The 288358-nt window shown below is 41.2% G+C and overlaps 8 protein-coding genes, 1 non-coding gene and 1 pseudogene across 24 annotated transcripts in view; 5 read left to right on the top strand and 5 right to left on the bottom strand.

Annotated features, from left to right (window-relative positions):
• Positions 1-20956, top strand: part of AOX1 (aldehyde oxidase 1) — a 69218-nt gene extending 48262 nt beyond the window's left edge. For 2 of the 3 annotated variants that reach the window (XM_037043663.1, XM_037043665.1), the window contains 12 exons: positions 1927-2013; positions 2796-2987; positions 4688-4915; positions 9799-9894; positions 11769-11897; positions 12576-12650; positions 14559-14611; positions 15821-15935; positions 17540-17605; positions 18634-18822; positions 19308-19475; positions 20396-20956. In XM_037043663.1, the coding sequence (XP_036899558.1) occupies positions 1927-2013; positions 2796-2987; positions 4688-4915; positions 9799-9894; positions 11769-11897; positions 12576-12650; positions 14559-14611; positions 15821-15935; positions 17540-17605; positions 18634-18822; positions 19308-19475; positions 20396-20446 (1449 nt within the window). In that variant the 3' untranslated portion in view covers positions 20447-20956. Of the gene's footprint in view, positions 1-1926; positions 2014-2795; positions 2988-4687; positions 4916-9798; positions 9895-11768; positions 11898-12575; positions 12651-14558; positions 14612-15820; positions 15936-17539; positions 17606-18633; positions 18823-19307; positions 19476-20395 lie in introns of those variants that run through there. The other variant, XM_037043664.1, reaches the window with a different exon arrangement.
• Positions 20957-78099: 57143 nt separating this feature from the next.
• LOC118985255 (aldehyde oxidase 2) lies at positions 78100-158243 on the top strand. 2 transcript variants are annotated; one of them, XM_037043661.1, is made up of 36 exons: positions 78100-78307; positions 80697-80754; positions 82669-82765; positions 84086-84194; positions 85591-85717; positions 87539-87600; positions 88842-88925; positions 91751-91831; positions 95260-95404; positions 96944-97036; positions 104532-104683; positions 106284-106377; positions 108280-108389; positions 109697-109881; positions 110574-110736; positions 112025-112117; positions 113239-113408; positions 114005-114119; positions 115613-115735; positions 118282-118378; positions 118836-118960; positions 119653-119786; positions 121973-122060; positions 124421-124507; positions 124688-124879; positions 128037-128264; positions 134082-134177; positions 136677-136805; positions 138794-138868; positions 139626-139678; positions 140927-141041; positions 143576-143641; positions 143753-143941; positions 146081-146248; positions 154908-154984; positions 157048-158243. In XM_037043661.1, exons 1-35 carry the CDS (start codon positions 78254-78256, stop codon positions 154959-154961), a joined length of 4011 nt encoding a protein of 1336 aa, XP_036899556.1. In that variant the 5' UTR covers positions 78100-78253; the 3' UTR covers positions 154962-154984; positions 157048-158243. The 2 variants fall into 2 exon arrangements, with proteins under 2 accessions (XP_036899556.1, XP_036899557.1); XM_037043662.1 differs by lacking the exons at positions 78100-78307; positions 80697-80754; positions 82669-82765 and adding an exon at positions 82900-82980.
• Positions 158244-159921: 1678 nt separating this feature from the next.
• On the top strand, positions 159922-161326 carry LOC118985848 (ADP-ribosylation factor-like protein 9; annotated as a pseudogene).
• A 5779-nt stretch (positions 161327-167105) lies between these two features.
• Positions 167106-167470, bottom strand: LOC118985869 (dolichol-phosphate mannosyltransferase subunit 3-like). The gene has a single exon (XM_037044694.1). The coding sequence runs from the start codon at positions 167443-167445 to the stop codon at positions 167167-167169; it is 279 nt and encodes a 92-aa protein (XP_036900589.1). The 5' UTR covers positions 167446-167470; the 3' UTR covers positions 167106-167166.
• Positions 167471-171100: 3630 nt separating this feature from the next.
• Positions 171101-190126, top strand: BZW1 (basic leucine zipper and W2 domains 1). 2 transcript variants are annotated; one of them, XM_037043659.1, is made up of 12 exons: positions 171101-171208; positions 172567-172640; positions 174601-174777; positions 175881-175975; positions 176796-176861; positions 178516-178651; positions 179348-179457; positions 179669-179839; positions 180274-180420; positions 180925-181063; positions 184978-185100; positions 185722-188268. In XM_037043659.1, exons 2-12 carry the CDS (start codon positions 172577-172579, stop codon positions 185751-185753), a joined length of 1260 nt encoding a protein of 419 aa, XP_036899554.1. In that variant the 5' UTR covers positions 171101-171208; positions 172567-172576; the 3' UTR covers positions 185754-188268. The 2 variants fall into 2 exon arrangements, with proteins under 2 accessions (XP_036899554.1, XP_036899555.1); XM_037043660.1 differs by lacking the exons at positions 171101-171208; positions 172567-172640; positions 175881-175975 and having other exon boundaries at positions 174700-174783; positions 185722-190126.
• A 4748-nt stretch (positions 190127-194874) lies between these two features.
• On the bottom strand, positions 194875-204050 carry CLK1 (CDC like kinase 1). 3 transcript variants are annotated; one of them, XM_037043648.1, is made up of 13 exons: positions 203949-204050; positions 202688-202848; positions 202023-202251; positions 200923-201013; positions 200443-200509; positions 199274-199390; positions 199016-199182; positions 197643-197737; positions 197420-197549; positions 196818-196900; positions 196120-196199; positions 195356-195419; positions 194875-195238 (listed from the first exon to the last, which is right to left on the bottom strand). In XM_037043648.1, exons 2-13 carry the CDS (start codon positions 202846-202848, stop codon positions 195095-195097), a joined length of 1428 nt encoding a protein of 475 aa, XP_036899543.1. In that variant the 5' UTR covers positions 203949-204050; the 3' UTR covers positions 194875-195094. The 3 variants fall into 3 exon arrangements, with proteins under 3 accessions (XP_036899543.1, XP_036899542.1, XP_036899544.1); XM_037043647.1 differs by having other exon boundaries at positions 195356-195446; positions 203949-204049; XM_037043649.1 differs by lacking the exons at positions 200923-201013; positions 203949-204050 and having other exon boundaries at positions 195356-195446; positions 202688-202802.
• A 1332-nt stretch (positions 204051-205382) lies between these two features.
• Positions 205383-248577, top strand: NIF3L1 (NGG1 interacting factor 3 like 1). Of its 6 annotated transcripts, none has more exons than XM_037043656.1 (7): positions 205383-205400; positions 222735-223195; positions 224169-224331; positions 227201-227327; positions 228934-229056; positions 230696-230779; positions 248505-248577. In XM_037043656.1, exons 1-7 carry the CDS (start codon positions 205387-205389, stop codon positions 248523-248525), a joined length of 993 nt encoding a protein of 330 aa, XP_036899551.1. In that variant the 5' UTR covers positions 205383-205386; the 3' UTR covers positions 248526-248577. The 6 variants fall into 6 exon arrangements, with proteins under 6 accessions (XP_036899551.1, XP_036899548.1, XP_036899549.1 ...); XM_037043653.1 differs by having other exon boundaries at positions 228934-229072; positions 248505-248575; XM_037043654.1 differs by lacking the exon at positions 248505-248577 and adding an exon at positions 237210-237598.
• On the bottom strand, positions 206684-218621 carry PPIL3 (peptidylprolyl isomerase like 3). Of its 2 annotated transcripts, none has more exons than XM_037043657.1 (7): positions 218300-218621; positions 217474-217542; positions 216180-216254; positions 214838-214931; positions 214110-214177; positions 209698-209816; positions 206684-207396 (listed from the first exon to the last, which is right to left on the bottom strand). In XM_037043657.1, exons 2-7 carry the CDS (start codon positions 217474-217476, stop codon positions 207270-207272), a joined length of 486 nt encoding a protein of 161 aa, XP_036899552.1. In that variant the 5' UTR covers positions 217477-217542; positions 218300-218621; the 3' UTR covers positions 206684-207269. The 2 variants fall into 2 exon arrangements, with proteins under 2 accessions (XP_036899552.1, XP_036899553.1); XM_037043658.1 differs by having other exon boundaries at positions 217474-217550; positions 218300-218617.
• ORC2 (origin recognition complex subunit 2) lies at positions 243646-287890 on the bottom strand. Of its 4 annotated transcripts, none has more exons than XM_037043643.1 (19): positions 287628-287890; positions 287087-287304; positions 284960-285008; positions 283967-284070; positions 282941-283084; positions 277015-277104; positions 274901-274993; positions 274198-274229; positions 270936-270996; positions 266404-266597; positions 265295-265390; positions 261907-262016; positions 259501-259633; positions 258591-258687; positions 252378-252524; positions 251620-251791; positions 247569-247630; positions 246653-246771; positions 243646-244406 (listed from the first exon to the last, which is right to left on the bottom strand). In XM_037043643.1, the coding sequence occupies exons 4-19, from the start codon at positions 284058-284060 to the stop codon at positions 244320-244322; spliced, it is 1731 nt and encodes a 576-aa protein (XP_036899538.1). In that variant the 5' UTR covers positions 284061-284070; positions 284960-285008; positions 287087-287304; positions 287628-287890; the 3' UTR covers positions 243646-244319. The 4 variants fall into 4 exon arrangements, with proteins under 4 accessions (XP_036899538.1, XP_036899541.1, XP_036899539.1 ...); XM_037043646.1 differs by lacking the exon at positions 287087-287304 and adding an exon at positions 286533-286615; XM_037043644.1 differs by lacking the exon at positions 287087-287304 and having other exon boundaries at positions 287623-287890.
• LOC118986039 (small nucleolar RNA SNORA5) lies at positions 246906-247038 on the bottom strand. Its single transcript, XR_005066275.1, has one exon. It is a non-coding gene; the product is annotated as a small nucleolar RNA SNORA5 (small nucleolar RNA).
• Positions 287891-288358: the final 468 nt, after the last annotated feature.

Below are 288358 nucleotides of genomic sequence, written 5' to 3'. Positions count from 1 at the left end.
GTAGAAGTCATCAGCATAATGGAGATTAAAAAATGAGAAAATAGTGGTTTCTAATGAAGGGTGCTGTGAGGACAAGGGATAATACTAATGTATTAATACCATTAATATTAATTTATATTTAGAGCACTCTGTTTCAGTTACTTGCCTACGGTTTTCCATGCTCCACCATATTTATTGCCCTTGCACAGATGGTCAGAGGTTATAGGGCTTGCCTCAGGTACAGAGCAGGGTAAGCAGCAGAGCCAGACCTCAACCTCAAACTGCTGGAATTCGTAGGCCTTGCCCTTGGTTTCATTTCGGTTCCATTCAATAACAATCATTACAGTGACGTTCAGTAAGTTCAGAGATATTAAAGCAGTGCACAGGCAGAAAATAGGAATACTGGGCACATCTTGAAAGCAAGGAAGATATCCATTTAAAAGACCTTCAGCAACACCAAATGCTGCTGAGAGTGCTAGCTGGCAATGGCCCTGTGAGAAAAATGTGCAGAGTACATTCTGAGCAGCCACCAGATTGGAAGATTAGGAGAAGACCTAATCTTCAAATTAGGGGATTTGAAGATGAGGAGAGATGTGAGGATGGGAGCCATACTTCAAGGGTGGCAAGAATGGGGGCTCAACAAACACATCATTGCTTTGCTTTACAAGGAGGAAAAAAGATTAAATAGTAGTGATGGATTAAGCAGGAAGAGTTTCTGTTTGCTTCACTTTTTTATCCTCTACCCTTCCTTTTTTCCTTTTTCATTATTATTTTTAGTTGTGGCAAAATACACACAACATAAAATGTACTATCATGATCACTTTAAGTGTGTGTTTCAGTGGCATTATTCGCATTGTTGCCCAGTGGTCGCCACCGTCCAACTCGGACGTTTTGTCCATCTTGTAAAACTGAAGCTCTGCACCCGTGAAGCAGTAACTCCCCTGCTTCTCGAAACAGCCCCTGGCCACCACCATTCTGCTTTCTGTCTCTATACATTTGACTATTCATATAAATGGAATCACAGTATTTGTTCTTTTGTGACTGGCTTACATCCCTTAACATAAAGTCCTTAAAGTTCACATATACTGTAGCACATGTCAAAATTTTCTTCCTTTTTAAGGCTTAATACTATGGCATTGTATGTATATCCACATTTTGTCTATCCCTTTATCCATTGATAGACACTTGAGTTACTACTACCCCTCAGCTATTGTGAGTAATGCTGCTATAAACATAGGTGTACAAATATCCCTTTGAGATCCTGCCCTCAATTCTTCTAGATAAATACTGAGATGTGGGATTGCTGGATCACATGGTTGTTCTACTTTAATTTTTTGAAGAACTGCCATACTGTTTTCAATAACATATACATTATATTCCCACCAATCATGCACAGAAGTTCCAATTCCACTGCATCCTCACAAACACTTACCTAATTTCTGTTGTGTTTCTATAATAGCCATACTAATGGATGTGAGGTGGTACACTGTGGTTTTGATTCATATTTTTCTAATGACTAGTAATGTTGAACATCTTTTCTTGTGCTTACTGGACCTTTGTATATCTTTGGAGAAATATCTCTTCAAGTTCTTTGTCCACTTTTTAATCAGATTGTTTTTTTGTTACTGTGTTGAGTTCTTTATACATCCTGAATATTAACCCTTTCACAGACACATGATTGGCAGATATTTTCTCCCCTTCTCTGGGTTGCCATTTCACTCTGTTGATTATCTTCTTTGATACACAGAAGTTTTCAACTTTGATGTAGCCAGTTTATCTGTTTTTTCTTTTGTTGCCTTTGCTTTTGGTGTCATATCCAAGAAATCATTACCAAGTCCAATGTCATGAAGCTTTTGGCCTATGTGTAGAGGACTCACAAGTGACAAAGCAACTTTAGAGAGCCTTGGCCCCCAGCACTAGCATCAAAGGTCAATTCTCCTCCCGCAGGCCGGAGTCATGAACGACGGCAGAGTCTTGGCCCTGGATATGGAGCATTACTGCAATGGAGGCGCCTCCCTGGATGAGACATTATTTGTAAGTGTTTTCAGGAGCAAGTTCACATTCTGGAAAGTGTTACATAAAATGGTTGAATTCAGAAAATGTTCCCTAGCTAAACAATATCTAATTATAAAAGCATAAAGGCCCTCATTGCAGGGCAGTTGCATGTTGCCAGTGTCCCCAGAGTGAGCCCGAAGGTCTTGGCCAGGTCTGATCTGCATCCATGTGTTATTTCCACGTTTCCTACACTTACAGCTCTTGTCCCAGGTGTAAGCGCTAGACCTCAGCCTCGGCCCCACTGACATTTTGGACAGATAACTCTTCGCTGTGGGAGCCGCCCTGTGCACGGTGGGGTGGTTGGCAGCATTCCTTGCCTCTACCCCGCTGATTTCAGCAGCATAGCTACCCTCCAGTCTCAGCAACCAAAAGTGTCTCCAGACATTGCCAAATTCTCAGGGGGAAGAGGGCAAATTACCCATAAAGGAGAACCAATCATTAGACCAAATGCCAAAACACTTTTTCCTGTTATCTAGGATATTATTTATATTCATTACATTCTAGAGATTAAGTGGTTAGGGCCTGTGAATGCTTCACGGGCTTTTGGATATTTTGAAATCTGGGGGAAATGTACTTGCTCTAAAATATGAAAATTTAAAAGATATTTCAAAAGTTATTCAAATCCTTAAATATTATTTTACAGCAAAAAATGCATTTAAATTGAGGCAGAGTCAGTCATTCCTGGCTAGGTTTTGGTCCGAGGTCTTAGGATGATAAAACAGGCAGAGAAGTCTCCTCACATCAACTCTGTATTTCCCCAGGTGTTAGAAATGGGAATTCTGAAGATGGAAAATTGTTACAAGTTTCCCAACCTGCGTTGCCGAGGGCGGGCATGCAGAACCAACCTTCCATCCAACACAGCTTTTCGTGGGTTCGGCTTTCCTCAGGCAGCGCTGATCATCGAATCCTGCATCACAGAAGTTGCAGCCAAGTGTGGGTTGCCCCCTGAGAAGGTAACACTACATTAGTCCCATTCACAAAAGATACCAAATTTTAGAGGTGACAGGGGCATTGGGATCCACTTATGCTGAGAAATGCGAGGCCCTTATGGACTAAATGATTTGCTCCAGGGAACCCAACTCACTACTCTCACTCAGGCCCCTTCTCAAAAATCCTGGGGACAAGAAGATGTTGAAGAGTGAGCATTGTATTCTAACCTGTTTAGTGAGAAATCTCCGTTGGTTGGGGGTATAACTGCTACCAGCTGTCATACCCTTCCTTCCCCTGCTTCCTTAATAGCTCAGGCAGCTGACCTAAAGTTTCAGCCACCTCAGTCACTACAACCGTCTGCCTTCAGTTCTTTGTCTGTCCCAACTCCATCATTCACAAGCTCTGTGTTCTTCCTTGCACCCCTTCTCCCTAAGGATCCTAGAGTGGAGTTACTGTGCAGGGCATGGTGTGCTGTCTCTCCCCCTCACCCCTGTGCCTTCTGCTGCAGCGTTGGGGGCAGAGAGGAAGAGACAGAATAAAACAGGCAGCATCTCCTCATGTGACTCCTCCCAGCAAGCTTTTTGTCCTCTGCTTTATTCAGTGTAGCCACTTCTCAAGTATATTGTCTCTGGGTTCCGTTTCTGCCAGTTCTCGTGAAAATCCACAGTCCTCTGTGAGGGGGAGTTGGAGCTCACCTGCCTTCAGCTGGCCCCTCATGCAGCGTCCCCTGATACCCATGCCTCTGAGTCCCGGGCTGCAGGAGTCCCTTAGAAAGCCTTGCCCTCTGTTCATCTCTGAGACCACAGGCAGGAGCCATCTTCTTCATGTCTCTTGAACTCGCAGGGGATCCTTGCCTCTCCTTTCCTGCTCATCTCCCCACAGCCTCTCTCCCAGATGCCCTGTCACATTTGGTAGCTCTAGGGAAGAAAATCAGATAATGACCCCTCTTTATCTCCAAGGAAAGTTGGAGGAAAGAATAGCCAACCTTAAAAACACTGCCTTGCCCCAAATGGCACAGCTCACCCATTTCCGGTCATCTCTTCATAATGATCTGGGAATTTTTTAGGGGGATGAGGAGACTGTATGTCTGTAATGGCCTCTGTCAGTGCGAGGAGATGCCTAGTCTCAACTGCTGAGTGTTCTCCACTGAGAATGTGAAGTACTTGACCCTTTGTTCTCAGCTGTGAGTCTTAACCTCCAGTTCTGGGAATTCAGGAGAAGTCTTCTCAGCGGTAGACATCCTGGGGTAGAATCTTTTAATTTGTTCTTCATCCTAGTTATGGATTATATTTAAACAGGCTTTAATATTTTTCCCATTTGGAAGTAAATGATCTTATTTTGCCACAGCATCTGATTCATGTAGATCCCATTGCCTGGAAATTAAATTCAGGATTACCTTTCAACAGCTATTCAAGAATATCCAGTATTAAGAGTCTGTAATGTACCTGCACTGGGTTGAGTTATATAAGAAACACAAGGAAAGGATTCCTTCCCTTAAACTCGTACAGCAGCAGTATGGAAGGCCTGGGAGTGTGGACATTTGATAGAGGCTTTGAGTAGAAGAAGTGAATATTTCGCACTGGAAAAGGCTTTGGTGAGGTGTGTGTTGAACTCGGTCTGGGCCTTACAGGATGAGCAGATTTCAACTAGGGGAACAGTGGATGGAAAAGTCTGTCTGCCGAGTCTCCCCACCCCACCCTCTTCATCTCCTTTTCTAAAATAGGTCCGAACGATAAACATGTACAAGGAAATTGATCAGACACCCTACAAACAAGAGATTAATACCAAGAACCTGATGCAGTGTTGGAAAGAATGTATGGCCATGTCTTCCTACTCCCTGAGGAAAGCAGCCGTGGAAAAATTCAACTCAGAGAATTACTGGAAGAAGAAGGGGCTGGCCATGGTTCCCGTGAAGTACCCTGTTGGCCTTGGCTCACGAGCTGCTGGTCAGGTGAGTTCTCCAAACAGATGAATCAAAAGGCATTCAGGAAACTTTCCATTAAGGTGAATTAGCCATGTGGTTGCAGTCCCTGGTGGCTAAACTGTACCAAAGTTGTGCTCAAACTAGCTTTTCTCCAGAGGAGACAAGAGCCCATATTCCCAGGGTCGGTGACAAGCATCCTTCCTGGGAAACTGGGAGATGTGATTTCTGTCCCTGGCTTTGGCATTAAGCAGCTGAGTCAGCTCACTCTGGGCCCCAGATTTCTGAAAGATACAGTGAGAAGGCGGGGCCACTGACGGCCCAGACTCCTCTCTCACCTCCTCCAAAAGCTGCACGTCTGCACCGTGCAATAGAAACCGGAAGCTGCAGGGTCCTTGGTGCCCCTCCCCTTTCTGGTGGGTTGGGGTAAACTAAACCTCCAAAATTAATTCGTTTAAATCATTTTTAAAGCACAGTTTTAGGGATTTGTTCACTTCATAGCCGTTAAAGCTGTGAAGGGGAAGACTGAAAATCTGTTCTCATAGTTTAATGTCTTCGCCTGATTAAATATACCCCCTGCTTGGTTGCTGAACCTCACTCAGTTTCAGCCTCTTCCTTCTCGAGTGACTCTTACCCAGAACAGCTGATGAAGGACTGATCTCTTCTAGCTCATTGTACAGCAGTGATATGGGCCCCTCGTTACCTATGTTCTTACATATACATTTATACATATACACACATATATGCGGGTAAGATGGCAAAGCCTTCAAAACAATTGTCACTCCCCTTTGGCTGAGCCGTGGTGAAGATGTGGCAGGTGTGTTGAGTGGTGACAGAAGAGGGGTAAATGGGAGTGCAGCTGGGAGGGGTGCTAAGGGCTGAGCTGGATGTTGGGAGAGTAGAGGTGGGGCGACCAGTGAAGCAGCTGGGAAGGTCCTTGCCTCATTCTCACAGTCATCTGTTCACCCACCCATCCTGGTTCAGCCTTGGTGTCATCGTTAGAACGTTTCATGCAGTTTTCATTGCAGGTGGATTAGCTCAGAGGAGCAGTGTAACAATACAAGTGGTGATCTTATTAGAGCCATCCCATCACCTGCCTGTTTGCGATGACACAAACAAGAGTCACTTAGCCCTGGCTGGTGTAGCTCAGTGGATTGAGCGCGGGCCTGGGAACCACATGATCGCAGTTCGATTCCCAGTCAGGGCACATGCCTGGGTTGCAGGCCAGTTCCCAGCAGGGGATGCATGAGAGGCAACCATACATTGATATTCTCTCTCTCTCTCCTTCCCTTCCCCTCTAAAGATAAATAAATAAAATCTTAAAAAAAAAAGAGTCAGTTAGTCATCCGCACCCATTTTACCCAGATGAGAGAGACAGTCAGGACAAGAAGCTGTGGTTGAGGAATAAAGGCAAAAACAAGGTTATTCAAAAGAAAGGAAGAGGGAAAATTGCCACACACACACACACAAAGATAGCCGGCAGGGAATCTTGGCATGCAGATTTGGGTAAACTGATTTGCTGGCAGCTAGCAGAGTCAGTCTGGGCTGTCGTTGAGCAGGCTGGCTAGGATCACAGGAAACACAGTCTCCACCGTTTACGGACGGTACGGAAATCCTCGGGCGTTAGGTTGCGGGAGGCATGGCAGCTGTCGCTATTTAATGGTGCTGTTATTTAATGCAGTAGAACACAGTCTATCTCATTCCCCTAATCAGAAATTTCTCAAAAAAGTAATGATGATTACTGAGCACCTAGTATGTTTTAAGTACTTTTAGATTTTATTGTTAGTCAACCCTCAGGGCAACCTATGAGGTTTATGGCCTTATCTTAATGATGAGAAACTGAGGCGCAGAGAGCTTAAATCACTTGCCCGAGTCCTACAGCTGGTGAGAGGAGAGGCCAGGGCTAAAACTGAGGTCTGGGAGGCCCCAGACACTGTCCTTTCTCACCTACCTCTACCTGCCCCTTCACAGAGTTTTACGGTGCGATTCAGCATAGCAAGGAAGAAACCAGACAACAGCCAGCGGTACAAGTTCATTCTCAAGGGCTACTGAGAAGCTCCCTGGCAGGGACCAGCCCCTCCCACCCTTCCTTGGAAATTAGCCAGCTTCCATGTTTAAAACATTTGCTTTAGGGCTGAATCAGAGAATTTGAGATCAGTCAAGCTGCTTCCTGGATGCCAAATGCTGAAAGACTATTCTAAAGCAAATCTAAGAGAGGCGGGAACTAGAAATGGTGTTTGAGCACCTTCTGTAAATAAGGCCCTAGGCTGGGTGATTTGTAATTTGCCACTTGATTGAACCCCTATCTGCTGGGTAGGTGTGATTCTGTTTTATAAACTGAAGGCCATAGAAGTTGACTGTCTTGCCCAAGGACATGCAGGCTGTTGGAAAACAGATCCCATGGTCTTTGTCATTTCATGCCCCTGCACTCCCAACATGCTTTACCTACATTTTTTTAAATTCCTCAGCAAGAACATCAAAGGACACACAGTATCTAATTAACCTCTATTCCCAGCATCCTAGGATGGAACCTGGCTCAGAGTAGGAACTCAAGTGTTTGAACAGCTGAGACATTTGGGGATCTGCAGGACCAAAGCAAACTTCTCACCAATACCAGCAGTCATTGCTTAAAGATTTGAATTTCACAGGCTAAGTCCCCAGTTTACATTGCAGAACCATCTGCTCTAACACTCCAGTTGTGCCTATTTCGTAGATGAAGCTTTGTGAGATTATCTTCTGTGGCACTAACAATGAACTGTCTGGTGGTGCCACTTACCTGAACCAAATATGACATTTTAAATGGTCCCAGAGAGACTGGAGCAGCACATGGAACAAATTACTCAGTGGCCTCTGATAGAAATGCTGCCCCAGACACACAGGCAAAGGGCCACAGCCAAGAGGGTTACACAATGTTAGACATGCATAATTCTCTATAATTGTCACTCAATCATATGTGCCAACTACAAATTTTACTCACACCTTCTGGAACGCTAGCTGAGGAAGGAGACCAAATACAGAGACTACAGGCTTAAGAAACAGATCGAATGGCTGCGCCGTTGCAAATTTACTTGTCAAACTTTTATTGAGCACTTACTAATGTGTGCAATGCTACGTGGCATTCCAAGGGATGCCTTAGGACCATGGTTTTTCCTTTCAGGGGCTCACACTCCAGCAGAGAGCACAATAAAGTGCCATAGAATGGAGCCCAGAAGCAGCCACAGCAACTGGCATCAGATGGCACCCAGGGCACGACCCTGAGGGCCATCAGCTCTGGGCTCTCTGTAGAAAATGCCACTCCTTATCTTGATTGTCTTAGGAACAAATGGCCAGAGCACAAGACAGTGTTTACGGGAGTGATGTGTCTGTCAACAGACAGTAAAACATATTCTGCTACATCTTCCCAAGTCCTTGGGCTGATGATAATGGCTACAGTGCTTTTCTTAAGGGTCTAAAATTCTCCCTTGGGCTGTGAGTGTGCATGCCTTTATCTTTGGAGACAGGCTACACCTCTGTCCCTACTTTCCTAGTACATCTATAGTTTACACCTGTGACCAAGTGAATAGAATCCATTTTCACTGTCAAAGGGTCTTACTCGGAGAGGCAGAGGCAGTTGCTTGCCATTCGCTGGAGTAATGCAGAGCCTTGGATGGTAAAAGAAGAGGCAGTTCTCCAAGTGTGACCTGTGGCCCACAGGTGGCTGTGGGCAGAGATCTGTCTAGGAACGCGGCCCTTCCCTTGGGATGCATCTGGTGATCGACATACGAGCCCATCAACTGTGGTTTATGCCCAGGGTGGTTCATGAGTAATCTCAGTGAGTAATAAAGGCTTACTCAGATTTTAGCTTTATTAAATGGAAATTAGCTTGTTACTAGAGTTTTCTGAAAACCCTGCCTTTTACAAATCCTGGATAACTATGCCACTCTGGATCAATGCTTAGATATTTAGAAACCTAGCTGATGGGGCTTCCAGTGACCCTGGGCAGCCACAGACCACGTCTGTGGGGTCAGCGCTATGCAGGTGTGCCTTGCAGGCCTTCCTGAACCACAGCGTTAGAGGCATTTTCTTCTGACCATATGCTGTTAATATTGCTCTTACACTGGAGGCTCAAACTGAAGAAGCCTCCTTGTTTTCTACAGTTTCCTGAGAGATCTCCATACTCCCTAGTTTAGCATGCACAGACTTGCAAGATGGCATATTCTTGTTAATTGGAAAACATGTTTAGCTTAGAGTTTGCATGCTTCTGATTACAGCAGGCTTTAATTCTGTTAGCAGCTTGGTTCCTTCTGGATCCCTCTGGATTGCTGCACAGTTAGATGCGATTACTTCCAAGTTCCGTTTCAACTAAAGCTCTGCAGTTCAGTGCCAGGATGGTTTAGAGTGGGCTTAGCTCATTTTGCAGTGAAAAATTTAATGTCTGTCTGCCTCGTCTTAGTTGGATTTTCATATTTTCTTTTCTGTAACAACCTACAACTGTGGGACTGTGTGTTCACATAAATATTGTTCTCTCTGTTTCCTAGCCTATCTACTATAGATTTAACCTTGCATATTAAAACTGACATCCACCTCTCAAGAAAAACTCCAAACCTAAATTTTGCTCCACCCATGTCAGGGTATCCTTGAAAGGTACCAGTGAGCTCGAATGTCCCAGTGAGGAAATAGTAGCTTAAGGAGCAGAGTCCTGCCCCAGACTCAAAGCTACCCAGCAGCGATCTGGCCTCTTGTGGGTGGTCATGAGGTGACCCAACGTTGCCCTGGCTTTGCTCAGCACTCTCAGGGTGACAGAGAAAGTGTCTGTGTATGTTTTGGCAGGAGATGGAAGGGAGGGGGTCATTTCCAGGGAAAACTTTGTAACTGACAACACATGCAATAATATCATTCCAAAAGATCATGAGAACTGTATCTTTTTTGCATAGGCTGCTGCCCTGGTTCACATTTATCTAGACGGGTCTGTGCTGGTGACTCATGGTGGAATCGAAATGGGGCAGGGGGTCCACACTAAAATGATTCAGGTAAGAATGCAGATAATTGGGGGAAATGGGATGTGTGCTTATAGGTATGTGTATGAGCGAGAAATGGTGAATGTACATTCTCTCTTCCAAAAAAAAAAAAAAAAAGGAGAGGAGACTTTTGCTTTGACCACTAAAACTGTTAAGCTATAAGCAGAACCTGGATGAACAAGCCAGTTTGTAACTGACCCTCTTAGAAGAATGTGGCAGAAGAGTCTCAGTTTGCTGCATTGCTAAGCAAGGCTGGATGGTTATTTGCTGCTTTCCTTTAGATACATTAACAACTGAGTTGCCTTTTGAAACCTTTGCTGGGCAAGCTCTGAGGTACCGTATTGTTTCTGGCTTTTTTATAGGAAGGACTCTAAACAGTTGATGCTATAAATGACATTTGGTATTTCTAACCATACTCTACCAATTTTCTTTTGTCCCATTAACTTTTAGGTACTGTTTCAATTTTGCTAATCATAGTAGTAATGATACAGCCTATAAAACATTTGTAACAGACAAATAGTTCTTTTTTTAGAGGACCCTACATAATTCCACCGTTTAGCAATAATCACTGTTCTGGGTTCTTTCCCATCTTGACTCCCCCTACCCCCTAATTGCTCATATGTTGTTTATATAATTTTGTGTCCTGGTTTTTCATCTGTCCTTACATAGACTGGGCACTTCCTCCTGTCATTAAGAATTCTTTGCACTTACGACTTGTAACGGCTGCATGTGGATTATATACAATTCATTTAACCTTCCTCAATTGTTGAACATTTCAGTGAATTTTTTTACATAAACCTGTGATCAGATCAATGAATGTCTTTTTAGAATAGATTCTCAGAAATGGAATTACTGGCCGTAGAGTATATCTTTTATCCCACAAATACCTTTATTAAACCAGTTACTGCTTGATCATTTGACACATTCCAAAATTGTTTTCTGGAAAGTAGCCATCATATTGCACCAGTAACTAACACTGTCTGTTTGGGGTTGTTTTAATATTTTAGATGAGTCAACAGTTGAATGGCAGCACCTCATTATTGCTTTAATTTGCATTTTTCTGATTAGAGAGATGTTGAACATCTATTTCCTTTTATGTTATCAGTCACTGGTCATATCTTTCCCCACTTTGAGGGTCCTTCATCGTGCCGCCAGACCTTTGTGTCAAAGCTGATGTATTTTGGGCAGACGATCTTCTGAAAGTCGGTGGTGTAGAAGGACTCCACATGACCATGTGCCTGTCACAGCTGTGAGCAAATTCTGTTAAGCTACACCACTTGCAGGAAAGAGGGGAATTTTGGATCAGCTGAAGTTAGTAACATGATTTCGTTTCCCAACGCCGAACACAAAGGAAGAACAGAGCAGCCTGCTAAGTCCTTGTGTTGGCCAGCAGCAATGGCTCCGTCTGCTGGGACCGCGTGCTGGTGCTGCTGCTGCTGCTGTTACAAGGCCATTGTTCTTTCTACAAGGTGCTCTTTTCCCTGACCACCTCCAGAAGTGTGGACAAGGCACCCCCTTTCCCATAGGAAAAGGCACCCCCTTTTCTAGCATTTTGCAGAGTGGAGTGCAGGAAAGACCTCTGAGGTGTTGATTTCATGATGACGAAGACATAAGCCCTTCTTCCTACCTTGGCGTGGGGCTTCGTTTTCTCCTCCTCATGCTGTTGCACAGGAGACAGTCAAAGCAAAAGAAAATGTGCTCAGGGCTTGGGGTCCAGACTGGCTACAGGGTTTTTATAAAGAGGAACCTTTTGCAGCTGGAAGAATTTTATGGTCCTGCCCACTGGGCATGTCAGGACTTTGCATAGATGCTACTATGAGTCCGTGCGTAGGTCTGTGACTAACCAAAGTATTTTTGGGGAAAAAAATCTCTCTTCTAAAACCCAGGTGGCTAGTCGTGAATTAGGGGTGCCACTGTCGGATGTCCACCTGCGTGGAACAAGCACAGAAACCGTCCCTAATACAAACGTCTCCGGAGGTTCTGTGGTGGCGGATCTCAATGGGTTGGCGATAAAGGTAAGAATCACTGCGGTGGCATCCACATCATTAACCCCATCAGGACCAGCACGTGGGAGGTGCACAGAAGATGTTGAAAATCAAACCAGCTCTCACCTCAGTGGAAACTTCCCTTCCCCAGTCTCCAGCTCAGTCAGCCATGTAGCACCGGGCGGTCTCCTGAGCTGAAAATGCCACCGCTCGTTCTCCCTCCCTCATGACATTTCACTGGCTAGCAAACCATTGCAATTCTGTGCAAAAAGTTCTCTGTAGAAAGAGACTCTTCCACTCCCACGTTCTGCTAACATGGCTGTTCTGTTCGGGCTCACACCTCCTCCGGGGCCATGCGGGCTCTTGTCTCCACCCTAGTTCCATTGCCTCTCGCCCTGATTTCATGCTGCCAGAGTGAGTGAGCTTTCCCACAGGATAAATCTGACCATAGCTACCTTTAAAAATAGTGGCTGGGGGTTTGCCGATAGTTTTTCTGTTACATCCTGCCCTGCTGGCGTGGCCCCCCGTCCTGGGCAGCCACACTTCAGCCCTCCCCCGCGAGACCTGTCACATCACTTCCTCCCGGATGGGTCTTCTCCGTGTTCCTGGGCCTCTGGAATAAGCCTAGAGTGGCACATGTCATGTGGTTTTGATATTGGTGTTTGCATGAAATTATAATCAGAATTTTAACTAAAAAATAATCCCCAGGATGCTTGTCAAACTCTCCGAAAGCGCCTTGAGCCCATCATCAGCAAGAATCCTCGAGGCACTTGGAAGGACTGGGTGAGAATCTCTTTGTGTTTTATATTAGAGTAAAGGACGGGGCAGTGGAAGAGATGCATGTGAATGAACTGTCAACAGAAAGGGCACTTTTAACAGGTACTTCAGTGGCACAGGGACAAGCAGAAGCCCTCGGGCGTTCGGCGTCTGGAATTCGCATGGTAGTCTGATGGGAGAAAATCTTGTTGCAGAAAAAGGTGTTTGTTTCTCCAGAACTCTTTTTAAAAAATGTTTTAAAATATATTTGTTTTTTATTTTAAATATTTCACTGAGGTGTAAGTGATATCCAACAAACTGCACACATTTAAATGTCCAGTTTGATGAGTTTTGATGTATATGTACATACATGCAGCCATCACCACAGTTGATGAACATCTCCATCACCCCCAAAAGATTCCTAATGTTCCTTTGCAATCAGCCCCACTTCTCCCTCCCCCCATGCCCACCCCACCGTCCCCACACATATGGATCTGCGTTTTGTCACTAACAGATCAATTTGCTTTGTCTACAGTTTTATAAAAATGAAATCATACAGTATACATTTTTACAATGCAGTGATTTGACATTTATGTAACTTCGAAGTGACCACTCAATAAATCTAGTACCTATGTGACACCGTAGGTACATACTCATAGTTATTACAACACTGCTGACTGTACTCCCCATCAGAATCTTTATTTTAAGTAAGAATTAATTAATGTTTCTCCCTGTAGAACCTATGTATTTTCTAGGTAATAGCTGTAAGTCCGTTTGTTCTCCTTCTTTGGGTTCCACTCTTCTTAAAATGGGAAGAAAACACTTCCCATTTCTTCTTTTATAAAACTAAAAACCACGTAAGCACTTATTTAGAAACAGAAAAGCAAGCCACTGGGTGTATATTCAGCCAATAGTTGGAATGGGGCGGAAACGCTCAACTGCTTCCTTTGAGCTACTTACAATGTAGCTGGAAGGGAAAACAGTCTAGATCCCACTAGCAGGTTTTTCAGAGTAATGAGTTCTGGAGTTCCAGTGATACAGAGTGGCTAGCAGGAAAGGCTGAGGGTGGGTGCCATGCTGACTCTTCTAGAATGGCACATTAAAAAGCCCTGGTCTGGAGGAAATAACATCTGGGAAGGATTACTTACTTAGAAATGGTTCCTTCTAGTCCATAGAGTTAGGACTCATTCTATAATTCGTATGTATGGGGGCTTTCAGTCCTTTGGGGGCACATTTATTTCTGCTCTCTGCCCTGTGCTGTGTGGGCCCAGGACAGCTGAGAAAGCCTGGCTGGAGAAACACCATCTCCCAGGGGCGAGAGGCAGCACATGGGGGCCAGTCCTCCACCAGCAGAAGCTGCCATTCAGCCCACTTTCTTTGCTAATGGTTACGCTTCATATATTTCCTCTCTCAGACTTGGGGACTTGGACCTAACCCCCATTTTTTCACCTATTAGTCAACTGTGTGCCCTGCACAGTCAGTAGAAACTTTTGTTTTAAATGGTACGATTTTGCTAAATATTTATTACCCCTTTTCCTGTGACTATTATAGATACATGATGTAAAAATTAAACATCCAACCCCCCATTGTTTCTAGAAATGTTTTTGTTAATAGGCTTAGTCTTTCCAGATAACTGAACAACAGTCTTCAAAAGCAGACTATAGGTTGCCCAGCATTGTCCAGGCGATGAGTGTGACATGCCAAGGCATCGTTTATCACAGTGGTGATGCATTGAGCAAATGCGGTTACCACACCCAGTGAGCCACAAAGGCCTGTGGAGATGGAGAACGCTGCAAGGAATAAATTGATGTTGCCTCTCCCTAGTTATTACCACTGGTAGCTTTTGTTTAGCATGTACTAAAGTTAAAGTTGAAGTTGGAAGTGGTTCTTCCCCTGAACATCCTTGTTGTGTCACGTGGTATCCTTCTTTCACAGGCACAGGCGGCTTTTGAGGAAAGCATCAGTCTCTCGGCCACCGGCTACTTCAGGTAAATGGCCCTTCCCACCACGGGCTATAGGAAGTAGCGGTGGCACCTGGGGGAAGAGCTTCACTTCTGTTTGCAACTTTGGAACCAATTGATTTTGTGCCTTCTAGTGACCCACTGTTATAAAGAACACTTAGCTGCTCCTTAATCCAAATGTCCAGAAAGGCTTTTATTGGGAAAAATAAGCATGTAAAAAAATGTGGCTGAATCGATGATTCAGGTTATACAGGGTTCTGCGGTAGAACCCTCTATTACACACTCAGTGGGGTTAGGGCAGAGCACTAACAGGGACTCTGAGCAGTGCCTGACCTTTTGTGGAAAACTCGGTGTATCCCTTTTGTTAGGAAACAAAGATTTTAAAATGCAAATCAAACATAATAAGATAAACACCATTTATACTTTCTAGACTGGCAAAAGATAAGAAATTGGACAATAACAATGTGTTAACAAGATGTGGACAAGTAGAACTCACTTATTTGGGGAAACAAAGTACCTAACTCTTTCAGTGCGGAGTGGAGGCCATCAGAGAGCAGGGCGATACAGAGTCTTGCCTGCCTGGGCACTTTGCCCGAGCCCACAGGCGCCCCAGGGCACTGGCAGGCTGTCAGGAGGAAGCCCCGGGAGCATTTTTAATGGCCACCTCCTGGCTGGAGGAGAGAGGAGAAAAGGGTAGAAGGTGCTGGCAAGCTGCTGGCCTGTGCTTCTCTGTCGCCATGCCATCATTCGGTGTCCTTCGAGATGAGTCGGCAGTGGGAGATCTGGGACGTGGGAGTGGTCTCAACTCAGGAGAGAGACAGCAAGGGGCCAGATCCCTCACACCTGGTGGCTGAGTCCTGGAGCCAGAAAGACAAATAAACAGGCTAGTACGAACCTTCGAAGCAGTGTTTCGTGGAAAAAGCGGGTGGAATTGCCCAATCTGCCCTGATATTAGCCCAAAGCAATAGGATGGGTAATCATACTGTCAACAGTTAACTCCCACACATAAGGAGTCATTGATAGAGAGCCGTTGGAGAGAACAAACAATAAGAAGGAAGTAAAGGCTGGTTTATTCAGCACCTTCACTGCACGTATTATGCGCTGGCACATCTCAGTGCAAGTCTACTTCTCTGGTTTGCAGTACACACATGTGGGCTCAGCTCCTAATGGACCTGTTCAGTTATCACAGTCTGCAATTAGGAGACTATCACTTCTCAAGAATCCTCTTTTCTCCAGGGGTTACGAGTCATCCATGAACTGGGAGACAGGCGAAGGCCAAATGTTTGAATACTTTGTTTTTGGAGCTGCCTGTTCCGAGGTTGAAATAGACTGCCTGACAGGAGCTCACAAGGTCAGTACCAACGGGAGGGTGTTCAGGCCGCACTCTAGGTCCTCCGAAACCCCACGTACCCCATCTCCCTGAGCGCCCCAGAAGCACCATGTGTTTGGCCTGAAGGTACTTTCTGTGCGTTACCAGAAGGAAGTAGAAGCTCAGCCTTGGTGCTATGGTTGCTTCCATGGAAAACAACCAGCGGCCTCTGCTCTTTATTTCCCGGACCCTTTTAAATAGTGTAAGGAAAGAAATCACTTCCAGGAAGAAACAGCCTACAGGGAGCTTCCATGTAGACTGTTGGGACAACTGGGTATGGTGACCACATTTGTGAAATGCCATCATGTGACATTCTTGAAGGATTTCATAAGTATCTGTAATCTGCCAGCAAGACACTAGCCATGGTCCACAGTCTTTTATAACCTGATGTGGGAGTGGCAGACTGTTGCCTCTGCCATATCCTATTGGTCATGTAAACCAACCCTGGTAAAGTACAGGCGGCGACTACATAAGGCTTCATCCTTATGATACCTGGATGCGGAGTCATCATGGGCCATCGCACAGGCTGGCAGCCACACCCTGAAACCGCTCTCTGCAGCCCCATCAAAACACACTGACAAGCAGTAGTCAGTCCACAATCTTGAAAGCAAAATCTTCACTAACCCTGCAGACTGGAGAGCACCTCGCCTCCCTTCCCTTCCCCTCCAGTCCCCTCCCCTTCAGCTGAGGCCACTTGTGTCACGGAAGGCCAGCCTCACTAACTGCTGTCAAAGAGAACTGTACATTTCACAGTGTCTTTAAGAGAGGCAAGTGCCTCAAGTTTTATTACAGTAGAACATTCTGGATCACTATCTAATTTTCCTAAGAAATATGTCAGATGGAAGTCTTTTATCAAATAAGGACACTTTTGGCTTTCCGTTGTTCCATGGGTAATTAGAAGTGGAATCTGTTATGATTCTACTATTATGAGACCATGATGTCACATAAAAGAAGGACGGACTGGCTGGAGAGCCGAGGCTTTGCCGCCAGCCCTGCTGGGCCCACCGTACTCCTCTTCATTTGTGCGTTACCAGAGAGTTTCTAGTTGCCAAGTTCAATGTTAGATTTATTCTCTCTTCTGCTCTGAAAATGAAAAATCTAGAACAGATGACATTTGAAAGACTTTTTATTTTGGCTGATGCACCCTGAGTCCTGTGACTCGGTAAACATTAAGCAACCAGTTGGACTCTGGATGTTGGGTCGTGTGGTCGCCGCAAAGTTTTGTAACAAGGATCACGAGAGCCATGGATGTTTTCTGTTTTTGTGTTCTATCTTATGTCTGTTGTAGTGGATTAAACTCAGTATGTTACATCACTCAGCGGAAATCAGAGTTAAGTAAATATTTTTCTCTCCTGTTGTTTCCAAAAAAAACAATCCGTGCTTAAGCTGGTTAAGAGTCTTTGTATAACTCTGAGATTTATACATAATAAACTTCACAACATAAGATATTGCTTCTTTCCTGAAATATAATGTGGCCCAAAGGAAGGTTCTATTTCAATGCCATCCTGGCAGGAGCTATTTCTCATTTTTCTTTCCCTAAGTTGTTTGTTCAGCACAGGAAACATTTTTACTTTTTCTCTTACTAGAACATCAGAACAGACATCGTCATGGATATTGGCCGCAGCATAAATCCAGCTATTGACATAGGCCAGGTATGTGTACCTGATTTGCCTCCCTTCCCACTTGTAAGAGCCAAAACTGCTCTGGGGATCTTCGGGGAGAACATTCCATCTCACTTATTCATCACCTTACTTTTCTACTCCTGTGGAAAGGTCAGAATCTTTCTATTCAGGCCAGCCATGGAACTCACATCTCTTGCTGTTTAAAAGAGTGAAGGAAACACAGGTGTTTTAGGTAGCGTTTGAAGAAACATGCAGCCTGTGCCTGAGGAGCTTGAATGGGCGACTAAGCCAGAGGGGGCAGAGTGAGCCCCACACATCTAGGAGAGAGGGAAGATGTAGCACTAAATGCTAAGCCCTGAGCATATGATGGTCTTTAGCTTCAAGGAGTTTGAAATTGGGATGATAAACATCAAATAAGTGCAGCAGTAGTGACTGGAGAGGTAGCCTCATTTGCCCACAGGTTTTTTAATTTAAATTTGAAGTGAATGACAGGACTGAAAAATCACAAGCTGTTTTACATAAATATTCAAAGGTCTAGACACCAAAAAACTGGAGCATTTCAAAGCTGCTTGGAAGCTTAGAGAACACACAGTTCAAACCCTTTATGTTACAAGTGCAGAAACTGAGTCCAGAGATGTGAGGCCAGTCAGCTCGCGAGCAAGGGTGTTAGGATGGGATGATGGTTCTACGCAGAGCCCTGAGAGCCATTCCTAGTGTGCTGGGGGCTGCAGGTGCATCAGTCTGAGGCAGAATCATCTGGAAGAAAAAAGAAGCGCAGTTGAGCTAATAGGTTTTCCGAGCCCTCTTCTAGAACCCTTGACATTCTAACATGGAGCTACAAATTCAACTCAAGGCCTTTGACTTTGAACTTAACACTCATTAGATGTTTAGAAATGCTTTTAGGTAAACTTTTAAGTAAGCTTTCAGAGATATTGTCCAAGACATGCTGAAAACCCTCTTATACTGTGTTCAAAAAATTCAGACAAACAGCATGAAGCTGTTGCTACTGTTGACTGTATTTTCTCATACATGGAAATTCTTTTTTTTTTTTGCCTCAGATTGAAGGTGCATTTGTTCAAGGCATGGGACTTTTTACAATCGAGGAGCTAAGTTACTCTCCTCAGGGTGTCCTATACACTCGCGGTCCGAACCAGTATAAAATCCCCACCATCTGTGACATCCCCACAGAGTTCCACATTTCTTTGTTGCCTCCCTCTCAAAACTCAAATACTCTGTATTCATCTAAGGTGAGTTATGCTCTCTGAACGAATGCACGTTTTTGTGATACTCATGCAGGGCGGGAAGGGCTACATTCCTCTCTTGGTGGTTTGTGCTTTTTACCAGGAGTGTAGAAGACAAAGCCTTATTCAACATTTTAACTATAAAACAGTTTAACAATATAATAAATTTTTAAAAATACTCTTAATCTTGGAACCTAACACAAACTACTATGCCCATCAGGTTGCATCAGATTTTTTTTTCCTGGCAATAATCATTTGCATGCCCGAAACTCCTTTTTATACTTAGGATCACTTCCTTACACTAGAATTCTAAGAATGGGAATATTGGGTTTAAGTAGTAAATTTAAAGGAATACATTACATATATAGTATTTGATACTGTATGCATGCACATATATACTTATAGAAGCACATATGCATGTAGATACATACATACAGAGAGAGGAGGGGTACAGAGAGAGCCATAATCTAGTTCACTTGTTTCCCTCCAAGGGTATGGGAGAGTCTGGGATCTTCCTGGGGAGCTCGGTGTTTTTTGCCATCCATGATGCTGTGAATGCAGCCCGACGGGAGCGAGGCCTTTTGGGACCACTGAAGCTCAATAGTCCACTGACCCCGGAGAAGATTAGAATGGCCTGTGAAGATAAGTTCACAAAAATGGTATGTTCAGCTCATAAAGTTATGATTTTTTGTCCCCGATCCTTGTGGTCAAGTTTTATTAATCCACCATGGTGGTCTTCCATGGAGGAAAAGGTGACAAGAATCCTGAGGGCATTTGAGCAAAAGGGCAAGCAGAGTGACCCTAGAGCTGCCTTTTCCCATCAGCCTGGCCCTGCGTGGTCTGCAGTGGGGCTCCGTTCTATAGCACTTGAAAATAGAAGGCTTATTTTTGTGTCATCGGTCCTCTGTTCCTCCCTTGTTTGGTGTTCTCCCCAGGACACATCGGTCCTCAGTAGAAGTTCGGGAACTGTGCCCTGAGCCAAAGACATGGGCCACTCCGACAGTCTGGCTCGGGCCACCCCAGCTGGGCACCGTTGTGTGTGCAGTTTCGGATTTGAGTTGTGCACACTCAGAGGGCCCTTCCTGAGCCCCAGAGGCAGGAAACCTGCCTACGTCCACACCCTGCTAGGCAAACATCTCAGCTCTCCATGGTCATTTTCAGTGGCACGAATTTTAAATACGGAGGGAATTCATGTTGTTCCCAGTGACCACTCTGACAATAAACAAGTTATTTCTTGATTATTTCTGTATTGAAGGGAGAGCCCCCATACCTCCTCTCAGACTGGGGCACCCTGTATACCTTTTCCTAACCCCACAAATCACCTCTTCACTCAGAGAAATGCAAACAGCTTCCACTTTTCATTTGCCCCTCTTCACAATGGCATGATGGCTCTCGTAGCTGCTGTAACCTCCCCAACCCGAGTCCTGTCCTGGACTCCTCCTCATTCCTCATGTTGTCATTGCCAGACCCATGACCTGGTTGGCCTCTGCGTGGTTTTAATCTTATTTTATGTTCTGCTGTTTTTCACCTATCACAAATGTTTTCCAAATGCAAACATAAATTTGTCCTTTTCTTCTAGATTCCAAGAGACAAACCTGGATCCTATGTTCCTTGGAATATTCCCATATGAGTCGAGTGGAAACTTCTGGAGAGAATCTGGTGACTCTTCCAAGAGGCAGTCCGTCCAGTTTCTGTGCTCTCAGATGCTAGGCCTGAAAGATAAATTTTCACAGTTCAGAAATCATTTCACAGAGTATTGCTCTTATATGATGCTGATTTTTAGATGTTCCATTTAGATTTTGATAGGTATGCTTAAGCAGTTTAGAAATCATATTTTAAATGGCATAAATGCTAACTGGTTTCCTCTAGAAGATATTCTCCATTACCCTGTCCCTTAAACCTGTCCAGCTGAATGGAAGAGAAGACTTGTATGTGATTCATAGTTGGCTTGTCTCCACCAATTGAAATCATACTGTCTAGTGAAAAGCAATTTTCTAAATAATTTTATTACTAATGTGAGCTGTAAAGGATATTCACTTTTTACTATGTATGCTTTTCTCTATTTTAGTTTTCAAAAATATGCATTAGTTTTGCAACTTAAAACAAATTAATAAACAAACACTTTAATACCTAGAAATGTGCCTGAATTCATTGACTCTATATGGTTATCTCCATTTCACTGACTAAAGAAGGGCTTTGTTGCTGACTGTAAGAAATTTTATGCTGGTGGGTAAGCCCTCGGGCAGGGAGAAGTATGTGTTGTATAAGAATGAGACCAAGATTCCGAAGTGACTTAAGGGAGGAGGAAACTGGAGTTAGGGGAAGAATGCGGAGTCCTCAGAGAGTTGAGAGCACAGAGACAGGATTTGATCTGAAGAACACACTCAGAGCAGGCCCCGGTCACCCCACCCCAGGCTGCCCTCCATCCAGCTGTCCGTCCCCATGCTGGAGCCCCTGGGCAAGTCTCCTGGGCAGACCCAGCAGCACTGACTTCTGTAGGGCTTCACAACTTTCTGCCAATTACTTTAGCATAATTTCTATTCTGAGAAGTCAAATGAAGTTGTTTGTCAACAGAAGAAGGGTAAGTTTTCCACGTTGTTATTTCTAAATTTATGCAGAGAAAGAAACCATGGTAGAAAGTAGGTGTTCAAGTGGCCAGTATGTGAGCTGGCAATTTTCCCAACGACTGTGACGAACCCATATCGGTTTGTATTTGTAGTTTTCTGGGGAGAAAGGGAGAGAGCCAGAGAGTGAGAGCGGGGGAGCCTGTACAGGAGAGAGAATCTACTTGTGAAGGGTATTAGGATTCCTAGATGGCAAGCACTTCATTATATTGATGCCTCAGACTACACTTTGTAACTGTATTTGTATTCACCTAAGTGTTAGGCATAGATGCTCTTTATTACAATTTTCTTCATCTCTTCCTCCCCACTGTCTTTTTGAACCATCACCACACAGCACAAAAATACACACAAGTATAAAACCTTCAGGGCATTTGCAAATAATAATAAAATTTTGACCTGCAAGAATAGAAGGGAAATCATCCCGGAAGGCTAGTAATAAATTTTAGTTTGTTTACATTTTAACATCTCTTCTTTAAGCAAAGATTCTTAAATCACTAAAAAGAAGGGGCAAAATAATTTTCTGGTCCCACTTTTGTTTTCAGTTCTTGAGATTTCACTAAAATAGAATCCAGGAATGGAATGTGCTCCTGGCTTTTCACTGTCTTTGACCTTGAGCCTGGAGGGAAACCCTGTATCAGTGTTTTCAGCACCACTGGCAGAGAGGGAGTCCAGGCTGACCCTGACCTGTCTGTGCAAAGGAATGGAGGCCAGCACAGTTACGTAAAGTGCCCAAGATCGCTCAGCCGGCATGCATGAGAGGAGCCTTACTCTTCATCTGTCTGCTCCCAAAGCTGCATTCTTTCCTCTGGGCCCTGTTCTCACAGGGAGGTAGCTAGCCTCATAGAATCTTTTCACTAACAGGAAGTGCCAGTGGGTTGTTCTCCTGGGGGTGCCAAAATAATGCTGCTTCTCTACTGCTGCCAAGGTTTTGTTTTCTTAACTTTGAAAATATGGATAAAGAACAAAGAACATGTTTTGCAGGTAGCAATGAGAATTAAAACCCTTTTATTCAACTGTGCAAACCCAAAAACATTTAACTATTTTTTACTGAGTTTATAACTATTCGATATTTCGTAACCTTTTATTATTCACCCAAAACTAGTGTTGTGTTAGAATACCTCTTGCTGGTTTATCTTCTGAAACACAGACAAACACTTGTCCTGCTGAAATAAAAACCAAATATATAATACAGTGTTACATAATTTTATAATTGCAAAAAGTGGCGTTTGATCACCTCAGGCAAACAAGATCAACAAACGCATCCTAAATGACTCCTAACCCTTCAGAAATACTGGGCTACAGGGAAGGCTGCCTCACCCCGTAGAATCATTTCCTCTGTACAAGTCATTGAGAGGGACTCGGATCCTAAAATAGTTTTATTGTTCTACCGGAAGGAAAATTGTCTCCTTTTGTTTGTTTGGGAAAGCAATGCAAGTACGAAACTAGAAACTTTGCAATCTTTCTTGCATATACATACCTTTTTCTGCTATCACACTTCATAGCAAGAATTTTGATTTGGCTTCTGTGCACAAAGACATGGAAAGGGGATAACTCACACTGTCTTAGTTCCTATAATAAAATGAGAAAAACAAAGCTGCACAGTCTATGTTTGGTCTGTGTAAATAAGCATGCTGCTAATTTTAGCCAGAAAAAAATACTTTTGTGACTTGGATATTTGAATTTGGCATGCTGCGTAAGTGTCTTTAATCAAGACTATGTATGTTGAGTATCCCCCATACTAAGTTATAAACTCTTTGGGGCTAAGCATTGTGTCTTGTTCCAAAACTACCTCCCACATAGGAAGGAATTGGTGTGCAATGAAGGTTGCTGGCAGACCACTGGGCCAGAGGCCAGGGGCAGGAACATCACACGCCCCACTTGTCCTTTTGGCCCTGTGAAGTCCCTCACACCATCAGACGCACACAGCAGGCATGTTAGTCTCAGGGCTGGGTTCGTATGGGATTTTTTAACTCATGTACTGAATATAAATTAGTTAAAAATGTCCCAACATGAATGAAACAATAGATAACCCCACACACACATTAGAACAGGAAATGAGAAATAGAAAAGCTGGAGCTGTGTTTATGGACAGAAGACCTTACAATAAACCCCTACAATTCAATTTTTTTTCTCCTAGTGGTAGCAGAATGAAAGAGAGAATGAAATAAAAGCAGACAGTCTCAGTGTCTGTGGTCTTGGTTGACTCCGAGCTATGCCCTTGAAGTCAAGCCCTGGGTTGACTGAGGACTTTCTCTCCCAGCTCCCTCAATGGAATCTCTTCTCAGAAAGCTTCTCTTAGCATCTCCAATGTGAATAAATCACAGCACTTCCAGCCAGAAACTGACAGGCTTGCACTGCCTTTAGCAGTACCAATCAGAAGCATCCGTTTCATTTTTGAGAGCTTCCTACCCCTCAGCTTTCAGGCTGGATCCTGTGTTCTTTCTTCCAGGAAAGAATTGCTGAAGGCCACAGCACCCAGTGCTGGTCCGTCACCCCCAAGTGTGGTGATGAGTACCTATGCTCACCTAAGAAACCAGAGAGCAATTAATGGGAACCACGGGTGGCGAGTCATGAACCTCTCACACCGCAGAATGAGATGCCTTTAACAAGAGGAGCAGGGATGCTTGAATGTTTCCTTCCAAGGAATTCAGCCAAAGGGCTTGACAAAGATTGATTTGCTGGCCTTTATGATCCATGCCTCTCCAGCAGTGCTGGCAAGTATTATCCACCCCTATTTAGCATGAGGAGAAACTGAGGCAGCCAGCCAGAAAGTAAAGTGAATTTTCCACATGACTCTTACGTTCTTGGCATGGTACCAATTGTTTCTGATCATTTCAGTGTAGTGTATGTTTGAGTAGCATATGCTTATTGAAACAGACCTTGCATGGGTGACGTGATGCAATTGCAATGTTACCAGAATGCTGTTTGGAAATATTAGGAATTTTTAAATCTTTTAATAAAAAAAAACTTAATTAGCGGGCCTGCGAACCAGACGATCGTGGTTCGATTCCCAGTCAGGGCACATGCCTGGGTTGCCAGCCAGTTCCCAGCAGGGGATGCATGAGAGGCAACCATACATTGATATTTCTCTCCCTCTCTCCTTCCCTTCCCCTCTAAAGATAAGTAAATAAAATCCTTAAAAAAAACACCTTTTAATTATGTGCTTAGAACTAGCCAAAAGAAGCAATGACCTTTTGGTTTGTTTATATTTTTTGTTAAGGCTATTGCTGCTATAGTTTTTATTTATGTATACTATTAATGCTTATGAAATCATAGACTCTTAGGAGTTAGGAAAAATCACTTATGACTCATAAATTTGCAATCATTTGAAATGCCTTAAGACTTTTAAAGGACATTTTCCCTTTCTGTCCTTCAGAAACTTTTAAATTCCTGCTAAATTGTACATATGTCCTCTATCCTTTCAAGATACTCTTTAACTTTTGTTCTATTATTTGCAAATCTGATAAACCTTTTCTCTGTAGGTAAACTGTTGATTAAACTATTGTACAGAATAAGCCAAGTGGAGACCTATGAGAAAACTAATCAACACTGTTGACATCAAATTGTCATTCAACTCAGTTACAAAGCCTTCTATGGTATCATGCATTTACATTTCCCCCTCTCTTCCACAGAGTGAGCACAGACATAGTCAAGTGCCTTGTGGAATCCCCATGCACTGTGTCTGTGGCACTGATTAGTTTCTCAGTCTAGAAATCATTTCTCAAAGGAAAATGAGGTTGGTTTTCTTGGATACCCAGGCTCCTCTTAGGGACCAGTGCTTTTGGCCCTCTCATCAATAATTTATTCCAGAAAATATCCAGAAAGATGTCTGAGAGCAAAGTTTACTGCATCTAAATCCATCTTTTTGAAAATCGAGATCAATGGTCGCCTCTCTCCACTGTTCTAGCACTGCTCTGGTGTTCTGCAGTGTCTCAAAAAGATTACTGATTTGGGTTTCATAATCTCATCTACGAAGTATCTCAGAGGTTGTAGGACATAATTTGCTTGGATTGACCTGACCACTTGAACAAATTTATAGAGGCTAAGTGCTCTTTAAAATTTCCTGGTATCATGAGCTTCAACTCTTTCTGGTGCTTTTAGTTTACCAAGCATGCCTTTGGTAAGAAATATGGAAGCAAAAATTAGAATAAGACAGTTCTGCCTTCTCTCTGGCATTTGTTAATATTACTCTGTCTCCATGGAACAGTATGTTTGCTCTCTTTTTGATGCATTTTACGGTTACAGTATATTCCACAGAACACATCTCTCTCTGGTGTTCACGCCAACTCGACGCTGCTCTGTGCCACACTTTTGCCTTCAGCGATAGTTTGTCCCATCACTTCCATCATCAGTCGCTGATCAGAGAGCGATCTAGTTACATGCCCCTGCCCAACTCCTAACTTCTTCCACATTTACACTGACATTCTCCAAATTTCATTTCTGAGAGATTCCTGTGCATTTTAGGCTATATTTCCTTTTTACAGTTCCTGGTAAGTGGAAGAGGGTCAATCATTGCCCTGTGTTTTCTGAAATTGGCTTTTCATAATGCTAAAGCCCTAAATAAAAACACCTGGCACTTTTCTCCTTCTCTTATTAAAAACCCAAAGATATTCTCCCCAAATGTTCTATGACGTTCAGATCTCAAGCTATGTGGTTAGCTTGATGGCCATTCCCCTCATTTATTCCTCTCACTTTTGAGCCATAAAAGAACATTTTAGGGCCTCTTCCTCAGAAGAGGTGAGTTTCTGAAGCCTAGGTAGTTGAAGCATCCCTTCCCAGCTATGTCTTTTCCATGTTACAGGTTTGTGGTTTGCTTTAGGGAAGACCCTTCCTTACCATTTGTTGGACCAAGTGGCCTGTGTTGTTCAATAGCCCCTGCCCTCCCCACCACCACCAAAGCTAAGTGTTGGTTGCACTGGTAGGTGGAGTATATTGGGGTTACAGAGGATGCTGAGAAGGGTGTTCAGACGAAGCAGGGTTCCATAGCCAGAGGCAGAAGTCTCAGCATTTCGCTAAAACCTGAGGAGCTACAAGGAAGTATCAAAAGCCAAGAAAGGCCAAGGATCAAAGGGTCAGGTGAAAAACCAAAACAGTAAGTTAGGAAACAAGTGGCCCATGTGTGACGTATGAGAGAGTTATACGTAAACTTCTGCTTGTTCCTCTTTAAGCTCTCACTCAAATGGTCTCTACCCCTTCTTTCCTGTGGGGATCCTTAGGATAATATGGCTTCTCCCTCCTATGTCAATTTTCTCTTTAACATTGCCAGAGAAAACACCCATTAGTCAATCTCATCCCCTTAGGTTTTCACTAAGACTGATTCTCTATTAGACAATAGCAGCATCATTCTACAAAAATACAAGTCCTCTATATCCCCCACTGCCTATGTTTTAATACCGAGACACTACCACAACAGCTAACTTTAGTGAGTACTTTCTATGTAGTACTAGGCACTATACTGTGGTAGGTACTGTGTACCAATTGTGCTGAAGGTGAAACTGAATACAGAATAGTTAAGTTACCTCCCAAGATCACATCACTAGCAAGTGGAAGGGTCAGAATTTGAGCCCAGAGAATCTTGTTTTAGAATCCATGTTCTGAATCACCTTCTCTGAATCTGTTTATTTTCCTGAGAACATTTCCATTGTTATTTTTCTTAGAGAATTATCAGGACCTCCTGTATAATTATTACCCTCCCCCCAAATTTGTGTCCTCTTTTATTTCATATTTTAGAGTATTATCTATGTAAGTTTTCTAATTGACTTATTTCTCAGAGTTAGCCCGTGCCTTTCTATAAACATTAATTGAGCACAAGTGTCTTATGAGCAGTATGACTGAGGTTCTCACCCTCAGGGAGAATCAGTTCAAACCGAGGGGTCTGATTTAGGGCCAAGTAATGTCTTTAAGGGGACCACAAATGTTTAACATTTTGTGCAAAATGTGAGTTTATTCTCATGTGATTTCAAGTGTCTATTCACAGAACTGCCAGTTCTCAAAGAATCTATGACTCCCTCTTACAAAAGTGAGAATCACTGACCTGAAGAGACACAGAAATAATTATAACAGAGAAACATTCTGACTAGACCTTGGAGCCATGCCCCCAACCATCTTTTCTCATCTTTGTAAGAGACAATCCCTCTGTGTCGGGGTCAGTTTTTCCAGTGTTAAAACATTTTAAATACCCCTTAGTCAAGAGCTATAGAGTGAAGAACTATAAAGGATCTGAGGCTTTGCCCTACTTTCAAGCTAACAAGCCAGCTTGACACAATTTGATGGAGGCTAACGGAAGACATAAGACTCCTGGGTAAAGACAAAGGACTTTATCGTTTACAAAGGGGACTTGCGTATTTGGTAGAATGATACTACAATAGCATAGCTGGAGTAGTGGCATTATGACAGCTTCTTGAGCCCCACTTCCCACGAGGCAATGCACAGAGGGCCAGTTGACACCTGGATGTGCCGTGGGTTGTGTTATAAGATCGACATCCTAAGGTCGGGGAACTCCAATCTTTTATAGTGGGTAGTAAGCCTCCCAGAAGGTGACACTATCTTTATTACATTTTACAGTAAAAATTATTCATAATTCTTCCACAGAGTGACACTGTCTTTATCTTCTGAGGCTGTTCACTACACCAACATCCTTGAAATGTTAGTCTGGAACTAAGGCAGCCAATGTCTCTGTTCATAAGATGGGCGTATTTCTGGCTCCCGACCTGTTCCCCATGCAGCGTTTCCTCTGTCCTTTGTCCTTTCCCTTCATCCCTTTCTTGCTCTGCACCCTTCCTCAGAGTACACCTCAAAAAAGTCTAAATGTCTTCTGAAAGCACTGGTTCAAGCTAGAAAAACTACTGGGATTTTTGTTTATGATTCTTTTTTGGAAGCGAGGGGAGGGAGACATGCCAAGGGCAGAGAAGTGTTCTGTGGGTTGAAACAGTGTGTATTTCTGTCTACCCGGGTAATTTGTGCCGCTGTACTGAATGCGGACCTTTTGTGGAGAGTGGGGAAAGTTTTAGTCCTGTGAATATGAAACAACGAGCAGCTGCTGAGCCAGCACTTCCGGATGAAACAGCACAGCATCGCACCCATTAGGTGGAATTGGTTTTCAAGGAAAGCACAATATTGTACATTACAGACTTAGAGGTTTACAATTTTTCCCATCTCAATGTCAGTAACTAGATAGTTTTCTCAGAAATACAGACAGGTAGCACCTTAATGGCTTTTTGAAGGTGACGATTATAGAACAGCATATCCTAAATGAAATGGATGAGGCCATCTTCCTTACACAAGCTTTGTGATTGGGAAAATCAGAGAAGAGACTATTTCTCACACTGTCATTTCTGCAGCACATTTGTGGAGTCCTAGCCAAAGTGAAACATTTGGGGCAATAAATGCCTGTGTCCTCTCTGGGCGTGATTCTATCTGTGATTAGTACTAATGGTCTCTGGCAGGGAGAGGGGAAGCATGGCCATCTTTCATGTTGTGTGGCAGCGACAGCCACCACGCAACCTAGAGCATCCATGAAGCATTAATTTCAGACCCTCTTCCTCCTGCTGTCTCTAGCCTTCCCCCAAGGAAAACCAATAGTAAGTAGCTAACAAGGACTATATGAGATCATGAACTCAAAAAGTACAATTTTTCTGCAAAGATATAACTTACAAACTGCTGAAGTTATATATGCAGAGATGTTTGGATTCCTAAATTTTTAAAGAGCACGGAGAAGGGAGACGACATCAGGATGATGCCAAATGTGTCCACAGGAAAGATTGAAGAATGGAGACTAGAGAGCCTTGTAAACAAAATCAACATGAATAATCCACGTAAAACATTTGTTTTCATGCCCAGAGGTTGTAAATATTAGCATTACTATTTACCTGAGCTGCAGAAGCAAGACAAACTGCTATACAATCTACTTATTTATTTGTGCATTCATTTTTAAATTCGTTCATTCATTATTTATTGAAAATATGTGTTATAGAATCTAGGTGCCTTTTATTGTTGCTTATATTTCACTTTCAGTTTCTTCATGAACTTAAAGATTACATTCTATAATCGGCTAGAATGCTGGGTCAAATAAGCACAGAGAAAAGGTTTGTGCCAGCCCCCCAGGCTAAAATGGGGGGAGGGCTCATACACTTCAGAAGGAAGAGTGCTTTCTCAGAGCCAGTCCTTGGGGCTCAGTGGCAGCTGGGTGGCTGTCAATCTAATTCAGGAGGCGCTGGGGCCTCCAAGCTTTTCAGTCCTTTCTAGGGTGGCCTGCACTCCACTCCTCTCTTTGGAGGGTTGTTTTAGGGGTTAAATGCATTAATGAATGGGAAGCACTGGACTGTGGTGGACTATCAGGAAATTGTAGTTATTATTAATAATAAGAGGTAGTGCAAACTTGTGTTTTATAAGCACGAACTCCACTATCAGAATGCATATCTTCAAATTCCGATTCGTCTATTCTTTAGCTGTATACTTTGATAAATTACTTAGCCTTTCTAAGCCTGTTTCCTTACCTGTAAAAGAAGGTTACAGTCATGAGTATTAAATTATGTCATGTTTGTAAAGTACAAAATATCAGGCCACGCATACCCTGAGTGCTCAAGAAAACCCCTTTTACAATTACTATGGCTACTACCACTGGTACTACTACTGCTGTTGTTATTAGTATCATCATTGTTATTACCTCTCATGGTATTTTACAGCTCCAGAGTTCCCTAATTTTACCATCCTTATTTTCTTCCTTAGAGTTCATCTTGTTGCCAAATGAATAGGGAAGGGAAATGTTGTTTGGATCAAGAAGAAAAGAAGCCTGACTTCAAAACTAATGTGTTTTCCCTTTCCTCTCATCTTTTATCTGCAGATTTTTAAAATATATTTTATTGATTATACCATTACAGTTGTTATATTCCCCCTTCATTCCCCTCCACCCACACATCCCTCCCCCACCATTCTCCCCCCCTTAGTTTATAACCACGTGTCTCAAGTTCTTTAGATTCTATTTTTCCCCTATTATTCTTGCCCTCCCCCCTATCTATTTTCTACCTACCATCTATGCTATTTTCTGTACCTTCTCCCCCCTTCTCCTCCTCCCACTCCCCTGTTGCTAACCCTCCATGTGTTCTTCATTTCTATGGTTCCACTCCTGATCTAGCTGTCCTCTTGGTTTGCTTTTGTTTTAGGTGTGGTTGTTAATAACCGTGAGTTTGCTATCCTTTCACTGTTCATATTTTTCATCTTCTTTTTCTTATATAAGTCCCTTTAGCATTTCATATAATAAGGGCTTAGTGATGATGAACTCCTTGAACTTGACCTTATCTGAGAAGCACTTTATCTGTCCTTCCATTCTAAATGAAAGTTTTGCTGGATAAAGCAATCTTGGCTGTAGGTCTTTGGATTTCATGACTTGGAATACTTCTTTCCAGCCCCTTCTTGCCTGTAAGGTCTCTTTTAAGAAATCCGCTGACAGTCTGATGGGTACTCCTTTGTAGGTGACTGTCCCCTTATCCCTTGATGCTTCTAGGATTCTCTCCTTCATTTTAATCTTGGCTAATGTAATTATGATGTGCCTTGGTGTGTTCCTTCTTGGGTCCAACTTCTTTGGCACTCTCTGAGCTTCCTGGATTTCCTGGAAGTCTATTTCCTTTGCCAGACTGGGGAAGTTCTCCTTTATTATTTGTTCAAATACGTTTTCNCTCTAATTTGTGACTATAATCAACCAGTTCTGTGAGCATCCTGATAAACAGTGTCTTGAACTGTGCATCTGAGAGGCTGGCAATCTCTTGGTCGCTGAGAGTTATCGGCTCTGGGACTTTGAGTTCTTCTTACGCCATCTTTTGGGCTGTTCGTGCCTGTTACGTAGCAGAATCGGAGCCCTAGGTGTTCACCAGAGCAGGGCAACTAAGTCGCTGGGTTGTGACGCTGTATGTGGGGGCGGGGTCAAAGAGGAACAATGGCGTCCCATCTGCCGCCTCCCGCCGCAGCCCCCACAGGTGCCGCAGCTGCCACCGTCACCTGGGCCTGAGCGTTTCATCCCACTGCACGCGAGTGTGCCACCACCGTCAGCCCTCCACCACTGGGTTCGCCCCCTGGGGCCTGCGTGGTCCATCTCACTGTGCGTGAATGTGCGACCGCAGTCAGTCTGCCCCACACCCTGACTGGGTCCAGGCTACTTGCGCGCCTAGGTCGGGGGATCTTTCCTGCCCAACCCTGCTCTGCTGCTGGCTCCGCCCCTCTTACCGTCCCGGTTAAGGGTTCATTATTGTCGGACTTCCGTATAATTCAGTTTTCTGTTCTTTGGCTGTGTCTTTGTTCTCCAAACCTTTGTTGTATTCAAACTTGGTTGTGGGAGAAGGCACAGTGTTTCCACCTATGCCTCCATCTTGACGGAAGTCCCTATCTGCAGATTTTCATATTCGGTCTCAGTGCATCCTGTCGCTGTGTCATGATGAACCTGACTCACAGAACTTGGAGTGCTGATGAAGAGGCTTGTGGAAGTTCTGAAGGCACTTTTTCTCTCAGTCCTTCTATCCCTTTCTTTCCATTCTCTCCATTGACTCTCAGCCACTGCAAACCCAAGTCTTCTGGGAGAAAGGGATCCCCCAGGCTGAGCCTACAGGAAATAGAAACTAGTCAACAATGCTATCCGCATGGCAATACCACCTTTGGCAAGAGAGGACCCAGCTCGAGTCCCAGCCCTGAAACTTTCTAGCTCAAGTTTAACTTCCTCCTTGATATAATTGGGATAATATGTCAAGGAGGTTATTGGGGTAATAGTTCCCAATACGTATTGAGAAGACAAAATGATACACATAAACGATGTACATTTAGGCCCATCATTTATGCACAGTGACAAGCACATAGCAGTTACTTAGTAAATGCCAGCTTTTTCCAAAAGCTGATGTTCAGAATTTCCCTTAGAATGAACCTTGGCAAGTGATAGTTCTACAAAGGCATAGAAATTAGAAAATGTCCAGGGAATTAAAAATCTCTGCACACGTACTTTTTGACACAGCAATTCCACTGCCAGGAATCTGACATAGGAAAACAATCAGACAAAAAATGTATGGTATCTAGGGATACTTGTCACAATACTATTTATAAGAACAAAACTCAGAAACAACACAAGTGTTCAACAGCAGGGGGTTGCTTAAGCAAGTCATCACACACCCATGTGATTGGGACTTCAGCTGTCTTGAAAAATTTTTTCTGCATGATATCGAAAGAATTCAAAGTAAAAACTATTTTAAAGTAAAAACAAATTAAAAATTGAGTACTCTGCTACCAAATTTGTAGAAAACATTATTTATATATACCATATAAGCACATATACACAGGGCAAGAATAAATATAGAATAAAATACACATAATGTTAATGGTACTTTCTCTGCACAGTTGGTTATGAATTTTATTTTCTAGATTCTATAGCAGTTCTACATGATGGTTTACATGAACACAAATTAATTTTATAATTGTATTTATTTTAAAAGTTTAATCAAAAAGAAATTTCTATAGATGATATAGTAGCTACAGCAGAAAGAGAAACGCCTCTGAAAACCAAGTTGGTGTCTAGTTCACCCTGGAAAAGGGAGGGGAAACCTAAAGATTGGCATGGCTGCTTTCTTAGTGGTAAGTAATCATCCTGCTTTCCAAATACCACTGCCTGGGCTGGCCTGCCACTAACATTTATAAGACCCAACGCAAGAGTACAAACAGAAGATTCCTCATTCCCTTCCACCCAGCATCGATGCCATCCCAGAACAGACACCCAGCTCACATGTCCAAGCTCTGTCCATCCCCCAAACACCCCTTGGGCCTGGGGTGAATTCTGAATTGCACATCTGCTCCCTCAAGGAGGAGGGACCAGAACAGAGGCTATGTGGGCCCTGGAAGTGGTTTTAGGGCTTTTGGGGCAGGGAATTCTGAGGTCATGGGTGCCCACAGCTCGTGGCTAGGAGACTGGCTGCGAAAAGAATCATGCTTGGGGTACTTACTGGCTGTGAGTACAGTGTCCCTGTGATTCTGAGGACTCCTTGACCCTTGGGTAGGGTATGACATGAGGAGGCCAGAGATGGGACCCAGAGCAGAGTCCCAGTAACCAGAGGCCTCAGGAAAATGTTGGGAGTGGACTCCTTCAAACCACATTTGATGATTCCATCATCAGTGAAAGTATAATTAAGAATGAACTCCAGGATGACAGATAGTGTACATAAAAAATAACGTTCCAGAAGATGTAATAAAGAGCTCAATTTAACCATTCTCATCCTTCAGCTATAATTTTCCCTTCGTCTCCTCTCTGTAGAGCGTCCTCTAATCAAGTTTAGTTCATGTTAGAACTGGAAACTGAGTGGTGAGTTTCCCTGGAACCGTAGCGGCCAATAGACAGAGTTGGATTTTGTGGTTCCCTGGGCCAGCTCTGTTTTAGAAAGCCGTTTCTTATTTGATCTGAGATCTGCTCTCTAATTCTCACACATGGGGTGATACTGGGCAAGCCGGTGCCTCATCTGTGAGACAGCCTTTCCCACAGATGCAGCCAGCTCTCATCCCCACTCATCCTCCTCAACTACTTTCTAGCCAGGCTCTTTTCATGAACTTTCTTCACTCAATGTCTTAGCCATTCCTGAGATTCCAGGAAGCACTTCCATGAATGATTCCCAAGTCCCTTTCTACTGCAGCCCTCTCATGAGCTTTTCTTCCTTCTTTTATCTAATCTGAGTCCATTGTTACTCCCACTCTTACTCCACTGAACCAGTTATTGGTACCACCATTTTTTGTTTTTCTCCCCCCAATAAGAGGATGATTGTACCAGGCACCAGCCCACAAGCTCACCTGGTGCCTTTCCTCTGCTCTCATACTGTCCTGATCCAGACCATCTTCTTTTACACCGAGGTTATGGCAACAGGGTCTTCTTTCTTCCAGCACCTCCCATACAACCCAACCAGGGCAGCATTCCTCAATGTCCCAGAATTTCTTAGGAAGCTTTTAAAAATGTAATTGCCTGAGATTTCCTCAATTTTACTGAATTGGAATCTCCTGTATGACCCAGGAATAGCTCCAAATATTTATAAACCTTCCCAGGTAACAAATGCAATTCAGTCTTCAGGTCTAGAGTTGGGGACCACTCCATACTGCAGTCAAATTAATCTTCCAGAAATGTTGGAAATATCAGAAATGCTGTGTGCTTCCCGCTGGCTCCAAATACCATGTCCAACCTGAAGGCTGCCTTTCTATGATCTGGTATGACCTGCCTCTCACCCCGTCTCCTTCTAGTCTCTCCTCTGTGGTCAAGGCCACCTTCTTGACTTCTTCCTAACTGCTCATGAATAGCCTTGCACTTGAATCTGCACTGGACCCATTCCCTCCTCACCCCTCTTCCAAGAAGCTGCTGCCAGCACTTGCTCCAATCCAGGGTGCTTCCAACTAGAGAAACTCAATACTTGGCTGTGAATGACCATAATGCTTATCAACCCTTTACTTTGTTCTGACCAAAAGATTAAAACATTAATGCTTTTTCTTAAGGTTTATAATGACTCACGTGAAAATGAAGAATTTCAGCCTTTGGAGTCAATGCAGGAACGTACATTTCCACCTGAACTAATGGTATGTTCTTTCTCTCCTGATTTACTTCTCCACTTAGGCTGACAGTGAGGGAATAAACAGTCCCATCAGTTCGTCCCCAGTTAATTCTTTCCAGCATCTTTTATTCAGATATCTAACCTGGTTGTCAAAAGACAACATCTTCAAGGCAGAATACACTCTTCCTTATAACTCTTTTCTCTAGTTTTCCTTCCATTAAAAATAAAGCCAAGGTGAAAAGGACATAAACTGTATCATGGAAAATTCTACTTCAACATATTAATTGGCTTAAAATTCTACTTCAACATATTAATTCTACTTCAACATATTAGGGGCATATCAGTTTGCCCCTGTGGGCATCTCGGCACTGCTGTCATCCCCAGGAACATGTGAAAAGGATTTTTCCTCCCAGGACCTGTCCCCTGGGTCAACCACCTTGTCCTTAACCTCCCACCTAGTGGAATTCCTCTCCCTCTGTGCCCAGGGCAGGANTTCCTTATAACTCTTTTCTCTAGTTTTCCTTCCATTAAAAATAAAGCCAAGGTGAAAAGGACATAAACTGTATCATGGAAAATTCTACTTCAACATATTAATTGGCTTAATATCAGTTTGCCCCTGTGGGCATCTCGGCACTGCTGTCATCCCCAGGAACATGTGAAAAGGATTTTTCCTCCCAGGACCTGTCCCCTGGGTCAACCACCTTGTCCTTAACCTCCCACCTAGTGGAATTCCTCTCCCTCTGTGCCCAGGGCAGGACAGTCACCGAGTCTATTCTGGCACACAAGCGTCTTTATTAAATCCAAGGAAAATCCAGGGTGCAACCCATAAGCACATGAGAACAGTTACCCACTCCTTATCTTACTTATCTGATAGCTTGTCACAGGTTAGAATCATCTAATGGCCTTCTTTCTTTTATTTTTTAAATTGTTCCTCCAGCCATCCCTTCAACTCACTTATAATTGCTTCACAGACTTCTATTGGGAGCTTCCCAAATGTCAGCACCGAGCTAGACACTTGAGATACAGAAATGACACACCACGTATTCCTCAGGCACTTGGAGCCAAATGGTGGAGTCAGACAGCAGTGCCAGTAACAATTAACAATAAAATGTGAAGAGGGTTATAAATATGACCTGTGAACCAGGATCCATGAGTAGAGCAGAGAACAAGAGGTGGGATAGGTGGACCTGCAGAGAGATCTGCAGAGGCAAACTTGAATTATAAAGAGAAGTGATTGGGAAGTGGGAAGGAGGATACCTGGGCATGGAGAGGGAATTCTAGGCAAGGTAGAAATCAGTGCATGGGTCTGTGGCTTTGCATAACTTTGAACTTTCAGGAAACAAGTAATTCCAAATGACTAGGGCATAGCATGTTGGAGGGATGACTGTAACCTCACCCCTACCCCATAGTGAGGCTAAAAAGAGAGGAGAAGGCCAGGTCCTGAGGGACCTTTCATACAGATGTAAAGAATGTGAAATTTCTTTGTACAGGTAATGGAGAGACAAGCATTAAAAATTTTTGATAAAAGATACAGTTTTGAAAGTTCACTCTGGTTGTTGTATGGAGTAAAGATTGAAAGGGGACACAAGTGAATGCAGGGTGACAGGCAGGTGTCACAGCAGCCCAGGAGAAGGACAATGGCATCAGGGATTAGGGTGCTGGTGTGGAAGGGAACAGGTAGGAGAACTGTTAAGAGGCAAAATCAAAAGGGCTTAGTGGTAGATTGGAGGGTCAGGAGTAACTTCTTGGCTTTGAATTTGCTCAATGAGAAACAAAGTTAGGGATACTGGAGTAGAACCACCTTTGAGAAGAGAGATCAGAAATTTGGATTTTCAAATACTAGTTGAAATCCTTTTAAGAAATTCAAAGGGGAGTGTCCAATAGGTAGTTGGAAGCTCAGGGAGAGTTTAGGGTTGAGTGTATATATTTACAAGTTATTTGAATTAAAGCCATAGGCACTGATGCAAGCATAGCTGAGAAGTAATCCTGGATATAACCACGTCAGAGAATTCCAACAGTTAATGAATAGGTGGATAGATGAGTAGACTTGAGAGACTGAGGACAAGAGGCTAGAGAGGGGACATACATAACAAAAGACTGGGGTATTGCAGAAGCAATGAAGAGAATGTTCTGAGAAGCAGAGAGTGGTAAAATACACCAAGTATTGTTGAGAGACTGAGGAGGATGAGAACTGAAAATAATGACAGAGACAGCAGTACTAACCCACACAAAGCAGAAAAGGAGTGTGTTGAGGAGAAAGTGGGAAGAGAAAAACAGCCAGTTAGGGGGAAAAGTGCTTTACAAAATTGACTGAAGGAGAGAATAGAGAGGGCAGTAGCTAGGATTGGAGAGTTTGAGTTTTGTCTTCTTTACTGATGGAAGAAGCCTGAATGTCAATGAGATGAATACAAGTAAAAAAAAAAAGATGCTGAATACTTAAGAAATGGAAAGGTGGGGTTTAAAGCATTGATTGAGAAACTCCTTCTCTATTTCTTTCAGAAACTTGTAACTAAAAAATTCCATCCACGTCGGGGGGGCGGGGCATTAAAAAATTGTTTTAATTCCACCCAAGTCTGGAGGAGAATCTCCCTGTGCCCCCAGAACTCTGTCCTTCTCCTGTAGGGTATTATCTGACCAGTGATGACGAGGAAAGTGTGGTTGCTCACCATTGTGTCACTGTTGCCTACCATGGTGATTCTCAATTTCTTGGTCTCGGTACCACTTATACTCTTAAAAATTATTAAGAACCCTACGCTGCTGGCCACTTATGCCCTGAGCTCAATTGGTTAGAGCATTGTCCCAATATGCCAAGGTTGATGGTTCAATCTTCAGTCAGGGCATATATAAGAAGCAACAAATGAATGAATAAATAAGTGGAATGAAAATGGTGTTTCTCTCTTCCCCTCTCTCTCTCAAATCAACAAATTAAAAAATTTTTTAAATTATTAAGAACCCTAAAAATATGTTATTTATATGGTTTATATCCATTGTTAAAGAGAAACCCACAGACCCAAAATGGTATCACTTGTACTAAAAACCCCTGACCTAGATTTAATACCTGAGCTAAATTGCAGCTTCAGCACCTCCCAGAAATACAACTTTAAACCAACCAGTCTGGAATTTCTGGTCCAGCACCAACAAGGTAATCTCACCCCCAGAGAAAGAAGAGGCAATCGGCATGGTAAAAACCCTTCCTCTTCTCGCCCTCCCAAATGTCCCAAAAGTAATCTAGTTTTTATTTTGTCAACAGCTCCCATACCCTACCCTTCTTCCCATTAAAACCTGCCTGATTCATAAATCGAATAATAAAGCCAATTAGATCTTCAAATTTACTCAGTTGAATTTTGTTTGTTTGTTTTTTTAACACTATTGACATTTGCAGTATTTGAAATTAAATCTGGGAACTATTTTAAACTTTATTTATTTATTTATTTTAAAATAATATGAATGAGTCCATTGCCTTTTAGTATAAAGAACATCTGGTTTATGAAGAATAACTATATTTTCCAAAGAAAAATCAGGGAGAAAAGTGTCATCATTTTACAATTTCTGCAAATCTTTTGAACACTGGCTTAAAAGAAAACAGCTTTCACTGCTTATCTGAGCCAGTCACAATGCCACACGTGATGCTGCCCGGACTGTCCTCAGGACCACTAGCCTAACCTGATGGGAGACACATATGAATTATTTTTTTAACTGGAGCTTTTAATTAATTCCCAGGGACCCCCATGTCTCTGTATTCTTTTCCAACAAAACACATAACTTAAGGCAACATATAAAGAATCCTCATGATAAAGAAATTCTCACTTAGCCAATCTGCCTTCATTTTGTACTCAGCTAAGCAGCTTCCACCATGATTTTTGTTCAATGTTAAAATTATTTTCTTGTTATCAGACCCAAGTCCATGTGTATAACACTTTAAAAAGCCAACACTCAAAATATCAAGAGTTTGGAGGAAGGAAAAGTTTATTGACCAAGAAGGCACCAACAGGGATGCCTCAAATCCATCTTGCTCACTGGACTAGACTAGGTTAAGGGTTTTTAGGGGGTAGGGGAACATGTACTTGGAAGTGCTGGTGGGTGAATTTTAATTAGAGGACCTTAGAACTTGGCCATTGATGGTAAGGGGCGTGTAGCGCCGGAGCCCAAATCAGGGAACTGCCTTGCGTTTGTGATATTCCAAAACCACCCAGAGGATGTGCTGTTTGTTACTCACACTTCCGGGGCGTGGACCGACAACAGTGGGTCAGTGTTCACCCCGCTCCAGTCTGAAGCTCCTTATAAGGCAGCACAGGCCCGGGTTGCACAAACTTGCATGCGACCTGGAGCTACATTTCCTCAGTGTGTTTGTGCAGCAAGAAGCAGTCAAAAGGACAAGAAGCCGCCCCCAAAAAGAGATAAGAAAGGAGTTCCAATCCATTCCCAAAACAGTACACATTCCTTCCGGCCGGCCAGTGGCTCCCTAGCCAGCCCTCCTCACGAGTGGTGGGAGAGCACAAACTGACCCCACAAGGCATCAATGCTGCATCTTCCTGGGCAACAGACCCTTCACTCCTGAAAGTGTTCCAGTGTTCGAGTTCAGGTTATGTTCCAGTCCTTTTGTTCCACGCGTGTGGGGGTGAGGGGAAGCGTGACTCTTTGTGTGTGTGTTTGTGTGTGTGTGTGTGTGTGTGTGTGTGTGTGTGTGACTTTGATTCTGGGAGCAACTGAGGGTCAAAGTTCTCTCCTCTGAGCATTCTTCGGCTGTGTGACATGACACTTTGTTCTGCTGTCTCTAAAAAGTAACTCAGTACATTGTTAAACAGGATGGAGCTATTTTGAACTGGTTCTGTGGTTACACAATGTGGAATGATTTATTGGAAATTCCACCCAAAGTTCTGCCCTTCTGATGGCTCCCACAGAGAACAAAATAGTGTTGCACAAAATATTTTTACAGAGGTATGATAAAATTTAATTTCAAACAAATTAAGCAATTCAATTCTCTTGAGAAATGGTTCCCTTATTTATTATTAACCAGCAGAAGTTGTTTAAATCATGCTTTTTTCCAGATGCATGGAACCATTTCAGTTTCAGAGGACTCTGGGAAGGGAGCCTGGTACCCTTGGGTTCATGGTCTTGTTTACATGAACTATCTGTGTCACCTTGACCAGAGGTCACTTCCTCTCTTTGGGCCTCATTGTTATTTTCTTCTATGAAACTAGACCAGTGGTTCTCAGATTTACTCACGTGAAGGAGAGATCAGAAGCCAATAGTCAGAAATACCATATTCTCTGTGGAACACCATAAAATAATGGCACATTTAGTTAGACTGAAAGAAATAGGATCACTATGACTGTTATATGACCCCTGCACTGGATTAAAGCTGGGAGCACAGAAGTCCATTAAAAGGAAGAGAAAGCATAGTCAACTATTTGCAAAGTACCCTCAAAAATACTTATTTTGTAGTTGTTCATTCCTTCTTATTGTCAGCCATCACTTGTGCCATTAGTTTTAGACAAATGGGTAGAAGGAAAACTTTAAATAAATTCTGCCCATTAACTACTTCTGCTAATTGAGAAAAGTCTAGTTTTCAACTGTAGCTGTGAAATGTCTCAATCTGGCTTGAGAAACAATGATATGTGAGAAGAAAGTCCCCGCGGGCTTTTAGAATCTCACACTCTAGGCTTTAACCACATTTCTGTGGTTCAGTAAAACAACCAGCCTTACCTCACAGAAATACGGCCTCTGAGAGCCAAAAGAGCTTCTAGTCAAATCCCTAATTTGCAGATAAAGTCAGGCCTAGAGAGGTTCTAAGGCTTTCCTAGATTCACGGCTACTAGTGGCCAGACTGGGCCTACAAACTGGGTCTTTTGTTTCTTGGCGTGCTCAGCGTTCTTCTGCTCTCTAATCCTGCCTGATAAGAAATAGAACATGCACCCCAGTGCACATACAGTTAACTCTCTGTCAGTGTTCTATCATCATTTGTAACTTAGCCAACAGTTATTTCTTCACTTGAGAAATCTCATCCGTGGCACATAAGATCCTTATTTGTTTATAACTTAAGATTTAATTAAAATCCACTTTGGTTTTTTTTTTAAGTTAGAAGAGATGGAAAAATAAATATGCAGAGCAGTGAATTTAATTGTGAATTGATGAGTCCACTGTTCTACAAGTATCTGTCTTTGTTTTGTTACCCATGCAGGCTCCATTTAATCTGCTCAGTTTGTGCGTGAAGCCCACGTGTTTTGTCACTGACATCAGCTTTAAGTCTGCATTTACCTAGCACAGCAAAGGGCGGAAAATGCACCCCCCCCCAAATTTCTGATTTTCCATAGAGAACTACCTGGATCACCCTAAGAGCCCTAAATGACCTTCTAGGATTGAAAATGGAGGACCCCAAAGCTACTCTTGTGGTGGGGAGCACTTCTGTTGGTGACAGCAAAGAGGTGCCAGTTCTTACTTCCTATATTAAAATGGAAATCAGTGAAAGAAGATGTTATAACATATACTAAAAAATCAAAATACATACCTGGTGATTCAAGCTCACCCTTTGCCCAATTAGCAGCCAGCTTGTTATATAATTAATACCTCTGATTCCTAAAGACCAATTTGGCATCTCATTCCAACTCAAGATTGAAGTTGACAACTAGCCTCATTTGTCATGGTTTGATTTCATTTGCTTATCAGTCCTGTAATAATTGCTTCCAGGCCATCGTGTTATTCGCAACACAAAATCTAGCTTGTTTCTTTCCTATTGATGATAATTCTTTTATCCTTTTGGGCCTGATACAAAGTTTAAGGGAGTTTTCTATCCAATTACTATTTCTCCTGCAAGGATTTTGAAATTACTTGTAGAGACTAGCACAAAAGAGGGTATATTCTCTTTTATCATAACAAGGTTCTTTTGTTGCAGTTGGTTCTGCTAAAGAAAACTAAGGCTATTTGACACCAATCAAATCCCTGGATCATGAGGATGGAGAAAATCATATTTTGCAATGTAATGCTAAATGCCTTCTGATCTTTTAAAAAGTGTATCTTCTAAATTCAGAAAATCCTGGTAAAGATTGTACATCCTCTCAATTTTTTGCACATAGCTGGGGCTCAACCAATGTTTGTTGATTCACCCAGAAATTCATTTCAGCTATTTCTAATCACCTCCATCAATCAAGGAGAACTTACTGTTTCTTGCTTCCAGCAGCGGATGAGAACAGTTACCACATCCTCAGTTAAATAGCTCATGGCATTTTCCCAGGCCGAAGCAATCACCATGTATTTCTTTAGTTTCCCTTCTCCAACTCAGCAGACCCAATTTCTTTTTTCCTTTTCTGTTTTTTTGTAACTAACAAAGCCTGTTGAACATAAATTTAATTTTGTGTACAAGTGAGGATATTGTAACATTTAAAAGATAGTAAATGAAGGGGGAGCCATAAAAATGTTCACGTTTAGACAGAATGTGATCAGGGAAATTTTGTACCTTCTTTCAATTAAGAAAATTTTAATATGGGCTTTTTGGGAGGGTAAATTGTTGTTCTATTACAGCTGTCTCAATTTCCCTCCATTGCTCTTCCCTGCCCCACCCAAACCCCTACTCTCACAGTCAATCCCCACCCTATTGTCCATGTCCATCGGTCACTGATACTTGTTCCTTGACTAGACACTTCCCCTTCTTTCCTCCTTTATCCCCCCTCCCCCTCCCCTCTGGTCCCTGTCAGTCTGTTCCTGTTTCCATGTCTCTGGCTCTATTTTGTTCTTTTGTTTTGTTCATTAGATTCTTCTTATAAGTAAAATCATATGGTATTTGTCTTTAACTGTCTGGCTTATTTCACTTAGCATAATGCTCTCCAGTTTCATCCATGCTGTCACAAAGGGTTCTCCAGTTTCATCCATGCTGTCACAAAGGGTGCTGTCACAGAAGGGCTCCTTCTGTCTTTCTGCTGTGTAGTAATCCATTGTGGAGATGTACCACAGCTTTTTGATCCACTCATTTACTGATGGACACTTAGGCTGTTTCCAGTACTTGGCTATTGTAAATTGGGGTGCATAGGTTCTTTTGAATTGGTGTTTCAGGATTCTTAGGCTATAATCCAGCAGTGGAATCACTGGATCAAAAGACAGTTCCATTTTTAGTTTTCTGTGGAAATTCCATACTGTTTTCCACAGTGGCTGCACCATTCTGCATTTGCACCAATAGTGCACTAGGACCCCCTTTCCTCACAGCCTCGCCAGCGCTTGTTGTTTGTTGCTTTGTTTATGATGGTCATTCTGACTGATGTGAGGCGGTATCTCATTGTGGTTTTAATCTCATTGTGGTTTTAATTTGCATCTCTCTAATGACTAGTGACATTGAGCATCCTTTCATATGCATGTGGGCTCTCTGTCCTCCTTGGAGAAGTGTCTATTCAGGTCCTTTGCCCATTTTTAATTGTATTGTTTGTCTTCCTGGTGTTGAGTTGTATGAGTTCTGTATATATTTTGGAGATCAAACCCTCATCTGAGGTATCATTGGCAAATATATTTTCCCATATAGTTGGTTCCTTTTTCACTTTGCCATGCAGAAGTTTTTACTTTGATGTAGTCCCATTTGGTTTTTTAATTTTTAAATATATTTTATTGATTATGCCATTACAGTTGTCCCATTTACCCCTTTCATTCCCTTCCACCCCACACATCCTCTCTCCCAACATTACCCCCCTTTAGTTCATGTCCATGTGTCATAAGTTCTTTAGCTTCTACATTTCCCATACTATTCTTGCCCTCCCCCTGTCTATTTTCTACCTACCATCTATGCTACTTATTCTCTGTACCTTTTCCCCCTCTCTCCTCCTCCCACTCCCCTGTTGCTAACCCTCCATGTGATCTCCATTTTTGTGATTCTGTTCCTGTTCTATTGTTTTGTTTTTGTTTTAGGTGTACTTGTTAATAATGGTGAGTTTGCTGTCTTTTTACTGTTTGTATTTTTTATCTTCTTTTTCTTAGATAAATCTCTGTAACATTTCATGTAATAAGGGCTTGGTAATGATGAACTCTTTTAACTTGACCTTATCTGAGAAGCACTTTCTCTGCCCTTCCATTCTAAATGTAAGCTTTGCTGGATAGAGCAATCTTGGATGTAGGTCCTTGTCTTTCATGACTTGGAATATTTCTTTCCAGCCCCTTCTTGCCTGGAAGGTCTCTTTTGAGAAATCAGCTGATAGTCTGATGGGAACTCCTTTGTAGGTTACTGTCCCCTTATCTCTTGCTGCTTCTAGGATTCTCTCCTTCATTTTAATCTTGGCTAATGTAATTATGATGTGCCTTGGTGTGTTCCTTCTTGGGTCCACCTTCTTCAGGACTCTCTGAGCGTCCTAGACTTCTTGGAAGTCTATTTCCTTTGCCAGAGTGGGGAAGTTTTCCTTTATTATTTGTTCAAATAAGTTTTTCGCTCATGGCTGTCCCTCTTCTCCTTCTGGTACCCCTATAATTTGGATGTTGGGACATTTAAAGATGTCCTGGAGGTTCCTAAGCCTGTCCTCATTTTTTTTGAATTCTTGTTTCTTCCTTCTTTTTTGTTTGGTTGTTTCTTTCTTCCTTCTGGTCCACTCCCTTGATTTGAGTCCCAGTTTCCTTTCCATCACTATTGGTTCCCTGTGCATTTTGCTTTATTTCACTTAGTGTAGCCTTCATTCTTTCATCTAATTTACTACCAAAATCAGCCGGTTCTGTCAGCATCCTGATCACCAGTGTTTTGAATTGTGCATATGATAGGTTGGCTATCTCTTTGTTGCTTAGAAGTATTGGCTCTGGGGCTTTGATCTGTTCTTCTGTTTGAGTCATGATGTTTTGGTCTGTTTGCTCCAATTACGTATGAGGGGTGGAGCCTTAGGTTTTCACCAGGGTGGGTCAACCCAGTCACTGGGTTGTGATGCTATATGTGGGGGCGGAATCAGAGAGGGAGCAATGGCACTTGTTTTGCTCTCTCTCAGATTTCGGTCCCCTCTGCTGCTTCCCACAAGCAAACTGGGCTTTTCTGGTGCTGGTTCCCCAGTGGGTGGGCTTGTGTACATTTTAGAACCCTGTGGGTCTCTCCAGTGAACTCTCCTGTGAGGCTGGAAGCCTCTCCCAGTACCTCAACACCGAAAGTTTTTTCAATTGGTGCTTTTAAGCTTTATTTCCCATCGCTGGGGCCCTGGGTTGCACGGTCTGTCTCACTGCCCCTTTTTTGCCTGGTTTATCTGTGTGCAAACATGTGTCCACAGTCAGCCAACCACCTTGCGCATTTTCACTGGGTTTGCTAGTTTCCTCCCCACACCCGACTCTGCTAACCACCACCTCTTCCTGCTTGGACCCCTCTCCAAGGGCTGGTGACTCCTCCCCTCTTACCAGTCTGGATGAATGGTTCATTGTTGTCGGACTTTGGTACAGTTCAATTTTCTGTCTGTTCTGGTTGAGTTTTCATTTCTAAATCTTTGTTGTCCTTAAATTTGATTGTGCGAGGAGGTACAGTATTTCCACCTATATCTCCATCTTGACCCCCCATTTGTTTATTCTTTCCTTCATTTCCCTCACTATAGAGAATATACTGGCAAAAATATTGCTGCATGGGATATCTGAAATTTTACTGCTTGCTTTCCTCTAGAATTTTTATGGTCTCATGGCTTATGTTTAAGTCTTTTATCCAGTTTGAGTTTATTCTGTTGTGTGGTGTAAGTCAGTGGTTTAGTTTCTTTCTTTCTTTCTTTGTTTTCTTTTTGCATGTACCATTCCAGTTCTTCCAACACCATTTGTTGAAGAGGCTATTTTTACTCCAATTTATGGTCTTGCCCTTCTGTCAAATATGAATTGACCATAAAGATGTGGGTTATCTTCTGGGCTCTCTATTCTGTTCCATTGATCTATGTGTCTGTTCTTATGCCAGTACCAGACTGTTTAGATCACAGTGGCCTTGTAATATAGTTTGATATCAGGTCTAGTGATCCCTCCTACCTTGTTCTTTCTTCTCAAGATTGCTGAGACTATTCAGGGTCATTTTGGGTTCCACATAAATTTTTGAAATATTTGTTCTAACTCTGTGAAGTATGTCATTGGTATTTTAATAGGGATTGCTTTGAATCTATGGATTGCTTTGGGTAATATGGACATTTTAATGATGTTAATTCTTCCAATCCATGAACACAATATATACTTCCATAGAAGACCCAATTTCAGTGGCTGTCCCAAAGGCATTCAGCAAGGAGAGGCATAAAATTATTTTTTTTAATTTAGAATTTAATTCTTAGTATCAATAGTACTCTGAAAAGTACAGGTGGGATAAAATAATTTAAAATACCCATTTGTTTATTAATTTGATAGTCATTAAGCATTTATCATGTGTCAAGCACTAGGCTGTATCCTGATAAATCAAGCCAGCTGAAAAAATACATGATTTCTTCCCTAGGAACTGATAGTATTGTGGGAAACGTAGATGCATACAAAGATAATTACAGAGCGATGTGATGCGTGCTAGCTGGCATTAACATTTTCTTTTATCCATGGAATCTTCCTTCACAATCTAAGGGATGTTTTCAAAATTGTACTGTTCGGGGATTAGCTCAGTTATAGTAATTTTTTATTTTAATTAAGGAGAATTGGGGATTTTTAAGGAAGGAAAAGAAAAAAACTAACTATTTAAGATGCTGTACATTAATTTTTAAAGCTAGATATAAAATTGCAAGCTCTAAGTAAAATAATATATTATGTTTTTATGTTCTCTGTAATGTCATTTCCCTTTTTTTCTATTTATAAATCTGTTTGACTTTGATAATAAGAAAATAATAAGGATTTTTAAATGATTCTCTCTGTGTTAAAGAAATGTACTAGTTAGAAATGTATGATAAGAGCATGACCAACGCTAGGAAAATTTCTGCTCTTTTCTGTTATTACTATAGTCCTTCAAATAACTGAAAAATTGCAGTTTACACATACAAAACCCCATCTGTTAGTGTTGCTGGTTTCACCTGTGATTGCAGTGCTGCTGACTCAACTTCACAGTTCTGGCTCTTTGTCTGAGGGATTAATTTGTCTCTCAATGTTTATATGCTTTGCCTTTGAATTTAGATCATGTCATAGTAAACATCCTTTGAAGTCTTACATAAATAGCTGTTTCATTATCTCAAAGGTCAGAGACCGCTGTATGCATGTGTTCAATGTCAAATCATAATCGTGTTAAAATAAGTCAAATAAGTTTATGTTCTAAGTTCACTGTACAGTAAAAAGCCACAGAAAGGTGGACATTTGGATAGTTATTTTCCTTGTAGATGAACCCATAGACATCTCAGCTGGGGTACTTGTTCTGAATGATCCTACTTGGTAAGCAAAACAGAACCTTACTGAAGAAAATTCTGCCCCCAAATAAATTAGTCAGTCATATTTACTTAAGAGGATGAAAATAAAATGAATCAAATCAAATCCTTACTACATCTTAGTTTCAAGATGTACTAAAAGGAAACTTTACTTAAAATGAGGGTTGAGGGCTTTCTGAATGCTAGTGGAGTAGGTAGATGTTGCACTCAACTCCTCCCAGGACCAAACTGGAATTACAATTAAAATATATAAAAATAATCCTGAATAACCAACTAAAGACTAGCTGAAGAAGAGTCTTTCAACCAAGGATTTACAGAAGAAGCCACATAGAGACTGGTAGGAAGGGCAGAGACATGAAAAAGGCTGACCCTGCTCCCACAGGTGGTAGCTGAAGTTCCAGAGGGATATCTCAGCTGCAGGGAATCCCCATAAGAAGAATAGGACCTAAATACCACATTAAAATCTAAATATGAAAAGCAGTGGGGTTTCTGGCCACCAAGGAGTGGTGGAATCCACTGGACACACAGGCATGCACATTGTAAAGGCATTGTAAAGGGCCAGTCCACAAAAATTTCATTCGCAGCAACTCACCCAGAGCTCTAGTGGAGGGAAGACAGTATGGACTAGAGTTGCCTAAAAAGAGTCTGGAATATGTGGCTCTGGGAAGGAGGCTGGGGGAACAGCCACCAGGATCTCTATACTGAGTCATTCTCTGCACCACAAATGCCATCTTTCTTGTATGGAGCACTTCCCTCTGAGCAGCATAAGCCTGGGGAAAAGCAATTACCCCACCCTCTAGAATCCCTCTCTCCCCATCCTGCAGAGCTTAAGCCCTGCTGAGGAACTGGCTACATAGGCAGGGATGTAGAAGTACAGGCACACTCAAGGGGTGTCAGTGACTGACTCTGGGGTGGGGCCATTCCCCCAATTTTCCTGTGAACCTGACTGGCACTTCCCCCTCGCAGGAGATCCAATAGAACCATTCTCCTGGCTGGGACAACAAACGAGCTCCAAATGAAAGAGCAGAACTCTTCAGAGTAAGAGCTAAATGAAATACAGGCCAATAATGTATCAGATATAGAAGTCAAAATAATATTTATGAGAATGCCCAAGGAACCTTGGGAGAACCACAACAGCATGAAAAAGGACATAGAAACCCTAAAAAAAGACACTCAGAAATGAAAACTAGAATATCTGACATCAAGAATACACTGGAAGGAATAAACAGTATGTTGGATGAAACAGGATTGAATCAGTGATTTAGAAGACAAAGTAGAAAAAAACAATGAGAGCAGCAAAAAGAAAAAATAATAAAAATAGTTTAAAGAACCTTTGGAACAAAATGAAGCACAACAATATCTACACCATAGGGCATCAGAAGGAGGAGAGAGAGAGCAAGGGATGAAGAACCTATTTGAAAACAAATGACAGAAAACTTTCTTAACCTGGTAAAGAAAAATGACACACAGCTCCAGGAAGTGCAGAGAACCCGAAGAGGCCTACACTAAGCTACATCATAATTAAAATGGCAAACATGAGACAAAGAGAGAACCTCAAAACCAGCAAGGGAAAAGCAGTTAATTATCTACAAAGAGCTCCCATAAGACTGTCAGCTGATTTTTCAACAGAAACATTTCAGAGCAGAAGGGATTGGTGTGAAATATTCAAAATGATGAAAAATAAGGACCTGCAACCAAGACTACTTTACCCAGCCAGTCCATCATTTAAAATTGAAAAAGAAATAAAGAGCTTCCCAGACAAGTAAAAGCTAAAGGAATTTATTACCACCAAATCATTATTATAAGAAATGTTAAAGACCTGCATGAAGAAAGAGGAGGAGGGGAAGGGAAAAAAAACACAGAGAAACAGAGTACCTATTAATAATCATCTCAAATGTAAATGGCTAAATGTTACTGTCTAAAGACACAGGTTACTGAGTGGATAAGAAAGCAAGACCTATATATATATGCTGTCTAAAAGACACCCACCTCAAAGTAAATAATACACACAGACTAAAAGTAAAGAGATTTTTTTAAAAAGATATTTCATGCAAATGGAAAGGAAATAAACTGGGGTAACAATACTTATATCTGAAAAAATAGAATTTAAACGACTATAGTAAGAGGCAAAGAAGGACTCTACATAATGATAAAAGAAGCAATAAAACAAGAGGATATAACCCTGGCAAGCATTTATGAAACCAAGATAGGAACACCTAAATATGTAAAACAAACTGTGACGCACATAAGGGGAGAGATTAACAGTAATACAGTCATAGTAGGTTTCAGCACCCCATTGACATCAGTGGATAGATCTTCCAGAAAGAATATCAAGAAGAAATGGTGGCCTTAAATGACACAGTAGATCAAATAGATTTAATTGATATCTTCAGAGCATTTCATCCCAAAACATCAGAATATGCATTCTTTTCAAGGACACGTGGAACATTTTATAGGTTAGACCATACATCAAGACACAGAACAAGCCTCAGTAAATTTAAGAAGATTGAAATCATATCAGGCATTTATTTTCTCTGGCCATAATGTTATGAAACTATAAATCAACCACAAGAAAAAACTGAAAAACACACAAAGGCATGAGGCTAAATAACATATTACTAAATAATAAATGGGTTAACAATGAGATCAAGGAAGAAATCAAAAGATAGCATGAAACAAATGAAAATGAGAACACAATAACCCAAAATCTATGAGACACAGCAAAAGCAGACCTAAGAGGGAAATTCACATCATGAGAGGCCTACCTCAAGAAAGAAGAAAAAAGCTCAAACAAGCCATCTCGCTTTACCCTAAAAGGAACTGGAGAAAAACAACAGACAAAGCCCAAAGTGAGTAGAAGGAAGGAAATAATAAAGATCAGAGTAGAAATAAATAAATGAATAAAAGAGAGTCAGAAAATTACAAAAACGCCATGAAACCAAGAGCTGGTTCTTTGAAAAAATAAATAAGACTGAAAAACCTTTAACCAGACTCATCAACAAAGAAAGAGACAAGCCCCAAATAAATAAATCAGAAATGAAATAGAAGAAGTAACAAATGACACCATAGAAATATAAAGGATTGTAAGAAAATATTGCAAACAACTATATGCCAACAAATTGGACAATCTGGGAAAAATGGATAAATTCCTAGAAACATACAGTCTTCCAAAACTGAGTCAAGAAGAATCAGAAAATCTGAATAGACAGATTACAATTAGTAAGATTGAAGCTGTAATCATAAAACTCCTGACAAATAAAAGTCTTGAACCATATGACTTCACAGGTGGGTTTTACCCAACACAAAGAAGTGCTAATAGCTATCTTTGTCAAACTATTCCAAAAATTTTAAGAGAAAGAAAAACTCCCAAGCTCATTTTACAAGGCCAGCCTTATCCTAATTACAAAGGAGTCAAGACCATCCAATGGAGTAGAAACGATCTGTTCAATATATGGTGCTGGGAAAATTGGACAGGTGCATGGAAAAAAATGAAACTAGACCACCAATTTACACCATGTACAAGAATAAACTCAAAATGGATAACACACTTAAATGTAAATAGTGAAACCATAAAAATTCTAGAAGAAAACACAGGCAGTAAAATCTCAGACATCTCTTATGGTAGTGCCAATATGTATCCTAGGGCAAGGGGAAACAAAAAATAAACAAATGGGACTACATCAAACTGAAAAGCTTCTGCACAACAAAACAAACCATAAACAAAATGAAAAGGAAATCCACCAAATGGAAGAACGTGTTTGCCAATGATACTTCTGATAAGGAGTTAATTTCCCAAATATATAAAGAATTTATACAACTCAACAACAGGGAGGCAAACAATGCATTTTAAGAAACGTGTAAAGGACCTGAATAGGCACTTCTCCAAAGAAGACATACAGATGGCCAATAGATATACGGAAAAAATGTTCAACATCACTAATCATCAGTGAAATGCAAGTTAAAACCACAATGAGATATCAGCTCACACCTGCCAGAATGGCCATCACTAATAAATCAATGAACAACAAGTGCTGGCAAGGATGTTGAGAAAAGGAAACCCTAGCTCGCTATTGGTCAGAATGCATATTGGTACAGCCACTGTAGAAAAAGTATGGAGTTTCCTAAAAAAAATTAAAAATGAAACTGCCTTTTGACCCAGCAATTCCATTTCTGGGAATATAGCCTAAGGATCCTGAAACACCAATCAAAAGAACATATGCACCCATTTGTTCACTGTAGCATCATTTACAACAGCCAAGATCTAAAAACAGCCCAAGTGCCCATCAATAGATGAGTGGATTTAAAAAAGCTGTGGTACATTTACACAATGAAATACTATGTGGCCATTAAGAAAAAAAAAGGAAAACTTACTTTTTGCAACAGCATAGATGGACCTAGAGATAATTATGCTAAATGAAATAAGCAAGTCAGAGAAAAGCAAATATCATATGATCTCATTTGTACGTGGAACCTAATGAACAAAATAAACTGATGAACAAAGTAGAAACACAGGCATGAATACATGGAACAGGCTGACAGCTGTCAGAGGGAGGGAATGGGGGAGAACTGGATGAAATAAGGTGAAGGGATTAGCCAAAGAACATACATGCATAATCCACAGACACAGACAACAGTGTGATGATGGCCAGAGGGAAGGGGGGCAGGGGCTGGGTGGAGGTGGGAAAAGGGAGAAAGTGCAGACATCTGTAATAGTGTTAACAATAAAAATAAAGTTAAAAATAATAATAATAATGAGGGTTGCAAAGTTTATTTCATATTCTTTTTACACGAACCTTCCTTACTTTCTGTCCAACTTCCCAAAATTAAAGCATGAGCTCCCTCTGCTGAGGGAATTAATATGTCAATGAGACAGAATTGAAAACATTTGCGCAATGCTTATTTTGCCATAATGGTCTTAGAAATTAGAGTAATTATAAACTAGAAAAAATATTTTTCAAAAAAATTATGATTGTTATGTGGGGTGTAATGTAAAGGTAGATAAAAGTAATTTAGAAGGTAAAGATTCTTATAAAAATAAGATCCATTCACTTGCTTTGTTCACAGCAGTCTTTCCAGATGTTTCAGCCCCAGGCTGAAACATGGGTGTGGCAGACCCACAGACCACACCCCCATGAAACCTGACAGAATATCGCCATGGCTGGCATCAGGAACTGACGCAGTGGTCACCTACTCCTGAACCTGGCAAGAGTAGACCACACAGCACCTGGTGAGGGAGCACTGTCTTTACCCCAGAAGTAATAAATGGTCCTAATGGTTTCAGTAGTTTTTCAAGAATTTCAAGTTATCTTTATTCACTTTTCCCTACTTTTCTGTACTTACGATAGTCAAAAAGCATGCTACTCAAATAATCAGAAAAATATGCAACATTTGGGAACAAGAAAGGTGGCATTATATGCCCACTCTAGCCTCCTTTCCCTTCATGCCTTATTCTCTTCCAGGCTGACAGAATATGAAGGTGTCTCCCTTTCAGGGCTGTCCCTAGACACTGGCCTCAGCCCGGCCCAGCCTCAGGACATCCTGGAGGATATCACCCCGAGGCTCCCGGAGGAGAAGACGCAGATGTAAATCATCAGAGAGCTGGACAATAGATCAGAAAATGGCGGTATGTCCTCTTCCCTACCGTCTGGGTGTGGGCGCCCTAGTAAGGAAAGGTTGTGTCTTCCAATATTTCTACTGCTTCCTGCTGAGTCATAGGGGTTGCCTAATCTCAGGTATTTGTAGCATAAGCCACTTAAATGATCGGGATTTAAGGAAGGAGGGCCATTAATGCCTTCCTGGTGCCCCCACCCATGACCCCAATCTTGTCTGAAACTGTCTGTTGAGGATCTATCTTTTCCTGAAAGGTCTGTATTTAACAGCCCCCAAAGGGGCTGTTTAACTTGTCACCTAATAAAGACAACCAATGGATTTATAAAGAATAATTGACCTGATAAGAAATACAAATGAGAAAACACAATTCACTCAAAATTCTAGGGCAATTCCATAGTATAACAACTATAATATATAACACATAGCTATAAAATATTCATATAAAATATAGTATTCGTATCAATAACTGTAAACTAAAATAACACAGCAGAGTTATCCTTGTTAATTCTCAGCCTCTGGCACAAGAGAATCACTGGGTTGTGTGTGCAGCCCAGTCCAAGTCCCAGTCTAAGTCTTTTGCATTTCTTCCGGCCTCTTCCAGACCCTGTAAAGTTCACATTTGAGGCTGCCTACGTTAGAATGGTTGCACCTCTTAGGAGGGCCTTTAACCAGTGAGAGCAATCTCAGGCATCTTATCCACCATCCACTGTTCAAAGTGAATTCTTCAAAGATGAAATCCTCATCAAGGGCCTTCCCTAGGAAGTGGCTTCCCCAGATGGAATGTTGTGACTGTGGTTACCCACAGACACCCCCCCAACACACACACATCTATTTCCTCGCCTGTCAGCTCTGCTCTGCTGTGGTGCTGCAGCCACGGGAGGGGTGCTCACAGGGCCTGCTGGGAGGATAAGAGCTTTGTCCCTCCTGCAGATAATCCCTGTCTCAGGAGTGCTGCCTGGTCCCCTCTTTTCAAACACCCTGCCTTACCCCACACCTTACCTCATTGCTCATCCTCCTTTTCCTCCCTTCCTCTTCATCTTAGTCACTTTAGGCTGTTATAACAAAATGCCACAGACTGGTCACTGTAAACAATAGAAATTTATTTCTCATCGTTCTGAAGGCTGGAAGTCCAAGATCATGGCACCAGCACAGTCACATTCTAGTGAAACCCCCTTCCTGGTTCATAGCCATCAGCTTCGCACTGTGTCCTCGTGTGGTGGAAGGGACCAGGGGTCTCGCTGGAGCCCCATTTATTAGGTGCTAATCTCATTTGTAAGTGGTTAGGTGGCCCTCATAAACAGCCCTTCCCCAAGGCCCCCTCTGCTAATGCCATTGTCTTTGGGGGTTAGGGTTTCAGCATACGAATTTGGAGAGGACCCGCTCAGGCCATAACCCCAGACCCGCCCCCGACACAGCCAACCCCGCTACTGCCACCTAGCTGCCAGCACCCAAGCCTACCCTGCTCAACCATTTCTTGTCTATGGTGCGGGCTACACGTGCATAGTTTCAGAATGAATTCTTCACACATCACTCGTAATTTGAATCCCTTCAAGTCAGAAATTAGACATAGGTAGCAGTGAAGTGATTTTCACTGTCTTCACAGTTTCTGTTTTGTAAAGAAAATAAAAATAAATGTTTTTAAAGAAAGGATTCACCACGCCTGGTGTTTTTTAAATTCTAATTACCTTGTTAGATTGAAAAAAAATGCTATTGTTATTTAATTCAGCATTCACAGTAAAAGCCCCAATGCTGCTGATTAATCTTTCTTTTAGTCCTTAGTAGGTTGTATTCTGAGCAGACATTCAACTTCTGACATCAACCTCATCTGGGGTTAATTATATCCTCAGTATGGTTTCAAAAGGTGGGCTGCTGAACCCCCTTGTAAGTACTGATGCCAGTTTTATAAACATAGTGAACACAGAACTGAGGGATAATATGAACCCCTCATGTATGTCATTGGGTACAGAACTAGCTTTTCCTTTTTGCTGTGGTTAGAAGTAAAAACACACAGGTCATGAGGTTAGTAGGTGGAAATGAGATACTTCAGCTACTCAGGAAGCACTAGTAAATGCATCTCAACTTGTCTCTCTGCTTATCTATTCATTATCAAGAGAGAAAACACCTACAGCTGAAATATGGGGCCGGCCAGAAAGTTCATTTGGTTTTTTTCCATAAGATGGCTCTAGTAGGGTTTAGTTGTCTGAACTTCATTAGAAACAATTTTGTTAGATTGTATTGTGACAGCAGTCATATCAGTGTGCATTTTTTTAAAAACTTATCAAAATTGGTGAAATTTTGTGTAGCCATTTTAATATTGAAATGGAAGAAAATAAGTGAGGTTTTCAAGATATTATGCTTTATTATTTCAAGAAAGGTAAAAACACAACTGAAACACAAAAACAATATTTGTGCAGTGTGCAGAGAAGGTGCTGTCACTGATCAAATGTGTCAGAAGTGGTTTGTGAAGTTTCAGGCTGGAGATTTCTTGCTGGAAGATGCTCCATGGTCATGTAGACCAGTTCAAGTTGATTGTGATCAAATTGAGACATTAACTGAGAACGATCAATGTTACATCACACAGGAGATAGCCAACATACTCAAAATATCCAAATCAATAAAGTTATTGGTGAAAATGAAAAACGTGTCTTTTATGGACAATAACTAAGGTGGGAGTGGAAATGGGAGGGAGGTGGGGAGCACTGGGGGGCGGGCAGGGCTGGGACTATAAGACAGAAAACTGTACTTGAACAAGAATTAAATTAAAAAAAAAAAGTTTAAAAAAAGCAGCCAAGGAGGCAGCAGCAGCACTCTGCTTCCTCAAAAAAAAGAAAAAGAAAAAGAAAATGTGTCTTTTGTTTTGTGGGAAAAAAACACAGGAACTTTTTGGCTGACCCAATAGGTTCATGACCAGTGTTACACAACAAGACTATGATGTAACCGAGACTAGAGTTTTCTTTTAGTGGCAGATTTACTTTAATAACTTCATGACTTACTATCTGTCCTAGACTTACATGTAAGTCTTACAAATAAGTCTATCCTAGACTTAAAAGTAAAGGCTCTAAAGAGATCCTTTACTTTTCTAAAGTTCATACTTTGGTACCTTTTATGAGTAAATTATAACTGCAGTGAAATCCTTAGGAAAAGATTCATGAGGATAACAAGACATCTTTCATGGTGTCAAGAGCCTATTAAATATAAAATATCTCATTTTATTTTTACCTTGTCAGGTAAATTAATTGGAAAAGGAAGTTCCAACAGGACCAGCCTGGAGAGGTGCCCCTATGTAGTGAAACGGAAGACAGAACAGCACGCTTCTTGGTTTACAAATGACACACAAAAAATCAGCCCCTTTTTCACTTGATTTTGACCAAAAATTTTATGAGTCAATTTGACCCACTATGTTATCCATCAAGCTGGCTTCTGAATGTCTTCCATCTCCTTCCATGAATCAAATCCACTTTCAAAGGGTAAAGATTTAGCACCACAAAGACCGCAGGCCTTCAAAGAACATCCCTTCAGAGAGTCCCCAAAGTGCACGAGGAGGACAGCACCACTAAGAAAAATGAGTGATCCCTTCCAAGGTGACTACTTCCAGGAATGTAACATTCATTTGCAAGTCCACCTTTCAGGATTTTGGTTTAAAATAATCACATGCATTATGGCTGTCTTCCATGTATTGATGTTGCTGCTGTCATTGGTATTTTGTTTCCTGATGTCACTGTTCTCATGAGCAATACACTCATGTTCACCATCAACCCCCTCGGGGCATTTCACCTCCTCAAACTCACCCACACAATATACCTATCTGGCTGTCATTGTTGCCACGTTCACCCACTGATTCAGATCACTCTGCCCTATAAATCACACATTGTAACCCTGGCAGGGTGCCTCTCCTTATCTGGAAGAATTCTGCTCCATTAGCACCAGCAGACTATTTTTTCCAAGCCAGGGTCCCAAGATACTTCAGGATATAAACAGATCAGGGAAGAGTCATGGTGAAATTGTAATCATGTGAAAGCTCCAACTGCTTGCAGCACACAGCCAGTAAGTCAAGTGATGAGGAGTTGGGGCAAAGAAAGTGACTTTACTCGGAAAGCCAGCAAGCTAAGAAAATGGCAGACTAGTGTCCTAAAGAACCATCTTGAGAAAGTACAGAATGCAGACTCTTTTCTGTCCGAGACGGAGGGGTTTGCTCTCAGGAGGTGACTGGTGATCACAGACATCTGGATGTCAGCAAGAGTGCAAGGGGATGGTGAAACTTCAAACTCTGCTTGCCATGGTCTTGGTCACAGGTTCCTATAAATCCTTTGACAAACAATCATTATTTTTATACATACCTCCGTTATCTCCTTGGGGAGGAGTTTTTGAGCCGGGAGGTTATTTTAGTAATGTCTAGGCTGCAGGCAAGATTCCTTTAATGATCAGGACGTTTGTGTGCAGGTCCAAGCAGAAGCTGCTGAGTTGATGTGCTGTGGGAAGTGGCAGCCTCGAACAGAATGGAGTCAGGAAGACTGATCATCTTATTCTATTACCATACGTCTAGCCACTCTTCAATGTCTACTACAGTGTGGGACTACTTTTCAATTTGATTTTAACTTTACAATGCATTTTAATAAGAAGGATACTACTAGATTTGATGAAATATAATGTAGTTGAGTAGTATATGGTACCTTTAAATGAAAGGCTTTTTTTTTTTTTNTTCAAACTCTGCTTGCCATGGTCTTGGTCACAGGTTCCTATAAATCCTTTGACAAACAATCATTATTTTTATACATACCTCCCTTATCTCCTTGGGGAGGAGTTTTTGAGCCTGGAGGTTATTTTAGTAATGTCTAGGCTGCAGGCAAGATTCCTTTAATGATCAGGACGTCTGTGTGCAGGTCCAAGCAGAAGCTGCTGAGTTGATGTGCTGTGGGAAGTGGCAGCCTCGAACAGAATGGAGTCAGGAAGACTGATCATCTTATTCTATTACCGTACGTCTAGCCACTCTTCAATGTCTACTACAGAGTGGGACTACTTTTCAATTTGATTTTAACTTTACAATGCATTTTAATAAGAAGGATACTACTAGATTTGATGAAATATAATGTAGTTGAGTAGTATATGGTACCTTTAAATGAAAGGCTTTTTTTTTTTAACAGAAGGAACACTGCAAATTCCTTTAAAGGATTGTTTTCTTGCTGGAGCAACAAATGCAAGCCAGAAACAAGTCCTACTGTCTGTTTTTACTCCTGTCAGCAGAAAGGTGCAAGATTAAGAAATGCATCGTGTCCGCTTTCATCTGTTTGGTTTTAGTTGCTTTATTTTTATCTTGAATTACATTCAACATCATAAAAATAGAATTTGTGGCAAATATGTTACACACGCCTGGGTTAAAACAATAATAGCAGGTTCGGTGTTGACCTGATTTATTTGGAACTTCAGAACAGTGCATTATTTTTTTATCCTTCTTCAAACGTTCTAAACCTTGGATCCTTGGAATCACAAATCACGTCACTGAAAAAGACTAATACACTTATTGTATAGGTAAGAAGATTGAGGCCTGAAGAAATGTAATTTTTTCAATATGGTTTCACAGTGAATAGGTGGCAGAACCAGGACGAAAACTCCACGGGGCACAAAGAAAGTGTGTCGTGATGCTCCGCACAAACTCATCTGCGATGCCAGAGGAGCGCAAGTTGAAGCTGACAAAATTCATTCCCACCTCCAGTGGAGATGGGCAGAGGACTGACTTCTTTAGTGGGAACTGAGGATGAATGCCTGAATGAGAACCCCCTTCACTGATGGAAACTGTGATGGATACAAATTCTGAAACTGAAAGGCATTCTTTGATTAAAAAAAAAAAAATGTTTAGGGTTAACAGCAACCTACCAACAGGGGGCAGCAGAGGTCATTTGTCCTGACTCCCTGTATTTCACTGTCTAGTTTTATGAAAGGGGTTTTTTTTTCCTGAGCACTCTCTGAGGTTTCAGAGTGCATCAAGAAGACAGATGTGTTATCAGATTTGTTGTCAGAGTGACAGTCAGCTGCAAAGCCACTTTTAGAAGTCTTGGGGGAAGTAGACTCTTCACCGGGAACAGGGCCAAGTGGGGACTAAGAAATCAATACAGAATGCATGTGTACACACATACAATGCATATTTGTTCTTCCTTATTACAAAAGTGAAATGTGTCCTTTAATAAACATTTGACAAAATCAGAAAACTATAAAGAAGAAAATTAAAATCTATAAACCTACATAAGTAATCTGAAAATATTAAAAACTTGATTCTCATGCAAATCTAAAGTAAGCACATGTCAAAGATTTCTGTAACTCACTAACAAGGGAAACAGCAAAATGGTACAACTAAATGAAGGTAAACTGAAAAGACTGAGTCAACAGGCACTGAAAGGACCATGAAAGAAGATTTCCAGTTTAGATACTCAACTGGTTAATATCTTGCAAAGAATAAAACTGGGAACTTTGAGAACACAAATAATTTAATTTATTACTGGAAAAAAATCTACATGTTTTCATGTAATTCCACAGATTCTAGGCTCTAATCAATAGCAAATAATAATTCAAAGAAATGTTCCCCATGAGAATCATTGGGTGGGTCTGCTAGTATGTTCCAATATGACATGCAAAGGACATGCAGTCATTCTTTTGCCTTTCTTTGCAAGTCTTGGATAATTTTTCTAAACACACCATTATAATTTTAATAGATTCTGTTCAGTCTTAAGTGTTATTAGGGTGTAGGTAGAAGATAGAAGCTGCACTCACCTCCTCCCAGGACCAAACTGGAATTACAACTAAATTAAAGATCATCCTTGACCTCCAGTCAAGATGGTGGCATAAGTCAATATGCCTCGCCTCCTCATGCAACTACATCAAAATTACAACTAAACTATAGAACAACCATCATTCATGACTGTCAGGAATTGAGCTAAATGGAAGTGCTACAAATATGGAATTAAAGAACAAACTACATCAAGATTGTTAGGAGGGGTGGGGATATAGAACAGGCTAGTGGTGGATAAAAATCAGGAGGAATATGTCAGGAACACAGCGTCCCAGCCCCATACCAGGCTCCCCAGCCCGAGGTTCCGGTGGCAGGAAGTGAAGTTGCCATAACTTCCAGCTGTTAAAATCAGCAGGAATTGAGGATTTTTTCTTGATTCACTTAAACAAGTAGCATCTGCCTTCAGTGAACCCCATATCTCTCACTAACTTGCCCCAGATCCAGCACTAGCAGCAGGATCACAGCTTGGCCTTACCAGGACACCTCCAAGCCCAGCACAAGTATAAGCCATCTGAGATCACTTTGTAGCTTATGCTGTGCAACCCCGGACAGAACACAAGTGATGGGTGACCTTGGACATGCTAACAGCAATCAAGACTCAACTACAGCAGGAAGGTATATACAACCCACATGGTGCACACACCTCAAGTACCAGCTTGGGAGATAGGGGAGGCTGTGCATCTGGACCCTACAGGACACCTACTACATTAGGCCACTCTACAAAGCTAGGGAGATGTAGCAGCTCTACGTAAAACAGAGAAACAAACACTGGGAGGCTGCCAAAATGAGGAGACAAAGAAACATGACCCAAATGAAAGAACAGACAAAATTCTAGTAAAAGGACTAAACAAAATGGAGACAAGCAAGATACTACATGGAGAGTTTAAAACACTGGTTATAAGTATGCTCCGTGAACTCAGGGGCAGAGCAGATGAACTCAGAGAGAACTTTAACAGCATAAGAAAGAGCATAAAATCCATAAAAAGGGACCAGTCCAAAAATAAAGGAGACATTAATTAAAATAAAGAATAATTTACAGCAGCAGTCCCCAACCTTTCTGGCACCAAGAGGCAGTTTTTCCATGGACAGGGGAGGAGGACAAACAGGAGGCAGAACTCAGGAGGGGGTGGGGAGACAGGAGTTGGAGAGCTTCACTTGCTCACCACCCCTCACCTCCTACTCTGGACCAGGTGGGAGGGAGCAGCAGGGAGAACAGAGTCAGAAAGCAGAGTTCAGACAGGAGGTTTCCCTTGTGTCCCGGTTTCTAACAGGCCATGGCCCAGGGTTTGGGGGCCCCTCACTAACAGGAAATCATCAGTAGAATGAATGAAGCCAAGAATCAAACCAGCAATTTGGAATATAAGAAAGCAAAAAACAACCCAGCAGAACAGCAAGAAGAAAAAAGAATCCAAAAAATGAAGATAGTGTAAGGAGCCACTGGGACAAATTCAAGTTTACCAACATTCACTTCCTGGGGGTGCTGGAAGGAGAAGAGAGAGAGCAAGAATTGGAAACCTATTTGAGGAAAATAATTCCCTAAGTTGGTGAAGGAAATAGACATACAAGTCCAGAAAGAGTAAAGAGTACCAAACAGGATAAACCCAAAGAGGCTCACACCCAAGACACATCATAATTCAAATGCCAAAGGCTAAAGACAAAGAGAGAATCTTAAAATCAGCAAAAGAAAAGCAGTTAGTTGCCTACAAGGGAGCTCCCATAAGACTGTCAGCTGATTTCTCAAAAGAAATTTTGCAGTCTAGAATGGCCTGGCAAGAAATACTCAAAATGATGAAAAGGAAGGACCCACAGCCAAGATTACTCTACTCAGCAAAGCTATCATTTAGAGCTGAAGGACAGATAAAAAGCTTCCCAGACACACACACACACAAAGCTAAAGAAGTGCATCACCACCAAACTGGCATTATATGAAATGTTAAAGGGTAAGAGTCCCAAAACACCAATTCCAAAGAACTTATGCACCCAGTGTTTATAGCAGCATTATTTACAATAGCCAAGTGCTAGAAACAGCCTAAGTGCCCATTGGTAGATGAATGGATTTAAAAACTGTGGTACATTTACAAAATAAAATATTATGCAACAGAAAGAAAGAAGAAGGAATTCCTACCCTTTGCAACAGCATGGATGGAACTGGAGATTATTATGCTAAGGGAAATAAACCAGCTGGCTAAAGACAGATGCCATATGATCTCACTTATAAGAGGAATCTAATGAGCAAAACAAACTAATGAGCAAAACAGAACCAGAGACATGGAAACAGGGAACAGACTGACAGCTGCCAGAGGAAAGGGGGGAGGGGGAAATGGTGGAAAGAAAAGGAAGGAAACACCAAAAAAACAGATATGAATGACCCCTGGACATGGACTACGATGTGGGGAATGACTATGGGTGCAGTAGATGGGCAGAACAGAGGAGGGCAAAGGGGGAAAAATTGGGACAACTGTAGTGGAATAAATAAGAATAAAAAATAAAGAAAAGAAAAAGATAAAAAATATGAACAAAAATGGCAATTAATACATATCTATCAATAATTGAATCTAAAAAGCAAAATAGACAAACAAGCAGAACAGAAACAGAATCATAGATACAGAGAACATTTTGATGGCTGCCAGATGGGAGGGGGCAGTGATGTGAGTGAGAAAGCTGAAGGGATTAAGAAGTGCCATTTGGTGGTTACAGAACAGTCTTGAGGATGTAAAGTGCAGCACAGAAAATAGAGCAGCCAAAGAGCACATATGCATGACCCATGGATGTGGACAACAGGGTGAGTATTGCCTGAGGGATTGTGTGGGGGCTGGTGGGGGCTGGTGGGGGCTGGTGGGGGAGGGAAAAGGGGGGAAAATGGGACAACTGTAACAGCATAATCAATAAAATAGAATAATAATTTTAACAATGCAAGATCCACCAGAATATCTGTTTCTTTCAAAGGGGTTTTACACATTGGTCAAGTTCAAGTACCCTGCCTAGAGGACTAGGAAGCAGGTTCACAAACTAGTGGTCCACATTTGATTTAATTTAAATATTGAATATTTTGCTATTCCTTTTGCCTTTTATTTCCAATGTTGTTCCAAATATTTATTTTTAGAATGCCTGCCAAATTCTAATGGCCCGTCTTCAGCCAGTCATCAGGAAAAACCCAAAGGAAAGGCAGGAGGGCTGGGTGAGTATTCTCATTATTTCTGCCTGGAAAAGGCAAAACCTGTGTTGGCCACAAAGTTCACTTAGTTTTTCCTGTAAAGTAAAAGGCACATTTTTCATTTTCACCAGTAACTTTATGGATCTGGATATTTTGAGTATGTCGGCTATCGCCTGCGTGGTTGAACATTGCTTGTTCTCAATGTCTCAATTGGATCGCTGTCAACTTCATCCGGTCCACCTGACCATAGAGCATCGTCCAGCAAGAAATCTCCAGCAGGAAACCTTTGACACTTTTGAAACAGTCACAGAACTCTCTCCATACACTGCACAAATCTTTTTTATTTTTTGCATTTCTGTTGTGTTTTTACCTTTCATGACATAATAAAGCATAATGTGTTGAAAACATCACTTATTTTCTGTCATCTTCAATGTTAAAATGGCTGTACAAAAATTCACCAATTTTGATAAGATTTTTTAAATGCACACTGATATGACAGCTGTCACAATACAATCTAACGAAATTATTTCAAATGAAGTTCAAGACAACTAAGCACTATTAGAGCCATCTTATATGGGGGGAAACCCAAACGAACTTTTTGGCCAACCCAGTACATTCAAATGTGTATGAGTCCTAAGTGTGTGGGCTGGTTGGTGGTGCCCATTCAAGAAACAAAGCATTTATTAGCATTTACTCCTGCTTTTCCAAAAGAGCAAAAGAGATGCCTGTGTTCATTGCGCTTCTTTGTCTAAGAGCCTGATTTCTCACAGCGTGGTAGCAGCAGAGGCTCTAGAGTGAAGTGCACCAGGGCTGCTGCTCCTGCTCTGTGGCTGCCTGCTGGGACAGGTTGCTCCGCCCTGCCTCAGGGCCTTGGTTCTCTCACCAGAGCAGTGGAGATAATAACAGTCCTAGCAGTAAAAGGTTACTCTACTTTTAATAACAATTATTACACTTAGCGTTAGTATTATTATTTCCAGCTCCACCAAGTCTACTCCAGCAGGGAAGCTGACACAATATACTGAGACAGCCAATCAAATAATTTGGAAAATGGCAGGGTAAAAATACATGCATACATACACACACACACATACATGTGTGTGTGTGTAGATATACACCTATCTGTGTACATGTCTAAGTACATAAGTACAGAAATATGGACTAGCCCCCTCTTAATTTAAAAAGCAATTCCAGCCCTGGCTAGTGCAGCTCAGTGGATTGAGTGCAGGCCTGCAAACCAAAGGATCACTGGTGCAATTCCCAGTCAGGGCACATGCCTGGATTGTGGGCTAGGTCCCCAGTGAGGGGATGTGGGAGGCAACCACACATTGATATTTCTCCCCCTCTCTTTCTCCTTCCCTTCTCCTCTCTCCTGAAATAAATAAATAAAATCTTTTTTAAAAAAGTAACTCCAAAAACACAGGGTCCCAGAGCAGAGCTGGCAACTGCTTTTAAGCACCTCCCTTGAAAAGCATGACCTGCGGCTTGTACCAAGCACAAATCTCACTTGAGACGAATGCGCAGAGCTTGGTGCAAACAAGAAGAGGCAAGCCCAGAGTGGAATTTTTTATTACTTTCCCTAAACTTATATTTCTTTGCAACCAATCATCTCTTCTGGATTGCAAAAGCCTACAGAGGACCCACCAGCCTGTCAACTACTAGGTATTTCATGTGAAGGATGTTTTTACCTTGGTTTAGGTTACACGTGGGCGGAGATGCTCATCAATCTGAACAGATACCTGCAGAACCCTGCAGCTCTGGACCCATGTTAACCCTTCAGTCATGGGTGCTGGGCATGCGGACAGAGGTCTGGGGGAGAGCTAGGAACTCCTTGGGGCCATAGGTGTTTACCAACCAGGAGGGACACACACTGATCCATCCCAATAACTACGTGCTGGAGGGTAGGGATCAGACACCAATAGACCTCTCCCTATGTCTGCATTGGTGTTTTTGCTGCTCTGATCAACATGGCCCCTTGGAGGAGAAGCAGAGAGAGGCCTTCAGCCAGGGGGTGGGAGCTCTGTTCATCTCCAGGACCCAGAGAGCTATGGGTGATGAGACCACCAGTGGGGGAAGTGCCTTTTCTTTCATTCCTGATTTCTCTTCTTAGTGGCTACCTGGCACATGTGGATGGGGAGAAGAAGGAAGGTGAGCCTCGTCCATATGTTGTTTATGGAGCCCTCTGTTCTGAGACTGAAGTCGACTGCCTGACTGGGCCTCCAAGGTAAAGCGGGACCATGGTGTTCAACATCTTCACAGTGTGCACTGTGCACACAAACACATTTTCTATGCTGTAAATAACAGTCAATCTGATCCTGCCAGTGGAAGAAACAGGGACAGGTATAAAATAATAGTAAAGGTCTATTTTAAGTAAATAGTATTTTCTGTCACGTATTTTCTCTTGGCCCAGGTCCTTAGGACTGACACCTTCACAGATGCTCCTTTCAGCACAAACCCAGCCCTGGACACTAGGCAGGTGTGTGGTACCAGACCACCCCACAGGGACCTGTTGTCGATTCCGTCCAGAATATGATTTCCCACAGTTCTCCAAAAGTTGTTTATACCCAGTACAAGTATTCTGCACTATATATCATTAATCAATATTACACAAAAAAATAGATAAAAATTGAAAGAAAATTCAAGAAAAATTTAACAATGATTGTCTTTATGTGGCAGAAATATGTGTGATATATCCTGCTTTATAATTCTCCATGCCTTCTAATTTTTCTTCAATGAACATAAATTAATGTTTGTCCTTAGGGAATATTATATAAATACATAATCATACAGTTTCATTAGTATTCACATTAATATTGAATTTAAGTAGACTGAACAATTTAGAGAAATATAAGGGGAAAAGAAATGCTTAAAAACAATTTTTCTCCTCTTGCCGAATATCTGATTTTTATCTCACAAGTAAATAAATTAACACACCCAAAATCTTTTCAAAATTTAAGTTAAAACCTTATCAGCTGTTGGTATAGCTTTGCTATTTCCCCCGCTAGCCTTGTTACTCAAAGTGGGGCCAACGGGCCAGCTCCATCGGCTCTCCCAGACCTTCCAACCAGTGCCTAGTGGAGGTGAGGCCACTGGTCCGCAGCCTGGACCTGAGGAGCTGGACAGCTTGAGCAGCTTGGCATCAAACCTGATGCACATGTTGGTTTCATTTGCCAACAACTTCCTCCCTTCCTAAGTCCTAAGGAGCTCGTTTGCCTAGATTGGCCAATGGGCTTTCTAAGAAACAATTTAATTGGTCCCTGAGAGTTTCTCAAAATGTGGTCCTCAGACTGCAACAAAAGCCTCTATAGTGTTTCTTGGAAATGTGGATTCTTGTGCCCACCCAGGCCTAGACTTCTCCATTGTAAGTTAGCTGGGCTGCACATTCTACTCTGCACATTTAACCTGCACCTAAAATTCATCTTAAGTCTGTAAAGTTTGACAACCACAGCTTGCCTCAGGCCCTGCCTCTTCGTTCCCTTCCTATCCCCTCCTACCAGCATCTTCCTGCCTCTTTATTGCCTAACCAGGAGTGTCAAACTCATTTTCATCAGGGGCCACATCAGCCTCGAGGTTGCCTTCAAAAGGCCAAAATAATTTTAGGACTATATAAGTGTAACTACTCCTTAACAGTTAAGGAGTTGAAATTATGTTCAGCACTTTGAAGACAACTACAAAGCTGATGTGACCCCTGGTGAAAATGAGTTTTGACACCCCTGACTTAAGCAAAGGCAAAAGGGGAAATGGTATGATCAGGAAAACCCCACATTTTGTCCTATTGGGAAAGGAAAGAAAACCACAAGTGTCTTAGACTGGAACTCTTGGAATTGATCTTTTCCTTTAGGGACTAGCAATTGGAAATATCCAAATTCAGCATTTAAATTTGTTTACTTTACTCTGTAATTTTATAATTCAATAAAATGCAATGTGTAGCTCTCCTTCAACTTTTTTTACCTTAAACCTTTTTTCCTAAGAGCATAATAGCTTGTAAACAGGACTTCACATGGCTTTTAACAAAAAATTTTAATTTAATAAAAATATTTCTTCCAACCCACCTTGTTTAAAATTGATCTACTCTCCATTATAATTTATAAAAAGAAGTAAAGAAACCCAGGTATTATAATAACTACAGTATCCTGGTTTCATTTATTCTAGTTCACGTTCCTTTAATGTTAGCTTCTTTTTCATCTTATTCAACAGGCATTTATTGAGAATTTAGGAGCCAGGCTTCATGCTAAGAACAGAATACAAGAAGGCCAGGCCTCAGAATGCTCAGTGAGAGAGGAAGTGAAGAAAGAGAGAGGGAAGGAGGGAGGGAGAGAGAGGTGAACAAGGAAAATACCCCAAGCACCACCCTGATGGGGGTTCAAATGCAGTGAGGCCAGGAGGAAGCAGGTCATAAATCCACCCACTGGGGTGGTGGGAGGATTCAAGAGGCTCTGAAGTGTCGGTTATTCTTTAGCTGGAACTCAGAAGAAGAATAGGAGTCTTCCAAGTGGACAAGCTGAGGTGGGGAGCAGGGAAGAGAGTCAGGAGAAACTGCCTTCACACAGAATTGGAAGTCTGAATGAATATGGTGGGTCTGGAGAATTGCCCAGAACTTGGCAAGTGTTGAAGTCCTGGAATGTAGGATACCTGGGCAAGAAGCGCTAAGGATTAGGCTAGGCAGGATGACAAGCACCAGATTCTGCAAGACCGTTGTAAACTTTATCACAATGCTTTTAGGAATGGCTGACTGGTTCAGAGCTCCGTTTTTAATAACGTTGGAATGCATTTTTGACCAACATTATATGCTTATAAACTGTGAAATGTTTGCCTGTAGATTGAGGGAGCATTTATCTGAGGCATGGCATTAGGTGCCCTAGAAGCACTGAAGTACTCCCTGGTAGCCATGCTTTATTCTCAGAGTCCAGATACAAAATCCCCACTGTCACTGCAATACCAGAGGGTTTTATGTTTCCCTTTGGTGCGGTCCCAAAATCCCGTAGCCATCTATTCATCCAAGACAAGAACTCAAGACCCCTCTCTCAGCTTCTAGGGCTGCCTGACAGAATTCCAGATGGACTGGCTCTAACAACAGAGATCTATTTACTCACAGTTTTGGAGGCTGGAAGTCGGAGATCAAGGTTTGATTTTTCTCAATGGCTTCTCTTTGGCTTGCAGATGGCCATCCTCCCTGGGTCCTCACATGACAGTCCTTCTGTGTGTGCACATGTCTGATGTCTCTGTGTGTGTTCTAATTTCCTTTTCTTATAAGCACACTCCACAGACCTCATTTTAACTAAGTGGCCTTTCTAAAGAACTTATCTCCAAATACCATCACATACTGAGGTACTAGGGGTTAGGACTTCAACATATGAATTGGAGGGGAGCACAGTTCAGCTCATAACAACCTACACCTCCAAGAAATAATAAAACAGTCCCCTGAATTTTTATACTTCTTGAAATTGCAGATCCCAAAGGGAGATGGGGCAGCAGGGGCAGCAGTGGGGGGTGGGGGAGGCAAACTTATGACCGAGTGGGGCTCATTGCCTTCAGAAGTACAAGTAGAGTCTTCACTCTTGAGAGAGATCATGAAACATATTTAAATCAAACAAAAAGTCAAACATTTTGGTTCATGAGGCTAAGTGCCACCCTGAGATAAAAGTGAAAATTGTAGGCAAATTTCACCAGCCCAGAGCCTTCTTCACGCGCTCGTCCCTCATGTCCTCCCAACTCAATTCTTTCTTGCTCTCTGAGTCTCCCCACACGCTCCCCAAGTCAGGATGGGCTTTCAAACAAGATTCTCACCGAGGATGGATTTGCTCTGAGGTGTTCATAGCCACTGATACAAGAGGCATTGACCCACGCTCCCTGGAAGCCCTGGAGTCTCTAACTGGCCTATATAGGCTTCAGCAAATACTCTCGAACGCAAGCGTACAAAAACCACATCTTCTCCAACCTAAGTCCTATTTTGAGCCTGCATGTGTCCAAGACAAATAGCAACTTTAACCTCAGATTTTCAGGAAATTACCTCTCTTTCTTAGGAGTAGGTTGAAGTGCAGAAGAAAGTAAGACTCTATGACTAGCCCTTGTCTTCACTTCTGCAGCAGACTTTGGCCAGGGGCATCTCTAGACTGTCCTGACAGGACCCTGCCTCTTGGGGTCTGGCCACACCCCTGCCAGTTCTGTTCCAAATTGAGCACAGGACCTCTCTGCTCTCACCTCCCCTCCTCACCTCAGAGAAACCCCTCCTTCCCCCCACTCCACATTTTCCTCTACATCTGCTTCAGAGGAAAGCCACAGCCTGGGGCAGTCTTTATCTGCTTTAGGCCCTTTGTCCCATCTCTCTACTAAGGCCCTAGGCACAGACCAAGAACCAGACTACTCTGAAAAAAGAAAGAAGAAAAATCAGTACAAGAAACATGGGTGAATTATTCAAAATATAATGCTCCCCAAGGAATTCCTGTCAAGATGGCAGTGTAGGCAGACATGGCTCACCTCTTTGCACAACCACATCAGAATTACAACTAAAATGTAGAACAACCACCAGTCAGAACAGTCAGAAATCAAGTTGAATGGAAGTCTCACAACTACAGAATTAAAGAAACCACATCCACCCAGACTGGTAGAGAGGGTGCAGACACGGATTGGGCTGGTCCCACATCCACGTGTGATGGATAAAAATTCAGGAGGGCTATCTCAAGAGTGAGGAGTCCCAGCCCGACACCAGGCCCCTCAGTCCAGGGTTCCTGTGCCAAAAAAAATAAGTTCCCACAACTTCTGACTGCAAAAAACCATAAGGGACTGAGTTGGTGGAAGAAACTTCTGGAGCCCCAAGCAGTCCCTCTTAAAGAACCCACACTCAGACTCACACTCCCTTTGAGCTCCAGGACTTGGGTAGCAGCTTGAAAACCACCAGTGGTATATGAGGAGAAACTGAAGTGTCTGGCATCAAGGCAAGCAGAGGTCATTGTCCCTTTACTAAACCCTCCTCCCACAGACCTGGTAAGCTGATACCATATCTCAGACTCTATCAATCTGGCTACCACTGTTTAACCTTCCTTGGAGATCCCCAGAGACTCTTCCCCACCCAACTTATGGGCCCACCCAAGCTGCTTTTCCATATAAATGGCTGGTCTTGGCCCACGCTTCCTGACTTCCTAAATCCTATCAAACAAGGAACAGCTGGCTTCAGTGAGCCCCAGACCCTGCACTAGCAGCCAGCCTAGATTCACAGCTTGGCTTTGCCTGGGAATCTTCAAGCCCAGCACAAGCAGCAGCCATCTCAGATTGCATTATAACTCAGGCAGGGTGGCCCGGGCAAAACACAGGTGGTGGCTGACCTTAACCCCAGGACCAGTGCACTCAATGTGGGGAAATTGTACATATACAATGCCCCCACACTGTTGATTCAAAAGCACCCAACACATGCCAGAGAAGTTGGCACATATAAAACTTCAACAGGACACTCTCAGAGGCAATCACCTCACTGTCTTTCAAGCTCAGCTACAAAGACTGCGGCTGTTTTGTTGTGGATTTGAGCTAAACACAAATGATTTAGAGCAGCAATTTCCAACAGGTGTGCCACAGCACACTGGTGTACCATAAGAATTCTTAAACATGCAATACTTGACTAAAAGAGGTCAGTGCCCCTGACCAAATAGTCCAGTATTGTGTGTTTCTAAAAATTCTGCAGCACACTGGTTGGATTCTTGTTAGTCTAAAGGCCAAGTTGAAATATCCTAGAGGACACCAAGGGCTTTGGTCTTCTTGACCCAGGCAAGAGAACGGGAGTTTTCAGCTGCCCTGCTATCCTGGTGTCCCGAGAAGGACTCCGCACAGGAATCAGCATGGAGGTATAGATGCTGGCCATTCAGATGCACTCCAGTCAGAGGGTTATAAAGCCAGAAGAGGTGTGTGCATGAGAGTGTGCGAGTGCATGTGTATGTGTGTGAACACAAACTAGTAGTCCTAACTGAACCATGCACTTCTGATGGCCTTTTGCCCTCTTTCTCAGGGATTAGGTAAGGCTGAAATATTCTTGGGATCCTCTGTGTTTTTTGCCATATCTGATACAGCGACTGCTGCCTGAAGGGACAGAGGGTTGACCAAGACCTTCACCCTAAAAAGCTGAGCACCTCCTGAGCTGACTAGGAGTTGATCAGGGGGACCTGCGTGGGCCAATTTACTGATGAGGCAAGGGTGGCGAGGACAGGCTTCTGTGTAATCCCCCTTTACATGGACATTCAGGTGCTCCGTATGAATTTGCTGACTGTGGTGAAATTAAAGGGCAGGTTTATTTTTTTCCCAATGAAAATTCTCATTTTTCCTCCACTTTCTACTTCCTGTATGCATCAAAGCAGCTGTGAAGTGAGTGAACCTCTTTAAATGATGGTTCAATTGTTTCCAGCCCCAAAGAAAAGCACAGTCAGTGGAGTCAGTGCTCGTAGCAAATGGACACGTTGGTTATTTCTTTAAACATTTGGTCAAAATGCAGTTGATGTGGTATTTTAATTACCTCAATAACTAAATTAGATTAAATAAATTTCTGATCTGGTCAATTATTGGGAAAGTATCTGTTAAGCAAACTAATATAAAGAATTTAAATGATAATATTAAGTCATTGGGCACACACTAAAAAGACACAGTTTCATTTTCCAGCTGCTAAAAAATGTATCTACAACTCTCATAAGAGATTATTCCTGTATTCAGCTGCTTACTGTAGCCCTAAATGAGTCTGGTACAAAATTAGATTGCACTTTATGTCCTTTAAAATTACAGGGCTTAGAATAAGATGCATTTTATCCCAGACATAAGCTTATGAGAGTGAGGAGATTTATGACTCAAAGTTTGAAAGAAATACGAAAAATATATTATGTTGGTAAGAATAAAAGGACATTGACTTCTTCATTTTCTTAAAAAAAAACAATTTTTCTTCTGAATGACAACTTTTTTCATGTAACACTTTTTTTTAATAAAAAAGAAACTTATTTTTCTGAAACAAAACAAAGTTCTGGAGCCCAGGGCAGCCCCATGGTGCCATCAGGGCCCCAGGCTGCTTCCAAGCTCCCCGCTCGCTCTCCCTGGAGTGTGGCTTCCAGTCAGTCCCGTCACCTGGTGGTGCACCCTCCACGCCCCACCCCCCTCAACCCCCGGCGCGGTGACTGTGCTCCAGGAGGATAAAGGGGCAGAGACAACAGGCTAGATGGACGCGCCAGCGGAATTCAGACTTCTTTTGGTCTGAGATATCTTATTTTATTTTAATGGTTCTGAATTTCAGAAGCTTTTATTTTATGACCATCACTAAGCAGATTTTCTTCTTTGAGCTATTTAATTTTTTTGCTTTGTTTTGTTTTATATTTTTCAGTTACAGTTGACATTCAATATAGTCTTAGTTTCAGGTGTGCAGCATTGTGGTTAGACATTTACATGACTTACAAAGTGACCCCGCAGATAAATCTAGTACCCACTGACACCACACACAATTATTACAATAGTATTGACTATATTCTATGCTGTGCTTTACATCCTGTGACTGTTTTGTAACTGCCAATTTTGTACTTCACCTTTTTTACCCCGCCCCCCAAACTTCCTTCCATCTGACAGCCAACAGTTTGTTCTATCTATGAGTCTGTTTCTGTTTTGTTTGCTCAATATAATGATATTTTATGAATAACTATCTTCCTACTTTTGATCTTTTGAAGATTCCCAGAGATCCTTCAACATTCATACCTTGGTTCATCCATGTGTCTTAATCTTATGTTTTCCTCATAAAATGACTGGCCTTAACATTTTCAAACCAGAGCAATATATAAATTGGCTCCCAAATGTCAAGGATAATTTTAGCACCTTTTAATTATTCTCCATAGTTTTGGTCACTGCGTGACCATGTTTTGGATGAAAATCTTCACCAAAATATATAAAAGAATCAAAATTCTTCTGAAGATCTACAGCATCATGGGGTTATTGTTTTAGTCCATTTGGGACTATAACAAAATACTATAAATGAGGTGACTTTAAGAAAACAAATATTTACTTCTCAGTTCTAAAGTCCAGGAAGTCCAAGGTCAAGGTGCCAGCAGATTTGGTGTCTGGTGAGCAGCTGCTTCCTGGTTCACACACTGCTGTCTTCTCACCGTGTCCTGATTTGCAGGAAGGAACAAAGGAGCTCTCTGAGGTTTCTTTTATAAAGGCACTAATCCCACGTATGAGGGCTTGGTTCTCCTTATTCAATTGCCCCCAAAAGCTCCATTGTCTAAGGCCAATCACTGTGAAAGTTAGTAGTTAACATATGAATTTGGGCAGAACAGAATAATGATGTGTTCAGACGAGAGTCTTCTGCAGCTAGCCCCGCAAAATTCATGTCCTCATAGGCAAGCAAATTGTTCTCCAACTGTGAACTTGTGAAATTAAGGCATGTTACAGCCTTCCAAAATGCGTGGTGGGAACAGGTATAAAATACACATTCCTGTCCCAAAAGGAGAAGTAGGAAAGGAAAAAGGGATGGCAAGTCCTAAGCAAGTTCAAATTCTTAAGGCTCGATAATACTTGTCTTTGGCCAGATGTTCTGCCCTCTGAGTCCACTCCTCATACTCACTCAGATCCAGGGCAGGAAGGGGTTCCCCAGCTCATTTCGCATTCCTGACCGCTTATTCACACCAATGCCAGGCTTTCTCTTTGCCCCACTCACACCCCTAAAGACCAAGATCGTAGTCCTCAGGGGTGCAAATTTTCCTCAGGCACTCCCCCAGCTTGTGGGGAGGGGACTCTCCCCCACACAGCCTGAGGCCTCACTGGTACCAGCTTCCCATAAGCCCAACTGCCACCTGGTTCAGCAGAGGCTGACCCACCAGAGCTGGAAGGGGAGGGAAGAGGCCTCATAGTCAAAAAGGTTGAGAATAGAGGGTCTGGAACCAGGACATTGAATGACCACCCCAAGGCTCCTAAACAGTGCCCCATTGTCGGTCTGTTCACATGTGTTCCGTCTTTGGCGTTTGAGGAGCTCACAACAGACAGCGGCACACCAGGGACATGGAAGTGTGGCCAATACTTTTCCATTTACATCAGCAAATGGAAGTGGCAAGGATTTGGTTGGTACAGGTCTTCTAAAAATCGGTTTGTTTGAGTCGTGGGGGAGAGCAGTGTCCTTTCCAATATTGAATCTGTCATTGGATAAAAGGTCCTTTGACATAACTGTTAGGTAGGATAGGTAGTAAACCAAGGCAGGGAGGAGGAGAGAGACCTGTCACACCCACTGACCCAGCAGTCTGGAGCCTGGTCCGGTAAAACAGCCAGGCATTCTGAACACCACATGCAAAGATAGCCCAGGAGGAGGGGAGGACTCAGTGAGACTCAGCACTGGGAAAGGGAGACTCTGTAAGCAATTACACCAAGACAAAGGGCCTTTACGAAATGAGAAAGAAAGCCTTTGTAGCTGTACATTATTCCCAAGGTTTAGAAGTGGGGAAGAGGATGAGAACCTAGAAGCCGACTAAGGTAGGTAATCCCTGAACCCCAATAGTCAGAGCACTCAGATTAGCTGAATGTCCACTTGTAGTCTTGGCTCAAGTGTATAGAACAAACTTACTAACAACTTTATTTCCTTTATACGTGGGACATTCAGACTACGCAGGTGTCTGCTTTCAGATTTGCGCTTGTGTGTTTCATAAATGAACTTGCTGTCTCATTTCCACTTTCCATGTTTGTCTCTCATTTGCATGGGTCTCTTGCAAGTGAGACAAGAACCAAGGAACAAGCTGCGGGTGCACTGGCCCAGGAGGGGGCGCCCTAACTCAGATCTCTCCCTGGTAACATAACTAACTCATATAACCCTTCTTATAACAAGTATACAAACCCCTAAGTATTTGATAGGAGTTTCTCTCATTCACCAGAACAATCCATTTAAAAGTGAAGAAACTGAGTCTGGAATAAGATCTGAGAGAAACACTCGCAGAGACAGCACCCACCTTTGTACCCTGTGTTTACTCTGCAGTGAGGGATTTTTAGACCAAGCTCCCAGAGCCCTGGGGCTTCTGAAGGAGGGGAAACATGGGGTCTTCAGTCCTCACTCCCAGAGCACTGAGCTGAGCAGTAACCTTTCTGTTGAATTTGCTCACACCCCTGGGGTGGGGGAGTTGTGGGGGAAAATGGAGACCACTCTACTTGAACATAGATAAAAATAGCAATAACAATTTGTTCACACATCATAAAATGTTATTCAAACAAAAGTTTCCCTGCTCAAAACAAGTTTGAAAACACTCTTGAAAGTTATTCAAGGTCAGCTTCCCAGTAATTAACATATTTAGTTCCCTTAATTCAAAGTATTTTTATATCTTCCAACTCTAATACTATAATCTGATTTAAGATCTCTGAAACTGGTCTTCACCATTAAAAATGCTTGTATTTTATGTTGACGCTGGAGGGTTTCTTCCCACAAATATTGGGAAACGCCATGACCCGTGGCGGGTCATGGCAGCGTCCCCACTCCTGCAAATAGGAAGCAGGTGCTGTTTTAAGGGGCAAAGTGGGATGGTGGAGAGATTGTGGGGCCCTTAACAAACCCTGTACCAGCCCCCACCCCACATGCAAGCAGCCATAAGAAGTGTCTTCGTCTCCATTCTTTCCTTCCCCAGCCTGCCCCCTCCACTCTCAGTTCTCACAGAGCCAACTCCTACTCATCTTTCAGGCCTAGCTATACCTTCCTCAGGCCTTCCCTGACTCCGTTTCCCAAAACGAAGCTCATCTCCTTGTTCTCACAATGGTAAGTACTTAATCTCATGTTAATCTTCCCTCTTATTAACCATGAACTTCTTGGAGGAAGAAAACTTGTATTGAAAGCTAGTTTTTCCGTGTGCCTTATCATTTATTGTACTGCCTGGCGCAAAATGGATGCTCAGTACCTACTGGGTGAATGAATGAATGAATGAATGATGCCTTCTTCATTTAAAGTGTTTTAGATAATCAGTCAATCATTTATTAACCCCTGCAAAGAATAAGTTGTCATTCACACTGACCATTGTAATTAGTACAACCAGCTATTCTAATCTCTAGGAGCATATTACCTAATTGGGAAAATGAAATACAAAAGCTAAAAAGATAATTACCAGTATCAGATAAGAGACTCGTTTTCTGGTTCCTGGTTTATTTAATGAAAAGTAAAGAAGTGATTGTTTAGCTCTGCAAATGTTTTTGGAATTTGGAAAAAGCACAAAAGGGAAGTTTGACGCTTCTTTTTGGTGGTAGATAAAGAAGGAGGAGAGGGAAGGGAGGGAGGGAAAGAAAAAGAGAGGGAGAACGGGAAGGCAACCACAGTGGGACAGGAAGAGGGTTGTCATCCAACAAATACTAATCGGGCTTTTACCCCGAGATCGGCACCATGCTAGGCCCAGGGATACAGTAACGTCTGCCCGCGTGGAGCTTTTATTCCAGTGGAGAAGGCAAACTATTTGAACCAGAATCCATGCAGGTGGTAATGAGAGCCTCAGAGAAAATGAAACGGGGTGGTAGAAGTGAGCATAAGATGTAACCTCAGACTGAGTGATCGAGGAAGCGCTCAAATAACAAGAAGGCACCAGCCCTGCCAAAGTCTGGGGAGAAAGGCAGACTACCTAACGTGCACGAAGGCCTTGGGACAGGAAGAAATCCAGGGAAAGGGCCAATGTGGCAGAGCTTGTGAACAAGGGAGAGAGCAGGTGACTGTGTGCTCAGAAAAGGGGGTGGGGCCAACCCCGGGGGCCCTCCATGGAAAGCTAGCTTTATGGGGTTTTGCTAGGTGTGATGGGAGGCCAGTGGAAGTTTTCAAGTAAAGAAATGCTTGGTTTAGGCAAAAGAATGGTGAGAAGAGTAGTTGGGCTGGAGCAGGAGATTGTTTTTGAAGAGCAAAAGAGTCTGAAGCCAGAAACAGGGACAGATTTTGGAGGGCTTTGCACACGGGGCCAAGGAGTTTGGTTCTCGTGCTCCAGGCCTCAGAGAGCCACTGGAACTACCGTTAGCAGGAGTAGCATGATCAACAGTTCTGACCTGGGGCCCTACCGTATTCACAGCCTGCACCATCTCCAACTTCGACTCTCGTAGCCCTGTTGCGGATTTATTCAGCAACTTTATGACACATACGAAACACTTACACACTCAAATACACGCACATGCACTGAAACACTCATCTCCACAGGTGCATGAGGAAGGGTGTGCCTGGGACCTAGGCATTAGAATTATGAAGTTGGAAGCTTCCAACTGCATTTGCATTAGGAGTGTTTCTGGACTAGCTCTGTGGTGGGAACAATTCTGAAGCCACATCTGGACCACGTGGGAAAGAAGGTCTTCCTTAGTTAGCCAGGCCAAGAGGACGGCAAGTGTGCGCTCTCTTTGGCCCGAGGCACGGTCACACTGTGTAGGACAAAGGGTTGACTCTAGCATGCCAAGGCTCTGCACACTCGTGAAGGAAGTATTGGGAACAGAGAGATCTTGCCTCCTCCCCTGAAACCAGACCACCTGAGCAGCTACCTGCATCACCCATATGTGAGGCCAAGTCCTGGGCATTGCTTTAGCCAAAAAAATAAGAATTAGTTGATTTTATCTACAGATATCTAACTAGAGCTATTCAGCAAAATCAAAACTGGTATTTTTCTTTTACCAGACTATGCGCTCGAAGGTGTTGGGTTTTTCTTACTTTTTTTTATATTGCATTTTTGTCTATTACCATTTACCACTGACAAGTGTTTTAATCCAGGAGATCTCTTGACTTTAGATCCCACTTTGCCACTTACTTTCTGCATGGTCCGGAGCTGCACGGGTCTTATCTGTGAGAGCCTCTTTATTTATCTGTGAAGTGGTTGCCTTGACTAGATCACTATTTTCCAGCAGACCAGTCCTGCGGGTGGGAGGAAGTGGGAGGGGTATACAGGGGCTGGGTGGATGCGACATCCCACACCTCCACGTTAGGGCACGGACTGGAATCGGCTGTATGATGACCCTCGAGGATATATTTCTGCAACTAGAGTCAGCTAAGAGTTGGGAAAAGTGGGAGGTCCAACTTCAGCTCTCCCTGAGAAGAAGGAAATCCACCCAGGATATATCGCTGGGGCTGAAAAGGTGTGCAAAGTGGTTTTAAGCTTAAACGGCTGTTACGGTTTTCACGCTGAGGCCCTCCGACTTCAGAGAAAGTGAGTGGAGGAAAAGATGCGGCTCCTGCACGGAGCGAGCTTTGAAGCCAGGGTAGGCGGGTGGTAGAGTGACGGTTGAGAGGCGGGGCCACACGGGATCCCCAGATTAAAGAGGCCAGAGAGCCGAGGAGTCTCCGCCTCCTGCCAAGCTCTGCAGGACTGCAGCTTCCACCTGTTGGAGGGATTTTAGTGCTTGGATTTAAATCCTTCGTGCCCAGTTCCGCGGCTGGTGCAGAAGCACATTTCCACTTAGAGTTGTAAAGCGACACCTATTTTACAGCTGCAATGCCTGACCAGTCGAGATTGGATGAGTTGGTTTTCTTTGTGAATGGGAGGAAGGTGAGTGTTGGGTATTTGAGATAGCAGAAGACTACTAGCTTGGGGGGATCCTTTGTGGCCCATTTGGGTGGGAACCCCTCCAGTCAGGGACAGGAAGCCAGGGATTGGGCAACCATACTAAGCTGGTCTGTTCTCCACTCAGCCAGGCTCAGCCTCTGGGAAGTGGGGAGGCAGTACAGCCCTGAGGTTAACTCGTTAGTTGCATATGCTGGTTCCAATCCAGCTCTGTTATTTACTGTATAAACTTATGTAAATTACTGCTCTTCTCTGAGCCTCAGAGTGCCCATCCTCAGAACTGACTTTCTACAGCGATTGTCAAGATTAAAAGAGAGATGCTTCTTCACGGACCGAGAATCCCCTCAATGCCTGTAACTCACTCAGCATTGAGCTGGAAGCACTTTACCTAGTAGCATAGCTTAAGCTTCACACTCAAAAGGAGAAGAAAGAGAGCTTTCTCTATTTTTTCTATTTATCTCTTTATTTCTGTTTCTTCATTGCACAGAATTGGTTGAAATGTAATTGCAGTCAGTTTTGAGCCCCCTCTTTCCCTGGGCTGTGAAAACAGGGAAACTTTTCCTAAGTTCCAGAAGGAAGCTCTATGACAAGGAGGGGGGCTCTCCCCTTGTCAGCTTCCCAGGTGTCCTCCCCTCCAGTCCACACAGGCCACGAGTTAAGCCTCAGTGCCCTTTGCCAGAACCCATCCTTTTCTGAGTCCCTATCTTTGTCTTAAAAGCATTTTTAAGGTTTATTTATTCATTTCTAGAGAGGGGAAGGGAGGGACAAAAAGAGGGAGAGAAACATCAGTGTGTGAGAGAAACATCTCAATAGGTTGCCTCTCGCCACCAACCAGGGACCTGGCTCGTAACCCAGACATGTACCCTGGCTGGGACTTGAACTGATGACCTTTTGGTTCACAGGCCAGCACTCAACCCACTGAGCCGCACTAGCCAGCCCAGTCTGTCTCTTAATGGAACCATGCTGTAGCTCCCAAAGCAGGTGGCTTCTCTGGGGTCTCACTACCTATCCTCCATGGCCCCACACACCTAACTGGGACTTGGTCATGTTCACCTGGTGCTCACCCCACGGCTTGGCTCAAGAAAGGACATAGAACACAGAAGCTCTAAATTCTCATCATTTTCTTCTAACTATCTTGTATCAAGTCTCTGCAGCCAGCAATCACTGTACATTTGTCCAAAAATATCACTCATGAGCTGAGTCCTTATTCATCTGCTTTACTGCCCTAGACCTCCGAGGCTCCTTCCCTCATTTTCTGTTCCACATCCTCTGTGAAGTGGATGCAACTAGAATAGGGAATAACTTAAGAGCTGGAGAAAATTTAAGTGTATGCGGTGGGGGTGGGAGTCAGCTACATAATGAAAATATTACCCAACTACACTCTCAGTAAATGTTTTTAAAGAACCTGGGACAGGAGTAAAGGCTGGTGAGGAGGGCTTCTCTTTTCGTTGGTTAGAAGCTCCCTAGAGATCCAGAAAGCAGTTGAATTTCAACATCTCAACTTGGAAGCCCCTTCCTGCACTTTTAAAAATTATTTGAAGTCACACTAGTTCACATTTCTCTTCTGGGTAGAAGAGAAGAACCAAACATGATGAATTGTATCTTCCTTTCCTCAGATACAAGAGAACTGCCGGAGGGGTTTGCAGGACACCCCGAGGCAAAGTCGAAGGAAATATCACCAAATAAGCAGAGGGGACAGGAGTACCAAACAAGGTTCTTCTGTGGCTTATTGTAAATCCCCCACTTTTTCAGGTGAGGGAGGGAGAAAGTCTAGTGTTCCACCAAAGCCACCCTAGGGTCCTGAGCTGGGACAACAGGGTCCGCCATCAGCCACTCTGCCACGCTGGCACCTCCAGGGTGACAGCAACTCGCTCTACCTGCCTTTTCTGCCACCAGCTCCTAGGATCCCTGACGTTGTCATGTGTACTCCCTGCTGGAGATGTCTCAGAGACACCAGCATAGAAACTCTTCCTATCCAGCTTTCTTCCTTCCAGGACCCTTCATTAAACACACACTCACATGCACAGCATCCAAGTCTCCCCCAGTGTGAACTATTTCAAGGGGACGAAAGACTAGGCTGGAAGATCCAGGGAAGTAGTGGAGCAAACCCAAAGGACACAGCTTCCTGGGCAGCTTTACATAACCGTGGTTTCCAGCTCTCGCCACATCGAAGAGCATAGTGGCCACACTTGTCAGGGCGTCTCCGACTCTGTGTGTGTCAAGGTTGTTTGCCCTCAGATCACAGAAAAGCAGGGGCAGTTGGAATCAAGCCCAATATTATACCCCAACCCCTAAATCAAGCAGGCCACGATAGATATTCCACTGCGTCACCAATCCAGTCCTCGTGATAATCCCTTTTGTGTTTTCAACACAGGTGCTAGAGAGGAATGCGGACCCGGAAGTCACCCTGCTGACCTTCCTGCGAAAGAACTGCACCCTTTCCATCAAGTCTCAGCCATGCCTATGTTTTCCCAGGCCTAATGGGATTATGAGAATCAAACTCTCCATCCCTAAACAGTCAGCACCCCTGGCCCTTGCTCTGTCTTTGCAATTGGCAGTGGTTTTAAGGATATTAAGTTAACTGGGCTCTTTACAGAGGATCAAGTTTCTCCAGAGTTTCTTATATCTTGATTTCGAAACAGTGAAACAGAAGCTAAGCTCTTTACTTCAGCATTAATTAACCCTGTAAGGGCCTTCCATACCCCTGGAGGGCGGAGGGCGCTTATGTAAGGGAGGGTTGTGTTTCCTGTCCCCTGTCCTGGGAAAAAACAAAAACAAAAACAAATTTTCCAGATTTAGGAACAGCATACATCAGAGAAAAAGATCGCCTTTTCCTACATCTGTTTCCTTACAGCAGATTGCCTCCCACCATTTTATATTCTGAAATTTAAATCTTCATCCCGGCAAACATATTTTGATTGATAAATCTAATGGATCGCCCAGGGAAGACCAAAAAAAGAAAGACAGAATTACAAATCGAGGGAATCAGCCCCTCAATAAGCATTGGTTAAAAGCCATGGTTTTTTAATTAGTTGTCAATGTTTGAAAATAAGAAAATCTCATACATATTTTTAAGAAACAAGATTTTTAGCTTCTCATAAAAGATGGGAAGATAGTCATTCCTCTGTGACTAGAGTTTTGCTTAGAGGTGAGTAGGGACTGTCCCCAGCCCCCTTGTGCAGGGTGCAGAGTGGGCTCTCCTGCTCCCGCCAGCCCACTCCACTTGTTCGCATAACCTCTCTGATAATTTAAGATTACGACTTAGTTTAAACAAATAAGCCCTATGACTTAGAAAAGTCTTCCTAGCCAGTCTAGTTGATTACATCCAATCCTCTAAATTCTGTGGAAATGCACCACAATTCGAGAGAAGGTGGAATAAAGAGGTGGAGCAGAGCCTGAGCCTAGAGCTGGAATCGACCCCGTACCAAGCAGAAGCAGAGGGATGCTCAAGGTGGTCTGTGAAAATAGGATGGGAGTTTTCTCCCAAGGCTCACTCACTTGCATTCAAATGCATTACAAATTACTGGGCGAAACTAGCAACACAGAGAAGTGCTAAAAACAAATTCTCTTCCAACTGTGTAATTAGAACCAAGAAATAATGAAATAATCCATTATCCTATGAGATACTAATGGAAAGCACGTGAAGACAAAGTAGGTACTATTTGGTTGGCCAAAGAGTTCATTTGGTTTTTCCCATAAGATGGCTCTAGTAGTGCTTAGTTTGTCTTGAACTTCATTTGAAACAATTTTGTTAGATTGTATTGTGACAGCTATCATATCAGCATGCATTGCTTAAAAACTTACCAAAATTGGTGAATTTTGTGTAGCCATTTTAATATTCAAGATGGAAGAAAATACTAAACACTTTCAGCATATTATGCTTTATTATGTCAAGAAAGGTAAAAATGCAACTGAAATGCAAAAAAGATTTGTGCAATGTATGGAGAAGATGCTGTGACTGATCAAACTTGTCATAAGCGGTTTACAAAGTTTTGTGCTAGAGATTTCTCAGTAAGTGGTGGGTGTTCCACAGTCAGTGGACCAGTAGAAGTTGATAGCAATCAAATCAAGACATTAATTAAGTTGGCCTTTTTGGCCAACCCAATACTCTTTCCTCTTTGCGAGTGAGAAAACAGCAAGGAGAAATTAATACAATTAGTGTCACACAGCTACTAGGTATGGAGTGGCCTGTACTGAGACCTGGAGGCAATGACTTCTCAGACCCGCACCCCAAAACACACACACCCCCAAAGAAGACTTTCCTCACTAGCAACACCCTAGGGGGGCAGCTGTAATGGAGGCCACACGTCCACGTTGGCATCTTTTCCTTGACCACCTCCTTCCAGTAGGCCTCACGGGAACCAAGGACGGCTGCGGAAGAGGAGGCTGTGGTGCCTGTACTGTGATGGTGTCTAAGTGTGACCCTGTGTCCAAGGAGATAAGGTATCCTCCCCAAGAAACCCAAAGGCCAGAAGAGGGCTTTNGCAACACCCTAGGGGGGCAGCTGTAATGGAGGCCACACGTCCACGTTGGCATCTTTTCCTTGACCACCTCCTTCCAGTAGGCCTCATGGGAACCAAGGACGGCTGCGGAAGAGGAGGCTGTGGTGCCTGTACTGTGATGGTGTCTAAGTGTGACCCTGTGTCCAAGGAGATAAGGTATCCTCCCCAAGAAACCCAAGGGCCAGAAGAGGGCTTTGATGTTTTGCCAGGCTTGTATTCTCATCTCACAATTTAAAAAGTTCCCTCTAAAAATCTGATAAAAATTATGACCTCTCCACTCAGACAATGCATTAAATTAATTATGTTTTGCACACAGTTTCAGGGAGATCATGGACCTCCCAAGCCCCATATATGCATTGCAAGTTCAGAAACCCCAATTTAGGACAAGCACTAATTTTACAGATGAGAAAGCTGAGTCTCAACAGTACCTAGTGACTTGTTCAAGGTCATACAGCTAGGAAGTCATAGGATAAGGACTCAAAACCCCATGTTTTGGCTGACATTAATGCCCTTCATACTGTTGGGCTAGAACAACCTTGCAGGACCCGGGCCATACTTCCCTCTGTAAATTAAGGACCAGATTCCAGGACTTGGGCTGCTTTCAAATCCACTGGACCCCCCCAAATCAAGAAATGGCCTCAGAACACAAGCCATCCAACACTGTTCAGTGACCTTACATAGGGAGTTTAAAATTAAGAAGCAAAAAAATTCACTTCTTCCCTGGCTGGTGTAGCTCAGTGGATTGAGTGCAGGCCTGCGAACCACACGATCGAGGTTTGATTCCCAGTCAGGGCACCTGCCTGGGTTGCAGGCCAGTTCCCATGAGAGGCAACCATACATTGATGTTTCTCTCCTTCTCTCCTTCTCTTCCTCTCTGAAAAAATAAATAAAATCTTTAAAAAATTCACTTCTGTGGGTAAAAGCCATGGGTGTGCCTTTTGCCTGGTAGGAGTCAATGTCCTAATGGATACCTGTTGGGGTCCAACCCTACTTCTGGTGACACAACTCCGTTCCCATTAAGTCCAGACCCAGGTAGTCTGTTCTGGGCTTACAAAGTGTTTCTGGAGTTCAGAATGTCCCTGAGGATCCCCACTTTTCCAGATAGCACAGAGTCAGCAGAGGGGACCCTTCCTCCCTGCCCTGCCTCCAGTTCCCCTCTCCCAGGCTGCATGTCCTAGGCCTGGGGGGCTTCCTGCTGCCCTTCTTGCTTCCCAGGTTCCCCATGAGGTGGGACTGTGTTATTCCCCTTGATCTTCCTTAGGCACTTCTCTATCGCTGCATGCCTGGTGCCCATCTGCTCTCTGTACGGAGCTGCTGTCACCACTGTGGAAGGTGTGGGAAGCATCAAAACCAAGCTGCACCCCGTGCAGGTAAGAGCGCATGTTGACTCTCACCTCTTCACTTTATCTTTCTAATGGATGCTGAACTGACTTGTGCTTCTTAGGGCTTCTAAGTTGTGGTCAGGTTAGTAGAATCTTTGGCTGCATATCAATCAAGAGAATAATATCTGTTATGTAATTAAAAGAAAGCTGGAAATCCGCCCACATTTTCTTAATGATCATCTTTTTTTCTTACTTTGTCTATTTGAATGTTAAATAGGATTATCAAAACATTGATGAATACCTATTGGACTATGATATGGAATAACTAAACAAAATAAACATCTCTGAAGCTAACAGAATAAAATTCAGGATTATTCCCTGTGGCCTGCAGGTCTTGGGAATAAAACCGGAAATGAGGATGCCTGCACCAGAGCACAAGCACAGTCCTTTCTCCAAAGCTTAACTCGAAACCGGAACACAGAGACTGGTTGTAGGAGTGCTGTGGCATGCATTGGTAGAAAACAGTGATTCCTCTGTCATTGTCACAGGGATCTGGGGAGTCATAGGTCCAGATCCACCAACACCACAGGTCCTTCCAGGCAGCAGGAGCCTAGGTTTGACCACATGGAAATCGATTCCAAGGAGGTCAGCCAACACTAAGGACCCAACGGAGTTCATAGAGTCTTGGAGAAGGTCAGAGAGTATGTTTACAGCAAGGGTGATAAACCTGACTCCTAGAATAATTCTACATTACACTGTGAAATCCAGCACAGGACTTCCCAAATGTTCATGTGCCTAAGAATCAGCAGGAAGTTCTTTAAAATGCAGATTCTGAGTCAGAAGGTTTGGAGCAGAGGCTTGAGGCCCCGCATTCCTACCAGCTCCCAGGTGGAACCAATACCCTTGGCCCACGGACTACATTCTAAATAGCAAAATCTAGAACACAGACCAAAATCTTGGAGCTTTGAAACTAGAGTTCCTTTTGAGCCAACACAAAAGAATTTAAATAAATAACTGTGCGGTCAGCAGTAGATAACCTCCAAGTTAATCGGAAAGAGATGACCCTATGGTCAGAACTAAGCTGGTCAAGAAGGAAAGATGTTGAAGAAAATGGTCTTTAAAACCTACCCACGATTTCCTTATAATTACTGATTTCTGGGGAATTCTTCTTACTCTGGGAGGGAGGTTGGATGCTGCTAATTCCCAATTAGAAGGATCTTGACATTTGAGCTTGAGAATTGATTATAATGATAGAAAATGGCTTCTGAGCAACTTTTCCAGGAGCAGAGTAGGGAAGGGGACACTGGCCATCTTTGATCCAGGGGAGGAGGGCACAATTTAGGGAATGAGTTCCACCCTGACCAGGGAAATGTGGATGTGTACCCTGGGGAGAGGAGGTGGCAGCCGGAAGGCAGGGCCTGTGACCACGTATGTGTGCTTCCAGGAGAGGATCGCCAAGAGCCACGGCACCCAGTGCGGGTTCTGCACCCCCGGGATGGTGATGTCCATGTACACGCTGCTCAGGAACCACCCGCAGCCCTCAGAGGAGCAGCTCATGGAAGCCCTGGGGGGTAGGTTTGGCATAGGGAATACTCACCACCCCCAAGGTCAGGTGGGAAGCGTGCCTCAGACTGCTTCACCCAACCCACAGTGTCGCCCCACCCCCACTCAGGGAGCGCGTCGGTTGTTTCTAAAGTAGCTACCATTCACCCAGGAGAGAAGAAGAGCATTTGCTGAAGCGACCTGCACAGAACTAACAGTGCACGTGAACCATGCCCCCATCTTGACACCCCACTTCTCTATCCAGTGACTTATGTGGCTGCCTCCATTAGGGGTGTCATAACCAAGAACCACAAACTGGGTGGGTCAAAACAACAGGATGTATTCTCCCACAGTTCTGGAGGCCAGGAGTCTGAAATCAAGTCTGAAGGATCTGGAGGATCCTTCCTTGCCTCTTCCCAGGTTCTGTTGGTTGAGAGTCACCCTCACTTACAGATTCATCCTCTGTCACTCCACCTCCTTATGGCTACCTACCCTGTGTGCCAGTGTCCAAATTTCCTTCTTACAAGGGCACCAGCCACTGGATCGGGACACACTCTACTCCAGTATGACCTCAATTTAACATGGGTGCATCCGCAGAGACCCTATTTCCAAATAAGGTCACATGTACAAATTTCAGAGGTTAGGACCCCAACACATCTTTTGAGGGGACACAATTCAACTCATCACCGCTCTTCACACATCAACAGGATCCTTTAAATCTGGAATGGGTTTAAGTGATTAAAGAGTTCATAAGCATATCCCTTTTGCAGGATTAATAAACATCATTTTCAAGGGTCAATAATTTCTAAACTAGTCCTGTGTTCGACACACAAATTCTTAGACTGAGGCCTAAGCTCAGTCTAAGAATTCGACACTCTCCTAATGTGCCAGATGCTAGTGGACTTCTTTTACTCTCTCTGCTCCATTGCAGGAAATCAAATCAAGTCATCTAAAGTCTCCACCTTCCTTAGGTCTTTCCACAGCTCCTCCCCCCTCACATGTGGCCAAGCCTACCCTCTTTCACCAGGCGTTCAGAGAAGTCCAAGTAGACTCACTAATTCATGCTTCCTCCTCTGCTACATGGCTCTCTGCTGGCCAGTCTCCTTGAAATCCCTAGTTTCTCTGCACATCTTCTCTTCTGCACCTTTGCTCAAGCTGCTTTGTGAATCCTGAATGTCCCTCCCCTGCTCTCCACCAACCCATTGCTTTCTCGTCCTTCAAGCCTGGGCATCTTCGTGAAGGCTTCCCGAATGAATTCTATTCCACACTGACCCTCCTCCACCCCCATCCCTACGTCTTCATCCTTGGAAACCCGAGGTTCTCAAACTTCACCATGCAATGGAATCGCCCATAACCTCTTAAATTCCGATTCCTGAGCCCATCCCTGAATGTTCTGATTCAGGAGCATTTTTAACAAACACCCCCAGGAAATTCTGATGTAGTGACCTAAAAGCCACTGGGGAGCCCTACTAACAGCCTGTCCAAAGCATGATTCTTTGCTCATGTAGTGCCTTAGAAATGGCCTGTCTTTTTTGGCCTGTGTTTGAAGATCCCTATATCTTTCATAGTGTCTGAGATATAGTTGTTGTCAATAGATACATGTTGAATGAATGAATAAATTAACAGATGCATGCCAGCCAAATCACCAAACAGACTATGGTCTTCTTTAGGACAAAGAATAAAACTGGAATTGAGGTGGTGAAAAAGATAATATTCTAAGGAGAGAAAAAAAGGATTGAATGGTCTGGCAGATATGTAAATACTCTAAGAAATACCTGGGCCTATTTTACCTTTCAAAAGAAACCGGTTAAAATAAAGCCTACTGATAGTCATGCTCCTTATTTTACTAGGTAATCTATGCCGCTGCACAGGGTATCGGCCGATCCTCGACGGTGGGAAGACCTTCTGCACGGTGAGTAGGTGACTGGGAACGCCTTACGGAGCAAGAGTGGCAGCCGGAGACATTTGGGCAGGAAGAGAGAACTGGAGGGTCTGGAAGTACTTTGCTAGATACTTAGAAAAAATTATTGAAGAAAGAGGATACAAGGAGAGAGTTAGGAGTAATTGGGAGATGAAAGAGCCAGCAAATGGAAACCTGTTTTAAACCTGCTTCATTGATTGTCCATTTATTCCCAGTGAGTGCCATGCAGATCCCAAATCTGCGGTAGCCTAAATGGTTTTCTTTTTCTTTTTTTATGTTTTTAAATTTTTTTGCCTTTCTTTTGCTATTTTAAGTTCCTTATATACCTGGCTGGTGTAGCTCAGTGGATTGAGCTTGGGCCTGCGAACCAAGAGATCGCTGTTCGATTCCCCATCAGGGCACATGCCTGGGTTGCAGGCCAGTTCCCAGCAGGGGCCAGTTCTCAGCAGGGGATGCACAAGAAGCAACCATCAACCATACATTGAAAAAAAAAGTTCCTCATATAAATGTTAACATTCATTGTTGTTGAGTCTTATATATGGTAAAGAATTGACAAATAGTCACTGCCCTGAAAAGCATCTTAGTGATTAATTTTACCTAAGAAAAAATTCAGAGATGTACACGAAGTTGTATGAGTAATAAACAGAAATGTATATTACAATGTGATTTATAGTTAAAAACATTGGATAAAACCTAAGTATACATCAATAGCAAATTTTACATGTATATATCCAGAAGATGGATTATTATGCAATAAGCAAAATTATATTTTAAAGATGCTTTATAATATGGAAAAAAGGTTCCCAATGTAAATGAACAAGTAGGCAAATAAATAAACAAAACAATAGGCAAATGAACAAAAGGCAAAATAAAAAGTGTATTGTATTATAAACATAGCACAAATATTTACTATGTACAAATATTGCCAGTGGATAGGGTACTGATAGTTTATTTCTTTTGTGCCTCTCTACAATATATTCTACATTATTGCTTTACACTATAATTAAATATTTTCTATATGTTATATGTCATAAGTTTTATATAAACTATATGTATCATTTTACTTTAACAACAAAGAAGAAAGATCTTGTGATGTTCCCTATTCCAACAGAAACCACTAAAAGTGATGAAAAATGTCATCTCGTTTAAATTGCCAAATTACCTCTCAAGGCACACACCCATTCACATATAAAAACAAAAGTTTTTCATCTCAGGGCATTTCGCCTTCCTAGGAATCAAACAGCTGTCAACAGAAAGGAACAGGAAACTGCTGCTGGGATCAGGGAGAAGATTCCTCGTGTGGCAGGAATAGTGACGTAAGTCCCGTTATTTGTTTTGTCCTCTCCCTGAGAGTACTGCTTGGTGCCAGCCCAGTGTTGACACTGACCTTGTCATCCTCTGCTTCACTTTAACAAATGTCCAAAGTGTCTGCACGAACAAAGCACTTTTCATTCGGGAAGTGGCTCAGGTGGTGACTCGAAGCCCAGGCTCCGACCTTTCTCTGGGTTCTCTGGAAGCCTGAAGCAGCAGAACAAAATCCGGCTCAAATGAGAGAGAAAAGACCTACCACGGCACCAATGAGCCTGCCCTCAGTGGAGAAGGGCTTCTGTGCCTGCCCCACTCCTGCAGAGCTGTGCTGGGTCACTGTGTCTGCCTGTTCGCACTGCAGCCTCGGAAAGGCTGAGGAGCCTGTCCAAAGTTACGTGGTCAGTTCGTGCCCCCACACGAACTTAACCTGAAACTTTCCAGTCCCCAGTTTGGCCCTCTCAGAGACACCAGTTCTCAAAATAAGACCCACTGCCAGGTTTTTAAATGACTTATTGGAGAAGCTGGAATTCAGGATAAATAGAGTTGGCTCCCTACAGATGAGGAAATCCAAAGGAATAGAGTTGGCTTTAGAGGAAACTGAGCGGTCATCTCCCTCCTGAATCTCTTCCTGTTCTCAGACCTTCCTTGGTCCCCTTCTTGGCCTCCCACTGCCACTATATTGTGGGTCTGAAGAAGGCCTGGACGAGCAGAAGGACATTGGGCCACGTGCTCACGACCATTTCGCAGAGAAGCAATGCCTTGGAGGGGTCAGTGCATTCGAAAGTCTGACTGGTCCATGCTGTGGCCTTGGTTATTCAATCTGGGCGATGATTGGGCTCTAGCAAGCACCTGACTTTCTTTGACTAAGCTCAAAAGAACATATGAGGGAGGACCTCCCGAAACACGGAATTTGTTTGTAAAAAATTGTGTTATTTATTCTTACATGTTTAAACTTCAGTCACCTTCTCCATTGGATGCAATACACCTCTAGAGACTTTTTTCCCTCACTCTCAATAGTTTTTGAACTCATCTATTTTGATGCCTGTTAGGGCTTCTGCTGTTTTTATTTGTTTGTTTCACCTCTTCCACATCAGCAAAATGTTTCCCTCTGAGGAGTTTTTTTATTCGGGGAAACAAAAAAAGTCACTCAGGGTGAGATCGAGTGAACAGGGAGGGTGGGACATAGGATCATGCCATTTTCGGTCAAAAACTGCTGAACACTCAGCCCGGTGCAGGCAGGTGAGCTTATAATCACCCTTCATGAAACAGGCAAAACTCATTGAAAGATTCTTCAAAAAAATTTTGATGCCAAACACAGCCTCTCACAACATTGCCAGCTGGTACACCGATACAGATGGGTTCCTAGAACACTCCCTTAGTGGGGGCTCACCTCCAGAAGATAACTCCAGTTTGGGGGGTCCCTACCTCATATATGCCCTGATATTTCTTCACAAAGAGAAACACAAATCTAAAGCAGCTCTTATGGCCACTGAGCCACAGGGCCTTCCCCTATAGAAAAACAATACACAGAAGGCCGTGATTTGAGGAAGTGAGCATGGACGCAGAGCAGTTGAATTATCTTAAGGGTAACCCTCTAGAAGACCCCTCTCTCCACCAGGGTAGGCCTGAGGTCTGCCCCTAGACACCCCCTTCTCTTTCAGCCACAAAAATATCTTCCACTGACCAACTGCCACACCTGGGCCCAGCACCTGTCAAGGGGAACTTTTAATTCCTCATTAGGTTTGTTTTACGTTTTCATTCTCAGACACGATCTCATTTCTAGGTTTTAGAAATACACACATTATTATTCCCAGTGCTGCCTACACTTCCAGTTCCAAGTAACACAAAAACTGATCACTCGGGTAACAGCCTGTCATGCCTCAATCTGGGGTTCTACTAAGAATCTTTACAAGGCACAATTGCAAGTTTGCTTTCTAGATTCTGAGAAAGCCTCAGACAGAGAGTGAAAGATCGGGAGTGTTGGATAAATGTCAGGCCACTTTACCTGTCATAATTACCCTTCAAAATAGACATCATTTCCACTTACCCTTTAAAAGGTTAAGTACCTTTCCATAGGAAGGGCTGGGGGCGTGGCAGAGCTGAGAGTGAACCCAGATCTGCCTGCCCCCAACTTCTCCCCTTGCTCCACCCTGCGACAGACACCTCCTGCCCTGCTCCCAGAGTGCCCTCTCAACCTCCCCGACCTCTGCAGGGATGTTTTCTGGGAATAAACGTTGAATTCAGACAAGATTACAGTTGAGGCAACTTTTCACTGATCTTTAGTTTTCTAATCATCAAAATGGAGATGATAAGGTGCTTTCTTTGTGTAGTTGTTGGGAGAATTAAATAAATTACTGGTACCTATAAAGCACCTGGAAAACAAGCACTCCATGAATACTAACTCTCGCTATTAAAGTTGGTGGGGGACGTTTACACATGGGCACACTATGTTTAGAGTCATTTTTACTTAAGCTACAGGTCTTTTCAGAGCTTCTAGCCTTTGGAAGCCTGGCTCTACAGATGAGAGGATAGCGGTTCGAATTCCAAGCTTATACGACCTCTGATAGTTCTCAGGGACTCTGCTAGTGTTCTATCAGGGACTGTTTGAAGTATCTTATGAAATACCTTTTTCTTCCGTAGTATATTAGTGGCAAATCAATACTTCTCTTACAATAAAAGGCTTCCTTAAACCAATTTGGTTGGAACTATTTCTCTGTACAAGGAGAGTAGGAGAGTTATTACTATGTCCACTTTACCTAATTAATGTAAATAATTGTGACACTGATTCCAGCTGAGCTGTGCTGATGGGCCATCTTCTCTGCCCTTTACGCAGATTGCCACAGGGTTATTTACAAAAGGCGAGTTCCAGCCCTTGGACCCTACCCAGGAACTCATATTTCCCCCAGAACTCTTGGTAAGATGAACTGGGTGTTTTACGTGCTTGTTAAAATATCACTGGTTATAGACTCAGTTTCTAAACCACCCTTTCCGTCCTGTGTTGCGGAAATGTTTGATCAGATTAGTGTGCTTGTCCTTGCTCTGCTCATTAAGGCCTGGCCAATGCTGGACACGTTCCCCACAGTCTCAGTGAGGCTGTTTGTTAAACGACATCATCCTTACCCTCATCATTGCCACTGAGCACGTGTCCCTATTGACTGTCCCAAGCCATACAGCTTTGCTCAACTTCTAACTCGGTCTTTCTGGCCACTCCAGTATAGCAACCCTAAGGGGCACTTCCAGCCTCACGCCCCATCCCACCCCCATTCCTCACCCTTCTCTCTATCGGCGTTTCTGTCTTTCATCTCATCATCCAATGGTCCCATTCTATAAAAGGACTAAGTCTGAATGGGGTTCTGATGTATTTACGCAGGCATTTGACAAATATTTACTCATTCAGCCGCGTGCCAGGCACTGTTCTAGGTACTAAATATACAGCAGGGAACAAAACTACACAAAGACCTCGAGGAGTTTGTGATCTGGGGGGAGAGACAGACAATGAGCAAGATAAGAGATACAGAGTGTGAGCAAGTGAGAAAAAATAAAACAGAAAAGAGGGATAGGATGCAAGGGGGTGCAGTTTTAAATATCCAGTGAGAGAAGACTTCTCTGAGGAGGTGACATTTGGAGGAAGCCATAAAGGAAGAGAGGGAGTCAGACACAAAGTTATGCGGAGAAGAGCAAGCCAGGCAGCGTGACGCAGCAAGTATAAGTTTGGGGAGAATGCCCCTCTGATCAAGGACAGAGCAGGGGCCAGCCTGGCTGGGGAGGGGGGGAGGCAGGGGTGGAGGGGCGAGAAGGCAGACCATACCCAATTTGTGGTTTTCACTCTGTGTGAGAGGAGAAGCTACTGGGGAGGCTGTATGGAGACTGAGTTTGCTCCTTTCAACATTGTAATGGGATGTGAGGTCATGCAGGCTATTTGGGATGGGTAGAGCTTGCAGAGGGGCAAGGGAAGAAGCAGGGAGCCCAGTCAGGGTGCTGATGCTGTCCTAGGAGATGGACAGGCTGCCACTGTGCAGGTGATGGGGAGCAAGTGGATTTCAGAAGAAGAGCCAACAAGATTTGCTGATGGATGTGATGTGGGATGTGGGAGAGAGAGAGGAGTCAAGGCTGACTCAGGGCTTTGGGCAGCTGGAAACTAGCCATTTACAGAGAAGGAGAAAATTTCCTAAGGAGCAGAGTGTTTTTCCTTTTGGAGGGGGGGTTCTTTTGGGAGGCTTGGAAGAGGATGAAATATGAAGATCTTGGTTTTAAACATATCAAATTTGAGATGCCTATTACACATCTAAGAGTAGTTACTGAGAATTCATTCAGACAAATAAGTTTGGATTTTAGGTGAAAAGTCCAGGCTGAATACATTAATTTAATAATATTAGTATAATTGTGATTTTTAAGGCCAGGATACTGAATTATTTTTTCTTTATTTAATTCTTGTTCAAGTACAGTTTTCTGTCTTATATTCCCAGCCCTGCCCACCCCCCGTGCTCCCCACCTCCCTCCCATTTCCACCCCCCACTGTAGTTATTGTCCATGTGTCCTTTATATTTGTTCATGTGAGACCTTCCACCTTTCCCCTGAGATTCTCTCCCCTCTACCCTCTGGTCCCTGTCAGCCTGTTCCATATTTCAGTGTCTTTGGTCATATTTTGCTTGCTTGTTTGTTTTGTTGTTTAGATTCCTGTTAACGGTGAGATCATGTGGTATTTGTCTTTCTCCGCCTGGCTTATTTCGCTCAGCATAATGCTTTCCAGTTCCATCCGTGATGTTGCAAAGGGTAGGAGCTCCTTCTTCCTTTCTGCTGCATAGAATTCCACTGTGTAAATGTACCATGGTTTTTTGATCCAGTCATTGACCGATGGGCATCTAGGTTGCTTACAACTCTTGGCTATTATAAATTGTGCTGCTATGAACATCGGGGTGCATAGGTTATTTTGGACTGGTGCTTCAGGGTTCTTAGGATATACTCCTACCAGTGGAATTGCTGGGTCAAAAGGCACGTTCGTTTTTAGTTTTCTTAGAAAATTCCATACTGTTTTCCATAGTGGTTGTACCAGTCTGCAATCCCACCAACAGTGAACTAGGGTCTCCTTTTCCCCACAACCTCTCCAGCACTTGTTGTTTGTTACTTTGTTTATGATGACCATTCTGACTGGTGTAAAGTGGTATCTCATTGTGGTTTTAATTTGCATCTCTCTGATAGCTAGCGATATTGAGCATCTTTTCATGTGTCTCTGGATCCACCGTATGTCCTCCTTGGAGAAGTGTCTGTTCAAGTCCTTTCCCCATTTTTTAACTGGGTTGCTCGTCTTCTTTGAGTGGAGTCGTGTGAGTTCCTTGTATATTTTGGAGATTAAACCTTTGTCTGAGGTATCATTGGCAGATATGTTTTCCCAAACAGTTGCTTGTCTTTTTATCTTGATACTGTTTTCCTTAGCCATGCAGAAGCTTTTAAGTTTGATGAGGTCCCATTTGTTTATTCTTTCCTTTATGTCCCTTGCTCTAGGGGACATATCAGTAAAAATATTGCTGCGTGGAATATCTGAGATTTTCCTGCCAGTGCTCTCCTCTAGGGCTTTAATGGTTTCACGGCTTATATTTAAGTCTTTTATCCACCTTGAATTAATTTTGGTGTATGGTGTAAGTTGGTGCTCGAGTTTCATTTTTTTGCATGTAGCTGTCCACTTCTCCCAACACCATTTGTTGAAGAGGCTATCTTTACTCCATTTTATGTTACTGCCCCCTTTGTTGAATATTAATTGACTGTAGAGATTTGGGTTTATTTCTGGGTTCTCTGTTCTATTCCATTGGTCTATGTGCCTGTTTTTATGCCAGTACCAGGCTGTTTTGATTACAGTGGCCCTGTAATACAGTTTGATATCAGGTATTGTGATCCCTCCTACTTTGTTCTTCTTTCTCAAAATTGCAGCTGCTATTTGGGGTCTTTTCTGGTTCCATATAAATTTTTGAAGTGTTTGTTCTATGTCTGTGAAATATGCCATTGGTACTTTAATAGGTATTGTGTTGAATCTGTAAATTGCTTTGGGTAGCATGGACATTTTGAATTGCGTTAAATTAATCTATACTGAAATGTCAGTGATGGGTGCCAGTTCACATTGTCACTTGTCTCCAAAGAGCTACCCATAAACAAGTCTTAAGCTAAAGGAGTAAATATCAAATTATGGAAATTCAGGCATTAGCCAATGGGTGTGGTGAGTATCTATTTGGGAAAGTGCAGCCCAAGACTCCTGAAATCCCTCTAAAGGAGCATACCTCCACCTGGGACCTTGCCTAACCCAGGAAGGCAGGCGTGCCCTGTGCCCACACATCTGTTATTTGCACTTAGAGAACAGCAGAGAACCCAGAGAAAAGAACCCTGACCTTTCATGGAGAGAGGGTTACCTGGATCTCCCCTGGGACCCTCAAGGATCTGCTGGAGCTGAAAGTGAAATACCCCGAAGCCCCCCTCATCCTCGGCAACACCTCACTGGGTGAGCGATTACTGTGGTTCTGAAACTCTCGTTAGTGCCCAGGTGCACTTACTCTCCCCTGCCTGGCTCTCAGTCTATGAGCACGGCTTTCAAAGGATAACACCCTATCCTTTGTAATAAAAATAATATATTATAAAGTATAGTTATGTCACATATTAATAATATAATGATACATATTATATAATCACATAAAAGTATAACACAAACATCAATATATATTACATTACATTATATTATGTTATCATAGTCTCCAAAGTTGAAGACCCTAGGAGCATGCAGGGTAACCCCTTGAGGTGTCGGGGGAAAGTATTAGAGGGCTTTTTTTAATCATTTACTTTATCTTGTCCTTCTTTAAATTTTTTTGCTAAACAGTGAGTGGATATAACAGAATTTTATAATATGTATGTGGGTATATTAACAATGCACACCCAGTTATCACGTACTCCCAGTTTAAGAATAAGAACTTGTGCCATGCTGGTGTAGCTCAGTGGATTGAGCTCGGGCCTGTGAACCAGAGTATCTGGGTTCGATTCCCAGTCAGGGCACATGCCTGGGTTGCGGGACAGTTCCCAGCAGGGGACACACAAGAGGTAACCATACATTGATATTTCTCTCCCTCTCTCCATCCCTTCCCCTCTAAAGATAAATAAATAAAATCTAAAAAAAAAAAGAATGAGAACTTGACCAGGGACTTTAAATGCCCTGTGGGCCCACCCAGACCACACCCCATTAGCTTGCATGTTGTGGTCAGTCCTTCCTTGTTTTTACAGTTTTACCACAGGTATTTAAATCCGTAAGCAATACATTATTTAGTTTCCTGTATTTCTGAACTTCACATAAGTAGATGGACATGGTATTATTCTTCTGCAGTTTGCTTTGTTCATTGAACATTCCTGACCTGAGATTGGCCCGCATTGTTACATGTAACTGCGCTAGATTTCATGGAATGACTATGGCACAACTCTTCCCCTCTATTGTTGAATGCTTCCCGAGTGCTTTCCACTTGGAGTGCTTTCCAAGTTTTGACGACTGCTGATATTGTAATATATAACTCATGGTGCCCAACACAAGAGTGTTTTAAGAACCGCTCACCCATTTTACTTCCTGTTTTTATATACATGCACTGGGTGTGTAATTAAATACATACACTGCAAGTGGCACTATAAATTTACTTGGCTGGGTGTATAGCTACTGCCTTCATATCTATATTTATTTACTTGTTATCGATTTTAAAATTAGTATCTAAACTTTTTTAAAGATTTTATTTATTTTGAGAGAGAGGGGAAGGGAGGAAGAAAGAGGGAGAGAAACATCAGTGTGTTGTTGCCTCTCATGCGCCTTCTACTGGGGACCTGGCCTGCAACCCAGGCATGTGCCCTGACTGGGAATCAAACCGGCAACCCTTTGATTCTCAGGCCAGTGTTCAATCCACTGAGCCACACCAGCCAGGGCAGTATCTAAACATTTTTATGAAAAATTTTCCATGCCAAAAAAAGGCATTTTCTCTTTCTAACTCTAAAATATATATTTACTTTTCAGGACCTGCTATGAAATCTCAAGGACATTTTCACCCAATTCTCCTCTCTCCTGCTAGGATTTCTGAGCTGAGTATTGTGTCTACAACAAGTGAGGGTGAGTTCCTGGTATTGTAAAATGTCAATGAACCAATCCCTGAACTAAAGTTCCACTTGCAAATAGTTTGGAAATGCCTCATATACTTGCCTTGTCGGGCCTTTCTCTAACTCTTTGTCATTTTTCTGATGTGATGTACGTCCCACCATGAGAGTTTACTATCAGGACCTTTGCACAGACCATGAGGAAATCAGATGATATCATCCAAGACCTTGTAGCCGCCTGCAGCGTTCTTGCCTGTTGAACGCCATGGTGACCTGGAGACAATAAATTTGACGTGTCACTTTGGTGGGAAGATGGCAAGGGAGAACAGGTGCTATCCATCAGTTGGCTGAATGGTCAATTCCCAAGATCAAAGATATTTGCAGGGAGGAAGTAGGAGAAATATTGTCTGGCACTCAGACCTGGGGACAATGGCAAGAGGTCAGATTGGGCAAAGACCTGCCTGGGGTACAACATCGTAAGAGCCCACCACGTGCAGATATCATCAGACAAGGAGGCATTCCCAAAGTGGGGAGGAAACATGCAAGACTTTGCCTTCAAGATGCATGGATTTCTTTTGACAGAAGGAACTTTATTTTACTCCTTTCCACATCCCTCAGAGGTGCTAGCATGTAAACACATGCATGTGAGTATTGTGCACATATATAAGAGCTCAGTCAGTAACTTAATGAGAAAACAAATGAATGAATTGGCCAGGAACTTGAATTTGGGATGCATAGAAATAGCAACTTCCTGAACTTAGGCAACAAGGAGGTTGACTGAACTGAAAGCAGACCACCGTGTGTTTTGGGGTGTCAGTGCTAGGCAATGGAGGGGACCTGCCTTGGTTCTATCACTTGCCATGCAGGAGTCCTAATTTCCTATCCTCTAACCATCATCAGCCAAACTTAGACGGTGCTGCAGACCAGCAAGCCTGCCCTTCCCTAGGCCTAGCCTGCCCTTCCCTGGCCTTGCTCTGCCCATTCTCAAGGAGAGGGTCGCTGCCTGGTTTGGCTCAGCACCCTGGCTTTCCACCTTCAGCTGTGAGACCATTCAGGCCGCACACCTGAATACCACTCAGAAAGTGAGGGGAATGCACTTAGATTTGCCTGAAATCTTGGTGTTGACAGAAAGGAGATGAAGGGAACCAGAGTTTGCCACCCTGAAGTTATTTGGGAGGATACTGATTTTAAGCTGTTTGTTAAGAAACCAGACTCAGAGGCAACCTTGACCCTCCCCCTATTTCTACCCCAAAGATTCAGAGAAACCTCTTCGGGAAGGAAATCTTAGAATGCAGCCTTCACCTAATTTGATTTAAGTATGGCAGATAGAGGGCTTCAGACAGGGGACTTGTTAGCTAGATAACCCCCGGGTCCCCTTTTTTTTCTGAGTCACCTTTCAAGAATGTCCCTGCCATGTGTGTTCCACTCTTCCTCAACCACCTATAAATTGTCCATTCTCGCTTCTGAAATCAAAAACCCCCTTCCATCTCCTCTGTCCACAATGTCTTCTCAACCCAGAAGCCTCACCGTCTTCGGGATTTTCATGTCTATGTGAATTCCCCATGCACATGTATTAAAACTTGGGTTTCTCCTGTTAATCTGTCTCTGTGAGTGCAATTAGCCCAGCGTAGAAGAACTTAGAAGATGGGAGGAGAAACAGTAAATTTTTTAGCCCCCCTGCCCCCCAGAGAAAAGAAGAAGGGAAAAATAGTAAAGTGGATGGGTTGGAAGCTGAGACAGCTAGTGTCAGCCGAAGGTTCGGAAGGTGTGGATGGGAAGCCCTTCCTCTACTCTCGACTCTTTGCCCCAGGCCACAGTTAGTTCATGTGTGTCAAACTCCTCTATAGTGCCACAACTCTGACTTCAAACAAATCTTAAATTAAAAAGTGGAAATTAGTTGCCCTACTGAAAAAGGTGACAGACTATTCAGCATTCCCCTCTCACTGAGCCCCCTACACCTGCCCCTGAGAGCCTTCTTCAGGGCACAATTCACAATCTTCCTCTTACCTCCGGCCCCTCATTTTACAGATGAGGAAGCCCAGAGGCAAAAGGAGGTTGTCCTTGCCCAAGGTCTCTAAACTGGCTGGGGGCCGGGTCACCAAGCCGCACCTCTCCCACTTCCCACTCGGAGATCTTTTGTTACTGCCATTCTCTGTCCCCAAACAGATGGCTCAGTTTGCATTCTGCAGGTGAAATAGGGCCAGATTCTGAAATCTGAGGGGAAAAACTTTGTCTGCTTCAGAACTTCTCAAAATTAAAGTGTGAGCGCTCTCTAGTGGCCTCCAGGGATGTTTCCCAGGATTCTCAAACTTCCGGAAGCCTGGAGAAGTGAAAAGGAAACTGCTGGGGCTGGTGTCCTCTGGAGCCAGAGGTGCCCTCCCCCCTAACCCCACCAGCACCCCCACCCCGAAAATAAATTTCTTCAGCAGCATATGTTTGTTTAAGTTATGCATTCTAATTTATGTCACCTGCATGTTTAGCTCACTATACATTTTCCCCTAAACTAGTAAGTTTTTTTTTCATTTTTTTATTTTTAATATATTTTATTGATTATACCATTACAGTTGTTCTATGCCCCCCTTCATTCCCCTCCACCCGCACACTCCCTCCCCCACCATTCTCCCCCCCTTAGTTTATAACCACGTGTCTCAAGTTCTTTAGATTCTATATTTCCCCCACTATTCTCACCCTCCCTCCTATCCATTTTCTACCTACCATCTAAGCTATTTTCTGTACCTTCTCCCCGCTTCTCCTCCTCCCACCCCCTGTTTCTAACCCTCCATGTGTTCTTCATTTCTATGGTTCCACTCCTGATCTAGCTATCCTCTTGGTTTGCTTTTGTTTTAGGTGTGGTTGTTAATAACTGTGTGTTTGCTGTCCTTTCACTTAATATTTTTCATCATCTTTTTCTTATATAAGTCCCTTTAGCATTTCATATAATAAGGGCTTGGTGATGATGAACTCCTTGAATTTGACCTTATCTGAGAAGCACTTTATCTGTCCTTCCATTCTAAATGAAAGTTTTGCTGGATAAAGCAATCTTGGCTGTAGGTCTTTGGATTTCATGACTTGGAATACTTCTTCCCAGCCCCTTCTTGCCTGGAAGGTCTCTTTTGAGAAATCCGCTGACAGTCTGATGGGTACTCCTTTGTAGGTGACTGTCCCCTTATCCCTTGATGCTTCTAGGATTCTCTCCTTCATTTTGGTCTTGACTAATGTAATTATGATGTGCCTTGGTGTGTTCCTTCTTGGGTCCAACTTCTTTGGGACTCTCTGAGCTTCCTGGATTTCCTGGAAGTCTATTTCCTTTGCCAGACTGGGGAAGTTCTCCTTTATTATTTGTTCAAATAAGTGTTCCACTCATGGCTGTTTCTTTCCCCCTTCTGGTACCCCTATAATCCGGATGTTGGAACGTTTAAAGATGTCCTGGAGGTTCCTAAGCCTCTCCTCATTTTTTTTTTGAATTCTCATTTCTTCATTCCTTTCTGGTGGGATGTTTTGTTCTTCCTTCTGGTCCATTCCATTGATTTGAGTCCCAGTTTCCTTTCCATCACTATCGGTTTCCTGGACATCTCCCTTCATTTCAATTAGTTTAGCCTTCATATGTTCCTCTAATTTGTGACTATAATCAACCAGTTCTGTGAGCATCCTGATAAATAGTGTCTTGAATTGTGCTTCTGAGAGGCTGGCAATTTCTCGGTCGCTTAGAGTTATTGACTCTGGGACTTTGAGTTCTTCTTGCGCCATCTTTTGGGCTGTTCGTGCCTGTTCCATAGCAGGATCGGAGCCCTAAAGTGTTCACTAGAACAGGGCAACTAAGTCGCTGGGTTGTGACGTTGTATGTGGGGCTGGGGTTAAAGAGGGACAATGGCTTCCCTCTGCCGCCTGCCGCAGTGGCCCCCACCGGCACCACAGTCACCACCGTCACCAGGGCCATGCGTTTCGTCCCACTGCATGCGAGTGTGCCACTGCCGTCAGCCCTCCACCACTGGGTTCGCCCCCTGGGGCCTGTGTGGTCCGTCTCACTGTGCACGAATGTGCGACCGAGGTCAGTCTGCCCCGAACCCTGACTGGTTCCGGGCTGCCTGTGCGCCTAGGTCAGGAGATCTGTCCTGCCCGACCCAGCTCCACTGCTGGTTCCGCCTCTCTTACCGTCCCCGTTGAACGGTTTGTAGTTGTCGGACTTCCGTATAATTCCGTTTTCTGATCTTTGGGTGTGTCCTTGTTCTCCAAACCTTTGTTGTATTCAAACTTGGTTGTGGGAGAAGGCACAGTGTTTCCACCTATGCCTCCATCTTGGCGGAAGAAACTATAGTAAGTTTTGTACAGTAAGTTTAATATACCATACAAAAATATACCGTTTAACCAGTAAGTGCTCCAGAAAATCACTGCATCTTTATCTCATAGACCCATGAACTCTGAGAGGCATGGAGTTGAAACATAACCCAGATTCTGAGAATCATGCCAAGTTAAAGCTCTTTTCCACTCCGATGAAATGCAAACTATGCTTTGTGACCAAAGATGGAATAAAATATGAGTAGAATTACAATAAAGAAAATTTTCTCAGTGTAGCAGTGTTGCACCTATCCCAAAGTGAGGAGGTAGTGCAAGCAATGGAAATGGCCAAACAGAAGCTGCAGCAGATTGTCTGGGCTTCACCTGAGTTTGAAATCTGTGCCTGTGGGGACTCAGGCAGGAGAGCAGACAGCTGGCAGCGTACTCCAGATGGTAAGTCTTTTTGTTTCTGGTTTCTTCCCTACTGAGAAGACTCTGGGAAGGAAGAATCGAATGGAACAATCTCGGTCTGCCTAGCTTTCCTGTGGGGGAAGAGTGAGGCCTGAATTTTTGCCGAAGTTGAAGACCAAGCTCCAAAAATAGGAAGCAACAGACCATAGCTGAGGGGTCTGGAAGGGGATCCCAGGCTATGGAGTACTTTTTATGAGACACTGAGACAGAAAAGGTGAGGACCCTAGGTGGAGACATTCCAGGGAGGAGGTGCAGTTCCGTTGCTTTTCTGCAAGATTTGCTCAGCAAAAGGATAATAAGCAGCCAGTGGTTTCCATAATCAATTCGATTAGCTCAGATTATTAAAGCCACAGGGGTTGTACATTTATGTTGGCAGAGGTGAGGGAAGTATTGTGTCAGACCATTTTTTATGTTGACTCAAAATAAAGCTATGTGGGGGGAGTGACATATTTTCAAAGATTAATCTGCAAGAAAAAAATCTAAGTCCAACCTGCAATCTGCCATCAGAACCCAGTCCTGGAAGTGATTAAATCAGTCTCTGCTTGTTAGTGATTCATCCTGCAAACCCCAGAGAAGTGAAGGATTAACTTATTTTTTAATGACCAAGTAGACTTTATATCAGGACTGGAAGAAAGATATTACATTAGGAAATCATTCACTTTATCACATTATCATAGTAAAAGAGAAAAATCTGTGGTCACCTAAATGGGTGGAAAAAACAATAAAAATTCAATACCTACTTATAGTGTATGAGTAAATTCAGAGTCAACTAGGAATATAAGGAAATATTCCAAACCAGACAGTGGGAAAAGGATTAACTTTAAATGACTAAGTTATCTCCTGATGATTGGAGTGACCTCTTTACTTCCAAAGATTGATCTAAACACTTTATATCCATGTCATAGAGACACCCCAAAGCCAGGGTTAATATCCCGATCATAATCACAAGTATGGGTGCAGTGGTTGTTAAAATTCTGAATTACTTCCTTGCCAGGTAGCAAATAGCACCACTCCAATCTTCCTGGAAATTCTCCCATTGGTGCTGCTTCCCTGGCCCCTCTGTGGGGACCCCCCCAGTATTCCCACACCCAACAACACCCAATGTAATCCCTGTGGCAGCTCCTAGCATAGGCTGTGCTCATTCTGATTGGCTGGAGCCTCTCATGCAACTGATTATTAAATATTTTTTAAATTTTTTAAAAATATATTTTGTTGATTATACCATTACAGTTGTTCTATTCCCCCCTTCATTCCCCTCCCCCTGCACACCCCCTCCCCACTATTCCCCCCTTTAGTTCATGTCCATGTGTCATAAGTTCTTTAGCTTCTACATTTCCCAAACTATTCCTGCCCTCCCCCTGTCTATTTTCTATCTACCATCTATGCTACTTATTCTCTGTACCTTCTCCCCCTTTTTCCTCCTCCCACTCCCCTGTTGCTAACCTTCCATGTGATCTCCATTTCTATATTTCCGATCCTAATCTAGCTGTCTGCTTAGTTTGCTTTTGTTTTAGGTGTGGTTGTCAATACTGTGAGTTTGCTGTCCTTTCACTGTTCGTATTTTTTATCTTCTTTTTCTTAGATAAGTCCCTTTAACATTTCATAGAATAAGGGCTTGGTGATGATGAACTCCTTGAATTTGACCTTATCTGAGAAGCACTCCATTCTGCCCTTCCATTCTAAATGAAAGCTTTGCTGGATAGCGCAATCTTGGATGCAGGTCCTTGCCTTTCATGGCTTGGAATACTTCTTTCCAGCCCCTTCTTGCCTGGAAGGTCTCTTTTGAGAAATCCGCTGACAGTCTGATGGGAACTCCTTTGTAGGTGACTGTCCCCTTATCTCTTGCTGCTTCTAGGATTCTCTCCTTCATTTTAATCTTGGCTAATGTAATTCTGATGTGCCTTGGTGTGTTCCTTCTTGGGTCCAACTTCTTTGGGACCCAAGCTCTCTGAGCTTCCTGGATTTCCTGGAGGTCTATTTCCTTTGCCAGACTGGGGAAGTTCTCCTTTATTATTTGTTCAAATAAGTTTTCCACTCGTGGCTGTTCCTCTTCCCCTTCTGGTACCCCTATAATTCAGATGTTGGAACTTTTAAAGATGTCCTGGAGGTTCCTAAGCCTCTCCTCATTTTTTTGAATTCTTGTTTCTTCATTATTTTCTGTTTGGTTGTTTCCTTCTTCCTCTGGTCCACTCCCTTGATTTGAGTCCCAGTTTCCTTTCCATCACTATTGGTGAAGATTTTGAGCATGAAGAGCAGCTAGCTATAGGGTGTATATCAGCAGTCAAAGCATTATTGATTTTAGACAATGACCTAGGCAATTGAAAGGCCTTTGCCATTATTTTAATGACATCAGGTTTATTCTCCTTAATTAGAAAGCGTCATTGTGCAACTTCAGTGTTGTCAGTCAGGAGGAGGTCACAGAAAGTCCCAGTAGGGTCTGCTACCTGCTGGTTGTTACTGTCATTCCTTCTCTCTGGCTTCTACTTCCTTGCATTTGTTCAAACAAGAATGTAGACCAGCCCAGAGGTCCTAACCCTGGCTGCACAGGAGAACCACCTGTGGAGCCTTTGAAAAAGGCCCAGGCCCAGAGATTCCACTTCAGTTGATCTAGGAAGCGGGCAATGGAGCTGTTTTCAAGTTCCTGGCGATTCCCTGAGCAGCCAGGTCGGAGACACCCCGTGCTGCACTAACACCAAGGCCCTGGCGTCATGATTACAAGTCAGCTCCTCCTTCCATGTCATCTGCAAAAACAACTTGTTTTCCAGGGCTGACCATTGGTGCAGGCTGCAGCCTGGCCCAGGTGAAGGACATCTTGGCTGAGAGGGTTTCTGAGCTCCCAGAGGAGAAAACTGAGACATACCAAGCCCTCCTGAAGCACCTGAAGAGTCTGGCAGGCCAGCAGATCCGGAATCTGGCAGTATGTTCTCACACCTGCCCCTCAGGCACATGGCGCCCAGTTCTCGGTCTCACCGGAATGCTGAAATGGACATCGGCAGAATCTGTGTGCAAAAGAGCCTCAGCAGACTGAAGTGACGGGCATGATAAATATTTACTATTTAACAAACATTGCTGAATAACATACTTAAATATTTAATGTTTAACAAACATTATTGAGTAACATACTTGAAGGAGGATTCTAAGTGAAGTTTAAGTCAATAGCCAGGTAGCACTGTAGGGGGAAGGACTTCATGGCTGTGCTAATTTTGTAATAAGACTATCAAAGAACCTAATTCAGTCTAAGGCTGCATTAGCAGAAGTAAAGCACCTAAAACAAGGAGGGTAGCCTCCTCTGGGCCAGGCTGTGTGGACCACAGCTGCAGCATAATGCTCAGATCTAGGAAACAGTTGAAGGCCTGGTTATCTTTGATATCAGGAGAAAGCAGAAGAGGCATGTTTTCGAAATATACATGCTCCCTCTCCTCCATACCCCTAATGGTGTATTAGAAAGCCTTGGGATATGGGGGTTGAGTGAGGACATGTTTCCTTTGAAAAATGCTCAAATGATTTCCAAGTGTTCTCTCCCCCATCAAGAGCTCTGACTGACACCCCAGAACCTGGCAAGGAGATGGTTGCAGGAGAGCAAGGGGCTGGGAGCCAGGCCAGGAAGAGGAATGGTGGGGGTGGGGTCAGTCAGAGGGATCATGAGAGCTGCTTCCAAGTATTTATAGGCTCCTGAGGACAGATCGATTTATTCCATGTGATCCAAAGGGTAGAAGCCTGTCCACTCGATGACAGTCTAGGGAGGAAGATTTCAGCTCAGTGGAAACAAAAACTGTAAAATCAAGCCATCCCCAGAGAAACTGGGGATCCCTCTCCCACCAGTGTTATAGCCTAAACCGCAGCAACCCAGGTGGGCATTGCGGGTTCCATCACTGCAGGGAGGAGGGCATTGAGCTGAATGCCCGGCCATTGCCCTCCCAACTTCTGAGATACTATAGCCTGGACTCTATCTGAGTAGAGTCTTGCAAGAAGAGGGAAAAGGCACCCCCCACTCTAAGTGGTATGGGTAAGGCGCCCAGAACCCTGACATGGTCCACGTGAAGTCTATGCTGTGGCTAAGGGTGAGTTGGGAGCGGTTCAAACCTGGTCACTGAGCCTCACTGCACGGGTTCGAATCCCAGTCCCGGCCCTTTCTAGCTAAGAGACCTGGTTCAAATCTCACAGTTTCTCTCTGCCCAGTGTCTCCTTCTGTAGAATGGGGGAAACGGCATCAGTCTCACTGGGTTGCTGTGACAATGAGTGAAGTCGTGTGAAAAGGCCAACAGCAGCAGAGCACACCCAAAGCTGTGCAAGTGTTAGTTAGCAACGGTTCCTCTCAATCCCAAGTAGCCAGTGGGAGGGGGGCCTCCTGCATGGACTGAACTCCCAGGTGGTGAACTGAGTCTCCCCTGCAGAGGAAACCCTCCCACCCCTGCTCTCCGGGGCTCTTTCACTATCAGAGACGGCCAGGAGCAGGTGCTGGTGGAGCAGAGGATTCAAGGGGTAGAATGACCCAGGCTATAACTCTCTCTCCTTAGTCCTTAGGGGGACATGTCATAAGTCGGCATTGCTATTCGGACCTGAATCCAATTCTGGCTGTGGGCAATGCTACCCTCAATCTGATATCAAAAGGTAAGCTACCTCAGTACACTCTGAACAGCACCTGAAGGTGGTTTTGTTGTTGTTGTTGTTGTTGTTGTTTGTCTTTTTCTAAGAATTCTCCTTAAGTCAGAGCCCATGTCTCTGGCTCTCAATGTACCCTGGGAAGCTCAGGCTCCTAGAGGAAGGCACACTGATGCAAAGGAGTGGCTAATGCTTCCTTCTGGCACAACTCTGCATTCACAGGGCCCCCACCCCAGACCACAACTCAGTCAGCCAGGGGTGGGGTCCCAGGCTGAGGCAAAGGCTCCCTTCCTCCTTTCCACATACCCAGACCTCTGCCCCCAGTTGCTGTGTGAGAGGCCACAAGTCTGGTGAGGACACACTGCAGACACCTGGGCCCTGTGGGGGCAGGAGGAAGGCAATGATTAATTTTACATAATGACTAAGAGGGACGTTCCCTTTGGTGCTGCTCCATGTTAAACTTCCCTGGTCTCCCTGGAAGTGCTCAGCTCACACACTGCCTCCGGCTGCTCCCAGGGTGCTGACACTCCCCTTAATGGGTACTAACTGTGAGCCCAGCTGCACTGGACACTACACACAGCAGGTCTAATCTACCCAGCCACCTGGCTGAGGTCACCTGCAGAGGCGTGCAGGGTGGGAACCCCAGCCTGTCTGATTTCCATACAGGTGAGCCTGTCTCTTGTCCATTCAGCTGCCTCCCCAAGGCCTCTTACTCCCCCTCCCCATCTGTTCTTTCTTCTTTCACGCACAACCCGTCACATACCCACTGCTGCTGTCCATCCCACTCAGCCTGTCCATTATTCGCCCCTGCATGGGCTGACACAGGCCCAGGCACTGGGGTGCATAGCCTGACTGTGAACTTCGGGGGGTGTATGACCAGGAGTTCTATCCCAGGCATCTCAAACCTCCCGAGAGGTTTGTGGGCCAACACCACCATCCCATCCCAATCAGTGGGAGAGACTTGGGAGCAGAGGAAAAGCTCTCCTGTCTCCATTAATCTTTGCATGAGGCCCTCCCTGGAGGGAGGAGAGGAAAGGCCTCACCCCAGATGGCCCGTCAGCCACGTTGCTGAGTCCTGCAGGCCTGTGGTCCAGGACGGCCCCAGCTGACCCCCAAAAACCAGGAGAGAAGAAGTGCAGACTCTGGGGTGTCCGGACAGGAAGGGTGCCTCCTACACTCTCTGTAAGAGTAGTAAAGGTAATGAGAATGTCCTTCTACCGGGCTGTCAGTTGTCAGTCCCAGCTCAAGGTCTCCGTTCTCCCAGCTCCACCAAAGCACCTGCTCCCTGAGCACAGCCCAGCTCCAGTGAGGCCAGGATGTGAGCTTGCTGACCAGCAGCAGGACGGGCCAGCCGCGGTCAGCTGGGGGTCCTGTGGTCTCCTCCTGCAGAGCCACACACCACCTTCTAAGGCCAGAGGGGACTGCTTGCAATACTCAGTGATGACAATGAGGCTGAAAGGTTTTGCACATTCTTCCCTTTCCTTTAAAGGCATCTGGCTTAAGAGCCAAACGGAACAGTAAAAACAAAAAGCAAACCCAATGGTTTGAACTCTGTTAACAGTGGAAACAAACCCTATATCAGGGTAAGTTATGTCCTGGCCTTGATCACAGAATTGAAGGAATTGGGTTTAAACAGCCTGTGCTAAAAGACGAAAGCCCACACAGGCCCGGCAGACCCTGGAGGCCCTGTTCACACAGCGCATGTGCTGATGAGAGCAAGTGTAGGGAAGCTGCTGCCACCCCTCCCTGTGGCGGAGGCAGGAGACACCTGACTCCCCCACACTCAGACCTCTGCATCACTTGGTGCTGAGGAAGGTGCCCTTTTCTTCTTTGCTGCTGACATTTACAAGTGCAGAATAAATCTCACATTCCTTGTTGCCACGGTGCAGAAATGTCATTTATCTTCAACAGAAGGCACACGGCAGATTCCTCTAAACGAACATTTTCTTGCTGGGTTGCCAAGGGCAGATCTGAAGCCAGAGGAAATTTTGCAATCCGTGTATATCCCTCACTCTCGAAAGGTAAGAGTCCCCTGGTCACGCTTGAGAGTTGTTTTTCCCTTTTCATCACTGAGCCTAGTCATCTTACAACTTTGAAAATAGATAGGAAGAAAATAACTCTGCCATGAGAATAATAACTTCCTGTTCACCACGTGCTGGTGCAGCTCCAGGGGCCTCCCACACCCTTGAGCAAGCAGCCCCAGGGTGTGGATTTAGGGTGTTGTTTCAGCTGTGGGGTGGGGCCTGCTGAGGGCCTGCGGTCAGTCATGCTTCTTTGTGTTCAGCCTGACTCACAAGGAAATGGTGGTGGGGCCAGGCCTCCCCACCCCCAACTCAAGCTAACCCAAAGAGTTCAGAGAACATGAAGATCTCCGGACATCTGCTAACACAGGGTCCCTGGGGTGGATGTGGCCACACCTCGCCCCCAGCTGTGAAGGAGGCCAGCCCTGTGCCCTCACTCACTGTTCCCTGTGCCTCTCTCCAAAACTGTTCCTGAATCCAAGAGGACAGTCTTCCCGGAGAGAGGCAACACAGGCACACGCGCAGATCAAAAGCCAGGAATCAGCTGGGTTATGCAGGAAGTCTTGTATTAAGTCATGCTCTCAGCCACATGTGGTCTTCACTTATTTTTCCTGCGGAATGAAAACTTTGAACTGTGCTCCCTGTGGAACTGTGTAGAGGCCCCGGGCAGAAAGATAGGCAGCACCTACGGTGGCCACCTTGATGGAACCACGCCCGAGATACAGGGCATCCCCATTCACCCTGTGCCGGCACGCCAGCAGTCATAGTGCCAGGAGGTCAGTGGGGCAGCCGCCACCCTCCTGACTCTTGTTCCTGGTACAGGACTCCTTAGCTCTCTGTTGGAAAGTTCATTTTGACCCCCTCATGAGCTAGGCAAAGTGGAAGGCCATTGCTTCTGCAAACCAAGATATGCGGGGGTGGGGGGGTCTCTTTTGCACTTTGGGCAAATCGTGTGGAAAAGCACTCCTCCACCCTCACAGGGGACAAAGGGGTCCGAAGACTACAGGGAAGGGCACCTGGAAACAAGTGTGGAAATGATCCTGGCCTCTGAGCGGAGGCCTCCTGACCTCACAGGAAGTTGGTGCAGAGATTCCTGTTCCTTGAGGGTATCGGGCATTTCGGGGGCCTTTGCCGGGACACTATTCCCAGTTCGAATGAGAAGGCAGCCAAGTGGCCCTCAGATGGTGCCAAGTGTCCTTTGTGTCCCTTTACATTGGGTCTAAGTGCTTAATTAGTGGCACCAAGAAGGAGATACGTGCTCTGAGTTTTGGCTACCAGATAACTCTACCTGGTTTTTGTCCCCGCAGTGGGAATTTGTGTCGGCTTTCCGGCAGGGTCAATGCCAGCAGAACGCCTTAGCCGATGTGAATGCTGGCATGCGAGTCCTCCTCAAGGAAGGCACAGACACTGTCGAGGACCTGAGTGTCGCCTATGGAGGGATCGGGGCGGCCACCATCAGCGCTCACAGAACCTGCCAGCAGCTGAGAGGGAGGTAGGCAGTGAACCCTGCACCCGAGGGTGAATCGATGTCAAAAAAAAAAAGAGAGAAAAGAAAAAAGAAAGTGGAAATATGGCTCAAGCAAGTGTCGGTAAACCCCTGAGAAGATGGAAACTCTTGAGTGTAGAAATACTGCTTGTTCTTTCCACAGTTTTTCTAAACGAATGAGACATTACTTGACTTGGATTAATGAGGTGGCACTCTTTGGGTGAGGAATACGATAAAAAGGACCAGGACAGCCTTCAGCCCCAGTCCTCTCATGACATCAGCATCTCAGCAAACGCACACCAGGCAGCATCCAAATGGCCCCTGCCCCTCCCTCCACTAGGGCGCAGCCTCTTTCTTCCTCTGTAAGAGCTGAGTCCAAGTCTGAATTTTGTCCAGTTCCTGATGGAAGTGGCCCTAAATGGTCTGTGTATTTAAAGCCGGGTTCCGGCATGTTTTGGCTCTTGAACACATTTGGTTCATGTTCAGGGAACAGGTTTCATCTGCACCCGGCCATGACCCTCAGCCCACTTCTTGCTTCTGTTTTCCTGAAGGGCTTGGCTAAGTGATTTCTAAGTTCTCTTCCAACTCATTAACAAGAGACTCTGGGGTCTCTAAATGATCACCATCCAGTAACTAGAACCTGTCACATGATCAGAACAGCCTTCTAACTGGTTCCTTCCTGCCTCCAACCCACCCAGGTGCTGGAATGAGCTGATGCTAGACGAGGCTTGCAGACTGCTTCTGGACGAAGTCTCCCTCCCGGGCTCAGCTCCAGGGGGCAGGGTGGAATTCAAGAGGACTCTGATGGTCAGCTTCTTCTTCAAGTTCTACCTAGAAGTTCTGCAGAAACTGAAGAAGCTGGTAAGGCTGTCCTCTGAGTGCCTCTGAGTGCTTGGGCTTATAAGTGCACCTTGCAGCCACAAGCTCCCAGCTTTTCCACTATTTTTGCAAACTCTCTTGTGGGCAGCCTGCACCAAGGCCTGCCACATGTTCTGAGTCAGTCCCCAGCCGCCCCTCCTTCCGGATTCCTGAGGCTCGGGACACCAGACTGTCTGCAATCCAGAGATGCTTACCACATGCCCTGGGCAGTGAAACTTTATTGGTGCCCCTGCTTTGGCGTGCAGTTGCTTTTCTTTCAAAATCACTAGGTGAAAGTATAGTTACATATAATAAAGTACACATATTTAAATTCAATGAGTTTTGACAAATGTGTAAACCCGTGTGGCCACCACCTCAGAGAAAACATAGAGCATTTCCATGACCCCCGAATTACCCTTCTGCCCCCTTACAGCCAACCCTCCCACCCCTGCCCCTGGGCAACCAAGTTTCAATTTCCATATGGAACATAAAATAAAACTTTATTTTTCAAAAATGTGAAAACTTATTTGCACGCTAATATTTAAGTAGCTTCTTTCTAGATATTCTGATTATACGTTTCTGGAGTAATTAAGCAAAAGATTCCCTCTCTCTCTCTCTCTCTCTCTCCCCCTCCCTCCTCCTTCCCTCCCTGCCCCCGTCTCTCACTCTATCCCCGATTATGATTACAATTCTCACCCCACTTTGCACCCCCACCCCAACCTCACCCCAACAGCCCAGCGTTCCTGAAGTGTCTGATTTTCATCTAGTCAGATGGAGACTCTCACCAGCCACATTCCGCAGGGTGACCCTTGCTGCCCCGTGAGGTCTGAGTTAGAACACTGGATGGGTTTCCGTGGCACACAGAGGCTTTCCAGTATTGCTGCTCTCCAGAGAAGCCAAGCAGCTGAGAAAACAATTAGTGTAGGGGCTCATTGGTGCACCCACACACCTGTATACCCATATAGGGAACTCCAGCTCATTCTGGAATGGCTTATTTAGCCCCAAATTTTCTTTCTTCTCCCATCTGCCAGCAGGCCTCTCTCTCTCTCCTCCAGAAGACTTGAGGATCAGATTCAAACCAGTCAGTCCAGTTCCTCAGTATGTGGAGAGGAAGGGCAAGAAGTTTCATACAAAGTAAATTGCCTGGGAGGGGAGAGGGATTTGGGTTATTCCAGCGGCACTGACCATGCAGGTTCATGGAAACTTTAGCCAAGAAATTTTCTCCTAAATCAAAGCCCCACTTAATCACAAACTAGTCAGCTTATCTGTATTGTTTTGAATCTTCATTCAGGACTGCCTTCGTTTTCCTGAAGTTTCAGACCTATTCCTAAGTGCTCTGGAAGATTTCCCGGTCACAGTACCCCAGGGTGTCCAAAGGTACCAGGTCAGTAAGTTTGATTTAATGGAAACTTATCCACTAAGAGATAAACTGCAGCTGGTGAACAAGCCAGCAGTTCAGAGTTGCAATTTTCAGTTCTGACTTTGTAGCTTTTGCTGGCCCATCAACCCTTTGTCTAGGCCAATTCAGGGAGATACTGGATCTGAGACCAGGCCTGAGCTACGGCTACATGCACTCAAGGCTGAACTAACCTGGAGCAGTTTGAACATCTAACAACTGATAGACTCTTCATACTATCAAGCCGATGCCCTTTGGGCATTTGTTTGAGGAGCAGCTGAGCCCCATGTTGGGGGAAGACAGCATGGGAGAGCAGCGAGGTTCAGCCCCCACACCCATGCAAATGTTTCCTCTTGTCAGCAAAACAAGAGCCCTGTATGGAACTGAAACTGAAACCACCGGGCCTTGAAGGACAACTTAGAAAGTATCTATTATTCTCTACCAGAACACCACTCCTCCCCGACCCCCACCTCCACGCACTACACACAGATCTTCCTGGAGAAGAGTTCCAGAGTAAACATTTTCTGCGTTGCTTTATACTCCCAGCGATGTTATTATGACCCTCACGGGGGCAGCCAAGACAGCTTAGTCTGGATCCGGTGGACTCCATTGCCATTTGCCACCACTTCCCCCACCAGGGGTCCTGCTCAAGTCAATAAGCAGGCTTTTGGCATAGACTTTGGTCCCTTGCCCTCAGGAATTACATTGCTTTAGCCTTCACCATCATGGCCACTTTATATGTAAACAGGTTGATTCCTGGAAAGGTCATAAAGCAGGACAGGGAGGCCCTCTAAATTCCAGAACAAAGGGGTGGAGGGGTATTGCTTAGAAAAAGAAGATACCAAAAGGAGAAACTGTGGTGCCCCCTCATCTATTTCACAATTTTGCCGAAAAGCTGGCCCTGTGTGAGGTATTGCTACATAACTGAAATGACCATTTCCCAGCGTAGTTACATCACTAAATTGTCACGCTCTTTATCTGACCCACGGCCGAGTTTGTTGCCCAAGGGTGGCTGTGTTTTCTCAATCCTGAATCAGGAGTGTTGGTTACTGTCCAGGCCACTTCAGAACATTCAGCTTTTCTAGGGCAACTCTTGTCTTCCTCTGTAGAGGGTGGGTTCCTGCCAGCCCGTCCAGGACCCAGTGGGACGCCCCATCATGCACCTCTCGGGTCTTAAACACGCCACAGGGGAAGCCATGTTCTGCGATGACATCCCCAGGCTGGATAAAGAACTTTCCATGGCTTTAGTGACCAGTGCCAGAGCCCATGCAAAAATCATGTAAGTAAATGCAAAGCTTTCAAAGAGCCTTTTGAAAGCACACCTGGAGGAATGTGCCCATCCATCTGCAATGTGCTAGACCTGAAGGACCTAAAATGGAGAGAGTAAAGAAAAGTAAAGAAAAGGTCATCAGCCCCAGGAGGAGGAAGAGACAGTGTCTGGAAATGGCTACCATGGAAAAGAGAGCAAAAACTACTGTTATGCGCCTCTTGCTTCCATGCTAACCTCACAGCACCTCCCCTCCCCGCAGAATCCTCAGGCTCCGAGGAACAACTCTTAAGTAGAGTTGATATTCAGCTGCTGATAAAATACTGAAGTACTTCATTACCAAATGGTAAAAGGCCACATCCTAAGCTTCCTAAGGACGCCCCTTTGCAATAAACACACTGGACCCTTCAACAGCTCCTCTCCCGGCAGCTGAAGCGCCACCCCCAGCCCAGCAGGGTCCTCCTGGACCAGAGCAAGTCAGCTCTGATCAGAACCTAAGCTGGACCAGTTGTTACATATTTTGATTGTTAGCCATGCTCTACCCTCCTCAAGGTTTGGGCCCTCAACACTTGCTGATGTCTACCTCTTCGATATTTCTCTTTTTCCAGATCAGTTGATTTTTCCAAGGCCCTTGAACTACCCGGGGTAGTTGATGTGATAACAGCCAAAGACATTCCAGGCACCGGTGGTGCCACAGACAGCAAATTTTTGGCCGTAGATGAGGTACGGAATATGCCTTTCTGGATGACTTGTGCAGATAACCACCAAGGTACCACCTCCAGGCAGCTTCTCCAGGCCTCCCAGCCCTCTCTGCTACTGGGAATAGGGGGCAGGGGTAGAAGCGCCCGTTCTTCCAGCTTCTTTCTACTCCTCATGTCTTCATCCAGACAGACCTACTCTTCTGGAGTCAGGAAGTAACATAACAAAAGGAAAAGTTATTTCAGAAAAACAGCAACTCTTAGTTTCCCACTGTGTGCTCTTGAGTCAATTTACTTTCATCTGAAAAATGCAGGAGCGAACCTGTATTGGAGTAGAATAGAAAGATCTAGAAAGGAGAGTACAAAAAGCACAGCCGCTCCCTCTTATTCACACTGAACTCCCTCCCTTTCTGGACCAACCAATTCCTTCACCTTCCACCTACCTCGCACACTCCATGTTTGATAGAGCTGCTCTTGCCATCTCTGACCTTTGACCAAGGCTAGTCATTCTCTGAGCACCGGTTTCTCAAGCCAGACTACCGTGGTGGGTGTTACAGCCCCACCCCTCACTAGCTGTGTGTCCTCAGGTGTCATCACCTGTGAATAATCACAGCATCCACCTCATTGTGTTGATTTTAATGATACATGCGAAGTGTTTGCAACGGTGCATGGCTTGTGAAGGCTCTCGGTGGTAGCTATCGTGGCCACATCTCAGTGAGCCCACTCAGACTGTTTCTCCCCAGCCAGGGAACGAATCCCTGTTCTTTTAGTTGAACTCCAGGCAGTGGTTTAGGAACTGCATTATCTGCTCGGGCCGACATGGCAAAATACCACAGACTGAGTGGCTAAAAAAAGAGAGATTTTTTTTTCCTCACAGTTCTGGAGGCTGAACGTCCAAGATCAAGGTGGTGGCAGGTTTGTTTCTCCCGAGGCCCCTCTGCCTGGCTTGCAGATACCCATCCCTCCCTGGGTCCTCACATGGCCTTTCCTCTGTGTCCGAGCCTCCCTGGTGTCCCTTCCTCTTCTTATAAGGATATCCGTCAAATTGGATGAGGGCTTCACCCTTATGACCCCCTTTAACCTTTATGACCTCTTTAAAGGCCCTGTCTCCAGTGCAGTCACATTGAGGGATTAGGACTTCAACACATGAATGGGGGTAGGAGAGCCAGGTCCTACAAAATATACTCCCCCTATCTTTAATCTCTGAAATGACACCATGAACGCAATACAGTGAACCTAACTAGATAGGACAGAGCAGATTCCATAGCCAATCTCACACCCACTCTGGGGCTTACAGTCATTGAGTAAAAGGGCCAGTGGAAACATCTGTATAATTGAAATTATTTTTAATTTAAAAAGTATTTTAATGTTTTAGCCAAGCACATGCAGTTGAATGTGACTTCAGTGTGGTTATTATTACTCATCAGTGACAACTAAGACACCAGCCACTGGTACAGTTGAGCTAAGCCTACTCCTACCAAGAATTTTCTCCCTGCTTCATGCATGTCTTTTCCATAGGTACTGTGCGTGGGCCAGATCATCTGTGCTGTGGTTGCGGAGACACATGTGCAGGCGAAGCGTGCAATTGAAAAGGTAAAGATCACCTACGAAGATCTGGAGCCCATAATCGTCACCGTGGAGGTAAGTTGGCTGGTCTCTCCCATAAGGTTGTGGAATTAAAAATACCTTTATAAATACCTTAATGCAAGACTAATTCAGGGCTCTAATTTTTTTGTCACTGGCTTGCTCTGAAAAGATCAGCTCTCTCTCTGAAAGATACTACTTGTACAAATTGCAATTAGCCTTGGCTCCAAGAAACAGGAAAAAATACTAACCCAAATTTCTTTCTCTGTTATATTCAAAAAGTCTAAAAGTGGTCACTCCAGACGGTATTCTATGTGTTGGTGATCTGGGCTCCTTCTATCTAGTTATTCCTCACGCATGGTTTCCATCCAATCTTTGTCCCATAATGGCTGCTGAAGCTCTGGCCATTACATCCACATTCCAGATAGCAAAGACAATGAGGTCATGATGAAAGGCATATACCTGTCTTTAAGGACAGTCCCAGAAGTTGCAGATGTCTTCCTATACATCTCATTGGTTAGAACCTAGTCATATTCCATGCCTAACAGCAAGGAGAGCTGGGAAATATACATTTTATTCCAAGTAATTAGGTGTCTACCAAAAATCAGGGATTTTATTACTTGAGGAAGATGATGAGACTGGACATTGGGAACAATCATGTTTTTAGGGTGGAGCCCAACAGCAGTGGGATTCTTACAATGGAATTCCACAGAAATCCCCATTCTCAATTCTAAAGATGGATGAGGAAATGAGAAAAATATTTAAGTTAGAATTGAAAAATCCAATGTGGATTGGAGTTTGCAGGTTCCAACTCTAAGTTCAGAGCAACTGAGTTAAGAAAAGCTTACTTATTTGTGTAGCTATGACCAAAAACAAATGTTTTCCAAAGGCCCTGGTGAACCATTCAAACATTTTTAAGTGTGCCGGAAAGGTACAACTTGTTTAGTATTCAGACTGTTTCATGATCTTTCTAAACCAAATCACCTCTTATCCAAATTCCCATCTTGCCAACTCTGTCAGAAGCTCAGGCCATTTTTCTGGGCTTACTCTCCTTCCTAGGATCCTAATATGGGTTTTTAAATTTTCAATTCTAATCCCATCTCCTCAAAGGAAAATGATGCACCCAGAGGACATACCCGCCAAATATCCTGGGACTCAGGAGGGTTAGGGATCCAGCACTCCTTCAGAATAGGACTGTCCAGAGTCAGCAAAAAAAAATTATTTTGTATACCAAAATAGGTAACAAAATAGCCATATATACCAATACTTATTCACTCATCCATTCATTCATTTATGTGATTATGCATATATGTGAGGCAGTGTAAGGTAGTGGTTAAAAGCACAGGTTCTGGAAGCAAACTGCCAGGTTTGAATTCTGATTGCACCAATTACTAATTGTATGACCTTAGGCAAGTTACTTGACTTCCCTGTGCCATGATTTCTTCATCTGTAAAATGGGGTTGATGATAATAGTACCTACCTCATCAGGTTGTCCTAAGACCAAATGAGTTTATACATGTAGAATAGTGCCTGGCACATAATTAGTGCTTACTAAATATAGCATATATTATTTATAAAATTATATTATATTATGACACATTACAGTATGGCGATAAACATGCTTCCACATGTACTTGTGTGACTTATTGAGATCTTGCTATAGCAGAAAATGAAAAAGTTGACCACATTTTTCATTTTCTGCAGCTTTGACCCATCAAGTGTTCATCACTAGACAGGGTGATTGTGAAAACTAAACCTGGCCTGACTCCATCACTTGTTTGCCCCATCACTTGGAGGAAATTACTAGGTGTAATTTCTCTACACCTAGTTTCATCATCTGGAAAATGGAGATCATAGTAGAATTTACATTAGAATGCATGTAAATACACTGTGTGTGTTGTGCAGTGCTTGACACAAAGCTCTGGACCATCACAGTGCCTCCAGATCCCAATTCCGAATATTTTTCTAACCCTTGTTGGTTTCCTCTGCGATCTAGAAGACATTCCCTCCAACATCCATCTCTGTGGCGAGCCTACTACTCTAGTTCTTCCTGGCTTGTGTGGCTCCATTGGTGTATCCTAATATATGACAACCTGGGGGAGTTGGCTGGTTTTGATTAAGGATAAAACTGCCAGCCCTGGCTGGTGTGGCTCAGTGGATTGAGCATCAGCCTGTGAACCAAAAGGGCATGTGCCCGGGTTCTGGACCAGATGCCCGGTTGGGGGCATGTACAAGCAAACCCATTGATGTTTCTCTCACACATCAATATTTCTCTCCCTCTCTTTTTGCCTCCCTCCCCCCTCTCTAAAAATAAATAAATAAAATCTCTTTTAAAAACTGCCAGTAGGCCCAGGTTGGTGTGGCTAAGTGAATTAAGTGCCAGCCTGCGAATCAGAGGGTTGCCACTTTGATTCCCAGTCAGGGCACGGGCCTGGGTTGCTGGCCAGGTCCCCAGTGAGGGGTGCATGGGAGGCAGCCACACGTTGATGTTTCTCTCCCTCTCCTCCCCTCTGTCTAAATAAATAAAATATTTTTTTAAAAAACTGCCAGTGGAAGAAAAGAATACAAAGAATTTGGCTTTTGTGTTTTGTCCTGTCCCTTAGGATGCCATAAAACACAACTCATTCCTATGCCCTGAAAAAAAACTTGAACAAGGAAATATTGAAGAGGCATTTGGAAAAGTTGATCAAATTATTGAAGGTAAGAGACTCAAGATATTTGATAGGACTTTTGCAGGATTCTATTCTGAAGCAGACATTGGGAGCACGTGATTTCCTCTCAGAAAGACCATCTTCTAAAGTCTTGGCAATTTCTAAATTGTGTGTGTGTGTGTGTATGTGTGTGTGTATGTGTGTGTAGCTTTTGAGAGTGGGAGGAAGGGAGCAACCAAATAAATAGAAGAAAAACTCCTAAGATATTGATGAGTCAAGGGCAGAGTGAGGAACAGAACCAGACACTCTCACCTTGCTGCCCACCCTGTGGTCTCTGAAACGGATTGCCGTTAGGTGCCACAGGACAAATGCCTGACCCACCAGTTCCTCAGTCAGGACAAATCCATGCTGGCCAGTTGATATCTTGCTTACTTTTGAATTCCCTAATGTGGCCATTTCCAACCAGCACACACCTTCAGGAATGTCCCTGTGCCTGTCCTTCACAGGAGAGGTCCACCTTGGAGGACAGGAGCATTTTTACATGGAAACACAAAGAGTGCTCGTTATTCCAAAGGGAGGGGACCAAGAACTGGACATTTATGTGTCAACGCAGGACCCAGCCCACGTGCAGGTGAGGCCCAGGACCGCCCCCACCTCTGTAACTTTCCAGCTCTGTCATGGCCTTCAGTCCTCACAGCCTCATAGTTGGCTGACATTTTACTTAGAAGACAAGCAGCGGACATCAGCAGAGAACTTAACACCCCCGAGCTCTTTTATTTTTTCTGGTCTTGTGAAGTAGTAAATAACAGGACAGCCAGAGTCACATTAGATTAAAAGAGTGCGTTCATTTGCAATATGCTTAAATGGATTCTGATTGGACGAAAGCATGAAGCTATATTTGTACTTGATTTTCTCTAAAATAATGATTACAGTTAACCTTTAGAGTCAACCCCTCACTTTATAGCACATTTTTATGTCCCCAGTCACAAGAGCACTAGTTTTAGCTGCGAGCACTTCTTCGGTAGGTTGGTGTGAGTTTGCTGTTTTTCACCTTTTTGGGACAATAGGTCTGGACAATAGGTCCCGGACTCGGTTTCCCTTCTGGAAAATGCCATTTTTTTCTGCTGGAAAGGCTGTTTTGTGACAATGACCTATGTTTATGAACTCAATGGGGCCCCACAAGACACATTCAGACTATGCCCACCTTTTTTTGTACTAGCAGTAGATGTGGATGAATTTTGCTGCGATGTTGTATTTCAGCAAACCAAAGTCTTCATTGCCATTTCATTGTTGTAAAATTTTCCCCATATCTAACTTTTATAGAAAACAGTGTCTTCTGCTATAAACATCCCAATCAACAGGATCAACTGTCATGTGAAACAAGTGGGTGGAGGTTTTGGCGGGAAAATAAAAAAACCAGCTACACTTGGCACTATTGCAGCTGTGGGCGCTATTAAGTAAGTGCACTCGGGATTACAGAGGGTGTAAAATGTCAGAGCTGAGGGCGAATCAGTGGCCTGAGAGTTGCTTGGGCTGCTGCCATGACCACCTGTCACTGGGCACCTTAGATTCCTGTCTCTTTTCTTTTTTTAAGATTTTATTTATTTATTTTTAGAGAGGGGGGAAAGAAGAAAAAAAGAGAGGGAGAGAAACATCAATGTGCGGTTGCCTCTCACACATCCACAACTGGGCATCTGGCCCACAACTCAGGAATGTGCCCAGCCATTTTTCAGTTCCGGAGGCCAGCACTCAATCCACTGAGCCACACCAGCCAGGGCTCTTTTTCTTTTTAATTGTAAATATAATACCCACCCTCCTAGAGTTATCAGAAAAGTCCTTTGTAGATAGGACTTTGAATATGCTAACTTCCTATAAAAAGGAAAAGTGGTGTCATTCGTTGAATACCTGCAGGGCTGGGCCTGCCCTGTCTCTGAGAATGGAGTGCCTCGTGGGACCAGTGGGACTAGAGAAGTGGGAGCATTGTCCCCCACTTCTCCTTCCTACTCTCAGCTGTAGACCCGGAGGGGTGAGGACAGAAAGGGTCCCACCACCCGCCTGCCTGCACACACCTGGTAAGGGCTGGCTTTCCAATGCGTGCTCACTGACCTATGATATCAAAGAGCTCCCGGGCTGACCCCAATGAAGGCTTGCTCCTTCACTGTTTATGCTGTGCATGGTGCTGGCTTTCCATTCATTGTTCGTTTTCTTTTTTCTTTCTTTCTTTTTTTAATTTTTTTTATTTATTTACTTATTTTTTGGTACTTTGTCAGAACCCCAATCAGCCTGTAAACGTCAAACATCCTGGTTCCTTTCGCAACTTCTGTATAGTTCAGAGCTAGGTCCTAAGACACTCAGATAGATGTCTCCTTCCTCAATGAGAGGTAGAAAAAGGCAGGATCTGAATCTCATCTCCAGTTGTTTTTATAATGAACCTCTGTCTATTCACACCCACCAGGGACCCAGCAAGGGATAATCAGTTCATTTTATTCCCACCAGGCTTGTGCCTTTAAGACTTCTCAAGCATGACTGCCCATTAGAATCATCTCTGAAGTGTTTAAATCCAACTCCTAGGATGCCCCATTCTGACCCAGTCATCACTGTATTTTACAACTTCCTAGTAGTTCTATTCTTCAGCCAAGTGCAGAAAATAGTGTCTTAGGCCACAACTCTGCCTTAGCACACATTTGCCTTGTGTTAAGTGATCTCCAGAGCAGCATCCCAAAATTGCTGATGATAACAATCTTCTTGGCTCATAGAAATTCCTGACTCTTCATCCAGACCCACTTTATCAAAGTCACCTTGGAATGAACCCAGAAACTGAACATTTAACTGATGCTCCAGGTGGTCCTCACCATTAAAGAAGACCAGGGAACTTTACACTAGAATCATGGTTTTCAACGTGTGCCTGAAGACTCCTGCATTAAAACTGCTGAGGAAAATGCAGATTGTAGGGCCCCTCCCCAGCCTATGCAATCAGAGTCCTAGTGGTCAGGCTCAGGAATCTGCATTTTCACCAGCACTCCAGAGGATTCTTCTGCACGCCAAAGTTTGGGCATCTCTGCCCCTGAGACACAGAGAGGTTGAAGCTCCTAGCTACCCAGGGGCCCAACTTGGCCAACAGCATACTAGTCATGGGTGAGAAGGAAAATCCAAATTCAGACATCCTAGGACAAGTGTTGGCCTATTTTGCAGTTGTGTTATTAAGTTTGCATTTATCTGTTCACATTCTTTGACCTTTGTTAGTGGTGGGGATATGCAGAAATGGCTGGATATGGTTGATTGTCAAGTTTAAAGCCATAACAACAAAAGTTAACTGACATGTGACATTAATCAATTTAGCTAGATCTGAATTCTAGACCACAGAGGCAATAGTAATGTTGTCATACACTAATTCAGACCAGTGCCTAACACAGTGTATGCATTCAATTAATATATACAGAACGGTTGGATGGCTAAGGAGTGGTTGGACAGAGTGGGTGGGAGGGCAGATCAGGGGTGCATTGGTTGAAAGGCAGGTAAATGGGTGGGTGAGTAGATAGTTTAATGAGGGGATGGATAAAGAGGTGGGTGGGTACTAGGGAGTAGGTGGGTGGGTAGGTGGGTTGGCAGGAAGGAGGATCTGACTAAGATGTGTTTTCATCAGAACTGGTCACCCCATTCGTCTTGTTCTTGATCGTGAAGATGACATGTTAATAACTGGGGGCAGACACCCACTATTTGGAAAATATAAAGTGAGTATTGAAATTATTAAAATACCTCATTTTATTTAAATAGCTTTATTCTTTTCTATTATTTTGATTTTGCTGAATTCTAAAAAAAGTAATTTAGCATCTAAAACATCCATTGAAGATGTGTGTTTAAATACTCACCAATTTAATGAGGAACTTTTAATAAATCTAGTATAGAATTGTGAGGCTAAATAATCAAAATACTTGGTAAAAAACCACTGTTGAAGGAATAAGGGTTTACCCTAGTGTTTCCTCAATGACAAGAAAAAAAACTAAAAGAAGCTACAAACTTGTTATACCAAAACTTCACTTAACAAGTATTTCCACTAAGTGGTTATGAACATGTCACAAAAACTTTTTGCAAATAGAAAAAAGAATCCACTAACAAGTGAAATAATTTTAAATTGTTTCAAAACATATTTATTGCATTTTAATGCAACCGTAGCATAAACACTATTAAAAATACTGTTCACATCTGGTTGACAACAATACTACTTTTCAAGTTTGTGACTGAGTTTTTAGAACAGTTCTAATGTAACATTTCCCTATCAAACATGCTTTATTTGGGAATGGCTTATAGCATACAGGTTACTAAGCTTGGCACTGCCTTAGATTATTGAACTGTTATATTCACTGTATTACTAAAACCAGGCTTTTCGCGCCACAGCACAATTTTATCTCTTCCATTGGCATTGGTAATTTTTATAATTAGAGAGGAATAAACCATAGCTGACAATTAAACTTCATATTCACCTTCAAGTGCACAGAAATTAATACAGATATTATTATCTTCTGAGGCACATTCTGGGATGGGGCAGTTGGGGTAGTACAGTGGTTGCGGAGTTCTTTGGTTTTGGCCTAGATTATAAATCAGGATACATTTATATTACAGTTATGAGACTGTTTTAGCACTAGTCCTTATTAAGAAGATTCCAGACTATAAGTATTTTGGTGATTATAGTAATATAAAACATAATTAAAAAGAGGGAAATAATCAGATTTTCTTTAAAATCCAAATTTTATTTTATTTTCAAAGAAATATAATCTGGATTGAGCACAGCCTGTGAATCAGATGATCGCGGTTCGACTCCCCATCAGGGCACATGCCTGGGTTGCAGGCCAGTTCCCAGCAGGGGTCAGTTCCCAGCAGGGGATGCATGAGAAGCAACCATACATTGATGTTGCTCTTCCGCTCTCCTTCCCTTCCCCTATAAAGATAAATAGATGAAATATTTTTTTAAAAAGTTATGCAAAACAAAAGAAATATAATCTTACTTCCAATATAATAATAGGTATGTGTGTATACATGTATGTATGTGTCCTCATTCAAACTTAGCTAGCAATGTTTTGCTTGTTTTTCTTGGAACTACTTGTAAATTAGTATAATAGATATTGATGTGTGATAAACTCTTCCAAAATTTTTTAAAAGTTCATATTAAACAGCTTAAGAATTCTCTCTGCTATCTTTGCTTAGTGTGCTTTCTTCATGGAAAGTTAAACTTCAGCCTACCCTTTGTCCAAATTACCATGAATTCTGAATTTGTGGATTTTTCCACATGTTCTAACTGCTCTGGTGTATCATCTGACATTTTTCTTGGAGTAGAGTAGATGACAATAGCCACATGGTTGTATGGTTTCATCAGTTGTATTCATCCCTGTTTTCAGAAAAACAAAGGGGCCAGAGCCAATCCTTCTCTGGTAGAACTACAACAGGGAGTGGGAATTTTTCTTTTTGACCTGGGCTGTACAGACAAACTGGTCTACGTGGTGAGAGGCAGGTGACTTCTGAAAAAATGCAAGACACCTTCTTTGAGTCCCAACAAGAACAGAAAAGCACTAACCCACATTGGTTCCGTCCACACCCAGTTACAAAGCACCTCGCAGCTCAATACAATGGGAGCCACTGCTCCACGGCTCATTTCTGACCTCGACTTCCAAAGTTTCCTGAAACAAGATACACTGTGCTTCATTCCTATGCACACTGGAATTCCAGAGACTGTCCTATAACGGGGAAAACCACAGTCTAAATTAGAAGGAATACCAGTAAACAACGAAGGAGAATCTTCTAAGAATAAGGAAGAAGGTAGTAATTATATGTCTGGAGATAAGAAAGGACTTTAGAATTTCATGCTGACTGTGTAGCCAGAAAATTGCACGCTGAAAGGAAAGGGCTCACAGAATTCAGGTCAGAGGAGGTCTTTGTCGGCTAGATACTAAAAAGCAAGGGAATAACCAGGTGTGGGACACCACCAAGCAAACGGGAGCAGTGTCTGTCTTCAGTCCTGCCCAATAGTGGAAGGGGGATGTGGTTCCAACCTGGCATGTAAATTTCAAACATAAAAATGTCCATCATTTGATGACAGGTGGGATTCATGAAAGACGGGCGAATCGAAGCCATGGACATTGAGTGCTTCATTAACGGAGGATGCACAACGGAAGACTCAGAGGAGGTACGTGCATCAGAAACCAGAGTCCTCGGTCGTCGATAGAATGCAGAATTTCTAGACGAGTCTTTCCTGAGTGTATTTCCTCAAGTACTCACCGAGTTCCACAGCAGCTCAACTCTGTGTACTTTTACAGAAAAAGAAAAACTGTTGTCCAATATATGTGAATATCTTCTATTCCTTTAGGTAGCAGAATTTCTTTTACTAAAGCTGGAAAATGCATATAAAATCCAAAACCTTAGGTTCCGGGGCCGTGCGTGTATGACCAATTTGCCATCGAATACATCCTTTCGCGGATTTGGCTTCCCACAAGGAATCCTAGTAATAGAATCTTGCATCACAGCTGTGGCAGCCAAATGTGGTCTTCTGCCAGAAAAGGTAAGGTTGTAATTAAGGTCACAACCAAGATTGCTGAAGAATCAGATGATGTGTGAAACCAGCTACCCAGGGAAATAATATAGAACAGCGATTTTCAACCTGTGTGCCGCTACTTTTTAAAATATGCAATACCTGACTATTTAGTCAGGGGCACTGACTTCTTTTCCCTTAGATTGTCAAAGAAAAAATAACACCATCCTGCACCCTGAGTGCATTCCAAAGTGAAAAGCATGTGCAAATGACCTAAAGACCTAACGCCTCCTGATTCAGAATTCACGCAGGGCAACAGAAGATTGGATAAAATGAGCCACAGCAGGGTGCAGTTGCCTTGTAAGAGAATGGCCCTCGGCACAGGGGAATCATATCTGGCCGAAAAGAAAATGTGCAAAATTTCTTGCTTTTTCTTTTCCAGTGATCAGACAACTAAAGCCCCTAACAGACAGCTAATTTCGTTGGAGGTGGGCTAGAACAGCCACAGTCCCAGGGTCTGCAGCAATTGCCTGCTATTACTAAGCACCAGAACAGGGACTGTGGAGGGCCAGCTAAGGCATCTGCTCAGGGTGGGGAAACGGACACCCTGCTTGGGCCCTGCTCTGTAAGGGAGCCTGTATTTATTTATTTCAACAATAAATGAAAAAGACTGAAAAAATGATAACAGCCAATACAGTAATTATCTGATGTAAATGATTCAAAATTATACCTATTTTTTTGACAGATCGGCAAAAAGTCTAATATATTTTTGGTGTGCCGCGGAATTTTGGTAATTAGTTTATGTGTGCCATGAGATGAAAAAGGTTGCAAATCGCTGCCCCAGAAAAACCACTCAGTTTAGCACTGGATCAAAATTCAGGATATATTCAGGGCTACCTAAAAGAATTCACCTCCCTCTCCTTATCTTCCACCCTTCTTGTGCAAAGATTTCTCTTTCTTCCTTTTAAAAATCTGTACAAGGATAATTACTCTTTTAAAAATTCCAATCCCATTGAAGTAATTAAAATAAAAAGTGAATCTCTCCTTTTATCCCCTCGTCCCTATTGGTTAAGGGTAACCATAGTTCACGGTTCCATGTTTATTGTTCTAGTCATTTCTCTGTGGGTATCCACCCATCTGTATTCATACACACATAAACATTGCCGCATATTTATATGTGCACATATACAGTTGTTTACCAAAATGGGACCATGATAAGGGCATTATTCTGCACTCCACCTTTTCTACTTGACAGTAGGCCATGGCCATCTTCCTGTGGCAATAGAATGATCTACTTCCTTCTTTTTCATGACTGAATAGTGCTATGTAATATGCATGTAGCTTAATTTGTTTAGCCATTCCACTACCGGTGCACATTCAGGTTGTTACCCATCTCTGGCTGTTAAAATGATGTGGCCCTCTTTGTATAATGTAAATTTACAGAAGTAAAACCGCTAGTGTACTTGAAAACTTTGGAGAGATACTAACAAAAAGATGCCCTCCAAAAACATTATTTTGTACCATATGCTAGCAGATGCTCAGAATATGCAATATGCTGGGTGAGGGAGGGGCAGCCACTGGCAGGTGAGGTCATTGTTAATCATACTTTCTGCTCCTCCTGAATTCCCCTGAGACCCCAGCCTACTTTTTGCATCTCAATCCCATTTCTTTCATGTAGACCCTCACTCTAGCAAGGACTCTCTGTGTATTGTCCTTTGACCCTCTTGTCCCTAAATTCAACAGGGAGGACCGCCAGGTTTGGGATCTGCGACTCTCAGTGTGCTTCCTCCACACGAGGGAGCACCTAAACACAGCAAAAGTTATCCTAAGAGAAGTCACTTCAGCTGTTCTGTTGGTACAAAGGAGGAAGACATCTCCTTGGCTTGGCAGGAGGGCAGTTAGAACTTTCTGGAGCAGAGGGCACTTGAGACAGGCCTTGGAGGAACGAGAGGCACAGATATTGAGAGGGTAATCAAGGCCAGCGGAACAGCTTGAACAAGGAGAGGCACATTCTTTGTGGCTCAGATTTCTTATCCATAAAGTGAGGCTAACATGACTGGGTTCACAGAGTTCCTGCAAGAATCGAATGAGTTAGCATCTGTTAAAATACTTGTTTCTATAAACTAGATAGTGGCATTGCAGTGTTGCTACTGATGACAGTAATTATTTCATTTGTTATTAGAGTAAGATGAGGATAATGAAAAACTCCTGAGGTAATTCGGTGGGCTCCCTTTCTTTGTCAGCTGCTGCACACTTCCAGGACATGAGACTCACCCATATTCACACACATTTTCAAAAAGTTTGACTTGTTGACATATGAAATGCCCAAACCTGTAGAGACATTTTGTAAGAGTTTATCTGAACCAAACTGATGACATATGCCAGGAAGCAAGAGCTCCAATACTCTGGAGAGTAACAGTTTGGCAGCTTCTTTTATGCATTTGGGATTAGGGAGGGAATGTAAGGAAGATTACATGGAGCAGGGAGAAAGCAAGGCAGGAATTGGATTGCAAAATAATTATCAAGATTATGTACTCTCTAGAGGGTGGTTACAGCTTATTTCAAAGGTGTATCAGCCTAGATGCACAGAAACAGTGCACAGGGCTTGCTTAAGGCAAAGGTAAACTTTTTACTAAAAAGTTATACTACCCACCCTGACCTGCCCAGTTAGGAATTTATGATCAGATCACCCTGGGAGGTTCCTCTCCATAGAATCCCTTTTTTCATCCACAGACCACACATCTCAAAGGCAATTAGAAGGCTCAGAGAAGGTCTGCCACGTGTCAGTAACCGCAGTGCTGTTCCTCTCTAGCAGAACAAATCATCAGTTATGATAATAAGCCCTTGCTTTTATGTACTATTTACCAACTCTGCTCCACCTCTGAACCTTGTAGGAAAGAGAAAATCTGCCTTCCTGGGCTCCTTCATCACCCTGACCTCCACGGACTGGTCCCTATCATAACCTCCACTTTCAGGAGGGAGAGGCCCTGACTGGCACTTTGAAGAAGAGATGAGAAATAACCTCCATTGTTTTTGTAAAGGCAAATGCTGTTCAAAGAAAAAGAAGAAAGGCCCTGTCTTTTCCCCACCAAAGTTTGTGCTTTGAGAGAGAGGCCTTTCAAGTCTCTCTTTTGCAGTCAGCTTCTCTCTTGCCATAACTATTGACTCAGTTTTCCACCCATTTCAGGTTAGGGAGAAAAACATGTACAAAACTGTTGATAAAGCCATCTACAAACAAGAATTCAACCCCGAGGCCCTGATAAGATGCTGGAATGAATGTCTGGACAAGTCATCCTTTCACAGCCGAAGAATGCAAGTGGAAGAGTTCAATAAGAAGAATTATTGGAAGAAGAAAGGCATTGCTGTTGTCCCCATGAAGTTTTCAGTCGGCTTTACTGCAACAAGCTACCACCAGGTAAGTCCTGTGCGTGGTAAATAACCCTCATGTCAGACACACTCCTGGCCCAATCAGCTCGTGTTGACAGGGCGCCGAGCCCCTCCCCCCAGCCGGAGGGAGAAATGTGCAGGACTTGGAGCAGCAGCCATCCACAAGCACTTTCATCACAGTGCAGCAGAAAGTGCCTCAATGGCAGAGAGCGGCATGAGCGAGCCGTGTAACTGCCAGGATGGAGCATTGGCCACTCCATTGACTGCCTTATTCAAAAAGGGAACAGGAGCCCACAAGGCCTGTGGTGCTGTGCTTTTGGAGCTCGGAGGTCTCAAAGCTTAGCAGGAATGGGCTGCTCTCTGTCTGTGCTCCAGAGCCCATAACACTCCTCGGCACACCCTGAGTCTTTAGGCAGAGGAGGCATTCCATGCTGCCCTCACCAGCTGTTTGTTCCAAGCCTCCTCTCCCAGGAACCTGTGTCAGTTCTGATGGGGAAATGAGGGTGGGAGGCCCCCCAAATCCTCCCAGGTAGACTTGAGAAAGGAAGAGGCAAGTCACTCAGAGGCCTGCTCTAGAAGGGAGGAGGAAGGACGGCACCTAGACCAGTACACTCAGTGGCACAGGACCGGCACAGAGTCTTCCCGGAAATCCCAGTGTGTCATCCACAGGAAGCTATTTAGAAAACTGGGAAAGCTTGTTGCCTCCCCTGATTGTCCACCAAAACCAGAAAAATCTTACATGCATTAGATCTGAATATAAATCTAACAATGCATTAGATCTCCCTTGTGGGTCTACCATTGAAAACATTCTTCCACTCATAGCCAGTTATTGACAGCCAGTGCACACTCACACACACCGCAAAACCTGCCCCATGGAAGGAAATCTTCCTTAGGTAATGAAGCAGTTCCCCCAAATCCCTCATCAACTGGAGTCAGGCAGACCCGAGAAATCCCTGGCCCTGACACTTACTGGCTGTGTTATATCAAACAAGTTATTTAACCTGTCTGAGCCTCAGCGTTCTCAGTTACAACCTGAGAATAATAATCCTCTTTCAGGACTGATGAGAATTCGATGAGATAATGACTGTACAGCACTTGGCAGGGTTCCCAGAACACCGTGTCCTGTCGTTATCCAGGGCAGCCCATCCCCAGGCCCTGGAGGTCCGACACACCTCTCAGGGCCCTGGCTCTTCTGGCAGTAGGAGGAGACTCCCTGACTCCTGGGTCACACTCCTGTTCAGGTCCAATGTGCCATTGTGTAAAGAGGTGCAAGAAGGTTAACTGTCCCATCTATAAGCCTGGGCCACATCAACACCTGGGGCATACGAGATCCTGGAGAGTCACATGCATAGCTTTTCCTCCGAGGCCAAATGCGTGTCTTCTCTGCACCAATTCTCCAACACCCACTGGTGTCCTATAATTCCATTCCATTCTGACACCAACTACCCAGAGTTAGTGCAGACCCCATGGGGCAAAGGGGCAAGGGCTGAGTTCCACAAGACTTCCTCCCTTCCAAATGCTAGCACAAACGGGGTGCCCAGGCTGGGCAGAAACTACAAATTTGGGGGTTTCTACTACCCAGCCCTCAGGTTTAATAGTTCACTACATCAACTCACAGAACTCAGGAAAGCACTTTATTTATGATTACTGCACATTTATTATGAGTGATACTGCCTCAAAACAGCCAAATGGAAGAGAGGCATGGGAGAGGGGGTGCGAGGCTGTCCTGTCTTCTCCCTCTAGGCCATGTGGCCCATGGGTGTGTTCACCAACCCAGAAGTTCCCAAAACTCTGTTGCTTGGGGGGCTTTAAGGAAATTTCATTACATAAGTACACTTGATCAAATCACTGGCCATGGGAGATTGAAGTCAATCTCTAGTCTTCCACTTCTGCCTGGAAGTCAGGGAGGAGGGCTGAAAGACATGACTCCCTAAGTGGCTGGTTTTTCCGACAACCATTCCTGTGCTCTCCCCACAGCCCTGCAGTTATCTAGTTTCCTCCCAAGAGTCATTTCATTAGTATACAAAGGACAGTAAGTTCCTAAATTCCATGGAGTTTTGGGGGGAAATTTGTATATATTAATTTTTAGAGAGAGGAAAGGAAGAAGAGAGAACAAAAAACATCGATTTGTTGTTCCACTTACTTATGCATTCATTGGTTGATTTTGTACATGTCCTGACTGGGGTAGGGCCTGCAGCCTTGGTGTGTCTGGATGGCACTCTAACCAACTGAGCTACTCAGCCAAGGCCAATTTCATGGGTTTTAGGAACCCTGTGCCAAAAACCAGGGGCAAAGACCACATATTTATTTTTATTATACCACAGCTCCCCTTGCCTTTATGGCTGCCCCTCACTGAAACCACAGCCTGCTTTCTGCCAAGTTCTCATCTCACCACAAAAAACTTCTTTAAATCAAGCATAAGTCTCCCTTTGAAAGGCCTCCAGCTTCCCCACAGAGTTCCAAATTGATGCACTCAAGAAGTAGCAGGCTAGGAGCTGAAGCACGTCATTCCAGGTCAGCTAGCTGATGACTCATGAGGCTGGAACACCTGCTCCTTAAACTAGGTATGAGGAGCGCTGTCCTCACAGGGAGTCAAGAAGGCCCTCAGTGAGTGAATGCTATTATTAGAATCTGCATGCCTTGATGCTCTGGAATGCCTCCCGAGCCTCCAGGCATCTCCACACAGAATAAACTGAAGCCCTGGCTGCGCCTCCTCCTCTTCCTCTTCCTCCTCCTTGAAGAAAAAATACCACATTTCCATTCATCCAGTTCAACAAACATTTCTTTAGTGTCTCTGTGACTCAGACCTACTCAAAGTTCTCTTCAGGTCACAGCAATAAAAAAAGACTAAGTGCCCTTCCTCTTCAGGACTCTCACAGAAGACCTGTCACTCCGTGTATTCCCATTTCCTGTGGCTGCAGTAATGCGAAGTACCACAAACTGAGTGGCTTAAAACAACCAATTTATTCTCTCAGTTCTGGATGCTAGAAGTTCAAAATCAAGGTGTTCACAGTGTTATTCTTCTTCATAAGGCTCCAGGGAAGAATCCTGCCTTACCTCCTTTTAACTAATTATAGAGACTATTTACAAATAAGGTTACATCTGAGGTTTTAGGTGGACAGGAATTTGTAGGGGACACTATTCAACTCAGTACATCCTGCAAGAGAAAGTGCAGAGAAGGGGGTAATTGATTCTTTCCAGAGGGGAATGAGGAGTATTCCCAGAATTTTTATAGAATAGGGACCACAGGGTATGGATCTGAAGACTGAGGGCCAGGCAGGAAGAGAGAACAGCATATGAGAGAGCACAGGCCAGAGAGGAACTGTGGCAATGCCAGACTTAGAAGCAAGGCAGGAAAAGACTAGGATGAAATGGGGAAAGTTCAAAAGACCAAATCCTAAAGGTCCTCGTATTTTAATAAGGAGCAGGGCTCTCCCTTGCAGGCAGTGGGGAGTTCTTGCCCCACTTGCCCAAGTGGCAAACTGTTCTCCCTTCATGCATCCATTCAGTGTCATTTTGGGGAACCCTTCCCTGGCTCTGCAGAAGCAGCTGGACCTGCCCTCCCAGGTCTCCAGGGCCTCCCGGGGCACACCCATTTATCCCATAAATTATTCTACATTCTGATGCCTTTCTGTCCAGCCTGGCCCCCACTGCACTGTGAGCTCCTTGAGGAAGAAGCACATCTAGGCTGAGCCTAGGTTGGTACATAACACATGTAAGTATCATACTTACAAATATTTAATTTACTAGTTAAGTGGTTTGCCAAAGGTTTTAAACCTTTATTAAGGTTTTCCAATACTTTATTGAAAGTATTTAACTTTCAAATAGTTGCAACCAATACCCACAGCTCCTGACTATCCCAGGGGACTTCTACTAAAACCAGGTTCCTAACTGCATATGTCTTTTTTTAATATATTTTATTGATTATACCATTACAGTTGTTCTATTCCCCCCTTCATTCCCCTCTACCCACACACTCCCTCCCCTACCATTCTCCCCCCCCTTAGTTTATAACCACGTGTCTCAAGTTCTTTAGATTCTATATTTCCCCCACTATTCTTGACGTCCCCCCTATCTATTTTCTACCTACCATCTATGCTATTTTCTGTGCCTTCTCCCCGCTTCTCCTCCTCCCACTCCCCTGTTTCTAACCCTCCATGTGTTCTTCATTTCTATGGTTCCACTCCTGATCTAGCTGTCCTCTTGGTTTGCTTTTGTTTTAGGTGTGGTTGTTAATAACTGTGAGTTTGCTGTCCTTTCACTGTTCATATTTTTCATCTTCTTTTTCTTATATAAGTCCCTTTAGCATTTCATATAATAAGGGCTTGGTGATGATGAACTCCTTGAACTTGACCTTATCTGAGAAGCACTTTATCTGTCCTTCCATTCTAAATGAAAGTTTTGCTGGATAAAGCAATCTTGGCTGTAGGTCTTTGGATTTCATGACTTGGAATACTTCTTTCCAGCCCCTTCTTGCCTGTAAGGTCTCTTTTGAGAAATCCGCTGACAGTCTGATGGGTACTCCTTTGTAGGTGACTGTCCCCTTATCCCTTGATGCTTCTAGGATTCTCTCCTTCATTTTGGTCTTGGCTAATGTAATTATGATGTGCCTTGGTGTGTTCCTTCTTGGGTCCAACTTCTTTGGCACTCTCTGAGCTTCCTGGATTTCCTGGAAGTCTATTTCCTTTGCCAGACTGGGGAAGTTCTCCTTTATTATTTGTTCAAATACGTTTTCCACTCGTGGCTGTTTCTTTCCCCCTTCTGGTACCCCTATAATCCGGATGTTGGAATGTTTAAAGATGTTCTGGAGTTTCCTAAGCCTCTCCTCATTTTTTTGAATTCTTGTTTCTTCATTCTTTTCTGGTTGGATGTTTCTTTCTTCCTTCTGGTCCATTCCATTGATTTGAGTCCCAGTTTCCTTTCCATCACTATCGGTTTCCTGTGCATCTCCCTTCATTTCAACTAGTTTAGCCTTCATATGTTCCTCTAATATGTGACTAAATTCAACCAGTTCTGTGAGCATCCCGATCACCAGTATTTTAAACTATGCATCTGATAGGCTATTTCTTGGTCACTTAGAGTTATTGGCTCTGGGGCTTTGAGTTCTTGAGCCATAATGTTTTGGTCTTGTCACGCCTGTTCCATAGCAGGATCAGAGCCCTAAAGTGTTCACTAGAGCAGGGCAACTAAGTCGCTGGGTTGTGACGTTGTATGTGGGGGTGGGGTCAAAGAAGAACAATTGTGTCCCGTCTGCCGCCTGCCACGGCGGCCCCCACCGGTGCCGCAGCCACCACCATCACCAGGCCCACGTGTTTCGTTCCACTGCACGCGAGTGTGCCACCGCCGTCAGCCCTGGGTTCACTGGGTTCGCCCCCTGGGGCCTGTGTGGTCCGTCTCACTGTGCGCGAATGTGCGACCGCAGTCAGTCTGCCCCACACCCCGACTGGTTCCGGGCTGCCTGTGCGCCTAGGTCGGGGGATCTGTCCAGCCCGACCCAGCTCCGCTGCTGGCTCCGCCTCTCTTACTGTCCCCGTTGAATGGCTCGTAGTTGTTGGACTTTCGTATAATTCAGTTTTCTGGTCTTTGGGTGTGTCCTTGTTCTCCAAACCTTTGTTGTATTCAAACTTGGTTGTGGGAGAAGGCACAGTGTTTCCACCTATGCCTCCATCTTGGCGGAAGTCCTCCTAACTGCATATGTCTTTACTGGCAACTTTTGCACAAAATGAAACCAAGCCTCAGAATCCTGCTGGGAAAGCTTGCCTCTCTGACTCCACTACTGCCTCGTTTTTTACGTTGGAACCCACTAAACGCTGTGTTGTGCCTTCTCTGTCGGTTGTTTTTCCAGGCAGCTGCACTCGTTCATATCTATACAGACGGGTCTGTGTTGGTCACACAAGGAGGCAATGAACTGGGACAAGGTATTCACACCAAAATTCTACAGGTAAGTTAAATAAAATGAAGTCATTAATTTCTCTATTTGTGGTTGACATGACTGACATTTGGCACTAATTTCAGGGCAACTGACAGCCCCCTGAACTCAAACCCTAAGGTCTTGACGATGGAGTTGAAAAATGTCTTATACACCAAATAGAATGGCCGAAGTGTGGAAATCGCACACATGTGCAAACGCTCCTGAGGCTTGGCCAGGATTCATGGATGGAGGTGGTTGTTAGTGAAAACACCAGTAATGATCCCTGGAGCACTGGTGGGTGGGTGTGTCGTGCAGGCTTCCCCAGAGTAGGAGTTTCTCAGCTTTTCTCTCTTGAGACCTGTGTGTATAATTTTTAAAGTTTGGACAACAGTATTACCATATTATTTTGACAAGTAAAGACAAGTATGTCCTCAATATCATTCCTCTATAATTTTAAAAGAATGTTTCAACACACACACACATAAAATATGAAGATATCTCAGGAGAAGGAAAAATAATTCTTTGAAGGGAATACATCCAACTTCATGACAAATTTATTAGATTGTTACTGCACACATCTGCAGCTTTTGACTATCCAGCCCCTGAGCTACTTTGGATTACACCTCCCACATTCCAGGGAGTTCTGAAGGACTCCTCATTGCTGGTGGCTTTCTGCCCCATCCTCCCTGCCTGTTACTGGTACAGGGTTCATGTGCACAGATGTTTCAGAAAAAACAGCCAACAGTCAAGACGTCAGAGTTTGAAGTAAAAAAATGTGTGTGGTGTATTAATCAAGAAGGCCCAGCTGGAAGAAGTGAGGGCATTTACAGCTTCTGCAGATCTGCCGTTGTTTTCTTTTCCTTTTGTCTTTTTTTTTCTTCTGCAAATCCATTTTAAGAGAACCCAGAATCCAATTGTCTTTTCTGTCATCAAGGGAAAGGAGGAGGAGGAGGCAAGAGGTGGGTGAGGGCCACAGACAGCTAGGTCCTGGCATGGTTCCAAGGAAGAGCAAAATTTCTAAGCCTCTTCGTTTCCAGTTGGTCTGTTGACCCCCGCTGATCTGAATGCATCGGGAGACTCCTATACATCTTCAACAGTCATCACTGTGTACTTATTTCCCCACTTCTACAGGAAAGGTGACAGAGGACTGTTCTTTAGCAAAAAACTCAAGCCTCAAGCAGGATTTCTCCAGTTAGTTAACATTATCTATGGCACGAGCTATTAACCTGAAGGCTAGGATTTAGATAGTCAGAGGGCAAGCATTTCACTCTGTTGCACTCCTTGCCCCGATACCCACCATGAATATAGACACAGGACCACCTGGCCAATCATGGTCCCTGAATCCCAATGGATGCAGAGATTGATCCAGGAAGAAGGCACATGATCAAGCAAGGCCAATCAGCGTCCTTTCTTAGGACTGTTTTGTAGATCCTGGGAAAAGGAGCTATCATTCCCCTATGGCTGTTTAGCCACTATGCTATAGGCCAGGGGTTGTCAGAGGCAAGTCCTCCATGCCATGGAGGAAGCCTGTTTACTATCGGGCCATCACAGAAAGTGGCCATCACAGAAAGAGAAGCAAATGTGAGAAGCTCTGAGAATACCCTAATGAAACCGTAAAACTGCTAGATACAGACATACATGAAGCCAGTTCCATCTCTCCTTCCCAATTACATGAACCAATAAATTCTCTTCAAATTTTAATCACCAAGAACCAATAGAATTGGCTTTTTTTTCATTTGGCAACTTTCTGGGAAAACTTAATCATTGAATGGCATTAGTCTGAGAACCTGAAGATTGGCATTTGGGAATAGGTATGTACCTACAGACATCTGGAGAAGGTGTTTTTGTAAAAAAAAAAAACAAAAAACACAAAGATAACATCAACCAAAGTAATGCTTTTTTTCCCTGCCTTACCTCCCCTCCTTTCTCTATTTTTCATTTCTTCTTGATTAAAAATCTTAATTTCCACATGTGTCTGCTAGAAAAACTGGAAGAAAAAGAACAGAAAAGAAAGAAGTGAACAGCAAATACTAGGAGAATATAAGCAAGTGGGAACAAATAGAAAAAAGGGGAGGAAGCTGAAGTTAAGGTGAGGATGAGGGCAAAAAAGAAGACAGGCCCTCAGGTCATTTCAAGTTCATCTGGTGCTGATACCGACACAAGACCAAGTTCTGAGTCAGTCAGTCTGATCTCTGTCTCTCTTCCTGCCATTGTCACCAAATAAATAAGAATAATATAAGCTTGACCTACTCTCTACACATGTAAAACTTAGAAAAAAATTAAATCTTTAACATCCTAAGTGCACTAAATTTAAATGATAGAATCACTGTGGAATATTACCAAGAAAACATGTAAAAAATCAGCATGAGGCTCTACTAAAAAGTGGTTTTAATTTTTTACAAGACATTATACTAGGCTTTGAAGGATATCATGCACATAATAAAAATATTAATTTTTATTAAGAAAAACAATGACTCAAATTTTCTTAGAACTCCTCACTGAACTTGAAAATATTTATTTTTCTCCTAGGTGGCCAGCCGTGAATTAAAAATACCCATGTCTTATATACACATTTCTGAAACAAGTACAGCCACAGTGCCTAATACAATCGCTACGGCAGCATCCATCGGCTCAGATGTCAATGGCAGGGCCGTGCAGGTGCTTCTTCCTGTCTGTCCTTCCTGGGGTACTTGTACCACATCTCTGGTTTTCTTGGCTGGATACAGGCACAAGTGATTGGCTCCAGAGAAGCCATCTGTGTCACTAAACATAAGCGTAGGTTAATCAAAGCGTCAGGAGAGTGTGTTAGTTAGTTGGAGTCGGCTAAACTGAAGTGACAGACCCAGAACGGAGTGGCTGGAGCCCAACAGAAGTCCCTTTTTTGTGCACATAAGAATCCAGAGGGAGCGTTCAGTCACTCAAGCACCCAGAGTGATGGCAATTCTTCCATCTCCAACGTGTGGCTTCGAGGTTGCCCTGAGCATCACCATCCAATGAGCCAGAGAAGGGAGAGAGCATGGAGGGCAGACCTGGCAGTGATGCCAGTCACTTCCGCTCATCATCCATTAGCAGAACCAGGCTCGGGCCACAGCTAACTGCAGGGGAGGTTGGGAAGTGTTGGGGAACCATATGCCCAGCAACTATGGAAGGAGGGGAGGATGGGTTTCGGTGCACAGGCAGCCTCTGTCCCTGGAAGACACAGAAAGAAGAAATTTGGGCCGCAAGTAATGCAGAGCTGTGCAAGTTTCACCTGACACAAGTAAGTTCTGGTCGGCAGGTAGGCAGACAGAACGCCAGCCAGGTAGAAAAGGTACAGTTAAAATGTCTATATCAGTGGGGTTCCACCACAGTACTCATCCGTTCTGTTTGTACTTATCTTCAAACTAATGTTTAAAAAACTGGTAGTTTTTACTTTTTGAGAATAGAACCATGAATGCATATTCCTTCACTCAAATAACCGATTGCATTACTTTTGAAGTAGTATCTATTCACCTTGCTTCTCTTATAAATGCTCCGCTTTTTCTAAGGGGATGTTGTGGAGGCATATTCCCTTCTCCAAGAACACTACACTTAAGCTCCCAAGAGGAACCACTTTCAACTCACTTACCTTTGTGAGGACACACCTAAGGAGCTCAGAAACCAGGATGCTTTTTACTCAGAACAAGTGTGTGGGAATCCTCAAGTCCATCAGATCCAATTTCAGATGGACTCAAACACAAGATAGGAGTAGGTCAGTGTATATGGGAGCTGTCAGCCTAAACTAAGTGTTAATTCATCTTCTAGGATGGCAATTTTCAACCAGTGTACCACAAGAATTGTTAAAACACACAATACCTGACTATTTAGTCAGGGGCACTGACCACTTTTCCCTTATATTGTCAAATTTTAAAAACTAACAATAGCCAACTAATGTGAAGAATTAAAATTATACCCACTTTATTATCAAATTGGCCAAAAATTTTGGGGTTTGTGCTGCAGAATTTTAGTAATTAGTTTACATGTGCCATGAGATGAAAAAGGTTGGAAATCACTCTTCTAGAACATTGAGTTTTAGGTTTCAACTTTGAGTATCAGAAACTTTGTAGATCCAGGTTATCATAAAAAACAAACTTAATTATTTTCTCACTTCACACCCAAAGCAAAGTCCATCACTGCGGGGCTTTGATGGTGGAAAGATGAACAGAGAGAGGGATGGACAGAGTTGAATAATGTTTCAGACCCAGAAGGATATTGGCATGTGATGGTTGTAAATTGGAAAGCACAAATTTCAGTGAAAATAAGATGTTTTGTCGCATTTATTGTAATGGCTGGAAAATACAAAAAAAAAGGTATAAGTCAAAAATGCAGAAAAAGAGAAGGAGGAATTAAGAACGTGAATATTTTTAGAAAAGAGACCTGAGAGTAGAAATTCGGCTGAGCCTGTCTTTTCACAGGAAGTGAAGCAGGAAGGGGGAAGCTCTGCAGTAACTGACCCTCTTCTCAAGGCCAGGGGCCGTGCTGTTATTATCTCTCTGTGCCCAGTGCACCCATCTCAGGCACTATAGAAGTATTCACTGACCTAATCAATGGTCAATTAATATTCTTCCATACAAACCCTAACCACGGAGCTCTTCTCCAATGGGAATTCACTTCTTTACTCCTTCAAGGATGCTTGTCAGATCCTTCTGAAACGCCTTGAACCCATCATTAAGGAAAATCCAGAAGGCACGTGGGAAGACTGGGTAAGTGTTCCACTCGGTTACTACACATGAGAAAATAATGCAAACCAGTGCCAAGAACTTCATGGCAGCACACAGCCATACCATGCACAGATGCTTCTTCCAAGACTGGGCAAGATCACCTATGGCCCAAAGGCTGAGATGGCTGATCCATGGTGTGCCCCAGGTATATGGGTAGAGAGCACACCGAGAAGAGGAATAGAAGTGTATGAAGAATACCCAGCAGGCCGTGTGCACCCTGCTTAGATAAGAAAGGAGAGGAAAAGAGTTGACCTTCCTCAGCCACACCCACACACAGATGCACATAAACACACACAAATGATGTGATGAGTAAGGAGGAAGAAAACTAAGCCATAATTGCTATTGAATAAATCCCAAAGGAAATAACTAGTGTAATCCAACTTTACAATGCCCTGTATACTAGCTTGTTAGCACAATTATCTCACACTTGCACACGCACTGCCTGGAGTGCTGACTCTTAGGAATGCAGGTCCACATACCTTGTGAATGAGCCCATGTGGCACGGGCGTGCCGCAGGGCTCCATTTTATTTGTTTCCTGCAGAGCTCTGAGCTCCATCAGGAGGAAACTGTCCGTGGACCAGCTGAGGGAAAGGATATTATGTTGAGTTCTATTATTGGTAACAAAGCAACAACAACAATGATCAGATGTCAATTTTTAGATGGATTTTCATTTTGAATGTTTTCATGGCCACATGTCTGATGGTATACTTATTTTAACTAAATATGCTCATTCTGCAGATACAAACTGCTTTTGAACAAAGTATCAGCCTTTCTGCCACAGGATTCTTCAGGTAAAAATTACAATAACATCTTGACTTAGCCAAGAACATGTGAGGTAACCCAGTCCCTCTGGGCCTCCATTCCCTCATTTGTAAAGTATGTTTTCATTATGTGGTCTCTGAGGTCCCTTCTAGATCGCAAAGTCTGTGACTTCACATAGCCCTTTAAGCTATGTCCAAAGATATACTAAAGAAAAATACTTCTATTGGGTAAAAGAAAAAAGTTAAGACATGACTTACAGTAGCTAATCATTACTTACTTTCCTTTATTGTGGAAAAATAAAGAATAATAACATTCTTTATTATGAATAATGAAAAGAAATAACTTGAAACCCAATTTTGCAAATCTTCCTCCCAATGCCATAAAAATCTTTCTATATTAAAGCTCCTTGCTAGACAGGAGGAGATGGGCAGGTGACCACCACCCATCGGCATTTGTGTGCATCCAGCAATGGGGAGGCCCTTGGTAAATGCAGGTTAATGGCATGAAGCCCAGATAGGAGAGCTGATTGTCAAATTCTGAAAGTGTATGACATTAGTTTAACAATCCAATGAAACAAACCACCTACAGAGGGCGGGGAGGAGGAGAGAGAGAGAGATCCTTATGAAGAAAGAAGGAAAGGAGGTCACAGTGCAGCCCAGTGCCCTGTGCCCAGTGCCCTGAGTCCTGAATTCCTGAGTTCAGTACCAAGAAGAGAGCAACCCAATGTGCAAAGCTAAAGCAGATGTGTCAAAATGCAAATCTGGAGGTCTGTTGGCTTCTCCCTATTGGTGACATCCTAACTACGGTGCAGAGTATCCTCTTTAAAATGGAGGCAAAGATCGATGTTACTCTAAGTAGCCGGGTTGTAAATACAAGTTGGAGTTTAAATGAGTTGAAAAGGCCGTGTAGCCCTGGCTGGGTGTCTCATGTGTCCGGAGCATTGTCCTGCACACCAAAAGGGTGAAGGTTTGACTCCCAGTCAGGGCACATAACTAGCTTGCAGGGTTCGGTCCCTGATCCAGGTTCATGAAGAAGGCAACCAATCCATATTTCTCTCTCATGCTGATGTTTCTCTCTCTCTTTTGAAAATCAATAGACATATCCTTGGGTGAGGATTTTTTTAAAAAAGAAGAAAAGAAAAGATAGTTAAAATAAACAACAATGAAATGCTATCATAACTTCGTAACTTGGTAACTTTTAAAATGAATCAATATTGTTTGCGAACACACACCAACACAGGCATACCCCACACTAAAGGGCTTCATGTCTTCCATCAGGGGATACAAGGCCTTCATGGACTGGGAGAAGGGGGAGGGAGAACCGTTTCCTTACTACATCTATGGAGCAGCTTGTTCCGAGGTTGAAATTGACTGCCTGACAGGAGCTCACAAGGTAATATAACTTCCCTCCTGGCAAGTAAAAACAATAACAAAACTGCACTGGACATTAAGAGCCCAATTTCATTATGTAATACTTGTACACGATAAAAACAAGAGTTGGTTTCTGTGGGAATGTCTAGAGATCCAGCTTTATCCTGAATTTCCACTTAAGAAGTAGTTCAAGAAGGAGTTGCTTGTGAGAGCCTAAAATGCATCGTTTCTTATTCTACTTCAGACAATAAAATCCATCTTCCAAAATTTTTTGTAAAAAAATGAGGGGGTGGTGGTGGTTGTTTCTAAAGGAAGATTAAGTTATGTAATCTGAAGGAATAGGTAATTCAGTAAATTTTCTTGAGCACACATTTTGAAAGCACATAGCAATGTGATAAACTTTCTCCAAAGTCAGTTATCCCAAGGGCACTACTGATCCAAAGAAGTAGATTGAGGACTGGAGGAGAAGGGGAGGGCTGTAAAAATAATTTTTTGTCTGTTATTTCACTGGCCATCCAGGAAACCATATACTAAAGGAAGTCATATTGAAGCAAAAATGAATACCCCAAATACCATTCTGGGAAAAGAGATTACAGAAACCTTTAATAGAATGTAGTACAGTCCAAAGTGTAGTCAATTGTTAGGAAATTTGCAGGATTCACCAATGACACATCTAAATCCCATGCACAAATTATTCCAACATCGTCTTGAACCATTCTACCCCAAAACAAAAATGGTCAATTCATGTAAAATAAAAAGGACTTTGCTAATATGGACTTGTAAATCTTGTCAAAATGTCTTTGATTTGTTCCATTGTTGATTAACTTGTCCACCACTTAAATATTATGTGAATACAACTTTTAAAAATACAGTAAATGAAGGGATATCTAAAGAGCCTTCACATGTTACTCAAGTTCATCCTTAGGACACATTACTATGATGTCTCCCTTCTCATTAGAGATCATTGCTAAGAAGTGACTCATGAAATAGGATCACAAGTTGCTGAACTGTGTGTCCTAATGTTTGTTACACATGACACACACAGATAATGGTGTTTGCACAGCACAGTGTGGCAAACAAGGAATTCATGGTGGCGGGTGGGTGGGCTGCCCCCAAGCCCCAGACGTCAGTGCCACTGTCCAGCCTCAGTGTCGGGAGCCCTGTGCCGCACCTGAGGCTCCACACTAGATGGGAAGCGGTTGTTAGAAATCAACTCATTTTTTATTTTTTTAAAGATTTTATTCAACTAGTTTTCTGATCCTCCACCTTTAAGGTGGTGTTGCCAGATTTAGCAAATAAAAATAGAGGATACTCAGTTAAATTTGAATTCAGATAAACAACAAAATAATTTTCTGATATAAATATGTTCCATGCAATAGTTGGAACATACTTATTATATCTGCTGATTCCATCTGAGGTCCTTGGTATAAATCCCCAAAGGAATGGGCCTGATGGGATGGGTCTTCCAGAATGTATGATGTTTCAATTTAAGGTCCAGTCATTTCAGGATCAATAGTTTATTCTTTTAATTAGACACAAATCAGAGAATGTGGTTGGTCAACTAAAACATCTGATGATTCAGTTAGTGCGAAGCCACCTCTTCCTGTTGTCCAACACCCACAAGGCAAAATGAAATAGGTTTCAAAATGGGAGTAAATTGAAGGCAGCTCTGAGGTGTGTCCAGTCTCCTGCCCCATCGAGGCTGAGAATGTGTGCAGGCTTGTCCCAGTGCCCACAGGAGGTTGTATGTGGGGCCAGCGTTTGAATCGAAAGAGCATTTCCTAGTCAAAGAGCTAGAAAGGAAGCAAGAGCCCAGGTACTGGGCCTAAACAGAGGCTGGTGGTGTTAGAGCAAGGACCAGATGCGGGGGCAGAAGGAAACAGAGAGAGGACCAGATGTGAGAGCAAAAGGAAACCCAGAGATCTTTCTGAGACAGTCCTCGGGCGCTTAGGGGCTTTCTGCGGCCTTGTAACTCTCTGCATGTATGTGTCAGGTACCAACACAGAAGGGCCTGGTTAGTGTGATGTTTCTTGGGGAGGAAGTACATTAGCAAAGTCTAAGGTGGTCTCAATATTTGCCTTTACTATGTTTCAAGACCTTGCAAATCCCCAGATTCATATATGCTATGATAGCTGCCCAATTGCCTTAGTAAAACAACGTAAAAACACATACACTGAGCCATCATGAGGACTAGATGCGTTCATGAGTCATATTCCAGCAACAAATCCAGGTTGAGAATCGATGGACAACCAGGCTCAGTTATTGACTAAGTGACACTCAAGTACAACACATCATGTTGAGCCACTTAAGAGGGATTTTTGAGTCACTTAAGAGGCGTCAAAGCCACAAATACAAAAGACCCTCTGGGGCCAGTGGCAGTGCCAGCACTAACTGTGAAGAGCGTAACAGCTGCTGACCGCCTCTGCTGTGGGTGGAATTCCAGGGTGGTGGTAACTAACTAGCAAGGGTTCTGGAAGAATTTGGGACCACTCGAATAAAGCTTTAAAATCTTTTCAATTCAAGGTTTCACACAGAAGTAATTTTTATTTTTGGCAGAAAATCAGAACAGACATCATCATGGAAGCGTGTAGCAGCCTCAACCCAGCCATCGATGTCGGGCAGGTAGGTCCTGGCCTGCTGAGATGCCTGCTGCTTTCTGGGGCCCGTGGCGGAGTGGGGAGCAGCTTTCTGAAAAGGTCTGGTCTCACAGAGCTTGACAATTTCCCCCTTCAGGTTGAAGGCGGGTTTATTCAGGGAATGGGCCTTTATACCACTGAGGAACTGAAATACTCCCCAGAAGGTGTCCTGTACTCGAGAGGCCCGGATGAGTACAAAATTCCAACCGTCACCGACATCCCCAAGGAGTTCAATGTCTCCCTGTTGCCATCGTCACCAAACCCAGTAACCATCTACTCCTCCAAGGTAAGCACCCAAACCAGCCACTGTGCCATGTGGTGGACCAGGCAGCATAATGAAGGAAAACAGCTGGACAAAATAAAAAATAAATGTCAACCATTCTAAAGACCAGCTCAAGATAGGCTGTTAGAATTTGGAGGTGAATCACCTAGAGAAAAGTGAGAGTCGAGGAATCCCGGGCCAAGGTTTTCTGTATTAAATCCTCTGTCACTGAGAATTCTAAAGTGCAGCAAAATGATCAATTGGATAGAATAATATTTTCACTTAAGAACCATAAGACTGAAATATTAAATGAGAATGAGGGCACCATGCTCCTGAAATCTTAGAAAGCAGTGGCAGCATGAATAAAAAATCCTGGTCAGAAAACCTGGATTCCTGCCCCAGCCCCACCAGCTCTGTGATTTTAGGCAGATGGCTCATGTCCAAGGGGCTCAGGGTCCCCAGCCACACCCTGAAGTAATCCAAAGCGAAAGGGGGACTTTTCCCCTCAGGAGACCTGTGGCAACGTCTGGAGATGTTTCTGGTTGTTGCGTTTCTGGGTTGTCTTCCCCACTGCAGGGGAAGATGTTACTTCTCGTGGGCAGAGGCCAGGGACGCTGATAAATAGCCTTCGATGCACAAGGTAGCCAGCCCTCCACAACCAAGAACTACCTGGCCCCTGTGTCAACAGTGTTGGAGAGCAGAGACACCAACCCTCAGCGATTGCTGTGGTGGTGAAATCGCAAATTAAATAAAGGTCAGCCAGTGTCTGCATTGTGGCATGCAGGTACTTGAAATGCACCCTCACCGTTGCAACTTCATTTAGGTTTGAGATGTAGTAGTGAAATTTTCTTTAAAAATCTTCTAGGAGACTTCTTACTAGGGGTGACAAATTAATACCAAATGTAGATAAATAAATGAGTTCACAACTATCTTCCGGAATTTTATCGTTTCCAAACAGGATCCAGCTTGCAGCCCAGGAGCTCCCTTAGGGCTTACGGTGATGAGGAAGGGCAGTCTTGAAAGGAAGGACAAACAGGGCCTTCGGGTTCTCCTTGGGCTGGAAATCGCTCAAAGGGGAAAAGGCGAGGATGCTCAGAGCCCACAGAAAGCAGCTTTCAGGCCACCAAGAGTACCAGGCAAGCAGGACCCTTGGGTTCCTGTGGCTGTGGCTGGCCACCCACAGGAAAATCATGGGTGTGCGGGTGTGCACAAAGTATACTAAGCAATAATAACAGGGACCCACCCGGTACCAGGTGCTGGGCTAGGTGCTTTTGCACTCCCTGAACTTCCCAATGTCCCATCAGATAGGTATCAGTCAGATGCATTGCCTGCATCTCCCTCATAAAAGAAAATGGACTCAGAGAGAAAAATCTCACCCAGAGAAACCCAGGGAGTGAGGGCCAGGGTTCAGCTTCAGTCTGTGCAGCTCAGGAATTGAAAACTGGGGCCACTGGCCAAGTCTAGCCTGCAGATGCATTTTCCTTGTCCCTCACGGTGTGTTTTAAAGGCAGGGAATTTTACTTGACAATACAAATATCTAAATTCTCTTGAAAAACTGGATGATCTGGTCATTTTGGATGAATTTCTGGAAGGCAGCAATTAGCTAGAACTGAAGAAAGCTGCCTACTTTAGACAGGACATAGGTATCTCAACTTCACCATAAACCCCACAATTTCTTACTGACCTTCATCTTTTCACATCACTCATTCATGTTACCCATTTCTTACAGGTGGTGGGCTTGCAACCCATCCTCTGGTACCAAAGCCTGGACTCTTTCTCCTAGACTACCCTGCCTCTCCCAACCCTGGAGTCATAGTGAGGCATTTCTCTCTGCCCGTGAAGCTGGCCAGTTCAAGCCACCGAATGTGTTTTTCTGAGCAGGATACCCTAACCACACATACACACACATTTCCCTCTTACCTTAGAATGAAGATTTAGCCCAAACAGGATTAGAGATGTGGGAAATTCATGTGGTATTGGGATTTTTAAGAGCACTCAAGCTTCACTCAGTCAGTAAGTCAATCAACAAATGTTTATTGAGAACCTTTTGCAAGACATTATACTAGGGCTTGGAGATACAATGGGAAGCAAAACCTGGCCCCTGCTTTCTAGTGACTTATAATCCAATGCAGAAGATTCTAAAACAAATGTGCTTTCTTTCAGGGCCTGGGGGAATCCGGAGTGGCCCTGGGGTCATCTGTATTCTTTGCCATCGCTGATGCTGTGGCCACGACACGCAGAGAGAGAGACATAGCCGAGGACTTCCCAGTGAAGAGCCCAGCAACTCCAGAATGGGTTCGCATGGCCTGTGCAGATCGGTTCACAGAGATGGTATGGAATTATTGTTCATTTTCCTAATAGGTGACTTCTCTTTTTCCTGCTTCTCATACATCTTAGGTAAACTTATAACCTAATCCGTGTCTAATTAAATTGTAAGATAGAAGTTAAAATCAGCCATAGTCCCACTCACCAGGAATCATCATAATGCACACACACACATAATTTCAGCCATCTCTTTTAAAATGAATTATTTACATACAGATACACAATCTTTTTTTAAAGATTTTTATTTATTCATTTCTGGAGAGAGGAAAAGGAAGGGAGAAAAAGAGAGAGAGAAACACAGATGTGTGAGGTTGCCTTTCACAAGCCCCCACATGGAACCTAGTCCACACCCAGGCCTGTGCCCTGACTGGGAATCAAACTAACAACCTTTCGGTTCACAGGCCAGCACTCAACCCTCTGAGCCACACCAGCCAGGGCCAGACACACGATCTTTACACTGGCACAGGATCTGTCATTGGTCTGACCGCCCTTTCTCCACCCATCCTCTAACTCATATATGTTCATATGTAAAATGTACCTTATTTATATACTCCTTTACAAAATCAGGACATCTCCGATGTAAGTGTTTGAAAAGATTTGACCAGTGTAAATGGGAGTGATTCTGTGGGCCTCATTCTCAGGAAATCTGGATTGTGAGAAGATACTTTTTCCCATGAAAGATCACTCAAAAAGTAGTTGCTTAAACCAAAAAAAATCCCAACTGGCCAGACTCATTTTTCCCCCAAACTCATAATCTTTATTTATATCCACTGGCATAAGTTTTGGAGACAAGGGCAGGGCAGAATGTTTAACTCCTTAATAATAAGCCCCTGTTACTAAGGCCACTTAGACCATGTCAAGAGTGAGCATTTACCCATCATATGTATCCTGACCTGCAATATTCCTGCCACTCCCCAGCCTCATATATATTTGAAACAATGAGCATGTGAGCCCTTCAAATCCTTGAGGAGTTAGAGATTCAAGAGCTCTTCTGTCGTGGTCTCCAGACCCTCCCCCTACACACACCTGTCGCTGCCCGCACTTTGCCGGACACCAGCAGGAGCCGGCCATGAGTGGGCCCTCCCAGGGCAAGCAGCAAAGAGGAAGTCCTGACTCGTGGTCTAACAGAGAGCACCAGATATGCAAAGCATAGATTCTTTGGCTACTTCCTGTCGCAGGAAAAGGCAATACCTCTCCATCCATGTAGTAACGCCAACCAGAAACCTGGGAGTTGGCCTGGCATTTCTCTCTCTTATTCTCAGTGGCCGGCCCTTCACCATGTCCTGTGCATTTTAACCCCAAACAATCTCCTATGTCCTCCATTTCTAATCACTCTGCTGTGCGTTCATTAAACAAACATTTGTTGAGTATCTAACAGGTGCCCAGCATTATTCTGGGTGCTGAGAATACAGCAGCGAATGAAAGAGAATTATCTCTACTTATTCTCTGGAGCCCCTAAGTCCAGCTACCAGCTCTCTAGCCTGAGGCAGAGCAGCCTGCTAGTGGTCTCCTGACGCCCACCACAGCCAGAGATTTGGGGTGTGACAAATATGTTCAGGTCACTCTAGCACACAGGTAGCAAACACAAGGCCCTTGGGCCAAATCCAGCCCTCGACCTTGTTTTATTCAGCCTGGCACCTAGTTTCTACCTGGTGGCAGTGCCAAGCTCCTTGCCCCCAGTTAAGGAATAGTTACGTTTATACAGTCCTAAAGTTACATTTGGCCCTTTGAAGGCAACCGTGAGGCTGTTGTGGCCCCCCGTGAAAGTGAGTTTGACACCCCTACTTCAGCACGAGGTGAAAAGGTTCCCATTGCTCTAGGGTTAGAGATAAGATTTTGAAATCTGCCCAGCCAGATCTAGAAACCTGTAAAGTCCAGTAGGGCAGACCCCCACCCACCTCTCCAGCCACATGTGGCCCTCCCCCCAACCTTCTCTCTCCACCCCGCCACATTGCCTTCTTCTGTCTGTTCCTTGTATCAAGGACAGAGGCTCTGCCACACTCCAGCCTCTGCTTGGAACCATCTTCTTTCTTTTCCCCACCTGGCTAAGCCCTACTCGCCTTTCACATATTAATCATTTTCAAGAAATTAACTTGATACTTTCCTTATTGCACAGTTTGAGGTACCCAGATACAGGTCCCTGCTCTCAGGTCGTTTACAGCGGCTACTGTATAACAGAGGAGAAACAATTCCCTTTCACTGTAAGTGCTTGGCTGACTCTGGGTTATCCCTGTGCATCAATGGAACAAAACTTTTCTAACATAGCCTTAACCTTTTCTTAAATTCAGAGGAGTCGTGGACGTGACTCCCACCTTGTTCGTCATCATGCAATGCAACATTCATCCAACATTCACTCAAACCTTTCCATGGGCCCGGCACCACTCGGGATCTAAAGACAGAGTGAGCTAGTCAACCTTTGCCCACATGGAGCTTACCTTTTGTTGGGGAAACCAGACAGTAAACAATATAATTTCAGGTGATGATAAACCCTGTGAAGCAAAATGGAAGAATAGGAGGCTAGAATGCAATGGAGAAATTTACTGTAGTTTCTTTTATATAGTTGATTGAGAAGTTTCTCTGGGCGTTCACATTTAAGCTGAGGCCTAGATAAAGTGAAGGAGCAAGCATGAAGCTGGCACTGGCATGGTTAAAGCAGAGAACAGCTAGTGCAAAGGCCCTGAGGCAGTCTCAGTGGATTTAAAGTAGCCTTGGACTAAGTAGCTCTCAAAAGTAAATAATAACCTTCTTCCTAAGTGTCTGATCTTGCTTCTCTGGTAGAAAAACTGTAACTAGAAGGTTGTAATTGTCCTCCCTGGTAGGGAGATCAAAGCAATAGAAGTCTGTGGATGCACCACTTACCTTCATGTCAGCACGGTGACACCTGAACAGTCCTTCCCATCCATGGCTTTCCTGGCAACTAGCCTCTGGCATGATCAGGGTCTAGTCTTCTGATCTTCAGAAATTATGTTCATTCCATCAGCAGGCCTCCTGAAGTTCTAACAGCCTGGCTCCCCATACTGACCAGTTTCCTCTAAGCATCTTGGAACAAATCTGAGCCTGTATCAGCATTTACATTTGATCAAACTACAACATGGTTTTTAAATTGGAATATGTCATGATTCTCACTGCCATACAGTACTGTACTGTATAAAAAATTTTAAGAATCAGAGATGCTAACATTTGTTTGCATTTGCCTTTGAATGGTGGTATTAAAACACAGCTTGCTCTGACAGGTGAGAAGATGAGAGGGTCAGATGTCCATGTGCTAGAACTCGGGCACTGGGAAGTCCAAAGCCCACCCTTTCAATCAGCTCCTTGTAACCACAGGAAAAATACTCCTTATAATCATAAGGAAAGTAACAGCTTGACTATGTCTGCGTCTTAATTAGAAATGAGGGGTGCCCTGACTGGTGTGTCTCAGGGGGTCGGGCGTCCTCCCGCAAAGCGAATGGTCTCCAGTTTGATTCCAGGCGGGGACATACCTGGGTTGCGGGCCGGGTCCCCAGGTGGGAGCATGCAAGAAACCAATGAATGGAGTTCTCAAACCAGAGAATTGAGTTCTCTCTTCCTCCTTTCCCTTCTCTGTAAAAATAAATAAAATCTTTTTAAAAAAAGAAATTTTTTTAAACACAGTACTTTTCCTTTTGGAATTAAATAAAATATGCATTCAAATGCTCATAAAAGCACTGTGTAAATACAAGTCACTCTGTAAATATTACAGTTAAGGTCTCCACCAAATACCTATAATTGTTAGTGACCTTCAAAATGCACCCCTCCCAAAGGCTGTAAAAGTTTCCATATTAAATCAAGTTGACCTGGTGAGGGCAGAAAAAATGACTCAAGACTAGCAACCTCATTTTTCATGGATTATTAGATTCAAGCTTCAACAAAAAGCAGGTGTTAGTAGGAAGGCCAGAGCATTTTTTGTTGCAAAAGTTCTTCTATTTGAGTAAGCATTTACTGTATGAAAACACTTTCACACATGCGGCTCTGGTTACCTTGCTAAGTAAGAGTTGTTGCTTTTATCCCCATACTGACCAGTTTCTGACCAAGGTAACTCCTAGCCAGAGCGGTGGAGCCGATGGTGGTTTCAACTCTGAGCCCAGCGGAGCAGCCTGGCTCAGCCAGGCGTGGGCCCAAGCGTTGTGTCTATATACAATTTCCTTTTGGGGAGAAGAAAGAAAAGTGCATTTTTTGGAAAATGTGTCGTATAGAGTCATTTAAAAACTAATTTTTTAAAAAGAGGACATTTTTATGTATTATAATTAACACTTTCAGGTTAGTACTTTTCCTTGGAAATGATGATTTCATTTTTTAAAACACCTTTAAGGATTCTTCTAGCCAGTGTGGCTCGATTGGTTGGAGTGTTCCCATGCACCAAAGCTCACGGGTGTAATCCCTGGTCAGGGCACACACCTAGGCTTCGGGTTTGATCCCCAGTCAGGAGGCCTGTGGGAGGCAGCCAATCAATGTTTCTCTCTCTCTCTTCCCCCACCACCCTTCCCAGCCCCCAAATCAGTAAATGTATTAAAAAAAATTTAAATCTTTAGGATTCAGAGACATAAGGATTTCACTGCCCTAAAAATTAGAGAAATACTGTCTTGGAGAATTTGGCAGTAGGGCAAACACAAAACCCTTGTTTCCTTGTTATCACCAGCAGCAAAATGTATTTATTAAAGTGAACTACAGAGACATGGCGGGGGGCGGCTACTGCCGCAGTGGGGAGCCATGTCAAGCCAATTAGCAGATTCATTTTCTATCTCCTGGGGGCTAAAATTAGACCACTCAGCTGAGGAACAAGTCTGTAAACAGGTTTCAGCTCACTCTCCATTTTGAAGGGGCAGCTTTATAACGCTGACTCATAAGGAATCCTTGCGACCACGGCGAATGGCTCTGTCACGTGCCAGACTGAGCCCTGGTTCTATGGTAACTTAATGGGAAAGAGCTTTGCATTCTAGACCAGGACTCAGTCCAGACTGGCCATGCCTGCCCTGCCCCTATCATTCTATAACAGTGAATCAGCCCTTTCCCTCTCCTGGCACACACAAACGGGTTACTAAAATTTCTGCAACACGCCGAAAAATAAATTTTTTGCCGATCTGACAAAAATTTTGTTCTATTGTTGTATTGGATGGTGCCACTTTTTCAATATGACAATCTAAGGCAAACGAGGCCAGTGCTCCCAGTACTGAAAATTCTCGTGGCACACCAGTTGAAAATAACTGTTCTCTAAGGTCTGCCTTTACGTTCCCCACTTTATAAACCCTCCTCCGTCCCCCTCTCCTGCTTTCCTTCCTCTGTAGCACTACCGCCGTCACCACCCACATGTCTCATTTTCTCTCCCTGCTTCTTTTGCGTTTCTAGTTGCCCAGACGCCGTGAGAGCTGGCACCCTTAACAGTGCCACCTGTTCAGTAGAGGCAGCCCTTCCTGCCAGATGTAGGAAGAGAGGCGTGTGAACATTTCCGGTGCTGCAGGCAGCCTGGTTTACCTTGCTGCTCTCAGCTGGCTCACCCCATGTCCTCTGCACAGCCTGGCATTTCTCTGAGCTGGGAGAGGGGTGCAGCCTGTCCTACAAGACTGCATTCTGTTTCCTATGGTTCTGGAACCCTTCCCCATAACACGTAGAAACATGCAGTCTCCTGACTGTTCTGCTGAAAGCTAAGCCACAGATAACTGGCAGGGCTTTAAAGCAGCACAGGCACACCCAGTCACATGGGCTGTGTGAGATGGGACCCAGATGCCGACTGCAGGACTCGGGAGGTGACTCAGAGTGGCGGCGCCCACGGTGCCTTTCTTCCTCAGAGGGCCATGCATACTTCCCGTTCCAAGACTCGTGTGCACACACACATGTACAAACACACAAGTGCACACACATGCATACATATTTCACATTCTTTTCCCTCCATCTCACACTGTCTTGGAAGAGGTTTTTCGCCACTCTAACAGGCTGTGAAGCATGCTTGTCCCAGGACACAGGGACTGAATCTGTTCTCTTCAATGCTTGGACACAGACCCTTCGTACTACTGAAGGTGGATTATCAGATACTGTTATTAAGTGTATATTTTTGTATCTAAAACTCTCCTATCTGGTCTCTGGAAGGTTACTGCTTTATGTGGGAGAATCAGGGGAAGAGGAAAGACAGGGGAGGCACTAAGAAAGGAAGAGGACAAAGCTGGAGGCATTCCTCAGATTCAGAGAGGGAATGAGCAGGGCAGGGTGTGAACCTGGAAGGAGAACCAATGCGCTGCTTTAACTTAGTTAACACAGGGCCCTGGAGGCAGAGGGACCTGGGCTGGAATTCCAGCTCTACCGGTCAGTGTTTATGTATACTGTCTGATCACTCTGTTTCCTAATCTATAAAATGGGGGGACGGAAGAGTGCAGAGAATAATTATAATTGCTTAACAGGGTCGTTGGAAGATTTAACAGCAACCTTGGTAACACACAACAAGCATTTGCCAGTTGATTACATGTAGATAGTGGTCAATACACATTGATAATGATGATGATGGAGTCAGAATTCCCCAAAAGCACCGTCAGTGTCAGAGATTCACGAGGTGGACTCACAGGACTTAGAACACTGTTATGTTCATGGTTTGGTTTACTACAGTGGAAGGATACAGATTAACATCAGCAAAGGGAAGAGGCAGGCAGGACCGAATCCAGGACGGACCAGGTATAAGCGTCCAGTGGTCTCATCCCAGTGGAGCCACGCAGACAGCATTTAATTCTCCCAGCGAGAATATCCGAGAAGGTGCACAAGGTATTGCCAGCCAAGGAAGCTCACCTGGGTCTTGGTGTTCAGGTTGCTTCTTGGGCATCAGTCACATAGGCCTAGGTCACCTGCAGAGCTGACCTTAGCTACTCAGTGTTCAGCCTTTCCAGAGGTCATTGATGCCACAAAGCCCAAGGCCTCTGATAAACAAACACACTCTTATCAGACAGGATATTTCAAGGGCTTAGGACCAGGGGTGCCCAAACTTTGGGCATCTCTGGGGCACACTAGGAGAAGGAGAGTTGTCTTGGGCCACACATTGAATATATTGCAACACATAATCACAAAAAAATCTCATAATGTTTTAAGTAAATTTATATTTTGAATTGGGTCACATTCATAGTCATCTTGGGCCTCATGCAGCCTGTGGGCCGCAGGTTGGACTCCCCTGGTGGTGTTATCTCCCAGGAGCTGGTCAAAGGCTTGATTTTTCTTTAGAATGTGCAGGGTTTGGACAACTCAGGCCTGCTGAGTTGATCTTTTACTGATCTTTTACTACACAATAATGATGATGAATGTAATGATAAAAAATTCTGGATCGGTGTGAACTACTACTGACATTAGGCCTTGACACCAATGAGACTAAACAAGACGTATCTCAGAAGCTGAGATTTATCTAAAAAGAATCAGTCTGGATGGCCATCATGAATACATTGCATTTATTACGGCTATCAAGAACCAACCAGGAGCCCTGGCTGGTGTAGCTCAGTGGATTGAGCGCAGGCCTGTGATTCAGATGATCACGGTTTGGTTCTCAGTCAGGGCACATGCCTGGGTTGCAGGCCAGTTCCCTGAAGGCCAACTCCCAGCAGGGGACGCACGAAAGGCAACCATACATTGATGTTTCTCTCCCTCTCTCCTTCCCTTCCCCTCTAAAGATAAATAAATAAAATCTTTAAAATAAATAAATTAAATTAAATTAAAAAAAAAAAAAAGAACCAACCAAGAAGCCCTGACTGGTGTGGTTCAGTGGGTTGAGTGCTGTCCCACAAACCAAAAGGTCACCAGTTCAATTCCCAGTCAGGGTACATGCCTAGGTTATAGGCCAAGTTCCCAGTTGAGGGTATGTGAGAGGCAACTGATCTGTGAATGTTTTTCTCTCTCATTGATGTTTCTCTCCCTCTTTTTCTCCCTTCCCTCCCTCTGAAAATATAGTCTCTTTAAAAAAAAAAAGGAGAAAAAGAAGAACCAACTAGGGAGAAAGAGAAGGAGGGAGGAAGGGGTTGATGGCACCAGGCAAGGGAGAAGATACAGGGAAGATCACCGAAGGCCAAGGAAGAGCAGCTTAAGTCCCAGGGCTGGATCTCTGAAACGAAAAAAGAAAGTTATGTCTTCACTTAAGCTGCTGAGGAGTAAATAAGACCCAAGAAGCCCAAGGTAGCAAAATAACCAGTATTGATCTGAGTTCCAAAGGTGGAACTTAAGCAGGGTGGTTGGTAGGGTAATAATATGGGTGTGATCATTTATAGTCTTAATTCAAACATTTCACCTGAAATGTCACATGGTATGCTTAAATGTGATATTGCTAGGTTATCAGAATTACATGCTTATGACTTTGTAATAAGAGATTGTGTAGTAAAAAGGGGCTTTATTGTGCTGGACCCTGTGTAATTCTCTTTGAGATTCACGTCTTGGGGGCAAAGAAGTTAGGTAGCTAGTGAAGTGCCTTCTTACTCAACAACATGAAGTGGAGCAGAAATAACAACTCCAGACCCCTCTGTCTCTTCAGAGGCGTCACTGGAAAGGGAGGGTACAGTCCTTTTCCCAAGATAATCCTGCCTCCTCCCATCAGAAAATGTTTCCCAACCTACAAGTTTGATATAGTTTTCCTGGTGAAATATTGCAATGGTATTTTGATATTAAGGTATGAATTTGCTTTCTTTCTTAGATCCCAAGAGATGACCCTAAGATGTGTAAACCTTGGTCTATCCCTGTGGCATAACACTGCTGTCGTTTCTTTAAAAGGTAAGGGCAAGAAGCTGAAAGATACTTATTCAGAAAGAAAAAACAGGTCTGCCCCTCCTTTGTGTGCTGTGGAAATTCAGGGTGGCAAGAGGGGGGTATAAGCAGACTAAATGGTAATGGAAAAAATACAATAATGATTAATAAAAAATAAATAAAAGAAACAGCAGATATGGGGGTGGAATTTAGGATGGCATGAGTATATAAATCATTTCATTTTAAAATCTTTTTAAATTTATATTTAGAGAGAGAGGAAGGGAGGGAGAAAGAGGGGGAGAGAAACATCAATGTGCAAGAGATATATCAACAGGTTGCCTCTCACAACCCCCCCCCACCCCCCCGGGGACCTAGCCCACAACCCAGGCATGTACCCAGCCTGGGAATCGAACCATCTACCTTCCAGTTCTCAAGCCAGCACTCAATCCACTGAGCCACACCAGCCAGGGCTCATTTTTAAATCTTGTTCAATATTTTAATCCATTAACCCCAAACAAGCATGACTTTTGATAATGACAAAGGAAAGTCAGGGTGTTTTACTTAACATAGCCTTTTTTCCTTTTCATTTTAAAATAAAATTTAAAATGAGAATGCTATAGATTAATATATTTTAAAGATCCTACTTCTTGATATTTTTTGAGAATCACTACAACTGGAGCACAACACATCACAGTAAAATCTACTGAGTACTACATTAATTAATTAGTGCTATCTGGAAGAGTTACCCAGTTGTTTTCATTGACTTCAACTGCTGCAAATCTGTACTGCTGCTTAACACAAAATGCAGAGCACAAAGGGCTTGGAGAGCTGACCTGAAACTACCTGGGAAATACATGCTGTTAAAGAAACATATTTTCCTCACTAGAAAGTTAAACTGCTTTTTGCACGCTTAATGGACAACATTAGGAAAACTGAAATCAGGCCAGAACCACATCATAGATTCAGAGAAACAATATTTTTAATCAAACTCTAATTTTCCAATTAAATGTCTAAAACAACCCACAAGTATTAACATACATATGTTTAATTTCATTGTGCTTTGTCAGGTGAGAATTTGTATCAATGATTTTGCTAGATCAGACCAAATAATTGATGAGATTTTTGATTCTCCTTTCATAATAATAACAAAAATCTAAACAGGCAGTACTTAAATTGTATTTTAAATTAATATAATATAGTCATTTAAAACATACACCCAGGGAAGGAAGACAGAATATCTGAGTTCTTTAAATAGTCTCTCTCTCTACCTCTTTCTTTGTAAGTCTTAAAGCTAAGTGTGGATATAGTGGTGAATCCGCTCTAATTCCTGTGTAAACGAAGCTATGTGAAGTGCATAATCCCATTGTGCCCAACATTAGCACTCGATAAAGGATAATTACACACACACACTCAGATGTGCTAAATACCAAATTCTAACAAATTAAAGACAACCAATGAATAAACTGAGTTGTCAAGTTTTTATATAGATTTTAAAGATCATTCTTTGATCACAAGACAAATTTAAAAAACAAGACAGCCCTGGCTGCTGTAACTCAGTGGATTGAGTACCAGCCTGTAAAACAATGGGTCACTGGTTCAATTCCCAGGCAGGGCACATGCCTGGGTTATGGGCTAGGTCCCCAATAGAGGGCATGCAAGAGGCAACTACATATTAAAATTTTTCTCTCTCTCCCTCCTTGCTTTTCTCTCTAACAATAAATATATAAAATCTTAAAATTAAAAAAAACTCCTTGCCACTTTTTCACTAGCAGCTGTTTCTGTGTGCAGAATTTTCTACATACTCAGTAATTAAAACAAAATACAGATATAAATTGCATACTGAGTCCTTAACTGTCATCTCTTACCTGCAATATGTATGTGAATCTCTGATCTCATCCAGCCTCTTATTTTATAAATGAAGACATGGCGGCCAAGGGAAAATAAATAGCTACCTAAATGTATTTATTCACATGAAATTTACCAATTACCATGAAACTTACCAATCTAATTTTTCAACTATTTATTGTTCTAACACACAAAGTTGAGGGATGTATACACTTTTGTAATTATTCTCTTTTCTTTTTTTCCAGGTACTTTAGTTTCTTAAAGGTGAAAAGATGGGGTGTTAACCTAACTGGACTCCACATTGATATTCTTACACTATTGTGAAAAAACAATGACACAAAATTTAGAAACATTATTCAGGTCTGATCATATTAACAAGATGAGTCATTATTTACAAATGATTAACTTAGACTTTCTGGCCTAGAGTCCATCAGACAGACCATGTAATAGTCATAGCAATCAAGTTTAATGCTAAGTTGTTTCTGACAATATCAGGTGAACATTGCATTAAAAGCAAACTTTTCCTTTGTGTCCATCCAGTCTAACTGGGCTGGATTACATACAAGTTATAATCCTAGAATGAAAGACACTTCTCAGTAAATAAATATGTAATTAGTTTTCCCACAGATGTGTTTGATTCGGTGGCCAGTGGGAGGGACACCATGGAGTTCTACAAGGTTTAGGTCTGTGGGTCTGTGTGTTTGCATTTGGCCACAAAGGTGTGGTTTTTCCTCATGTAGATCAGCTGTTCAACTGAGTGATATTCTTTTGGAACTTGGAGGACAAGCAATGTAAAATTGTTTTCAATGTAGTATCACAAACCCTTTTATTTTTAAATTTATCTATGAAAAACACCTAATCTGATATCAAAGTTTCAGAAATACTTCATTGCTCAGTTTCCTGTATATTGAAGTGAGTAACACAGAGCAAAAAATTTAAAATTGTAATCACTCTATGTTAATAGTTGAAAACATGCAAGATCCACCAAATTTCATTATGCAGTTTTAGTGGAGTTCGGAAAAGGAGAAACCAGCTTGACCAGAAAGTCAGGGAGTAAACTGACACTCTGTCATCCAAGATTCACACGATCAGGCTCACCAAGCCTTTGACTGTCGTGATTCCTTGAAGTGAACGAAGGGTAGGCTGAGCTGAGAGCGCTTGGTGATTGGTGAGAGAAGGTAAACATTAGACAAGTCGTACAGCCTGGAAGCTGAAGGTCACAGGAGGCGCTGAGCCCATCTGATTGAAGGGACTGGAACACAGCTGTCTGCAGGCTCATTCGTTACTTTTGGAAGCTCCATTAGGCCACAGGAGCCCAACAGAGAAAAGAAGACAGGAGCACAAAGAGAAGGGAATCAGGACCAGAGAGGTCATTGGCAGGACAAAATTTATGCAAGATTTTTGAACATGTGAGCAGAAGAGTTGGGAAACTTAGTGGGAGCAGCTGGAGTAAAATCGGTTGAAAGTAAAAAAATATTTTAAAAAATAATTTAAGCTCCATCAGTTGGTTGGAATGTTGCCCTAATACGTCAAGGTTGCAGGTTCCATCCCTGGTCGGGGCACACACAAGAATCAACCAATGAATGCATAAATAAGTGGAAAAACAAATTGATGTTTCTTTCTCTCTCTTTCTTAAAACTCAATAAATAAAAAATAATAATTTTTAAATGTTTTGGCTCTTGAAAAGAAAATCTGTGACTGTGTAATCTAAATGATAAATTTGTTTTATCACTTGTATCATTTTAAATGATTGTGAATAGAATTTTTTTAATTGGTCTATTAGGGCTAAGATAGCTACTGGGCCATTCGTTTGGGCGTAAAGGGATTTATTTTTCATGTGTCATTACTGGGAATTATAAAACATTAAAAACAGAGGGGTCTAAATAAAAGTTATTTGTGTGACTTGGTGCACTAAAATGTGGATGGCATGGATATGCAAAACATACTTTTTTAAAAAGACACATTTGAAACCACATAGTTTAAACCAGTTCTTTGGACTCAACAAGCATTGTTAAAGGATGAAAAATAAAACCTACTACATTTTTGAATAAGTAATACATTCACATGGCTCAAAAATATGAAAATGTGTACAGTGCAAGGACTCACTCTCAGACCACCCCCATCCAGCCAATTCTCCCACAAGCACAGAGTGTAACCACTTTTATTAGCTGCTTTTCACTTTTTTTTTCCCTTCAGGAATAACTGGTCCCAGAATGTCCAGCCACTCTTGTCAAGATTAGAGCTACTCCTGGCTGGTCCCACACACGGATGGGACACAAAGGCCAACTGTTGGGATGTTAGGGGAAGTCTAAGGGTACAGGACAAGCACCTGGTTCCTGTCTCTGTCACACCAACTGGGCCACTGAGCAAGCTGTTGTTTCCCTTTCTCTGTCTAGGCAATCCCACCCCTTTCCCCACATCAGCAGTACCCTGGTTCCCAAAATAGTGAAGAACTGTGACTCTTAACACTCTCTTTGCCCTGTGGATCCTCCTATTTCTGCCCCCATGGTCTTGGGTGCACAGGAGGCATTTTACTCTTGCCTTCTGAGCCTGGATTCTCTGAGTGGGTTTTCCCACCTGAGCAGGAAAAACAACCTGCTCCCAGCTCCACTCCCAGAACAGTGAAAAGTAACACTTGATTGGTCTCAGATAATTGGTTAGGTAAATAGCAACAAAGATATGCTTTCAGATTCAAGACGCCAAAAAAGAAGTAAAAAAAAATAGGCTAAAATAGTTGGAGACAGAAAATAAAAGCATTTTCTCAGCCTCCCTGCATGACATTGAATGAGTCAATAGTAAGATATCACAGAATAGAAAACGAGTGACCTTTCCTTGGCATGGCCACCACAGCAGGACAGATGCCCCCATTCTCTCTTAACTTCACAATAGATGATGTCACCAGCTGTCTAGCTGGTATTGCTCCAAACCATTCTGCATGTAGCTGCCAGGATAATTTTCCTCAACATCTGTACTCTCCACCCTCACTGGGTAAAAGGACAGCATTCAACAGAACAGTTTCTTCTTCCAAGAAGAACCACACTATCATCTGTGTAGCAGTCACCCGTTGTTTTTATCTGCATGGGGTTTTTTCCTTAGGGAAGTCACCTGTTCTCCGCTCCATGGCCTCCAGGAGGGCTGCTGGGAAAGGTGTGGGATAAGCTCAGTCAGAGTCTCTCTCCTAAGAGTTAAACTGTTGAGTAAGGTAAACAAGGTCAAAAGGCCCCTGGCACAGATGGCCTGGATGGCCAGGCCACGGAGAGTAAGTCCACCAGCTCTTCTACTGAGATCTTAGAGGTGCCTGTCCCTACCCATGTCAAGACCTGCTTCTTTCTCTCTGACCTTGATACTGTGACCTTTCCAACTGGATTAGTTTTCCTATGGCTGCTATAACAAATTACTACAAACTGGGTGGCTTATGTATTTGTTGTCTCACAGTTCTGGAGGCCAGAAGTTTGAAATCAAGGTGCTGGCAGGGCCATGGGTTCTAGGGAAGAATCCTTCCTTGCCTCTTCTGATGGTGCCTCGGTATTCCCTTGGTATTCGGCTTGTATCTGAATCATTCCAATCTCTGCCTCTATCTTTACCTGGCTCTCTTCCTACTGCATCTGTGTCCAACTCTTCCTCTTCTTTCTCTTATAAAAACACCTGGGTCCCCTGCTCGAACCCAGGACTACAGCTCCAGTGTGTGGGCCCGCAGGAAGAAAGGAAATGGGCAGTGAAGATGGGGGGCAGGGCTAGTGAGGAAGAAAGAGAAGGGAAAGGAGCTGGAGAAAGAGGAAGTTTGGGGAAAAGAAAAGAAGGAGAGAGAGAAAAGAAAGGAAGTAGAGGAGGAGAAAGAAGAAAAAAGGAAAAGTAAAGGGGAAAGAGAAAGGGAAGGAGGAGAAAAGTAAGAGTAAAGAGCAGGACAAAAAAAAAGGTGAGGGACAGAGAAACAAAGAACAGTTTAAGGGAAAAGAAGAGAAAGAGGACAACAGCATCTTGGCAAAACCCCTATTGGAGCCCCCAGAGACAAATAATCAGATCCTAGTGCTGGACCTGCACAGAGCAGGAAAGACCAATGTTCTCCACTCTGTAGATTTAAAAATAGTCCAGCACAGCTAGGCTCCCACCCAAGGTTTCAGTACAGCGTGCATCAGCCCTGAAGACAGCCAGACGGAGTTCTTGCAGATTGATGTCAGTGAACATTTCCATTCCTATTGGGAAATGTATGTGTCCAGGAGAATACTCCTGATCTTTGTGGTGGATTCAGCAGATCACAACAGATTACCTGAAGCCAAGAAACACCTTCATCAATCAATTAAAACTCCAGCATTCCTCTGCCTGTGTTTGTAAGCAAACAGGACCTTGAAACAGACTATCGCCTTACATGCTCATAGATCCATGAAGCTTTGGCATTATCTGAAGAGAAATGACAGGAAGAGCTACTTGTTTGGAGCCCAAGTGACTACAAATGGCTCAAAGATATCCTTCACCATGCAAGATGCCCAAGACCTGATTGCACACCTGGTGACAGGTACGCAGTGATGAGGCCCAGGTCCCCCGTGCAATACACATGTCACTGGGGGTGTTGCATGGCAGGCTTGATGCCAAAGTTTCCACTTTCAAATACAAGAATAAGCCATTTTCTGTTTTCCCAATGCATGGCACATATACAAAAATAATGTTAAGCAATTAGGAGCATCATTTTATTTAGATTTGGAACTTTAAAAATATTGGTAAAACAAAGTATTTGGGGGAATTTGGAATTTTTTAAAAAATAGTTTATTTATTTATCTTTAGAGGGGAAGGGAAGGAGAGAGGAAGGAAACATCAATGTATGGTTGCCTTTCGTGCGTCCCCTGCTGGGAGTTGGCCTTCAGGGAACCGGCCTGCAACCCAAGCATGTCCCCTGACTGGGAATTGAACCGTGATCGTCTGGTTCGCAGGCCCGCACTCAATCCACTGAGCTACACCAGCCAGACTGGAATTTGAAATTTTAATCAACAAAATTAAAGCGAATATCAGCAAGCATTTATTCCATTTGTTCTTTTTCAACAACACAAGGTTTATATTAAAATATTTTAATAAACTTTTCTCTTCCAAGTAACAACAAAAAAAGACACTAATCACTGGGTTTAGGGCCCCCTCTAATCCAGTATGACTTCATCTTAACTAATTCCTGCAAAGACCCTATTTCCAGACAAGGTCACGTTCTGAGTTTCCAGGAAGACATGAATTTGGGGGGACACTATTCAACCCACCTATAAGACCCACCTATAGCCCTGGCTGGTGTAGCTCAGTGGATTGAGCGCGGGCCTGTGAAGCTAAAGATCACGGTTCAATTCCCAGTCAGGGCACATGCCTGGGTTGCAGGCCAGTTCCCAGTGGGGGACACATGAGAGGCAACCACACATTGATATTTCTCTCCCTCTCTCCTTTCCTTCCCCTCTTTCTGAAAATAAATAAATAAAATATTTTTTTTAAAAAGACCCACCCGTAAGGACACCTATAAGAAGGCTTATCAATAAGCCTTCTTTCTGTGGATGACGTACAGTTTTGGGGTGGAAGTGACCCTTCCTCCCTTGTGTCCTTCTATCTCACCACCTATTTATCTACATATGTACCTGCCCAGGACTGTATTTTACTCATCCTTTACTTCAGGGTGTATCTCAACCTGATCCTTACACTCGTTTGGCTAAGGAAGAGCCAACTAATGCCCTCTATTCAAATAGAAAATATTTGTGAAACCTATACTGTATAACTCAGATACACATGAGCCAGGAGAGCTAAAGATTTTTTTTTAAACAAGCTGTAGTTCTTTGGCAAAGAAATTGGGTTTCATAATATTATTGGATTTTAATATGTTGGAGTCTCCATTTATTTCACTTGCACACATTAAGAAAAATTTTCCAAAACTTGAAAATAAGAGGAAAAACATATTGTGGGTTGTTTCAGTGCTGTATTCCAGCACCAAGAAGCCCATTAAAGAGTAATTGGGTGCTCTAGGGCTGCCCTGTCCAATAGGGTGACCATAGCCACGTGTGGCTATTTAAATTTAAACTTAATTAATTGAAAAATTCAGTTCCTTAGCTGCCCTAGCCACATATGGCTACTGGGTACAATATCGAACCGCACAGTGGAGACCATATCCATCATCCCAGAAAGTTATATCACCTCCTATACTGACAGCAGTGCTCTAGGGAAATGTAATTTTACGTATTTACTGTTTATTATAGGGTTCAGGTTCTGAAAAGTTAGGTCTCAAGGTAGGCGGTCTCTAGCAGCTGGAAAAGGCAATGAAATTGCCAAAGGCAATTCTCCCCTAGAGTCTCCAGAAGGAACAAGACCTGTTCACACTCTGATTTTAGCCCAAGACACTTTGGTTTTAGCCTAACGAGACCCATTTTGGACATCTGACCTCCGGAACTGTAAGATAATGAATCTGTATTGTTTTCGGCCACTGTTTGTGGTAATTTGTGATGTTAGCAATAGGAAACTAATACAGGTAGGTATTCACTTGTAGAACAATGAAAATTGCAAATGGTTTCTGTGTAGTTGAAAAATAACCCTGAAGGTTTCAGTTTTTTGCCCTATAGGACATTAACAAGTTTTGTTTTGGTTTTCAGATTTCACGGGGTTTTTTTGCCTGACTGAAAACTTATTCTGACATATCAGTTTTTCATGTCTTTCTTTGAACTTATGTTATCATCTTTGCTCTCTCATTGACTACATCTTTGACCTTGCTCACTACATATTGTATAAGAGCCATGCTTTAATATTTTTAAAGTTAGATGCTGACATGCAGCTAGCAAGGGATAAAAACAGACACAGGACTTGGAGATTTTTTTATGGCAGAAGAGCCTACACAATGAACATAGTTATTTACAATTTAAATGAAGAAATTTTATATTCTACAATAAACATAATTTATTAATTTATCAGTTATAGCACCTTCTCCATACAGTGCACAAATCTTTTTTTGTGTGTTTCAGTTGTGTTTTTACCTTTTTGAAATAATAAGGCATAATATTCTTAAAATGTTGCTTATTTTCTTCCATCTTTAATATTAAAATGACTACACAAAAACTCACTAATTTTGATAAGTTTGCTAAGTTTCTTAAAGATTTTATTTATTTATTTTTAGAGAGAGGAGAAGGGAGGGAGAAAGAAGGGGAGAGAAACATCAATGTGTGGTTGAGTCTCATGTGGCCCCCACTGGGGTCTGCAACTGAAGCATGTGCCCTGACTGGGAATCGAACTGGCGATCCTTTGGTTTGTACGCAGCCCACTCCACTGAGCTACACCAGCCAGGGTTTGATGAGTTTTGTAAATGCATGCTGATATGATAGGTGTCACAATGTAATCTAACAAAATTGTTTTGAATAAAGTTCAAGACAACTAAGCTCTATCATGGCCATCTTACAGAAAGAAATGAAGCAAACTTTTTGGCCAACCCAATACATTTGTGCACACACACATGCACATGTACCCATGAGTGTGTGTGTGTGTGTATATTACAATATTTAAGGCAGGTTCACAAGTGTTCTATAATCACCTGTCCAAAGCATAGTAATATAAATACTTTTCCCAGATCATTTTCCAAGGGAAGCAATAAGCTTTTCAAAACAGGTCTTTGGCATCTTCTAGTAGCTGGAATAAGGACCTATTATTAGTTGCCCTTGAAAAAGAAACACTTGTCTAGTTATTTACACCACCAAAGTTCACATGTTGCACCTAGCACATCTCATCTAAATAGGTTGAAATTTTACATTTAAAAGTACTATGGGGAATTTGCCCCAATGGTAGGGTGAAAAGATCAGCAAATCCTGTCTCCAAAAATACTAGAGAACTGGGCAAAACTGCCCCAAACTACCATTTCAGGACTCCAGAAATCAACCAAAAGCTAACAACAAATAGAGAAGTGTTTATTTATGAAAGACTGCTAAAGTTTAGGTAACAATAGGGGTCTATGGCACTCTTCTGAAAGGAAATAATAAAGATCAAAGTGGAAATTCATGAAATAAGAACACAAAGCAAAACATAGAGAAAAATTAATAAAGCCAGTAAACCTTTAGCTATAGTGACCAAGCAAAAAAGAACACACACAAAAAAAGACCAAGCAAAAAAGCAAAATCAGGAATGAAAGGAAAATAACTAACACCTTTATAGATATTAAAGGGATCATCAGAGGATGCTATGAACAACTTTATACTAACAAATTAGACAACTTAGATGAACTGAAAAATTACCAGAAAGACACAAATTACCAAAATGGACTCATAAGAAATAGAAAACATGAACAGATTATAAGGACTTGAATTATTAATTGAAAATCTTCCCACAAGGAACAGCCCAGGCCAGGACCAAATGGCTTTACTGATGAATTCTATCAACTATTCCAAAAAGAAATAATGTCAATCTTATACAAATTTTATAAAGAATGCCAGGAATAATTTTAAAAAATATTTTTATCCATAAAATCAATCTTAATTTAAAGTAGGGAAGCCAATCTGGCCTATCAATGAGGAAGAAAATTTCCAAAATACTATTATCGTAAGACATTGTCTTGAATATTGCTATTATTTTACCAAAAACTTTATTTACATGCTGGAATTTGCAAGAACTATAAATTACAGATTACAGAATTCTTAATTGAGACTTAAAGTCTGAATAACAAAATCTTGCATAACCCTAACAAAGATAAATAAGATCTTGGTCTCAAGGCAATATATTATGATGGTGAAACCAGACAGCTTGGGTTGAAATCAATCTCTTCCATTTACTATCTCCATGAGCTGGGAAAGTTACTGATTTCTCTTTGCCTTAGTTTACCTATTGATAAAATGGGGCTCATAATAGTGCTGACATAAGAAACCTCCAGACCTGTAGAGTATATTTAGCAGAATTTATCTGAGCCCAAACTGATTGCAATTTCTGGGAAGCAAGATCTCAAATGCTCCACAGAATGATAGTCTTGTAGTTTCTTCTATGCACTTAGAACTAAGGAGGGAACATAAGGAAGTTTGCACTAAGAGAGAAAGTAAGGCTGGGATTGGATAACAAGTTAGTAAATAAGATTATGTGCTCTCCTGAGGGTGGTTAGCTTATTTCAAAGATGTGTTCAGTAAGAAGCACAAGAACAGTGGACAGGGCCTGTTTAAGGCAAAGATAAACCTTTTACTAAAAAAGTTATGTGCTTTAAGTGTGGCTGCTCATCATGACCTCCCCCTTAGGAATTTAAGACTATATCACTGTGTAGAACTCCTTTTTGTCCACAATAATTTCTAGATCATAGGGTAGTTTTGAGGGAAAAGATTAATGTATAAAGTGCTCAGAAGAATGCATGTGTACCTGCTATATATAAAAGTAGCTAATATTTTTTTTAAAGATTTTATTTATTTATCTTTAGAGGGGAAGGAGAGAGGGAGAGAAACATCAATGTATGGTTGCCTTTCGTGCGTCCCCTGCTGGGAGTTGGCCTGCAGGGAACCAGCCTGCAACCCAGGCATGTGCCCTGACTGGGAATCAAACCGCGATCCTCTGGTTCGCAGGCCCGCGCTCAATCCATTAAGCTACACCAGCCAGGGCTGTAGCTAATATTTTTATCAGTGGAAAAGAGTATCTTTAACAGGCTTCAGAAGTGAGAAAAACAGTTTGAGGAGAAGAGTAATCGATAGCACTAATAGTTGTTAGTTTCCCATTCAGTGGAGATACCAGATAGTGTGGATTGATGTTGCACATGGAGACAGGGTCCAGGCTCCTGGTGGTCCTGAACAAAGAATTGAACGGCCTACATAGAGTTAAGTGAAGCAAGAGAGATTTATTAAGAAAAGTACACTTCCCAAGATACAGGAGTGGGCCACCTCTGACCAGAGAATGGCTCCCTTCAACCGAAAGGGTGCAGGCTTTATTGGGTCCCATAATTCTCCTTGATTGCCCACATGGGGAGGAAACTGCAATGCTAATTTAGGATATTGAGGCAACGGTACAAGTGAAGCTCTAGTGTCAAGTGTAGCCCCTTGCCAGGTGTCTCAAGGGGATTCTCAAGGGGAATCAGGATGCTGACTGACGACAGCCGCACTGTCTCAGGACTTCCTCATTCCTATTCTATCTCCTGCCTCATTGGGACTCTGGGGGAAAAGGCTTCCCTCTGCTCCTCACATCCATCTCATCTCCCACCAGGCCTCCTGGTTTCTTTTATGGGCCAGGCCCTTCAGACTGCTGTTTGCTCAGCGTGGAAGGGCACAAAGTCTAGACTCAATAAATATTTAATGATTCAGTAGATGAATTTGGGGTTTTTTTGTTTTTGTTTTTTTAAGTAAACTTGCTACTGTTTAATGGGGGATGGGAGAGAGGGGCGGTCCAGCAGGAATGGGGTCAGGGTGTCAGAAGCGCATCCCTCTGTGGGATAAGTCGGCTCTGGCCTCTTGGATCTGGCTGTGCAGCTCCTGGGCGGCATCCTCACAGTCATGAAAAGTTGCCACATGATAGCCCACAGTGCCCAGTGCATAACAGCCAGCAGACACCAGCAAATAGGCAGGCAGTGGCCACAGGACCACCCGGCAGGATGAAGGCAGCTCCAAGGCTAGGGCCCCCGTGGTCAGAGCCACCCTATTGGAGCCCAGGAGAGCCAGTGCCCAAAGCCACTGTGCTAATTTCGTCATGGTTGCTCTGCCCACATTTCCAGGTTTTGCCAAATTTGGCATTATTTTAAGTGGAAAGAACAACTAAATCCCTGATAACATATGAGGCTGCCATGTGGGGTGGGCAGTCATGCCCCAGGTCTACAACTTCTTTAGTGAAAGGATAATCCAGCCCTATCTACTTTTCTTGTGCATCTAGGCTAACACATATTTGAAATGCCAGATGTAATCCTCTTTTCCAGACCTCTCAAAGGTGTAACCACCCACAAGAAAGCACATAATCTTGCTAACCCTACTGTAACAGGGTGCAGCCAAGAGGAGTGCCCAAAAGGGATTTGGAATGGGGTCCAGAACTCAGGGTGTCTAGGAAATATTAGAAAGACATACAAGATGTCCTCACCCCTTTCCCCTCAACAGGTGTGAGTTGGGGGAAGGAACAAAAGGAGTAGGGTCATTGAGAGCTGTTTTGTACAGCAACAGCTTTGCAGCTAACCTCTGGAATGGTCATTTAACATATATATCTATAGCCTTTAACTGGTTGCATAGATACGTTAAATAGCTGTGGCCAAGTTTTGGGCCAGGGAGAAGTGAGTGGTTGCTACCCAGGCTGGAATTGGGGACTGCTTCTCTGAGAGAGTGCCTGCGTGAGAGGCATGTGGCTTTAGCAGAGTGAGGACCCCCCCCCTCTTGGCCAGGTGAGGGGGAGAGCCACAGTTTTGGAAAGATGTAGACCCCTGTAGCCCTTAGGAGGGAGAGCCACGTGGTTTCAGCAGAGTGCAGACTCCCTCATGGCCAGGTGAAAGGGAAGACCATGCAGCTTTGCCAGAATGGAGATCCCTGCAGCCAGGTGAAGAAGAAAGACGCGCTTTTGGTAGAGTGCGGCTTTGGTAGAAGAAGCCCATGAGGCTTTAGGGTGCTCCTTTGGCCGAGTGGCCTGGAAAGCAGGAGAGACTTTGACTGGAACTTGGTACAAAGAACTCTTGCCAGTGGAAGGTGCCGCATGACTTTGGATTAATTGGAGATTCTGCCTAGACAGGCGACACAGCTCATGTGCCAGCTACCTGAAAAACAGACGTTGCTCTTTTCCTGATTTACGGTACCCGGAGTTGGGACACAAGGGAGCGCTGTGTGTGTGTGTGTGTGTGTAGGTGTATACCCTTAAAGACTTTAATATTTTAAGGAAGGCATTAGGCCCGAATAGCATTAAATAAACATTTTGTTTCCTTTTCACAAATCTCTGGCAGTGAGAGATGTCTTTCCAATTAGCGGCGGACAGAAGAGCCTAATAGATACTAGTATACTGTCCTTGGGAGGGGCCCCTGTTTTCTGAAGCAGTTTTTGGCATCCCTCAGTGGGCCAAGTATTGCCCCCACCTCGGACCCTTGTTCGGTAACACCATGAGGCTTCACCAGAGGAGGGACCCCGCAGCTTTAGTAGAGAGAATCACCATGCAGCTTTAGCAGAGAATTGCCACTCGGCTTTTGGCCAGAGCAACAACCCCCGCTCCCTGCAGCTTTGGTGGAGAGAAGAACCATGCCCTTTTGGCCAGAGTGGGGACCCCTGTAGCTTTGGTAGAAGAGGACCACATGGCTTTGGGGTGCTCCCTTTGGCCGCATGGCTTGGGAAGCAGGAGAGACTTTGCCTGGAAGAAGGGTGAAAGAACTCTTGCCAGTAGGCCATAAGATGCCACATGGCTTTGGATTAATTAGAGATCCTGCCTGGAAGGTGACATAGCTGACAGTGACAGCGGCCTATAACATGGACACCTACTTCTTTTCCAGTTACGGTACCCCCAAATTAGGGAAGGGGAAAAGGAAGCCCTGTGGGTGTCTGTGGGTATCCAAAAGGATTTTGATATTTTAATGGGGACATCGGGTCACTACTTTAAGTCTGTACAGCTTTAAATAAACCTTTCCTTTCCTTTTCACAAATCTCTGGCATTGAGAGACGTCTTTCCTCTGGAGGTAGACAATTGAGCCCAGTAGGGGGTCCTTTCGGTAGTAGTATACCGTCCTCAGACCCCTGTGTTCTGTAACACTTTTTGGTGTCCCCTGGGTGGGTCAAATAATCGCCCCACCCCCTACCCCGGCCTGTGTTCTGTTACACTACTGTATTCCAATCCCCACCTTACTTTCTCCCACTTTCACATAACCTCCAACTCCTCCTTTATTCCAAATGTATAAAAGAAACGTCAACACTGTCATTTTCTGGAGCATTTGGGATTTTGCTTCCCAACATATGTTGTCAGTTTGGCTCACATAAACCCTTATAACAACTCTGTTAAGTTTGGGCATTTCTTAAGTCAACACATGTAAAAAAGCATAACCAGGATAAAAGGTACAGAAAAGAGGAGCCAGCAAATACAAACTATTGGGAGAGGTAACAGGGACCTTTGGAGCAATGTTTTAAGAAGACAGGTAACAACACCTTAAATAAGTCAGAGGCCAAGAGGGTGAGTACTGAGAGAATTACTGGATTTGGCAATCATCTCAGGAAGGAACTCTGAGAAAGTGATTTCCCCTGAAGTTGGGAGGAACATATTAAGGAAAATCTGTAAATTTATGTAGGCTAATTTACCAAAATATTTGATAAGGAAGAGAAGCAAGATCCAGGGAAGGTGATTTTAGGGACAAACCCTGTTTTGGAGGTTTCTCTGGTAGGAGAAAAGTAATGAAGCAATAGAGGTAAACAACTAAGGTACAAAGAGGGAATAAAAATATGAGGCTAGGTCTTGGAAATACTGTGCATTCCTATTTCTGCTGTATTACAACGCCCAGTGCTTTTCACACGCATTATCTTATTGTCCCCCAGCTCTCTGATAGATACAGCCTCTTCTCCAGCGGTTCTCAAAATTGAGGTCCCTAGATCACCAGCATTAGCATGACTAGGAACTACCATAGTTAGAAACACATATTCTTGAGTCCTACATCAGATCTCCATAATCGCTGAGGATGAAGCAGAGTAATGTGTTTTCATACGTCCCCCAGGGGATTTCGATATTCTCCAAGTTCTCACAACTACCACACTCAGGAGAAAATGACAGGCAACTTACTGCAAGAATTTTTAGCCACAGTCCCAGATCAGAATTTCTTCCTAAACCCTCCAGCTGGATCTACCTTCCATGCTCTTAAGGAGGTAGTGCATGACCCCATCTGCCAAACACTCCAGAGCAATGTTGCCCCATTTTGGACTTACTCTGAGCTAGTTCTACCAGCCCAGCCCGAAGCAGAGGCCAAGCCAAGTAGAGGAGCCTTTACCTAACTCAGCATCCACCAACTCAACGTCCAAACCGACACCCTCGCCCCACCACGCCCTCTAGCTTCGACTTCCGGCGGAAGAGGAGGGGGCCCCGCTGGGGGTTAGGGACTGGGGCGAAGGTCTCCAACTTCCTCTCGACCCGTGAGGTTGATGGACTTTTGACTTAACCCTTCCATGTGCTAAGAGGCCGGATGACGGCGCCAGCAGAGAACAATAGGCTAGTCAAGGATAAGTGTCCGAGAAATCTGTGACTCAATGATGGAATAAAATAAGGCTTGAAGTTCCTCCTCCCTCCCTTTTTCTCTTTTCCCATCTCTAGCCCCGGGGAAGAGAAAAGGCGGAGGCTCAAATCCAGGAGAGGGGCGGGGCAAGACGCCAGAGGAAGAAATCTCGCGATAGGGGACCGGTGGGGCGGGGGTGGCACCTCTTCCCTTCTCCTCGCGTTAGTTCCGGTCGCAAAGGAGAGACCGCCGCAGTTGTCGCCACATCTGGAATTTCTGGCCCTTTTCTCTTCGCCTTAAATTCGGTGAGGCTTGGCGCCTTCTTGTCTGCGGTGGAGGTTGCTGTCCCTCATCACCGGGTAAAGAGCGAGGGAGGCAGCGGCCCTATGCCAGCCAGGTTTGGATGGGCCTTAGGGGAGGCTGCCGCATGAGGCTGCGCCGGTCCGGAGCCAGTTTTCCAGGGCCGGGGCTGCTGCCTCATCAGGGAAGCCAAGGGGCGGCGGCCCGGGCCGGATCATGGACCCCAGGGGTGCGTCGAGGTGGCGGAGGCAGTGCCCGAGACAATCCCCCGTCTGGCTCTGCCCGGCCTGGGTAACAAAGCCACCGTGGCCTCTGTTGGGTGATGTACGCGTGGGGGGTTCCGGCGGGCGGGGCAGAGGAGCCGCCACCACCACTGCGGCCGCCTCCACGGCAGCTGCTTTCGCTGGAGGGCGGGCGAATGTACGGGGCGGCTGGGCCCCCGGCGCGAAGCGCCTCGGCTCCTGGGGTCCGCTCTTTGCGGCGGACGGCGACGGGGTCAGTAAAGAAGGGGCTGCGGGGGAGGTGCAGTCCCTGCGTCGCCTCGCTGTCGCCTCGCTGTGCCCGAGGGGACCCTGGGCGGAGTTTCGGGTAGTCTGTAGTTCTTGCTGGAGGCGCAGGAAGGGTGTGAATAGGAAGACACGTGCCCTTGGAGGGGGCTTGGATTTGTGGGGTATGGGCCAAAGGAGGCTAGGCCCGCTGACAGTTAATTTTGCAGGCGGGGGTGGTGAAGCGGTCGGTGGGGTCATAGATCCGACTTAATGGAAGGGTCCCTCGAAAGAAGGGCATTCATCTTTTGACAGTGTCCCAAAATTGACGTGCACAATTGACTAGGTGGTAATCTCTGTTAGCCTTCTGTGGTGCTCAGGTAATGCAGGGTGTTGGCGAATTTGAAGAGGAAAGAGGAAGAGACCCAAAAATGTTTATGGTGGGTGATTTGCCACCAGTCACTAGCTCTGTAAAGTCACCTAGAAGCGTATTTCACATTACATCTTTCAAGGGTTTCTTGTAGGGCAGGGGTGTCCGTCCATTTGGCATCTCTGGGCCACACATGAAATACACAAACACTAACGAAAACTGATGAGCAAAAGAAAAGCTTTTATAAGTAAATTTGTGATTTTGTTGTTGGGCTGTGTTCATAGCCATTCTGGGCTGCGGGTTGGACAGCCCTGTGATGGAGGGGGAAATGCAAGTTTTGAAATTCTGTTCATGAAAGCAAAAGTAGTTACTTTTGCCTGTTAGGTATATTGTCAAGACAAAGTGTGTGTTCGGTTGGTTTTACATGTGACTAGAACAAGGCTTGATGCTTTATTCATGAAATGAATGTCATGGCACTGATTTTTAAGGCCTTATTTTCTTTTTCTAGGGTGTCTTTTATGAATAATCAAAAGCAGCAAAAGCCAACGCTATCAGGCCAGCGTTTTAAAACCAGAAAAAGAGGTAAATTTATGTTTTAAAAATAATCTCTCTTTAAACCTCCAGAATAACTTTTATATCTTGGTTCCTCTGGCTGGCAGTTGCTCAGTACTAAAACCTTAAGAGAAAATACCAGAAAGGAACTTGAATTTCTAGCTGATAGTTTATTGACTATTTCTAAGTAATTTTATTTGAAAAATATGAGCTGAATTTTTAGGGGCAAATTTCATTTAAGCTGATTTTTGCTTGAGGGAAAAGGTTCAGTTGTAAAAAGAGCTCCTAATGTGATCACTAATTTCACCTGAACTTTGTGAAGATTCCTGAGAGAAAAATCAGACTTGACCCATGGAAGTTAATGATGGAACAGAGTTCACATTGTAATATTTGGTGTTTTTTATTAAATATTTTTGATAGGCTTAGTAAGAAATGTACTAAAATTATATGGATGACTTCTGTATTTTGAATTGTATAGTGAGGCACTACTACACTAGATCTACAAAGTTAAGTGAGATGTGGTCTCAGGTATATTTTGTATCGGGCTTAATATTTTCCCCAAAACTTTTTGGTGTTGCTCAAGAGCACCTACCGACCTTATTTCATATGAGACTTTACAGAAAAAGAGAATTGGGTCAACTAATGGCTATAAATTGTGTTTTTCTACTCCAAGTAGAGATACTTTGAGATGTGTATTCCAGAATTTGTAATCGTAGTAGGGAGACCAAAGAGTGATTTGTTGCAGGTTCATTTACATTTAAGCCAGTAGATTTTTTTCAAGAGGAGGAACAGAAGTTGGAAACCAGAACAGTTTAGCAATAATAGGGAAGGGTCTGTATCCTCTAGAATATGTGGATTGCTGACATCACCTTTATTTTATTGTTAGCATCAGAAAGCGATGTCGCCTCCCCCGCTTCCAGATTGAGATCACTCATTAGGAGATGCCCTCCTAATTCTTGATGATTGGGCGAACAATCATCCTGATTTATCTAGGACTGTATAGAGTTTCCAGGATTAGGCCTTTCAGGGCTAGAAACAAGAAAGTCCTGAGGGAAATAGGGAAGAATGGTCACCCTCATTCTGTGTGAACATTAAGGTAATATCTAACTTAGAGAAATCAAACCCTATCATGGAATCTGTAATAGCAATTCAGTAAGTGCTTTCTATTTTATATCTTTTAATATTACCAACAATTTTATAAGATAGTTACTACTCTTAAGAACCATTTATAATAGGAAAATGTATGCTATGCATAAAGAATGAAACTATTTGCTTAGACAGTTAAATGCTGGTGATCAGGATTTGGATCAGGCATTATGACTGGAGGGCATTTATTCGTAGCTACTAGTCTTGAATTTTTCCAGCCTTCAATTTTCCTTTATAGTGGGGACAAAAAAGATCTACCTTCCAATATGTTACAGGGATTAAAGCAAAAGATCTACAGTTTCTGTCATATATTGGATCTTTAATAAGTATCAAAGGAGTGATTTTTTTTTTAAGCATACAAAGTGATAGGGGCATTTAGAGAAAAGAATCAAGTGTTTGGACAAAATTTCACTCAGGAATAAAATTTACCTGAGATTTGGAAGTTGACCTAAATTTCAGAAAAGCCCAGAGGCAATGGAGAACATTCCTGATAGAAATTGTCCCCTGGTAGTGTGAACACACTAGTTTATTCAGTTCATTTAATGTGAATGAGACTTATGTGAAAAGATGGTGGAAGAATAGCTATACAATTCTGTGCTTAGACAATCCTGCCTTAAACTAGCCGAGGGGAACTAGCACAGGATGCATGTTTAGTCTCCTGTTTGTTTGCTAGTGTTCCAGGTCTTGGGTAATCTAGCTGTGTTTGTTTTTTCCAGCTGTTGAAATAAATGAAATTGTGATGAATGTAATTAACTTATTCAGTGATTATAACTTCATAAGGTGGTGGTTTCCTGGCATTTTGGTAAGCCTTTTAAAACTAAATGTTTTGGGGTTTTCCCCTCAGATGAAAAAGAGAGGTTTGACCCTACTCAGTTTCAAGACTGTATTATTCAAGGCTTAACTGAAACTGGTACTGATTTGGAAGCAGTAGCAAAGTTTCTTGATGCCTCTGGAGCAAAACTTGATTACCGCCGATATGCAGAAACACTCTTTGACATTCTGGTGGCCGGGGGAATGCTGGGTAAGTGTCTGGTTTTGTGGGAAGTGTGCTATATGGAGAAGATTGTTAGAATCCAGAATATGAACTATTTGACAAATGAAAACTAATTTCAGCCTTTGTTTTTAATATGGCTACTAGGGAGATTTGAAAATACATTATGTGGTTTACATATTTCTGCTGCACTGTGCTGCTTTAATGTAACTCCTATCTTAAAGCACCTCAGGATGTCTAAACAGAATGTACTGCTTAGTTATATATATCTTCAAATGATGATGGTAATTTCATCTCCATAGCTCTTACAAGGTATTTTAAAATATTTTACAGCAATATTGTCTTGACCCTCACCGCCAAGCTGACAGAATCAGAACTCCATTAGTATATAGTATGCAGAATGGAGGTTTGGAAAGGCTTCAGTGACTTGTATGCAGTCAGACAATTGGTCAGTGATTGGAGCTAGGAACTTAATGTATATTCTAGTGCCTAGTCAAATGAATTTCTTTCATTGTATTACCAGTTCATAGGAAGAAATATATCTACTTACTATTCATAATACTATCAATAAGCCTATTTATAAAAAAATTTTTTAACATTTACTGAGGAGATTTTCAAACATATCCTGGGGAGAATAATGTGATGAACTTTTGGTCTGTTACCTAACTTCAATAATCATTAACAATTTCATCCCCCCTTCCCACATATTTTAAAGTGTACATCAGACATTTTATCCATAAAAATTAAAAATGTATCTAAAAAATAAAGTATTTCATCTGTGGATATTTATAGCCAGCCTCTTTGGAAGCTTGAAGGGTGGCTTTCTATGTATAAAATTACACACCAAAACCAACTTTAAACACCTCCACTGGAGTGACAGATTTGGCACTAATGATTGAATGGCTAATGCAACAAGTTTAATGGAGTTGCTAAAGTGGATTATTTTATTCCTGTAAATTGTTTCACTTTTTTCAAATGTATTGAACCAACCTAGCCATGTTCCTACTGAGAAATTGCTTTCAAATCATCTATTAGAATTTTAACAATTTTATTTTATCACAGAAAGTAAGATTGAAATGATGACTAATTCTAAATGAAGGTCATTGCAAATTTTTTTGTAAAATATGCCTTAGCCCCAGGTGGTACATTGGCAGATGACATGATGCGTACAGATGTCTGTGTGTTTGCAGCACAAGAAGACCTAGAGACCATGCAAGCATTTGCTCAGGTAAATAAAACTTGACATAATAATTTCAGTTAGCTGCTATCCATCTCACTGATGTTTAAGGAAAAGTACTTTCTAGAGGGTGCAGGGAGATTTAAGGAATTTGAATTAAGGTTTTAAGACAGTGCTCTTGGTGAAATATGGTATATTAAAAACTCCAAAATGTGTTGAGAAAAACAATTAGAAAAAGATTGAGTTAGTTCTTCCTGTTTGTCCCTCTGGAATTAATTCATTAGAAAAAAAGTTAAACTGAAAAGGAAAATCAGTTCCCTGTCATGATTTCCATCATGGAGTTGTTCTGCATATAACTTTTCAAAAGGTGAGTAAGTTAAAGGTGGATAAGTTTACCAATCAAAATCTTATTTGAAGCTTTCATATATACCAGTAGGTATGTTTGCAGTACAGTAAGCAAAGAATTCCAGTGTATCTAACAGATACTATTATCAATGTCATTAGGAAGATGTACCTGTATTTCACGATCTTATTCTGTTAGTGTTCTACAAATGGGTAAATATTTGAGCGATAATTAGTCTTTGCTTTAGTATTTGGTAGTAAAAATTTATTGCTGGGTGCTATTAAAGTGTTAACAGTATTGCATTGGTACATTGAAGGGTTTAGGAATGGATGGACTCTTCCCATGCTAGTTTAAGCAGCCTATAAACGTATCTAGGGAAAGGTTCACTTCTTTGCTGTTCTAGAGGTACCATTGGAGGGATCTCACGGCCTAGATCTTTTAACCTACATTAATTCTAATCTAGATCTTTTTTATTAGGAATTTGTACATAGGAAGTTATCATTAAATTTCTTTACTATTCTTTCATAGGTTTTTAACAAGTTAATCAGGCGCTACAAATACTTGGAGAAAGGTTTTGAAGATGAAGTAAAAAAGGTATGAGGAGCAATATGTTTTGTGGAAGATAGTAGGTTGAGGTTAAAGAATAGAATGTTAAAAGCTAATTTTGCCACAGATTTAAGATAATTTTAAATGTAACTGCCATTTGTACTTGTTAATCACTTCCCCCCTTCACCAATCCCCATTGGGTGACCATCAATTTGTTCTCTGTATTTATCCGTTTATTTCTGTTGTTGGTTCATTTATTTTGTTTTTTTAGATTTCCACATACAAGTGAAATCATATGGTATTGGTCTTTCTCTGATTAACTTATTTCAATTAGCAAAATAGCCTCTAAGTCATAGGTGGCAAACACAAAGGCCTGCAGGCCAATGCAGCCCAGCACCTTGTTTCTGCTCAGGGCAGTGCTGAGCTCCTTGCCCCTAGTTAAGGAGTAGTTACATTTATACGGTCCTAAAATTACATTTAGCCCTTTGAAGGCAACCACGAGGCTGATATGGCCCCTGGTAAAATGAGTTTGACACCCCTGCTCTAGGCAGTCGTGTTGGAAGTGGAAAGATTTCATTCTCTTTTTTTTTCCTCCCCACTTGTCTATTGATGGGCACTTGGGTTGCTTCCATATTTTGGCTATTGTGAATAATGCTGCAGTGAACATAGGAATGTGTATATCTTTTTGAATTGGTTTTTTCGATTTCTTCAGATGAATACCTAGAAGTGGGATTGCTGGGTCACATGATAGTTCTTTTTGGTTCTTTTTGTTTCTTTTTCTTTTTTTTAATCCTCACTTGAAGGTGTGTTTATTGATTGGGGGCGGGGGGCTTCAAATGAGAGAGAAACATGGATCAGTTGCCTCCTGTATGTACCCCAACGAGGAATCAAACCCGCAGCCTTTTGGTGTGTGGGATGATACTCCAACTGAGCTTCCCAGACAGGGCTGGTAGGGTTTGGGGTTTTTTTTTGTTTCTTTGTTTGTATTTTTAGTTTTTCCAGGAGCCTCCATACTGTTTGAGATTATTATATTTTTAAATTTTTATTTATTGATTTGGGGGGGGGCATTAATTCATTGTTCCTTATTGGTTGAATTTTATATGTGCCCTGACTGGGGATTGAACCTGCAACCTTGGTGTATCAAGTTGATGCTCTAACTACCTGAGCTACCTGGCCAGGGTTTTTGATATAATTTAAGTCTCTGAAATGTAGTTTGGGGGTAAATCACTTAGTTTAATTTGCTGTGCATTGTTCTTTAGCCCTGTGTTCAAATAAGTGTCAAAAGCCTAAAATTCAAAGTGGGGTTTGTTCAGAAGATTAGAGGGTAGAGGACAAGAGCTAAACACATTGAAAAGAAATTTAGCATGCTTGCTATTTGAGTCTTAGATGTACTGTATGTAGGTGCATAGAAAATCTGGTAATGTTTTTAGTAACATTTATAGGTATTAGACACTATTCTAATTGTTAACTCATTTACTATTTACAAAATACTAAGTGAAACAAAACTGTGAAACAGTTTTATCAGCATCTTACTTATAAGGAAACAGGCACAGAAGTTAACTTGTGTAAGATCACTCAGTTAATGAGTATTATAACTGAGGCAGGAACTAGGGTGGTACTCTAGAGCCCATACTTGTAACCAAGTATGGGCTCTTTATATAATACAATTGCTCTTTTAACCTATAACTATTTCCTTTTATAGCTGCTGCTGTTCTTAAAGGGTTTTTCGGAGTCGGAGAGGAACAAGCTGGCTATGTTGACTGGTGTTCTTCTGGCTAACGGAACACTTAATGCGTCCATTCTTAATAGCCTTTATAATGAGAATTTGGTTAAAGAAGGTAATTAACCTTTAGTAAATGATAGTCTTTAGTTGTCTGAAGGTAGGATGGAAAGGGCATGAAAGATGAACTGATACAGGATATAATTTATCTAGGTTTGACCTGTGTAATAGTGTTTTTAACTATCCTTAAATTTAATAGGTTCATTTAAATTCATTAAACATTAATTGTATACTTTTGGCATCCAGAGTTAATGTCTTGCTTTAGGCATACAGCAAATATCCAGGGTCCAGATACAAAGTGATTATAAAGTAAAAAAATTTCAATTCTGTGGTAACCCAGAAGATGAGTTCCAATTGGCAGACCTGGAAATTTGTTTAACAGAGGAAGTGCAGTTGGGGAAAATGTCAAGCTGAAAAGGGAAATAAGTTCCTTATATTGATTTCCATAGTTAAATTATTCTTTAGATAATAAAAGGCTAACAACAACCCTGTCAAGTGTAAGGACTGTTACATTAATTTTATACATTGGAAAACAGTTTAAGTAGTTTGACTAAGAACATATAACCAAGCAAATGTTCAAATAGAAAAATTGGAGTTAAATGGTAAGCAGTAGTAGAAGGAAGTCCAGGGGTAAGTGTGCGGATCAAGTGAGTAATCCTGTGTAGTTGAACTATGGAGGGAGGAAATGGAGAGGTGCAGTGGTTGAATGAATCCAGGATAGAGCTTCTGTTAAGTGTGCTTTTTTCTTCTATAGGGGTTTCAGCAGCTTTTGCTGTAAAGCTCTTTAAATCATGGATAAATGAAAAAGATATCAATGCAGTAGCTGCAAGTCTTCGGAAAGTCAGCATGGATAACAGGCTGATGGTTTGTAACTTCTTTCATTTTTCCCCCTTTTTTTAAAAAAGATTTTATTTATTTATCTTTAGAGAGGAAAGGAAGGAGAGGAGAGAAACTTTTTTCCCATTCTTGCTAGGAAAGTGCAATAAGGGAACTTTGTCATTTTTAACCTGTCAAGAAAAGAGTTTTTCTTAGTATGATTTAAAGATCATTTACTTATATTAAATTCTCCTTTCAGGAACTTTTTCCTGCCAATAAACAAAGTGTTGAACATTTCACAAAGTACTTCACTGAAGCAGGCTTAAAAGAGCTTTCAGAATATGTTCGGAATCAGCAAACCATTGGAGCTCGTAAGGAACTCCAGAAAGAACTTCAAGAACAGATGTCCCGTGGTGATCCATTTAAGGATGTAAGATATTTTTGTTTGAACTGTCATTATATGGCCGTTTCTGGCAAAGAAAAAATGTTAAGTATTTCACCCGGGTGGACTTTAATAGTTGTAGAATATTATGCTGGGGCTTTGCCTCTGTCTTTTTCATCTTTAGTGCCTTATTGGTGCCCAGAAATGATCATACTTGGGGATTTTGTAGGTTGTAAGCTAATGGACAGGTCTGTTTCCATCTCAGTCCTTTCCTAGCCAGTTTGCCTATGTGTAAACTAAGGTTTGAGCTAGAGATCCACCCCTTCCAGTTCTAAAAGCTTTTTGATTATATGTGGTACATACGTGGTTGTTGCTGCTTGCATGGAAAAGTCTTTTTATGGTTTTGTATAAGTTCTAACATTGATGTATGGGATATGTACAAACATACAATTTCTGATAACTAAATTTGGATTCTTTTGCAGATAATTTTGTATGTCAAGGAGGAGATGAAAAAAAACAACATCCCAGAACCCGTTGTCATTGGAATAGTCTGGTCCAGTGTAATGAGCACTGTGGAATGGAACAAAAAAGAGGAGCTTGTAGCAGAGCAAGCCATCAAGCACTTGAAGGTATTAGATCTGTTTCTTACCCAAACATTCTCCTTCTACATTGGGAAAAGTAAATCGTTACTGTGCTTTTTTCTAAGAGCATATATTGCATCTGTGGTTCCTGGGGATAATTTACCAGTAAATAGACAACATATTAATTATTGATAAAAACCTTTTAAAAAGTGACTTGTGCTTTGGTTGGTTTACGGGTTAAAAAGGAATACTTGCTGGAAAGTAACTTAAGCCTGCAATTTGGTGTTTGTTTTTGCGGAATATTGGCAAATAAAGCATTTTCTTCTTTTTCCTCTAAAATATTAAACATTGTATTGACAGTTAATCTGGAATTCTTGGCAATTGCTTATTTGATGTAGATGCTTAGCAGATTTTTCTGCTTCACTACTTTTTTATTTCCACTAGGATATAATTCACAGTGGTTGTAAAAGATGAGTTATGTTCTATATTTCAGAAATTTTATAATGGATGGCTAGCAGAATGAATAATTAAATCTTTTCTCCCCTTCAAAAGCAATACAGCCCTCTCCTTGCTGCCTTTACTACTCAAGGTCAGTCTGAGCTGACTCTGTTACTGAAGATTCAGGAGTATTGCTACGATAACATTCATTTCATGAAAGCCTTCCAGAAAATAGTGGTGCTTTTTTACAAAGGTAATTTAAAATTTCAATTTTGTGAATACACAATTCTGAAGAGTAGTTATCTGAACACCAGCTCCCTAAAATACTTTACTCTGATCACAGAATTAAATTGTCTGCCATTGAATTGGCTGCTTGTTTTTTTTTAAAGTAAGAACGGGACCCTGGCCAGGTAGCTCAGTTGAATGGAGTGTTGTCCTATGCCAGGGTTTGGAGTTTGATTCCCATTCAGGACACACAGAGGTTTTAGCCCAATGAATGCATGGATAAGTGGTGCAACAAATTTATGTTTCTTTCTCTTCCTTCCTCTCTTAGCCTAAAATCATTATAATAAAAATTTTTTAAAAAGAAAGAATGGGGTATGAACTCCAAGTAGTTCATGCTTCAGTGATTATCATCTTGTGATTAGGTTTCTTAAAAGTATGTGTGCCCCTACTTGCTGCCACTTAGATTCTTTAGAAATAAATCCTAGAAATAATGATTTAATTCTTAATTTTTCCACTATAGATCTGTGAAGTACACAGACCTTTTTTTTCCTTTTCTTAAATAAAGCACAGTGCAGTTTTAATACCTAAAAACAAATCAGCCCTGTCTGATGTGGCTCACTGGTTGGGCGTCCCAGAAGTCCAAATGGAAAGGTCGCTGATTCAGTTCCTGGTCAGAGCACACACCTAGGTGGCAGGTTCAGTCTCTAGTCTCCCCGCTGTTGGGGCATGTGCAAGAGGCAGCTAATAGATGTTTCTTTCTTCCTCCCTTCCCCTCTCTAAAATAAATACAAATTTTTTAAATTAACAGACGTCCCTGATCATTAGAAATGAGAAATGATCAGGGACGTTTGTTAATTTAAAAAATATGTATCCATAGTATCCATAGTACTCTTTATTATTACTCTAGTCAAGAAGGGGCACACATACTTTATTATTTCTTGTTTTCACTGATATTTTCTGCCAAATAATTGTGGCTTTTTTCAGATGAGAAGGGAGGGAGAAAGAGAGGGAGAGAAACATGGTTGTGTGGTTGCCTCTCACGCACCCCTTACTGGGGACCTGGCCTGAAACCCAGGCATGTGTCCTGATGAGAACTGAACCAGCGACCATTCAGTTCACAGGCCATAGCTCAGCCCACTGAGCCACACCAGCAAGGGCTCAAATAACTTTGTAGGTCACTGTCATCCTCTACGTTGAAGAGTGTTTAAAAGCATCCCTGGCATCTGCCCAGTAGATGCTGTATCCATAGTACTCCCCAGTGTAACTGTCAAGACTGTCTCTAAACATTGTCAAATGCCCCTGAGGGGTAAGATTGCCCTCAGTTGAGAGAATCACTGTTTTTTTTGTTTTGTTTTTGGGGGGGGGTTAAATATTTTTTATTGATTATGCTATTATAGTTGTCCCATTTCCTCCCCTTCATTACCCTCTACCCTGCACACTCCCTCCCACCTACATTTCCCCCCCCTTTAGGTCATGTCTATGTGTCATAAGTTCTTTAGCTTCTACCTTTCCCATACTATTCTTGCCCTCTTCCTGTCTATTTTCTACCTACTATTTATGCTACTTATTCTCTGTACCTTCCCCCCCCCCTCCTCCCACTCCCCTGTTGCTAACCCTCCATGTAATCTCCATTTTTGTGATTCTGTTCCTGTTCTCTTGTTTTGTTTTTGTTTTAGGTGTAGTTTTTAATAACTGAGTTTGCTATCTTTTTACTGTTCATATTTTTTATCTTCTTTTTCTTAGATAAATCCCTGTAATATTTTATGTAATAAGGGCTTGGTGATGGTGAACTCCTTTAACTTGACCTTATCTGAGAAGCGCTTTATCTGCCCTTCCATTCTAAATGGAAGCTTTGCTAGATAGAGCAATCTTGGATGTAGTTCCTTCCCTTTCATGACTTCAAATATTTCTTTCCAGCCCCTTCTGGCCTACAAGCTTTCTTTTGAGAAATCAGCTGATAGCTTTATGGGCACTGTTTTGTAGGTAACTGTCCCCTTATCTCTTGCTCTTTCTAGGCTTCTCTCGTTCATTTTAATCTTGGCTAATGTAATTATGATGTGCCTTGGTGTGTTCCTTCTTGGGTCCACCTTCTTCAGGACTCTCTGAGTTTCCTGGACGTCCTGGAAGTCTATTTCCTTTCCCAGATTGGGGAAGTTCTGCTTTATTATTTTTTCAAATAAGTTTTCTACTTGTTGCTCTTCCTCTTCCCCTTCTGGTACCCCTATAATTTGGGTATTGGAATATTTAAAGATGTCCTGGAGGTTCCTAAGCCTCTCCCTCTTTTTTTGAATTCTTGTTTCTTCACTCTTTTCTGTTTGGTTGGTTGTTTCTTCCTTCTGGTCCACTCCATTGATTTGTGTCCCAGTTTCCTTCCCATCACTATTGGTTCTCTGTGTATTTTCCTTCATTTCACTTAGTGTGTAACCTTCATTTTTTAAATCTAATTTGTGACCAAAATCAACCAGTTTTGTGAGCATCCTGATCGCCAGTGCTATGAACTATGCATCTGATAGGTTGGCTATCTCTTGGTCGCTTAGATGTATTGGCTCTGGAGCTTTGATCTGTTCTTCCATTTGAGCCTCTTTTGGGGGTGGTGATCAGGTTATGAGGGGTAGAGCCTTAGGTGTTCATCAGGGTGGGGCAATCCAGTTGCTGGGTTGTGATGCTATATGTGGGGGTGGGGTCAGAGAGGGAACAATGGTGCTTGCTCTGCTCTCTTGGATTTCAGTCCCTTCTGTCGCTTCCCATAGGCAAATTGGGCCCTTCTGGTGCTGGTTCTTGGGTGTGTGGGCTTGTGTACATTCTAGGACCCTGTGGGTCTCTCCCACGAACTCTCCTGTGATACTGCGAATCTCTCCTGGCACCGCAACCCCCCACAGGTGTTTTCAATTAGTGCTTTTAGGCTTTATTTCCTGGTGCTGGGGCCCTGGGTTGCGTGGTCTGTCTAGTTGCCCGTTTTTGCCTGGTTTATCTGCACGTAGATGTGGGACTGGGGTCAGCCAGTCACCTTGCATGCCTCGCTGGGTCTGCCCGTTGCCACCCTGCACCTGGGATCTGCTGGCCGCCAACTCTGCCCCTCTTATTGGTCTGGATGAATGGTTGTCAGACTTCTGTACAGTTCAGTTTTCAGTCAGGTTTTTTTGTTGTTGTTTCTAAATTTTTGTTGTCCTTAATGTTGGTTGTGTGAGGAGGCAGTGTGTCTACCTACACCTCCATCTTGGCTAGAAGTTGAGAATCGCTGGTTTAATAATTTTTTTTTCTAGTAGAAGGTTCATACTTGGGCAACAAGTTAATAAAAAGTTTTTTTTTAGTATCAGGCTCTCATTTTAGATTTCTTAAAAATTTGTTGCCCTGGCTGGTGTAGCTCAGTGGATTGAGCGTGGGCCTGCGAACCAAAGGATCGCAGTCCAGCTCCCAGTCAGGGCACATGCCTGGGTTGCAGGCCAGTTCCTAGCAGGGGATGCACAAGAGGCAACCATGCATTGATACTTCTCTCCCTCTCTCCTTCCCTCCCCCTCTAAAGATAAATAAATAAAATCTTTTTAAAAATGTTTTTAAACAATTTGTTGAAGAGCCCTGGCTGGTGTGGCTCAGTGGATTGCCTGTGGGCTGTGAACCAAAGGGTCACCAGTTTGATTCCCAGTCAGGGCACATGCTTGCCTGGGTTGTAGGTCATGTCCCCAGTGGGGGCCACCTGAGAGGCAACCACACATTGATATTTTTCTTTCTCCCTCCCTTCTGTCTCTAAAAATAAAATCTTTTTAAAAGTTTTGTTGAAGAAAGCAATTAGAGAATGTTTGAGTACAGCCTTTCTTCCCCCTGCCCGCCACCATAAGGTCTTCATTGCCATGCAGGCATTTGCACCTTAGGCGGGTTCTAACTGTGTGGTGAGAGAAGTGTATGAAAACGACCTGAACGTAATGATCATTATCTTCTTTATAGCTGAAGTCCTGAGTGAGGAGCCCATTCTAAAGTGGTATAAAGATGCACATGTTGCCAAGGGGAAAAGTGTCTTCCTTGAACAAATGAAAAAGTTTGTGGAGTGGCTCAAAAATGCTGAAGAAGGTAAGTCTTTTGTGCAGTTAGTTTGGTAAAGCCAGAGAACTGGTTTTAGTTGGCCATCCATATAGAATGTGTGCACACAGCCCTGGCTGGCATAGCTCAGTGGATTGAGTGAGGGCCTGCGAACCAGAGGATCATGGTTCAATTCCCAGTCACGGCACATGCCTGGGTTGCAGGCCAGTCCCAAGCAGGTGACTCATGAGAGGCAACCATACATTGATATTTCTCCTTTCCTTCCCCTCTAAAGATAAATAAATAAAATCTTTTAAAAAACCCAAAAACATAGAATGTGTGCACACATGCTGCCATTTTTGATTTAGATGCCGGTCTGTACCTAGAGTACAGATTTTTGTAAATGTATTTACTGTAAATTAAGGCAGGTGAGGAAAACTAGACTTTAATTATTGAAATATTTGGGTGGTCATAATACTAAACATTAAGAGAAAATTTGAAAATTTTATTTATGAATTTTGAGGTTCATAAATGAATCCTTTTCAATATGCCGTACTTTAGTAGGACATTAATAAGATCCTTTAATTATAATAAAAAGCTTCAGAATTATAAATAGGAACTTCTGTTTTTTTGATATATATAATGCTTGACTGCATTTTCCCCCCTTTCTAGAATCTGAGTCTGAAGCTGAAGAAGGTGACTGAATTTTGAAACTACACCCTCAGTAAAGCAAACAGGAGTTGTAGATAAAATGTCATGTCTCATGTGTCCCGGTTCTTACATCTTCCTACCTCCCTGTATCAAGCATGATATAAGGGCTTTCATAGCAAATTTTATTTTAACTGTTTCTATGGTTACTGGAAATGTTGGGTTTAGTTTCAAAAACCATGTTGTAAGTAGCTACAGGAGCTATAGATTTGAATCCAATGTTGCATTAGTCTTTTCAGTTATCTTCTACCTCCTGTATTTTCTACTGTAATAATGTAATTTAAGGCCTTCCACAATGAACAGTTCACTTTTTTTCCTGGGTTTTCTATATAAAGTTTTCAAGATATGATTTGGTTAAAAATAATTTGTTATAAAAATTCTGTTTGCAAATTAAACTGTAAAAGTATCCAAAGTCTCAAAAAGCAATGATTTGTGTGATAATTTGGTATACCCAAAGCCCTGCTCATCCATTAAAAACTCATATACAGCAATTGAATTCATTAGCATGACTCTTGAGTATTTGGGCCATTGCTTCCATGTTAATATTTTCTTAATTTTTAACCCTGTATGTCTCTAGCTCAGTTGTTCTCTGGTTTCCATTTGTTAGTGGAGCCATGAAGAACAAGCTTGAAAGTGGTCTTTCAAGACCTCCCAAAGAGGTCTTTGGGAAATTGTACTTGGCGGGGGGGGGGGAGTTGAGCTTTTCCCATTGAGAAATTTCTGCATTCCGTTTGTACCTTTCCAGGCAAAATAGCTGCGTATTCTTTTCATACCATTTTCAACTGTACCTTAGAAAAATCTTGTCATTTAACAAAGTTAACACTTGTCATGTGCTTAGATTGGTAGGAAAGGACTCATGGAATAGTGTGAGTAAAGGAAATGCCTTTACCCTAGTTGCCTTTTATTTTTAATTGCCATGAGCCAACTATCTCTTCTGTATAATTGATTCATTTATTTTAATGGCTGCCTTTTAATTTTTGTCTTTTCTTGCTGTCATCCATCTATATATGTATGTAGTAAGTAGAAAACAAAATACAACCACACTTTTTGGTGGAAAGACTTTATCTTACATGTGAAGCTTTTGGAAATTTTGATTGTTGAAAGAAACTAGGTTGGAATGATGCCACCAGAGACTGGGTGGAAGTTGCCCCTTTCAGAGGTGCCATTTTTATGATCCAAGAATTTGGTGTTTAGTAGTTCATCTGGAGGGAATAATGTGTAGTATAATTTGAAATAAAGTTGTATAGTTACCTTACAGAGAGCATTATTACTGATATTGTGAATGGGGTGAAATTGTTAAATGAATAACTTTGATCAAGTTTTCACGCACAGGCAAAATGTATTCACTAGGTTCCTACGTAGTGATCTGCTTTTACTTTGTAATTTGTAGTCCTCAAAAGACTTTTTTAAAAAAATAAAGTCCATCCTTACACTTAGGTTATGTAGGTCATTCTTTATTTTTTTTTTTTGTAAATTCCTTGTTAATGTTCAGTAGTAAATGTATGTTGTACATTCAGGTGTCTCTACTATGTAAGCATTAAATAATTGCTCTTTTTGTCCTTATAGCTCCCAAACTGTAAACACTTACACAGAATTCTGATGTAGTGGAAACTACATAACATTTCTACAACCAAATCATTGCATGTTACTGCTGTTCAAAATGTACTCTGTTCTATTATATACTGTGTATAGTGAAAGAATGTGTAGTCTTCCAGAACTACATTATGATCTTTGTCTGATCATAGTTTTTTTCTTCATAATGACAAAGTAGTGTTTACTGACTACAATATGATAATAAATGACTATCACCTATGACAGTATAAAAGAAAGGAAATGCTTTCTGAAAAGACTGCAGATTTTCATTTTGAATTTTAAGTGGTAGTTTTGGGACTCAGCTGCCAATGCCAACTTATGGCCTCAAATATGTAATTCTTAATATAGATGTTAAAATTGTACTTGTATGATTGGATAAATGTTGACTTTCCTAACTTGGTGTCAGTTTCAAAGGATAAGTTTCTCAGATACCATATTAAATGTGTATTTAGAGCTGATCATAGTTTCTTAATCTTAATTATTCTGGAATATTGTCCTAGAGATAATTTATTATGTTATTAAGAAAACTCCAAATACCAAAAATACCACAGGATATTTTGACACAGCATAAATGATGGTGGTGAGAGGAAATGCATGTGACTGGGAGATTGACTTCCGATTCAGTGTTTCTCTAAGCTCATTATCACCCTCCCCCAGGAAGCCTTTTTATTTTTAGACTTTTCTAATAGCACCCCAATAAATTTTACTATAGATAAGCTACATGTGTATTGTATCTGTTTTATGTATTAAAAAGAGTAAGGGCTTTTTTGGGTCCCATTTGGGGGTGATACCACCCCCACTAATAATGCATGCCCTGACATATCTTTTTTTTTTTTAAGAGTAGACATAGAGATAGACATTTGCATTGGCAGACATGCCTTCATGCAGATCCATATCCTGAAGCAGTATTTTTTTTTTCTCCCAGGGTCACTAGAAAATAGAGAACGTTTGTTTTCTGCCAGTCACCCATCTTTTAACAGTCAATGCTTTACACCTCAGCCCACCATAGGCATCAGGCACGTAATTTCCCATTTATTTTGGAGGTCTTAAGAGATTATTGCTTGATTGTAAATGTAACACAGCCGTTTAGGTTTCTTCTAATGTATAAAAGACCAATTAAAACTAGAGTGATTTATTTAAAGTTGGGCAAAACACTTTAATAAATGGTATTGAAATTTTACTGATGTAGCTGCTGTCCTCCCCAATTTAGGTTGCTTGCAGAAACTGGCAAAACTATTGGGCTTTGTAACATAGGTGCCAAAATTTTAGTGTGCATTGTTGCTTAGACTACTAAATTAACTTTGTAAAAATTTTCCTAAGATGCTATTTACAGGTGCCAGGTAAAGTAGGTTAATAAGCATTTCTGTGAGAATTCTGGTAAATGCCTTGCTACAATTACTCATAAATATATTTGTCCTCTAGTATTTAAAGTCTACCTATTCACTAGCCTACTGAGGCCTAAAGGTTTAAAATAGTTTTCAATAGGCTTTAAGTGGAATCTAGGAGATGTATTCAGTACTTTTTATTTCAAAATAATTTATAATTGGCTTTGATCTAAAAAAACTTGAATTGCAGTGAATTTGGACCTAAACATAATCCTCTGCAAAATTGTATGAAACTTGGTATGGATCAGTTCACTGATCCATAATCTGATCCGCTGATCCCAGTTCGCTTTCCCTTCCATAATTTCCCCTGTTTAACTGTAGTCAACTAGCAGCTATAAATTCAATTATTTTAATTTTCCAGTGTATTTACAGTGCACTAGATTCTAGGATTACAGTCAGACCTCTGTATGAGTTGAAAAAAAAAAAGATGAGTTTACAAGTACACTCAATCACTGTCAATTTAATAACTCAGTAAGAATCTTGGTTAAATTAAAAGCTAAATTGTGCTTACTATAGTGCCCTAGAGGAGACAGTGGTTAAAAAAAATTCCACTGAATTCTTTTCTTTGCAGATTTTATCTGGAGGAACCAATATCTCATCAGACTAAGAATTTTTTATATTAGTGCAGCTTTGGGAACTATGTATTATGAATGAACTTGGGGTGCTACAGAGTTATCAAATAATTGAGCTGTTCCATTTCAGGAAATTTCCAGTCAGTATAACCAATTTAAAATATCTAAGGAAGAAAATTACTGAATTTTTTTAAAGCTGAAATCTTTGAGGCCGTGCTTAAAAGTTAACTTTGTGGGTAAACCTGTTGGGGAATAAGTAACCCATTTATAGGCTGAAGCCTGTACTACAAAAAGATGTTCTACATTCTTTGGTATCTTAATAAAATATTCTCTGTAAATACACCTCATTTTTATTCTAGGTAGGGGTAATGGATCTTGGCATAGCAAACAGTTGAATGGAGAAAACGATAGCTGGTGATCCAGTTGGTTCTTGGCACTCTGAACAAACTCAAGTACAGACATGTATGCCAGTAATTATGTTGCTGCTGCATTTCTGTTGAACTGAAACTTGCTTCTTGTCTGTCCTTTTGAGGTTGAGTGAAATTTCATGAGACTCCTTGTTAATGTAAAGAGAGAAGTAGTAACTGTTGGCATTGGTTGTTGAATGCTAATGGTCAAGTGCTCCAAGTTGGTTAAGGCTAAGTCCTTGTCCATTTTGATTGGATGTTTTAAATGCCGTCAAAGGGCCTGTGCCTCCAGAAATTTTTTTTCTCCAGACCAGTGTTGCGTTTGTGTGGCTCACATGTACTTCAAATACATAAGCAAATATGTACATGTTTTTAGAAAATGCCAGTGTTTTACTGAATAAAATAGTAACACTATCTATCCTCTCCAGAAAGCTTCATGTCGCTTCTCTTTAAGCCTTCATATATCTTCAACTCGAACATAACTACTACCCTAATTCAGGCCACAAGCAGCAGCATTAGCTCAGGTAGCCTTGTAAGTGCAAGTAAAATTCAACAGAATGCCAGTCAGTATGTAATGGAATACATACACCCTGTAGTCAATGTGGTCCAGTTACATGGAAAGCTTTTGTGAAAAAAAATTTACCCCTGGCCATGTAGCTCATTTAGTTGGGTGTTGTGCCAATATGCCAAGGTTGTGGGTTTGATTCCCCAGTCAAGACATACGAGAATCAACCAGTGAATGACTAAGTGGAACAAGCTGATATTCCTCCCTAAAATAAGTAAAAATTTTTTAAAGTTTAAAAGAAAAAGTAAATTCTCACTGAGCCATCACCCAATTTCAACTATTATCTCACTGCCAATTAGTTTGTCTACATCCGCTGCCCTTCCCAATCCCTCTTGGAATTTTCTGAAACAAAACCAAAATATTGTAACTTGTGGGAACCCTTTTCTGTGACTTGAAATGGAGGCAGTTCTTTATGGACAACAGACAGTGGTGAGTGCTGGGGGGAGGGAGGTATGATAGGACTAAATGGTAATGGGGAAAAAATACAATAAAGATTAGATTTAAAGAAAAAGGAGGAAATTCTCTTCTATTGGGACTGGGGGCTTAAGGCAGCTATTCTCACTTGGAAACTCCTAGTGACTTTATATTGTGCTAAATTAAATGCACTCTTTTTCAGTGATCTGCAAAGCCTGTGATCTGGATCTGGGCTGTCTCTAACCTTACCTAATAGTCTCTAACACCCATTCATCTTCAACCACACTGGTTTCCTTCCTGTTCACTGAACATAATTGATACGTTTGCCTCAGGGGCAGTTACTGTTTCCTTTCTGCCTGCACAATCTTTCCTGGGTTTTCTACATGGATTTCCCCCCCCAAGAACTCTGATCCCCCAAAGTGTCATCCATTCAACAAATGCTGAGCACCTTCTATCTGCCTGACAATGTTACAGGCTTTTAGTATATGCAGGGAACAAAATATCTGTCAGAGAGACCTTACTTTCAGAGTTGTGTAAAACTCAAGTTCCTGTAGGAAAAAAAAGGGGGAGGTGCATATGAATAGTATCCACAACAGAGTCTGGCAATTTTAAGTAGGGTAGTCTGGAAATGTTTTGCTGAAATGAACAAACACCTCAAGGAGGAGAAAGACGTTTATCATCTAAGGACAGTATTTGGCATAGGAATAAAGCCACTGAGGCCGCAGTGCTGCTTTAGAGGAGAAAGTTAGCTGATAATGTGGTCAGAAAGGTAAGAGTGGCCCAGCAAATATGATGTCGGTGTAAGGCCTTCGGTTAAACTGATATGGAAGCCTTTGGAGGATTTTCAGATGAGGAATGTAATACCGTATTTTTCAACTAGAAGATGCACTACCCTGCCAAATTTGGGAGGAAAATGGGGGTGCATCTTATAGTTCGAATGTAGCTTACCTGGTTCGCGCAGGTGGTGGTGGAGTGGGCTCACAGGTTATTAAATATTTTACATTTTATGCTTCAAAATTTTTTTATTTTCCTCCTTTGAAACCTAGGTGTGTCTTATGGTCCGGTGCATCTTATAGTCCTAAAAATACGGTACTGAGTGTAATACACAGGTGGCAAACACAAGGCCCGCAGGCTAAATCCCACCCTGTACCTTGGCACCTTGTTCCTACCTGGTGGCAGTGACAAGCTCTTAACTGTTAAGGTATAGTTACATTTATGCAGTCCTAAAATTACCTTTGGCCCTTTGAAGGCAATCTCGAGGCTGATGTCCCTGGTGAAAATGAGTTTGACTCCTCTGGTGTAATAGGTTCACTCTCGGGTCTTAAGCTAGGAATTACAAGTGAAAATGTCAGCATCTTCAAGGGCAAAATCTACATATCTCAAAATTATAGGATTATAGTATTGTTCAGAATTTAAGGCTCTTCTCAAATTCAGAGAAATCTGCACAGGGAACTTCAATAGAACTTTTAAGTATTAAGTAAATCAATCTTAAGGCTATTGCATGGGACCAAAGGAACATGCAAAATATCAACATGTACCACTTCTCCCCAGAACAAATAGCTTACGTAAATCTAGGCCACTATTTTTTTTTCTTTCTTAATTTTAGTTCTCACCTGAGGATATGTTAACTGATTCTAGAGAGAGTTAAGGGAGAAGAAAACCCATCAGTCAGGGATCAAACCTGCAACCTAGGTACGTGCCCTGACCAGTAGTTGAACCTTCAAACTTTCAGTGTACATACAGGACAATGCTCCAACCAACTGAGCCTTCCAGCCAAGGCCCAATTGTTTTTCATGTATTAGACTAATTTATAACTGAGGCAAATACTGTATCTTTCTTACTTTTATAAATGACACAGGCAAGCACAGAGATTTAGTGACATTCCAAGGTCATGTGGCTTAAGGGCTATATTTGAATCCAGACTGGCTCTGAAGTTGGGGTCCTTATTTTGGCAATAAGGAGGAATTTATAATCTCTCAGCCTCTATTGTATTTTTAAAACTCTAATAAAATCCTCTTTTCAACAAATGGCTTGGGAACAACTAAACATTCACATGCAAGACAACTAACCTCGACAGACTTTACATCCTTCACAAATACTAACTCAAAATCTATTACACTTAAATGTAAAACACAAAGCTACCAGAACATCAGAAAACCTAGATGACCCTGGGCTTGGTGGCTTTTTTTAAATAGGTAGCACCACCAAAGGTAGTATCTGTGAAAAAACTGATAAACTGACTTAAAAAAAATTAACTTCTGCAGAAGGGAAAAAGAATACAAGCCACAGACTGGGAGAAAATATTTGTAAAAGAAACCTGATAAAGGACTGTTAACCAAAATATACAAAAGTTCTCAGAAGTCAATGGTAAGAAACCCGGTGAAACTGGAAACTCATGTTCATACAAAAACCTGCATATGGGATATTTAAAACAGCTTTATTCCAAATTGTCAAAACTTGCCTTTAGTAGCTGAATGAACTGTAGTACCCTGAGACAATAGAATGATGCAGCACTGAAGCGTCCTGGCTGGTGTGGCTCAGTGGATTGAGTAACCACCCTGCGAATAGAACGTCACTTGTTCAATTCCCAGTCAGGGCACATGCCTGGGTGGCAGGCCAGGTCCCCAGTTGGGGGAGTGAGAGAGGCAACCAATCAATGTACATCGACTTTTCTCTCCCTCTTTCCTTCCTTTCCCATCACTCTAAAAATAAATCTTAAAAAGTAATAGAATGAGATATAAAAAGACATGGAGGAACTTTAAATGCAAATTACTTGTCACTCACTTTCAACTTTTTTCATCTCATGGCACACAAACTACTAAAATTCTGTGGCACCCCCCAAAATACTTTTTGTTTATCTAACAAACCTAATTCATTCAAAGTGGACAGCTATTCTTGTTAGCTTTTTTAAAAAATATAAGGGAAAAGGGGTCCATGCCCCTGACTAAATAGGTATCATGTTTTAAAAATTCTGGCACACACAGCTCTAACCAAGTAGGTTAGTAAGAGCACTTGTCCCAGTAAGCCAACTAAGGTTGCAGGTGTGATCCCTGGTTAAGGCACCTACAAGAACCAATGAATCAATGAATGCTAAGTGGAACAAATTGATCATCTCTCCCTCTACCAAAAAATAAAAAATCTTTTAGCACTCACACCAGTTGAGAAATTACTGTTTTAAGTGAAACCCACCTGAAAAGAATATGTAACCCTGGCTGGTGCTGCTCAACTGGTTGGAATGTCCATGCCATAGACGAAAAAGTTGTGGGTTCAATTCCCTGTTGAGGCACATACAAGGCAACAAATGTTAGTTTCTCTCTTGTGGGCTCGCTATCTCAATGGGAAAAACAAAAAAGGTCCTCGGGTGAGGACAAAGAAAATCAGGAAAAGGAAAGGCCATGTACTGTGTGATCCTAACTACACATTTTGGAAAAGGCAAAACTAGTGTAAAAAAGACCAATGGTTACCATAGGTTGAAGACAGGAGGGATGAACAAAAATACTGTATGATGAAGCATGTCATAAATTTGTCTTGACAAATACAGCAGCAAAAGTAAACCTCAAGGTTATAAATTTTGGGTGATTACATGAACATAGGCTCACCCATTACAATGAATGAACGGTCCCTCTGGTGATGGGTATTGATAATGGTGGAAGACTATGCATGTTAAGGGGTGGGGGGCAGGAAGTGTATCAGAAACCTCTGTACCTTATTGCTGTGAACCTAAATTACTCTTTATTATGGACAAAAACCTTACACTTGGTAATTCAGATTGAGCTGTAAAGGATTTGGAAGCTTAATGTCAGGACCTTAAGCCATTTGCACAGTCCCATTGAGAGGGAGACAGGAAAACTCCAGTACTAAATTTGAACAGGAACAAAGGGAAAACAAAATCTTCCTGGCTTCTGTAATTCTTTATATCCTGTATTTAATTAAATTTATTAGGGTGATACTGGTTAACAAAATTATATAGGTTTCAGGTGTACAAGTCTATCATTTGTACATTGAAATGTGTGTTCACCTCCCCATGTCATTAGGTTTAGAAGAGAAAGGCCTAAGTCCCAATGCTGGCAATTGCTAAAGAAGAAACCAAGTATTTCCAAAGAAACCTCCAGTAGAAGAAACATGTCCATTCATCAAAGTGACAAGAGAAAAATGGTGCTAAAACAAATTGCACATATTCATACAATTTCATAAACAAAAATTTATTCTGAAGAAATCATTTTATACAGAAATCACTCAAAAAAGATGTTCATTTTACTTGGCTATATACTTAAACTATCCAAACAAAATAAACATGGCAATGCAAGTATTTAAGAAATTTACAAAAGCTGTACAAAATAACTTAATATTTAAAAATTAGACTGATGCAGTCTACAAAATTTGAGTTGTACAATTAGAGATCTATGTATTTTTTTTTAGAGGATAAAAGAAAGGATGCTTTAAGGCTTCTTTGAGAGTAATCCTTTTAGCTGGTTCATACTCCAGCATTTTCTGAATGAGGTCAAAGAGAAGCTCATGTTCATCATCCTGAGAAAGCATAAATTCCTGAAAGGAAAAGAAATACAGTCAAACAGCTTTTTCTATCAACACATTATGATTTTATTTACCCACAATGAAAACAGGGAAAACTCAAAGAGCATGTAAACAATGACCCAGGCTTACCTTCAGAGGTTTACAGCGCCTTGAAACGTATCTTCCAGCAGAACTGTTTTCATCCCAGTCCAATCTATCATGATGGAAATATTTACGTTTCCTAAGAGTAAGTTAATATCCATGTTTATGTTGACAACAAAAACTTACAATATCTAGCAGAAGGATTGGTTTCATCAACTATTATGCTTTTATAAATCAAAGACTAATGCTTTTCCAGAGATTTTTTTAGACATTTTTTAAAATTTAATTGTTGTTCAAGTAGTTTTCTTTTACTCCCATCCCAGCCCACCCCCCCAGTGCTCCCCACCTCCCTCCCATTTCTACCCCCCTTAGTTGTTGTCCATGTGTACTTTATACTACTTCCTGTAAATCCTTCCCCGTTTCCCCTGAAATTGCCTCCCCTCTCCCCTCTGGTCACTGTCTGCTAAACATTTATTTTGAGAGGGAGGGGAAAGAGGGGGAAAGAAACATCAGTATGTGGTTGCCTCTCAAGCACCTCCTACTGGGGACCTGGCCCACAACCCACGCATGTGTCCTGACTGGGAATCTAACCAGCAACCCTTTGGTTTGCAGACCAGCACTGAATCCACTGAACCACACCAGCCAGGGTGCTTTTCCAGAAATTTAAAAAGGAGCCTAGAGATAGTTACTGGCTTGCCAGCAAAGTAATCAGCTACTTAAATGAAAAAGCATTAGTATGACTTCACTGTTTTATAGTTCTAATCAGGACAGATGACCAAGCGATACTAAAAGGTAACACTCTTAAAACATACCTGGTTTTCTGTATCATATGTTTTGGTAAAGGTCCAAGAATCCTTTCCATCATTGCTAAGTGCTCCTTACTATCATGTGTCTAAAATAATAATTAAAAAATATGTTAACTACCTATACTTACATGTTGTGCCTTGTTCTCATTTAACAGAGCTGCTACATTTCTAGTCCCTATGTGATTAAGCATGAAGATCACTAAAAAAAGATCTACTCTCAGCAACAAAAAATATGCTTACAAAACAAGATCACCCAAGATTCCCTAATTCAACAGGTTTAATTGTTTATACAAGGGTGGTCCAACCTTTTCGCATCTCTGGGCCACACTGGAAGAAGAGTTGTCTTGGGCCAAACATTAAATACATAGCAACATGTAATTCAAAAAACAAAACAAAAACAAAAAACCCAACTCAATCGTTTTAAATCAATTTAAGATCTTGTATTGGGCTGCATTTGCAGCCATCCCGAGCCTCACGCAGCCCACAAGCTGCAGGCTGGACACCCCTGGTTTATAATATACTTTGAAATAGTTTAAATAAAATTATAAACTATGAGGGAAATACCAATGCCCAGCAGCATCAGATTTACATAATTTTTATTTCTTTGTATTTATCTACAACTAAGTCTATGAAGCAACCTCAACAAATGTATTTGTTAGTGTTCATTCACATAAACAAGCACTTTTCTTGTGCAAAGTACTTACCGGAAATACTGTAAACCCAAGGTAGTATTCAATAAGAATACATCCTATACTCCAGACATCACATGGTTGGGACCAACCTAAGGCTGCAAAACAAAACAAACTTAGAGGAAAAAATATCCCATTTCTTAAAAAAACAAAACATTTTCAATAATGTGTATAATTTAATGTTTGAGCTGGTAAAGATCCCAAAGAAATCACTTAACCCAAGACTAAATATAAGAGCACAGTATGTAAGAATTAGGGCTCTGAAGACACTGGTTTCAAGTCCTAACTCAGGCTCTTCGGGCTAGTGATCGAGAAATTTTTTTTCTGAGCCTCAAATTTCCTAACCTGTAAAATGGGCACTACCTACCTACACAAAGACTGGACATGCATATTATAAATATGCAAACTGAATTCCAGGAAGGTTAAGCCACTTAAAGTCCTAGAAGTGACTATTAGGAACAAATAAGAGATTAAAATCCTTAATGTATTTTATGACATTAATTCCTAAAAGGGAACAAGAAATGTCCCACAGAAATAAAACCTTCATTGGTAACTAAATTTCAATATCAGCTTCAGTGAAGATAAAGGTTCCCAAAGGACAATTAACAAACACTTACCTAAAATAACTTCAGGTGCCCTATAATGTCTTGTAGATACCAATGTACTGTGATGTTCATCATCATATGTTGCACTTCCGAAGTCTACAACTTTAATATCTGGATTTATTAGGGTACGTTCATCACGTTTCTAAAAACCATAAACGATGATTAAGGAAGCACAATATTAAGAAGGCATGAAATATTAATTTAAAGCCATGAAGAAAATAAATCGAAGACTCACCATTTTGGGATTGTATGCTTCTGTGTAGTCAGATTGCACAAATAAAATGTTTTCAGGTTTTAAGTCTGTGTGAGTCAATTTATTACTGTGCAAAACTGAGAATGAAACATAAAAAGTTGCTATAATCTACAAATCAAAACTGAAAACCTAGCCAATCCCCAAATCCCTACCAAAAAAAAAAACCCCTCTTACGTCTTTTCCACAAGTCTGAAAGGTCAACATTCAATACTATGCTATAAAACCATTAGAACTGAAACCCACTTCCCTCCTTAAAAAAATTAGTCCACTACGATAGCTAACTCCTTTAAAAATGAAAGAATTATCCATCTCTTATGTAACTGAGATTTGCCATTCCTTAATTTAAACCTAGTGATTCTAGATTATTTTTGGAATCTGAAAGGCTAAATCACAGCCTTCATAGCCTTCCATATAATGAATTGATATACTTTCACTGAAATCCAGTAAAACTGACCAACTTGTTATCAACTACATCTTTCTCATACCAACTCTTAAGTCATATTATGTTAGATCCCATTTTTTTCCATTTGACAATATATTAGTTTCAGGTATACAGCATAGTGGTTAGACATTTACATAACTTATGAAGCGATGCTCCTGATAGGTCTGGTACCCACTTGACACCATACCGAGTTACATACAATTATTATTGATTATATTCCCTATGATGTACTTTATATCCCTGAAATTGTGTAACTGCAGATTTGTATTTTTTTTAAATACTGTTCTGTTTAATTGTTGTTCAAGTACAGTTTTCTGTCTTTTACTCCCATTCCAGCCCACCCCCCAACAGCCCTCCCCACCTCCCTCCCATTTCCACCCCCCTTAGTTATTGTCCATGTGTTCTTTATACTAGTTCCTGTAAATCTTTCCCCTTTTCCCCTGAAATCCCCTCCCCTCTGGTCACTGTCCACCTGATCTTTATTTCAATGTCTTTGGTTATATTTTGCTTGCTTGTTTGTTTTGTTGTTTAGCTTCCTGTTAAAGATGATATCATATGGTATTTGTCTCTCAACACCTGGCTTATTTCACTCAGCATAATGCTTTCCAGTTCCATCCACGCTGTGGCAAAGGGTAGGAGCTCCTTTCTTTCTCTCTGCTGCATAGTATTCCAGCACAGTATTCCATATTATGTATATGTACCATAGTTTTTGGATCCATTCATTTACTGATAGGCACCTAGGTTGCTTCCAGCACTTGGCTATCGTAAATTGTGCTGCTATGAACATTGGGGTGAATAGGTTCTTTTAAATTTGTACTTTTATTTTTCCCCCTTAAAGAAAGATCCAAATCAATCTGGCATTAAACTAGTCTCAGTAAACTCCAGTTTCTGGAAGATATGTCGAAGTACTTACAATTCACAGACTTGCATATCTGATAGGCCATCTTCCTGATATGATCCAGTCGAAATGGCAGAAAACCATTTTCCTTAATAAAGTCATATGTACTAAGTCCTAGTAGTTCAAACACAATACAAATGTGACCACGATGCTCAAACCACTCCAACATCTGGACACAGCGGCTATAAACACATAAAAAATAACTTAGTACAACTTCTTATAATTTAGAACTCTACTTAGGGGCATTTTTCTAAGTTGTATTTTGATACTTACAATGTACTGTTGGGGTCTGTTGTATTTAAGTGTTCCAGAACTTGTATTTCTGAGCGAGCAGCTTCACAGTATCTATCCACATTTTTAACTATTTTTACTGCTACATGTCTACCTCCCCTGTTAGAGACAATATAAGTCCAAGATTAAATTGCATTTTTCTCTCTCTCTTTCCAAACTCTACAGTTCTACTTAAATTGTATCTAAGTACACTCTCTTCTAATTGCATCTCAATGTAAGCCAACTAGAATAACCTTCGGGCATATGATAGGCTCCCTAATACAAATTATTTTTTGGTCCTTCGATTAAACTATGTATCAACAGTAATTTAACAAAAATACTGGCTATTACCACCTCAATTTGCATGCCATTTAAGATTCAAAATAAATGTACATAAAGCATTTTCTTCCTACACTGCCTGTCACTGGCAAATATTATCTCAAATCTTCCTTTCATCCACATCACCAGAAAAATCAGGATCTGTGAAAAAACCGTAAGAAGCTCTATTCTGAGAGCTGAGAAGCTCTCAGAATCTTACCAACAGTAGAAAGCATCCTCTAACAAATCATTTAGAAAAGCTTTGCCATTCCAAAAGAAAGACAATACTTTCAAACAGGGAACAAAAAAAGGTTAACAAAGATTTCTAATGCTACCTTAAGACATTCTAATCAGTAATTTGATGAGCATAATTTGTGACACCAATCCATAAATTTTCTTAGCCCAGACTATATATAAGACTATTCGTCTTAGCCCAGACGAATTATTATACTTTCTAAAAATAAGTAAGTACTCTGAAGACTACCTCAATGGGTATGGGGTAGGCAAAGCTCCAAAGACTCCCAACATAAAACCAAGGGTGAGAACCACTATCTATAAGGGAAAAAAAGGAGGATGGAGAAGCCCACAATTCTCCCTACTGAAACAACAAATATTTTCTGGAAGAACAATATCTGCTCTCAGCATAAAAGTGAAACTAGAGGCTGCATATACGAATTACTACTGCTTAAAAATACAAAGAGTTAGTATCTTTTAGTGGAAGTTTCCTATAAGGTAGGAACCCAAGCTAAAAGGGTAAAGATATATCTAACTCATGGCCAGACCATATTCTAAAGTGAAATATATCTTCTATACTGTTGATCACTCCAAGTACAATCCCAAGCTGGGAAACTTACGCTTTACGATCAATGCATTCCACGACTTTTCCAAAAGCTCCTTCACCTAAAGTATTAACAATTTCATCTAAAAGAGAAAAATAAATCTCAGTCACACCAAGAAATGAAAACACTTTGCTTATCATAATAAATGCTATAAATGCAGATTAATCTAGTTGATGCTACAAATGTCCTTATCACTATTTCATTGGTCAACACTGTCAAAAAACATGTTAACTAATTTCAGGTCTAATTTCATTCTTAAAGCTAATTTTATTTAAATTGATTTACTGTTTTGGAAGATCTATATAACATTAAATTTCTAAAGAAAGCAAAAATAACAATTCCCCCCACCACCAAAAGAAACAGAAAAAAACAGAAACAAATAAAAAAAGAAGAAAAAGAGAGAAAGAAAAAGATTTCCAAATCCCTGAAATCTTAATCTATATATATAGATTATGTTATCTGAAAAGTTAATAAGTGTTGAAAAATATTCTATACATCTTGCACTTAGTACGTCTCCACTCTGACAGATCAGGTGACCCTCCTCATCATCCTCTACACTCCTGGTTCTTTTCCTTCGGTGACTCTTCTGGAAACGTCAAGTGGGCGGCACCAAGATCATCCAGCCAATCAATATACCCGAGTGAATTCAGGGCAGAATACGAAATTCATTCAGCGGGGAGATATTCAGGCATTCAGATACAGGCCAGGCCACAAACGGTTGGCAGGAGCAATTTCAAATTCAGTCCCCAGAAATTCACAGGGCACATAGTTTATGTTAACAGGAGAAAAACATGGCAAGGAACAGATTTTCAGATAAGATACTCAAAGTGGCAAGGCAACAAAACATAACACAATTGTTTTCTTTAAAAAATGCTTAGTTGTAGCATTCACTGAAATATAATTTTAAGCTTCTAGTGTCCTAACTTAATATTGCAAAATTGCAGTTAAGTAATATTTATTTGTCAAAGTAGGCTGTGGCCAAACTAAGGTTCCCTAACTAATCTAAGAAAACAAAATATTAAAACAGTAAATAAAATTAAAGCCCTAATTTGGGGGAGAAAAAATGATTTGCCATACAGTAACACCATGACATAGTAAATGCCAACTGAGCTATCTCCCAATTAATACAAATCCCATATTGTTCAAATCTGTTAAGTGGTTTACTTAGTGAAAAACAGGATTAGAGCACGTGCTGGCCTAGAATGAAGCTACACCTAATCCTTAATCATTAAAAAGCAAAAGGCCTAGTCTATATTTGTGGTAAGGCTTTAATTTATCAAAACAAATCTGATTTAAGTACCATAAAAAAATCTGTCAGACTATCCGCTAAAAACTAATCTAAATTACCCACCCCCCCATTTTCCCTCAATGAAATGACAATTCATTGCCAACTAGTAAAGAAACTGTTAGGTAACTAAGTATGTACCATACTTGGGGAATTTCTTATCCAATGCACAAACAGAAAGACTCCTGCAAGTTAAAACTGAAATGGCTTCATCTTAAACAGAACTTTCTCAAATGATCAAAGACAAATTAAAGCTTTCCTGCAACACATGGGAAATAAAATTTCCAAAATGTTTTAAAAGAGCTCATACCCCATGTGAACGATGATGTGAGGTGCTGTGGTGAATCCTGTGCCTGCTTTTATAACTACTTCTTCCACTTCTACCAGAGGACTTGCTACTATGGTTCTGGTATCTGCTTTCATGGTCCCTATGGCGATGCCCAGATTCACACCCTTGATTGTAGTCATTTCTATATTCATCAATGTAGCGTCGACTATAATAATCTTTCTCATTTATGGATCTGCTTTCCAAATAATGGCTAGGAAAATAAAATACCAATTTTTCAAAGCTTTATGGTAATACTAAATATCCTCAAATTCTCAGTAAATCTCTTAAGACAATACTCTTAAAATTTCAATATCCAGCCGGTGTTATCTCTCCACACCACGCCCCTCTCTCCTCTCTTGGGAGAGTTGAAAAACCTTTATTCTCTACCAAAAAAAAAAAAAAGAGAGAGAGAGAGAGAGAGAGAGAGAGAGAGAGATTGATTTCGTTTTCCCCACTGACCAAAACACAAACCCACACAATCTTACAAACATTACAAGCCATCACTGGAAACAGAAAGGAATCACTGTTAACTTATTTTTAAGTTAACTAGTTTTAACTACAAAAATACCCGCCCCCCCACTGAGACAACTGATGAGACTGTAGTAAAAATGTATTTTTTATATATTTATACATAATGCCCTCCTTACCTATCAGATGTTTTAGAGTGATCGTACTTGCAGCGCTTGTTCTCCCGGGCACTGCTGTGTGATCTCTTCCTTCTTTTATGACTGCTGCTGCTCCTCCATTTTGTACAATCCCAGTCTTTCTCGTCCCAGTCCGGGCAGTAGGTTCGCTTCGAGTGTCTCATCTACGTAAAAGACGAGTGCCCCCAGTTCTTATAGAACCCCGCGTTATCAACGCTGAGCAGTTTAACACAACATTCTGCAAACTCACGCTAGCTGTGACGTGTTTACCAATTTTGGCAAAATCGTGCTGTTTACTGTACGTCCACACGCAAATTCTCCCCATTTAAACGTGCATCAAAAACTAGCCTCCAAACAACATGCAATCCTAAATGTTCTTCGCAACAGAACTATCATTATCGCAAATTTCTGTAAAGGAGGCATAGCGATCTAACACCACCTTAAGCCAATGACGGCATCAGAAAACAAGACTACAAAATACCGTCTCTTGAAGGCCACCCCCAGCACGTACTACAAATAATAAAACCTAGCTTATTCTAAAAGCTTTCTTAATCCACTTAGGGGAGGGGAAAGCCATTTTTCATAAATGTTCCGAACAAAATTCCCTAACAATTTGATTCCACTACGTCTCTGAACTCAAAACGCTCCAACTCGGGGCCCGAAAACTTCAACGCATAAAATGCCGGATCCCATACTCCGTCAAATGCTTTATTATTTCTCTCTCCTCAGGTTCCTAGACAACACTGAGGGGAGACAGGGGCGACGTTCACTCTACCTCTTTACACTCAGCCAGACCTTAAGGGACATCGCCTCATACCACGTCACTCCGTCCTTTGTCTCCATTTGAAAGGAGTCCGGCTCCGCACAGGTGACTAACTCACGCAGACCCCAAGCAAAGCGGCGGCTCGGCCGCTGCCTCCGCCCCGCCGCCATCTTAGAGCTCCGCGGAGGCGGCCACCGCGGACAAGATGGCGCCCGCGGGACCGGCCTCGGCCCGCCCTCCTCACCCCAGAGGCGGCCGAACATTCGAGGCGCGCTTTCGGCCTCGCAAACAGTGTCACTGCCCTAAGCCAGTGTCTGGGGCGTCGAGGTCAAAGCAGAAATTCGAAATGACCAGCTCGACGGAGCTGGAGTGAGGCCAGAAGAAAGGGTCGTCGTGCAGGAGACGCGGGCGGCCAACAAGCACGGAGAGGGGGGAATCGGCCAGCGCTCTCGAGGCAGAGACAGGGCCCCGACACCTAGCCCGCTTCCTCCCGCGTCTTACCGTCCTGGCCGCGGAGTCCGAGCTGAAGGAGACAAACCTTGCAAGGTGACAACGTCGAAACTCCAGCCGGCTGCAACGGGCTGCGAAGACAAAATGGAGCTGACAGCCACCGCGTCAGGACTCTTCTCGAAAACACTGGTGACGCTAATAGGGCGTCTCCGCCCTGGGGCGGGGCGTGCACGCGGGAGGACGTGGGCGGGCGCGTGGTGGCCGCGTGTGCGCAGGCGCCGGGGTTGGGGTGGAGGAGAACCAGAGCTACTTGAGGGTCGGGTGTTGCAGACCCGCGGCTCTGTTGGCCTGGGTCGGGTTGGGGTGCTGGGACAGCAATGCGAGCTTTTGGGGGGAAGAATCTTTCCTGTGCTCGTTAAAAGTTGTATCTGTGCCCTGACGGATGTGCCTGAGTGGGTTGGGTGTCCTCCCCCGGAAGGTTGCAGTTTGGTTCCCGTCAGGGCACGTGACTGGGTGCCAGGTTCGGTCCCCAGTTGAGGCGTTTCAGAGGCGATGTTTCTCTCTTCTCTCAAATGAATATATTTAAGTTATTTGTGAGTGCTAGAAACAAGAAAAAGGGTGTTCTTTAGTGCACGTTATCTATTGGGTGTTTGGGGAGTTATGTTCCCTCAATAATATTAAATCAATCCCACTATCTCACAATGTGATTGTATTATGTAAACAGCGTCTTTACAGACAAGGTTTAATATGAGGTCATCAGGGTGGGTCCTAATCAAGTATGACTGGTGTCTAGATTACAAAACTAGGAAAGACTTTGTGAAGACAGATGGACATCTACAAGCCAGAGAAGCCTCAGACAAAACCCTGTCCACACTTTTTTTCCCCAGTTTTCTTTTTAAAGATGTATTTACTTTTAGAGAGAAGAGAAGAGAAACATCAGTGTATGAAACATAGATTGGTTACCTCTCTTGGCTGCTCCTGGGGGCCTGACCTGCAACCCAGGCATGTGCCCTGACTGGGAAACTGGCCACCCTTCAGTTCACAGGTCTTCAAAGGCCAGTGCTCAATCAACTGACCAACACCAGCCAGGGCCTACCAGTTTCTTGACAGTCTAGATCAAGAGTTGGCAAACTTCTTACAGGGTCAGATAATAAATATTTTAGGTTTGCAGGCCATTTGGTCTCTGTCAAAACCAATCAATATTTCTGTTGTAGCAGGAGCCAGCCAGAGACAATACATAAAGGAATGGGACTGAGTTTCAACAAGATGTTATTTAAGTCCTGGCTGGTGTAGCTCAGTGGATTGAGCGAGGGCCTTCGAACCACAGGATCGAGGTTAGATTCCCAGTCAGGGCACATGCCTGGGTTGCAGGCCAGTTCCCGGCAGGGAACCACAAGAGGCAACCATACATTGATATTTCTCTCCCTCTCTCCTTCCCTTTCCCTCTAAAGATAAATAAATAAAATCTTTAAAAAAAAAGATGTTGTTTATGTACAAGAACAGGTGGCCAGCCTGTTTTTTTGCCAACCTTTGATTGAGACAGGGAACCATATTTCCATTTAAGGAGAATTTTGGTTGATTAGCAATATTCTAGTCTTCTTAGTAGTTTATGAGATACACAAAACAGAACATCAATCAGCAAACGCTAATGCGATTGGTGTGAACCAGTCAACTCAGTGTAAGTGAACAGAAAACAATGTTCTTGATCTTGATCCTCATCATGCCTACAGTAGGCCCAGGGTGGGCGGGCAGTATACTTCCCTATGTATGAGATCCTCACGGGTATAACTGAGCTGACTTTATAAGAATGAGCTCTAAGAACCAAAAAGTGACCATATTGACACTACTTTTAAAAATGGCAGGGATTAGAATAAAAATCGAGAATGCCAGTCAGTGCGGAATCAGGAAAAGCCTTTCAAAAGTGATGACAAAAACTTCAAAGACATGTGTGGAGAAGATATCAGGAATAAGAAGTGGGAAAACAAACTCTGGCCTAAAAGGCCCTCTAATACTAATTCTAGAAACTGAAATAATTAAAAGGCTGAAACAAAATATGAGAATGTTAGTATAACTGGCACCTCAGTTTAGTGGAAAGTATATGCAAATGGTAACAAGAGGACAGCTACAAGTTAACTCTCAAACTGCAGTTAAGAACCCCCACCCCCCACCCCCAGCCAAAAAAAGCCCTGGCTGGTGTAGCTCAGTGGATTGAGCACGGGCCTGCAAACCAAAAGACTGCGGTTCGATTCTCAGTCAGGGCACACGCCTAGGTTGCAAGCCAGTTCCCAGCGGGGGACACACAAGAGGCAACCATACATTGATACTTCTGTCCCTCTCTCCTTCCCTTCCCCTCTAAAGATAAATAAAAACTTTTTAAAAAGGGGAAAAAAAAAACCCAAAACATTTAAATCAGCCATCTGCAAAAATGACACAAACCAAAATATGTTTGGTATAGGCAGTAAGTGGAACATGGTGCTTGATAAAATCAATGGTAGAGTCTGATAAATGCCCTGGTTAGGTAAAAGCCCTCTGGGCAAGATGAAATGTTAGCAGAGCAGCTTCCCTTTACTTAATACAGGACACTTAATACATGCCAGAAGCTTTACACACATTTTTTTAAAATTTTCACAATAGTCTATGGGGGGATTATTTATGAATGAGAAAACTAAAGCTTAGAGATGTTAATTTGCCTGAAGTTACTACTAGGGGACAGAGCTATGATTCAAACACATACCAGGACTCTACAAATGGTGTTCTTAACAAAGTAATTGCATTTTTCAAATGGATCATCTGCAGAACTTTATTGTGCAATATTTTAAAAGATATGTTCCATGGGCAAATCAGTTGGGAAATTCTGAGTGTTTACTGGAGTCTAGGATATCTCAGCCTTTATTATATATAAATCTGAACACCAAATAAAATAGCAAATGTATTAGTTGGCCTTTCTAGACCCTCTCTTTATCTTGTCCTTCCTCTTTCTAACTGCACAAAGTGAACAATTAATGGAAAATAATACTTCAAAATAATAAAATAATACGATGTGGACCAGATATAATAGGAGTTTATAATTACGGCGCTCAGAATGACTGATTTGAGGCTCAGCATTTAAAAATGAATGTTTTTATGTAACAAAAATTAAACAGAATGTTTTTTAAAAAACTAACCTTAAATATATGGAATAATAGTTATAGTAAAGAATATGCTCTAAGAATGGGAATAAAAGCTATTGGTTCCCTTTGGTACCACTAACTCAGAAGAACTTAATTGTAAACAAGTAGGATGATGCAATCTATGACATAATTAAAACTGGGTAAACCACAATAGGCATGTTCCTCAAAGAGTGTGCCAAGTATTTGTCCATGTCTGTTAAAGCTACTGAGCAAATGGGTTGGCATGAATAGTTATATCCTTAATGTGCACATCATTAAGAGGTCGGTATGTCTTCTCATTTACTGGTAACTTCTCCAATTCATCTAGAGTCTCCAGACCATCTATTACCCTGAAAGAGAAACAAGATAACGAATGAAAATTTTCTCAGACTGAAAGACAATATCCTAATACCTATATCAATTATAGTGTCTTTAAGAGAAAAGGACCATGTCTCATAGTTCTTTGAATTCCCTAGTTGAGTGTACAATAAAATATTGATTTAATTACCTACCATAGTTATGGGCTAAAATTCAGAAATAAAAATTTGTTTTTATGACCTTAGACAACAATAGCAATGGGTAGGAATATTCCCACCAAAGTACCTAAACATTGTATTCTGTCCCATTTATACAGCATAGCTACAATGGGGCCAATATAACTAGTCAGGTTTTCTTTGCTACAGGAAATATCCATAGAAAGTATGTAAGGATGACACTATTATTATAAATACTGCGCCATACTGAAGGTCCTTAAGTGGGTGACCACTTTGCACTTGCTAGCTTAAATATGGTGTTTTGAATTTTTGCTTTTGTATAATAAGAAAAAGTAATAGTAATAAAAATAGGAAAGGAGAAGATGAAGTTAGGCCCACTTGCAGCAATATCCCTTCATATTTCCATTGAGAAAAAGAAATATTGAGAGCTAGCCTTCAAATATATTCTGAAGTTAGTTTAAAACATTTGCTTTAAAAAACGTGGCTTTTTAGAAACTCTTAGTAAAACTCAAGTTAGTTCTTGAACTGTATGTATATTATATATTTACATTTAATATTGGGATTCCACTAAAATGGTACTATAACCAAAACCTTTTGATTTTACTCCCAAATGTATCACAATTAAGGCCTTTAAATTGTAAGTTTTAAAGGCTTTCCCACCTTCTAGGTCAGTGAGAGAAAGAGGATATAGGAAATAGATCTCAGGCACATAAGACCATGAAAACTGAGCTAAGTTAAGTCAAGTAACAGGGACATGGCCTTTTTGAGAACCAGTGGAAAGCTATATACCATTTTCCCAGAAAAAAAATGTGTGCATATACACAAAACACACAATTTCAAGAAGTTAATGGACCTAAGGTTAAGAATCTTTGTTCTAGGCCCTGGCTGGTGTAGCTAAGTGGATTGAGCGCAGGCCTGCGAACCAGAGGATCGCGGTTTGATTCCCAGTCAGGGCACATGCCTGGGTTGTAGTCCAGTTCTCTGCAGGCCAACTCCCAGCAGGGGAGGCACAAAAGGCAACCATACATTGATGTTTCTCTCCCTCTCTCCTTCCCCTCTAAAGATAAATAAATAAATAAATAAAATCTTAAAAAAAAGTTTCTATTAAAAAAAAAAGAATCTTTGTTCTAAACTCTACAGTTTTGTCACAAATCCAGTAAGATAAGTCCTGGTAATTACTGATCAGTAATTCTGACAGTGGGTTAACGGAGAAAAATAAAAGGAAGGGAATCTGGATTACCTACATACACACAAAGAATTCTATAGGCTATAATATTTCATGAATTGTTAATCTAAATTAGACATGTATATGGAATGAAAAAGAAAGTTGTAGTCTTCTATTTTTAATTAGCCTAACGTGGCATTCGAATTATTAAATAAAGGAAACTCTAGAACTGTACCTTAGTTTGTTGAGCACAGTAAATATTTGTTGAATAAACAGGGAAAGTGACTGCCTGCTGACTTATAAAAGCAGCTCCCAAGTAAACTTTATAATGGATATTCTGCCAGATATTGCTAAAAACCTCCCTAATATCCAGTTTCCCCTTCTTACAGAAACCTCATTTCATTGAAAGTCTGGCTGAAAAACATTTCCCACGTTTCTTTGTAGGTAAGGATGGCCACATTGCCAAGTTCTGGGTCTTTTAAGAAAAGTCTTTAAAAAGGGGCAGATGCAGCTGGGCAGGCACCTTTGGCCCTTCCTCCTTCGGTCTGCCTGGAACACAGATGTTCTGGAGCTGTGCTGCCCATATTACAACCATGTGGTCAGCTTGGGTAGAAGACAAAGATAGTTGAGAAGACAGACAGAGGCACCTAGAACACTGGCTTACCACCCCAGTCCATCTTGTTCAAGCCACTGTTTTTCAGATCTCTTAGTTGCTGCAAAATGCTATTCTCAGTGAAAACAGACACATTACTGTTAATTTGCATAATGAATCTAAAAAAATTATTAGCCCTCTTTCACAAAATCAAGAAATTGAGGTGCAGCAAGGTTATAACTTCTCAAGGTCACACGACTGGCAAGTGGTGGACTTAAATTCCAGGTATGTTTAGTTCTCATACTGCTCCTTCAGTATTAGTTATGCTTCTATCACAGCCACTCATATGCATCTCTTATAAAGAAATTCCAAAGAAGAAAACCATAACCAGAATACTCACTTTCCAAATACTGTGTATTTCATGTCCAAATGTGGCTGCTTGCCATAGGTAATAAAAAACTGAGATCCATTGGTATTTGGGCCATTATTAGCCATAGATACAACACCTCTAACATTGTGCTGAAAAAGTTAGACCAAAGTATTAATTTGTATTTTAAATAAATATTCCAAGCACAGAACTGAAACAAGATGTGTATTCATTAACTTCCCAATATTTAAGGAACCAAGAAAACATTTAATCAGCTTCTACTTGGGCAAACCCAAATGTTCAGTTGCTATATTATTGTTATCTCTGAAAACTTATGTGTAACTTGTTTATATATCAAATCATATGCCCTAATTAATTTTATTTTCACTTTGGAGAAGTATAGCCACAAACACTTTTAGTAATACCAATGTATAATAGAAATAATCCTTACGTTTATATTAAGGGACAGTGTGCTGGTATGAAATGATCAGGCAGACAATAAAACCAAATTCCCTATAATCTCTTCACACATACACTGGACTCTGGCTAGTTTTTTTATCTGTAAAACAAGGGAGGTTGGACTAGTTGTGGGGTTTATTCATAAATCAAATGCTTTTGAGGGTCAGCAGATAATGAATTGATAAGTGGGAAGAATGTAAACATTAGGGAGTGATGGAGTCTGGCTAGAGGAATAATATATCTCCTGCCTAATGCCATTTAAAAAATTATTTTAACCAATGGCCATAGAGAATGTATCTATGGGTCTTCCACCCATTGGCAGTTAGTTCATAACCCCAGGACCTGATGATCTAAGGAAGGTCTCTTCCAGCTCAGTATTCATGATACTGTTTGTTATACAAGGGACAGTATACAGAAATTAAAAGACTTTACTGATAAGATTGAAGACATGACAGACTCATGTTATACAGAGGTACCTCAATATAAAAATACACTATTAACAACTTTAATGATTACTCTTTTTTAAAGATTTTATTTATTATCTTTAGAGGGGAAGGGAAGGAGAGAAGGAGAGAAGTATCAATGTATGGTTGCCTCTCATGAGTCCGCTGCTGGGAACTGGCCTGCAACCCAGGCATGTGCCCTGACTGGGAATCGAACCGCGGTTGTTTGGTTCGCAGGCCCATGCTCTTCTGCTGAGCTACACCAACCAGGGCCTGATTACTCTATCTTTAGTTATTTACCAGGGACACGGATGAGAGAAGCAACAGAGATATGTATTCCCCAATTAATTTCATTTTCAATTTGGAGAAGTACATACAAGACCTTTAGCAATATCAATGTATAATAGATGCAGCAACATCAAGACATTAGTGCTTTATTGTCTCCTTAAAAGGTGACTACCAATCAAATGTAACCTTTGATACACACAAGAATATATATACCACGTGTAATAAAGTACCATTAACTTATTTCTAAATTTAAAGAATTAAGATTGAAACCCTGGCTGGTGTAGCTCAGTGGATTGAGTGCAGGCCTGCGAACCACCCGATCCGGTTCGATTCCCAGTCAGGGCACATGCCTAGGTTGCAGGCCAGTTCTCAGCAGGGGACTCACAAGAGGCAACCATACATTGATATTTCTCTCCTTCTCTCCTTCCCTTCCCCTCTAAAGATAAATAAAAAAAAAAAAGAATTAAAATTGAGTAAACTCACATGTGTTTCTGTGCTCCTCTCATGTAGTACCTTAGCTTCTCCAAGGCGTAACCACTATTCTAATGTTTTTATACATGCCTACACAATATACACTTGAATGGGTCTTGAACATGGATTTGAATTATGTAGATTCACTTATGCTCATATTTTCTTAAATCTGCGGATGGAAGTCTGCAGATTTAGGGAAAGAACTCTATGCATTGTACACATACAGTCCTTATTTTATATAAGATACTTGAGCATCCTTGGATTTTGGTATCCACAGGGGTGGGGTAGGAATATCCTAAAACCAATGCCCATGGATACTAAGGGATAAAAGTCATACACNAGATTCACTTATGCTCATATTTTCTTAAATCTGCGGTTGGAAGTCTGCAGAGACTTCTCCAAGGCGTAATCACTATTCTAATGTTTTTATACATGCCTACACAATATACACTTGAATGGGTCTTGAACATAGATTTGAATTATGTAGATTCACTTATGCTCATATTTTCTTAAATCTGCGGTTGGAAGTCTGCAGATTTAGGGAAAGAACTCTATGCATTGTACACATACAGTCCTTATTTTATATAAGATACTTGAGCATCCTTGGATTTTGGTATCCACAGGGGTGGGGTAGGAATATCCTAAAACCAATGCCCATGGATACTAAGGGATAAAAGTCATACACAGATTTTCAACTACATAAGGAGTATAGGTACCGCTAACCCCTACATTGTTCAAGAGTCAACTATATTGTTTCCTTTTCCTTGTTTCTGAGCCCTATAAAATAGTATCATACTATTTGTAGTCTTCTAGGCAATATTCTCTATACTTACATTTTTAAGATTCCTACTTGTATATGTAGCTGTAGTTCTGATTTTTTTTTACTGCTGTATATTTCACTCCTGGATATACTACAGTTTGTCCATTCTATGATCAATAGACATTTGGGTTGTTTTTAGCTCTTTGCTATTAAAATACTACTCTAGGAATACTTTTTTACATGTTTCCTGATGCACGTACACATGTTTTCTAGGGTAAACACTTAGGAAAGGAATTGCTGGGTTAGGGTATGTAAATATTCAAAACACATCCTCAACTCTGATGTATACAATAGTGATTCTTAATCCTGGCTGTTGTGAGAATCAACAGGGAACCTTAAAATATAATCAAGGTCCTAATCAGTCCTATTTTGTCAATCAGTCAATCAGTCCTGTTGACTGTTTTTCTCTATATTCGTGGGGAAGAGTAGATAAGGCCCTAATTTGTTATATTTTTAAAACTTACTGTTAAGTCTGTAACAGCCAAGGTTGAAAACCACTAGTATAGGATTAGTGTTGTGAAAGCTGTTATTAATTAGTACCTAAAATGTTGTTTTCTTTCTAATTCAGGAAAAGGATGACTTTGTAAATAATTTACCATCTCCCAACCTCAATTTCCATAACAAAAGTAGTATTTCTTTATAACAGAAAAGCAAAAACATAAATTATTCCTAGTCTGACCATCCAGAGATAAACACTGCAATAAGTTGTTTTTTTTTCAGAAAATGTCCAGCGTATATGTTAATGTAACTGAAATATAATATACTAAATTGCTGATGGAGGGGAATTTGTCTCTTTTTTTTCTAATTATAAAATTATCATTCTATACAGATACGAAGTTTAAAAGACAACATAATAAAGTGTTAATGGATATTATCTCTGGGAAGTTGATTTTTATTAAATAGGCATGCATTGTTTTTTTAACTTTGGAAAAAATACAAGAAAATTCTTTAAAAGGTTTTAGAAAGCCCCAGCTGGTGTAGATCAGTGGATTGAACATGGACCTGCGAACCACAGGGTCACCAGGTTGATTCCCAGTCAAGGCACTTGCCTGGGTTGCAGGCCAGCTCCCCAGTAGGAGGCAAGTGAGAGGCCACCACACACAGTTTCTCTCCCTCTCTTTCTCTCTGCCTTCCCCTCTCTCTAAAATAAATAAATTCTTTAAAAAATAAAGAATAAAAATTAAAATTTTTAGAAAAAATATGATAAAGACAGTAAAAATTCCTAATTTTAACATGATAAAGAAATATTTATATGCACTTCTCTTTAATCTCACAGAGTTCTACTGTAGGCATTAAGTAACATTAATAAAGAAATATTCAAACATCCAACAGATGATGATAAGAGTTGGAGATTGTGCCCTGGCTGGTGTCGCTCAGTGGATTGAGTGTGGGCCTGGGAACCACATGATCGCAGTTCGATTCCCAGTCAGGGCACATGCCTGGGTTGCAGGCCAGTTCCCAGCAGGGGACTCATGAGAGGCAACCATACATTGATATTTCCTCCCTTTCTCCTTCCCTTCCCCTCTAAGGATAAATAAATAAAATCTTAAAAAAAAAAGAGTTGGAGATTGATAATGGCAATATTGCAGCCAGAAGTTCTGATAGTCTTTCCTCCCCACTCTCAAAAAAAGCTAATGGTCCATGTCATTCAACATGAATTTTACAGTGAGACATTAAGCACGGTCAGTACAATATATTACTGATTAAACATTTCAGGCTGGACCCAAAGATGAGCTCGCTTAATATCAAGATCCATATGATGGTGAGAGTTCAGAATATATTTTAGGCTAGATCTGCTATTTATATTTGCTCTCTCTGGTATCATTTATCAAGTGTGCAGAAACTACAAAAAAATGTACATCTGTTTACTAATGATGTTAACTTGTGTTACTACAACGTATGTATCAAATTTTCCAAGTGTATACATGGCATGAGAAAATAATTTTGAAGTATTAGGGATGTACCTTAAGATATTCACTGTATTCATCCTCAAATTTCTTGCCCCAGATACTGTTACCTCCTCTTCCTGTACCTGTATTACAAAACAAATAAAAGAAGTATCTAATTAGAGAGAATGGGTTTATTTTCTAAAATTTAAGGGCTGGTTTAAAGTACACCTCTTTAAATACAAATAAAATGTGATTTGTCCTCTCTCTTTTTTTTTAAGTTTATTTTTTATTGTATTCTTCCCCATTACCATTTAGATAAAGTCCACTCTTCCTCAAATTTCATTTGGTTTCATTATAAACCAGAAAAATAAAATCTCTATTGAAAAACCCTCCTGCCCTGGCTGGTGTAGCTTGGTGGATTGAGCACAGGCCTACAAACCAGAGGGTCGAGGTTCAATTCCCAGTCAGGGCACATGCCTGGGTTGCAGGCCAGTTCCCAGCGGGGGACTCACGAGAGGCAACCATACATTGATCTTTCTCTCCTTTTCTCCTTCCCTTCCCCTCTAGAGATAAATAAATAAAATCTTTAAAAAATAAGTTGGGTTATTTATCTTTAAAAAACCCTCCTTATCAATATTATTTATATTTTAGAGCTGGTTGCTAATAGCTTTAGCTTAAAAATTGCTTGTTATTATAAGGTAGACCAATTAGAAAAACTACATGCTTTTATTTTTCTATTCTTTGTCTACCCCCTTTCTTCACCCCATATACCCACTTCTCTATATTTTTATGGAGGAACTTACCTGTGGGATCTCCTGTTTGAACCATGAAGCCCTTTATATTTCTATGAAATATACAGCCATTGTAGTAATTACTGGCACAAAGAGCCAGGAAATTCTGAAGAGAGTAAAAATAATGATTGAGAAATGATGCAGCAGAAACACATTTAACATAAAGAATTAACTGTATTTACTGAAAACACTATAACAGCATATCTAAACTATGTCCTTTAGGCATTACTTTGGATGATGTCACTTCCCTGCCTAAAGCCCTTTAATGGCTCCCTTCAGTTTCTGGAATAAAATATAAACTCCTAGGCAGGATCTAATAAGTCCTACATGACCTAGCCTACCTCTACATATCATATGATAATGACCCCTTCCGTGTTGCTTACTATGTTAACCCAATCACCCTTCTGAAAATTCATCCCAAAGAGACAGGCTTTCCCATCTCGAGGCCTTTGAACCTACTATCTCTATACTGGGAATGTTCTTTTTATATATCTTTTCATGGAGATGCCTTCATTACCTTTCATATTCAGTTTAAGTACCACTATTTTGGCCAGGCTTGCCCTCCCATTCTTTTAAATAATTTTTCCCTATTATTCTCTCTTTTAAAGATTTTTATTTATTTATTTTTAGACAGAGGGAAAGGGAAGGAGAAAGAGAAGAACATCATTGTGTGGTTGCCTCTCACTCGCCCCCTCCTGGGGACCTGGCCCACAACCCAGGTATGTGCCCTGACTGGGAATCGACCCAGCAACTCTTTGGTTTGCAGGCTAGCATTCAATCCACTGAGCTACACCAGCCAAAGCCCCTATTACTCTCTATTTCAACATTGTATAACCTTCAAGGCATTATCATCATCTAGAATTACTTTTTTCCTAGAATAAACCTTCCCCTACCTCCTGCCTGTCTTCCCACCTAGAACATTAGCTCCACGAGAGCTAATGTCTCTTGTTCATCATTGTATTCCCAGATACTTTCAAGACAGAATTTCATAAATAGCTGTTGAATGATTTTATATATATTCATGGTTGACTCTTCTTCCTTCTATCCTTGTCATTTAAACAAGTGAAATAATGTAAGAGATAGTTCTCTTGCCGGATATCTAGTGATTACTTATATTTCCTAAGGAAAAAAAAATGAACTAGAATAGAAAGATACCAGTCACTCCCTTAGACATCAGGAAGGGTAACTGGAAATTAGGCCAGAAATTCTGATGGCTGGTTTTTCCTGACAATGGTTTTATACAAAAACATTTTCCCCCTTTTTGGGATATTGTTGACTTTTTAAATTATTTAACTTCAAAATGGTTATCCTGTTGCATTAACTCATTTTTTTATTTGTACATAACAGTACTCACTTCACAGGTTTTAGGTGTCCTCTCACAGAAGATTTCTATTTTAATATCACCTACATCTGTATGCAGTGTTACCGACTAAAAAAGAAAAAGAATGCAATAACAAATGAGATTTCTTCAGGGGACTTTATGCACTGTATTATTTCCCTAACTAGATATTAAAGATGACAATCTAAATAAAAATAGACAGAAATAGTGTTTCAAAGATGACCTGTCCACATAGCATCTCTGAGAGATTAAGTTGTAGTCCTTCAAAACTTACTTCTCCAGTAGAAAAAAACTCCAGAAGATAAATATAAAGATTAGGGTAAAGTGGTATTTATGCCAAAAATTAGGGAGCAAATATTGTGATGGGAGCAATTATTTTAAGTTTGAATTTTTCAGCAGTAAAAATAAAAACAATTGTAATGTCAGAACTATTGATTTAAATGGTATTCACCATCATTGTTTATTGAAAATGGTAAAAGAATGACTTTTCAAAACATAATTTTCACCATTCCCCTTATGTAATTTAATTATGAGTGATAGGATTAAAAAATTATTCCTTTTCAATTAAAGAGCATAAAAAATCAGTGTTTCTAGATTCTAAATGTGCAGAAGTAACCATGGTACTTTTTTCCCCTTGGTTCTCTTTATTCTGGCTTTCTGTTTGCTTTATCTGTTACTTTGCTAGCTTCAATACTCTTTTTTTTTAGTTATCCCATTGCAGAAAGAAGGAAAATTATTATTCTGGGGCTTCCTTTTACATTTCGCTTCTTATTTACAATAGCATTTAGCTGTCAGAGAGTATGGCCAGGTTGAAGATACAAAGCAGAAGTTGTGTGCGTGGGTGTGGGGAGGGGGACATTATTCTAGTTGCTGTCTATTTCAAGCTCAAGCTGCCAACCTTAGATACAGAGCAAGTTTCCAATTAAAATTTCAACACCTGGGCTATACCCTTCTTCTCCTCCTTCTCCTCCTCTTTTCATCTTATCTTTTCTTTCTTTTTTTTTACATGAAATGTTAATGGGTCTTCTTTTTTATTTATTTTAATTTTTGTTCAAGTATAGTTTTCTGTCTTTTACTCCCATCCCAGTCCACCCCCAATCTTTTTCTATAAAAGGTAAATTCTGCATGTTTTAAGTGAAGATATAAATTTAAATAGTTTTGCTTTTTGTTAAGAACCATTTTTCACTGTATGCTTCTATAGCTTATCACTTCCCTGTCTCGCCATTGATATTTCTGTTTTATTTCCCTTGACTGAATTTCTAAAATTTATTTATAAGAGAGACAGTCATAAGAATTCTATAAAACTTACCATTTTTCTTCTTGATGGTTACTGCTACTTAATTTCTCACAGTCTTATTAGAGAAGCTCAAAAACGAATCTCCATTCCTAAAAGAAAAAAAATAATTAAGTTCATTTTTCTCTCTTACCTCTCACATGCTTATTTTTACTGCGTATGTAAAAGAGAAAGTCTGGAAGAGCAGCCCCCTCCCCCGAGTAGTACAAATCCGGTCATGGAAGTGATGAAAAGATACTACCCGACTTAAGCTCCTCAACCTCCTACTTTCCCTGTTCACTCTTCTTCAAGAGCCTCCTTGCAAGTCCTCCAACAAGCCAACTATCACCCATTAGGGCCTTGGGTCTCTTTTCTGTGCAGCCATTTTCCTCCGCTTCAAGTCTCTGCTCCCAAGTCAGGTCTCACTGATTTGACAACTCTCTTTTAATATTTTTTATTTATTTATCTTTAGAGGGGAAGGGAAGGAGAGAGGGAGAAAAATATCAATATATGGTTGCCTCTGGTATGTCCCCTGCCGGGAACTGGCCTGCAATCCAGGCATGTGCCCTGACCGGGAATCGAACCGTGATCGTCTGGTTCGCAGGCCACCGCTCAATCCACTGAGCTACACCAGCCAGGTGTAGAGCTTGACAACTCTATTTTTAAATGCCTTGATTTTAGTACCTCCCCTGTTTTCTTTTCTCCATAACACTTATCTCTAATATACCATATACTTTATTAATTTAAGAGTGTTATTTCAACATCACTTTCTCCACCCTGAAGTCACTCGAATTAGCCCAAGAACTAAAACACCCAACGCTCTCCAAGTCCATTAAGAACAAGCGCGTTACCCCATACTTACTTGCCCACTTCGGTAAGCACAGCTGTTGCTAAAACTTTCAGAAAAGGTGAATTGCAGGTGCCTCCCACAGGTGTGATAGATTCGAAATTAGTTTCTTCAGGCCACCGGAAGCCGAGCACGGATCCCATTAGAGAGAACGCCTCTCGCGGACTCGCCTTCGCCGCCACCCCGCTTCTAGCTCAAGCCAAGACAAGTAGAACTAGGGATACAATGTAATTTATCTCCACCGGGAACACTTTTGACAGTGAAAGGAAGCTCTTTTAACAACCCTAGGACGGGAATCCTAACCCGGAACTACTTTAGGCAACTCTAGCGGTTCCTCGAGCTCAGAGGTAAAATAGTAAGGACCACTTCCGTCCCCAGCCTATTCCCACCATGCTTTGAGGTACCGCGCGGTGTGAAAGTGACGCGCGAGGAGTGTTTCCGGCACTGGTGAGTCTTGAGTTATTTAAATTTACTGAGGATTGTGGTTCGTGCTGGCTATGGCTCTTTTCCTAGTGCTGTGGCAGGAGAGGAGATAGGGGCAGAAAACTGGCGTGCCGCATGAGGGCGTGGACTCTTGGAGCAGGGGTTTTGAGTTACAGGCTTACCGGCGGTGCCACCTGGGCTCTTCATTATCCCGGCAAAGGCCTGAATGTAGAGCAGGGAACGTAAAAAGGTGCAGTTTGCAGGCTGTGAAGTGGGACCTACTTAGTAACAAACAGTGCTGACTCCAGATCAGGTATTGTCAGCTTTACGTTTAAAGCAGGTATTATGACCCTGGCATCTCTAATTCTTAAGAGGTGTAAATTTGCTGTCTGTGGGAGGTCAGTGTGGTTTTACAGTCGGTGCTCTTACTCAACATGCTGTACGCCTCCCATTGTTGTTAACTGGCCTCAAGCGACACATTTCCTAATTTGAAATGAGGGGCGTTCAGTTATTTCCAAGGGCTCTTTCAAATGTAACAATAAGTAACAGGAGGGTGGATGGCCCGGTAAAGTTTCCCTTTCGCTCTTGCCGCCAGATTTAGAGTCTGGAGAGTGGAATACTATCAGGATGTGAAATCTGCGAAGTGAAAGTGGTATAAGGACATTAGGCGATCTTCCAGGACCCTAGGCCCGGGTAGTTAACAGAGGTGCCACATCACTTCAAATCATATGTTGAATAAGTAACAGATACACTCACATCTCATACTAAATATTTTAGCTGTAGAAATGTTTTTTTAAATTGAGCACAAGTCAAAAATTTATTTAATCCTTTTAAAAATATATTTTATTTATTATGCCATTATAGTCCCATTTCCCCCCTTTATTCCCCTCCACCCTGCACACCCCCTGCCCCCATATTGCGCCCCTTTAGTTCATGTCCATGTGTCACTATTTCTTTAGCTTCTACATTTCCCACACTACTTTCGCGCCCCCCCCCCCCCNCCCCCCCCCCCCCCCGTCTATTTTCTCCCTACCATCTATGCTACTTATTCTCTGCACCTTCTCCCCCCTTCTCCAACTCCCCTGTTGCTAACCTTCCATGTGATTTCCACTTCTCTGGCTCCTCTCCTGATCTAGCTGTCTACTTAGTTTGCTTTTGTTTTAGGTGTGGTTGTTAGTAACTGTGAGTTTGCTGTCCTTCCACTGTTCATATTTTTTAATCTTCTTTTTCTTAGATAAGTCCCTTTAACATTTCATATAATAAGGGTTTGGTGATGTCGAACTCCTTGAACTTGACCTTATCTGAGAAGTGCTTTATGTGCCCTTCCATTCTAAATGAAAGCTTTGCTGGATAGAGCAATCTTGGATGTAAGTCTTTGAATTTCATGACTTGGAATACTTCTTTCCAGCCCCTTCTTGCCTGTCAGGTCTCTTTTGAGAAGTCAGCTGACAGTCTAATGGGAACTCCTTTGTAGGTGACTGTCCCCTTATCTCTTGCTGCTTCTAGAATTATCTTTTAATTTCTTCTTCATTTTAATCTTGGCTAGTGTAATTATGATGTGCCTTGGTGTGTTCCTTCTTGGGTCCACCTTCTTTGGGACTCTCTGAGCTTCCTGGACTTCCTGGAAGTCTATTTCCTTTGCCAGATTGGGGAAGTTCTTTATTATTAGTTCAAATAAGTTTTCTGCTCTTTGCTGTTTCTCTTCCCCTTCTGGTACCCCTATGATTTGGATGTTGGAACATTTAAAGATGTCCTGGAGGTTCCTAAGCCTCTCCTCATTTTTTTAAATTCTTTTTTCTTCCTTCTTTTCTGTTTGTTTGTTTCTTTGTTCCTTTGTTCCTTCTGGTCCACACCATTGATTTTAGTCCCAGTTTTCTTTCCATCACTATTGGTTCCCTGTGCATTTTGCTTCATTTCACTTAGTGTAGCTTTCATTTTTTCATCTAATTTGAGACTAAAATCAACCAGTTCTGTGAGCATCCCGATCACCAGTGCTTTGAACTGTGCATCAGATAGGTTGGCTATCTCTTGGTCACTTAGAAGTATTGGTTCTGGGGCTTTGAGCTGTTCTTCTGCTTGAGCCATAATGTTTGGTCTGTTTTCGCCTGTTATGTATGAGGGGTGGAGCCTTAGGTGTTCATCAGGGTGGAGCAACCCAGTTGCTGGGTTGTGAGGCTGTACATGGGAGCGGGGTCAGAGAGGGAGTGATGGCGTTTTTTCCACTCTCTCTTGAATTTCGGTCCCCTCTGCCATTTCCTACAAGCAAACTGGGCCCTTCTGGTGCTGGTTCCCAGGTGGGTGGGCTTTTGTACATTCTGGGACCCTGTAGGTCTCCCCAACAAACTCTCCTGTGAGGAGGGTGACTCTCCTGGCACCTCAACCCCCAAAAGTTTTTTCAATTGATACTTAGGCTTTATTTCCCGTAGCTGGAGCCCTGGGTTGCGTGATCTGTCTTACTGCCTGGTTTATCTGTGTGCAAATGTGTGTGTTCAGCCAGCCTCTTTGTGAGCCTTACTGGGTTTCTGTCTGTTGCCCGCCCTGGTGTGTTAACCACTGCCTTTTCCTGCTGGGACCCCCTCTCTGCCCGCCACTGACTCCGCCCCTTTTACTGGTATGGATGAATGGTTCCTTGTTGTCAGACTTCGGTACAGTTCAATTTTCTGTCTGTTTTGGTTGTGTTTTTGTTTCTAAATCTTTGTTGTCCTTAAATTTGGTTATGTGAGGAGGTTCAGTGTTTCCACCTACACCTCCATTTTGGCTAGAAGTCTGTAGAAATGTTTTAAAAATTGCTTTTGAAATCATTGGATTATGAATATTTAAATTTACAGCTGGCTATGCCTTCTCTTAATTATTGTCCATACTATTGTATGAATTGCTTTTCTTCAAAAACAGAAGTGTTCATGGATACCAATTTTAAGAACGGAGTTGACACTGTTATCTTTTGTGGATACAACTATCTAGATGGCTTACCGACTCTGGGCACTCTGCCACCTTAGAGCCTAGGCTTCCTGTAGCGGGTCTTGGTTCAGGGGCAGCAGCTCTGTCTTATCCTGCCTTGACCCTGCCCATTTGGAGTGACATGCCTGTGCATCTTATGAAGCACTTAACTATTTATATATATTGTTATTTTTTTAAGATTTTATTCATTTATCTTTAGAAGGGAAGGGAAGGACAGAGGGAGAGAAATATCAATGTATGGTTGCCTCTCATGTGTCCCCCGCTGGGAACTGGCTGCAACCCAGGCATGTGCCTGACTGGGAATCAAACTGCGATCGTCTGGTTCGCAGGCCCGTGTTCAATCCACTGAGCTACACCAGCCGGGTTATTGTTATTTTTTTATATAAAGTACTTTTTCATATTAATATACACCACCCAAACTCCAAATTCTGCTGTGATAGGGTAGGGGACTGTGTCAGTGTATGCAGTAAGCATTTAGTGCTGGCCTGTGTTGGTGATACTGAGATATATAAAGGATAGTTATTGTTTTCTGGTGGCATTAGTATACTGGGGATACAGACAAAGAGGAATATAATATTATGAGGGTACAAGGACAGAATGGGGCCAGACAGGAAGGAGGGAGACACTGAAAAGGAAGGTTTGTCAAGAAAGGCTTTATTTAGAAAGTTGAAAGAGATTTAGAAGAAAGAGTAATATTTAGAGAAATGGAGAAGGCAAGAGAAATAGGGGTTGAAATAGGGATGGGAAGAAGAAGAACAAGGCTGTGGTAGGGGCTGATGAGAACACAGTAACCATTTGTGTATTGTGTACCAGGCTTCTGCCAGGTGATTCATACATATTAATCCATGTGCTCCTCTGGACAGTCTGTGAAGTAGGTTGTAGTGTTTTCATTTTATACATGAGGAAGCAGGCTCAGTGGTTAATGACTTACCTAAGGTACTGCATGCTGGTAAGTGGCAGAGGCAGTATCTGAAACCAGGTACGTGTGACTGTAGCTCTTTTGCTCATGCTTTGCAAATGTTCAGGCTCAAAGTGTACATTTGTAGCATTTTCTCTATTTTGACTTTAGATACTCAGTTTTACCTGATTTCTGCATGTTGTCATCTCACATTCGACTGCTCCCCACAACAGTCTGGCTTGTTCGATCCCTGATCCACAATCCTTCCTGTTCCTGCATGGATTTGAAGGCTCTCCTTTCCGACTTGAATGACTTTGCATCCCTCTCATTTGCTGAGAGTTGGGACAATGTTGGATTACTGGTGGAACCAAGCCCACCACACACTGTAAACACACTCTTCCTCACCAATGACTTAACCGAAGAAGTGATGGAGGAGGCACTGCAAAAAAAGGCTGATTTCATTCTCTCCTACCATCCACCTATTTTTCGACCCATGAAGCGCATAACCTGGAAAACCTGGAAGGAGCGCCTGGTGATCCGGGCTCTGGAAAACAGAGTTGCTGTTTACTCTCCTCACACAGCCTATGATGCTGCACCCCAGGGAGTCAACAACTGGCTGGCTAAAGGGCTTGGTGAGAAGCCTCTTCATCTCTTATGTTTCGTATTTTTCTGTATAAATGGTTTGAAATTTTAGAATGTCTTTGCAGTAGAATTTTAACTGCTTTAAAAAGTGCGGGACCATTATTCTGTGTTTACATAATATATTTAAAAGTAATGTTGCTGAAATCAGGCAGTTAAAGTGCATTTGAAAAATAAAATTATTATTATTCATGAGTAAGGAGAGCATGGGAAATCTTCACTGCTCCACTCAGCTTTGTGATTCCTCACTCATGTAGTATAGTACCTACCACTTGAGCCTTCCAAAGTGCTTGTTAAATTGAATTGAAAGCTCAGGCTTCTCCAGAATATACTTAATATGTCACTCAAATAGACATCAGAGTTTTAGTGAGGGAATTCAGCATTTGTGTTTTAGCTTCATTTTTTAAGATTTTATTAATTTATCTTTAGAGGGGAAGGAAAGGAGAGAAGGAGAAAAATATCAGTGTATGGTTGCTTCTCATGTGCCTGCAACCCAGGCATGTGCCCTGACTGGGAATCGAACCCTGATCCTCTGGTTCGCAGGCCTGTGCTCAGTCCACTGAGCTACACCAGCCAGGGCTGTTTTAGCTTTATTTTTAATAAGTGTTTATAGTTTACTCACTCATTTTGGCCTGAGGCTTTTATCAAGATATAATCTGGATTGATGTAGTCAGGTGGATATGAACACTTGCACCTTGAGTCTTTCTTGTCCAAATGTTTTTGATATTTAACAGTCTCCTAGAAAATAATTCTGAAGATACATTTGATTTTGTGTATCTGTATTAAATCCCTAATTTTGGGTACTGTTGGATATATGTGTAAGGGATATGTATATGTGTGTATAGTGTATAAACATCTGACAATGAATTTTTTTTAGTACTAATTTTTTATGTTATGCCTATAATAGTTTATCTTTTTAATTTTAAAAGACGACAAAAACTCTGTTATCCTACAATTTTTTTCTAGGAGTTTGCACCTCCAGGCCCATACGTCCTTCCAAAGCACTTAACTACCCAACAGAGGGAACACACAGAGTAGAATTTAATGTTGACCATACCCAAGACCTGAACAAAGTCATTTCTACAGTGAAAGGAATTTCAAATGTTTCTGTCACTTCTTTTTCTGCTAGGTCAGTATATTTTTCTCTTTTTTGGTGGATATTTATATGTTAAGGATCTTCTTACAAATTCTGTAATTCTGGCATTTAGGTTTGAAACGAATTATTTTCTCTGGCATGGGTTTACAAAACTATGTGCTTATTATTTGAGTCCTCAAGGAGAACTACAGGAGCTTTTCAAAACGATAAAAATGATAACACTATTTCCTGGGTGGGAGGGACTAAATTATACATATTATACACAGTATTTCTCATATTCCTGGTAATAGTGAATAGTTGTTTTATACTTTAGGGTATAGGCATACTGTGGAGATAGTGTGGGTTCGGGTGCAGACAAGTATAACAGAGTATAGTGATAAAGTGAGTTGTAATCTTTTTGCAGGTGGAGGGTCTTACTCTCATTTTATAAGAAAATACAACACATCTGAAGCTCAATAAAATGAAGTATATCTGTGTATAGATAAACTGGTGACATACTGACAACATAGGTTTACTTTTTCAGCTCCCAGCAGTCAGTGATCCCAAGCCCTTTAAAGGAAAAATACATTACAGTGCCTCTCATAAGAGGCATTTATTTATTTAGGATAGGTACCAAAATGTTGCCTCATAGGAGATTTTCTTTTAGGTTAACTTTCCTTCTAAAAGACAACTTAGCCCTGGCTGGTGTGGCTCAGTGGATTGTCAGCCTGTGAACCAAAGGGTTGCTGGTTTGATTCCCAGTCAGGGCACGTGCCTGGATTGTGTTCTAGATTTCTGGCTGGGGTGTGTGAGAGGCAACCAATCGATGTTTCCCTCCCTCTCTTTCTCCCTCCTTCCTTTCTCTCTAAAAATAAGTAAAATCTTTAAAAAAACTTAGACAAACCTAGGATTTAATAATTGTTTAAAAAACAAAGGTAAATATAATGACTTTTTAATAAAATGGAACTCTGTGTCAGGCTACACCAAAAAGTGACTTTTTTGACAAGTTGCTTAAGTATAGATACCTCTTAGAAAACCATTGCAAATGTCCTCTAACAAGACATCCAGTTCTTGAAATTGGAGAATTTCAAGAATTTCAGAAAAAGTTATTTATAGGATTTTACATAGATTCTAGTAATGGATTTTCTTTATCATATTGAAATATTGTGCAAGTACTGAAATTAAAAGAAAATTATACAAATAAAGCATGACTAAATTAAACGATACAAAAATCCTCCTTGTCCCTTCCGCTCAATCCCAGTATTTTCAACTGAAGCCACCTTTTTCCCTCGCTTTCAGAAAAGTGGGTATCTTTCCAAGCACGTATAGAGACATGAAGAAATGTATAGTTTTGTTTTATTCATTGTTTTCTTAATTAAGTGGTACGACATATTTACCTTTTTACTAACAAGACATCTCAGAGATCTTTCCGTGTAGGTATATAAGATCTCTTTAACCACTGAGTGATGTTTCTTATGGATGTACTGTCAATTCTTTAAGCATTCCTCTTCCTTACTGTCGAACTTAAAAAAAAACTGTTGCATATTTAGTTTGGTTCTGGTTTTACTGTATTACAGGCAATATCTGGGTTTTAACATCAGTCAGGGCCCAGTCATTGTTTTCGCTTTTTATTCTCAGTGCTCCACAGATGATTACAGTATTGACAACTACACGTCCAGATTATATTTTAAGGTGCCTTTTAGTTCTAAAATAGAATTTTATATTCAGAGTTTATGATTAAATACAAAACTTTCTTTAAAAATTTTATTTATTTATTTATTTATTTATTTATTTCAGAGTGAGTGGGGAGTGAGGGAGAAAGAAAGGGAGAGAAATACCAATAGATTGGTTGCCCCTCACACGCCCCCAACTGAGGACCTGGGCCTCAACCCAGGCATGTGCCCTGACAAAGAATGGAACTGGCAGCCTTTCAGTTTGCAGGCTGGCACTCTATCCACTGATCCTCACCAGCCAGGGCCAAAAGTTTCTTGATGCCAGTCTTTCTGGAGAAGCTCAACAGCATTGCTTCTCAAAGGGTGATTCAGTGACCCTTTGCATCATTGTTAATAGGGTACTTATGAAAAATGTAGATTTTTGGCTTTACCCCAGGTCTATGTAATTAAAATGGAGTTTCCCTGAGGATTTGTCCAGGAAATTCTTGTACGCAGTGACGTTTGAAAATTAACTTCTCCAGGGCTTCAAAACAAATTCAGTTTGCCTCAGCCCATTCATAGATATTGTTTCACTACTTCTCCTCAGAAGATCTGTTTCTCCTCCATAGATCTGTAAAATGGTCCAGCAGCTGTCATTTTAGGAGGCAATGCATGACTGGGTTATGAACAGTTAGAGCAGTGATTTCAAGATATGGTCCTTGGGTCAGCAATGTCAGCATCACGGGGAACTCGCTAAAACAGTAATTCTCAGACTTCACCTAGACCTGCTGAATCAGAACAGGGGGTGGGGCCCAGCAGCCTGTGATTTAAATCATCCACAAGGTGATTTTGGTGCATTCTTAAGTTTGTGAAACAAGCCCTGGCTGGTATGGCTCAGTGGATTAAGCACGCCCGGACCTGTGAAGCAAAGGGTCACTGGTTCAGTTCCCAGTTAGGGCACATTCCTGGGTTGCAGGCCAGGTCCCCAGTAGGGGACACATGAGAGACAACCACACTGATGTTTCTGTCCTCTTTCTCCCTCCCTTCCCCTCTTTCTAAAAATAAATAAATAAAATTTTAAAAAAAAACAAAATTATTTTTAAAATAAATAAATAAAGTTTGAGAAACTATTCTAGAAAATAATTTGGTTTCAGATTAAATCCTAAATACCATATAAATCTAATCTATTGTAAGAGATTGTGAAAGACAGATTATTTAAAATACATTTTGTTTATATTTATCCTAAACCAGTGAGTGATTTTTTTTTCTAGGACTGATGATGAAGAACAAACACGGATCAGTTTGAATTGTAGTCAGCAGACATTGGTGCAGGTGATGGCTTTTCTTTCCCAGAACAGTCAGCTTTATCAGAAGACTGAAATTCTGTCACTGGAAAAGGTAATAAAAATATCTTAGATAGCTGAGCATTTTGTTTAGCAAATTTACTTGTAAATTGTTAGATCAGTAGGCTATTAACTTATTGGAAGAAGCACAAAGTGATGATGAGGGCATAGTCCCTGGAAAATATATTCAGAAAAGGAGACATTCCAGGAATAGAATAATGTTGGTCCTTGCCTTATTGGGCTGCTTCCACCCATTTGGGCTGCTGTAACAAAATAGCACAGACTGGATAGCTTGTAAACATTTATTTCTCCTAGTTCTGGAGACCGAAAAGTCCAAAATCACAGCACTGGCAGGTTTCAAGTGGTGTCTGGTGAGAGAGCCCACTTTTAATTCATAGATACACCTTTTATGTTCTCACATGCTGGGAGGGACTAGGGATCTCTTTGGACTCCCTTATAATGCACAAATTCCATTTGGATGGGTTTTACCCTCATGATTTAAAGCACTTCGCAAAGGCTTCACCTCCTAATACATTTAATGGTTAGGTTTTCAACATGAATTTTGGGAGAACAGAAACATTCAGACCATAGTTGTAGTCTTCGGGAATAGAGACTCTTAGTTTGGTCTCTTATTTTATGCCCTCTGCCTGAACCCTTTTATTCATTCCTTTAACTTAATAGCCCGTTATGATGATTCCTATGTCTTTACTTTCTGGCTCAATATGATTTCTTAAGTTGAAAAATTAAAGAAAAACATATTTCTAACTAGTTTCTAGACATTTTCCATTTACACATCCCACAAGTATTTCAAATGACAATATATATAAATATTGACCTTATCCTCACTTTTCTTTTTTCTGTTTTATCAGTGGCATCATCACCTACCTTATTTTCCAAGTTTCCACAACACTCCCTGCCCCTGTAAATCTAAGCCCTGCCGATTCTGTACCCAAACCTATAAAATATTTCTCCTCTCTATTTACTTTGCCACCACAGAAGTTGAAAACTTTCGTATCCCCTCACTTGGAATGTGAGTGATCTACTAAGTGAGCACACACAGGAGACAATGCAGACTTAGTGTACGAAGCAGTTCAAGACTGGCCGTGGCCCACATCTCCAGCTGCTTCTTGGTCACCATCCCCTGCTCTGCACACCAGTGACACCACTTTTGGATCTATCCTCAGTGTGCTCTCTCATACCTTTGTACTTGTTCCCTGGTTGGAATGCCTTTCCACCTCACTCTCCCCCTGTCCTTCCACACTGCCCTTGATGTCAGTTCTCTTTCAGCTCCTTTCTTGTCCGTCTGCAAGACTCAAGTTCTTGTAAAACCTTTTATTCTCCTTTTTCCAAGTATCCCCACACCCAAGACCCATTTCATTTGTTTTGCTATTCCTTTGTGTTCTCATTAAAAAATAGTACCTGCCTTGTATTTAAACACACTCATTACTGTTTATTTTAATATCAGCCTTACCAGGAGACTATGATTTCCTAGAAGTCAGAGAATATTTTTGTCAGATTTGGGTACAAACTTTAGCCTGGAGCTGGCTGTAGTGAGCTCACAGTATACATGTTACATTGATCTCAGCATATGCTGTTTGTTCCATCAGTTTGCTTTCTAGGACTGATGGTGGACAGTTTTTCTGACTTCTGTTTCTCCTCAGCCTCTGCTTCTGCACACTGGAATGGGACGGTTATGCACACTGGATGAACCTGTCTCCTTGGCAACCATGATTGAGCGAATCAAAAACCACCTAAAACTGTCTCATATTCGCCTTGCTCTTGGGGTAGGGAGGACCTTAGGTAAATGTCTCTTATTTGTCCAGTATAACATACTGTTCATGTTGGGCAAAAGCTGAAACTGTTGGCCATTAATGTAAGTGAAAGAAAGCCTGTTAGCAGTCATGAGAATGACTGACTGGTTTATCATCAATCAGGGTAGTCTAGGTTGTGCTGTGGTAAACACCTCATTGGCTTTGACAGTATTTATTTTTCCATCACACTCTGTTCATCTCAAATCAGTAGGAGAAATATGCCCATTGTAGGCTGGTTGCTGTTGCAGAGGGAAAGTTGTGGAGAATCTTAAACAATCGTTCTAGCCTAGAAATGAACTTATGTTTAACTCATAGTCCAGAGTTAGTCACATTGCCCACTCTAACCCAAGTTGGGCATGAAGTACCATCCTACCATGTACCAGGAAATTATGACATATCCAATTGCCATGCAAATCTTGGCATTTTACAATACTGGTGATATTTTATACTGCAGTGCTGCTAAGTGAATTGACTCACTGCAGTTCCTGAGTGTTGTAGACACTTCCTTGTCTTTTGGCTTTTCCCATTATTTGGGGAAACAGAAGGAGTGAATAGACATTTGTTGGATCCCTGCAATTTGCTTAGCACTGTACTGAGTGTCTGAAGTATGTGGGCTCCTGCGGCAAAGGAGACCAGAGGTTGTGAGTGTGAATTCTGAGTGTCTTGGGTTCAAATTTATCTGTCCTGTTTGCTGCATGATTTTGACAAGTTATTTAACCCCTTTGTGTCTTGGTAGCCATGTCTGTAAAAACTAGTAATATTGAAAACCTGATTCAGTGGGGTAGATGTACCTAATCCAAGTGACAGGGCGCAGTGACTGATACACATTAAGTGCGGCAAATGCTAGCTGTTAGCCCTGTGGTAGGTATTAGTGTTTCCACTGCACCTGTGAAAACAGTGAGGTTCAGAGAGTTAAGTAACTTACCTCAAGTCCATAGTTGGATCAAATAACTCATAAGAGTTGATTTCCAAAGAAAGTCATTGGCAGAGGTGGTATTTGATTTCTGATCCAACTTCAAAGCCTCTCCTTTGAAATAGCACTATTGCAGTCTAGGATGACCACTAATGAAGTGTCCATCCTGGAAACCTAAGTGCTAAATACTTGTTAGATTTTGCTTGAAAGTTTCTCTTATTTTAGTCTTTTGAGGATGCTCTTTTTAAAGTAAATACAGTATTTAAAAATGTGTCAAACCCATTTTTAGCATTCCTCTAACTAGTTCCTCTGCTTCCTCACCTGAGAACTGACATAGTACGTGCCTGCTTCTCCCTGTTGCCTGGGGACCCAGGTGAGGTTACTTTACCTAGCACTCTGCCAGTGAGGTCTGGAGCTGTACTATTAGCATTATTCCGCGGTGCCTTACATGGGCTTGTGCAGCCGTGTACATCTAAGAGAATAGTAACCTTGCCTTGGGTTAGCTACGCAATACCAAAGAATAATCTGTTAGCCTATATGAAGACATGTTTTGTTGCTTTTTAAAATTTAGTAAGCAACATTCATATACTAGTGAAGAGACCAGGAGTGAAATCTGCATTAGGATTCTTGGCACAAATTTTAACATTAAAATGAAGGCGAACTGTAAAGTACTGGTCTCTTGTTTCCTTTATCTTGAAGCATCCCAAGTCAAAGTTGTGGCTCTGTGTGCTGGTTCCGGGAGCAGTGTTCTGCAGGGGGCAGAAGCCGACCTTTACCTCACAGGTAGGACAGCCTTTGGGTCTTTTTTCTACCCTTTTGCATATCCTTTCCCAGCCTTGGTTTCTTTCTTTTTTTTTTTTTTTAAGATTTTATTTATTTACTTTTAGAGGGGGGAAGGGAGAGAGATAGAGAGGTAGAGAAACATCAGTGTGTGGTTGCATCTCACACGCCCCCCACTGGGGACCTGGCCCATAACCCAGGCATGTGCCCTGACTGAGAATCCAACCCTCAACCCTTTGGTTCCTAGGCCGGTACTCAGACCACCGACCCACACCAGCCATGGCCCAACCTTGGTTTCTTTTTACAAGTTAAAAAATAGTAAATTTTAGGACAGCACCTGGCATATAGATGGATCTAATAATGCTTTTTGAACCTGAACTAAATAGGAACTACACCAAAATTGGAGACATACCATATTCTTTGTGGAGGGGGGAAAATCATTTACCAGTTTATTAGAATATTTAAAAAATACTGATGTTTAGCATTTATTTAACCCATCTTCTTCCTAAACATGATTTCTCTCAGATTTCATGTTACTTTCTGTGCCTGAGGTAGAAAATGGTGCCCCTTACTCAACTCCAAGTCAGTCATCAGTTCCTATTAGTTCTAGCTCCAAAATTTTTCTAGGACCTTTCCTGTTATCTCTATCTAGGCATCATCTCCTACTTGAAGAACACCGTCAAATCTCTAATCTTAATCTTCCACACACTCCCCCAAATTTAACTTTTTCTTCTTTTTTAAAATTATATGTTATTAATTATGCTATTTCATTTATCCCAATATTTCTCTACTTGCCCCCATCCACCCAGTACCCCCACTGCCTCAGGCAGTCCCCACACCATTGTTCATGTCCATGGGTCAAGCGTATAAGTTATTTGGCTATTCCATTTCCTATGCTGTACGTTACATTCCCATGGTTATTCTGCAGACTACCAATTTGTACTTCTTAATCCCCTCACCTCTTCACCCATTCCCCTACATCCCCCTCCTATCAGGCAGCCTTTTCTATAAAAAACGTCCCTTTAACATTTCATATAATAATGGTTTGGTGATGATGAACTCCTTTAGCTTTTCCTTGTCTGGAAAGCTCTTTATCTGCCCTTTGATTCTGAATGATAGCTTTGTCCGGTAGAGCAGTCTTAGCTGTAGGTCCCTGCTTTTCATGACTTTGATTATGTCTTTCTAGTCCCTTCTAGCCTGCAAAGTTTCTTTTGAGAAATCCACTGACAGTCTTATGGGAATTCCCATCAGTAGCTAACTGCTTTTTTTCATGCTACCTTGAAGATTCTCTTTATCTTTAAGCTTTGGCATTTTAATTATGACATGTCTTGGAGTGGGCCTCTTTGTATCTCTCATAATTGGGACTCTTTGTACTTTCTGAACTTGCATGTCTATTTTTCACTCATCAAATTAGGGAAGTTTTCTTTCATTATTTTTTTCAAATAGATTTTCAGTTTCTGACTCTCTTTTCTCTTTCTGGCACCCCAATGATGTGAACCTCTTGAAATTGTCCTATGGGCTGCTTACACTATCCTTGTTTTTGTAAATTCTTTTTTCTTCGTACTGTTCTTAGAGGCTGTTTTTTGCTTCCTTATGTTCCAAACCATTGATTTGATTCTCAGCTTCATCTACTCTACTATTATGTCCCTGTAAATTGTTGTTTCAATTAGTGTATCCTTTGTTTCTGACAGGATCTTTTTTATGCTGCTGAGATCCTCACTAAGTTCCTTGAGCATCCTTGAAGCTAGTGTTTTGAACTCTGCATCTAGCTTGCTTGTCGCCAGTTTGTTTGGTTCTTTTTCTTGAATTTTGTTCTGTTCTTTCATTTGAGCCATGTTTCTTTGTCTCCTCATTTTGGCAGCCTACTGTGTTTATTTCTGTGTAAATACTAGGTAGAGCTGCTATGTCTCCCAGGCTTGGTAGAATGTCCTAATATAGTAGGTATCCAGTGGCATAGCCTTCTCTATTAGGGTATTCAGGGTGTGCATACCATGTGGGCTGTGTACACTCTCCTCTTGTAGTTGAGCCTTGATTGATGTTGGCATGTCCAAGGTCAGCCACCACCTGTGTTCTGTCCAGGGTTACACAGCGTAAGCTACAAAGCAGTCTGCAGGAGCTGCTACTGGTATTGGGCTTGGAGGTGCCCAGGCAAGGCCAAGGTGTGAACCATGGCTGGCTGCTGCTAGTGGTGGGCTTGGGGCAACTTAGCAAGGGTATAGGGGCTTGCTGAAGCCAGATGCTGCTTGTTTGAAATAATTAAGGAAAATCTGAAGCATGGGTGAAGACAAGCCATTCATATGGAAAGGCCACTGGAAGCAGCTTGGGTGGGTCTGTGCCTGAGGGAATCACCAGAGTAGGACAAGCAGTGTGAGCCAGGTCTCATGTCTGATAGAGTCTCAGACATGCTGCCCACCTGCCAGCTCTGTGGGTTTGTGGTGGGAGACTCAGAAAAGGAACTATGGCCTCTGCTAGCACTTCTGTCTGGGAGAAAGCTGCCCTCCCAGCTCTTGCCCTGATGCCAGACAATTCATTTCCTCCCCGTATGTCTCGGTTGTTTTTCAATCTGCTGCCACAGTGCTGAAGCTCAGAGAGCGTTATTCTGAGTAAACTGTGCCTGGGCCCTGTAAGAGGAACTGCCAGGGAGTCCATATCTGTCTATATATCTGTCCATATCTGTCTGTCCATATCTGTCCATATCTGTCCAGGGAATCTATATCTGTCTTTCACAACCTCAGTCCCCACTGGGTTTTGCTGCCGGAAGTTATGGCGACTTCACCTCCTGGCACTGGATCCTTGGCCTGGGCAGCCTGGTGTTGGGCTGGGACCCTTCGCTCTTTAAATATCCCTTCCTGTTTTTATCTGCCACATGCTTGTGTGGGACCACCCTGTTCCATGTCTCCACTCTCCTACCAGTCACAGTGTAGTTTCTTTTCTAACTCTGTAGTTGTAGGACTTCCATTCAGCTCAATTTCTGATGGCTCTAAATGGTGCTCGTTCTGTAGTTTAGTTGTCAGTTTGATGTGGTTATGTGAGGGGAGGAACCATGTTTACCTGTGCCAACATCTTGACCAGAAATCTCCCAAATTAACTTTCAAAAGTACAGATTTGATGGTGTGTAATATTCTGACTGAAAAACCTTCGGTGATTTCCATCATCTGTCCTCATGAAGCCTGAACATTTTATCTTTCATTCAGCCTTCATTTCTCTCTTGCTAAAATACCTTTTTCTTGCCCCTTTTTTTCTACTTCTAGAGATAAGCTCAAAGAAACCTCCTAGAAGCTTTTTCTGCCACTCTCTGACTCCTGCCCCTGATGGTCATGCTTTCCTCTCCAATCGCTGTCACTTTGTCCTTAACCTCCTATTGCATTTCTATTGGACAGTACTATTTGGCTCCCCATCTGTACACTGATGTGTAACATGGCTCATCATTCCTCCCAAGGTTTTGGAGGTACTTTGTACTTTTGGAGGCACTTTTCCACCTCTACGCCTCCTTAGTGTTAGGAGAGGGAGTTAAAGATTTCTTTTCCTATTTTCAAAATCAAGACTCTAGAGTCTTAACCCTCTGGCTATTCCCTTCTGTGCCTCTTCATTACTATGCCTCTCCTGCCTCCCATGATTTATTATCTAGTGCACCCTCTCACAAAGGCTGATATACTTGGAATATTGTCACATCCAGAAGCATAAAAGTGCAGCATCGGAGCAAGCCTGATGTAATTGCTCTTAACCTATTGAAAACATACACAACCATTATCTGCTTTCTTTTCTTTCTCTCTGAAGATGTGACATTTTTATAAGCCCTCTATCTTGTACCAGATTGAAATGAACTTTTAATGTGTAAGCAGTTTGACAGAATAATTTATAGCATGGTATGTGACTAATTATAACATTTTACTTTGAGGGAAATTAAGAGCTTTAGAACAGCTGCAGAAATAGTACAATGCACTGTTGTATGCCCTTCACCTAGATTATTAATGGGTATATTTTGCCATGTTTGTACATTCTCTCTCTGTACATATATTTGTGTATAAATATATATTTATATACTTCCCACAAAACTATTTTGTAGTAAATTACAGATATGATGACATTTTACCCTTAAATAATTTAGCATATATCTCCTAAAAACAAGGACCTTGTCTTATATGACCATGGAACAATGATCAAATTCAGGAATTTAAGCTCTGGTTGGTGTGGCTTAGTGGATTGAGCACTACCCTGCAAACCAGAAGGTTACAGGGCACATGCCTGGGTTGCAAGCCAGGTCCCAAGTAGGGAGCCTGCAAGAGGCAACCAAGCGATATTTCTTTCCCTCTTGTTCTCCCTCCCATTCCCCCTCTCTAAAAATAAATAAATAAACTCTTTTTTAAAACTTTAGGAATTTAATATTGTTAAAACATTTATTTCATATACACTCTATATTCAGATTTTGCTAAGTGATCAAAATTTGTAGCATTTCTTTTTCTGATCAATATGCAGTCCATGATCACACACTGCATCTGGAATAGTTCCTTAGCTTTGTCTTCAGAGCACTGACATTTTTGAAGTGTGTAGGCCTTTTGCTTTGGTATATATTTCTCAGTTTGAGATGTCTGATTGTTTCCTTGTAAATAATGACTTTTTAAACATTTTTTAAAATTATAAAGCAATATGTGTGTCACATAAACTAACACAGTTCCAAATGTTGAGATGTCCTTTTGGGGAAATAGAAAATATCTTCATACCTGCCTGACTTTAGATGTCTGTGGTCTGTGAAGCATCACTTCAAATATAACTGCAGGAATGAGAAGCACCAATCAGAAAACCAAATATACAAATATAGGCCTCTGCTGCTGTTCATCACCCTTGTGTGGAGCTTGACCTGGAATTAGGTTATTATGGATAATATCCAAGAAAAACCAGGAGATGGGGAACTTGCTTCTTGTAGAAGCTGCTTAAATTCTCATTTGCCTTCTTTCCCAGAGCTGTGCCAAGTTTTTCTTCCCTTTGCATTTGATTTCAGCTATTACTGTAGGGTCTTCATGGATTTTCCCACTTGCCTTTTGCAGCCAGTGCATTTATACTAATCCCAGGCAGCCAACTTGCCTTTCCTAAAGCATGGCTTCTAACTGGGCCACCTTTGGTGTCTTTTTCTCCTTTTACTTTATTATTTATTATAGATTAAGATGTCTTAAAAGGTGCTTGAATAAAAAATATTCCTTATAATGAAATGACACATGGGAGCATGGAAATGTGGGCAATTAAAATTTTGGGAGGTGGGGTGGCCTGGCCAATTGGGTTAGTTGGATCATTGTTCTGTACACCAGAAGGTTGCAGGTTCATCCCTGCAGTGAGGGTGCATACGGGGAGGCACCTGATCGATATTCTCCCCCCACCTTCCCTTCCACTCTGAAATCAAAAAATATTCTTGGGTGAGGATTTTTTAAAAACTTATTTTCTGGGGGGGGGGAACCCTTTTTTCTAAGAGCATTTTTCTCTTATTTTTTATGCCTTTGTATTTATATGTTTTTTAAAATTATTATTTTTTAATTTTATTTAAAATTAAATTTATCTTTAGAGGGGAAGGGAAGGAGAGAGGGAGAGAATATCAGTGTATGGTTGCATCTCATGAGCCCCCTGCTGAGAACTGGCCTGCAACCCAGGCATGTGCCCTGACTGGGAATCGAACGGGATCCTCTGGTTCACAGGCCTGTGCTCAATCCACTGAGCCACACCAGCCAGGGCTATTTTTTAAAATTATTTTTATGAACAAGCCAAATTTCGCACAAAATATTTTTGCTCTTAAATTAGAAGTCAGCTGATTCATAAGTGGTTTTTAAAAATTCAAAATATTTGAGTTTTCCCAAAACCTTTTTGCAAAAGATGAGGTGCTTTCCCAGCAGTAACAGATTTCTAGGGATTTTGCCTAATCAAAGGCAAATACCACTTTTAATTTAGATAAAACATGAAGGTCATTTCATCTTTATAAAGTAGACTACGGTTGATGGTAAAAATTTTGGTGCTCAGAATGCATAAAGGAGTTTTCTGGAAAGTATCCCTAGAATTTTCTTGAAGTATTTGTTATTTAATATTACATAGGAAAAACTTTTTGAAGCCCCATTTTATTTAGCACATCATCTGTTTTATTGTGGAAACAATTTGAATGGATGTTCTTATAGGTCTAGTTCTGGCAGTATTAGATACTGTTGGATATGCAAGTTTGGATACTGGTCTTGCATCTGCAAAAAGAAAGAATTTAGAATTCTCAGAATGGTCTTTTTTAAATTGGAGGACATGTAAGAAACCATACATAACTTTCTACATTTATATGTGAAGTTTTGCTATATTACATTTGCTTCACACAGAATGAAAACTTAATCATTCTGCTGTTATGATTCAGCATTCCACAGACTCTTGTGTCTAATATTTAAGTATTTGCTCTTTCCTTTGCTGGCAGGTGAGATGTCCCATCATGACATTTTAGATGCTGCTTCCCAAGGAATAAATGTTATCCTCTGTGAACATAGCAACACTGAACGAGGCTTTCTTTCTGATCTTCAAGATATGCTGAGTGCTCATTTGAAGAACAAGATTAATATTATTCTGTCAGAAATAGACAGGGACCCTCTTCAGGTGGTATAACGCATGCAAGAACAGAATGACAATCAACAAATTATTTCACTCCTAATTCAAATGCACAACACGAATCAGTAATTTTGTATCCTTCTATAAGAACATTTTAGAATATATATTGTCATATCTGGTTTGTTAGTCTTCACCAAATGTTCTGTAGTTTTTAGGGTAAAAACTGTAATGTAACTGTCATTAAAATACAAATATTCATTATGAAGAACAAAATAAAGGATCTGCTCGTGTACTGATATGCCAGAGATTTAGAGAAAGCAGCCCAGGAGTTCCAGGTAGATGGAGACATGGGTAGAAACACTTCACTTCCTTGTACAACCAAAAGAACAACAACAAAAAAATTTAAAAACAAACACCAACCAGTACTGCCTTATACTCAAATTTCATGGAAGTCCAACAACCAAGGAGTTAAAAAAACATTCAATCATACTGGTAGAAGGGGCAGAGATGGGCAACTGGGGTGGAGACGATGCACAGCCAAGGAAGTGGCTGGTGGACGAGTTGGTCCCATTTTCATGGGCTGATAAACTGGGAAGAACCATTGGGAAGCAAGACAGACTGCAGAACCCAGGGTTTCAGCATAGGAAACTAAAGACTCAAAACCTCTGGATATGAAAATTTGCAGGAGTTGTGGCAGTGGGGAAAATTCTCAGGACCACAGGAGAGTCTATGGGAGAGGCCCACAGGATCCTACAATGTACACAAACCCACCCATCTGCGAATCAGCATCTGAAAGGCCACAGTCCACCTGTATGAAGTGAGGGAAGTGACGGAAAGTAGGGCTAGAGCAGAGCCAGCAAGTGGCATTGACCCCTCCCTCACAGTGCAGCAAAGTGTTGCCCCACGCTGTTGAATACCTAGGGCTTTGCCCATTACAACATAATAGGTGTGCCAAGACCAAGAAATATGACCCAAATGAAAGAATAGATCAACACTCCAGAAAAAGAACTAAGCAACAAGGAGATAGCCAACCTATTTGACACATAGTTCAAAATGTAATTAGGATGCTCACAGAAATGACTGAGTTCAGTCACAAAATAAAGGCTATACAAAGTGAAATAAAGGACAATACACAGAACCAAAAGTGAAAGGAAGGAAACTGGGACTGAAACCAAAGATTTGAAACATCTAACCAGAACAGAATGAAGAAACAAGAATTCAAAAAAAAGTGAGAGGCTGAGAAAGCCCTGGGACAGCTTTAAATGCTCCAACATCTGAATTATAGGGGTGCCAGAAGGATAAGAGGAAGAGCAAGCAATTGAAAACCTATTTTAACAAACAATGAAGGAAAACTTCTCCAACCTGATAAAGAACATAGACTTCCAGGAAGTCCAGAGAGTCCCAAAGAAATGGGACCCAAGCAGCAACACACCAAGACACATCATAATTAAGTTACCCAAGATTAAAGGTAAGGACAGAATCTTAGCAAGAATAAAGGAGACCATTACCTAGAAAGGAGTTTCCATAAGACTGTCAGCTGATTTCTCAAAAGAAACCTTACAGGCAAGAAGGGGCTGGAAGGGAGGATTTGAAGTCATGAAAGGGAAGGACCTTTATCCAAGATTACTGTACCCAGCAAAGCTGTCATTTAGAATGGAAGGGCAGATAAAGTGCTTCCCAAATAAGGTCAAGTTAAAGGAGTTTATCATCACCAAGCCCTTACTATATGAAATGTTAAAGGGAGTTATCTAAGAAATAGAAGATGATCAAAAAGTAAACAGTAAAATGACAACAAACAACTATCAACAAAAACCTAAAACAAGAACAAAAACTAGGCAAACTACAACAAGAACAGAATCACAGAAATGGAGAATACATAGAGGATTATCAGAGGGTCGGAAGGGGGAGGATGGGTGCAAAAGGTGCAGGGAATAAGAAGCATGATAGGTAGGCACAAAATAGACGGGGAGGTTAAGAATAGTATAGGAAATGGAGAAGCCAAAGAACATATATAAACCCAATGGACATGAACTAAGTGGTTGGGGGAAATGCTGGAGGATGATGGGGTGCAGGGAGGAGCGGGATAAAGGGGAGATAAAATTGGGGAAATGAATATAAACTGGTCAAGAATGACTAAAATCTATTGACATTCTTGGGAAGTTCAAGCAATCCTCTTCTTAGCTTAATTTAATAGTGGGATGTGTCATTTTAGGCTCCTCTCCCTGTAGCTGGTTAAAATAAAAGATTTGGAATTGTGACATTTATTTGTAGGTAGTAAACTAGGAGGTGAATGGTCTGTATGTGTTTTCTTATTGTTAGATTAGTAACCTTCCCCCTAAATTTCAGAATCTGAATGAGATTTATCAGGATGAGGTTTGGGTTTTTTACTTAATATACACAATCATTTATATAATGTTTTCGTTTTTTTGGGGGGGTAACTGATCTGTAGTTAGTAATATATAAAGATGACTGGCTCGTGAATATTAGTGATTATTTATACAATATTAATTTTGTGCCAAACACTACTAGCTGCTTTATAAACATTTTCAGTTCCTTATAAACAGGGATACAGGTACTCCCATTTTGGGGGATTAACAAACAAAACAGGTGGTCAACTCACCTCCCAGAATACAGAAAAACATTCTGAACAATGCTGCTGGCTCCACATTTGAATTAGCTGGGGAAAAAATGTAGACTTCTAAAAGTTGTTTTTTGGGGGGCAATACCTATTGTTCATTTATTGTAAGTAGAATTCCCATTTTATAAACAAACATTTATGGGAAGAGGTTCAGGGTTTCAGAGTGTCTTTGGTGTGTATTTGATAGGAGAGGGGTAGAATTCCCCTGCTGGCCATCAAATGACACGCATTTCCAGGGTATTCTCCAGAATTAAATACTTACAAAACAAAGTGTATATGAAGACATAGTGTTTACTGTATTAAATCCAGTCTCTCCCCCTCTTCTCATTGGAATCCTGTATAAGCTCCTACTCGAGTACTGCCATTTCAAGGAACAAAGTTCGGTCTTGCCACTAAAAGACAGTCTTCCCTGACTATACTGCNATTGTGACATTTATTTGTAGGTAGTAAACTAGGAGGTGAATGGTCTGCATGTGTTTTCTTATTGTTAGATTAGTAACCTTCCCCCTAAATTTCAGAATCTGAATGAGATTTATCAGGATGAGGTTTGGGTTTTTTACTTAATATACACAATCATTTATATAATGTTTTCGTTTTTTTTTTTTGGTAACTGATCTGTAGTTAGTAATATATAAAGATGACTGGCTCGTGAATATTAGTGATTATTTATACAATATTAATTTTGTGCCAAACGCTACTAGCTGCTTTATAAACATTTTCAGTTCCTTATAAACAGGGATACAGGTATTCCCATTTTGGGGGATTAACAAACAAAACAGGTGGTCAACTCACCTCCCAGAATACAGAAAAACATTCTGAACAAGGCTGCTGGCTCCACATTTGAATTAGCTGGGGAAAAAATGTAGACTTCTAAAAGTTGTTTTTTGGGGGGCAATACCTATTGTTCATTTATTGTAAGTAGAATTCCCATTTTACAAACAAACATTTATGGGAAGAGGTTCAGGGTTTCAGAGTGTCTTTGGTGTGTATTTGATAGGAGAGGGGTAGAATTCCCCTGCTGGCCATCAAATGACACGCATTTCCAGGGTATTCTCCAGAATTAAATACTTAACAAAACAAAGTGTATATGAAGACATAGTGCTTACTGTATTAAATCCAGTCTCTCCCCCTCTTCTCATTGGAATCCTGTATAAGCTCCTACTCAAGTACTGCCATTTCAAGGAACAAAGTTCCGTCTCGCCACTAAAAGACAGTCTTCCCTGACTATACTGCTCTACAGTAATGTAGGCTTTGCCCTTTCTTCACATTTATCAAGCATTTGGCTTTAATCTTTGTGCTGCCTAATACTGTTAATTGGCTTTTCAAAAAAATTTTGACCCATCTTCCAATTAGATTGTAAGCTCCTTAGTCAGATTCCTACATTCTGTTTTTCCTGTATTCCTCATGCACCTACGTAGTAGATGCTCTACATGTCCTGGTTTTGCAAAGGAACATGGGCCTATGGCCGTACCACCCTGAATGCACCTGATCTCGCCTGAAAAGTAACATGGTCAATCCAAGTGTGACATGTACATTTAGTGTTCCTTCAACTTTTCTAGAACTAATCTATATTCTCTATAAACGTGGAGTTTCTGCTAGCCCAATAAATTTGGTTTTGGTATCAGAATTTGTCAACTGACTGTCCCAGCCACAGGACTGCAGTTGTTCATCTTACGGAAACTCAATTTCAGTATCGAACAATTTGAATCATCCTCATTTTTTCTCAGAAAGTTCATCCATGATGCTCTTCCTTTTGGCAAGTTCCTTTTCATCTAGTTTGCTCAGGTCCTTCTCAGGATCAATGATTGTTTTACCAAACTCTGCCCCAACAAGTAACCTCATAAAAAACTCAATAATGGGGGCGGGGGGAGGGGGACAGGCCTGGGAATACAAGAAAGAAAACTACTTGAACAAGAGTTAAATAAAAATTTTAAAAATAAAGTCTTTTAAAATAACAACAACAACAAACTCAATAATGTAGCTTAGTGGATTAAGCACAGGCCTGCAACCCAAAGGGTAACCAGTTCAATTCCCAGTCAGGGCACATGCCTGGGTTGTGGGCCAGGCCCCCAGTAGGGGGTGTGCAAGAGGCAACCACACAGTGATGTTTCTATTTCCCCCGCTCTCTAAAAATAAATAAAAATATTTTTAAAAGTAATTACTAGCTTTGTCAGGGACACTTCCAGTAACTCGTGTCAGATTATTTAACTGTTCAGCATCTCTTTTGTAATCTGAAATCTTTGAAGTTTCAGACAGGAGGCATGATGAGCTGGCGACTTTCCCCCAACGTTTCATTTCCCCCCGACCTTAGATCAAGAAAACAGCTGAAGGCTAGAACTAATTCCACATTTCTTGGCAGTGGACGTCATTCTCACATACACTTCATAGAAAAAATCAGAGGAAATCGGATAAAAATGTGTTAGCCACACAATGACATCCTGGACATGGAAGTGGGGCAGGCAGCTAGGCAAGCCCACTCCCAAGCCAGCATGCTGGTGTCAGGGTCAAGCTGGCACCCACCTAAAAGTTTTTAGTAATTTTTTAAATTAAAGCAAAATTTATTAATCATTCCCCAAACTCACTGATCATACGAAGGAATTCAGTCTTACACCAAGTTTATAGGATGTAAATGTCGGTGTTACATTCTCTGTGCCTTTTTCTTGACCTATTTACTATTAAGAGCAGCCTGAAAAATCTTTTAAGTTTTCAGGTCTGTTCAATCTTGTCAGACCAAATAACAGCAGAAATCAGAGCCTTCAAACTCTGATAGAGCTTAAGGCACATTGATACTGAAAAAAAATAATGAAGAGCATGTAATTCTACCGAAATTCTCATCAGATTTTTTGTAAGACGCACTCAAAATTTGAGGAATTTCAATGTCTTAAAAAAAAACAACTAAAAATGAAAGATTCTACCCAAATTGGCTTTTTATTAATAGTAAAGACTATGGACACATACTGCTTACAAAAAATATAGGCACAAAAATAAATTAGATATTTAAGGGCAAATGTAAAGTTTGCACATTAAGTCATTAAAGATTTTGTATACTTTTTAATAATGTGTTATTTATAAACTAGATATATTAAGCAAAAAAAGGAGCAAATCAGCAAGTATATGCTAACATTTCTATTTTTAAAAGGAAAAAATATAGTCAGAAACCCTTACATGTGCAGACTACCTCTGGAAAATTAAACTATCAATGGTTGCCTGTGGGACTGGATCAGGAATAGGAAAGAAACGGCTTTTCATTGAAAAGCCTTTGGTACAATTTAGAATATTTTAGAGTTAATCATGTACAAAATTTTAAAATATTTTGATTAATAACGGTATTTAAGATTAAACCTTTAATATACAAATTAACATAAAATTGATTAGTTATATGCTACAAATAAGTGACTTAAAAAGTCTTAAGAGTGAGTTTTAGGTGTACTTGATAGAGAAATCAAGATTAATTTAAAGCCAGCCATTAATATGCTACTTACCTGCATGTTATTCAAGACAAGAAAAATATGTCAATATACAAGAATAATTAAATTTTTATTTTCTTTTTAAAATAATGATTAAAGTGTAATTTAGAAATGTATTTCTCTAGCCTGGTTTCTGATTTGTATCATGAAGGTGATGGCACATTAACTGTTCTGAATATCATGTTTTATTATTTTTCATGTGCTTTCTAGGCTGGGTATACACCCCCATCTATACAACGTGTTATGTTTTTCCCACTATCCCAACTGAACAGTGTCATGCCTCCTCCTCTACCCAAGTATATAGCCCAAATCCAAAAGGAGAAAGCTGGATCACCTACTTTCCCCCAATTTTATACCTTTTGTTAAGGCATTTCAGAACCAGAAATGATCTGCCTTCTCCATTTCACCAATCAGTTCCAACACTAAGAACAACAAATAAAGCAATTTCTGTGATACCAATGTCTTTCTTTGTACTTCCACACTCTGGGACAAGCACATTTGCAATCAATCAGCTCCAGGAGTGTTAAAAGGCCCTCAAAAAACTAGGAGTAATATTATCTCTAGTATAAAGGAATTCAAAAACATCCAGTTCCAAAGAGTCCCTGAGCACACTGTTCATTCCAGCAAGAATCTCCAGAGAGGTAATGAATGAAAGGCACATTTTCTCCTACTTGAGGACCACTGATAGCACAGTACTAGAGATGGTACACCAGCCAGGCTAAGCAAGGTTCTAATTCACGACATCCCCCCTCCCAATTTTAAATCTTACACTCTGGAAAAGGTCTGATGTTGGAAGTAAACATAACACTTGAGACTAGAGGAGTGGCAGGGGGAGTGTAACAACCTTCCCACAGAGTGTTCAAAACAAAGGATAGCTTCAAGACTCCTCTTCTTCCTTTTCCAGGAAATCAGTCAATGTTCCATTGTCAATAGGAATTAATAAATATTCCACTCCATCAGTTCCCTAAAAGATACAAGAATACCCTGGATGTTAGTCATTTGGAAGAGATAAATTTGAATCCTATTGTAGGTTAAAAAATGGACTTAATATTTTTATGTACACAAGTATAAAATTTAAGGGAAAAGGGAACACAGACATATATCTATTTAAATACATGGAGTTTATGGTTAAGCCACTTCATAGTAGAAAAAAAGACTAGGGGGTGAATAAAGGGTTATTTTCTTCATCCTCCTGCTCTTTCTAGATCTTACACTGTTGATTTCTGTTCTTTTATTTCCCTTTCAACGGAAACTTTTCCACTGGTTTTAAAAATACATTTCAGTATCTCCTATTTTTCAGTAACCCTCACTAGACTCTTCATCCTTTTCCAATTATCACCCAACCTCCACAGCTTTCCAGAAGAGGCTGAGTGTCTCCATCTCCTCACTCTTCCCTCAACCCAGGCCAACCCAGCTACTGCCACCGTGTTCGTATCTTCGAATGAGCTTTTGCTTAGACCAGCGATTTCCATTCATCTCATGGCACACATAAACTAATTACTAAAGTTCTGCAACACACCAAAAAACATATTTTTTGGCTGATCTGACAAAAAAAATAGATACAATTTTGAATCATTCACACCTGATGTCTACTGTTGTATTGGCAGTTGTCGGGGTTTTTTTTGGGGGGGGTTGCTATCTAAGGGGAAAAAGGCCATGCCACTGACTAAGTAGTCAGATATGTCATTGATTGCAAACCACTGGCTTATCACCAAGGAATTCCATAAATCCAATAGGTAGTTTTAGTCCTCTTTTGTCATCTCAGCAGCACCTGATACTGCTAACCATTCTTTTTTTCTTAAAACATGCTTTTCTTGGCTTTTGTAATATCATGCCCTCGTTTTCTTCCTGACTCGGGCTGTTTCTCTCTGCTTGCAGGGTTACCTTTCACTTGGCCATTAAATGTCACACTTCTAGACTAGTTCCTGGTCTTCTAATCTCAGTGTCTTCTCTCTAGGTAGCCCCACCAATGCCTGATTTCAGTCACAACCTAAATACATAGCAATCACAATCTTGTATGTCTAGCCCAGATCTTTCCTCTGCTTTCTTGTCCCAGGAATCCAATTCTCTAGTTGACATCTTCACTTGGAAATCTTGAAGGAACCTCAAACATATTAAGTCCAAACAAACCAAGATCATCAACTCATGATCTGTTTCCCCTAAAATGCTGCCTCCCCATTTCTCATCCAGTGAGTCCACCATTTCCCTGGTTATGCAAGCCAGAAACCAGGCATTACTCTTGACACTTTCCCTTGGCTCCAATATCCAATCTATCATCAGTTCTTGTCAATTTTGCCTCCTAAGTGTATCTTAAATCCAACCACTCTTTTCCCTTCTCCCTAGTCCAAGTTACCATCATCTCACCCGGACTACTGACACTGTCCTTGCTGGTCCTGGGCAATCCCTGTTCCACTCTGATGCCAGAGTCAGAACATTTTTCTTAATGTCTTCCCATTACCATTAAATAAAGATTAAAATCTTTTCCCTGGCCCCAAAGTCATACATGGTCTAGTCCTTAGATGACTACTTTTTCAGGCTTATCTTATGCAATGCTGGCTGCCCTTTTCTTCCAGGTCTCTTTACATGCTGTTCCTACGTGGGATGCTCTTTTCCTTCCTGTCTGACTAGTTATAACTTAGTCTGCCTTCAGATCTCAGCTTGGGGTTTCCGATATCCACAATTAGGCTAAATCCAACTGTTTTAATATGCTCTTTCAGAACCATGCACCTTCTGATCATAGGGCTTGTCACAGTAAAACTGTACATGTGTCAGATTATTGAACACGTCTATCTCCTCCACTAGAATTAAAGTTCTATAAGAAAAGTTTTTCTTACTACTATATCCTAATATTTAGTACAATATAAAATATATAGTTAGTGTCCAATAAAACTAGACCAGATTAATGAATGGGGTAGAATAAAGAGAGGGAGAAGGAAATAGAATGATTTGACTCAATATATTCCTAATGACCTGTTACTCTAGATTACAACTCTTAGGTTTTGTCCTTTGGTCTAAAACCAAGTAGTTCTACCTTGTCTCTTTCTACAGAACTCAAATGACACATTGACTAAATGGACCCTTGTGATCCATCATGGAACCTCAGTTTCATAATCAGATTTCAGTCAAAAGCCTGAAAAGCACTTTCAGTCAAAAGCACTTGTCCAAGATATGCTAGTCCTGGAATATAATGCCATAATAGCAAAGTCTCACCTTCTTGGTTCTTATAAGCTTGTGGTCCCTAAATTCAGTTAACTGGGCCCGAAGTGTCAGATCACTATTGACAAGGAATGCCTCCCGACACTGCTGGTAGAAATCTTGAAAAGAAAATCCTGAAGATTCAAAAGGAGATTTGAACATAAGTCAGCATTTAAGACATGACCTGCATGTAGATACCCAAGAACACAGAAGAGTGCTGTGGCCACAGTATTTCAAAGCAATGACTAGGTATTGATTTTTTTTTTCTTGGTGTCTGTGACCAAATTTATCCCTGAGGCCCAGCAGGGGATCAGGGCCCATGAGTCACAGTGCTTCTGTGGCAGCCTGCGGAGCCGGGACCTGCCACGGGTGCGGTAGGCCCCGAATTTGACTCAGCTGCAGCTGATTTTTTTTAAAGTAGCTCTGGAAAAAGCAAAACTGTAAAATACAGTGGCTTATGTTTTTAAAACAAAACTGATTGGTTGAAAATAGTCAACTGTGATCAAGTTATTACATAACCCCGTGGGCAGTTTTAAATAAAACTGACTTTTAAAGAGGGAACTAGTAAGCCATGAGAGCTGAATGATTATTAAAATGTTTAAATTACATTATTTTTACTCAAAGAGAGGAAAATCTGCTAAGATGCCCAATCTAGGAAATATATGTAATTGATAGACATATATCCATAATTAGCACAAGAAATCTAAAAAGCAAGCTGGGGCTGCCTTTCAATTCACACCGACAAGCAGCCTGCTGAGCAGTGCATCTGTAGGGCTGTTAGAACATTTGCTATGCAGCACACACACTGATCACAGAGCAGACCATTCATCCACTGCACTGAAAAACTGCAGTGCTATTATTAGATTCCAGAAAAAGGAACTTATGGGGTGAAACAAAAGTCACACAATTTAATATCATAAATATTGGATACCAAGGTAAGAAGGGTTATCCTGGTTACCCAGCTGATGCTTTATTAGCAGCCTGAAAATCCCCCTAAGGAAAAAACAAACAAACAGGAATTAAAACCCAAAATGTTATTTTCAAAAGATAATAGCTGGTAGTAAAATACATGAAGAGAATGTGAAATACTTGGCTTGTCTAGATTAGCTTCTGTTCCTTTCTCCAAGGAACATGATATATTGGCCTATATAAAAAGAAAAAGCTTTTTTACTTCCTTTTAAGGAAAATCTAGGACTATTTTAAGTCAAAAGTTAAGTCCACTGTAGAAACTTGGAATATACAATAAAATCTAATGAGGAAAATATCGATCCCATAGCCCTAAAATAACCACTAGCATTTGATGCGGAGATACTTGTGTATGCTGCTTTCTAAAACCTTTGTAGAATGAGATAGGATGGAAACACATAAATTCATGCATTTGTATATGGTATATAGGCTATTTTACACCTCACTTTTTCACTGATTTTGGATTATTTCTGTAGGAGAATGGACCAAGTGGAATTATGGGGTTAGAAGCAGTGTTATACAAACTAAGATTCCCAGGAGTCCTTGGTAGAGCAAAAATTTTAAACCTGTTTTCATTTTAGTGAGAATCTACAAAATAATTACTGTAAGCGTATTTTGGATAACCTAAATGACCACTTTATAATTTATAAGTTGATCCTAGAACACTAAGGGGGTATTAGGGGCACCAACCCCCTAAGCAGTTGAAAATCCATGTATAACTTTTCAGTACCTGTTGTCTGTCAGTATCCTCAGACAACTAGTTCCAGAACCCCCTGTGGATACCACACTCCAAGGATGCTCAGTGCCTTCATATGAAATGGGGTAGAACAATGCGTAGAGTTGGTCCTCTGCATCTGCAGATTCCTAACCATGAACTAAAAATACTGTTTTTGATCTGCAGTTGATGAATCCATGGACGTGAAACAAGGGGATACAGAGGGCTTCCTATAGATTTATTGGAAAACATCTGAGTGTAAACAAGAGGACCTGTGCAGTTCAAACCCCTGCTGTTCAAGGGTCAATAGTACTGCCACTAACTCCACAACTATATTTTGGTTAAGATTTATGGTCAATCACATTCATACTAAGTAAAGACTAAATGATATTGGAGTTTGCAGAATGAACCAAAATTTCATAGTAGTTTAAATATATTTTTAAAAAGTGTTGAAGGCTAGCACACATTTAAGTATGCCAAGAAACTAAGTAATATTTGCTTTAGTATAGTTAGTGTGTTTATTCTTTTTTTTAAGATTTTATTTATTTATCTTTAGAGGGGAAGGAGAGAGGGAGAGAAATATCAATGTGTGGTTGCCTCTTGTGTGTCCCCTGCTGGGAACTGGCCTGCAACCCAGGCATGTGCCCTGACTGGGAATCAAACCACGGTTGTTTGGTTCGCAGGCCTGCACTCAATCCACTGAGCTACACCAGCCAGGGCTCATGGTTTTAATACTGCACTTTGGTGTGACATGTCGGCTTGAGGGCCAGTTGAGAAAGAGGTGCTGGGACTTTACTGTACATTTCTTGCAGCCTCCTATGAATCTGTAATTATTTCAAAACAAAAAAAATTTTAAAAAGCAAAGAGAAACAAATAAATGGACAAGAAATTGCTAGCAAAAAAAAAAAAAAATCTAAGATCTATTTGAAAGTTCCTGTGTACCCCAGTCTATCTTTTCCCTTCCTTCTTTCCTAGGATCAGTACTATTCTAAATTAGGAATTTTTCATATCCACCTACATTTAAAAAATTTATTTATGTATGTGTATGCATATATACAGGGGTGGGCAAAAGGAGGTTTAGAATGGTTTCTATGGAAAATAATATAATAATTAATACATAATAATGTTACCAAGGAGACCCGAGTCAGGGGGCTACCTCTACTTGGTTCTTACCTTGCTCGCAAGAGAGAATTCAGGTGAGAGAGAAACGTGTACAGTGGAAATAAGATAGCAAGTTTATTTATGAAACATATACAAGCACAAAGCTGCAAGCAGGCACCCAGCTAATCTGAATGTTCCACAGATAGAGAAAAGAAAGCTGTTAGTAAGTTTGTTATTTATATAACTTGAGCCCCTGGCTACAAGTGGGCACCTACCTAATCTGAGTGCGCCAACTACTGGGATGCAGGGGTTATATACTTTACACAGTTTCTAGGTTCCTCCCCTCCTCTCCCTTCCAGACCTTGGGACAATTACAAAGGCTTTCTTTCCCAGCTAATGGAGGTGATGCACACAGAATTTCAAGGGTTCCCCTCCTCCTGCACTATCACAGTTTTGCTTGTGATGTTTGGAACACCTGGTAATCTTATGAGACGAGGCTTAGGACTCCTGGGTCAGCGAGTGACACATGACTCCCTTTTGTTTCTAGCATCATGTTTAAGTTCTTTATTAGATTGTAATGGCAGGGGCCCTGCTTTATTTCCCCTCTAGCTACTCAGTCCTAGCTGCTACCTAACAATAATATAATAAACTTTGTTTAGCATACTCACAACTGTAAACCTACTTACTTTTGCCCATCCTGTATGCATGAATTTGAACACTATATAGTAAGTCCTATTTACATGCGTTTTATTTTTATATCTACCATCCTATCCAGTTTAATATCTATCCTTAACAAAAAATGCCTGGGGTTTGGACAATAAATGACATTGTCACACTACTGTTACCCCACATAAGTCAATTCCTGGCTACCAATGCTGCTTCTAGACCCAGGACACAGCTGGACTCTCTCTCACTGCTTTATGATTCTGTCCCATGGAGACATTCATATATTCTAATGAGGCTGTATCTTTTATTTTTGTTATTTTATATTTAATCTACTATGCAGTGTGTTTGGCCCAAGAGATGAATTAAAGTGTGAAAGTATTGTGCCGTCTTGTATACAAGTGTCCCTTTATTGCTCTTTAAAAATTTTTTTAATTTTTCCATTACATTCAGTATTATTCTGTATTAGTTTCAGATGTATAGTGAAGTGGTTAGAAAATCAGGTGTGTTACAGAGTGGTCTTCCCCTGCTTCAAGTACCAACCTGGCCCCATACAAAGTTATCACAATATTAATGATTATATCACCTATGCTGTAATCTACATATATGGGAGTATTCTGTAACTTCCCTCATTACACTTTAAAGAAAAAAAAAAGACTTTGTTAGTCTCACCTGCTTAGCTAGTATCACCTGCTTATTCCTAACGATTTTAATTTCAAGCACAGAAATCACTTAAAATTTGATTAATTTATAGATCTAATACATTTCTAACTTTAAAAAAATTGCTACCTTTATAACAGTCATTCTACTCATCCAAGAACATAATATTTATCTATTCAAATTTTAATGATCTATTCTCAACATTTGCTTAAAAATAGTTCTAGGACTCTATGCTTTGGCGGGTAAGTTGCTACTAAAAGCCTCTTTCAACAGTTTAATTTTCTTACAATTTTTTTTTGCTGGCTTATGTTATGTCCAGCGTTTCTCAGATTGTATAAATTCAGATATACCTCTTGGTTAGGCTGCTGAACTTACTTCACTGGACACATCATACTAAAGTATTTAAAAAAAGCATGAGCTGTAGAGCCAGGCAGATGTGAATCAAAATCTCTGTGCCCTTTACTATAATATCTACCTTAGAGTGGTAGTTATGAAAATCAAATGAACTATTTCATGTAAAGGAACCTGTGTTTGAATCATAATATTCATGCATCATTAAAAATAACCATCAAATTTAAGTAATGTCCATCAAAATTCTTCCACAATGACTGCTAACATGCTCTTATTCAGAAGTACAAAAAAATCTATTATGAAAAAGAATGTTGCAACTTCTGCTTATTATTGGGCAATTTGATAGATGGCTACCACTGAACAGTCTGACTAATTACATAATCCATTATTAGCAACTATTATGACTACAGTTCTCTTAATCCTTCAAACTAAGCAGAAACTTTAGTATTGCCATTAAACATAACAGTACATGTCTTTAAATGTATAGATTTTTTTTTTAAAAAGAAACAATAATTTTCATTCTTACCTTGCATTAGGGGTAAGGCTTCGTAAGACATGAGTCAGGGAACTAAGCGTCAGTGATCCAGACTGTTTAACCAGAAGAGAATTCTCGTAGGAGGTTTCTTCAGTGTAAGGACTATAAGTAGTAGTTTCATACCAGAGCCAGTTATAAAGACTCTTCTTTACATGATCCCACACTAGAGCACATGATCAAAGAAATAAAAAATTACTAATTTACATGTTGTCATGTTACTAAATTCCACTCTAGGGAAGAATGAGAAGGCATTAAATAAAAACCAAATCTTGAAAACTTCCATTTTTGCCATTTTCCCCATCCAAATCAGTATTGGACAATGTAATTGCATTGTCAATCAATATCTAATCTTCCTTGGTATCTCAAATACAAGTTACAATATATTAGCACTATCAGGGCACTCTTTTTAATAATTTAACATTTTGTTCAATAAGTCTCTGAATTAAATTGCATAAAACAAATGCTGCAATATCACAAAGAATGGGAAAAGATGAAAATAATAGTTGGTTCTCCTCTCTTCCACAAAGCTTTATGTGCAAAACACCTCCTTTAGAACCTGAATTTTTATTTCTAACAATGTTCTAAATTAGATTGAGGACACCTAGATTTTTGGCAACCTATATCTTTAAAGATGCAACAAAAGAACTAAAACTGCACTAAAAAAAAACAGTAAAAATGTGACAACATTAAGAAAATTCATTTTCTAAGACTGTCAGCTCAGGAGAGAAAAACAGTAATATTTAACTTACTAAGAGGAGCATTGAGGTGATCAATAGATGCTATAAGGTGTATGTTATGTAAAGATGACAACTGTCCAATAATTTGCTGGCTTTTGTCTCCTCTCAACATTTGGCTATCCAAATTGTGGATGAGAAGGAAGAGTTCTAAAGAAGAATCTAAAAGTAAATAGAATTCAATTATTATTTTCAATGAGTATTTGTTAATTCCCCACCACACACAAGATGGATTAACGAATATATGACAGGGCAAAGTAACTATTGCTTAGGCATATGTAATTTATTTGAGAAGATATGGCAGTTATTCATAAAATAGGCAAGACATTATTAAAGCCTTCAAAAATAAAATTCATCGAAAATCAATAGGGACTAGAGGGATTAGAGACTTCACTGGAATGGTTAGCACTTGAATCAGACCATAAAGAAAGCAGTTGTAACAAGGCATAGGAAATAACACAAGATCCCTAGCCAGTATGGTTCAGTGGATTGAGCACCAGCCTGCGAACCAAGAGGTTGCTGGTTCATTTCTGGTCAGGGCACATGCCTGGAATGCAGACCAGGTCCCTAATTGGGGGTGTGCAAGAGGTGACCAATCAATGTATCTCATGCATCAATGTTTCTCTCCCTCTTTTTCTCTTCCTCTCTCTAAAAAGAAATAAATGAAATATTTTTTTAAACATGCATATTGGATTGGAGGGGAATCTGTGCATGCTGAATTGCAATGTGGGAGTGGAAGGGAAATGCACACGGAGACACAGTATTGTCATTAAAAATCAAGAGTTAATTTAGAGCCCCGGCTGGTGTAGCTCAGGGGACTGAGCACAGGCCTACGAACCAAACAACCGTGGTTCAATTCCTAGTCAGGGCACATGCCTGAGTTGCAGGCCAGCCCAGCAAGGGGATGCATGAGAGGCAACCATACATTGATATTTCTCTCCCTTTCTCCTTCCCTTCCCCTCTAAAGATAAATAAATAAAACCTTTTAAAAAAAGAGTTAATTTAGAAAACTCTTATTATCACAAAAGCCAAAGAAAACAAAAAAATGGGAGGAGAAGGGTTTAGGACATTGCTCAAGGAATCAGGAAAGTGAGAACAGTAATATATCATAAGTCAATGAAGGAAGAATTTGGCAGATGAACTTTGGTCAAGATATAGCACAGATAAATACAGTTCACTTCCCTGCACAACCACAGCAAAAATTACAACCAGACTACAAAACAAATATCATCCAGAATCATCAGAATATCAAGTTATATGGAAGTCCAACAACCAAGGAATTAAAGAAGTCACATTCATCTGGAGAGGTAGGAAGGATGGAAGCTTGGAGACACAGAATGGGTGGAGAGATACTTCAGGAGCCGGGGATTTGAGCCCCATATCAGACCACCCAGCCCAGGGTTTCAGTGCCAAGAAGTTAAGTCCCCATAACTTCTGGCTGTAAAACCAGTGGGGGTTGGGGTGGCAGAAGAAACTGCAGGATTCTCAGAGTCTCCTCTTAACAGACTTACTCAGACTCCCTCTCTTTGCCGTCACCACCAGAGCAGTAGCCGTAAGGGCACCAGTGGTATACAGGGAGAAATTCAAGTTTCCTGCATCAGGCCAAGCGCCGGGAGACAGCTTCCTCCAGAACAAAACTCAAGAGGCCGAGAAGCAGCAGAGACCCTTTATGAGCCCTCTCCCACACAGAGACAGGGAGAGGTGACACCATATCTGAGACTCCATCAACCTGGTTCACATAGGTTGCCCCACTCTGGTGATTACCTAAGGCTCCGCCTCATCCAACTAACCAGTGTGGTTTTCTACAATAGACCATGTTACTAAGACAGGGAGTCAACGCAGCTCTACTTAATACACAGAAACAAACACAGGGAGCCTGCCAAAACAAGGAGACAAAGAAATATGGCCCAAAAGAAATAACAGAACAAACTCTGGGAAAAGAACTAAACAAAATGGATAATCGACCTATCAGATGCAGAGTTCAAAACAATGGTTATTAGAATGCTCAAAGAACTCATTGGGTATTTAGCAGCATAAAAAGACCCAGGCAGAAATGAAGGTTACACTAAATGACATAAAGAAAATTTTACAGGGAACCAGCTGTGGAGTGGATGAAGCCGAGAATCAAATCAATGATTTGAAACATGAGGAAGAAAAAAACTATCAATCAGAACAGCAAGTAAAAAAAAAGAATTAAAAAAACAAGGATAGGCTAAAGAGTCTCTGGGACAATTCGACATTCGAATCATAGGGGTGCTGAAAGGAGAAGAGAAAGAACAAGAAAACGAAAACTTGTTTGAAAAAATAATGAAAGAAAACTTCCCTAATTTGTGAAGGAAATTGACATACTACTCCAGGAAGCACAGAGAGTCCCAAACAAGATGGACCCAAAGAGAACTACATCAAGACATATCATAATGAAAATACGAAAGGTTAGCCCTGGCTGCTGTAGCTCAGTGGACTGAGTGCGGGCTTTGAACGAAAGGTCACCAGTTCAATTCCCTGCAACATGCCTGGGTTGCAGGCCAGGTCTCCAGTAGGGACCATGTTGAGAGGCAACCACACATTGATGTTTCTCTCTCTCTTTCTCTCTCCATTCCCCTCTCTCTAAAAATAAATAAAAAATAAAATCTTAAAAAAATTAGAAAGATAAAGGATGAGCCAAGGCCAACATGTTTAGTAAGAAGGAAATTACAGGTAATCTTCAAGTATACAGTTCAGGTAACACAGGAGCAAGAAATTAAGGAAACAGTTAAAAAGCCATGGCTTCAAAAACCCTAAAATCATATTGAAATAGGGAAATAAAATAGCATGGAAGGGCAATACAATAAGGTAAAAATTTTTTCCCAAGATAGAAGAAGTCCTCTACACTTTTAAAAGCTATCTGTAAGTCTCTAGCTTAGGGGTTGATAAGAAATGGGACATTTGGCAGTTATGTTGGAGTATGAGCCTTTTAGAGAGAATAAGTAAATTTCTCTTACACTGGGGATAGAAGAACAGGAAAGACAATATAGTGACAAAGATTCTGAGATGACACATTTTGAAAGTCTAAGGTTCCTTGAATTCTAGAAGCTGCCAGCCAACAGTATTTAAATTACATATAAGTAAACATATAAATTATACATAAATAGCATATACTATATTTATCTATATTATATAATTATATGTGACTATAAATATAATATAGACCATATGATATATATTTGGTGCACACACATGCATACATGCATGGCATATAGGTATATGTCATACAATATATAATACATCACACATATGGTACATATGGCATATATCATACATGCACTATTGTGTGTGGGCATATATGAAATGACTTAAGCATCTATTTTAATGAGCAATACAAACATTATCAAGATTATCCATCGAATGAGTTAAACATAATCAAGCACTCCTTTCAATTCTTAAGCAATGACTAAATGACATGGTTAGAGCCTAAATAATTTTATTTCTAATTTTTTGAAATGCTCACATAACCAGAGGGACTTCCACCAAGATGGAGGCACAGATGGAAACAATGTGCCTTCTCCCACAACCAAGTCTGAATACAACAAAGGTCTGGAGAACAAAGATGCAGCCAAACAACAGAAAATTGAACTATATGGAAGTCCGACAACAACCAACCATTCAACCGGACCAGTAAGGGGGACGGAGCCAGCAGCGGAGTGGGGACAGGCAAGAAACATGCCACGAACCCAGGAGCCCAAGCAGCTCTGCGTTGGGCTGACCAACTGACGGCTTGGGGCGGCAGGCTGGCTGCGGTCAAACATCCACACGCAGATAAAACAGCAAAGAAGTGAGCAGTGTGAGATGGACCACTCAGGCCCCAGCAGGTGAACCCAGCAGCAGGCTGACCGAGGTCGCACATTCACACGCAGTGAGACAGACCTCGCAGCCCTCAGTGGCGGTGGGAGGCAGCGGAGGGGGCCCACCATTGCTTTCCTTTGGCCCTGCCCCCACATACAGCATCACAACCCAGCAACTGAGTGGCCCCGCCCTGGTGAACACCTAGGGCTCTGCTCCTCATACATAACAGACACAAACAGTCCAAAATATGGCTCAAGAAGAACTCAAAGCCCCAGAGCCGATAACTCTAAGCAAAAAAGAAATAGTGAGCCTTTCAGATGTACAATTCAAAACACTGGTGATGAAGATGCTCACAGAACTGGCTGATAATAGCCACAAATGAGAGGAATATATGAAGGCTAAACTAATTGAAATGAAAGGAAATGCACAGGAAACCAATAGTGATGGAAAGGAAACTGGGACTCAAATCAATGGAGTGGACTAGAAGGAAGAACAAAACATCCAAGAAAAGAAGGAAGAAACAAGAATTCAAAAAAATGAGGAGAGGCTTAGGAACCTCCAGGACATCTTTAAATGTTCCAACATCCCAATTATAGGGGTACCAGAAGGGGAAAAGAAACACCCATGAGTGGAAAACTTATTTGAACAAATAATATAGGAGAATTTTCCCAGTCTGGCAAAGGAAATAGACTTCCAGGAAATCCAGGAAGCTCAGAGAGTGCCAAAGAAGTTGGACCCACGAAGGAACACACCAAGGCACATCATAATTACATTAGCCAAGATTAAAATGAAGGAGCCCTGACTGGTGTAGGTCAATGGATTGAGTGTGGGCCTACAAACTAGGAGATTGTGGTTTGATTCCCAGTCAGGGCGCATGCCTGGTTGCAGGCCAGTTCTTAGCAAGGGATGCACAAGAGGCAACCATACATTGATATTTCTCTCCCTCTTTCCTTCCCTTCCCCTCTAGAGATAAATAAATAAATAATTTTAAAAAATAAATAAAAAATGAAATGAAGGAGAGAATCCTAGAAGCAACAAGAGATAAAGGGACAGTTAACCTACAAAGGAGTTCCCATCAGACTGTCAGCAGATTTCTTAAAAGAGACCTTACAGGCAAGAAGCTAGAAGGAAGTATTCCAAGTCATGAAACCCAAAGACCTACATCCAAGACTGCCCTATCCAGCAAAGCTTTCATTTAGAATGGAAGGGCAGATAAAGTGCTTCTCAGATAAGGTCAAATTCAAGGAGTTCATCATCACCAAGCCCTTTTTATATGAAATGTTAAAGGGACTTATCTAAGAAAAAGAAGATAAAAAATACAAGCAGTAAAAGGGCAGCAAACTCACAGTTATTAACACCCACACCTAAAACAAAAGCAAACTAAGAGGACAGCTAGATCAGGAGAGGAACCATAGAAATGAAGAACACATGGAGGGTTAGCAACAGGGGAGTGGGAGGAGAAGAAGGGAGAAGGCACAGAAAATAAGTAGCATAGACGGTAGGTAAAAAATAGGGGGGAGGGCAAGAATAGTAGGGGAAATATAGAATCTAAAGAACCTCAGACACGTGGTCATAAACTAAAGGGGGGAATGGTGGGGGAGGGGGTGTGCGGGGTGGAGGGGAATGAAAGGGGGGAATAGAACTGTAATGGTATAATCAATAAAATATATTTAAAATAAATAAATAAATAAATATTTTTTTAAAAAAAGAAATGCTCACATAACCAGAACATTCACACCAAAAGAACAAAAAACGTTTTTTATTCCAGATTTTAGTATATGAAATTATTGAAATGCAGTGATATGTACTCAGATTAAATAAGAATGTTTTATAAAAATATCAAATATAAAAATATCAGACAAAGTATGCTAATCAGCTGGAGGCACTTTACAACTGCTAAATAAAACCTGAAAGTTATTCTGAAATAAGAAGCTTTGGTTATACAAATTCAAGGTAGTAGGAATAGTTCTTTCCTATTAGTTAACTAGTGAAGTTCCATAAAAAGAAAACACAGCCCTGGAGAGGGGAGAGAGTAACTGCTAACAGTTACTCCATGTAGCTCAGTGGATTGAGCACAGGCTGTGAACCAAAGGGTCACCAGTTCGATTTCCAGTCAGGGCACATGCCTCGGTTGCAAGTCAGGCCCCAAGTATGGGGGTGTGCAAGAGGCAGCCACACATTGATGTTTCTTTCCATTTCTTTCTCCCCTTTCCCCACTCTCTAAAAGTAAATAAATAAAATTTAAAAAAGAAAAAGAAAACACAAATTATTTCAGAGCAACCTAAATCAGCACTGAGAAAACTGACATTATTAAAATAATCCTCATTTTTGTATGCATTAGTACACAAGTAAGTATAAGTGTATGCTTAGCTTCACCCTAAAACCAGGGCATCTACTTCACATTACCTTCTCTAAATTTGTTTATTATCCAGTCTAGCTGATCCAGTACACTGCGGAAAGTACCCGTATGATCGAGAACTTCTTCTGTTATAGAATTCAGGATCTATATCATAAAAGTGCAAGAGGTACATCAATTATAATTTATTCTACCATATAAGATAAATACAACTAGCAAATCAATCATTTTTTATAAATTAAAAATAAATTTGAATTTCCAACCAAATATGAAAAAAATCACTTTAAAAATTCTACTGGTGCCTAAGTATATCTATATTGATTTTTTAACATAAGTTATGGTTAAAAGAAATAAAACAGGGAATAGCAAAGATGCAAAGATAATACATGAGGGATACAAACCACCCCCCACAAAAAACCAAAACCCAATATGAGAAACATTAGAAAACTATAGATCAAAGGAAATAGTACACAAACATTGCGAACACTTTTGGAAAGGAATATCCAGCACCCAAAAGGTTTATATTAATTTTCAAATGATGAAGAAATACAAGCATTTGGAGTAAAAATGACCTATAAATGTGTTATAAAACTAGAAAGTACTACTTATATTATTATTATTTTTAGAGTACCAAAGTGACATAAAAGCATTTATAAAATAAGTCTATGCAAGTCCCCCATTATGCCGTCCTTCAGGGAAGTACTGTTGGTATTTGGTGCTGTACACAAAGCTAACTTTTCCCTAAGATTTAATACAGTATCAATTACAAAGCAGGAAATTCAAAAACGGGGATTCAGAGCTAGAACCTTCTGAGCCTAAGCACAGGATCTTAGGCATTCTGCAATCCTACTAGTAGGAAGGCTAGAAACAAATACTGAATACTCCAGAATGAGAAGCAGCATACTCATTAACATGGGGGTATAACTGGCAGATGTTCCTTTTAATATTTTTGAAACTTACTGATTTCACACTGATTCCAGGAAAGAAACCATTGATGACAACATGAATGGAATCTTGCAGCATGGTGGCTCGAAACTGTTCTAGTAAATCTCTCTTAGAACCCAAACCATAAAGAACAATGTTGAACCCCAGGCTGTTAGGAAAGATAGCATTCATGAAATTAAAGTTCAGTACCTTTTATTGGCAGTTTTACAATCAATCAGTTTCCTCAATTTTAATTTATAGAAGAATACAGGAAGAACTGAGAAGGCTAAATAAATAACTATGTTGATTCCTAACTCATACAAGGTAAAAGTACAATTTTATTATCTGTATAAAATTGGAGCTTAGAGTTCCAGTATTAGTAGCTTTCTCTCCACTTCATATTACATTTAAGTGACAGATGCCTGGAGGTAAAAGGACAATGTAGTTGGTACAAGGTACTAAAAAGTTTTACAGGCTCAAGCAGTTTTAATTGATAGATTAAATTGGGAAGATAGATTAAAATAGGCCAGGTCACAAAGGTCTTACTAAATCAACTAAAACAATTAGATTTTATTCCAAGGACTGTGAGCATTTATTAGTAACTAGTCAGTTGTAAATGGAAAGGTTTTAAGTAAGAAAGTAACATGATCTTTTTAGAAAGATTATAGTGGCTGAGTGGGAAGAATGGATAAGGAGAGACAAAATTGACTTGAATTAGGTGTCAAGGAGGAAAATGTAAGCTATCAATAGCTTCATAAGTCAAATCAACAGGATTTGGGAGGTAGTTAGAAGTGGGAGGTGAGGGAAAGGGAATATTGAAGAATAACTCAATTTTTGGCATAGGCATCTTTCCATGAATGGGGTGGCATTCACTGTGTGAGGGAGCAGCGATGGGTGGGAATGTAAATTTTATGTACACTGAATTATTTATAGGACATCCAGTATTCAGATACTCATGTCTGCTCTTGGGGAGTGAGATCTGAGCTGGGCTGGAGATACAGTTACGAAAGTTATTCACATACAAAAAGCAACTGAGGCCCAGAAAATGAATAAGATGATGCAGAATGTGACACACTACAGCTCAAACTAAAGTTCAACTCCATGTTTGTGTATGGAGGTCAGTCAGAAACAGTATTCATGTGATGCTCTGTAGCAATGTATGATAGCCTAGAAATAGAAGAACAGAAGAGAGATAACCCCAAAGGTAGAGATCAGCAAGACAGAAGCAGCAAAAAAAAGTAGCAGGGAATTCAAAGTGCTAGCAAGTAGTTGACCATAAGGTACAAGGTAGAAAGCAAAGCAAATCAAGTTATTAAAGTTGACATACTAGAAGAATGAAGAATTGATGGATTGGAGAATGGGAATAGAGTGAAGAGCTGCTTTAGAAATTTGTAATAAACAAACCACAAAGAGTTATTGAGAGGAGCTAAGGTCATAGCAAGGAAGACAATCACTTTCTTATTATTATAACCCTTTAACCTATTATTGGAAAAACAAAAACAAAAAACCACCATAATCAACTGGGGAAAAGTGTGGCCATTTCTATGTTCCTACTGCTTGGTGGCCCTGCCTTCTTATTAATCTCATTATACTAAAGTCCTTTTAAACACAAATGTAAAAGTAATTATAGTTAAAAAAATTAATTTTTTATTTTAATCATTTTTCTAGGTATTTTTAATGAAAATTTAAAATTCAACATGAGGTATCTGAAAAATGATAAAATTGGAAAAATATTGTAAGAAATAATTTTGAAATAGTAAAATAATGTTCAAAGGACAGATCTCACCAAATTCTAAAGGTCTACAGTATGTATATAGAATGAAATTAAAAGAATAGACACACTGCCCTGGGTGGTATAGCTCAATGGATCCTCTGCGAACCAGAGGATCGGGATTCAATTCCTAGTCAGGGCACATGCCTGGGTTGCAAGCCAGTTCCCAGCAGGAAATGCACAAGAGGCAACCATACACTGATATTTCTCTCCCTCTCTCCTTCCCTTCCCCCTCTAAAGATAAATAAATAATCTTAAAAATAAATAAAAAAATAGAAATATATAGTCTTTCATTTTAGGAACTTTATTGTAAAACACTGGATTAAAATATAATTGATATATCCTGACAAATTAGATGTTTAAATATTTTTATGAATAATAACCTATAATTTTAAGAAAGGCTATTTATCTTATATATGGCTTTCACATCTGTTAAACTTAGAAAAGACAAAGTTCTTCAAAGTGAGAATATCTAAGAGCCACATAATAACATTTCTACATGTGCATCATAAAATTGAAAACACCTACATTTTCAAATTTCTATACATGAGTAAAAATATTTATCATTTGTTGCAAAAAGAAAATTAAATGTTATATTACTTTGATAATAACACAGACATATATATATTATTCTTTATTTTACAAGGGTTTGCAATGATGACAGTACTTACTGTAACTGCAACATCCATTTATGAAATAATTGTTCATGCTGTTGATTTAGTTGTTTGAGTTCAGCAGAAAAGGTAGGGGAAACCTTGCTCAATAAATTACACAAAGTTTGCTTTAAAAAAAAAAGGGAAGAGAGAGGGAAGAAAATTACTTTCAAACCACATACATCAAATCAATCCTAACTAAAAATATTTCCTTACAGATAGAGTTTAAAAGAGGCCATTAGTTTGGTAATGAGTGTATCAAATAAATACACATAATGTTTGAAGTATGATTTAAATATTTGTTTTCTTCAAGTTTTTAACATTCTTTTTGGTTCAAATATGTGACGGCAGTGAAGAATTTGCCAAGATTTTTATCTGGAACCATTTATATAATTATAAATTTGAAATATAAAACTTTAATTTCTAAAAAGATCATTACCATAAAGAGATAATTAAACCTGCCTCCCAGCTTTGGCAACAAATCTAGGGTTTTAAAAACCTATGGTTCTCTCGGGGGGTGGGATGGGATGGGAGTAATAGACAGAAAACTGTACTTGAAAAATAATTAAATAAATTTTTTAAAAAAACCTATGGATCTGAAAAAATTTAAAAGCTTAAGGTAACAGTACAACATTGATTCTCAGAAAACATTAAAGTTTCTTTATAATTTACATAATTATTAGTAAAATAAACTTTTATCACTGCTCCTGTGCCAAAAGCTATTCCTGACAAATCCTTTAACTTTGATAAGTATCTCATAGCTTTTTAAACAAAAATCTAAATAAATTGAGGAAGATATATTGCCCTGCATTCAAAACTTGGAAATATAGCCCTGGCTGGTGTAGCTCAGTGGATTGAGCGCGCGCCTGCGAACCAGAGGATCGCGGTTCGATTCCCAGTCAGGGCACATGCCTGGGTTGCAGGCCGGTTCCCTGCAGGCCAACTCCCAGCAGGGGACGCACGAAAGGCAACCATACATTGATGTTTCTCTCCCCCTCTCCTTCCCCTCTAAAGATAAATAAATAAATAAAATCTTAAAAAAAAAGAATAAAGAATGAATGGTGTAGTTTAAAACAAACAAACAAACAAACTTGGAAATATATAAGTATAAAAGACACATGGACAAAAACTAGAGGGGGTGGAAATGGGAGGGAGTGGGGAGGGCTGGGTGGATGGGCGTAAAAGACAGAAAACTGTACTTGAGCAACAATTTAAAAAAATAGTTAATTTTTTTAAAACTCTGAAATTCATGCTCATGAATCATTTTTTGAAATAGAAACTCTAGCAAAAAGCCTTAAGTGCATGTTTACCCAGGCACTACTATGTTTTCATGATTCTACCTTGTAAGTAAAACATTCTTTTAATACTGAAGACTAGAGCTGTAATCAACATTCCAGCACTCTGGCCTATACAGTTTTTATTTAACCACATACTTAAAGAGAAATAGGATGTTTTAAGAAAAACTGTTAAGTAGTTTAAAATTTTTTCTCTCATTCCTTCTGAAATTTAGAGTCATGAAAAATTTCCAGCTCTGGCTGGTGTGGTTCAGTGGATTGAGTGCTGGCCTGGGAACCAAAGGGTCGTTGGTTTGATTCCCAGTTGGGGCACATGCCTGGGTTGCAGGGCAGGGGGCACATGAGAGGCAACCATACATTGAGTTTCTTTTCCTCTCTTTCTCCCTTCCTTCCCCTCTCTCTAATATAAATAAAATCTAAAAAAAAAAAAAATCAAATCATAATCCTTAAAACATTTTTTTAAATTTCCAGTCACTTATCATAGATTATCAGAACTGACACTTGAGTGTGAATTCTGGAATGTTATCTCATCTGTGAACTTTCATTTCAAATTTTAGTATCTGTAGAGAATCACACTATTGGTCCCCAAACTTCCCCCCTTTCTACATCCATTCCCTTTGCCATGCAACTTTGCAGTCCTTCCCACTAAAGAAGTAGAGCCTAGTTCCCTGCTTTCTGACTTTGCATTTCACCTATGTGATTTGCTGTGGTCACTAGAATAAGGCAGAAGTGACACTGAGCCAGTTTCACACCGAAGCTTCAAGAGGTCTTGTGTTTTCTACTTCTCTTTCCTCTCTAACATTATCATGAAAAGAACATGCCTCAGCTAGCCCACTAGTCCAAGGAGGAAGATAAAAATATATGGAGCAAATCCTAGATTAGCCAACCAACGCCCAGCTGACCCACCAGACATGAGAAATAAATGCTTACTGACACATGCTACTGAGACTACATCCATTAGCTATGTCCACAATAACTTAAAGACCTTCCCTTTCCTCGTTACTGGTAACAGGTGTTTCTTTCACCCTCCTAGAGGCCTTTTAGACTCTAGGTCCCATGTAGCCCTACTTTGACCCTAGACCTATTTATCCTTCTCCTCTTACTCACCTTGTATATAGGGTGGACAAAAGTAGGTTTATGGTTTTGAGTATGCAAAACAGCTTACTTGTATTATTATTAATTATTGTATTATTTATTATGAACTTTTGCCCACCCCTATATAAAAATATATGCACTAAGCAGATGTTAGTGCCATCACTTCCTTGGAAGAACCCTTTGGCTTCTTGATATATGTTTTCAGTTACTCCCTGATCTAAGTCTCCATACCAATAGGCCAGATGACAAAACAAGAACCAACACACAGCACCATGTCATCCAAGTCACAGAGACTTTTCTATAGTTGTTGTCAAAATTCTGTATACATTAGAAAATTACACTACAGTCTATCTTGTAGACTATAATAAATCTTTATAATAAATCTTAATACTAATAAATCTTAATAAATCTTAATACTCTTTGAGCCAATAATAATTTTTTTATTCTTAGATTATCAACCCCACTTTGAAAGGTTTTTCTCTTGAACAGGTATTAATCAAAACCTCAACAAGTATCACTATATGGTATTTCCAATAAAATGAGATAATGGAATCATTAGTATATAGTAACTTGTTACATTACTGCATTGAGCATGGTTTCCATAATAGCAAGAAGCGAAATACCCTCTTGGGTTTTGCTAGGTTTGTAACTGAGAGTCAGGTCACTTAATTTATGATCAGTGTGAGGTTCAATAAATATGTGGGTTAAATGAATAACAGAGATTAATGGTGCATGGATATCAAATAAACTATGACCCAAATGATTATTATAGATCTTGAAGAAATAGCAAGAGGGGAAAAAGTGTATAATTATAGTATGCCAAATAAAATTCTAATCCAGTGAGTCATTCAGTATTAATATAATAAAATATGCAAGTTATATCACTTTAATTTGTGTTTAATTTAATCAGGGCAATAATTCTGCTTATGTGCACTTATTCTTTAAAGTTAGTACTTCAGTATAATTTTCAGCTTACAATAAGGAAAATTTAAGAAATAACATTCCTTGCAACCTACCTGATCCAGTTTAGTTCTCCTTAGTTTCTGCAGTGTTCTATCAGAGGTTAAAACTTTGGAACTGCTGTGCGCTTCAAAATATTCTTCTAAGTCAGTCTGAAAGTGCAAAGTCAATTCTTTGTTTCAGATATTTCTTTCATATCAAAGCTAGACAGTAATATTAGTGGAAAATTTGTGTAATGCTGTTTTTCTCAGGCACTACTTTGTATTTAAAGCAATAACAGATTTTGGATTAAGTGGATTTAATTTTAATGATAAAACTGAGTAACTCTTAAGATCATAAAAGTTAGACAAATGACTAGACTGAAGTAGTCTATTCCCCAAAACAATCCCTTATAAGTCCCAACATATAATTTCCATTTAGACTTAAAAAAAGGAGGGCTTTACATATCAGAACCTTCATCTTGTCTCACAGTCTAAGCAAATCCTTTAATATTACAACAGTTGAAGTGCTGTGAAAATGAGGAAGTTATCAACAGCAAGGTAAAAAAAAAAAAGACTTGCTTACTATTAATCCAATAAAATGGCTTATACTTGTTCCACTGATGTGGGGCAGGAATAACTCCACAGTAGCTAGGAAGGGACGAGAAGCCATTCAAGTAGCATGCTTCCTAGACTGCTCTGAATCTTTTCGCAGAATACCAGGGTAATTAGCCTTTTCTCCAGTCATAGTGTCTTCGGTGTTCTTCCAAACAATTCAGCATGAGTTGGATGGATCCATCACCACATTATTTATTAGTTATATTGAGTTGAATACATCAATGTTTCAAAAATAAAACTATATAAGAAGGTATACACTGAGAAGTCTTGTTTCCAATTATCCAGTCAATGTATTTTTAGATTAGAATCTCATTTTTACACAACTGAACTGAAATACCACCTTCAGCATATATTACAGTATTATTACATAAATAGGGATACAGACAGCCAAGACAGAAAGTCCAGGAAATAACATACATGGGAATTAATGTGAGAGGCTGACAAAATATAGAAAACTGAAGAAAAACAATTATGCTGATTCCCCCATTTGGATCTCTTCTCTTAGGGTAGCATATCTTTGAGATACTACTCAATTTTTCTTGAAGGTTTAAGTCTCTCTCTTCACTTACTGTTTCATCTCTTTTCATTTTCTTAGAAGGTGTTTCTTTGCAAACAGCAGCTGAAACCACTCTATTCTGGGCTTGAAACTTTGAGCTCGATATGACTTTATTAGTGTCCTCTTCGTCTTCTTGTGCAACCCCTTCATCATCCTCCGAGTTGGAAGCAGAATATTCACTTTCACTCTCAGAAGGAGACCTTGAGACTGTGGTGGGAAAAACAATTGGGAAAATTTGACAGTGTGACAAGAGAGGCACTGTGAGGTAACAAAAATAATGTGGGCTTTAAATTAAGAGCATTTGACTTCTGGTTTTATCATTCCTTGCTGACGATTTCACCAGAGCTAGTTATATAAGTTTTCAGAGCACTGGTTTTTTGAATTATCAAATGAGACTAATAGTGCCTAATTTAATAGACTATTGTGAAGATTCCAGTAAAATGTATGTAGAACCACTAATGGTGCCTGACACACAGAAACTGTCAATCATACCTAATGCCTCTTTCCTTCTTCCTTGCTAATAGAACTCTACTTTCGTAAAATGAGGCAACATCCTCCACCTGAAGGAATAAATAATCATGGTCCTTTCCTTTGTCAGATACTTGCTTTCTCACACTTCTCTGCAGCTAGGGTTGGCTATGTAACCCTTTGACCAAGGAAATGTGAGGGGAAATTTGCTGGAGGCCTCTGAGAGTTATCTTGCTTAAAGAAGGAAAGCTCCTTGTTTATGTCAATAGCTTAAACCTAAGGAAGCCATCCCACAATATGAAGTATCAAACCTAACAATGAAAAATGCTGGTAACAAAGCAAAAAGATAGGAAGAAAGAACCTGGGTCCTTCATGACACTGTTGAGTCACCACATGATGGAACTCTACATCCCTAGACTTATGATGTGAGATATTTAAATGCCTATGGTTTAAGCTGCCTATGGAAAATGTCATCTTAAGTGATACTGCACCCAATACATGGTAGTTACCATTATAAGTACTACTAATACACAGGCACACTCTATTCCAGAATTGATACAATAACATTTTTAAACAAACAACAGAAGCCTGCCACCTCCCCCAAATAAAGCTAGTTTTACACTAATAAAGTCAGGATAAAACAAGGTTTTATATTCAACAAAGTATAAAACTATTATAAAAAGTTAACTTCAAAAATATGAATAACTTTAACCAAATCAGTATATTTATTTTGAATAGATATATTGCATAATATATATCTATTATATATTATGATATATAATAACAAATACAGATATTAAAAGAGGGGGAATAAAGGCTTGATTCTGTGGGCATAGATAGCTAAGCAGATTCAGATTTGCAAAGACTGCTGCTGCCCATGGTAGACACATGGGTTAGAAGTGGTTAAAGCTACCAGAAAATGTCAGTACTTCATTTATATCATATACATATCATACATGTAAGTATATGTATTTGGTGCTGATGACTGAGATAGAAGAGGAAGTTCATCTTTTCTCTAAAAAGGATTATTTGGGATAAAGAGAAAACATAGGACCTGAGACATATTTGACACGAAATAACAACAATCATAGTTGCACATATCATCTTTTACTGCCTCAGATATCCAATCATTTAGTACTGCCATTTTCATGTTGATTAAAAATGCAATAGTAATAGTAGTTCTATGAAATCTATACTTTGAGAAAAAAGGGGTACAGCATGAATTTGACAACATTAGTTAATATTATTGTCAAGAAGTAAACACCAGCCCTGGCTGGTGTAGCTCAGTGGATTGAGCGCGGGCCTGCAAACCAGACAATCGCAGTTCGATTCCCAGTCAGGGCACATGCCTGGGTTGCAGGCCAGTTCCTGGCAGGGGCTAGTTTCCAGCAGGGGATGCATGAGAAGCAATCATACATTGATGTTTCTCTTCCTCGCTCCTTCCCTTCCCCTCTAAAGACAAATAAATAAAACATTTTTTTTAAAAAAAAAGAAGTAAACACCAAAGAGGAAGCTGACATCTTTCTGAAACATAAAGGTAAATAAATCATTTACCCCAAAGTTAAATATTTAAAAATCAAAAACCACCTTTAATTTTCCAGAAGATAGGACCCATGTCTGTTTACCTGCCTGTGTAAAGCATTATTCCATGCAACTATGAATATTTAACACTATTTCATTATAAAATTTCTAAATAAATTAACAGAAGTACTTCCAAAACAAACTAAAAGTCTTGTTATTTTATTAGAGAAACATTGTAACTAACCTCAATACCCACTGACTATAATGTGAAAGATAGAGTGCTAAGTGTTGGAGTCAAAAATGTAAGCTATAGAGAATAGAGACTTCTGGCCAAGATGGAGGCATAGGTGGAAACACTGTGCCACCTCCCACAACTAAATTTAAAGACAGCGAAGTTTTAGAAACAAAAACGCAGCCAAAACATTGAAAATTGAACTGTACGGAAGTCCAACAACAACAAACCACTCAGCCAGACTAGTAAACCAAGAGAAGGAGCAAACAGTGAGACAAACCACTCAGGCTAGGGCCTCAGCGAGGGGAATTAGAGCCTGAAAGCACCAACTGGAAAGACTTTCTCAGGGTCGAGGGGCCAGGAGAGGCTCCCAGGCCGACAGAAAGTTCGTTGGAGAGACCCACAGGGTCCTGGAGAGTACACAGGCCCACACACCCGGGAACCAGCACCAGAGGGGTCCAATTTGCTTGTGGGAAGCCACAGAGGGGACAGAAATCTGACAGAGAGCAGAGCGAAGCAAAGCCCCATTTTTTTCCCCTCTCTGACCCCGCCTCCACATACAACATCACAACCCAGTGACTGGGTGCCGGCCCTGTCGAACACCTAAGGCTCCGCCCCTCATGCAAAACAGGTGCGAACAGACCAAACATTATGACTCAAGAACAGCTCAAGGCCCCAGAGCCTATAATTCTAAGTGATCAAGAATTAGCCAGCCTTTCAGATGCACAGTTCAAAACACTGGTGATCAGGATGCTCACAGAATTGGTTGATTTTAGCCACAGATTAGAGGAACATATGGAGGCTAAACTGATTGAAATGAAGGGAAATGCACAGGAAACCAAGAGTGATGGAAAGGAAACTGGGACTCAAATCAAGGGAGTGGACCAGAAGGAAGAAGAAAACGACCAAACAGAAAAGAATGAAGAAACAAGAATTCAAAAAAATGAGGAGAGGCTTAGGAACCTCCAGGACATCTTTAAACTTTTCAACATCCAAATTACAGGGGTACCAGAAGGGGAAGAGGAACAGCCACGAATGGAAAACTCATTTGAACAAATAATATAGGAGAACTTCCCCAGTCTGGCAAAGGAAATAGACTTCCAGGAAATCCAGGAAGCACAGAGAGTGCCAAAGAAGTTGGACCCAAGAAGGAACACACCAAGGCACATCATAATTACATTAGCCAAGACTAAAATGAAGGAGAGAATTCTAGAAGCAGCAAGAGATAAGGGGACAGTCACCTACAAAGGAATGCCCATCAGACTATCAGCAGATTTCTCAAAAGAGACCTTACAGGCAAGGAGGGGCTGGAAAGAAGTATTCCAAGTCATGAAATCCAAAGACCTACAGCCAAGATTGCTCTATCCAGCAAAGCTTTCATTTAGAATGGAAGGCCAGATAAAGTGCTTCTCAGATAAAGTCAAGTTCAAGGAGTTCATCATCACCAAGCCCTTATTATATGAAATGTTAAAGGGATTTATCTAAGAAAAAGAAGATAAAAAATATGAACAGTGAAAGGACAGCAAACACACAGTTATTAACAACCACACCTAAAACAAAAGCAAACTAAGAGGACAGCTAGATCGGGAGCGGAAACATGGAAACAAAGATCACACGGAGGGTTAGCAACAGGGGAGTGGGAGGAGAAGAAGGGGGGAAAAGGTACAGAGAATAAGTAGTATAGATGGTAGGTAGAAAATAGACAGGGGAGAGGGCAGGAATACTATGGGAAATACAGAAGCTAAAGAACTTGTGACACACGGACATGAACAAAAGGGGGGGGAATGGTGGGGGAGGGGTGTGCAGGGTAGAGGAGAGTGAAGGGGGGAATGGGACAACTGTAATGTCACAATCAATAATATGTGTGTGTATATATGTATATATATATATGTATATATGTGTATGTGTGTGTGTGTGTGTGTGTATATATATATATATATATATATTTTAGTCCTTGCCCTTAAGGAATCTACAGTTTAATTGGGAATATGAACATACCTTGCCTTTCATGAAAAGAAATAGCAATAATTAGTTATAAAAGATAATAATAGCTAACACTTGTTAAGCACATATCAAAGTCAAACACTACACTAAACACTCTGAACATCTTTTATTTCAATTAATTTCAAAATACTCCAGGGCTGGTACCATTATTATACCTATTTCATAAATAAAAAAAATTGAGGAATAAAGAAGTGTCTAATAAATGGCTGGCCAAAAATAAAAAGCAAACAGTATGAGTCTAGAACCTATATACTTAACTATCACTGGCCTTCTTTAGATGCCTACTTTTATAAAAACTCAGTGTAAAAAGAAATACATACCCATGAATCTTTTCCTTGGACCACGAGGTGTTGTTGACAGAAATTCACTTTTATCACTGTCCTGTTTAAATATTTAAAAAAGCAATATAGTTTAGTCAAAAAATAATGACATGGAAATTAATGATGGATCTGAGTGAAAGAGGCTAGAAAAGAAGATATTTTGTTTTCAATATTCTATTGAAAACAAAACAAATATTTTGTTTTCAATAGACCACACTAGAAATACTTCCCAGAACTAGAAGACAATGATAAACACATTGGTTGGGAAAAAACAACAAAAACAATGTAACAATACTCCAAAGGACTGCTAGAGTGATTCTGTAAATTGTATTAGACATCTGTAAAGTATATGTGTACTTTTATTATTATGTAAAGGAAAAACATAAGTATATCAGCGTTTTGAACCACTTTTCATCCACTAGATTAGCAGAATATTTTTAAAAATGTATTAATGTTCATTACTGATGGATAAACAAGGAAATGGGCACTCCTATGCATATGGCAATGGGCCTTTTAATATGGTGGAAATTTAGTAGTGTTAAAGCATCACGTTCTATGAGAAAAGCAGATTCATACTTTTTGCTTTTGTATTTTTAAAATTGTAAGCATTTTACAAAAGTATAAGGTATTTTTTCTCAGAGAATTTAACATTTTAACACCATTACAATACTAGCGCATTAAAATGCCCAGTGTTGTTTACATGTTAATTTTTAATGGTACTGATAAAAAGATAAAGTTACCTTTGTTCTGGGGCAAGATGAAAATATGACAAAAAAATTTAAGTCTTCTGTTTCGTGATAGGTTGTTGGTGTTAGTTACAAATGTTAATAAATTTTGATTTGGGATATCAATAATGCACTATAGCCCTGGCCAAGTAGCTCAGTTGGTTAGAGCACTGTCCCAATACGCCAAGGTTGCAGGTTCAATCCCCAGTCAGGGCACATGCAAGAATCAAGCAAGGAATGTATAAATAAGTATAGGAACAAATGGGTGTTTCTTTCCCCCTTTCTCTAAAAAATGAATAAATAAAAATTTTGGTTCCAATGGATTTATGAAGTATAGTACATTTAAAAGTGTTTTGATCTACACCCCCACTGGAATGGCTCAGGGGGTCAGGCATTGTCCTGCAAACCAGAAGGTCACTGGTTCAATTCATGGTCAGGGCACATGCCTGGGTTTCAGGCCCCCCGCTTAGGGGCGTGCGAGAAGCAGCTGATTGATGTTTCTCTCCCTCCCTTCCTCTCTCTAAAAATAAATAAATAAAATCTTTTTAAAAAGTTTGTGGGGAGAGGGGAGGGAATTTCAGGGGAAAAGGGGAAGGATTTACAGGAACTAGTATAAAGGACACAGGGACAACAAAGGGGGGTGGAAATAGGAGGGAGGTGGGGAGCACTGGCGGGGGTAGGCTGGGATGAGAGTAAAAGACAGAAAACTATACTTGAACAATTAAATAAAAGTAGATAAATAAAATTTAAAAAATAAAAAATAAAAAAGTTTGTGATCTATATCCTCAATTTTTTTTTTACATTTTGCTATGTTGATCTAGTATGTATGTGCATATATAACTAAGATAATTATAATTATAATAGAAAATGTCTATTTTATTTCATTTTTTAAACTGCACGTCACATACTACTAAATTACTTTTAAGATCAAGAGTTGAGACAACCTCCATCCACATACCTTAACTATCAAGTCTGAGAATACCTGCGTCAAAATAACAGTTCCCTAACAGTTCATTCATTTGAGCAACCTGTTGTCTCATCAGGACAATAGAACTCACCAGGGTAAAGACTTTGTTTATCAAAGAGTAGTTTACTTACCAAGACCTAGTTCAAGGCTTCCTCCTCACTGTGTCCACCAATCTTCAAATACGTCACTAATTTTGTCTAATACTGATCAGTTCCCCATTTTGATAGATGTGCCTTAAGCCCCCTGAGTCCAGGTCTCCTCAAGACTTACATGTATTTGCCCCTGAACTCCCCCATCTAAAACACTTCCCTAAGTGATGTATTGTAGTAGGTGTAATATTTTATCAACAGGTTTTCTGATGGTCGCTTGGGGAATTGACATGATCCACTAATGTGTTAATGATCCCCAAATTAAAAAAATAATTTACTAATATATCTAAATTATTGGTTGGATTATGGAAATGAGTTTTATTCTTTTGCAGTGATAATATATACAAGATATAATGCAGGAAAGATGCATTTTTAAAGACAAAGGAGACTGTGACATGTCTAATTACACACCTGGATTGCCTAACTAAACAGGACATTCCTGCACAGGCCATAACCATGCCCTGAATACTCACTCATAATCTTTCTTTTCCCAATTTTCACCCGAGGAATATGCTTATTGATTTTTAGAAGGAGGGAAAGGCAGGGAGAAAGAGAGAGACAAACATCAATGTGAACAGAAACATCAATTGGTTTCCTCATTGATGCCCCTAATGAGGACCCAACTTGCAACCTAGGCATATACCCTGACTGGAATCAAACCTGAGACCTTTCAGTTTACAGACCAATGCTCCAACTAAGTTAGCCACACCAGCCACAGCTACATATTCACATTCTTATAAAAGGTGTGAATTTAGCCTGTACACAAGTCCAGGCATGTCTAAATCTATAACCTCCCAGACCTGACACACTCACCACTCACACACTCATCATCATCATGGATCTGTCCTTGCCCTTCTGGGCTTGCCCACACTCAGGCGGGGCCACTTGAAAAGGCATAATGAAAAAAAAAAAAAACCCACAAAAACACAAAGGAGAAAATAAAAATTGTCAATTCCTTTCATCTACTCTGGTACGAATTTACCAAAGCCAACTTAATTTTCAAGCGTAAATCCTAAAAGGGTAGACTAATGGAATTAACAGACCTTGGGACCAATCCCAAGAAACAACAGAATATTTTATATAAAAGCAAGCAAAACAAAACAAAACCATGAAATTTCCAGGCCAGGTCTACTAAGTGGTAAATATCCAGGGATAGTTCTGACACAAAAGAGGCACGACAGTAGGGTCCAAAAGACCTGGCTTCATTTTCCAGATGTTCTCCCTCCTAGCTAGGTGAACTTAGACAAGTCACTTCACCTCTCTGAACCTCAGAATCTTCATTTATAAGTTAGGTATTTAATTGGCAAATACCTGTAAATTATAAAGCACTATATAAATTAAAAGATGAAATCAATACTTTTCATCATATCTTACTCTATAACACTAAGGTTTTTGCTTGTTTATTTTAGTCAATTGCTTACCTTTGATGGAACCTCATCTGAAGTTGAATGCCCTGAAGAATGAAATGAAAAGCCATTACTTACTATGAATACTTCACTTTTTGTCATAGTGTAGTTTCATTACAAGCAAAGTTGCAGTTTCTACCCAGAGGCCACCAGATATTATTGAATTCTCAATTAATTGCATCTCCACTACAGGCTGAATTGTCACTATTAATAACATGTTTACTCCCATTAGTGACAGCAATGTCCTGCATTCCTGTAGCGTTCATTAGGGGGGGGGGGGGGAGCCCTTTTCATTGTTCTTTATTTAAAAGAACATGTTCAACCTAGTCGGAATGGGTCACTCAAAAACAACTGCTCCACAATTCTCCACAAACTATAAGACATTCAAACCCCCAAAGCATTATTCAAATATTACTTGCCAAAGCAAATCTTCCATGAACATGTGGCTACCTCAAGCAAATGACAACAGGAATTTAAAGCCTTTTTCTAGTTGGCCCTATCAATCTGCACAACTTCAACAAGCTAAATATAGCTAAATATTGGTATACTAAGGCATGCAGTTCCAGGTATTAACTGCATTTTGATGAATGAATTTGCAGAATAGAAAATAAAAGACATAAAAATGTACTTATGACAAGGAAAGAAAAGTAACACACTGTTACTTTTAACTTGAAGCAATTATGCAAACCCTCTTCAAAGAACTGAGGTAAAATCTTACCCTTGCTACACTGAGGAATGTTTATCATAATTTCAGGATCATTCTTCAAATTCAATGACACATTTTTGCTTGGTGTTTTTGCTAGTTCTGAAGCTGTAAACAGAAGAAATATATAAAATGCCTTTTAATGGATAATAATAAATGAAGAGGGGAAATAGCCTTATTTCACTTACATACATTCTTTAAAAAACAAAAGAAACTTGCCTGCTACTATTATGTCTCTCACTTTTTTTAAAAGGGAGAAAATATAGTTGAATTTGTGTAAATTAAACAACTTTACTGACTCAAACTCCTTCTAACCCATTTTAAACAGTTTTATCCTCCAATCTTGAAACTGACCTAAGATGTGCATGACAGCCCCCGCAAATGCACTGGCTTCTTCTTTATTCCTTAACCTCCTTGGTTCTCTGTATCATTCACTAGAGCTTTTTCAATGTTTCTTTGACATTACTCTTCTATTTCCGTTCCGTAACATTATCCTGGTCCTCTGGCTCCTGTTAGTAGTTATTCCATCTCTTCCACTGCCCTTGTCCTCCCCAACCATCTACCTGTAACTATGCCTAAGACTTAGGCCTTGGCCTTCTCATTACACTTGAACAATATATTGATACCATTTTTAGACAAAAGGCTGCTGATGCACAGGATTGAAAAAAATTTCACATCAACAAAAAGCCCTGAAGTGCAAAGCAACTTAGCTGGGATCATTTTGGTTTTATATTAAAACAAAAATTATCTTTTCATGACTGTTTTTATTTCAGGCATGATGATGGAAATGCACAAGGTAACAACATTTGTCCTGCTTCATTGTCCTAGGGCTTCATTTTGGTCTTGGTGTCTATCTGATCCTCCCTCTAATAATTACATTAGTATTTCTTCTCTGGTTTCTCAGATATCATATACAGAATTCAGTCATTTTTAGAGATCAAAAAACTTTTACTTTCTTAATGTAGATAAGAAATATCAATGTAAATTATTGGATATACAATATTAGGTTCAAAATTAATAATTGTATTTTATATTATACTTTTCAGAAAAACTAATTTTTTTTCGGCAATTGACTGAATCATATTATTTTCAGAAAGAGGTCTTATAATTACTTCTTATACAGTCCTATTCAGTGTAAACACTTAACGAGAGTGCTTTTCATTTGACCTTGAACATTTACATGATCATTGGATAGAATGATTGCATAAAAATATACCAGTTAAGAAATATATGTTGCCCTGGCTGGGTAGCTCAATTAGTTGGACCATAGTCCCATATACCAAGGTTGTGGGTTTGACCCCTAGTCGGGGCACATACAGGAAGCCACCAATCCATGTTTCTCTCTGATCTGACACTGATGTTTCTTTCCCTCCCTTTCTCCCTCACTCTTCCCTCTCTAAAAATAAATAAAATCTGTTTAAAAAAGAAATATATGATGGTGCTTTATAATTATAGATTATAAGCCTTCTTACCAGGTAGTAATTATTATTCTGTTGCTCCTGACATTTAGTACTCCTGACCTTCAAATACTTATAGACCACCTTAATTTTCAAAGTACTTTCACATGTTATTTTCTTTCCTCAAAGCTTTCAAAAGTGATAACCCCTCATACCACAGGATCCAAATACAGTGCTATCTGAATTTTCTTAAAGAATTAAATGACTAGTTTAATTTTAATGTTATATGTAGTTATTATAGTCTAACTCTCTGAAAATCAGTAATTCATGTGTAATTGGTATAAGTGGTAACTTGAGTAAGAAAATGTTAGAACAGCCCATTCCCAACAATTTATATAAATAATTTTCTATATATAGTGTAAAATTCTTGTGCAATAATTTCAGAACATACCTTTGTGACGTAAGTCACTACTTACTTAACAAAAACTTGTTAATAACCTGTATGAGATACTGTGAGCAGAAAAGGAAAACAGGGTTCCTACTATAAGAAACTTCTAGCCTAACTGAGAAGAGAAGACATCTGAGAATGGGGAACAAAGACTACTGACTTTAAGTATGCTTGATAATATATGAAATGACATTCATCATCATTCTAAAGATACAATTGGGAATGTGGTTAAAGACACCTTCTTTAGGTGAATAACAATTACAGAAATCAGAAAATTAACATACCTAATTTAGCCATCTTTTCAGGGTGTTTTCTACTCTGAAAAGAATAAACTTTATTCCCACCAACAGTAGTAGAGCCATTTTTCAAGGATTCTAAGAGAAAATACAATACATATTTAGAAAAAATAGAATTTAATTAACAGGAAAAAACCAATACATATTTATACATAAAATATTTTTAAATACACAACAGACTATGATACTGTTTATATAAATTTAAAAAAACACAAAAAACTTATTCACAGATAAAAGTTGTGAATCCTTTGTAAGTCCTTTTACAAACACATATATGAAATTTGTTTTTAAAAGCCCACTACAAAAACCCTCCACACTAGAGGGCTATGTATTCAATTCATGATAGTAGCTGCCCCTGTGGAGGAAGCCCAGAAGTGACTTTATGAGTTACGTTTCCTTCCTGAAGCAAAGATGCAAAGTACAACTGCTAACTGAGGTTGAGTTTAAACACAGATATTACACAGTAAAAGTTCTTACTCTCAAGACCCTGAGTTAACTCCATTTCTCAATCTTCCTTTTAAGTCACAACTGCTACCTACAATATACTGGACACTTATGGCTAGCAGTCTGCTCCTTAGCACAGGAATTCTTAATGTGTGCTCTGAAAGGTCTCTAAGGTCCCTCACGCCCAAACTATCTCATAGTAACACAGACATTATTTGACTTTCTGACTCTCTATCAAGTGTGTATAGTGAGCCCTGGCTGGTATAGCTCAGTGGACTGAGTGTGGGCCTACAAACCACACAATCACGGTTTGATTCCTGGTCAGGGCACATGCCTGGGTTGCAGGCCAGTTCTCAGCAGGGGGCTCACGAGAGACAACCATACATTGATAATTCTCTCCTTCTCTACTTCCCTTCTCCTCTAAAGATAAATAAATAAAATCTTTAAAAAAAAGTGTATAGTGAGGTATTCCAGAGACTGGAATGTGCAGAAGCAGACAGGAAAATCCAGCTGTCTTCCACTAAGCCAGACATTGAAAAGATTTGCAAAAAATGTAAAACAAGGACTTCCGGCCAAGATGGAGGTGTAAGTGGAAACACTGTGCCCCCTCCCATAACTAAATTAAAAGACAGTGAAGGTGTCAAAAAGGCAGCCAAAACAGAACTGTACGGAAGTCCAACAACAACGAACCACTTAGCCAGACCACGTCACAACCCAGCAACTGGGTCACCAGGCCCTGGTGAACACCTAAGGCTCTGCCCTCATACATAACAGGTGCGAACAGGCCACACATTATGACTCAAGAACAGCTCAAGGCCCCAGAGCCTATAATTCTAAGTGATCAAGAAATAGCCAGCCTTTCAGATGCACAGTTCAAAACACTGGTGATCAGGATGCTCACAGAATTGGTTGATTTTAGCCACAGATTAGAGGAACATATGGAGGCTAAACTGATTGAAATGAAGGGAAATGCACAGGAAACCAAGAGTGATGGAAAGGAAACTGGGACTCAAATCAAGGGAGTGGACCAGAAGGAAGAAGAAAACGACCAAACAGAAAAGAATGAAGAAACAAGAATTCAAAAAAATGAGGAGAGGCTTAGGAACCTCCAGGACATCTTTAAACTTTTCAACATCCAAATTACAGGGGTACCAGAAGGGGAAGAGGAACAGCCACGAATGGAAAACTCATTTGAACAAATAATATAGGAGAACTTCCCCAGTCTGGCAAAGGAAATAGACTTCCAGGAAATCCAGGAAGCCCAGAGAGTGCCAAAGAAGTTGGACCCAAGAAGGAACACACCAAGGCACATCATAATTACATTAGCCAAGACTAAAATGAAGGAGAGAATTCTAGAAGCAGCAAGAGATAAGGGGACAGTCACCTACAAAGGAATGCCCATCAGACTATCAGCAGATTTCTCAAAAGAGACCTTACAGGCAAGGAGGGGCTGGAAAGAAGTATTCCAAGTCATGAAATCCAAAGACCTACAGCCAAGATTGCTCTATCCAGCAAAGCTTTCATTTAGAATGGAAGGCCAGATAAAGTGCTTCTCAGATAAGGTCAAGTTCAAGGAGTTCATCATCACCAAGCCCTTGTTATATGAAATGTTAAAGGGATTTATCTAAGAAAAAGAAGATAAAAAATATGAACAGTGAAAAGAGAGCAAACTCACAGTTATTAACAACCACACCTAAAACAAAAGCAAACTAAGAGGACAGCTAGATCGGGAGCGATCTAAAACAGAGATCACACGGAGGGTTAGCAACAGGGGAGTGGGAGGAGAAGAAGGGAGGAAAAGGTACAGAGAATAAGTAGCATAGATGGTAGGTAGAAAATAGACAGGGGGGAGGGCAAGAATAGTATGGGAAATATAGAATCTAAAGAACTTGTGACACGTGGACATAAACTAAATGGGGGGAATGGTGGGAGATGGGGTGTGTAGGGTGGAGGGGAATGAAGGGGGGAAATAGGACAACTGTAACTGCATAATCAATAAAATATATTTAAAAAAAGAAACTTATAAATACACTTTACATATTCATAGAAAGTAAAGGGATTAATTAGCAAAGTATTTAAAGGTCCTTGTTGAAAAAAAATTTTTAACTATCCTAAAGAGTCTTTGTCAAATGTCCTCCTGTCTTTTAAAAATAATGTTTACTTAGCCCTGGCAAGCTAGCTAAGTGAGTTAGAACATTGTCCTGATATGCCAAGACTGCAGGTTCGTTCCCTGGTCAGGCACATATTAGAATTAATCAATGAAATGCATCAATAAGTAGAACAATACATCAATGTTTCTTTTGTGCTCTCCTTTCCTTTCTTTCACTGTACAATCAATAAATAGCCCTGGCTGGTTTGGCTCCGTGGATTGAGTGCCATCTGTGAACCCAAAGATCATTGGGTCAATCTCCAGTCAGGGCACACCCCTGGATTGTGGGCCAAGTCCTCATTTGGGGGTGTGCAATATTTTGCCATGTATAATGTGCTCCTGTGTATATAATGTACACCCGCTTTTTTTGCCCAAACTTTCAGAAAAAAAACTTTCATTTTAATTTTGTAATTAAATTATTTATGTATTTATATTTAGACACTTGTTTTTTGTGTTATAAAGGAATCTTAGCATTTATTGTTGGACATATTTTATGTAACAAATAATTATAAAACATAAGAACAGATATAAGATATTTTAAGTACTACCCATGTATAATGTACATCCCTATTTTTCCCTCAAAAATTTGGGCAATAGAGTGTGCATTACACATGGCAAAATACAGTATCGCACATTGATGTTTCTTTCCCTCTCTTTCTTCCTTCTCTTCTCTCTAAAAGTAAACAAGATATTTTTCAAAAACTATATATGAACAATAACTATATATTTTTAAAATAAAATCAATAAATAAAAATTTTAAATTCACTTTTTTTCCTGTTTATAATAAAAGACAAGACAGAAGCTTATTGTTCAGTATCTAAAGTAAGGTTAAAGAAGACTATGATAAATGTCACCATTCCTTCCCTGGAAAAAACAATAAAAGAAAAGTTTCCTTGCCCTGACTGGTATAACTTAGTGAGCTGGGTGGCATTCCTGCAAACCAAAAGGTCCCAGTTTAATTCCTGATCAGGGCACATGCCTACGTTGGGGCCAGATCCTAGTTTAGTGGTACATGTAAGGTAACTGATCGATGTTTCTTTCACACATTGACGTTTCTCTCTATCACACTCTTCCCCCATCTCTAAAAATAAATAAATAAATAAATAAAATCTTTAAAAAGAAAGAAAAGTGTCCGTCTCATAGTTTATCTGAAACACCACTTTCCACCCCTATACACATTTTGGCAAACAAGAAAAAACAGGAAGAGTCATGTCTGCAAAATTTAACTCTAAGTTATGGGCTCCTCTGTTGCACATGCCCACAGCCAAATGAACAGCTCCATTTCCTGGAGAGACTGTTCACACAAGCTTATATGTGTATGTGCATATACAAATAGACAGAAGATATATAGCAAATTGTTAAACAATTCCCTGTTTTCTAAAGCATGAATTTTCAACAGGAATAATATTACTACTGATTAAATGAAAACTGGCTCTAGGTGCAAGGAGGAGAAATATGAAAAACATCTTAGATATTATAATGGTCTGTGGCCCTCCAAAGATCATAGCACATAAAGAGATTTACAGCATATATGTAGTATTAAAATTTCATGGATGGGGGTGATTAGGAGAAAACATTTAAAAGCACTCTCTAGAGCCCTGGCTGGTGTAGCTCAGTGGATTGAGCGCAGGCCTGTGAACCACAGGATTGCAGTTCGATTCCCAGTCAGGGCACATGCCTGGGTTGCAGGCCAGTTCCCAGCAGGGGACACACAAGAGGCAACCACACACTGATGTTTCTCTCCTTCTCATCTTCCCTTCCCCTCTAAAGATAAATAAATAAAATCTTTAAAAAATAAAAAATAAAAAAAAATAAAAGCTCTCTCTAAAGAATGATACTTTGAGGATGTCTACAGTTTGGGTGGAAATAAGGGTCAGAAGCCGTAAGGCATTTGTCCCTGGTCTGGGGCATTCTCCACTTGTTCTAGTATGTTTCCAAATATTATTTGCTGTTGGTGCTATTAGGTGAAAAAGGTTGGAAGCACTGAGTTTCTACTACAGACGATAAAAAACAATTTTTAAGAACACACTTTTAAAAATACTACTTTCGATCTATTCCTAGATCCAGCATAATAGGTAGTCAAGAATCCTAAGTTGTACTAGCAACATGCCTAAACCATGTGAACTCTCTGTTAGGAACGCTCTTTAGAGAATCCAACCTGCCCACTAAGCCTACTGAGGGACAGTGGTCACTTAGTTTATCATGGCATTTAACACTTGTAACAAAAGCAGAAGCAATGACTCAAGATGTAAAGAAGTCAGAGTAGTCATAATGGCTATTTATAAGCCAAATATAAGAGAATAAAAAGTATGTACATGAGGGAAACACAGGCCACAGAGAGAACAGAACAGATACACAGACATGAGGGAGACTAAAAGAACCATGAAAAAGCAAAGTCTCAGTTTTTAATTGGTACCAGTTCCGATGCTCCTGGAGCCCAACAATACTGATTTCATTCATTGATCTTTATTTTTTAAGCCAACTTGAGTAGACTTGTACTCCTTGTACCCTATTATAAATCTGTGCTCCTTGAGCCCTAATTAAATATAATTCAAGCCTCCCCTAGTTGGGTGGCTCAGTTGGTTTGAATATTGTCCCATGAACCGAAAGGTTGTGGTTCCATGCTCAGTCAGGCCACATACCTAGGTTGCAAGTTTGATCTCTAGTTGGGGCACATGTGGGAGGCAACCAATCGATGTTTTTCTCCCACACTGATGTTTCTCAAGCCTAATAAATTGTAAGTATAATCTGGCAGGAATATGGCATGTATAGGATAAAACAACATTATTTCTTGGAATGTTCTTCTAACTCTTTCTATAAAAAAGATCACGGTAATAGTGAAGTGACTGGCTTTATGAAATTATTTGATTGGCTAAAAAACATCTTAAAAAATAACTTTGGAGTCGCTAGTCTATAGAATCTGTCTTTCTAAAAGTAATTAACAGCATGACTAGTTGTTTGTAGAGAACAAACCTGTAGTAGAAACTCGGTACTTCCAAACTTTTCAACTGTAGAGAATAAAACCTGGAGCAATGCTGCTTTTCTAATGAGAAATTATTAATACAGCACACCATGTGAAAAGAGTTCTGGAGATGGATGGTGGTAATGGTAGTACAACAATATTTAATACAAGTGAACAAAATTAACTGTACTCTTAAAATGGTAAAGATGGTAAAATTTTTATGTATATTTACAGTAAAAGAAAAATTAAAATACAGTAATATGGCACACCATTGCTTAAGTTCACAGACTACTTTTATGTATCCTGCAAAGCAATTCTAGCTATTTATAAATATACATTCCCTCACCCTCCTCAAGTACCTTGAACATCTTGTCCTAAAACCGCCACATAGTTCTTATTTTTAAAGACTTCCTGGCCATCTTCCTCCAAATCATATTCTGGCTTCTTTATTATTTTTTTTGTGTTCACCAAAAGTTGAGGTCGCTCCTTTTTAAATTTAACTCCTGTAAGAACATCAAAAGAATCAGAACATGAAAGGTATAAATTCTTTCTAAACATTACATTAAATAAGTAAATAAATGCACTACTTATATTGTCATTACCAAAAAGATGGAAAAAAATTCAGTGTTCTCTCTTTGACTAAAGTACAGATCAAGCTCCCACAGCTTATATAACTAAATTTAAAAAAATAGAAAAACCTTGAAAGTGTGCATTTTGAGGGGTCAAAATAACTACATTTCTATCACAATGGGTAGTTATTTACCACCGCTATTGAGCATTTCATATTGGAAAAGGCTTATATTTAATTTTCAATAAAGTTTGAAGGGAGTGAACTAAAAATTGGTTTTTATTTAGAGTCTTACTAGATCAACTACTTTGTGCTATATTTTCAAAATAGAAGGTTAAGATATTTCAAAAAGTAAAATAATCCAGCGCTGACTTTTATGGTTCAGTTGATTGGTTGTCATCACACAGGTGAAAGATCACCAGTTCGATTCCTGGCCAGGGCACATGCTTGGGTTGCGGGTATGGTCCCCCGATTGGGGCATGTATGAGAGGCAACCAATCAATGTTTCCCTCCTTCTTGTCCCTCCTTTCCCCTTTCTCTAAAAATGAATAAAGTCTTTTTAAAAAATCCATAACCAGCCCTGGCTGGTGTAACTCAGTGGATTGAGTGTGAGCTGCAAACCAAAGGGTCGCCAGTTCGATTCCCAGTCAGGGCACATGCCTGGATTGCAGGCCAGGTCCCTGGTGGGGGCCACATGAGAGGCAACCACACATTGATGTTTCTCTCTCTCTTTCTCCCTCCCTTCCCCTCTCTCTAAAAATAAATAAAATTTTTAAAAATCCATAACCACTATAAAGATTGTACGAACACTCAGTACCTTCTTCTCTATCAAGAATATGATGAAGGACATCATCATCTCCCACGAACCGAACCTCCAACATATTGTCTTCCTTTAAATTCAATTTATTCATCCCTGCCAACCTAAACAAAAGCAATAAAGCACTCAAAAGTGATGAAAAACTCATATCAACAGCCAAATAAATTAAGCATTCACTCAATGAATACATGTATAACATTTTAAAAGGTCTTCTTGAAGAAAAAAAAAGGCTTCTTAATTATGAACACTACATCATGCATTATTATACTGACATAATGTTTTTGATTAAAAGAGGAAGGAGTATCTCAGATCTGAAAAAAGCCAAATCCAATCAAGGCAACTAAAATGTAGTGACAAGAAAATAATTCTGCCTATACAGAAAGCTCTAACCAATCTATAGAATAACACTACCAGAAAGGGAATGGTTAATACATGAGAGTTTAGAAAAGGTACAACCAAACAAAGAATATGGTTTGGTAGATTTTAATTTCTGCTGACTAGAAAGATATAGTCCATTTGGAGAAGTCTGTGTACTTCACTGGTATACCAATCCCGGATCAAATAATCCTCAAATACCTCCCTTTACGATTATTGCATGCTTTGCAAACAACTTTAAAAATATGCATATAGATTTCTTGGTATCTTGGTAATTAAACAGTAAGCATAAACTTTCCAATACTTTATAGTCAGTCCTTCACTGAACAAACAGAAGTTTGGCAGGCAAAAGATTAATCAGCTCTAGCTACTCTGACAAAATTTAGCTTCATAACTTATAATACAAATAGCCTGAAATTAATTAATAATGATTCCAACTGGCAGCCAGCTAATCATTTTACCCTGAAAAATGATTTCTCTTATGAATCCTATTTTTGCCTTTTCTCCTGACAAGAAGAACTACTAACTGGGCCCCTCATGTGTCAGCTATCTGCATGCAGATAACTTACTAAATGTTGTAACTAGCACTTAAAATGACTTGTCTTAGTTTTCACTTACCTTTAAAGGCACTGCATATTCTGCAGTTGAAAATTTCAGGTAGAGTCACCTGTAATTGAAAAAGAACTCAATCAGCATCAGCTAATAGGAAAACCAAAGGAACCAAAGAAGGTCATGAGTTTTAACAAACAAAATGAATCGATAAATGTGGTTCTTACAAAGCCAAAGTTATTATGGTAGTTATTATTTACAGTAAAGGGTAAAATAACTATTATTTTAGCCAGTAAACTTTAGAAATAGAGATCTGGATTGGGGAGAGAATAGAGAGAGGAAGCCAAAATATGAGTACTTACTATATGCTAGACACAGTTTTGAATATTCTATATATATTCTCATTTAATCTTTACAACAATTCTATTAGGTTTATACTTTATGTATAATGACAATACTTTATTTATAATTTATATGACCACTGCCAGTACAATATATCCTTTTGGGTCATCTTTCTAGTCACAATAGTAGTTATTTACAGAAATACAAAATTTATGGTATATAGAGAAAAAGGTTAATACAGCTACATGACATTTGTATAAAATAAACACTTTTTTTTAAGTTTGTATAAAATAGTCTTTTTGAGGGGCTATTTGTCAGACTCTTTTTCAGGCACTGTACACCAGATCATTAAATCCTCAGATTCACTGAGGTAAAATATACATAATTTCCCCTACTTATCGATAAGTAAACTAAGTTAAATATTAAATTACTCAAATTCATACAATTAGAAAGTGTGTTAGGGCTAAAACTCAAGTTTGACTAATTACAAACTCTCTGATCATTCTGTTCAACCACATACTTCTGCCATTAAATACAAATCTATTATCCTAAATGCTTATTTTGACCTCTGTAAATTATTCACAATATGTTTAATCACTTTCCTATAGGACAGTACAAATATCCAAAGGCATCTAGAGCTCCTTTAGGTTTCCAATTCATTACATTAAACATCACTAGTTCTACCAAGCATACTTTTAAAAGCATGGTCAGATTCAGCATAGTGTACATTATTTAAAACGGTATACTGCTGTGTTCTACAAAGGATTTGAAGCAGTGATAATAAGCAAATGTAATAAAACAATGATAAACTATAATTACTAATAGGGAGTTCTGGATCAGGAAAAAGATAAAGCAAAGTAGAAAATAAAATCATACAAAGAATTTTGGCTTTTTGTCTATTGCAATACTTCCCATTAACTATTGTTATGTCTGTCATTTTCATTAGTGGCAAACTGTTACGTTGTAAAACAGAACAAATTTATTAGTAGAAATTAGAGGGGGGAAAATTTTAGCTTTAAGCTCCCTGGGCACGGCCCCCCCAGTGCAAATCCCCGCATCCTAACCGGAAGCCAACCCACGACCTTCCGGTTTACAGAATGACTCCCCAACCGAGTCAGCAACACCAGGGCCCCTTTCTAGATTTCTAAGTTATCTATTATACAGGACGAAATCATCAAAATGAAGAAATTTCTACAAAGACTTTGAAAGAAATCTTTCCTTGCTTTTTCTCCAAGAACTTCTGGGGGGAAAAAAGCCCACCCAACAAATCACAATAAAATGCACTGTATTAAGCACTTACTTTTTTTTAAGCGGACTCCTTTCAAGGAGTTAACAAGGTAATACAGCAGCACCAAGTGAGTGTTAAAACAGCAACACTCTGCTCTGAAAGCAAATAAAGCATTGTCTGCAAATTTTTAAACCACAATCCCTTTTTTAAAGGGGGGTATAGATTAGTAGCTAAGCACCAATTTTAATAACAGAGAAACTTGGGTTCTGATATTAACTCCACACTGTGTGACTGCAACTATGCACAAAGTTGTGATTATTAAATGAAACCACGTGCTTGGCATATGAAAATGCTAATTAAATGTTCCCTATTATGGGTATTTTTACTTTTAACTTCTACTTAACCATGCAGCTCTCTTGTAGTTCCCTACATTCCATCTGACAGAAAACGGGCTGAATAAACGCGGTCCATGACACAAAGCTGTAGGGCCACACTTTCTTCAGATTGCAATTTAACTAGGGAAAGCTGTGATGGTTGCATTAGGATTTTAGTTGTAAAATGACAAGTGACGCATCAACATCCCTTTTAGTTTAAAAAGCTCTACCGAAAGAGCCTGACTTATTGACACTTTACATCCCAGCGTTGTGCCCAGCGACTGCTCAATTAAGGTTCCTTTGGGGCTTCCGGGCTGGGATGACATCAAAGGGTTTCGCTCCAGTGGTCGTTCTGGGACGAAATCGCTTCCTCCACACCGCTCCTAGTACCTGCTTCTCTCCCAGGACACTTTTTACTTCGCCGGGCCTCGTTTCAGATATTCGCAGTTCTCTCTTTAGTCACAAAATTCCTCCCGCCGGGAAGCAGACATGTTGTTAACAGGCAGCCCTTGCACAGAAGGCCTACAGAAGGCCCTTGCTAGACAGACCGACCAACAGTCTTTCTAGAGGGAGCCTGTCACCCCAAGTATTTACATTTACAGACTTTGGTCTGGGCCTCGCACCACTGACCCCTAGTTGGCTGCGCTCCGCCCGCTGGGGGTCCTTGGGACTGCAGGGCTAGGGGGACAGCCTAGGGAGAGAAAAGGGGGAGACACAGGGACCCTGCCCCGAGTGCCCAGGGGAAGCCCGGGACACGCTCGCCCCTACTCAATCGCTATAAGACGCACCTCACCTCACAAGCTGGAGCTAAGCAGGAGGGGGAGGCAGGCTGCACACGCGCCACCCCCCGCACCTCTAGGTCTCCCCTAGGCAAGGCTCCGGCTACCTCGCGCCTGCCCTGCTGGATGCTACCCTGCTGAGTGGTCGCAGAGGGAAGGCGGCTTCGGCCGGCCGCGGGGGAAGGCCAAATTCTCCCAAGAGATGCAGGAGCCGGGTCTCGGGTCGCAAGGAAGCAGGCGGCAGCAAAGCTGGCGGGGGATGGGATGACTGCCGCCGCACACTGAATCTCCCGCCCTGCTCAGGGGGCGGAGCCCCGGGAAACCAATAGGAAGCAGCGCAGGCTGAGAGTGATGGCTCTGCTGGCCACCCGGCTCAGACCTGTGGGCCCCGCCGGCCAAGAAACCTGAGGAAAACTAATCCCACAGCGCTAGATTTGGGGCCTTTCCTTTTTCCGTTTCCGGGGAAGGAAGAAGGAAGTGCTGGTTAGATCCCAGGAAGATTGTGGAGATGTAGTGGGTTGACAAGTTTCTCTGTCTGGAACGAATCTTAAAAGTGTTTATTGGTTTCTCTAAATACCTTCTTTTGAGGAAAAAATACAATAGGAATGAATTTGCATTCTTTTTTGTTTAAGCTTTACTTCCTTTGGCGTGAAATGTAGGATCCCGTGTATTTCAAAGGTTAGGGATTAGGAGGAGGGGAGAAAGTCCTCTCTGTAAAGAAGAGAATTAGAGCCCCCACACTCAA

This window comes from Sturnira hondurensis, unplaced genomic scaffold (genome assembly GCF_014824575.4).
Source record: "Sturnira hondurensis isolate 20B ecotype Veracruz unplaced genomic scaffold, ASM1482457v3 Scaffold0004136, whole genome shotgun sequence".
NCBI lineage: Eukaryota > Metazoa > Chordata > Mammalia > Chiroptera > Phyllostomidae > Sturnira > Sturnira hondurensis.
Note: the sequence above shows the minus strand (reverse complement) of the source record. Positions and strands in the feature narration are given on the sequence as shown.

Coding starts and splice junctions, on each gene's coding strand:
- LOC118985255 (XM_037043661.1), top strand. CDS start 78,254: ATGCCTGACCAGTCGAGATTGGATGAGTTGGTTTTCTTTGTGAATGGG. Junction 88,926..91,750: donor CGTGTGGCAGGAATAGTGAC/GTAAGTCCCGTT, acceptor CCCTTTACGCAG/ATTGCCACAGGGTTATTTAC. Junction 146,249..154,907: donor CAGATCGGTTCACAGAGATG/GTATGGAATTAT, acceptor TTTCTTTCTTAG/ATCCCAAGAGATGACCCTAA.
- LOC118985869 (XM_037044694.1), bottom strand. CDS start 167,445: ATGACGAAATTAGCACAGTGGCTTTGGGCACTGGCTCTCCTGGGCTCC.
- BZW1 (XM_037043659.1), top strand. CDS start 172,577: ATGAATAATCAAAAGCAGCAAAAGCCAACGCTATCAGGCCAGCGTTTT. Junction 174,778..175,880: donor GGTGGCCGGGGGAATGCTGG/GTAAGTGTCTGG, acceptor AATATGCCTTAG/CCCCAGGTGGTACATTGGCA. Junction 179,458..179,668: donor GCATGGATAACAGGCTGATG/GTTTGTAACTTC, acceptor TTCTCCTTTCAG/GAACTTTTTCCTGCCAATAA.
- CLK1 (XM_037043647.1), bottom strand. CDS start 202,848: ATGAGACACTCGAAGCGAACCTACTGCCCGGACTGGGACGAGAAAGAC. Junction 197,550..197,642: donor AAGCATACAATCCCAAAATG/GTGAGTCTTCGA, acceptor TATGGTTTTTAG/AAACGTGATGAACGTACCCT. Junction 196,200..196,817: donor TTGGGTTTACAGTATTTCCG/GTAAGTACTTTG, acceptor TTATTATTTTAG/ACACATGATAGTAAGGAGCA.
- NIF3L1 (XM_037043650.1), top strand. Junction 223,196..224,168: donor CTGGCTGGCTAAAGGGCTTG/GTGAGAAGCCTC, acceptor ATTTTTTTCTAG/GAGTTTGCACCTCCAGGCCC. Junction 224,332..227,200: donor GTCACTTCTTTTTCTGCTAG/GTCAGTATATTT, acceptor TTTTTTTTCTAG/GACTGATGATGAAGAACAAA.
- PPIL3 (XM_037043657.1), bottom strand. Junction 214,932..216,179: donor GGACACCTAAAACCTGTGAA/GTGAGTACTGTT, acceptor TACTCTCTTCAG/AATTTCCTGGCTCTTTGTGC. Junction 207,397..209,697: donor AAATACACAGTATTTGGAAA/GTGAGTATTCTG, acceptor TTTCTCTTTCAG/GGTAATAGATGGTCTGGAGA.
- ORC2 (XM_037043644.1), bottom strand. CDS start 284,060: ATGAATAAATTGAATTTAAAGGAAGACAATATGTTGGAGGTTCGGTTC. Junction 274,994..277,014: donor TGAAAAGATGGCTAAATTAG/GTATGTTAATTT, acceptor TTCTGTTTACAG/CTTCAGAACTAGCAAAAACA. Junction 265,391..266,403: donor AAATGAAAAGAGATGAAACA/GTAAGTGAAGAG, acceptor TTGCACTTTCAG/ACTGACTTAGAAGAATATTT.